The 288,358-nt window shown below is 39.3% G+C and overlaps 3 protein-coding genes across 4 annotated transcripts in view; 1 reads left to right on the forward strand and 2 right to left on the reverse strand.

Moving 5' to 3' along the window:
- Window positions 1-2,536: 2,536 nt before the first annotated feature.
- Window positions 2,537-10,272, forward strand: LOC124127051 (outer dense fiber protein 3-like). The gene is made up of 6 exons (XM_046490509.2): window positions 2,537-2,746; window positions 3,572-3,790; window positions 4,062-4,251; window positions 7,749-7,873; window positions 8,347-8,487; window positions 9,461-10,272. Exons 2-6 carry the CDS (start codon window positions 3,581-3,583, stop codon window positions 9,551-9,553), a joined length of 759 nt encoding a protein of 252 aa, XP_046346465.1. The 5' UTR covers window positions 2,537-2,746; window positions 3,572-3,580; the 3' UTR covers window positions 9,554-10,272.
- A 10,967-nt stretch (window positions 10,273-21,239) lies between these two features.
- On the reverse strand, window positions 21,240-138,064 carry LOC124127034 (protein kinase C-binding protein NELL2-like). The gene is made up of 9 exons (XM_046490506.2): window positions 137,690-138,064; window positions 66,243-66,368; window positions 49,964-50,059; window positions 34,839-34,979; window positions 29,107-29,223; window positions 28,681-28,763; window positions 26,735-26,905; window positions 25,064-25,300; window positions 21,240-23,646 (listed from the first exon to the last, which is right to left on the reverse strand). The coding sequence occupies exons 1-9, from the start codon at window positions 137,859-137,861 to the stop codon at window positions 23,554-23,556; spliced, it is 1,236 nt and encodes a 411-aa protein (XP_046346462.2). The 5' UTR covers window positions 137,862-138,064; the 3' UTR covers window positions 21,240-23,553.
- A 37,698-nt stretch (window positions 138,065-175,762) lies between these two features.
- The window catches only part of LOC124127008 (protein kinase C-binding protein NELL1-like), a 126,078-nt gene continuing 13,482 nt past the window's right edge, over window positions 175,763-288,358 (reverse strand). The window contains exons 1-12 of one of the 2 annotated variants that reach the window (XM_046490505.2): window positions 241,856-242,190; window positions 236,152-236,283; window positions 202,121-202,271; window positions 199,131-199,401; window positions 194,713-194,785; window positions 191,793-191,875; window positions 191,222-191,353; window positions 190,386-190,479; window positions 186,903-186,982; window positions 185,927-186,038; window positions 184,148-184,267; window positions 175,763-176,267 (exon numbers count right to left, since the gene is read on the reverse strand). In XM_046490505.2, coding sequence (XP_046346461.1) covers window positions 176,050-176,267; window positions 184,148-184,267; window positions 185,927-186,038; window positions 186,903-186,982; window positions 190,386-190,479; window positions 191,222-191,353; window positions 191,793-191,875; window positions 194,713-194,785; window positions 199,131-199,401; window positions 202,121-202,271; window positions 236,152-236,283; window positions 241,856-241,919 — 1,530 coding nt within the window. In that variant the 5' untranslated portion in view covers window positions 241,920-242,190 and the 3' untranslated portion in view covers window positions 175,763-176,049. Of the gene's footprint in view, window positions 176,268-184,147; window positions 184,268-185,926; window positions 186,039-186,902; window positions 186,983-190,385; window positions 190,480-191,221; window positions 191,354-191,792; window positions 191,876-194,712; window positions 194,786-199,130; window positions 199,402-202,120; window positions 202,272-236,151; window positions 236,284-241,855; window positions 242,191-288,358 lie in introns of those variants that run through there. The other variant, XM_046490504.2, reaches the window with a different exon arrangement.

Here is a 288,358-nt window from a genome sequence, read left to right on the forward strand (position 1 = left end):
AAAAATAGTCACTGATTACACGATGTTGCACTTATAATGACAACGAGCACATATCGTTTCTTACTTAAACGTCCACATCAAAATACACTTAAATAAATAAAAATGCATCCGCGTTGTTGACTTGTTCTCTTACCTGAAAAATCCATTGTGAAAAATCTATATGTATATTCAAGTTCTCCCAAATATCAACCCCGTCCAACCGCTGTCACCATTCCTCCACTGTTTTCCGTCCCATCACAAGCGTGCTCTGCCAGTGTTTTACCGTTGTCTACAAGCAAACCAGATTAGGCTCATTGGCCATAGTTTTAATCCAATATCTGTTCGTCAACCGACTCAGAGCAATAGACTGACAAATAATCACTATACTATGTGGATTATACCCGCTGGAACCACTGCCTCTTACGTTACCAAAATCCCGTCTTCTAATCGCCCGATCTCACGAATCTTTCCTATTGGGGGCAAAGGACGACCTGTGGCTTTGATGCAAGTTGATATTAATTACAAAGGGCTGAATGCACTGTTTGGGTTTAGGCACGATAAGCCTTTATGTCTCATGATAAATTGTAGTAAAAAATATATTTTGTTTCATGTATATGAAATGGTTACATGTTTCTATCGTGTCCATAGTTACAAGAATATCGATTCATATCATTGTAAATCCCCTTTCTCATATGTACAGCAAACAAGCCGTGTCCAATCGGGGGATAATCCCCTCACCGGGGTATGTGAAGCCAGCGTTCGGAGTAAATGCTTTAAGAAGTCTATTGTTATATCGTCACTGCTCTGATAGTGATCCCTTAAATCACGACAATAGACAGTCGTAGACACCTGCAACATTAATAATGGACTATCGGAATAAATAATGTCAATATACATTCACGACGATCATATATTCCACCAAATATATATATACAGCGTTTATAAGGAAATTTAAGGAATCTAAGGAATTTAATTTTGTCTATTAATCTTCTGAAGAAACGTAATGTTAATTGAAGTCGAGCGCATGTATATGAGCAACACACAGTTACCATAGCAACCAGAATGGTTGAATTAATTATTTTGATTGCTATAGAGTTTCATAGCACAACTGGTGCTGTTTCGCTGTGTGTAATGCATGCACTTCGAAAGTCAATTTGAGATGCGATATACACATGCCATAGCAATGTGCCCCGACAGGAAACAATCAATGTGCCCAAGGGTACAGTTCTATAACTGTGGACAGATGCTCCTCAGCTACTTACTACGACATCACCTACCGAGCAAAAGTATCCTCATTCCATATTTTTTTTAAAACCTTTTCAGTAAATTGTTTATTTGCAATTTTACTGCTTGTGATAAAATACGGAAAACTTTCTGTATAAAATATATATCATTCAATACCTGTGTATGGCTATGCCAAATTTTAAACGAAGATATAAGGTAATACAGTAATAACAAACGAACGATATCGCTCTTTAAAGACGCAATTGTATCGGGCGGTGATTAAACACTATACTTCGCACGTTATCTGGAAGCCTAAATGGAGTTTGAAATGGTGTCGGCGGGGGTCTGTAGCGAAGTCAATCAGCTATAGAAATATCGGTGTAGATCAATATCTAGTTCAATAGGTACATATTAATTACACACATGCTGTATTCAAAACCCAACCTATCATTTGTTTCAATTGTTCGCTGTGTTACTTCATATTTGAAAACATAAAGGCTGTGATTCGCTACAGTTGCCATTGGCAGGACATGTGCTTTGTTGCCCTGCAAACCCTGCTTCTATCTGATTGCACGTTACAAAAGAAACCCATCGATAAATGTTGTAATTTGATAACATTAGATGTCTTTAACCTTTCCGTGTCTTTATTTTGTGAATAGACATGTCACACGGGTTTCGAACGTACCGTTTGGCCAGGTCGGGTGTTCCTATAGCAATATCGGGTATATATGTGGGTAAATGTCCCGTAATGACATTCGATAATGAAATAAATTGCTTTAAATCATTCATAAATGTTACGTTACACCGTTGTCTGGGTTTAATTGGATCAAGGATAAAACTTTTATTTATTAATGTCATTGAACCCTATAGGGTTAATGCATTGGTATGCTTTTAGTTTGTTTTCCTTCACAATAAATAAGATAACGAATAGCAAACATTCTTTGCCTATGTGCGTTAAAATACGTCTTTAAAACAAACAAACAGAAAATGAAGTTCAGGAATGTACTTTTATTGCAAATTAAACAAAGCCAAAGAAGTTATAGATCTAGTTACAAATTATTATCCGAAATCCTATTTCATCATAATTAACATTTCACAAATTAGTACTTATCCCTAAAATATTACTTTACACGCTTCTATAATATTTAAAAAAAATTCAACTTCGTCAATATTTCAAATGAATCTGAATCCCGTGCGGTGTGTTAAACAGCAATCTAATAAGCTTCGTTACAGTATACGTGATATAAACTGCTACGTAATGACCTCATAGATGGGTTTAATTATTCGTTTCGACGTGTGCCTCGTTTCGGCTTATCGATGCGTTGATAAGGACACGGCATTACGTTGCTAGGGACGTCGGTGTAAGCTTCTGTCTGAGGACCGGTAGTTTTGAAGGCGATTTGAGAATAAGGGGGTGCCTTTATACGCCAGGGCCTTGCAGGTTGTTCAGAACAAGGAAAGTTCTCGGGCCTCATTTACTTCAAAAGTATAGCGACGACCATCAGTCAAACAACCTTAGCAACTGTGGAATACACCAAATTTGGTAAGTTCTCCATTTTACAACAGTAAACGTTTGAACTGATCAAAGCAGGGTTGGTTAGTAGTTAGTGATGAACTGTTCACCATTTATCATTGAACTGTCAACGTATTTCGGCTTCTGTTGGTATAACTAATATTAAGAAGTTTATTCTTGTTAGTGTGTGAGACAGTTTGCTTGAATGGAAATAATTCATTCTTAAAATTGAAGAGATTTAGGCCTAGGCTGGTGTCTAGCGTAGAAAATCGGACTCCAAATAGGTATGCCTCATTTTTTCAATGAATAACTCTAAATGTGCAGGGAAAACTATCACATTTCTTTGCTAGGATTTATAGTGTTTCTTACATAGGTCTCCTTGTACACGTATTGTATAAATCTATCTGTAGTAATGTGCTGGCTTGGCAGTTATGACCTTCGTTCTGAATGATTAGGTTCTAGCAACCCCTCTTATCCCCCCCACCCCACACTACCCCCCACCCACCCTTTTTTTAATATCTCATGACATTTTGTATGCAAATTTGTTGATTTGGTTGTAAAATTAAAATTAATAATGGTTTACATAGTGTGTTTGTGTTCTTTTTTTTGGTGAAACCCCAACTCTCACACACACTGAAGTGGCCCAAATTTAATACCCCCTTCTTTAAAAATTCTGGATCTGCTCCTGAAATAGGTCAAACCTATATGACTACTTCCAGCAAAACATATAACCTGTTTTTTGTTTTCTCAGAAATATTTTGTTTGTTTGTTATCTATAATTTAGACTTTCTATTTCTGTTCTTTAAAGTCTAATACATTTGTATTCCCTGTTCAATTCATCTGGTTCCTACTTAGGTATTCACAATGGTGTACAACTACACGAAACCACGTGGCCCGATTGCTGCCATGTACAGCAGTCCTGGCCCATGCTATGGTCTGCCAAATCTGATTGGCCAGTCGACCCATGATCCTCGCAGTTCTCACTCCAAGTACCCAGCATACTCTTTTGGCATCCGTCACGGCAAATACAGGGATGACTGCAGCCCAGGCCCATGCTACTACCCTGACACCAAGGTAAGGATCTCATCTCCACCACACCACCATCCCACCTCGTAAGTCCCCACAGATGAAATGTATATACATTCTAGTACCCTGACATGATTAACAGTAACTGCAAACACCTCCCCCCCCCCACCAAAAATAATAAAATACCCCAAAAAAAACCATTCACCGAATTATTAATGACATTTTAAAGACAACAAAGCAACGTATGAAAGCAGATGATTACAGGTCACTCAAAGGATGTCTTGAATAACATGTGTAACTTGAGACATCTCTCCTGCAGGTGTACCGAGATGGACAGGATGGTACCCCCCACTACTCCCTATATAGTCGCCAGAAGGATAGCACATCATTCAAGACCCCTGGGCCAGGTGCTTATAGTCCCGAGCACACTGGCCCCACCGCCAAGTTCCGTCATCCAGCCTACAGTTTTGGTATGAGACAGCGAAACAGGAGAACAGACAACACTCCAGGTGAGTGTCATTGATGATGCTGATGTTGATAATGATGATTGGGTCATAAAATTAAATTAGGATTAGGATTAAAGTGATGACAAATTATGAAGATGATTACCTATCTTATATATTTTTCATTTCATCATAATATAAAGATAATAATGATAAAGATGATAATCTGGGTTTTTAGAATGTAATGTGTAACAGCTGCTGCTGCTGTGACTAACTCATTACTTTAGGCAAGATTATATTGTATCAAAGTAATATACTTGTAATATCCTCCATACAAGCTCTATCTTGTGTAGTGTGAAATTTATTACTTAAATAATTATTGATATACCATGACTTTAAGAGTGAGTGAGTAAGGTTTTACACTGAGTTTAGCAATATTCCAGCAATATCACGGCGGGAACACCAGAAATGGGCTTCACACATAGTACACATGCGGGGGATGTTAAAGAGGCATTAAAGACATTCAATAGCCTATCAACTTCAACAACATATAATTTGTCAATAATTTCTGTCACATTGTCTCGTCCAGAAAGAAATATGATATCTTGACAGTCATAATAGCACACAGATCCTGACATAGCGACATATCCCCCTCTCAATGCCGTCTAGCATGACATCCTCAGTGGGAGACATGTTCAACGCTCCACTTGAAGTTAATAACGCCATGCTTGATTCTCCAAGCTACATGATACTTGCTACAAATTGATCTATCGTTATAATAAGCAGTTTCTTTCTTCATGTGTTTGACAACAAAATCCTCTGGATAATAAAATGTATGGACAGCGGTGATATTCTGTTTCCTATTCATTGATTTTTATATTTGTTGAACTAAAAAAACATGTGCAGGATTAGTTTAACTAAATTATAGTTAAGATACACATGATAAGGCACAAAGCCATCATGTCCACAATCATTCATTGATTTGATATCGGAACACTGCATCACCTGAAGGATTTCATGGTTCAATGTCTTTTTAAGGATTTCTGTCAAGGCATGTTCAATTGTTTTTCAACTTAAGTAAGTGTATTTGATACAGGATTTATTAAAGAATAAAAGAGAAATTATTTAAATGTTTAGTTTTTCCTTAAAATTATTCATTTATTTTAGAATATCAACTTTTACCATAGCCTTAGCTGATATTAATGATAAAAAAAAATATGTATTTAATACAGTCATGGAGGAAAATACTGTCTAATAGTAATAAAGCACATTATAATGTTAAAAGTGTTTTCAATTTCATATTTTGTCATGAAGTTGAGTTTCATAGAAATAATTAGAGACATTACTGCTGTATCATGATGGCCTGCAGTGTGTTCAGGCCTGGAGCAGGCAAACCTACAGGAATGCAAGGGATTCAGATAAAGCCAAAATAATTGTCTTTAGAAGAGAGGAACCTTTAACAAACTATGAGAAATGGACATATAAAGACATGCATTTAGAAGTTGTTAACTTCTACAGGTATTTAGATATTACAGAGATTGTTTTCACCTCCAAATTACCATGGAGTAAACGAAGGTAACTTTAAAATGTTTGACAGTATGATAGTTCCACTATTGTGTTATGGTGCTGAAACCTGGGGAACTTCATATAACAAGTTAACAGAAAGTAAAAAGACTTTATTCTGCAAAGATTTCACAGACTTTTAAGAAAACTTCCAACACTTGGAGAGAGTGTCAGATTCCCTCTGCAACATTTCTACATGAGAGGAGCCATAGAACACTGTACTTGTGTATTCACCTCAGCAATAACAGACTACCATATCAGGCTTACATCAGGCTTAAATCTCCTGATGATGCTGGAAGATACACATTGACTACTTCCATAAAGAATATATTATATCGCTTAGGATGTGGTACAGTCTGGATTCAGCAGAATATGGGAGATGCTGATTTTTTTAATATGAATTTAAACAAAGACCTCAGACAATTTATATCAAGATTGGCATTCATACTTGGAAAGTTGATCAAAATGAAACTACTATTAACAATATACATCACTGTTCAATACTGAATCATATCTAACAACAAACATATATCTAACAACAAACATACATCAATATATTAAGTGGCATTTATCAAAAGATGTAAAATTTTTAGATTATATGTTGAGGTAGAAAGACAATAATATTTCGTGATGAGAGATACTGTGAATTTTGTCTGAAGAAAAAAAGAAGAAAGTGGAAAGCAATAGATATACATCCATATTACACAGACTATCCAACAACTGAAGCAATTATCCACATCATGAAATCAACTGATAGACTTTCTATATATAACACTGAAGTATATTTAGCTAAAGCTTATGCAACAGAAAACTTTATTTAAGATAACTTCCTTTGCGTACAGGATATGACCTTATAATTTTTTAATCTGAAGTTTACACGATATACAGCTTTTCAAATGGATGAGAAGTCTGTCACCTGACCGCGAAATTGTCGTTCATACGTTTTTCATGAGACCATGTTCTTGAAATGACATAAAAACTGACGGACTACTTCCACAATCCTGGGGAAACCCCTTGGAAATACCTAGCATGAATACATACAGAAGCGTTCTTTCTGATCATTTAGACCCTTTAATCTTGAACTTAGCATTTTAGTATATACATTGAGAAACATCAGAGTTTGACTGCATGATCGTTCACGAATATCCTCACTACGACCCATCCTAGTGAAAAAAATGAAGAAATGCACATCCAAACTATGGTAGTATCGCCTCGATCCGTGTCTAGGCTGGCAGTGACTGTCTACAGCCATCTATGAATTTACCTTTGTTTCTATTTGATACATCTTTAATCACTATTCAATGATCGGCCAATTGACCAATGATGACTAAAACATGTAACCGCCATGGGTTCATTAGCAACCCCTGAAATTTCTCCCGTCACGTTTATCCTGTCGGCCATTCTGACGTCTTGTACTTGATGTAAATGTATTACCACGTGCTGTCACTGTGACTGACTTACTGAGGTAGTTCTTAACAGACCTTTCTCATCTAATGGTGATATTATTTGAATACATATGTTGCATAAGATGTTTCTGAAAAGCAAGTTGTGCATCCATACGCTCATGTCACCTCTCTTTTTGAGGAACTATTTTATTCCACCTCCGACGTTCATACAGTTTGGCCCTCACTCTATGAAGGTTTATACTCCAATGAACTCACATAAAGTGAAAGTCAATTCTTAATTAGATATCTTTGTATTGTGGGACGATGGCCTTTATTACTGATTTGTCCGTGTCTGTTAGAGACATTAGTGTGCTATCCTGTTGGACTGCAGTGTGTTCAGGCCTGGAGCAGGCAAACCAGTGGTTGAAAGTGTGAGCATTTATCAGTGCTGTACTACTTTATGATGCCTCACTGTACCAGCCTGATGTACTTAGTGTCAATACACCCTACACAACAAGGAATTGCCACTAGGTAACAATTCATCCCTGAAGCTTACAGTATTAATCACTGTGGAATTTGAAAAAAAACAGGCTTAAACTATTATTTATGTTCCAGCTGCAAACAGCTACACGTTGCCCAACATGATCGGCAAGACTGTTCAGAGTGGGAAGAGACAGGCAGCTTGTCACAGTCTCTCTGGTAGACAGATTACTGGAGGCTTTGCTGAGGATCTGGCCGGGGTAAGCACACACTTCATTGAAAAGTGCACATGTTGTCTTGGAAAACTGATTTTCTTGGGACAGTTAATTCAAACCCAGACATATTGACCTTCTTGTAGTTAGCCAAGGCACATAAATTGCTCAGACAGGGGGTTCATATAACTTTGTTTGTGAGCAAGCACATAAGGATGCTATTACATAGCAATATTATTAAAATATATCATTGTCAGCTATAGGAATGAATTTCACGAATAAATTCCGTACAGGCATTGAAATATTAGAATTAAGGGAGAACCCCTCACTATGCCATCCAACTCCCCTCCCTGACAAGTGATAGGCTTATACATTTAAGAAAACTGTAAAACAGTAGTCGGTTGTTGAGGTCTGGAAATGTATTTTACATGGGCTTCACTCAATTCAGCAGAACACTTGTTGATTCCTGATCATAGGAAATGTTTTGGTGATTAAATACTGATGGTGATGTCGTTATTCAGGCGCCCGGGCCAGGCACCTACAACACCACTGACCCCAGCATGTTCAAGATAAAGGCCCCTCTGTACAGCATGACCAGCAGAAACATCATGCCAGGCGACACCACCAAGAAGCCTGGCCCAGGAGCTCACTCACCGGAGAATGTAAGTCTGTAGCAGTGACTAAGTATCTAGCAGTGAAACATTGTTAGGAATATCAGATTTCTGGTCCTTGTATAGGAAACAATGATATCAGTGTCAGATCCAGGATTTTGATAAAAGCACTACCTGACAGAGTGTGTCTCAGGTTGACATGAACAAGGAGTAAAAGCAGGGAGTGTGCGTCCCCTGCACCCCTCTCTGGATCCATCAATGATATGTCAGGAAATACCAGGAATGGCTTTCATAAATGGGAATCAAACTCATGACTTGCATGACAAGCCAGCACACTAACAACTGACCCACTCGAACTTCCTTCTCAACTTGGATGAAGAATGGTAGGGCTGGGACGAATCCAAATTTACTTCCCAGATACACGACGCCCTATTACCTGACCCTACCCGGGCACCCACTATAGGTCTCAGAGAGTTCAGTACAAAATGTCTAAATGAGAATTGTTTTACCGCAGCCCAGGCAAAAACTTGATAGAAGCTTTATCCTTATTCGAACATATAAAAGTCAGAACGAATGCTTGCATAGTCAGAGAAAAATGTGAACATAAGCTATACTTGTAGTGTAACCGCAGAATTTTATTGTTAATGTCATCAAACAGTATATCACGTGACTAAGCCGGGTAGTAGTGTGGGTTACCTGTCCCAGCCCTAGAGAATGGATGTACTGTTGAATCTCATTGGTTTTTTTATATTTGCCTCTTCTATGAGGGGCGGTTGGGTAGCCTAGTGGTTAAAACGTCCGCTCATCACGCCAAAGACCCGGGTTCAATTCCCGACATGGGTACAGTGTGTGAAGCCAATTTCTGGTGTACCTCAACGTGAGATTGCTGGAATATTGCTAAAAGCGGCGTAAAACCATACTCACTGACTCTTCTATGAAGTCTTTCAATCAGCTGGAGATACGTCGTTCTGCTATTTGTCATGTGTATGTGGAGGGTGTATAACATGGAGTTTTATCTTCCCAGGTATGGATCAACAAGAAGAAGGAACCCGACTTCTCCTTTGGAATCCGACACAGCCAGTACCTTGCCCCACTCATTGTTGATGTTCAAGAATAGGTCTCCATGGCAGCAGAGACAAATCAAAACACATTGTTCAATGCACAGAACAAAAAACATTTCATGATCAATACCTTTCTCAATCACCTTGTGTATGTTGTACAGTGCAGCCTTTTACCATTGTTATGTATTATAGAATTTAATGTGTCACATTATGTACAGGTTTGTTGACTTTTTGCCAAAGATGAGAATATTGCTCAAATTTAAAGTCAGTTCCATGTGTCAGTATTAGCACTGATATTTATATACGTGAATTCATATAAGGACTAGTAGCTTCTACCCATTTGTTTCGAAATTTATTTCGCAGTAGGAGAAAAAACGTGGGAGAATTTTGTGTCATCTGGATTTCAGCCAACTATACATTAATCATATGGTTGTTTACAGTATTATTATTTGAATGTTTTATGGTTTTTTTTGTACATTTCTATATTTAATGCCCTCTAAGCATGTATATTTATATCTTTGAGTATCTTTGAATTATATATTTGTGAGACATCAATCATGTTTTTAATCTACTGACTGTTGAAAAGGTTTCATTTTCAATTCTTTAACATGCACAAGAATCAAAAATATTTCTGCTAATTTGTCAGATTTTGTCAGTATTATTGTATTGATACTTTTATACATATTTTTGAAGGGCTTGTTTTGTGCTAACATTTTGTAATAAACATGTATGTATATATAAACATTGTGAGGTTAATAAACCTGTGTGATGTGAATGATTATCTTCTCGTTATTCTCTTATGTTAGATAGCTACGCTATAAACCGCAAAGAACAACGAAGAATGAAGCCTGGTTTATTTCACGATAAAACATCGTTCTATCATGTCACTTCTGGAGATTCAAATATACCTTCACAACATGATGACGTCATATATTGGACAACGTTATTTTTGAGAGGGAAGTGTCTAGTAAGTTGTTCCCCATACGTGTACCTAAGCTACACAGATAAACGCAGTGACTGAACAATAGCATCCAAAAGTTGTAGAGATAGGACAATCAGTATTAGGAGAAAAGGTACAGATCATTCAACGTGAGGATTGTGAGAATATGCGAGAAATACCAAACTTAACCCACCTGTTCGTAAAATGGACATCTGACATTTCCCCATACTTTAACATAGACTTACGATGATCATAGACCTAAGATCGCTTTATGGAACGGGGCGCTGAGGTTGCTGAGCTGAAGATGAACATTGGCTTTCTGAGCAGTTTTAATTTTTTAAATTTCAAATTAAATTCTACCTGGCACTTTTTTAATTCTTTACACAAGTTCTGGTGAAAATCTGGTTGTCTTCATTCCTGAGACTTGACATATACAGCTGTTTGAAAGCAAAAGAAAAATGAAGGTGATTATCTTTCAGTCCTAATACACATTAGAATGACATAGCCACACTGGTCTGCCTTGAGTAGTTGTATGCCGTGTACCGGTACTCTCAAAATTAATTAATCTGTACACCCAGATAGTCCATGTTAGAATTTCCAGCCAGGGCATCTCATCAAGTCTACAAGATTGTTGGTAGTTTTAAGCCACAGTCAGCAACATTTTACATTTATCACAGTAGCCTGTGAATAATCAAGTCTGAGCCAGAGAAACTGGTGATTCTGGGTGAGAATTGGTCCCCAGGAACTTACGCTGGATGTAAGTGGGAACTAAGGACTCCGTAACTTGGTTGATGGTGGGTCATATCCTGATGGCTTGGATCAGTGTTGACAATATCAAACACTGGATTGTCCGTCCAGACTCAATTATTTACAGGCTTCCATTGTAAAGATGCAATATTGCTGAGTGTGGCATTAAACAACAAACACCATGTTGGTATGATGACCCAGTCAATCAAGTCACCTGGCCAGACCACCCAACACATGTTGGCGCCTCTCACAACAAGCTTAAAACAAGGGTTTGGTGTTGAAATGAAGATTATTTCAATCATATAGTGATGTACATGGAAATGTGGTGTGGCTGTACTTGTACTAGTTAGTATTTATGTCAGTTTAAAGCTCTGCCTGCTAACGTCGAACCCATTCGACAGAGGTGCTAGCCAACTGAGATATCATTGCTGCAGTTTAACATGGATACCCGACTCCAACACAGTATACAGACTCAGAGCCAACCAGTCCATGTTCTATCCCCCTAATGCAAAGAGCCAGGCAGGGTAACAACAAATACCACCCTTTAACATGTTTTGGCAGGATGCGGCCAGAGGATTGAACCACTGATATCTCACTGGGAAGGACAGATGCTCTACCCAATTGACCGAACGGAGAAATACTGTTAGGGACAGGAGACAAATTAACTCTTTTGAACCTCAACAACTCCAAGCAGTCCAGTCCTTTCATCCCTTATGCTGATTGCCAGGCAGGGTAACAACAAGTACCATTTTTTAACATGTTTTGGGATCAAACAACAGAGCTGGGGACCTTTTCTATCATGTGTTCTGGTCGTCTACAAGTGACACAATGAAAACAACAGACACAATAAAACACAACATAGTTTGCACAATAGTTTAATCATAGACATAAAATTATAACAAAATGATGAATAAATGCATTGGTAATATGCCATGATATGAACTAGCTGACACAACTGGCACAACACAACTGCTGTGGGCAAGGCTGTCTACACAACTCACTGGCTGAGCTTGGGGGTCCACATCCATTATAGAGTCTAAGGTCTGCCATTTTATGTCATCTAAATACACTTAACAGTAGTAGCTCAATTATTTGGTCAACTGATGTGTCTACAATTAATGGTTATGCAGTTAATCCTCAATCAAAATAATTCTGGAACGTACATGATGTCTCAAACATTTTTAAATAATTAACTGGTCATTGCTTTTTCTTTGAAAATATTTTGTTGGGACATAAATATTGTCTTTATATAATAGTATACGACCATATCACTTTATTACTCATATTGGATATAGGGCCGTTCAGTTTGGCGTTTTCCACTGAAACAGGTGATCTCAGGAGATAGCCTTGAGTTCATGCAAATGTTTACTGTAAATGTAATCAATATCATTTTGAATTTATAAGTAATTAATAATAATAATAATAATAATAATTATAATAATAATGGCAGCAACAGGACTGGCAATTGTACAATGAACACTGATTGTCCAGTACTTAACTTACATAAGTACTGGTTTATATTTATTCTCTGCCCGACTACACGGTAACTAAGCAATATCTGGCAGCCATTGAAAGGTCCAGTTGATTGGCAGGTTAAGCAAAGGCCCAAGCATGAAATCAACAATCGTCTGGCAGCTTACGTCGGTGATCACCTGCTGGGCAACTTACGTCGGTGATCACCTGCTGTGTACACACGATAACACTAGGTACCGACAAGGGCAATGGACATGCAATAATGGCTTATCATGAGGCCACAAGAACTTAATAACTTGTTGAATGATACACAAAGAATTTCCTATATAGATATGCAAATAAAGAAACAATAATGCCAAATTTTAAGATATGTTAAAACTTATGACGTCATTACACATGATCGTCAAAACTTCAATACATCAAAACGATAATCATATTTGGTCATTTTCTTGTCTGAAGAAGAACTGACTGAGTGAGGAAAGTCGGACCTGGACAATCTGAACTGGTTAGAAATATCTGTGAAATAAACATGTATGCAACTACTGAATTAGTTTTAATATGTTTTCGATCCAGTCAGACATATTCATTACACATGCAATAGGATTCAACAGTTTGCATCTGGAAAATGCCAACAGTTTGTTTTCAGTTAGAATACTTGCATAACCTTACTTTCTTACATTGTTTGTTTTTCAAGTACAAGAATATTCGCTTTTAAACCAAAATTTAAAACTTTACATTTTTAATGTCACAGAGGTAATTTTGAAGTATGAGAAGCAATTTATTGTGGCCTAATCTAACATGAGCATCTCTGGGCTAATGATGGTATAACATCCCTCTTTGTTCTGGGGAAGTCGTGCAGGAACCGTATGTGGCAATACCACCCGGGAACAAATCTGTGGCGGTACATTCCAGCTCATACAAATAGTGATTATTAATGACGTAAATAGTTGTTAGGTTAATATCATGTGATAACACACAGACACAGCATGGCACAGCTGATATATGTATAGAACAGTTGGTCAATTGCGTGTAGCACAGTTGATACGTACTGACGTACAACAACGTTTCACTACAGACCTCAAGCAGTATCAAAACAACATCATTCACCCATGTTATTCAATGTATACTACTCACAAGAAGTTAAACAACACCCAATTCTTTCATACTTGAATCTGTCACTGCAAGACATGAACTAGAGTAAAATGTAAGAGCGGTTGTTCTTTAACTTCTTTTGAGTAGTATATATAAAGTAGGGATGTCACGATTCACTTATGTATCAATGCATCCTGAATTTACATGATACACGATTCATGTCTTAATTCTGTATAGATTTTCAAAAGTATTGTATTTAAAGTTTGCAATACCCCGGCCATGTTTCTACTGAGGCTAGCATTACAAAACCCGCCCTCAAAACAAAATGCTAAATCCGATTGTATAATACCAGGTATAGTTTCTCTGATAATACAATCAGAATTAACCTAAATTCACCAGCCAAGCAGGTTAAACACAAATTAGCTAACAGCAACAACCTCTTGTTTGCCAAGGTACATGAACATGGAGATGTTCACACAAAACACTGCAATTTAACTATTATATGTGCATAAATATACAACTGAAAAGAATTTAAAGAACACCCAATTTTTTCGTATGACTATAGTTAAGCTGTCATGGCCATGACAGAATAATTATAGACATGAAAACAGTTAGGTGTTCTTTAACTTCTTTTGAGCAGTATATATCAGGACTCTAGTATCATGCTATGTATTGATACATGAGGTAGGCGTATCTTGACACCCCTGAAAGTAAGAACTAAACATTGATTGACACCTGTAACAGATATGAGTAATAAAAAACTGAAAACCTATTACAAAGTATGGCGGAGTTAACATACTGGTATAAGTCACTCGTTTATTGACACAGTTATTACGGTTTTAAAGAATCATAACTTTACATTTTTCAGTCAGTATCGGGGTAGCTGACGAATTACTTACATTCTAAATTGATTCATTCATGATCACATATTACTTTTCAGATATAAGTCCTTATGCATTTTTCTCTATTTTAATGACATGTTAACTGTTTCTGACAATACTTTACAAAAATATTTGAAAATAGGACCAATTGTAAAATGATATTAGTTGTGCCAATAAATTAAACACTCGTTAAAAAATAATTTGAAAATAATTAAGATGTCAGCAATAATTATTCATCACTTACTCCAGCTGCAGAGGTAGAAAAATGAGGTAATTTTGAATGTGTTTAATAAGTCAAAACGTCATTTATGTCTTGCTGATTTATTTTAATGAAGATGATTTTTCCCCAGAGCAATGAATACTGTATTCAATGTTTTAGCACAAATAAGCAACACTCCCATCCTTTGTATGTGCTCTAAGTGCTTAATACATTGCATACAGTACAATTAGTAAACCACACGAGAAACTCAAATCTCCAACAATTGTAAGATGAAACATACCAGAAAACCATACTAAATGATAATAAGCTTATTCCAAGATACTCCACGTATTTTCTGTGCATTCATTATGGGAGAAAATCAGTAGCTCCTCAGGTTGAAATGATTTTCCAACACTAATGAAAACAAATTTGATATACCGTAATCGACGTAATAAGCGCCCCGGGCGCTCTCAAAATTAGAAATAGGGGGCTCTTATTAGAATATTAATTTGGTGGAGTTTAAAGATAAATTTCATGGTTTATGATGACGGTCTGAACTGTTTATATACGACAGGTATATTTTTCCAGAATTTAATTGCCCATAATTAAGGGTGCATATAACACACGAGTGCGTATTATACACGAATCAATAAGTCTTGTGTACATTGATCAATCGGAAGGGATGCTAATTGGGATTGTTCACTTGAAAATATATTAGCAAATATCGCCGTGGGCGCTTATTAGAGCGGGGCGCTTATTACGTCGAATACGGTATCCTATTCTTGAAGTAATCTTGAAAACAAGCATGGCATGACGGCCACCATATACTGCTAATTGATTCCATATGTATAACATATTGTAACATACTGTAAAGATTGCTTGGACAAAGAGTGGCAGCATGATTAGGGAATAAGTAAAAATCTAGTAGATTGTTTGTATTAGATTTATTACACTCATGACAAAAAATGTATAGAAACACATGGGCGAGTGAAGAGGGTGTAACACATCTATTTGTACTGTTCCCAACATATTGCAGTAGGGGCAACACAAAAACTTTGCATGTACCCATACGGGAAAACAAACCATGGTCTTTCACCACAAGGCTACCCCAGTGCCTCTACAACTTCAAACAATAATGTGTAACCTGATAATAAAATAATTCCAACTACCCTTAAAGAAAGCAATGAGAGCCTGTAAAATAACATCCATCTCATCCTGTAAATGACAATTTAAGAAGGTTTTTGACATGACGGCAAGGGACTAGTTGATTGAAGCACTCTGAAAATAACAATGATTGTTAATCTCAAGCCAACAGTGCATCACCGCTCATGTTTGATTAAAAACCCCTGGACAACCCTGGTGAAGGCGCATTGACCAATCAACCGAGGTTATGTTATAACTGATTGACGTCATACTTATGTTGACCAGAATTGCCCATATCTTCTGAAGACCTGGGTAAATGACATCATTGTTGAAGCTATATATTTTTATTGATTGATTCAATCATGAAAAAAAGCACTTCAAGAACTATAATTAACTAGGCATTTATAGTACTTCTATAATGTGATATGAATCGGTGGAGAACAACTTTGTTGAGATAAATACTTTAGAATCAATAGTGAAACTTGTTGATTTTGCACCTCTGGTTGATGTTCTGTGCATTATTTTGAACTTGTTGTTTAAATACATTAAATTGAAAAATACAATGGCAGCTTTGTCAATAAAATACTTTTTAACCCATATCAGTTTTGTTTATCATCATATAAATTCATAATTCATAATTTATTCGCCTCCTGACAGCCATTTGACATTATGTCCTTGGTCGCATTTAAGTGTTCTATTTCAGGTTCTGTCCTGAGTTAACACAGTCAGATTGAATAAAATCATCCCTGATAGCCAGTATGTGCTAGCCTCATTTGACTCCGTTCACTCCAATCAAATGCCAATACTGCCATCCCAGGGCCCTAGGGGTGCATGTCCGTGCAAGGTTCTACAGCATGCAGGAGGTGCAACCACCAGGATAATCTGTATTCTCAATTAACAAGTGTGACGTGAACTTATAACACCGCCTTTAACCAACTACTACTTCAGATTTTGACTTATTTCCTCGTTCAAGGACAGCAGCCACCGTCCAGGGGAACCCCACTCTGATACGGTGAGTTCGCGCAGCACAGACTCGACACATACAGGCACAGTGCATGCACAAGTTACAAATAAATTAGAGCATACACAAATAAATTCACACCAATAATATATCAAAATAACAACTAAGTACATAGTCCTCATATACAGGATAGTCTAATGGCACTTCAGTATATATACTACCCAAAAGAAGTTAAAGACATGCCATGACAGATTAACTGTAGTAATATGAAAGAATCGATGTTGTTTAACTGCAAGACAGATTAACTGTATTAATATGAAAGAATCAGTGTTCTTTAACTGCATGACAGATTAACTGTAGTAATATGAAAGAATCGGTGTTCTTTAACTGCATGACAGATTAACTGTAGTAATATGAAAGAATCAGTGCTCTTTAACTGCATGACAGATTAACTGTAGTAATATGAAAGAATCAGTGTTCTTTAACTGCATGACAGATTAACTGTAGTAATATGAAAGAATCAGTGTTCTTTAACTGCATGACAGATTAACTGTAGTAATATGAAAGAATCAGTGTTCTTTAACTGCATGACAGATTAACTGTAGTAATATGAAAGAATCAGTGTTCTTTAACTGCATGACAGATTAACTGTAGTAATATGAAAGAATCGGTGTTCTTTAACTGCATGACAGATTAACTGTATTAATATGAAAGAATCAGGTGTTATTAACTTCTTTTGAGTAGTATATTCATCTGTATGAAATGTCTTTGGAAGGATATGGACATATCAGTGACCAATTTGTTTCCATGATATTAAACGGTTTCAACTGATTGGTGGTACCAGTAGCGCCTTCTATTTTTTTAATAAACCGATTTACAAAATCAGCCGACATAAGAAAACTTAATTTAGAAATCTTATGGCTCTAGAACTGCTTAAGAATCGGCAATTCAAAACCCAATCAACACAGACCTCTGACATGACACAAAAAATCTTGGAAATCAGATCTTAAATGCAGAAAGTGTAACCAACCCAGCTATACACGCACAAATAGTACTCTCTCTCTCATGGCATTGGCTGGTAAATTTAACAACTAGGACTAAAACAATATTTATCATATATATTCAAAAGAACAGTCTTAAATGTACATTGTGATTCATTACATGTAATAAGTAAAGAGTATATTTCTCGATAATGGACTTGTTTATGGCTTCGTTACAGGGTTATAAAACAACAAGGAGATGAGGTCAGATTTTGTTTTTTAGAAACAGTATTTTCTTCCAGTTGACGCGAAGTATGGCACCATGGGTCCCCCGGGTGTGCCCCCAGTGGCCAGACAACAGTAACACAAGCATTGGCTCACTATGGCAACGATGAGATCTTACAGTTAAGATATCAGAAATGTGCATTAACCAAGTTAAACAGGAATATTATTGCATAATATTCCTTTCACCACAATAACAGCTGTTGACAGCTTGATGGAAGTGAAACAGTCAGGCCAAACAGCATTGTCTCCACTTCTCATTTATCATGAAGCCAATTGAATCATGAATTCATGAACAGCATGTAAAACAGTGAATCAAAAACATTTCTGTGACAAATTAACATGCTTTAAAACAAAATGTTAAAGTTTTAAATTAAATTTGAATTTTTGAAATCATCCAAATATCTGCATAAAAAAGTAAGAAACACGTTCTAGTACATATCTAGTCTATAGAATTAAAGATATTCCACATTTCTGGTGTATTAACTAATGAGAGGTATTTTGTAGAAAAAAAACCTATGATACAAATCATACAACAACACATAACATACATGTTAAAAAAGCACCATTAAATTAGGGAATATAGATACTAAATATGCAACAAAATCAGATTCCCCATTTAACCAATAATTCACAATGAGTACACGATCCAACTTAAATGCAGTACATCATCAAGTTCACTTACTTACTTACTTACTTACTTACAGCGCCTATGGTTAAAAATAAAACTTAAAAAAAAATCTTTTAATTTTATATACAGGGCTCTAGATCAATGGAAAGCCTTAAATGTTTAACATAAATTTGGCAATTTGTTAAACGAATATGATCAACACTAAAGAAAATGAACACCAACATAGCCTTTATACAATGATAAGCAGGTAACAAAACATACTTAAAGAAGAGGGTTTGCATGCATGATAAAGATACAACTTCATGAAAAATTAATCCAACACACTGTAGAAAAACAAATATTAAAGACAAACTTTATCTGTTAAATGGCAATCACTTGACATCACTATCTGGTGCTTAAAGCTTAGTTACTCGTGCAAAAATAATTTGTCAAATCACAACACCAATTCTCAAGTTTCTTTAGAATTTCAGTCTTGGTTTGTGCACACATGAATTTCCTGAAATTGTTCACAACAATTAAACACAATTTTTAATAATTAAATCTGTTCATAAGACCAGAGGCTAGCACACTGACACAAACTTTGGAAGTAATTAGTCTTACACAGAAATGAAAACTGTTCCTTAAGCTGATATCATATGTCACAGGGAGAAAAAAAAAATACTTCTGGCTTAAAAAAATAAAAGAATTGGTTCTCCGGCAATGACTTTTGAAAATAAAGTGCGGAGGCAATTTTTTTTGTTTTTTTTACTTGTTCAAACTAGTATGTAAAATAAACAGTTGTGTACCATCAACCTGGGAAAGGGCGTCCCTATATAAATAAGCATACAAACTCTTATTGCCGCCATGACCATAACACAAGATGCGCAGCAAAGCAGTGTGCATGTAAAGGGAAGTAACTGATGGCTATATTGGATCACATTTTTTTTAAGTATTAGAATTATTTAATGTTTTTGCAAATGTAAATAAAAACAAAACGTGCGGCAGACTGTATGATGATGCGGGCGGTGCCTGAGAACCAAGATTATTTTTTTAGCCTTATTCGCATATAATTTTGAATTCACAAGGCTAAAATTAATCAGCTAAAACTAAGTGATCATATGAAAACATAATCTTGTTTATCCTATCCTTTCATCTAGACTAACGCTCAGTCTGAAAAATGATTTTGATTGAAACAAACTGTTTATAAATTGAAAAGGAGCCCCAGTGAACATGTGTAAAATCTAGACTTGCTTCATTTAGGACTCAAGCATGACAGTGAGAGCTGGGTGGAAGGGAAAGAAACATTGTTCAGAGACTGTGATGCAGACTAACCTTCATCAGGAATACCGTATTCGACGTATTAAGCGCCCCACTCAAATAAGCGGCGCTATTTGCTAATATATTGGCTAGTGAACAATCCCAATTAGCAACCCTTCTGATTGATCAATGTACACAGGACTTATTAATTCGTGTATAATACACACTCGGGTTGTTTTAATACGCACAGACTTTTCTTTTGTATCATTTCAGGCTGTCAGCATAAACCACAAAATTTACTATCTTTCAAAATTTTATTCTAATAAGAGCCCCCTTTTTCTAATTTTGAGAGCACCCTGGGCACTTATTACATCGAATACGGTCAGTAAAATCAAGTTTTGTGAAATGTTCTAACATTGATCTCTGTAAGAATCTCCCTGTTTCATCTACACTCATACAAAGGAAATAGTTGTAGTTACAAAAAATTCAAAAGAAATAATCCCAATCTTTTTGTGAACAAAATTGGATTGATTTCATTATGTTGGTATTCATAATGTGACATCTGTAACCAGAGAGACAATAACAAAACAAAACAAAACTATGGCCTTCAATACCATAAACAAATGCATTTCAAATTCTAAACATTTATAATACTTACACTTTTATTTTATTTGAACTAAAACAGTTAGTATAGGCATACTAAATGGATGACATACAGAAACAAGAAAACTGGGTTTTTCAAGTATGTCAGCATATATATCTACAACCTAAACCAACCATTCTCATCAAGCAGTAGAGTCTAGGGAAATATAAGCACACATTGTCCAGTTTAATATAAACTGCAGACTTAAGCTGTGATGATACACATCAGCTGATTTCTTTGGATTGAACTCTTCCAACCTGGTATGATACAGTGTATTCTGTCTGTATTCTATTAATACTACTGTATTCGACGTAATAAGCGCCCCGCTCAAATAAGTGCCCACGGCGATATTTGCTCATATATTGGCTAGTGAACAATCCCAATTAGCACCCCTTCCGATTTATCAATGTACACAAGACTTATTTATTCGCGTATAATACGCACTTGTGTGCTATATGAACCCTCAATTATGGGCAATTAAAATCTTGAAAAATATATCTGTCGTATATAAACATTTCAGGCTGTCAGCACAAACCACGAAATTTATCTTTCAACTCTGTTTTTTTCCACCAAAATAATATTCTAATAAGAGCCCCCTATTTCTAATTTTGAGAGCGCCCTGGGCGCTTATTACGTCGAATACGGTAATATTAATATACAACATTTTTTATCATTACCATTAGACAAAGCTAAATATTTTAACATCCAATTAACCATAAAAATCTAATCTCTTTCTACCACTTATAAGTAAACTTCATTTAAATAACTCAATTATCAACCTATCGGTAAACAACAACTGATAGACATTGTGAGAACAATTTGACAGTTATTATGTCACATACATTATATCTTTATTTCTATTTTAAAAATATATGTCATCACTTTTCATAACACCAACTATCCACATTCCATACGAAATAAGACTAAGTCAGTTCAGTTTAAAGCTATCCCTTGAACACTAGGAAGTAAAAGGTACTTTGAAATGAAATATATAACAGAAAGCTTGTTATTATACTTTTTGATGATAATTATGATTAATAGTAATCAATTAATGACAACCATACCATTGAAATTATGAACTACTAAATACAGTATCTGAGAATAATATGTAATTATGTAAATTATGCAATGACAATTCTATGATACATAATATCAAAATCAGAACAAAACTGATTCATAAATAATTCATATCAACACTATAAAAACATGAAATTCAAATATATTACAATAGAAAGCAAACAGCTAAACTGTAGGTATCTACCGTATACACCCAATGAGGTAAGGCTGATCATCATCACACACACTGTGACAAAAACAGTAATATCATACATGTGTCATAGCAAGACTACTTTCAGGATAATTACTAGCAACTCGTCTTCCTGGAGTCAGCAGGAAAATAGTACTTTTGTCATCATTTTTTCACTAAAATAGCTGTTCCAAGCCCAATTTTATAAATATTCTATATTTTGATAAAATAATTACTACAAATTTTGTATCAATAATTTATTTATCAATTTGGAACAACTACAGAAGCAGAGATCACGTAAACACATTTGCTTGGGTCAAGGTGTCAAAATGGTCTCTAAATCCATGCAGTGATACTTTTGTTAAATTCTCATGTACCAATATTTCATGCATAATGTGCTGTTTCACTGATGATCCCAAGAAACACATTTCCAAAACAAAATATCCTTTAAGAAGTTTGATGACAAAAAGTTATCTCTAACAAGAATAATCTGGATGTGTTTTTAAGAATCATCTGGATGTGTTTGAAGCACATCTTGTATCACATTATCACAAACATGGTAATAGCAACAAGCTGTCCCAGCTTCAGTACCAGCATCCAGTGTTCTCAGTATTAGCGCCATGTCCAATCTCACAACATATCAAGATGGCTAGGACAGTTGGAAACAACCCTGACTCCAATACCTCAAGAAGGATCTGAGATCATTTTGCTCAGGAACTGATGCATAAGTTGGATTTTGTATAGATTGCCCTCTGGTCTACGTCATTAAAACAATCTCCACAGAACTCTATTCAGGAGATGATGCATCAGGTTGGTTCCGTGGACTCTGTCCTCTGTTCTACATGAAAAGGACAATCTCAGCATTCTGAGCAGGAGATGTTGCATTAATTGAAATCAGGATGATATTCAATTTCCACAGTCATTGTTTTTTGTTCCATAGGAGCAGAGTGATCTCAACAGCCTTCTGAGAAGACATGCTACACCAGTTGGACATGAATATGTACAATTTCCACAGACTCTGTTTCCTGTTATAAAGGAAGTCCTGGAGGAGCAGGACTATACCAAGAGCATTCTGAGCAGAGATGACACAACTGCTAAATTCAAGAAAGACAACGATGTCCAAATTGTCCAATATCCTAACATAAAATCAAGAAAACCATTTCCATAATCATAAAGACTCCACCTCCGTAGCCCTTTGTTCCTGATGAAGCTCTATTGGCTGTCACATCTTGTGAGTTTTCCAAACCACTGACAGCCTGCTCCGTGACATGCATGAGCAGCTAAGTCTCCTGTATGCAATCCCTACAGTGAAGAGCAGATCGAGCCGATGCAGAGTCTGAGGTAATTTTTAAACAACATTACAGCCATCAAGAATTCAAAGTGCAAAACTTATTTCAGTCAGTCAACATGAAACAAAATAAAACAGAATCTATATTCATACCAGATATTTATCTGATCATAGCAATGTGATTATCTGGTCCAAGGTGGATCACTCCAGATTAATCAAGTTTTATCTGGTCATAGCACAGTTGACCAGTCTGATCTGGTCCAAATGGGATGATCTGGTTTGATCTGGTCCAGGTCAGCTTCAGCTGGATGATACTATCCCAGGGAGATCTGGTCTTGGGGAGCGGCAGTAGGTAGGCCAACCTCAGCATAGCAGGTTTGGTTGAAGGAACAACAGATGTGACCAGCCTGTAACAGAACAAAGGTGTGATCATCTTTTTACAGAATAGATGTAAGAATATGTGATAACAGACATGAGCTAACAGTCCAGCTACAGAACAGATGTGACCATCTTTCAACAAAACTGAGCTAACCACCCTGTGATAGATTGACAGCTGTGACGTCTTTTTCAGAACACAACTCAAAATTTCAGAAAAGAAAACAAGGTATTTGCAGTATGCGTTATGCAAAAAGAAAAGAATCCCCTTCCCCACCTTTTCCTGAATGCCACAAAACTTTACCACAAGAAGCATGTATCATGGATCATTTTTATTTCACCAAATCAGGTGACAGTTGACCTCACCAATAATTACACACATTCACCTTCGACCCCTGATGTTATCAACTGTCTCTAGCTCATAGTTTAGTTCTAGTTTAGTTGCATCACTTCTGATTAGGACAATACATTACAACCTCTAATAAACTAAAAAACAAAGTTATTAACAATTTTAGTGTTATCACATAACTTCTGGTTTGGGAAAACACACGTCTAATCTATGACAAGTCCTATGCCTCATGCTACCTTAATAAGAAAGTTATATGCACCTTAATTCCAGTTGACATAATGTCAAACTAACCAACTAGCACATGAGCAGAATTCTAAAAAAATAGTGAAATGCATAATTGCCTTTAGTTCTGCTGGAACAATTTTCAAACATAATTTGAAATAATTTTAGTAAGAGTACTCACATTTCAAGAATATAGAAGGGCTACCTGTTGCTTATGTTTCGGATTACTAACCAGCATGTTTTTGAGTTGATTAGATGCATTCATCCCAACACATAGCAGGGCAACAGATGTAACCATCAGAAGATATAGAGAATCTCACCTGAGTGTCTTTTGATATCAAATATATATCAACACGAGTTGATAAAAGTGGAAAAATTCCGAGGCTTGCCGAGGCCTTTTGCCACTTTTATCAACTCGTGTTGATACATTTGATATCAAAAGACACGAGGGTGAGATTTTATTTATCATCCAACATCATTCTTCCGACTTTTTCAGATTGTAGACAGTAATTAGCAGTGTCTTCAGTGTAAAAAGTACTGCTAACAGCATCTGTAGCAGAGCTATAAGTGATGTCATTTGATTGTGACGTCATGGTAACCAGTGACGTCACAATGGTCTGCAAAGCATTGTGATGCAATTTCATTGCAGCGACATCTACAGTGTAGATATCGCTTGATCTCATCCAAGTGATATCTCCTGTGGGAGCCAGTTTTGGATGATAAAATAATTACAACACTTTTGATGTAACAGAAACATTCAGTACGTACAAGATGTTTTCCGCTGCAGTCATCGATATACTAACTACATGACAGTGGCCTGTAATTTATCAGGACGACTGACTACTCTATTCTTATGTCAGCCCTTTTCACATGTCTACCTTGCATTCGCAGGATGTACACTTGTCACTCTCCAGCACCCAGGAATCACCGTGGCCGAACTGATGATTCAGATACATGCACTTGGTGGTAGAGTGGTCCTGACCCCCCAGCCCCAGGTTGGGGTTGATGCAGGGGTTGTCGTCAATGCAGCGTGGGCAGCAGTCTCCCTTCTCCTGCACCATGTTGTGACACTGATCGTCGGGGCACTCCAGGGGCCAGCAGTCTATCTCTCCTTGCTGAAACAGAGGACATGGTCACCATGTGTAACCACTACAGGATTGACACTGGACACAACTCACCAGACACTCGTAGGTCTGACACAACTCACCAGACACTCGCAGGTCTGATACTGGACACAACTCACCAGACACTCGCATGTCTGACACAACTCACCAGACACTCGCAGGTCTGACACAACTCACCAGACACTCGCAGGTCTGACACAACTCACCAGACACTCGCGGGTCTGACACTAGACACAACTCACCAGACACTCGCAGGTCTGACACAACTCACCAGACACTCGCAGGTCTGATACTGGACACAACTCACCAGACACTCGCAGGTCTGACACAACTCACCAGACACTCGCAGGTCTGACACAACTCACTAGACACTCACAGGTCTGACACAACTCACCAGACACTCGCAGGTCTGATACTGGACACAACTCACCAGACACTCGCAGGTCTGACACAACTCACCAGACACTCGCAGATCAGACACTGGACACAACTCACCAGACACTTGCAGGTCTGACTATGGACACAACTCACCAGACAATCGCAGGTCTGACACAACTCACAAGACACTCGCAGGTCTGACACAACTCACCAGACACTCGCAGGTCTGACACTAGACACAACTCACCAGACACTCGCAGGTCTGACACAACTCACCAGACACTCGCAGGTCTGATACTGGACACAACTCACCAGACACACGCAGGTCTGACACTGGACGCAACTCACCAGACACACGCAGGTCTGACACAACTCACCAGACACTCGCAGGTCTGACACAACTCACCAGACACTCCGGGTCTGATACTGGACACAACTCACCAGACACACGCAGGTCTGACACTGGACACAACTCACCAGACACTCGCAGGTCTGACACTGGACACAACTCACCAGACACTCGCGGGTCTGACACAACTCACCAGACACTCGCAGGTCTGACACAACTCACCAGACGCTCCGGGTCTGATACTGGACACAACTCACCAGGAACTCGCAGGTCTGACTATGGACACAACTCACCAGACACACGCAGGTCTGACACAACTCACCAGACACTCGCAGGTCTGACACAACTCACTAGACACTCGCAGGTCTGACACAACTCACCAGACACTCGCAGGTCTGATACTGGACACAACTCACCAGACACTCACAGGTCTGACACAACTCACCAGACAATCGCAGGTCTGACACAACTCACTAGACACTTGCAGGTCTGACACTGGACACAACTCACCAGACACTCGTAGGTCTGACACAACTCACCAGACACTCACAGGTCTGACACTGGACACAACTCACCAGACACTCACAGGTCTGACACAACTCACCAGACACTCACAGGTCTGACACTGGACACAACTCACCAGACACTCACAGGTCTGACACAACTCATCAGACACTCGCAGGTCTGACACAACTCACCAGACACTCGCAGGTCTGACACTGGAAGGTCCACCTCTCCCCGTTCTGCATGAAGAGGGAGAACTCCTGGTGGGGGCATTGGGCAGTCAGGTTGCAGTAGGGACAGCAGTCGTTGTCCACCTCGGTATCGCCGCAGTCACACTCCTTCTTGTGGCATGTGGTCACCCCAGACTGTAACATCCGTACGACAGTCATGTCAACATGTAAGCCTTTGGTAGAAATGACATTATATTCTAAGATCTTCAGTATCAGAAGTGTTCATACTTTAAGTCTTTGCTGTAGAAATGACAAGCTACTTATGAAAATATAATTTTAAAAAGTGCAAATAATGGCTTGTTATCACCTCATTACCCATGAATAGACACTATTGGTTTATAGCGTGTGACTTTTCTCCTAGCTTGGTATAGAATTTGCTTGCTCAGTGAGCCAATTCCACAGATAAATATGGTAATTAAATTGGGCCTTATCATAAAATCACCATCACCAAAAATTCATTGTTTCAGAAAAAAAGCTGTGATTCTGATGAGAAAAAATACCCCACTCACAACTGATCAAAGTCAGAAGCTGTTTGCAAAGCTAAAACAAAGGATCCAAACAACATACTGTACTGAAATGTGTATACTGTTCATGACCTTTGCAACAGCCGGAAGTTTGGTATCAATAGAACATTCTTCAGGCAACAATGATGAGAATATATCTATAGGAGCTTGCCTGGGCCAGAAATCAACAGCTTGGTGATTCTTGAAAGACTGAAAGAAGCCCCAGTAAAATCTGCTTCACATCTCCACACTCGACGAATGAAGTCTTTTTGGTTTCTCAGTTGCAACCAGGTTATAATGTACTTGAGAGAGTGGGTGAGTACCGTGGGGGACACCAGAAATGGGCTTCACACATTGTACCCATGTCAGGAATCGAACCCAAATCTTCGGCGTGACGAACGAATACTTTAACCACAAGGCTACCTGAACGCCTCCAATGTACTTGAAGTGATTCTGTGATACTGTCATCATGAACCACAAGATATACCCTGGTACTGACCCCAAAAAGTTTTGGATCATGAACATTTGGTAGGATATTTTTTTGTAGTGAACATATTTCCCAAAAACTATTGATGATCCCTAACGTTTTTGTTAAGTATATATATAATCCACTGGTATTAAAAAGAATGTGTACTATCTAACCCAGAATCCCCACAGGGTCGTATGATGTTTGATATCTGATATGCTTCAAGTACTGCATTAGAGTTTGGGTTTAAATGTAAGACTGCACATAAATAGTTCCACAAAGAAATATTGTACAGTTAATGATTTACACTATGAACCCTACCCTCATTTGAACCAAACTGTTTTCTTGCAAATACACACACACAAAGAAAATGTAAAATTTCCTCAGTAGCAAAAGGCACCAGTTCAGTGCAAGTCTATTGGGCATACAAGTTTCATGAAGAAATATGGAATGGTTTATGGGTGATGCTCTGACAACAGGACAGACTGATGGGCCTGTGTCTGCATCCCCTGCACACCTTGGTTTGGGCAGGGGTAACGAGAAACTGTAGCTCACCTGCTAGAAGTAATTGTAAATAATCTCACAACTTCCGATGACCACCCGATCCCGTTAGTTGCCTCTTACGACAAGCTTAGTCACCATTTATGGCAAGCATGGGTTGCTGAAAACCTATTCAAACCCAGGACTGCAAATTGTACACTCAAGACACTGTTTATTACTGTTTACAAACTGAAAGTTAAAAGAATGACTTTAATGATAAATAGAATCTCATACTTGTGTCTTTAGATATCAAATATATCAAAACGAATCAATAAAAGTTTAAAACTCTGAGGCTTGCTTGGGTGAAAGATTCTCTATATAAAATAGTTCAGGGTATATGATAAAGTGTTGATGTTCAAAATTTTCAGGTGTATATGAGAATGCACAAACGAGCAGATTACCTGACAGGTGCAAGCAAGACACTTGTCCACTGTGGAGAGCCATGTGTCACCGTTCTTGTGTTCCTGGCCTTCAAACAAGCAGTCTGAAACATCACACAGTCTACATCAAACAGTCAAAACACAAATGTATGTTTTTCAGTCAATTCATATTTTTACAACATGTGAAATATGGCCGTGTATCTGTCTCAAATTATCCAACTGACCAACAATTAGTGCTTCAGTAACAACTTTATTTGAATTTTTCCAATCCTTTGGATATGCCAGCAGAACACAGTAAAGTATTGATACAAAACTTTACTGAGTTAAGCCCATGAATGTTTGAACTTATGAGTCAAATGTTTGACTGAAGAAGAAATTTATGCGAAAACAGGTACTTTTGTTTCCATTCCTCTATTTCTGTATGATCCTCCTCCTCACACTACTTACTTTGCAGACATGTGCTGTTGTTTATGCATCCACACTGATATGATCCTTCCTCATTGATGCAATGCATTGTGGGATGACATGTGTGTCCGTTTCCTTCTCCAGCACATTCATTAATATCTGCAGCAAGATGACAAACTTACAATCACTACAATCACTCTGATCAACGCAGGCTGGAAATACTTATTTTCCCAAACATTATGTTTTAAGGTTATATAAAATAAGGTTTGTTTACTTAAAAAACATCAACTTTTTTGCAAACCATACATATTCATTGAGTGCATGAATGACTAATAAAAGTATACTTTTTATCATTTGACATTTGACCTTTAATCTGATAAACGTTAAAAAGGCAAACTGAGATGTTAACATGAAAGGAAATATCATTTCTGAAAGCATGTTTGCTTATTTCCTTCTTTTTATCTTTAGGAACTGATAAATGGTTAAAATTGAATTCTTGAGAGCCAAATATAAGAAACATCCATGACACATCTGGACAAAATCAAAACTTGAATAGCACATTCTTCATCGTTTTGAACAAAATATGATAAGCTTACACATAAAGATACTTTTTTAAAATATTTTTTTGAAGCCTTAAATATTTTTATCTGATACCACCTGTTTTATCAATAGCATTCCGGTACACAAAAACTGTTAGTAATCTGGAGTTACCTCCCTTTTTCCATGAACCACACATGTCTCACTGAACATTCAAGCCAGACCAATATATGTGTTGCAAGTCAAAACTTTGATAAGATTTATCAATCTTGTCTTTCTTCATACATCTGTTAATGTTGAATGTACTCTCAGGTGAAAGAATTTTGTATGTGAGATTCTGAGCTTCACATGATAGTAACTCAAAGAGAAAACAGAGAATGTCAATAATGATGCCTAAAAAATGAAACCCACAGACTGGGTGTATCCATAGAAACATGTTATTCTTGATTTATTTGATTTTATCATTAAGAAGCTGATTCAGCAAGATCAGATCATTCATTACATCACTGTCCAGACACTGGTCTAACAAAGTTTAGGGATCAGTTAGTTTTACCCAGACATATCCTTTCTAGGTAATAACATTATGGATGTTTCTTGTTGACAATAGCTTTCCCCGACAGTTTACCAAGAATGATCTATATCCATTGGCAAACTTCCATATGATAAACCATTTCTGAAGCTTTAAATATAGAAGTGTATTCATGATCAACAAAATGAAGTCGCCTCGCTGGCCAGCATTTACAGACAAAGCGCCATACCAATTCACTTGCTTTTTACACATGAGTTAATTACTAATCATGCAAAAGTAGAAATTCTTAAATGCTGTTTGATGAAAAAATGTTTTTTTTAAGATCTTTAAATCTGGCAACTTTTCTGGGGAATTAATCTCAAATCAAACTTGGAAAGATTTGTATCGTTTCTTTTGGCATATTGACAAAGTCTGCAAAAAACGAACATAATTTGGTTTGGTGCAATTAGAATAGAGTGTTAAAAGTTTACATTGCATGGGATATATCACATCAATAAAACAATGGGAACAAGTTTAATACAATTAAAAATAATGAGAAAGCAACAAGCATGACACATGGACACATGAGATGTTTCAGTCACAAGTGTGCTGGCAGAGATTGTGGGTTGAAAGGATCCTCTGAGGAGAACTTGGGTCAATGAACAATACAGATACAACAGGTGAACAAACTATTCAGTGAAACGAAGCATGAAGCCACTCGTATCAACACACACAGAGAACGGGAAAATAAAAGAAATACCACTGGATAACAACAAAAGCAACAGATGCCACACAAACAAACCCAATTGTATTACAACAACAGAACAATGAAAGATTGTACAATCTAATTTCTAGTTACATCACACTGCCGCAGCATGACAGACAGACATTAAACACTTCTACTCCCTATTTCACATCACACTAATGCAGAATGGTAGACAGACATTAAACACTTCTACTTCATATTTCACATCACACCAATGCAGGCAGAATGGTAGACAGACATTAAACACTTCTACTCCCTATTTCACATCACACCAATGCAGAATGGTAGACAGACATTAAACATGTCTACTTCATATTTCACATCACACCAATGCAGGCAGAATGGTAGACAGACATTAAACACTTCTACTCCCTATTTCACATCACACTAATGCAGAATGGTAGACAGACATTCAACACTTCTACTTCATATTTCACATCACACCAATGCAGGCAGAATGGTAGACAGACATTAAACACTTCTACTCCCTATTTCACATCACACCAATGCAGAATGGTAGACAGACATTAAACATGTCTACTTCATATTTCACATCACACCAATGCAGGCGGAATGGTCGACAGACATTAAACACTTCTACTTCCTATTTCACATCACACCAATGCAGGCAGAATGGTCGACAGACATTAAACACTTCTACTTCATATTTCACATCACACCAATGCAGAATGGTAGACAGACATTAAACACTTCTACTTCATATTTCACATCACACAAATGCAGAATGGTAGACAGACATTAAACACTTCTACTTCCTATTTCACATCACACCAATGCAGGCAGAATGGTAGACAGACATTAAACACATCTACTTCATATTTCACATCACACTGTCACAGCATGGTACATTTCAATACATTTGATGCAGGGCATGGAGTCATCCCACAGATGACATCCAAACGTTGTCAGCTTGCTTGGGTCATGTGGACAAGGCGTCCGGATCAGAAAGTGGTTCGAATCCCCTCACAGGACCACTACACATTATGGCCACTACACATTCATAAGATAACTCACACAAGCATCTACCAGGTCCTTGCATGCATGCACACAGGCATCGTTGATATTCACAGGTGTACCGGTACACACAGATTCACAGGTATGCATTTATCATACTCACACAATGACTGACATCTTACCACATACATGCACATGCATGCACCTGCAAATATACGTTTCACAAACCTCAGGTTACATACTTGCATGCACACAGGGATTAGTTCTTACAAATGCGTAGATTTGAATGCATACTTTTAGGCACACATGCATTCGTCTTCTTCGGATGACATGCACATGCATACATTGATTCTTATGTGCATCTTTATAATCACTGCATGCATTTACACACATTTCATTATCATGCACTGTATTCATGCAGATGTGCATTATCTTCACAGATGACTGATATGCTTTTGTTTGTTTGTTTGTTGTTTAACGCCGCACTCAGCAATATTATGACGGCGGTCTATAAATAATCGAACCTGAACCAGACAATCCAGTGATTGACACTATGAGCATCGATCCAGGCGATTGGGATCGATGACATGCATCAACCAAGTCAGTGAGCCTGACCACTTGATCCCATTAGTCGCCCCTTACAACAAGCAGAGTTGCCTTTTACAGCAAGCATGTGGCAATGATGTTAACTTTTGCATGCACTAATGTATACCTATTTCACTAGCATGCATTAACACAGTATTCACACATTCATCGTCATGCATGCTTACGCTCAGTTTTAATAGCAACAGCCTTAACCCTTGCATGAAGTCCCATTCAGACAATTCACGATTATGCATTAACACAGTAATCATGCATGCATTCACATGTACATTCACTTTTTCTCACAGTGGCAACACACATGTAGGCACACATATATTCTCTCACACAGACATATCACACATGCGTATGCATTCTCTCACACATATCGTTTGCATGGTTTACATAAATACACATACACATACTCTCATATCCACACATGCATAAATATACTCAAAGACATATCACACATGCTTTAGTTTACATGCATGCATAAACATGTACACTTTCACACGTATCACACATGCTTTAGTTTACATGCATGCATAAACATGTACACTTTCACACGTATCACACATGCTTTAGTTTATATGCATGCATAAACATGTACACTTTCACACGTATCACACATGCTTCAGTTTACATGCATGCATAAACATGTACACTTTCACACGTATCACACATGCTTTAGTTTACATGCATGCATAAACATGTACACTTTCACACGTATCACACATGCTTCAGTTTACATGCATGCATAAACATGTACACTTTCACACGTATCACACATGCTTTAGTTTACATGCATGCATAAACATGTACACTTTCACACGTATCACACATGCTTTAGTTTACATGCATGCATAAACATGTACACTTTCACACGTATCACACATGCTTCAGTTTACATGTATGCATAAACATGTACACTTTCACACGTATCACACATGCTTCAGTTTACATGCATGCATAAACATGTACACTTTCACACGTATCACACATGCTTTAGTTTACATGCATGCATAAACATGTACACTTTCACACGTATCACACATGCTTTAGTTTACATGCATGCATAAACATGTACACTTTCACACGTATCACACATGCTTTAGTTTACATGCATGCATAAACATGTACACTTTCACACGTATCACACATGCTTTAGTTTACATGCATGCATAAACATGTACACTTTCACACGTATCACACATGCTTTAGTTTACATGCATGCATAAACATGTACACTTTCACACGTATCACACATGCTTTAGTTTATATGCATGCATAAACATGTACACTTTCACACGTATCACACATGCTTCAGTTTACATGCATGCATAAACATGTACACTTTCACACGTATCACACATGCTTTAGTTTACATGCATGCATAAACATGTACACTTTCACACGTATCACACATGCTTCAGTTTACATGCATGCATAAACATGTACACTTTCACACGTATCACACATGCTTTAGTTTACATGCATGCATAAACATGTACACTTTCACACGTATCACACATGCTTTAGTTTACATGCATGCATAAACATGTACACTTTCACACGTATCACACATGCTTCAGTTTACATGTATGCATAAACATGTACACTTTCACACGTATCACACATGCTTTAGTTTATATGCATGCATAAACATGTACACTTTCACACATATCACACATGCTTTAGTTTACATGCATGCATAAACATGTACACTTTCACACGTATCACACATGCTTCAGTTTACATGCATGCATAAACATGTACACTTTCACACGTATCACACATGCTTTAGTTTACATGCATGCATAAACATGTACACTTTCACACGTATCACACATGCTTTAGTTTACATGCATGCATAAACATGTACACTTTCACACGTATCACACATGCTTTAGTTTACATGCATGCATAAACATGTACACTTTCACACGTATCACACATGCTTTAGTTTACATGCATGCATAAACATGTACACTTTCACACGTATCACACATGCTTTAGTTTACATGCATGCATAAACATGTACACTTTCACATGTATCACACATCCTTTAGTTTACATGCATGCATAAACATGTACACTTTCACACATATCACACATGCTTCAGTTTACATGCATGCATAAAAATTTACACTTTCACACGTATCACACATGTTTAAGTTTACATGCATAAACATGTACACTTTCACACGTATCACACATGCTTTAGTTTACATGCATGCATAAACATGAATACTCACACATATATACATCTGCACTTTCCTATCTCTTATAACTAAGACACTAAATTCTCACACAGGGACAATGATCTTCTTCTATGCAAGTATGCATTTAGAAACACATAATTAACACACACATGACTAATTACACTATGCATGCACACTCATTTGGTACCTAGACAGAGGCTGCCATAATGGTTGTCTGGCCAGTTGCTATGGAAACCTTCAAGACAGTCACACTGGTACCATCCAGGCTGGTTAATACAGACGGAGTGGCCACGACATGACGATATACCCAGTGCACACTCGTCTATGTCTGGGAGAGAAAACATTAAACTTGATTACATAGAATGCTTAACTGGACATGGTGGGAGAGAAATAAGATGGGCTTAAATATATTGGACGAAACAACAGTGTTATTCTGACAATAAACTGTTAACTCATCAAGGAGAAGCTACACATCATAATGATCTACATCAAAACAGATAACACCTGACATGATTGGTGTGATTGGGTTTCATCATGCAGAATAATCCCTGGTATATCACCTACAGTATACATGCATTACAACAATTGTCTGCACAATGTGCAGACAACCCATGGCTGAGAGTAATGATAAAATGATTAAATGAAAATGACTGGAGTGTGTCAGTGAATGCTGTTTAACGCTGCATTAATGCCATGATAGCCGGCTGATCATAAAATCTGGACCAGAAAAACCAATGATTGATAGTGAGGATGAAATGGTTATTTCAAAATGACTGGAGTGTCAGTGAATGCTGTTTAACACTGCATTAATGCCATGATAGCCGGCTGATCATAAAATCTGGACCAGAAAAACAAATGATTGATAGTGAGGATGAAATGGTTATTTCAAAATGACTGGAGTGTGTCAGTGAATGCTGTTTAACACTGCATTAATGCCATGATAGCCGGCTGATCATAAAATCTGGACCAGAAAAACCAATGATTGATAGTGAGGATGAAATGGTTATTTCAAAATGACTGGAGTGTCAGTGAATGCCGTTTAACGCTGCATTAATGCCATGAAAGCCGGCTGATCATAAAATCTTGACCAGAAAAACCAATGATTGATAGTGAGGATGAAATAGTTACTTCAAAATTACAGGTGTGTCAATGAATGCTGTTTAACATGATAGCTGGTTGATTATAAAACCTGGACCAGGCAAACTGATTGATGGTAATGATGTAGTGTCATTGAATGCTGTTTAACATTGCAGTACATAATGCCATGAAAGCCAATTGATTATAAAACCTGGACCAGAAAAACAAAAGCTTAACCGCGTTACTGCTCTTGTCATTACGGACTCACAAGTCACCTCTAAAAAGCCAAAACATTAGTAATAACATGAATTTGAAAATTTGGAATTCCAATTTGGGAATTTTTACTGAATATTGTTTAGGGATGAATATTGGCCTCGGAGCAGATCTAGATAAACCACCAATACACCTACCCTTGTATCAAGAATTTTATAATTATGTATTGATTTTCAAAGGTATTATTTACAAAGACTTGTTTCAATTGCCTGACCTATGTACTTGGGTTACCAAAGACTAACGTTTAGTCTCTGACACATATAATTTTGATAGAAGCAAATAACTCCATTTAAACTGAAAAAGGAGCCCAGTGAGTTGGGAGAACCTAAGTAAATCTAGACTTCCTTCATTTAGTGGTTTTGCATTACTGAAAGGGCTGGGTAGAAGGGAAAATAATATGGTTCAGGGTTTGTGAAACAAACTAGGTCTACCATGACCTTACCTCCCATTATGAAACCAAGGATGCACCTGATTGCATAATTGGTGAGGTGAAATGGGGTTTAACGTCGCGTCCAAGATTATTGCACTTATATAGCAACATGCATGCACATGTGTGTGTGGCTGCTTGTACTAGTCTGGACTGATGCCGATTTATAGTGCTAGCCCACTGAGATACCATGCTGCAGTTTAATATGAATACCCCACTCAGACACAGTATACTGACTCCGAGCCGACCAGTCCTTGTTTTAGCCCTTTAATGACGAGCGCCAGACAGGGTAACAACAAGTACCATCTTTTAACGTCTTTTGGTATGATGCGGCTGGGGATCGAACCCCGGACCTTCCGCTCTCCGGGTGGACGCTCTACCACCAGACCACGGAGGCGGTGATTGCATAATTGTATATGCTTATACGTTTATGCATATATGTTAACAACAATCTTTGTTGATTGCAAAAACTGTCTGCTAGCAAGGTAATACAAAATTAGCACAAATTGTAGTATTCAGTATTGGTATACATATCATATCATATCATGATATGTATCGATACAGTAGGCAGGTGTTACAGAAATCAGACAAGCTTGTCTGAATGCTTCACTCACTCACAACCAGAATTGAAAGCCTTGATGCTGATTGGCTGATTACAATGTGAACCTGACATGACCTCCAAAGAAAAAAACTCCGATCTTCATGCAGAGAGGGACCTAATTTTAATGAGACTGTAGTGGTAAAAAACACAAGCTTACATGTTTACAAACATTCAACACATGTCTTCAAAAGAATACTTTTTACAAATTTTATTATTTACTTGTTCTGAAGTAAATTTAAATGAGAACTTCCAATCTACTTCAAAAAAACATCTTCAAGATAACCTAGGTTTTTCTGCTCTTCATATTAAAACATGTCCTGCTTGACAAGAATCATGAAGGCAGTATCGTTCTGAATCATCAACACCTAGCACAGCATGGAAACATTTATTTCCTGAAGGTGGCAACTGCTGGAATGGGATATACCTAAACCGCACACAAAACGTCTAAAAGTCTCATAAAATTTCTCTACATCTTACAAAGATATGAAAAGCCTGTAAATCAACTGAGGTACATCCAAAAGACATTTATCCAAACTTCTTCGTTCAAAATTTAAAAAAATAAAAGTTTTCAAACACCAGGCATTTTTTAAAGGAAAGAGCATCAATTTCACCTCCACACAAAAACTACTATGTTGCAATCGATTGAATTTCAAATCTCAATCCAATGCACCCTGGACCCCCTGAAAGAAGACATGGTGGAAGCAATGCTCAGATTGCCACACACCACCATTCTCCAATACATCTGCCTACAAGTTTGCTTCGTTAAAAAGCGAATGATTTACTGGTAACACATACAGTTTAAACATTTTCTTTTGCTAAACTTCATACAGTTTCAGATCCATGGCTTATAGGAGATCAAGAAAACGTACACTACCCCGGTACTCAAAAGTAAAAGTATGCCAATGTCTTCATAAGACTAAAATTCATCTGTCATGGTTGATGGGTATTGTAACACACAGCCATCTAATTGGGAGTGTTCATTAAGATGTTTTGAGTAGTACATGTATTTTTCATGCATGCATTATAACAGGGTCTAAGCTCTGGTCTTGAGGTCAAAATGGAGGCATTTGAATTGCACTGGATCCATGTTTGGTCCAGGATGAAATCTGCACTTAGGACCCAAAGTTATCATTGTCAGACTGAAATTATGCATGACTGCCACAAGATTATATGCCAGGTCCAGTGTAGCAAGCAAACAAACTCTAATTAAGACCAACATCAATAAGGGGGATGGCTGAAACAAATGCAAGTTATTATCCATTAATAAAAACAATAAGTCAACTTCCAAACAAGGGATGCTAAGGGAGAGAATTCCCAAAGTTGTTACCAATAACAATATCTGCAATCAGTGAGTTCTATATGCATGGGTAACCCGGCACCAATTTATCTTGGTTTCAAAATCTAATCAAACTGTATCAATGAACTAACAATTTACATTTTCTTTTGATACTTCAAAATTACAAATTAAATCTTGGAATAACAATGTAAAAGCCAAAAAAGAAATTGTCCAAAATAAAAGTAACATCAGCAAAATGCTATTTCTTCATTTTTATACACTCTTTTAAATCTCGAAATCAAAACCACACAGAAGAGCAAACTCACTGTTTAAGAATGTGAAAAAGTTTAACATCAGCAGTCTTAACCTGTGCCAAAAAATGCATTCACCACCTAAGCGGCAAGTCTGAATTATGACAGAAGAAGATCGGCGGCACTTTTTATCTGTGATTCCACCGAGGAATCTACGTCTTCTTTCTTTCTTTTTGCGTAAGCTAATCAGTGAGCAAAGGTGTGGCGACTACAAACGCTGATATATTTTCACATCAAGACAAAAAATGACGGAAGTGCCTGCATGTTTATCTGAAGAGCTGTATTACTGCCTCCTACTGTAGTGAGATGCTCCCTCTGATTGCCACGGCAACAGGGCTCATCTCAATATCAATCACATCAAATATTTGTATTCAAATTTGAGATAAATGTACATAAATGTTGATTTGAATGTTTATCTTTCATCCTACAGGTGGTCTTTGACATACCCTTGAGTAATCTAAATGTTTTTATTTGTTTATTTTATTTTAATAAATAATGTAAATATTCAACTGGAAAAACTCAAACCAGTTACAATTCACTTATATGCAATGTACAGAATCCTATTTCACTGATTGTGGCTTGAATCATCATTTGTCCTATAAAAAGTTAGTTTCAAATTGAACCAGTTACTTGTCCATTCTTTCAAACAGTTAGTTGTCAACTCAATGAAATAATTTTAGTTGTCAGCTCTTTGAAATAGTCTTCAAATCTATGACCACATTAGTCATCAAATCTTTGAAACAGATAGTTGTCCACACTTTGCATCAGTTAGTTGTCCACTTTTTTAAACAATTACCTGTCAATTCTTTGAAACACTTACATGTCAACTCTTTGAAATATTTAGTTGTCAACTCTTTGAAATATTTAGTTGTCAACGCTTTGAAACAGTTAGTTGTCAACGCTTTGAAACAGTTAGTTGTCAACTCTTTGAAACAGTTAGTTGTCAACTCTTTGAAACAGTTAGTTGTCAACCCTTTGAAACAGTTAGTTGTCAACCCTTTGAAACAGTTAGTTGTCAACTCTTTAAAATAATTAGTTGTCACCACTATGAAATGGTTACTTGACAACTCTTTGAAATATATTAACTGTCAACGCTTTGAAACACTTACTTGTCAACTCTTTGAAATATTTAGTTGTCAATTCTTTGAAACACTTACTTGGCAACTCTTTGAAATATTTAGTTGTCAACGCTTTGAAACACTTAGTTGTCAACTCTTTGAAATATTTAGTTGTCAACTCTTTGAAATATATTAACTGTCAACGCTTTGAAACACTTACTTGTCAACTCTTTGAAATATTTAGTTGTCAATTCTTTGAAACACTTACATGTCAACTCTTTGAAACAGTTAGTTGTAAACTCTTTAAAATAATTAGTTGTCACCACTATTTGAAACAGTTAGTGCTCAAATTTATGAAACAGTTACTGTATATTGCTGTGTAGTCCTGCACCATGACCATGGAATATATTTATTTTATGAAAAAAAAATAATCTAGAAATGCATACAAAAGCAAGTCTAGCCAGCTCAAGCTAGCTCTATTCCACAGCATCAGTATAGGGAATTTCTTTTTTTTTTTAGAGTCAAGAAGGATATTGTGTAATACACATGTATAAGATTTCAGAGACTAAATGTTAGTCTAATCGCTGTGTATAAGGTGAGTTTGTCGTACCTAGAATTAGGGGGGTTTAAAGGGGGGGTCATCTTATACACAGGGTTGTCTTGATGGTATTTTTTACCCAACACAAAGACAGTACCGTGAACAATTAACACTGGAAATACCAAGTCTTCAAATCCATACTGAAGTACACAAATAAATCATGTAATTACACTGTCTTATCATAAAAAGGTGGACATTGTATAACTTATGTTTGTAACCTATTTTATTAATTTCATTAAAACATTCATTCACTGTTGCTTACATTAATTTTGGCGAAATCATGTGTGAAGTGATCAGTAGATGTCTTTTAATCTCAAATTTCAAATTTGTATTGAGTTTAATTGTTATCACCTGTTTGTTTACCTGAATTTGCTGGAGGGATACGATGTAATTATTTTCTGCAGAAGACACATATTTATTGCAAATGTAGGGACTGCGTATGTGCTTGTCATGTGCTTTATTTCGGATCGCTTTATAGACAGGGTAAGAAATTAGCATTGATTTTGAAGGCTTATACAGGGTGGGTTGCTCTATAAACGGTGATATACGGCACTTGTCAACTCTTTATAACTCTTTAAAGTATTTAGTTGTCAACTTTATGAAACGGTTACTTGTTAACTCTTGGAAACACTTACTTGTCAACTCATTAAAATGGTTACCGGTACTTGTCAACTCTTGGAAACACTTACTTGTCAACTCATTAAAATGGTTACTTGTCAACTCTTTGAAACAGTTACTTGACAACTCTTTGAAACAGTTACTTGACAACTCTTTAAAACGGTTATTTATCAACTCTTTATAACAGTTACTTGACAACTCTTTGAAACAGTCACTCGTCAACTCTTTGAAACAGTTACTCGACAACTCTTTGAAACAGTTACTTGACAACTCTTTGAAACAGTTACTTGACAACTCTTTGAAACAGTTACTGGACAACTCTTTGAAACAGTTACTTGACAACTCTTTGAAACCGTTAGTTGACAAATCTTTATAACAGTGACTTGACAACTCTTTGAAACAGTCACTTGTCAACTCTTTGAAACCATTACTTGTCAACTCTTGGAAACATTTAAATGTCAACTTATTAAAACAATTATTTATCAACTCTTTAAAACGGTTACTTGACAACTCTTTGAAACAATTACTCGTCAACTTTTTGAAACCATTACTTGTCAACTCTTGGAAACATTTAAATGTCAACTTATTAAAACAATTATTTATCAACTCTTTAAAACGGTTACTTGACACCTCTTTGAAACAATTACTCGTCAACTCTTTAAAACGGTTACTTTTGAACTCGTACTGACAGTAGGTCAGTACAAGTGCCCATTTCCAGTGGGGTGCCACCAGTGGGGTAGGATATGCTCAGCTTTTGGCAAGCACCTTGTACCATCACTTTTTGATAGTGATTCATAAACACATGCTCATGATACAGTCAAAATAGTACAATCGACTTTACTTTAAGGAGAGATTTATTATGAATATGGAAACGGCTTTGTTGCTTTTATTTTATAGATTGATATACAAATTTGGTTTTCAGTGACTTGCTTGAAACGTCCTCAGGACAGCCATTTGGCCTTGTCAAAACACCTACCAATGACCAGTGAGTACGCAATCTTATCCTGTGCATAAAGATGGCACAATAGAATAAAACAAAACCCTTTCTTTAATCATAGGAAATCTCTGCTAAAATGAGTGAGTTGAACAGAATATGCTGTTTAATAGTATCTCCTTGGGCTGGTCCTGGGTTTGGGAGGGTCCTTAGTAAGCCCCGGGTACCCACAGGACTACTGGACCCATGGTCAGTCATGTGCTATATTGTTTTCTGACAACAACTATAAAAATCCACGATTAAACTACAAGTCACTAATTTTTGCATTTTGTTCTGACAATGCACACATTCCTTCTGACTTGAGCAAAGATAAAGCTTCAGTCAACTTCAGTGTATTCAAGATCAAATTGTTCACATACAGCATGAGATAAAAAGTTATTACAATGCTACAAAGGTAATGTCATTCACAAATTGTAACTACCCAAACTTTTTTAGTTTTTGGTCTTCCTTCCACACTTTGTTAAAAGCTGAACAGTGATACACTGATACAGTACGTGGACTCTACAGGCAAGAATTTATTGTATGGAAAGATGTACATTTTTTTGAAAACCAAGATCAAATTGTTTCATACATGTATTGATAGTTTTTGCCAGGACTCCAGTACAACCCACTTTTGGGGGTATTTTATGATGTTGGAACAATAAGTTAATGAAGACTAGTGGTCTTTTGAAAGAAATCTGAAGTATCTTTGCTATACAAATGAACCCTCCACATCAAAAGAACTGTTAATCCTATAGACATGATGGGTTTTTTTCCAAAGAAATAGTGGTTCTGCTTTTGAGATGGTCCCTAGAATGCACCTGCTGTGAATCTGTTAAAACATGTTAAGGCAATTTGACACTCAGGTTGAATATGAGATCATCCTAAGACTAAGGTTGATTATAGTTAACACAAAACATCCTTTTTGTTTAGAGGCTGCCAGGTTACTGAGTGCAAGAAGTGAGAGTAACTCCGTCAGATATCTGAGCCTCCATCAGTTCCACCCTACTGCAGGACCACACTTGCCACTTTACTATACAATGAAAATTTCAACAAATCTATGAAAATGCCAAATAAAAAAGACTGAATAAAAAAGATTTTCACATAAAAAATGTATCTTATGAAAAACTTGGGTGAGTGAGTAAGTAGGGTTCAATGCCTCTTTGAATGGTATTTCAGCGGTATCACAGAATTGAAGTTGAATGTCAGAGCACCGCACCAAGTGATGCAGGTCATACAATAGCCATTTTGGTGAAACACATAAAGTGCTCGCACTGATCATAATCTGGGGCTTGAATCCATGACCATCAGATCCTGGTCACATAAGGGAAACAACTGTGAAAAGAGAACTGCAAAAAGCGTCAGGGTTGTACTACACCAAATCAGAATCAGTTGTTCAACCAGCAGTTTTAGGGGGAAAGAGGGTGTTTTTGCTTTTACTACTCCGAACTTATGTTGGTTCTATAGTCACGACTCAGCCTGGCTTTCCATATGTTCATGTCTGACAAAAGAAGCATTTGGATACCTGTATCCCATTTAAAGTAAAACAAATTAACATAACAGATTCAAAATGTTACATGCCTCCCAGTATTTTTCATAAATTCTTTTGTCAATAAATAAACTCATAAACTAAAAGTCAACAAAGAGATTTGCTCTCAACAGTTATCACATAAATGCATGTGTGTATGGCATGAAACACTCGTCAGTAAAAACTAAACCCACGCTTGTGTAGCTGACCTCAAGATTTATCACATAAAAGCATGTGTGGATGACATGAAACACTTGTCCTTCAAGACTAAACTCCTCTTCAGTAGTCGACCTCAGTGTCTTTACTTTTAAAACAGACATCCAATATACAGGTGAATAGAAAAGTAGGACTCCAACAACTTTGTTTAGTCTCAGGAAACTGCACAGTTCAGATTCTCTGCAAAGCACCCACCAACAAATACTGCTCCAAGGACCACAGAGCATGACTCTGTTTAAACCACCCTTTACTTCTGGCCAGGGATCAAACACAATTGTAGGACCTTGTGATTGTCTTCCCTGGAAACAGCAGCATTATCCAGACCTGGTTTATTCTTCCAGGCAACAGGCATCAGCCCCACCTTGTCTATATTCCTTAACCTGCCCTAAAGCATGCAGTTATAAACACAACATAGTTATAAACCCCACAATTAAGGGAAAGGTTACTGGTCTTACTGTTTGGAGATGTTTCAACTATTTGATTGAAGAGAGACACTGTTTCTTTTAAAGGATAGTGTATATCGTAGGTTGTAAATAGACATAATTAGTAGAAGAATACATTGTGTAATTATCTGAGATTAAGATACTATTAGATATGACTCATAACGATGGCTGTGCAGTTGTAAGAGTGAATATTATCCTACCCTTTTTTTATCCCGGGGATGAAATTCTCTAGTGTCAGGATGATTCTCCCAAGTGAATTTGAACCCCTACCAGTGTGTTCAATCCTATCCTATTCTATACTCTAGAGTAAAACTTCCCCCGGGATAATATTTAGGTAGGATATAATCCTTGCTTATACAGTCAGGAAACACAGTTATGAACTTCATAGTATGAGTGAGCGAATATTGATTTACTCCACTGGTCAACAATACTCCAGTCATATCAAAGCCATCTTCACGAGACAAGGGGGTTAACTGACTTTAAAAGTCCAGTTTCCACCCTTGCCGAACTAGGTTGGAATTCCTGGGCTGTATCGTAGCGCCACCAGTGGTTATTACGAGTAATGTCCCTTCTAAGCTTCTCATATGGACCAATCAGATTCCACCTCTCATATCACTTGCATTTGATTCCAAATGGCGGCGCCCAGTCAAAACGATCTGATCGATAATCAAGATCTATATTGTGATAAAACAGGTCTTACATAGCGAAGTGCATCAAATCACGTGAGCACCTTGATTAAAAACATGAAAAGACTTGGAAAATATCTGTTGACGACGAGTTGGCGGTGCACATGCTTTGCAAATCCTGCAATCGACCGAAATCTGCACGGCATTTTACGAACCGGATTTCGATTTCGATGCGCGATTTTGATTGGTCTATGCATAGACTCGTTAGTCCGGCCAAAATATAACTCCATAATACCAGCCAAGTTCGGCAAGGGTGGAAACTGGACTTTTATAGTCATTTAACTCCCTTGCCTCGGGAAGCTGCCTGTAAATAAGATGTTCTGGACCAGACAGACCAGTGGCTGATAGCATGAGCAAGTAGTCATGCCATTGGGATATGACATCACTGTAACCACCTGATCCTCATTGAGTAGATGGGCTTCAACTGATTATAGAAGTATAACATAATTTTTTTAGGACAAAAATATGCCCAAATAAAGGACTAATCGTATTTTACATCTTAGAAGATTAACAGATCGATAATCAACCACATCTGCATTACTTTAAGACAAACTAATTTTGAAAACTGGACGTGATGGTTGTTATCAGTTCAGTGCAGCCAACAGTATCACTGTACAACCCTTATATGGGCGGCATTGGGGTCACATGATCCTCATCTTAGCCGTTTCTTGTGAGTGAGTGAGTTGGGTTTAACGCCGGTTTTAACAGTATTACAGTTATATCACGGTTTTACTGTGGGAGGAAAGCCTCAAGTGATGCAGGTCTCGGACGTTTACCACTTCAGTGAAACCCATGAGCATGGGTATGATGCTGACAAACCTAGAAACATAATTTGGGCAAACCAGGATTTGAACCCACAATCATAGGCTTCTGGCGTGCCCAAGGCACGCAACTCTGCACAGCGAATCGCAGCACCTTAGACGACTGGGCCACCCGTGCCCCCGTTTCTTGTGAGAATATTGTGGTAGCCATTATGGCCATCGGATGTTTGCAAGTGACACTGTGGCAGTTGTTATGGCAACATGATCCTTATTTCAGTTGTTTCTTGCAAGAGACACTGGCAGCCATTTTGGCCATCTTGTCCTCAATTTTTGCTTTTTTGCAAGAGACACTGCAGCAGCCATTACGGCCACATAGTTCTGATTTTAGTTCTTTCTTTCAAGAGGCACTGTGGGCTACCATTTCATTTGTTCCCGACAAAACCGAAGTTTGCAGTCGGGAAAGTTAACCTGGACCAAGAGTGCAAGATAAAAAGACATAACTAGGAAGCCAGGTCAACCATCAGTACTATCTACACTCTGCCTGACACTCATCCATGTAGTGTCTATACTCAGTAGCAATCATGGCCATGGAAGCCCTCTTCAAGATGTCAATTGCATCAAATTCCTCAAAAATGTCCTTTATCCACATTGGAGTGGCCAACCCCAAAAAACTTACAAAGACCAACAGCTGTAACATAACAGACACCATTCAGCAGCATGTACCTTTCTCAGCATCATGTTTTACAAAGTGATCTAATAATAATTGGGGGAAATGGGGCAACCTAGTGGTTAAAGCATTCGCTCGACATGCCAAAGGGCAGGTTTATATTCCCCACATGGGTACAATGGTATGAAACCCATTTCTGGTGTCCCCTGCCTTGATATTGCTGTAAAATTACTTAAAACGGTGTAAAACCTCCCTCACTAATAATAATTGCTTTCCACAGGAGATATTTTCATCTTTGTACATTTTGAAAATGGAAAATGTATTTCTCAAACAATTTCAGTCTTTTTCTTTATGGTGTTGACACAATTTGTTGACAGGTGATAGATCTGTTGCCCATCCATGCAACATTCAACCTTTGTGCAATAACACATGAATCAAATAGCAACTCTCTCTGCACCTTGTCTTTAGATACAGTTCTTACCACAATTTTTAAATGTTCATTTACCTTCCTCAATCCATGAGTTTTTCATTTGCAGATTTTTCAGAAGTCATAATATAAGCTTTTGGCACCAAATCACAGAACAATTTTTCCTAAATTCCATTCAACATGATGAAAACTAATTTCATCCCAGAATGTTTTGGCAAGGTAGCAAGGGCACATCCAGGCTCTTCTGAATATATGTATTTTATTTATTTCATGCAGATACCATATGCCCACAGCACTGACTGTCAACAGGACAATTTAAAATGGCAGAAAGATAAAACATGCCTGATGTTATCAGGACAACATTGACATATCTTGCCAAATACATCTACTTCACTGTGTTAACTCTGATGGTTTTTGTACACATGAGTTAGGGCCAATATACCGGGTAATGTCACTGGAAATGTATCACTGGATGGTGGTACTGAGGATGCTTGATGTCTGATAATACTTTCACCATTACTTGAGGCATTACATGTAGGAGTTCGAGGCTGAGAAGGCCCCTACAGTTGTTGAAAACATGGTGTCTGAAAGGATGCTGAGTACTTGGGCGGGTGACCGCCTTTGTGTGTGTCCTGCATGGCTGGTCTAGTGTGTCAGCTAACCCTGATGGACTGGACTGACTCACTGATGTTTACTTGGGTGGATGACCACCTTCATGTGTGTCCAATCTCATTAAAATCAGATCTTAGTTCTGGCTACCGCTTAACAAAGATCTGAGGACATCCCTTTACGGGTCACGTCAGACAGACCTTGCGCAAACTTTGACCGACGAATGGAATGACCATTCAGAAGGCAGCTTTCTCGTGCTTTACGGCACTAATTTCAAATTCAAATAGACAAGAAAGAAATCCAGCTCCATCAGCAGTATAGAGAGTATAAAGGTCTCGACAACTTTCAGTTCCCTGATGGCGATCTTGAGCTCTGAGGTTTCTAGGTACCCATCTTGCAGATACCTTGGACATACCAAGATGCTCATGAATAATGGTTCGAACAATTCCAACTGATATTTGGAATTCCCTCAAAAGTTCAGATACTTTCACTCTTTGGTCAGACAAAATTCTTCTGTCTATAGCAGCAATGGTTTCCGGTTGGGTGGCATCTGAAGGCCTGCCTGACCTTGGGTCATCGTCTGTGGACTCCCTACCCCTTTCAAACTGTAGAGACCAACGGCAAACTGTGGAGTAGTCAGGAGCATCCATACTCATCACTTTACACATGCGATCATGGATTTCTTTTGCTTTGCATCCCTCCTTGGTAAGGAACTTTATTACAGCGCGTTGTTTGAGAGAATCCATGATTGTGACCACCCTTAGGTGAATGAAGCCATCACATGTAACTTATTGTTGTGTCTGGAACTTGTTATGACACGTGTCAACCTGATGTTATGACTAGTGTCACACCTGCCACAAGTTGACATTGTTTGTGTAAACACAAATGCCCAAGTTGTAAAATTTATTGAACGCCCCTCGTATCATATCCCAACATTTACATGATGCTCACACAGTCAAACAAGAATCTCATGGATCACAAAATATTTCTGTGACTTTGTTAAAAGCAATTGATTCACTTACATCAGAGTCTATTTTCAGATACAGATGTATGTGCCAGGTATATGGTCCCTGTACATGCATGAAACCATCTTGAAACCATCCTCCCTTGAACTCTCATCTGAAGTCACTGAAGGCAATAGTCTCTGATAGGTTGGTTCACTTCAAGGTGAAGGTAGCAGACTGCCACACACACAATCACTGGGGCACAAAATATTGTCTTGAGACTGTAGGCATTTGTCACTGTAGGCATTTGTCCCTGTTGGCATTTGTCACTGTAGGCATTTGACATTGAAGGCATTTGACACTGTAGGCATTTGACACTGTTGGCATTTGACAGTGTTGGCATTTGTCATTGTAGGTATTTGTCAGTGTAGGTATTTGTCACAGTAGGCATTTGTAACTGTACACATTTGTCACTATAGGCATTTGTCAGTGTAGGCATTTGTCACTACACATTTGTCACTATAGCCATTTGTAGGCATAGTCACCATAGACATTTGATAATGTGGGTATATTTGTCACTATAAGCATTTTGTTACTGTAGGTGTTTGTCACTGTAGATATTAGTGGACACCAATGGTCTTTCAACTTTTTAGAAAATCCCCTTTGAACATATAATTAATTTAATTTGTGATGATAAATAAACCTACAAACCTGATCAAAACTAGTCCAGTCAAGCCATTTTCTGCAGTAATTACATGGTACAATTGGTGCATGTTTATAACCCATGTGGAATCTCTGGACTCATCTATACATGCATAGCTATATCAAGTAATCACACGCTGTTCTCCAAGAACGAGATTCTGCCCAATATTGTAGGAGGAACATATCCAAATAACATACTTTATGTTTCTACTGCTTTCATGACAGCCATGATGCCATAATATCACTGATGAACTTCCACATGACTGAACACACTGATTAGCCCTTCCACAGCACTCAATTACAGGCCTACCACACACAGCTATCTGCTGGACCCATACAGCTGGTTGATACAGGTCATCCTATACATGCCAGCAGAACACACATCCATCTTGTAAAGGGTTGGGAATTTAGTGAGTGAGTGGATTTTACGCGTCTTTTAGCAATATTCAGTAATATCACTGCAGGGGACACCAGAAATGGGCTTCACACATTGTATCCAAGTGGAGAATCAAACCCAGGCATTTAGCAAGATGAGCAAATGCTTTAACCAGAAGGCTATCCCACTGGCCCTTGGGAGCAGGTCTTTCATATTCCAGCCATATCAAAGCTTCATGTCCATGATCTAGTCTGGGATAGGCAACCAATGGTCAATTGCATGATCAACAATCTACATTGTCGGGGCAATATACAAACAGCCAGGTCACACATTACAACCAAATACCTGATTAGTCGGCTCTTTTGACAATCATGGAGGGGTTTGGACCTATTCTGCCATGGATTCTCAAATACCTCCCCATGTATATTTCTAAGATTTTGTTTGTTGACTAACGCTGCATTCAGCAATATTAAAGTTAGATGATGACGGCCTGTAAATAATCAACTCTCGACCAGACAATCCAGTGATTGATATTGTGAGCAGTGATCCACATTTTCAGGGTACGATGATACACAATCAGCAAAATGACCAATTCTGAATTTGGTCACCTTTTACATACAGAAGAGGTTGCTGGGGACCATTTCTTACATGGAATCCCCACTAGGACACTACTAAGAGATAAGTAGTCCACATTCAAGCAGAACCATGAATCTATCAGAGAAGACAGAAATTTGAACTTACCAAGTTCACAGTTGGGGCCTATATATCCATGGCGACACTCACAGACATTTGGTGCCAAACACTTTCCTCCATTGAGACATCGGCCATGGCAAAATGCTGGAATACAGAAATTATATGATTCATCATTGCTAAACATGTTAAGAAAAGAAATATTCCCTATGAATTTTAAAACTCTGAATTTTTCAAGTCATGACATTATTGTCTGTTAAGACCATCACAAACTGTATGAAAGCTAATCTTGTAATGCACATTTATGTGTTATCAGTGAAAATAGTTTTCAGTACGTCAAGACCCTTTTAAATATTGGTAGCAAATTTAGTCACAGATAGCCAGACACTCCAAGCAACATGGCACCATTCTATATGATACACTAGCATCATATATACCTACAACCTATAGTCACAGATAGCCAGACACTCCAAGCAACATGGCACCATTCTATATGATACACTAGCATCATATATACCTACAACCTATAGTCACAGATAGCCAGACACTCCCAGCAACATGGCACCAGTCTATATGATACACCAGCATCATACATCCCTACAACCTATCGTCACAGATAGCCAGACACTCCCAGCAACATGGCACCAGTCTATGTGATATGACCCTGCACCTCATCCCATATAAACAGTTATGAAACCTTCTACTACACAAGACATTTCTGTTAAAAAAAATGATAAAATGAATGCTGATTTTAAATTTCATAGCTCGCTAGACTTGTAGACATTCCCCTTAATGGAACAGGACTAACCCCAACCTCTCACCACAATACGTCACGCCGAAGACCCGGGTTCGATTCCCGACATGGGTACAATGTGTGAAGCCCATTCTGGTGTCCCCCGCCGTGATATTGCTGGAATATTGCTAAAAGCGGCGTAAAACGATACACCAGGTCCCCCATAGACTCGGACAGGGCAGCATTCTGTATGATGTATTATACACCCAAGCATCAGGTCCCCATAGACTCGGACAGGGCAGCATTCTGTATGATATATTATACACCCAAGCATCAGGTCCCCATAGACTCGGACAGGGCAGCATTCTGTATGATATATTATACACCCAAGCATCAGGTCCCCATAGACTCGGACAGGGCAGCATTCTGTATGATATATTATACACCCAAGCATCAGGTCACCCATAGATTCGGACAGGGCAGCAGTCTGTATGATGTATTATACACCCAAGCATCAGGTCCCCATAGACTCGGACAGGGCAGCATTCTGTATGATATATTATACACCCAAGCATCAGGTCCCCATAGACTCGGACAGGGCAGCATTCTGTATGATGTATTACGCACACATAAACCTGTTACAATGAGCAAGCTAAGCTGAGTGTGTGGCAAGTGAGCTCTCAGCTGCTCTGATGGCTGATTCAGGTGAGGGGCTTCACATCAAAGGGAAGGGGGATCAGATCGCGACAGGTCGTCAGCGATAAGGAGGGGGGAATGAGGGGGAATGAGGCTGTCTAGACACAAGAGGGGGATCATACCTATTGGTCAACCCAGCCCAGTAAAGCAGACAAGAGTACAATCTAGTACCATCTAGTATTATCTAATCTAGTACAATCTAGTTCAATCTGTCCTAATCTAGTCCAGGCCTCAAAGACACCAGAGAAGAATGCTGTATCTTGTTAGTGGAAATATAACATATGTTCATCTCTGTAGACTGTCTGTCAGTCTGTCTGTGTGTGGTACCCAAAGGTAAGATAGTATAGAACACAATGTTTGATTGTATTTTTCTCTTGAAATAAGCTGTTAATAGGAGGAATAAATATCTGGAATGTTAATTAGCCACTTTCTGACATATGAAAATAATTTTCTGATGATAGGTCATTAAATAAATGAAAACAAAATGTGATGGAACATGTGCTGACTTGATGCTATGACTATACACATAAGCATTTGAAATAAATGGAGTTAGCTTGAGTAGTATTTGAATCTAGCAACCCACTAAATTGTTTACTTTTAACACAAGAGTTACGTCAAGGATCCCTTGAGTTTTTCATGCTTAATTTTGAATGCTGCGCATTGTAACTATCTCAGATCTTACAACAACTTTTGGGCACTCGGGATTGTTCAGCTCTGGAATCCAACCACGGCTCTTAGATGGAAATGGCTTTTGACTCATGTTCACAACTTTCAGGGCAGTGACTCCTTCTTTATTTGCTCATTGAAAGGCTGAGACTTACTCCAGAATTACTTCTTAATTAGTGAGTGAGTTTGGCCAAATGCCAGCTGAACAGCATTCAAGTTAGATTAAAGTGCATCTGTTTTTAAAGCTTGCAGGAGAGCACCCTTGTGCAGCAGATCCTGTGTACTAAGGGAAGCAACCCTGCACAGCAAGTTGCAGCCCCTTTGATTACAGGGTGGCTTTATGATAATCAACCTTAATGATATCAAGTACCTGCCATTATCCTTTAATTAAATCTCTGTAACAAGCAAATGTTCTCCAGTACTGTAGATGTCCACACCAGCATGACCCAGAGTCTTCACAACTGACCAGACAGACTAGACATCCTTCTGTGTTTGTATAACATCATGAGGAAACAGCATTACAGTGTAAATAAACCCTGGTTATAATCCAATATCCTCCAGTATACAGTGACCTGGTGTCATTTCCCTTGACCAGACAGTATGACCCTATGTCTGGGGGTCTCTCTGCACAGCAGACGAGTTGCTTATACTGCATAAACAATATTGACTCACTCACTCACTCACTCACCCTGCCACTGGTCCAGGACAGATGTGATTCAGACTTGGTCTTAGAGACATATACTCAACCAATTCATGAAGTTTCAATGTTATACCACACTAATAAGAGTATTGCCTTTTATATATTGAAATAATGACAGCTGTTTGCATTAATTCAATGAATTTACGTCACTTAAACAGAGTCTTTATTATCCACCAAAATAGATTCAATTGGGTGTGAAAGGCAAAATAGTGGTCAATATTATATGAATGGATCACTGAAAATTAATGACACCAGGGCCCACTTGCACAAAGCGATCTTAGCGCTACAACTATTGTAAGCCTATGTTAAAGCATGGGAGTTACGATCATCTTAGCGCTAAGGTCGCTTTGTGCAAGAGGGCCCAGGTGTTTGCAAAAAGGGTAAGCATGTCCTGCCCAACTGGTGGCAACATAACTAAACTGTTCACACAAAATACAACAACAACAAAAGTATTTGTGGATAATGACATAATTTTGGAGAGATGAATATAGATCAACTTAGCCTTCATCTAAAGACAAACTACTGGCCAAACAATGATCAAAAAGGTTTAGTCATGCCAGTATTATCACATCTTCCCGAGGAAAGTGAGTTAACAGACTATAAAAGTCCAGTTTTCACCCTTGCCGAACTAGGCTGGTATTATTGAGTTACATTTTGGCTGGATCAACGAGTCTATGCATAGTCCAATCAAAATCGCGCACCGAAATCGAAATCCGGTTCGTAAAGTGTCATGCAGATTTTGGTCGACTGCAGGATTTGCAAAGCATGTGCACCGCTAACTCATTGTCAACAGATATTTTCTAAATCTTTTCATGTTTTTATTCAAGGTGCTCCCGTGATTTGATGCACTTCGCGATGTAAGACTCGTTTTATCACAATATAGATCTTGATTATCGATCAGATCGTCTTGCCTGGACGCCACCGTTTTGATTGAAGCAAATGCAAGTGATACGAGAGGTGGAATCTGATTGGTCCATAGGAGAGGAATAGAAGGGACTTAACTGGTAATAGCCACTGGTGGCGCTACGATCCAGCCCAGGGATTCCAGCCTAGTTCGGCAAGGGTGGAAACTGGACTTTTAAAGTCAGTTAAGTCTCTTGCCTCGGGAAGATGGTATTATCATGGTATTATCACAGTATTGTCACAGTATTATCCACACTTGACAGACATTGTGTCCCCCTGATCCCATCGATTCAACTTCCATCACAACATTTGGAACATAGGGATTGTCCATCCTGACCTTAATATCAATGAGGATATTCATCTCAGAATCAAAAGTAGGTGTTACTAAAACATAGTTTTAAACCTGGTTTTGAACTAACAAAGACAAAACAACTGCATATATTATTAATTCCTAAACTAAATACTGTGTATCACTTATATTATAAAAAGATTAAGTAAGACAAGGTGGCATGATATCCATTGTTTGTTTGTTTGTTGTTCACTCATCCTCAGCAATATTCCAGCTATATGACAGTGGTTTGTAAATCCAGTGATTGATATCATGAGCATCGATCTACGTAATTGGGATATGATGACATGCATCCACCAAGTCAGCAAGCCTGACCAACCGATCCCGTTAGTTGCCTCTTTCAACAAGCATGGGTTGCTGAAGACCAATTCTAACCTGGATCCTTTTTGGGCAATAGGTACGTTCAAGAACTCCAGAAATCACTCAACAGAATATCGGCACCAAGAAACCATCATTTTTCTTGATAATTAATATGTTTGCAGATTTCTCTGGTTTGTTATACAGCAGGCATTAATACTAAACCCTATTGTGGATGAACCAAGTTGTTGTTTAATGATGCATTCAGCATTATTCCGACTATATTGAGTAAATGAATGTTGTTTAATGATGGATTCAGCAATATTCCTGCTGTATTGAGTAAATGAATGTTGTTTAATGGTGCATTCAGCATTACTCCGGCTATATTGAGTAGATGAATGTTGTTTAATGATGCACTCAGCATTATGCCTGCTGTATTAAGTAAATGAATGTTGTTTAATGATGCATTCAGCATTATTCCTGCTATATTGAGTAAATGAATGTTGTTAATGATGCACGCAGCATTATGCCTGGTGTATTAAGTAAATGAATGTTGTTTAATGATGCATTCAGCATTATTCCTGCTATATTGAGTAAATGAATGTGGTTTAATGGTGCATTCAGCATTATTCCTGCTATATTGAGTAAATGAATGTTGTTTAATGATGTATTCAGCGTTATTCCTGCTGTATTGAGTAAATGAATGTTGTTTAATGATGCATTCAGCGTTATTCCTGCTATATTGAGTAAATGAATGTTGTTTAATGATGCATTTAGCGTTATTCCTGCTATATTGAGTAAATGAATGTTGTTTAATGGTGCATTCAGCATTATTTCTGCTATATTGAGTAAATGAATGTTGTTTAATGGTGCATTCAGCAATATTCCTGCTGTATTGAGTAAATGAATGTTGTTTAATGATGCATTCAGCGTTATTCCTGCTATATTGAGTAAATGAATGTTGTTAATGATGCATTCAGCATTATTCCTGCTATATTGAGTAAATGAATGTTGTTTAATGATGCATTCAGCATTATTCCTGCTATATTGAGTAAATGAATGTTGTTAATGATGCATTCAGCATTATTCCTGCTATATTGAGTAAATGAATGTTGTTTAATGATGCATTCAGCGTTATTCCTGCTATATTGAGTAAATGAATGTTGTTGAATGATGCATTCAGCATTATTCCTGCTATATTGAGTAAATGAATGTTGTTTAATGGTGCATTCAGCGTTATTCCTGCTATATTGAGTAAATGAATGTTGTTTAATGGTGCACTCAGCATTATTCCTGCTATATTGAGTAAATGAATGTTGTTTAATGATGTATTCAGCGTTATTCCTGCTGTATTGAGTAAATGAATGTTGTTTTATGATGCATTCAGCGTTATTCCTGCTGTATTGAGTAAATGAATGTTGTTTAATGATGCATTCAGCATTATTCCTGCTATATTGAGTAAATGAATGTTGTTTAATGGTGCACTCAGCATTATTCCTGCTGTATTGAGTAAATGAATGTTGTTTAATGATGCATTCAGCATTATTCCTGCTATATTGAGTAAATGAATGTTGTTTAATGGTGCACTCAGCATTATTCCTGCTGTATTGAGTAAATGAATGTTGTTTAATGATGCATTCAGCGTTATTCCTGCTATATTGAGTAAATGAATGTTGTTTTATGATGCATTCAGCATTATTCCTGCTGTATTGAGTAAATGAATGTTGTTTAATGGTGCATTCAGCATTATTCCTGCTATATTGAGTAAATGAATGTTGTTTAATGATGCATTCAGCATTATTCCTGCTGTATTGAGTAAATGAATGTTGTTTTATGATGCATTCAGCAATATTCCTGCTCTATTGAGTAAATGAATGTTGTTTAATGGTGCACTCAGCATTATTCCTGCTATATTGAGTAAATGAATGTTGTTTTATGATGCATTCAGCATTATTCCTGCTGTATTGAGTAAATGAATGTTGTTTAATGATGCATTCAGCGTTATTCCTGCTATATTGAATAAATGAATGTTGTTTAATGGTGCACTCAGCATTATTCCTGCTATATTGAGTAAATGAATGTTGTTTTATGATGCATTCAGCATTATTCCTGCTGTATTGAGTAAATGAATGTTGTTTAATGATGCATTCAGCGTTATTCCTGCTATATTGAATAAATGAATGTTGTTTAATGGTGCATTCAGCATTATTCCTGCTATATTGAGTAAATGAATGTTGTTTAATGATGCATTCAGCATTATTCCTGCTGTATTGAGTAAATGAATGTTGTTTTATGATGCATTCAGCATTATTCCTGCTGTATTGAGTAAATGAATGTTGTTTAATGATGCATTCAGCGTTATTCCTGCTATATTGAATAAATGAATGTTGTTTAATGGTGCATTCAGCATTATTCCTGCTATATTGAGTAAATGAATGTTGTTTAATGATGCATTCAGCGTTATTCCTGCTGTATTGAGTAAATGAATGTTGTTTTATGATGCATTCAGCGTTATTCCTGCTATATTGAATAAATGAATGTTGTTTTATGGTGCATTCAGCGTTATTCCTGCTATATTGAGTAAATGAATGTTGTTTAATGATGCATTCAGCGTTATTCCTGCTATATTGAGTAAATGAATGTTGTTTTATGATGCATTCAGCATTATTCCTGCTATATTGAGTAAATGAATGTTGTTTTATGATGCATTCAGCATTATTCCTGCTGTATTGAGTAAATGAATGTTGTTTAATGGTGCACTCAGCATTATTCCTACTATATTGTATAAATGAATGTTGTTTTATGGTGCACTCAGCATTATTCCTACTATATTGTATAAATGAATGTTGTTTTATGTTGCACTCAGCATTATTCCTGCTGTATTGAGTAAATGAATGTTGTTTTATGATGCATTCAGCATTATTCCTGCGGTATTGAGTAAATGAATGTTGTTTAATGGTGCACTCAGCATTATTCCTACTATATTGTATAAATGAATGTTGTTTTATGGTGCACTCAGCATTATTCCTACTATATTGTATAAATGAATGTTGTTTTATGGTGCATTCAGCATTATTCCTGCTATATTGAGTAAATGAATGTTGTTTTATGGTGCACTCAGCATTATTCCTACTATATTGTATAAATGAATGTTGTTTTATGGTGCACTCAGCATTATTCCTACAATATTGTATAAATGAATGTTGTTTTATGGTGCACTCAGCATTATTCCTCCTGTATTGAGTAAATGAATGTTGTTTTATGGTGCACTCAGCATTATTCCTGCTGTATTGTATAAATGAATGTTGTCTAATGGTGCACTCAGCATTATTCCTACTATATTGTATAAATGAATGTTGTTTTATGGTGCACTCAGCATTATTCCTACTATATTGTATAAATGAATGTTGTTTTATGGTGCACTCAGCATTATTCCTACTATATTGTATAAATGAATGTTGTTTTATGGTGCACTCAGCGTTATTCCTGCTGTATTGAGTAAATGAATGTTGTTTTATGGTGCACTCAGCATTATTCCTACTATATTGTATAAATGAATGTTGTTTTATGGTGCACTCAGCATTATTCCTACAATATTGTATAAATGAATGTTGTTTTATGGTGCACTCAGCATTATTCCTCCTGTATTGAGTAAATGAATGTTGTTTTATGGTGCACTCAGCATTATTCCTGCTGTATTGTATAAATGAATGTTGTCTAATGGTGCACTCAGCATTATTCCTACTATATTGTATAAATGAATGTTGTTTTATGGTGCACTCAGCATTATTCCTACTATATTGTATAAATGAATGTTGTTTTATGGTGCACTCACTATTATTCCTACTATATTGTATAAATGAATGTTGTTTTATGGTGCACTCAGCATTATTCCTGCTGTATTGAGTAAATGAATGTTGTTTTATGGTGCACTCAGCATTATTCCTACTATATTGTATAAATGAATGTTGTTTTATGGTGCACTCAGCATTATTCCTACTATATTGTATAAATGAATGTTGTTTTATGGTGCACTCAGCATTATTCCTACTATATTGTATAAATGAATGTTGTTTTATGGTGCACTCAGCATTATTCCTACTATATTGTATAAATGAATGTTGTTTTATGGTGCATTCAGCATTATTCCTGCTATATTGAGTAAATGAATGTTGTTTAATGGTGCACTCAGCGTTATTCCTGCTGTATTGAGTAAATGAATGTTGTTTTATGGTGCACTCAGCATTATTCCTACTATATTGTATAAATGAATGTTGTTTTATGGTGCACTCAGCATTATTCCTACTATATTGTATAAATGAATGTTGTTTTATGGTGCACTCAGCATTATTCCTACTATATTGTATAAATGAATGTTGTTTTATGGTGCACTCAGCATTATTCCTGCTGTATTGAGTAAATGAATGTTGTTTTATGATGCATTCAGCATTATTCCTGCGGTATTGAGTAAATGAATGTTGTTTAATGGTGCACTCAGCATTATTCCTACTATATTGTATAAATGAATGTTGTTTTATGGTGCACTCAGCATTATTCCTACTATATTGTATAAATGAATGTTGTTTTATGGTGCATTCAGCATTATTCCTGCTATATTGAGTAAATGAATGTTGTTTTATGGTGCACTCAGCATTATTCCTACTATATTGTATAAATGAATGTTGTTTTATGGTGCACTCAGCATTATTCCTACAATATTGTATAAATGAATGTTGTTTTATGGTGCACTCAGCATTATTCCTCCTGTATTGAGTAAATGAATGTTGTTTTATGGTGCACTCAGCATTATTCCTGCTGTATTGTATAAATGAATGTTGTCTAATGGTGCACTCAGCATTATTCCTACTATATTGTATAAATGAATGTTGTTTTATGGTGCACTCACTATTATTCCTACTATATTGTATAAATGAATGTTGTTTTATGGTGCACTCAGCATTATTCCTGCTGTATTGAGTAAATGAATGTTGTTTTATGGTGCACTCAGCATTATTCCTACTATATTGTATAAATGAATGTTGTTTTATGGTGCACTCAGCATTATTCCTACTATATTGTATAAATGAATGTTGTTTTATGGTGCACTCAGCATTATTCCTACTATATTGTATAAATGAATGTTGTTTTATGGTGCACTCAGCATTATTCCTACTATATTGTATAAATGAATGTTGTTTTATGGTGCATTCAGCATTATTCCTGCTATATTGAGTAAATGAATGTTGTTTAATGGTGCACTCAGCGTTATTCCTGCTGTATTGAGTAAATGAATGTTGTTTTATGGTGCACTCAGCATTATTCCTACTATATTGTATAAATGAATGTTGTTTTATGGTGCACTCAGCATTATTCCTGCTATATTGTATAAATGAATGTTGTTTTATGGTGCACTCAGCATTATTCCTACTATATTGTATAAATGAATGTTGTTTTATGGTGCACTCAGCATTATTCCTACTATATTGTATAAATGAATGTTGTTTTATGGTGCATTCAGCATTATTCCTGCTATATTGAGTAAATGAATGTTGTTTAATGGTGCACTCAGCGTTATTCCTGCTGTATTGAGTAAATGAATGTTGTTTTATGGTGCACTCAGCATTATTCCTACTATATTGTATAAATGAATGTTGTTTTATGGTGCACTCAGCATTATTCCTGCTATATTGAGTAAATGAATGTTGTTTTATGGTGCATTCAGCATTATTCCTACTATATTGTATAAATGAATGTTGTTTTATGGTGCATTCAGCATTATTCCTGCTATATTGAGTAAATGAACGTTGTTTTATGGTGCACTCAGCATTATTCCTACTATATTGTATAAATGAATGTTGTTTTATGGTGCACTCAGCATTATTCCTACTATATTGTATAAATGAATGTTGTTTTATGGTGCATTCAGCATTATTCCTGCTATATTGAGTAAATGAATGTTGTTTAATGGTGCACTCAGCGTTATTCCTGCTGTATTGAGTAAATGAATGTTGTTTTATGGTGCACTCAGCATTATTCCTACTATATTGTATAAATGAATGTTGTTTTATGGTGCACTCAGCATTATTCCTACTATATTGTATAAATGAATGTTGTTTTATGGTGCACTCAGCATTATTCCTGCTATATTGTATAAATGAATGTTGTTTTATGGTGCACTCAGCATTATTCCTGCTATATTGTATAAATGAATGTTGTTTTATGGTGCATTCAGCATTATTCCTGCTATATTGAGTAAATGAATGTTGTTTAATGGTGCACTCAGCGTTATTCCTGCTGTATTGAGTAAATGAATGTTGTTTTATGGTGCACTCAGCATTATTCCTACTATATTGAGTAAATGAATGTTGTTTAATGGTGCACTCAGCGTTATTCCTGCTGTATTGAGTAAATGAATGTTGTTTTATGGTGCACTCAGCATTATTCCTACTATATTGTATAAATGAATGTTGTTTTATGGTGCACTCAGCATTATTCCTACTATATTGTATAAATGAATGTTGTTTAATGGTGCACTCAGCATTATTCCTGCTGTATTGAGTAAATGAATGTTGTTTTATGGTGCACTCAGCATTATTCCTACTATATTGAGTAAATGAATGTTGTTTAATGGTGCACTCAGCATTATTCCTGCTATATTGTATAAATGAATGTTGTTTAATGGTGCACTCAGCATTATTCCTGCTGTATTGAGTAAATGAATGTTGTTTTATGGTGCACTCAGCATTATTCCTACTATATTGAGTAAATGAATGTTGTTTTATGGTGCACTCAGCATTATTCCTGCTGTATATAGTAAATGAATGTTGTTTTATGGTGCACTCAGCATTATTCCTACTATATTGTATAAATGAATGTTGTTTTATGGTGCACTCAGCATTATTCCTACTATATTGTATAAATGAATGTTGTTTTATGGTGCACTCAGCATTATTCCTACTATATTGTATAAATGAATGTTGTTTTATGATGCATTCAGCGTTATTCCTGCTATATTGAATAAATGAATGTTGTTTTATGATGCATTCAGCGTTATTACTGCTATATTGAATAAATGAATGTTGTTTTATGGTGCACTCAGCATTATTCCTACTATATTGTATAAATGAATGTTGTTTAATGGTGCACTCAGCATTATTCCTGCTGTATTGAGTAAATGAATGTTGTTTTATGGTGCACTCAGCATTATTCCTACTATATTGAGTAAATGAATGTTGTTTAATGGTGCACTCAGCATTATTCCTGCTATATTGTATAAATGAATGTTGTTTAATGGTGCACTCAGCATTATTCCTGCTGTATTGAGTAAATGAATGTTGTTTTATGGTGCACTCAGCATTATTCCTACTATATTGAGTAAATGAATGTTGTTTTATGGTGCACTCAGCATTATTCCTGCTGTATATAGTAAATGAATGTTGTTTTATGGTGCACTCAGCATTATTCCTACTATATTGTATAAATGAATGTTGTTTTATGGTGCACTCAGCATTATTCCTACTATATTGTATAAATGAATGTTGTTTTATGGTGCACTCAGCATTATTCCTACTATATTGTATAAATGAATGTTGTTTTATGATGCATTCAGCGTTATTCCTGCTATATTGAATAAATGAATGTTGTTTTATGATGCATTCAGCGTTATTACTGCTATATTGAATAAATGAATGTTGTTTTATGATGCACTCAGCATTATTCCTGCTGTATTGTATAAATGAATGTTGTTTTATGGTGCACTCAGCATTATTCCTGCTATATTGTATAAATGAATGTTGTTTTATGGTGCACTCAGCATTATTCCTACTATATTGTATAAATGAATGTTGTTTTATGGTGCACTCAGCATTATTCCTGCTATATTGTATAAATGAATGTTGTTTTATGGTGCACTCAGCATTATTCCTACTATATTGTATAAATGAATGTTGTTTTATGGTGCACTCAGCATTATTCCTGCTATATTGTATAAATGAATGTTGTTTTATGGTGCACTCAGCATTATTCCTACTATATTGTATAAATGAATGTTGTTTTATGGTGCACTCAGCATTACTCCTGCTATGTTGAGTAAATGAATGTTGTTCATCAGTGCACTCAGCAATATTCCAGCTCTAAGTACCTGTTCATCATGATCCAGATCACACTCTTAAGCATCTGAATTCTTCCATACATGTCACACCATGCTAAATCAAGCCACTAATGGCTCTATTTCCTTAACTCATTAACCCCTTAAACTCTGTCATCTATGGCTAATTCTTGGATATTTCTCTATTGATTTTCCTGATAGAAATTAGCTGTTATCGTTTTGAAGGGCTCATGTCAAATTCCAATCTATGGAATCAATCAATATTAGATGGAAATTGCATGTTTGTAACTTAAAACAATATTTGCACAAACGCATGAAAATCCCACATTTGCCACAATGTGCACAATTTATTTTTAAGGCATGGCTTCGAAGCAGTACAAATATTTGCCTGCAGATGATGCTCATTTTCCCATAAAAATCAACATCGTATTTCCAGACCCTGAAAAGTCCCATGGGATATTCTAGCAATACAAACATGGATATGGAACTCTTTTCACTCTGGATATGAAAATAATAACACAGCAAGTACTTTATCCAATATCCCATATGAGATAACAAGTAATTCTTCATTACAACCAAACAGATATTAACTGTTAAACTAAAAAACCCACAAATATTAAACTAACAAGTACAGAAGTGAACTCAAATTTTTATCACTTACAAAAAAATGTCAAACACAGACCAGCCTTGTTCAGAAATAATATTGCATAATAAAAAGAAGTTGAGTTTTTTAATGATGGTTAAAAATAGATGTCAGAATGAAGGAGGCCTCTATAAACACAGAATCCTCTTTCAAAAATCTTTTCATCTTCAACAAGCAAAGAGTACTTATTAAGCTGGCAGCAATGGTGGATCTATTTGCAGCAAAGGTAAATATGACCAGTGTATTCCTACACCGCTCTGCCAGTAATCAGTCATAGAAATGTACTTATGATGTTGTATTATGAGGAATTCCAACAAAATGCAGGGGAGACATTATGTTTATTTAGACAAACGTAACACAATAAATCTTGAATGTAGTTGTGGATAGTTTTCTCTGGAATAAGTACAAGTGCTTATTTTGCAAAACATTCTTCAAGCTACCTACTCACAGATTTTAGTCAGGGGTGAAACAATATTTGTGTCTGTAGATAATTATGAGTTTGTGGAACAAGTTGTGTTTTTTTTTAATGTCAAATGAGTACAATATGCAGTTGTAGCATGAACCATCTTTGTTTTAATCAAATGATGCTTGTACAAATGTCAACATAATGTTGTCAAGTCAGATGCTAACCCACTGCAGCTAAGTCATATTAATACCAACACATGCTTTGTTTTCTTTTGTGTGTTTATTTGTTTGCTGTTTCACACTGCACTCAGCAATATTCCAGCTATATGACGGTCGTCTGTAAATAACCGAGTCTGGACCAGACAATCCAGTGATTGGCATCAAAAGCATCAATCCAAGCAACTGGGATAGATGACATGCATCAACCAAGTCAGCCAGTCTGACCACCTGATCCTGTTAGTCAGTCACCTCTTACGACAACCACTGTAGCCTTTTACGCCAAGCATGGGTTGCTGAAGACCTATTCTACCCTGGGTCTTCACAGGTTGCTTTGTTGTCAAGTCAGATGTCAACCCACTGCTATTAAGTCTTAATTATACCAACACATACTTTGTTGCCGAGTCAGATGTCAACCGACTGCTGTTAAGTCTTAATTATACCAACACATACTTTGTTGTCAAGTCAGATGTCAACCCACTGCTGTTAAGTCTTAATTATACCAACACATACTTTGTTGTCAAGTCAGATGTCAACCCACTGTCTGATTTCAACCTACTGATGCCAAGTACACTGTCAATCAGTAGTTGCTAAATCCTAAGAGAGAAAGTGATGTGAAATGGAGTTTAATTTTGTGTTCAACATTATTGCACTTCTGTAGGGACATACATGCATCTGTGTGTGTGGCTGATTGTACTAGTCCGGACTAATGCTGTCTGCTAGTCCACTGACTTTTAACTGCAAGGCAGTGTAACAACAAGCAAAATCTCTTGGTATAAGATTTTTTTGGGTATGACCAACATCCTTTCACTCTCAGGGCAAACAATCTATTCACAAGTCCATGGAGGCGGACAGCTAGATCCTAAAACTGTAAATTAAGTGATCAGAAATGCCTCCTATTAAATCAGGTGATGTGCTGACACTGGGGTACAGCAAGGAGGTGGACTACTGGCCTAATTGTCTGCATTAGTCACACTTTTTCACAGTCAAACAGTCAAAGATTTAACCAATTTTTGTTGTCTTATATTCAGACAAGTTGTCAAAGAGTATTTCAAACAAACACCTGTAAAAGCTGTCAAAATAATGAGCAGAACTGTTTCAGGAACACAAGTTATGGAATGAAGATTCTTCAGGACAAAAAACTCTCAGAGATTTCCTGAGTTTCAACCGGAATGGATCATTAATTTTTTTCTGAGTGTCTTAAGAAGTTGTGTATTGGCAGAGTTTGGTGTATTTACCTGACCTGCATTATAACATAATGTGTGCTGTGGGTCCATGGATCACCATGGTGTTCGTGAATGAACTGTGATGACATGCAACTGCATCACCTTACTGTCAACAGTCCATCTTGTTAATGGGTTTTCTGTTACTATGTCTAAAATTCAAAAATCCTTATAACAAAAAATTGTTTTTTCCCTGAGTACCCCCTTCAACTTCAGCTCATGATATGACCACTGTCTCTTCAGCAGGAGGCTTGGGAAGCTCAATAAGCATTAGTAAAATGATGTTCTACACTATCCCAGTTGACTTGCCAGTTTAGTAACTTATCACTAAGTTTCTTGTATTAATCAAGCAATTCACACATGGCAAGATCTCAAACCACATGCATACTGATGTATTTAAAAGACAAGGCTGATGCTCTTTAGTACCATGGGCTAGTAAACTATCCCAGGACTACTTGTGTTCAGAGTATGTGGTCACTAGTCCTGACGACTAGTACATAAATGCCCAGCTGGTGTACACTGTCCTCATACCACATGATTCCCTCCAACCCTGAAGAGCACTTCAAACACTTCCCTAGGTGAAGCTCTATTGTCATTGTCACTTCCCTTCACCCTAAAAAATACCCAAACACTTTGAATAGACAGTTTTCATAACACTGAGACAAGTGCTGTATAAGTATTAATGTACAACCCTGTTTGCAAGAGAATCCATTATCATTTCCTCAGTATAGGCACATTAGCTACGAGCAAGTTAATTTTTTTGTGTATACAGATCTGCCAACTACAGCAATACTGACTATTTTCATCACAGACTGCTCCATAAACTGATGGTTTGGTAAAACTAGAGAATAGGTGAAGGATCAATCATATATCTTAGTGGGGTTTTTTTTCACTCATAAATGAACTATTTGTTGTTAGTAAAAATAATGAGTAAAATAGGACTGTCCCATCCAACGTTTCCTTGAATTAAGGAATCACCATTAACTGCCTTTAAACAAAGTATGTCATTGTAATTACTTCAAAAGAATTAGGTATTTCTTTAACAGACAATATTAATAGATATTAACTGAGGCATTACAAGTTTTGAAGCACAGATATTTCGTTAGCGAGTGGACACCACTTTAATGAATATGAAGCAAAGAACCTTGCGAGGTTTCATTCTGAACCACACACATAGATATTTGGATGTCAAAATTAGCTAATGTTGCATTTTGAAGCATTGTGACACAATAAATATCACATCTCAGACAGAGAAGCACCAAATTCCCAACTCTTCAGTCCCTTAAATGTGAATTACACTATCAGCATGTCAATTTTCATGTTGTTTCCTGCTCCAAATACAGTGAACATATATTCTGTGATGATAAGATGGAAAGAAATCATGGTACTCACGTTCACATTTAGTGAATCCATCCCCAACATATCCGTCGAGGCAGTCACATCGGTAGGTACCCTTCATCTTCGTGCACCGAGCTTGTGGGTGACAGTGGTGGGTGCCCTCCAGACACTCATCAAACTCTGTAACATCAGAATGAGGCTCAGTTGGCAGCCATATTGGAAACAGAAGAGAAGATTGGAAACTAATGAGAATGATAAAGTGACATTCAAAGACATCCAAATGAGGCTAAGTTGGAAACATGATGCATCAGAGTGTGTGCACAAGGATGACGTGATCTGCAGAATCTGAAAATCAAAATAAATGGTGGCCATGATGGAATGTGATCATGACCATTATGATAGGAGTCAAACACCAGCATCAAAACAGGTCAAACATGTTAACAAAGCAGTGAGTGTGTTGGAGTGAGTGAGTGTGTTGGAGAGAGTGAGGTATGTATATGTGTGTGTTGGGGGAGAAGGGGTTGGAGGGTTGAATGAGGGGAATTTAATGCTGCTTTGAACATTATTTCAGTTATCACTGTTTAACATGTACCGCTCTGTGGAAACACATGATCATGGGTATGAGAACAAGAGTCATCAGGAGATGACATATACCCCTGTTCTTGTGCAACTCAGTAATGGAGTTTGGCTACTTATACCCCTCTACTGATTCATTGCCACTGAATACGTTCAGTTCAGTGAAGAAAACAATAATGCTGTTCACTATGTTTCAACATCCCAAAGGGGCAGTCGGGTAGCCTAGTGGTGAAAGTGTTCGCTCGTCACGCCAAAGACCCGGGTCCGCTTACCGACATAGGTACAATGTGTGAAGCCCATTTCTGGTGTCCCCCTCCGTGATATTGCTGGAATATTGCTAAAAGCGGCGTAAAACCATACTCACTCACTCACTCACTCAACATCCCAAATCATCAAAAGGCACCAGTTCACCACTAGACTAATCTGTATAGCTGGTGTCAACAAGAAATATTCAACAGTTTAGGAGTTCTGTTTCGGAAACAGAAAACAGATGACAGATGGCATGACCAAAAATATATAAAATAAATATCCAAAATCATCAGAAGGCACCAGTTTACCACTGGACAGATCTTTATCGCAAGTTTTAACAAGAAATATTCAATGGTTTAGGAGTTCTGCTCCGGAAACGGAAACGGACGGCGGACAGACGGACACACTGATCACTATGTCCCTCCCATTGTTCAAAACAGGTGGATAACAATAAAATCATAACTCTCCAAAACAAATATGGACAATGATCATGTAAGGAAGAGAATATATGGATGTCAACTTCGGAGAATATGCTTACTCCTTCATCAGGTGAATGATGTAGTTTCCAGAAAACGCTACAGAGAAATCATAAATGGTCCATTCATTTCAGATCATTCCCATGCAAAAGGGTGCATGTACAGCACAATACACAACAATGTAGTTCCACAAACATATGCATAGCAACCATACCTAACATTACCAGTATATTATCACACTGTTAACCCTACACTCCCTGAATCATTTGCTTGCTCAATATCAAGTTATTTTTTCTTCATAACCTTCTTGCAAAATATCATGCCTGTATGAACTTATTTCATTATGTAACATTCAAATGTCGTCGACATTGAGGTTGTTTCAATATTCACAAAGAAATTCTCTTCTAACTTGTGTCTGATCATTTCTTTAACAAAGCTAAAGGAAATTTTTGAACTGTTCCACCTGATTGTCATTGGAGGATACTAGAGGGTATATACACGCAATGATTAGTTTCTTAGACGATAAGGTTTGGGGGGCAGTGATCTACATCCTCAATCCCATCATGCATATAGTTCAAGCACCTCTAACCAAAAGCTAATTTAACACCTTTAATTTCATTTTGTTAAAGCTATGTACAACAGAAGATAAGGAAAAAAATAACAAAAAATAACAGCCTTTGTCCACAGGTGGTTTTTTTTCTATCGCTGCTTGAAAGTTTTGCAGTAGATTTCACACTCAATAAATAACTACCAACTGTTGATTTTTTTATCTCAAGGGAGCATTTTTTGCCAACAACTTGTTTCGATAGGCGTAACAGCAGCGCTCAGTCTAAGAGGTGAGACGAGCCTACTGGAGACAACGTGTACTTCATCATCCACGACATAGTTGGAAAAGCGCCACCTAGGCAACTAGAGGGAGAACACTCACAGAAGTCTGCAGGTCTACACAGAAATAACAAGGCATTCCAGCACTCTTTAAACACCATTGAGACTCCAGCGATAGCGCTGTTATCATTCACAGTGAGATGTTACCTGTGTGATAACACCAACTATCCCCTCTGTTATCTAATCACTCTCAATGTTGTTCACAAAAAAAGACTGTGCTTCAAAGAAAATACTTAGGAAAACATTTACTTATGAAAACAGATCTATGTATACCGATGTAACACATTTTTTCCTCATTCTGTGGGTGAATGCTTCTTTGATGTATATTCTGAGGGTAAGTAGGTGTACAAGTAAGGATAATTCTACTAATGATACAGGAATGAGAAGATAATTCATTAATCTTCATAATTACCAATAAGCTAAATACCTCCCACAACGCTAAGCCTCTTAATTAGGTATAAATCAATTACAAGGGGAGATAACTGACACACCGTAACAGCTACTAATAGAAAGGTTTTACAAGCTTAATGTAGCTTAATGACTGAGATAGAGGTTAATTGGTAGGGTGGTGTTTTTCACTCTGTTGATGTGGGGGACATTATATTATGTGATTTTCTTAGCACTATGGATTAAGTTTCTCCTGATATATTCATGGGTACCTGGTAAGATTAGATTTTATAATAATTATCATAATTATTATATAGATACAATATATTTTCTGTGTGATATTTTAAGTGGGCACAGCATCCTGACGAAAAGCCTAAGAGTATCCCAACATGTAATGTATTTACTTGTAAAACAAGGTTCAATTTGCAATTTTTTCACAAACTTTGAAACCATTTTGTTTGCCTTCCTTGATAAGATAAGGCTGCAAAAAAACCTTCTTCACTAATTCAAAAATATTTTGGAACTATTTGTAAAAAGAATTGTCCAAAATTATCTTTTGCATTTTTTTTCAATGAAGTAATAACTGCTGATTAAGATTATTAAGAAGGTTCACAAGGGTTAATAAATACCTGTTCCTTGCATTGTGTCAGTGTTATCAAATCTATGAACCATGAGTGTCTCTAACAATGCTCAGGACAAAAGGCAGATGCTGCTAATTGAATGACATCACTGCAGTGATGATATCTGCAACCGCCAGAGTCCTCCTGTCAGGGACCAGTTAAATGATGGTAACTACAGTAACCAGATCCTGTGACTGGACCAAATCATCAACCTGTCCATGGACCCAATCATCAACCTGTCACTGGACCAAATCATCATCCCCCTAGACCTGTTCACAGTCCACTGTTCTGGTCATTACAAAATGATATTTCACTGGCTGCATTGAAATCATGACCATTGTAAAATAAAATGACACTCTTCGGTGAATGGAGATATGAAAATCTCCAGTACTCATGTGTCATTAATGATGTCATGAAGTGCCCTGGCCCAGAGACCATGTAGTGGTATACTGCATGGCTCTCCCATGTCCAAGTTTTTTGTTTGGTTGGTTGTTGTTTAATGCCACACTCAGCAATACTCCAGCTATATGACGCCGGTCTGTAAATAATCGATTCTTGACCAGTCAATCCAGTGACTGACATCACGAGCATTGATCCATGCAACTGGTGTTTGTTGTATCAGTGGGGGAGGGAAAACTGTGTTAGAGGCTTGAGTTTGTTGAATCAATGGGATAGGGAAAACAATGATTGACATCATGAGCATCGATCCAAGCAATTGTGATACGATGACATGCATCAACCAAGTCAGCAAGCCTGACCATCGATCCCGTTAGTCGCCTCTTTCGACAAGCATGGGGTACGTTCAAGAACTCCAGAAATTACTCAACAGAATATAGGCACCAAGAAACCATCATTTTTCTTGACAATTAATATGTTTGCAGATTTCTCTGGTTTGTTATACAGCAGGCATTAATACTACACCCTGTTGTGGATGAACAGCATTATTTCAGCTATATTGAGTAATTGAATGTTGTTTTTTGGTGCATTCAGCATTATTTCAGCGATATTGAGTAAATGAATAAGCTTAATCGCCTTTTACTGCAAGAATGGGTTGCTGAAGACCTATTCCAAAAAATAAAAATTATTTCTCCCACTAGAAACATGACACATGAACAGTACTTTGGTCTTGTGATCAGGCACTAAGTAACTCAGAGCTCGTGAGGCTGGCATTCATCACACGACCACTTGGTTACGATTCATTCAGAAAATTGGATACTAAGTAACCTCTACTTGATAACTTGAGACCCATGAAGATCCACGTTATAATTGGTCTTCAGCAACCCAAGCTTGTCGTAAGACATAACTATGCTTGTCGTAAGAGGCGACTAACAGGCTCAGATAGTCAAGCTCGCTGACTAGGTTGATGCATGTCATCGTATCCCAATGGTGCAGACTGATGCTCATGATGTCAATCACTGGATTACCTGGTCCAGAAACGATTATTTTACAAACCATTGTCATGTAGCTGGAATATTGCTGACGGCAGCATTACACAAACATACCAAACCAAACCAACCTTTGAATTCCTGAAACAAAACAATTTTGAGAGTTTCCAAAATGAAATCAACTTGAAGAAATTTGCCCAAAATAACTGAATCAATGTTTAAAAGGATATTTGTTAAAGGTTAATTCAACATTCTCTAAGAGATGTATACAAGTACAGATGAAGGGTATGGCCTCCAGATTGAGTAATAGTTGGGGATAATAGTTCCACAGCACTTCTCAAAATCTGCACAATTTGGAGAGGCTGGTTCCTCGCACATGGCTACAAGATGTGCACCTCCCACAAACATCCCAAGTAAATGCTAAGAGATTAATACTTATGTCATGAATTCTATCTGTTTTATTATAAAACATTCTTTTTGAACACAGATGGTTTACTATCCCCTGTGTGAGGTATTGTTATGTCTACTGCAGTGCACGTACCCCCAAAACGCTGCTGATAAAAAGGGGGGTGATCCTCCCTAGCTTGAAAAAAATCTGATGTAAAAACGATGTGACACAATCAGTGCTGAAGTCGGATCCCTCCCCCGCGACTAGAAACAACACTTCCGGGCTGGTTCGAAATAGCTCTACCTTTCTTGCTTTAAACAAACACGTCTCTTCCTTTATCATTTGGCTTTGATTCTGGCGACTCCCTCCAATCTCATCCTTACCCCGCCCTCGTTGGATAAATACACGTTGCGATATCATCTAGCATTCTCATTCTACAAGACTAAGACTGAAATTTTCTATACATACATCAGCAAAGACTAAATAAAGAAACCATTCTTATCTGCATGGAAGCTAGATTGATAAGAATTCTAAAATTATTAGTTTTGTCTAATCTGGAAATCACTTTTCCTTATCTGAAAAAACACACAATACTAAATATGGCAAAAGATTCATATTATCCAAGTTATGATGTATACACAGTTTTAAATAATTACATAATTCATAATTGCAAAGGCTGATTAACATGCATGAATTTAAAACTGTAAGCAAGGCCAGAAATATTTATAAACTTGCTTTATATCTCTGCTTGTCACTTTTTAAGCATTTCCTAAATAATAAAAAATAGATTCCATAATCGGTAATAATCATGTCTAGTATTGGTAACCTTTTATAACAAAATTTACAGTAACATTGACAATTTGATGGTTTGTTCTCTACTGTTTGTTCCACAACAGACTTCAGCTGAAGCCAAAGGAAGGCATTTTCCACAACAATATAATACAATAATAAGCTCAATGCTGTTATTAATTTAATATTATCCCCTCCTTCCTTATTCAAAGAAAGCAGTACTGAATGCAATAAAGAATAATTAATTTCATACACGTACACATTCTCTCTAACTCAATCTTTCATGGCCATCTTTTTACCGTGTTTCCATGGTGATCTGACTGTCACAGTAAAATACCACACTGCAATAGAATCTGTTTAAAACCAGATCTTTTACTGATTTTATGATACCTGTCTGTGTCAAGATCTGTGGACACCATGACAGGTCGCTTCAGGTGCGCCCTTGTTTTGGAAATTTTGATCTCTGCCTAAGACACTCACCACAGAACACAAAGAATTATTTCTTCACATTCAGATGTCTTCCATTATGTTCATTTTCAAGATTCAAAAATAAGATATGCTTGTCTAAATGTTAATTTTGCTCATTTGTTCTAAAAAATGTAGAAGCCTTCAGATGCTGATTGACTGCATGATTTGAAACTTTCACTGATGCAACCAACCTTATGTCTTCACACAGCTAGGTATTTTATCTGAGTATAAGATCGGATTTGAACGAGATAGCAAAGCCACATATCAAGCACACAGTTAACCAAAGCCCCACCCATGATGTTTACACTCAAATGCTACCCACCACCATGACCTGGCACACTCCTGCCAGACACTTCTACATGCTGCCTGCTGTCCTGTCCACCTAGCTCTCAGCTGTGTAGCCAACCTCTCAGGTACATTATTCTCTGTCCTGTCCACCTAGCTCTCAGCTGTGTAGCCAACCACTCAGGTACATTATTCTCTGTCCTGTACACCTAGCTCTCAGCTGTGTAGCCAACCACTCAGATACATTATTCTCTGTCCTGTACACCTAGCTCTCAGCTGTGTAGCCAACCACTCAGGTACATTATTCTCTGTCCTGTACACCTAGCTCTCAGCTGTGTAGCCAACCCCAGGTACATTATTCTCTGTCCTGTACACCTAGCTCTCAGCTGTGTAGCCAACCACTCAGATACATTATTCTCTGTCCTGTACACCTAGCTCTCAGCTGTGTAGCCAACCACTCAGGTACATTATTCTCTGTCCTGTACACCTAGCTCTCAGCTGTGTAGCCAACCACTCAGGTACATTATTCTCTGTCCTGTACACCTAGCTCTCAGCTGTGTAGCCAACCACTCAGGTACATTATTCTCTGTCCTGTACACCTAGCTCTCAGCTGTGTAGCCAACCACTCAGGTACATTATTCTCTGTCCTGACCACCTAGCTCTCAGCTGTGTAGCCAACCACTCAGGTACATTATTCTCTGTCCTGTACACCTAGCTCTCAGCTGTGTAGCCAACCACTCAGATACATTATTCTCTGTCCTGTACACCTAGCTCTCAGCTGTGTAGCCAACCACTCAGATACATTATTCTCTGTCCTGTACACCTAGCTCTCAGCTGTGTAGCCAACCACTCAGATACATTATTCTCTGTCCTGTACACCTAGCTCTCAGCTGTGTAGCCAACCACTCAGGTACATTATTCTCTGTCCTGTACACCTAGCTCTCAGCTGTGTAGCCAACCACTCAGGTACATTATTCTCTGTCCTGTACACCTAGCTCTCAGCTGTGTAGCCAACCACTCAGGTACATTATTCTCTGTCCTGTACACCTAGCTCTCAGCTGTGTAGCCAACCACTCAGGTACATTATTCTCTGTCCTGACCACCTAGCTCTCAGCTGTGTAGCCAACCACTCAGGTACATTATTCTCTGTCCTGTACACCTAGCTCTCAGCTGTGTAGCCAACCACTCAGGTACATTATTCTCTGTCCTGTACACCTAGCTCTCAGCTGTGTAGCCAACCACTCAGATACATTATTCTCTGTCCTGTACACCTAGCTCTCAGCTGTGTAGCCAACCACTCAGATACATTATTCTCTGTCCTGTCCACCTAGCTCTCAGCTGTGTAGCCAACCACTCAGATACATTATTCTCTGTCCTGTACACCTAGCTCTCAGCTGTGTAGCCAACCACTCAGGTACATTATTCTCTGTCCTGTACACCTAGCTCTCAGCTGTGTAGCCAACCACTCAGGTACATTATTCTCTGTCCTGTACACCTAGCTCTCAGCTGTGTAGCCAACCACTCAGGTACATTATTCTCTGTCCTGTACACCTAGCTCTCAGCTGTGTAGCCAACCACTCAGGTACATTATTCTCTGTCCTGACCACCTAGCTCTCAGCTGTGTAGCCAACCACTCAGGTACATTATTCTCTGTCCTGACCACCTAGCTCTCAGCTGTGTAGCCAACCACTCAGATACATTATTCTCTGTCCTGTACACCTAGCTCTCAGCTGTGTAGCCAACCACTCAGATACATTATTCTCTGTCCTGTACACCTAGCTCTCAGCTGTGTAGCCAACCCCAGGTACATTATTCTCTGTCCTGTACACCTAGCTCTCAGCTGTGTAGCCCACCACTCAGGTACATTATTCCCTGTCCTGTACACCTAGCTCTCAGCTGTGTAGCCAACCACTCAAGTACATTATTCTCTGTCCTGTCACCTGATCATCAGTATATGTTTTCTGTTACTTTGAGAATAAACTTGAGTTGAGTTGCGTTGAGTTGATCGAGGCTGTCTGCTTGCATCTTGAACCCACATCTATTATTTCGGGGACACATCAACCTAATGTTGCAGTTACAATCCTGCACTGTTGCAGTTACAATCCTGCATTGTTGTAGTTACAACACTGGACATGTTCATTTCCAAGTTTATGGTTTCATGTAATTCCTGGCAGTCCAGTTTGTTTATAAGTGTCATGTATTAATTGTTAATAACTTCAGTCCCCAAATATTATATTAAATGAATAACCTATCACTTGAAATTGCAACCATATGTCACATTCCTGGTCCCACAGATGTATATAACCACTCACACAAACTAAATATAAAATATAAAATATAAAATATTTAAAATACACTCTCTGCGGTTACTTCCATTAATTTAAGCCTACTTTTGTTTTGTAACTTAAATAACGGATCAACATAATGGATTTTTCATAAATGAAATCATCTCTTTCTATTTCCAAACCATACCAAATTATCTGCGATATCAATTGTACAGTAAGGCTTTAACCCTTTACTATAATTCACAATGATGCTAAACCTTGTACAAAGACCTCCCAATGGAAGCGCGAAGTCCTGCTAGATTGGTCAAACATGTATCATGGCTCCACTATGTGGGTGTCTGTGGGCTGGGCCTGAGAACATGTGTACAGGAAAGTAACTTGTTGCTGTAAGTAGAAATACCTATGTAATGACCTCTCAATCCCAGCCATCTTCTCCTGTCTACAGGATATTGTCCAGAAACAGCTCTACTCTTTCCCACCTTAAACTGAGTTACTGTATCATGCTGCACTGTCTTTACAGAACATGGAATACACACTCAGAGGCATTAGTCACAGTGGCCAAGTTCTTGTTTATCCTACTGTGGTTGTTAGAAGCACTTAACAAAAAATTCTATTATTTTTCATTGAAGGTTAGAAGTGTTCTGGTGTTTAAATGGACCAAGATGTTAAATATGTTTCATAAGAGCTTGAACAAGTTTAAATTCTGCCTATCCATTTGTGTGTCCTTTACAAAAGTTAATCACAGTCAGAGATGTGAAGGAGCATTGAACAGAAATATAACTTGAGGTATGGCTTTGCTACCAAAGCATATCAAAATGGTCATATTCTTGATAAATGGTTTGTTGTGTACACTGCTCAAAGAATGAATCCAAGCTATCCTGGTCTGTCTTGACAAATGGTTTATTGCATACACTATCGAGGAACGATCAAACAGTAAAATGATATTTCTCAAGAGAAATTTTATCAATAAATTAATCTGATCACAGTACATAGTTTTTCCTTTGAGTATATAAGAGGTTAATTTTCGGACAAACAGTTTGAAGATAATTGATTATTGTTTTGACATGGATATTTTCTCTTCAGTTATAAATTCTTCCACATTAGCTACAACATGACTCCATCCATTCATCACTGTGTGACTAACAGTCTGGACATGCAAATACATTCAGTCTGACCCTACGTTCAGGACGATGGCACCAGGTGTACAGAAACAGCTAGGTCATTGTGGCTCATTACTAACCCCACCCCACCCACCCCTCCCTGGGAGTTACATGTCATAACACACTGCCCATCAGTCTCCAGGTAATGACCACACATATCACTACCAGACATAACATCCACGGATCTCTCCAAGACTTCCAGGAATTCATGGAGACTGTTGGTGATTCTGTATAGCAGAGTGATAGTGTTGGATTCAGTAATGAGATGAAGGTGGTATGTCAAATCAAATAATCACTATATACATGGTGCAAAAGTGTTTAATGAATTAATTACACTTCAATCATCTTATAAGCTAATGGAAGGCAGGATGGTCCACATGTCTCACAATTTGTTTACGGAGTTGCGTCCCTTGGGTATGCCATGACACTACAATTATTTTAGATCAACCAGATTTGCCATGATTTGTAACAATGGTTTGTCAGCACCATATCAATGCACATAGGTTTCACCAAAGTGGGTGTTATCAAAGACTAGCAGAAATCCATTTCTTGTTCTAGCTCCATTTCTTGGAATGAAAGTGTTTGCAAACTCGAAAGTGTTTCTGTATCAGTGACAGTGATTGGCTCATCAATTACCTGATTTCATGATACAGCCTACATGATTGGTTCATCTATCACCCACCTTAAAATATTCCTTTTTGTGATTGGTTCATTTGTCATTTAGCTGCACAGACATGATAAGCAGAGCTGCTGGTAATTGACTTCACTACTGCACCTTCAGTAATCTGTGTCTACACTGGGACAGAGGGGATAATAACATAGAGATTCTAAACACTGACGTAAACTTAAAACAAAAACACTTGCTAGTTAATACTCCTCAGTAACTGAATATCTGGAAAGGGTACCGTTAGATTCTGACTAGAATGGGTAGATTCTGACTAGAATGGGTAGATTCTGGTAAGGGTACCGTTAGATTCTGACAAGAATGGGTAGATTCTGGTAAGGGTACCGTTAGATTTTGACAAGAATGGGTAGATTCTGGTAAGGGTACCGTTAGATTCAGACTAGAATGGGTAGATTCTGACAAGAATGGGTAGATTCTGGTAAGGGTACCGTTAGATTCTGACAAGAATGGATAGATTCTGGTAAGGGTACCGTTAGATTCTGACTAGAATGGGTAGATTCTGGTAAGGGTACCGTTAGATTCTGACAAGAATGGGTAGATTCTGGTAAGGGTACCGTTAGATTCTGACAAGAATGGGTAGATTCTGGTAAGGGTACCATTAGATCTGATTAGAATGGGTAGATTCTGGTAAGGGTACCATTAGATTCTGACAAGAATGGGTAGATTCTGGTAAGGGTACCGTTAGATTCTGACTAGAATGGGTAGATTCTGGTAAGGGTACCGTTAGATTCTGACAAGAATGGGTAGATTCTGGTAAGGGTACTGTTAGATTCTGACTAGAATGGGTAGATTCTCGTAAGGCTACTGTTAGATTCTGACTAGAATGGGTTGATTCTGACTAGAATGGGTAGATTCTGGAAAAGGTACCATAAGATTCTGACTAGAATGGGTAGATGCCGACTAGAATGGATACTTGTTGTAAGGGTGGATAAATGGATAATTTTGGTAAGGTCAGAATCAATTCTGTGAACTTGGCAGCACCTACCAGGATATACTTTGAACATTTTGGCCATGGCTGGTAGATGCTGGCAGAATATACATCCCCTCCCCACTCCCCGGTGAGCCCCGGAAGGGGTTAGAAGCTGGGAGCTAGCTTACACTGGTCATCCTGTGCGGTCACATCAGTCAAGGACCAGATAGCCACTGGTCAGTGTGAACACGGAGTGCTAATTGGGAAAGTTGTTAAGATAGAGACATGTGTGATAAGGAAATACTCCATGTACATAAATCAGATATTGGAAAGACTCAACATGTGCCCCTCAAGATATAGTAATGAATCAACATGCTACTCCACCAATGTGATTATCTCAATGTGTTTCAGGGAGCTTTGTCATTTCTACTATTTTAACAAGGAAAATGCTTCATAAGTGACTGAGTATGGTTTTATACTATTTTTTAACAATATTCAACCTATATCACAGCAAGGGAACCAGACTTTTTGAGTGAATGTTGTTTCTTTTTGTTGTTGTAGTCAGTAATATTTCAGCTATATCAAAACCTGGAACAATATTTCAGCTATATCAAAACCTGGAACAATATTTCAGCTATATCACAACCTGGAACAATATTTCAGCTATATCAAAATCTGGAGCAATATTTCAGCTACATGTATATCAAAACCTGGAACAATATTTCAGCTATATCAAAATCTGGAACAATATTTCAGCTATATCAAAACCTGGAACAATATTTCAGCTATATCAAAATCTGGAGCAATATTTCAGCTACATGTATATCAAAACCTGGAACAATATTTCAGCTATATCAAAACTTGGAACAATATTTCAGCTATATCACAAATTCAAACAACACTTCAGCTATATCAATACATGAACAACATTCTAGCTGTATCACAACTTCGAACTATATTCCAACAATATCACAGCAGAGGACACCAGAAAACATGAGAGAATGTATTTTTTTATCATCAATATTCCGGCAATATAATTATTTTTAACAATTATTTTCCAGCTATATGACGGCGGTCTGTAAAAAATCGGGTCTTGACCAGACAATCCAGTGATTGACATCATGAGCATCGATCCACACAATTGGGATACGATGACATGCATCAACCAAGTCAGTGAGTCTGACCACCCGATCCCGTTAGTCGCCTCTTACAATTTAACAAGCATAGTCGCCTTTTACAGCAAGCACGGGTTGCTGAAGACCTATTCTACCCCGGATCTTCACAGGGGGAAAGCCCAAAGTGAAGCAGGTCTCAAACATTTCCACTTCGGTGAAACCCACAAGCACGGGTATGGTGCTGACAAATAATCCCCTCTAAAGACAATCATGAGGTTCAGGGGACCTATCATGACCCCAAACCATGGGCCATGGGGCAATGTGAATAAACCCAATCAACCCACCAAGGAATCTTCCCAAACCAAATTGACACCTTCAACAATATTCAAAACAAACTCCTAAATTCAATCAGGACTTGACATGGTGTCAGCGCTGAACTCTGTCAACTGCCAGGGTCACATGGTCAAAGGGAGATAAGCATGTAGACACTCAACACAGATGCATCTTAAACAAACACACCTAATGAACTGTGCCTTTGGTTGGTTTATCCTGACCAATGAAAACAAACAAATTACTGATATAAACACGCTGCACACTTGTCCAGCATGTGACCACCTCTAACCATTACTTTAACCCTTTCTCTGCAGCAATACAAGGAACATAATGCATGGATGAACACTAAATGTCTTAGTGTAACAATTTAAGGGACATATTAGTATATTATGAACGTTCAATTATTTTTTAAATCTTGAAATTCAATTTTCCAACATCATGTGCACATTCTCACTGGATAATTTGAAAAAGAAAAAGAAATGAATAGTTCTCATAAAATCTTTTTATGGCATGTTACCTTGGCACTTTCCCCAATTGTTGGATTTAAATGTCGTTAAAGCAGTTATTTAACTTAGGCAATACTACTAAACTAATTGGTTTACATGCCGCTGACCGTAAGAAAACAAAAAGTGGAACAAAATATCTTAAGAGGCTTTTTTGTTGTATTCTTTCAACTGCAAAACAATATGATAAACTATACAATCGGCACTGGATTTATAAACACTGCACCCATGGAAACATATTCTTGAAGAACAATAAATAAATCTGACATATTCATTTTATTGATTCATTTGTCATGATGGGTACCATCTTGGTCTGTGTTGCATTAAACCACTACTTATTATATATCATCTCTGGTAGGATTGTTGACTGGTCATATTTTTCATATGAAGCTGAGATATTTTTTGTTGTTGAACACTGCACTCAGCAATATTCCAGATATATGACGACAGCCTGTAAATAATTGTTTTGAAGAGACAATCCAGAGACTGATATTATGAGCAACAATCCACACTGTTGGCATACAATGACTCTCTACCAATCAAGTGATCTGCCCGATCTTTTAAGTCACCTCAAGCACACTTTGCTGGGGACATATTCTCCTGAACCAGAATCCCCACATAGGATCAGCTGAGGAAATCTCTGTGGGCTACCAACAATAACGGTTCTATTCTAATTATATAAAGCAACAAAACCCTTTCCATAACCAATAGAAATATCTGCATAAAGCAGAGACGATAGTACAATTCCAACTATACCATTAGCATGTGTTTATGAATCACTATCAAATAGTGATGATACCAGGTGTTTGCAAAAAGGTGAGTGTATACTGCCCCATCGGTGGCACCCATCACACACACATGCAAAGGCAAGTCAATTGTTCACCTGAAAAAACACAGGAATATATGGTACAAGTCAACATAAGGAATTGCACCAGACATCATTTTTGTCACTGGAAATGTCCTCCGCATGTCTACCATGACACTTTTTACTGAGGTCTTGAATGTTAACAAATTATAATTGATATAACTCAGATCAAATTAATATTCAATCAATGAGCCATATTGTAAACTGTCATACACTCATCAACAGAAACAAATTACAAATGATTTCACATCAAAACCTTTGCTGCATCACAAATTGTGACTCCAGCTTCCCTGTGACTTCAAAAGGGTTAATGCCCAGCTGACCATGGCCATGATGAGACCATTAGGTAGGTCCCAACTCTGCATGTAAAGGTCAGACTTTAACAAATGGTCAGCAAAACAAACAAATTACCAGTGACCCCAGGCAGGACCCGGCACATGAGTTACCTGGACAGGGGTCAGGTGAGGACAGAGGCAAACAGAACCTGACAGGACTGACCCCAGAACTGGACATGGACATAATTGATGGCCATTTAGCTGTCCCAATCAAGCAGGTAGAACCTGTACACCTCTTTAGTGGGGTTAAAAATGTGATTAGGGGAAAGAGGGATGGAGGGGGTCAAGAGAAAGGGTGAAATCTTTGCAGCTTTTATCAATATTTCAGCTATTGGCTTCTTTCACTGTGTCCATGCTGTGCATCACTCTGCTTTAACCACTTGGCTACCCTACCCTACCTTGAGAGATAGAGGCTGACAGATAGGAAGGATGAAGACCATGCCATGTCACCATCTGGAACATGTCTCTCAACATTGTAGTTCCTACAGTTTTGTCTTAACAATATTTCATTATTAGCTGAGCTTACAGCACCAAGGAATAGAAGAATTTGTCTGCACTTGGACAAGTGTATATATGGGTATTTAATGTTCTGATCTTTGTACATCATTCCAGGAGGTAAATTATACCTGTGAATATCAGATCGCAATTCAGGTATGCCCATGTTATTATAGATGACATCTGTCTAGGAACAGGGTCTTGTCCTTGTCCTGCACTTGAACAAGTATATTCATTGAATGTTCTGATCTTTGTACATCATTCCAGGAGGTAAATTATACCTGTGGATCTCAGATCCCAATTCAGGTATGCCCATGTTATTATAGTTGACATCTCTCTAGGAACAGGGTCTTGTCCTTTATATCCTGCTGTAACAGGATACATTTGACAGAGGGATGGGGAAGCTGCTTTGCCAGTATTTTCAGTTATATCCTGTCAGCCTGATGGGGAGGAAGGCCTGAAGAGAAGCAGGTCTTGGATGTGTACCACTTTGATGAGACACACGAACATGGGTATGGTGCTGTGACATGGAACATATGCAAAAACATACACTGTACCATGTCACAGAATACCATGAAGACTGACTATTTTCACTATAAATTTTCAAACAATAAACAAGTAGTTAACCAATAAGGTTTCATGTCTCCATAGTCTTTGAACTTCACCCTATCATCAAAAACTTAATAAAGTTTCAGTTAGCATTCGGAAAATATTGTTTAATTCTGTTTGAAATGTTTGCCACCTCTTGTACAGCTGTCTTGTGTACATGTGTATAAGAGGCATGAATGACCCACAGTTAAACCACCTGTTATATCACACAACTGAAGGGATTCCCCTAGAACTGCTCAGAAGCCAAAATTCGGCCCCAAAGTCTGCAGCAAATATCTGTAAAAATGCCTAAAGTTGAATGACACATTCCCCAATTCAAGTTAACATAGTTACAGTAAACTACGTTTATAACGGACACGCTCATAACGACCTGATACATATAAGAAACTTACTTTTTGATCCCTGACATTTGCTGTATATATGCTGTTTATAAGCTTATAAGGAACTAAAATTTGTGGTCCCTTTGAGTTCATAACAACTGTAGTCTACTGTATGGCTCTCTGGAGATGACTTGTATTTCACTGACAACAGGAATAATAACAGCAGGAGGCAATATTTATTTGTTAAAATACCCTTTATTTAAGAATATAACAAGCATGAAATACTCATATCCCCCACCATATATGACATGCCTGGTTGTGTGCAAGGCAAGAAATATTGTACGGTTTTCAAGATCTCGACGAGAAACAAGTTGTTGCTATGGAAACTCGAAAAATAATTTTTTTTAAATCCCAAAACTGTCAAAAGGCACCAGTTTGTCATGAGACCTATCTATATGCCAAGTTTGGTTATGATATCTCTCATGGTTTTTGAGTTCTGCTCCGAAAACTAAACATGACAGCCGGAAGGACAGATGGACAGCAGCCATTTCTGTATAATAACTATAAATACATGAAATATACCAATTTTCAGGAAAATTCTGATTTTCTCCCAAATTTGCCTGCCAAGGGCACTTAGTTTGGAATAACAGATAAACCCATGCACTACATCTTATTAATAAATATATATACCTATGTTTTAGTGGTTAGTGGGAATTATTAAATGGAATTTCAGTTATTTCACAGAGTGTTAGTTACATTTGGCATGAACGCTAACCAAAGACATTTGCTACTCATTGCTGTGAAAACAGGGAAGGTGCTGACAAACCAGAGATGATAATCAAGATGAATCTGGAATGTATACTGTATTCCCTTGCATCTACAGAAACAATTGGACTTGTGTAAGCAGCACATGTATTCTGTAACAGTCAATAAGATAAGGAACTAAGTCAAATTATGACACTCAAAACATACAGCCATGGATCCTCTTCAATCCTCCTTGCTTTGAAAGATGTCATGTCATTCACAAACCTGATTAAAACCCATCAAGATCAATCACTATCCCCTCGTCCTCCCTCATCACAAATATACCAGCAGATAAACTTTCAGCAACTTGCAACTCCGAGCACCTCCAATCCCGCGATCTCCTGATCTCATTACAACATCAAACGTCCATCACACATGGTATCTGTGCAAGCTATCGCTCACACACATGATACTACATCATTAAAGGTATCTTGTATATAGGAGGGTAAACAGTAAACTTGAACTGTGGCCACCTTTCAACTCACACCTTGCATAATGCTCTTTTTAAAGTCTCAGATGAATATCTGATTTTAAATAATCTAAAAATGTCCATAAAAGATCAGGAATGGATAGGCAGAAGCCCACTAGCTTTGGGTTCCCCATTTCACAAGTGATCTTAGCGCTATCGTAAGCCTGTGTTAAAGTTTGGGAGTTACGATCATCTTACCGCTAAGATCGCTTTGTGGAACAGGACCCTTGAGATAGTGTTAAAAGCATCTGGGGATAGAAGAGTTTCAAACTATATGGGATATTGTCTCTAGCTACTAGTTACTATTACTAGTTATGTCTGTTTGCTTGTTTATTTGTTTGTTTGTTTGTATGTTGTTTAATGCCACAGCAGTCTGTAAATAATCTAGTCTGGACCAGACAATCCAGTGATTGGCATCAAGAGCATTGATCTATGTAATTGGGATACAATGACATGCATCAACCAAGTCAGCGAGCCTGACCACCTGATGCCGTTAGTCGCTTCTTATGACAAGCATAGTCACCTCTTACAACAAGCATGACAAGCTGAAAGAATTACTAGTTACGACTAGTCCACCAATAACTTTCTATTACGGGGGATTATTACTATTATCTGTTTATCTCACGATTTTCGAATCCCAAAGAACAACATTTTTAAACTAAAAGTCTGACTAGGAACAAGTTGCATACCCTACTTATATTTAAGATATAAATAAAGTATCAGTCATGCTAAAATTGTCAAAACCATGCCAGCATAACACGCCTCTTCTATGTGTCCTCTAATCACTTACCGTATTCGACGTAATAATCGTCCCGCTCTAATAAGCGTCCACAGCGATATTTGCGAATGTATTGGCAAGTGAACAATCCCAATTAGCACCCCTTCCGATTTATCAATGTACACAAGACTTATTTATTCGCGTATAATACACACTCATGTGTTATATGCACCCTTAATTTTGGGCAATTACATTCTGGAAAAATATAACTGTCGTACATAAACACTTCAGGCTGTCAGCATAAACCACGAAATTTATCTTTCAACTCTTTTTTTTTCAACAAAATAATATTCTAATAAGAGCTCCCTATTTCTAAATTTGAGAGCGCCCTGGGCACTTATCATGTAGAATACGGTATGCTGCTGTTTGTGGCCTGAGCATAAAACAAGATATTTTTATTTGATGTTAAATGATGAATGTGTTCTGCATGGATACTCCCATGTCACTTCAAAGAATGTGTGCTTTGGATCTGAACACATGGTAAAGTAAATGATTATCTGTACTTTTTAATGTTCTTATTTTTAATGTCACTATGTTAACTAGCAACATTTATACTTGTGATCGATATCTTGTCATCGGTCCATGGCATATTGCTAATGATTGATAGATCGTTTGTTCTAAGCAATGTTCTAGCTACATTGTATATGATGGTGGTCTGTAAATAATCCAGTGTGGACCAGTCCATCCAGTGACTGACATTCGTAGCATCAATATGATGACATGCATCACTAAAGTAAGCAAGCCTGACCACCCATTCCAATTCAACTCTTACAAAAAGCATGGGTTGCTGAAGACCAATCCTAACCTGGATCTTCACAGGAGCAATATTGCAATGTATTGATAGCATAATGTCATACTTTCTATACTGAAGATATTTTTTTATTCTGCAAACTGAATCAATATAGGGTTAAATACAATGAATTACGAGTTCAAGCTAGTCTGTCTAACCATGAAGGATGCATCGTTTCAAATCTTATAGGGTATTATCACTAGCTAGTTCTGCAGCAGCTTTCTGTATTCCTGAAGATGACTTTCATTCTGTTTAATGTATTTTAGAGTTACACAATCAACTAAAAGCAGTTCTTACCATATGTCGCAAACATTTTTGCCTTACAACTTGAATGGTGTACCAGACCAGCTTGGAAAGAATCATCAAGAACAAAATATTCAAACTACAAAATATTCAATAATTCGCTCTGCAACCACGATATCAGGTGAAAAATACTCCAAAGGAAAAAATACATATCTGCTTCCCCCATCTATCCTCGAAAATAAAAACCATTCCTTAAAAAAAATCTGCAATTCACACAAGACATGATGTAGCAATTACAAACAGGAATGAAGGCCAACTCTTGTAGCCTAGTTTCACAGAGAGATAACTGTAAGTTGCACACACGGCATCAATGGCAGTCTTGACAGGATTTCAGACCCACCTTTGGTTCTTGTCCAACTCTCGGATTTCATGCTGACCTTGAGCCTTTCCACCAAACAAAGGTCAATGCTAGCTTCAGATCGAGTGCAATATGAACAATAAGTGTGAACTTGACATGTTTCATTCACTGAATGAGTGAGTGAAGGATTTATTATCACAATCTACATGTTGATATTTGTCCCCTTTCCTATCTGCAAGGTTCCATGATCCATGGAATATTGTAAAAAAAGGCTTAAAAGACCATAATCACTCAAGAAGTAAGAATTTGAAAGTTTATTTTTTTCACAATTTAATGACTAGTTGAGGCAATTCATTGATATTATTAAACAAATGTAGTTTTCAGTCCATTTCTCATTGACAATCTTTTTTGGGATTGATAATATTTACAATAACGTACACATTCTACCTGCTGAAACATTCAAGCTGTCTGTTCATTTACACAAATAAATGAAGAAATACCTGTGACATATTATCTCTGTAAGTCTGTTTAGGGAAACCAAGAAAAATAATTCTTACAGTGTTTGTCTTGCAAGCTTTCATGAACCTGTGACCCAGACATAACACTGCATCAGTTATTACAACAAAATAACTTCATCACCAACACTTCAGCTGATACACAAGAAATATGTTTATAACAAACAATTAGGTAATCGAGTAGTTACCGAGGAGACAACTTGTTTTCCATCGACAAATTGAATGACTGAGCCCCGAAGGCCGAGGGCCATGACCCACAACTCTGTGTCTGAAGTCACATCCAAGATCAACACCAACGCCATGGATGCTTTCTATCTATGCCTGCTGAAATCTTGGCCCTGTTTGTTTTGGAACCATTACACTTGAAAAGAATGGAGATTTGGACTTGTGCTGCCACCTGTTTTCAGACAATAGACCATTCTTGATATTCCTGTAATTCTGGAGGAAAAGTTACAAAGTAATACTATGCCGCTGTCTGCACCCTGGCAAGAATAAACGCCATGCTGTCAGCATATATCATACAGAGGTGTGTGCTCCACTGCCTGTTAGGTCCTGCTATGTGCAACACAATGCAATACAAGAATAATCACCTGCCAGACATATAATATACAAGCCCATAAACCCTGTGTGTTCTTCACACCCAGGCCGGTGTGCAGTGAAAGGCTGAAGTCTCCATGTACAGTAAGTGCTGGAGGCAGTACATGATGTGTGACGCTGCATGCATCTTAATAAATCCATAACACAACACTTACTTTATCCTTTATGGAAATGTATTACCATTGTGTGTCTGTGTAACTCACTTCAGAAAGTAGTATTACACAATATAGTGTATACACCAACTTCTAAAGGTATGGGTCATACTGATTACTGCAAAAATGAGTGAATGAGTGAGTGAGTTGGTTTTAATGTCGCTTTAAACAGTATTCCAGTTACATAACGGCGTGTCAACTTAATGTGGGAGGAAAGCCCGAGGTGATGCAGGTCTTAGACGTTTACCACTTCGGTGAAACCCACGAGCACGGGTATGGTGCTGATAAACCTAGAAACATAATCGGGGCGAACCGGGATTCCAACCCACAATCATAGGTTTCTGGCGTGCCCAAGGGATGCAACTCTGCACAGCGAATTGCGGCACCTTAGACGACTGGCCACCCGTGCCCCCTTAGTGAAAAATGAAATATGATGAGAACCGAATCTCAGCCACTGACATCGGTCATACATATGTATGTATGTATGTATGTATGTATGTATGTATGTATGTATGTATGTATGTATGTATGTATGTATGTATGTCTTATATTTGTGCTTCTTTCTTTTACTTCTGTAAATGTGCTCAAAGTGTCACATGTATGTTTATGTTAACTGATTGTATGCATGTCTACAAACTTGCCTCTGTTCTGTTATGGAATGTTTTTTGCAATACATACATCTTATCTTAATGATTGATTTCACGATTCAGTGAACAAATAAACCATACCTTCCTTCAAATGACCTCAAACCTCCCCTATAGTCCAGCCTAGGACTCTGATGGCCACCTATACTATGCCAGTACCTAACACCCATAAAATAAACCTACATAGGCACAAATAACCCGCACCTTCCTTCAAATGACCTCAAACCTTCCCTATAGTCGAGCCTTATAAGCTAGGACTCTGATGGCCACCTATACTATGCCAGTACCTAACACCCATAAACTAAACCCACATAGGCACATATAAACCACACCTTCCTTCAAATGACCTCAAACCTCCCCTCCAGTCCAACCTAGGACTCTGATGGCCACCTATACTATGCCAGTACCTAACACCCATAAACTAAACCCACATAGGCACATATAAACCACACCTTCCTTCAAATGACCTCAAACCTCTCCTCCAGTCCAACCTAGGACTCTGATGGCCACCTATACTATGCCAGTACCTAACACCAATAAACTAAACCCACACAGACACATATAAACTACACCTTCCTTTAAATGATCTCTCCCCTCCGATGCAACCAAGGACCCTGTAGCCATCCTACTAAGCCCCTGTGGTCCCCTGTTTTCTACCTGTAAATACTTGTTTATTTCTGCTACTATTTCCTGTTTAACTTACATGAACCCATTCTGCACACACCTGCAATGTGTCCCAGCAAATTGCATGTTCCACTTAGCATCTCTGACAGGCAAAGTCAAACAAATTGAGGTCATTAAAAGTCACGGTTCAAGTCGTGCGAGATAAGAACATGCATGAACAGAGGCATATGGACATAAAGGTCACTTCAAGGTCAACTTTCAACTTCCTCTCCTGATTGAGAAGAAGTAAACAGATCGTACCTACATGGATCAAAGTTCCAAAATAGATGTCTGATTAGAATTGTAAATAAACCATGCCATCTGACAAGGCACCTGCTTTGGAAAATAAACAATAAGGAATGCTTCACATTTCTGACAATTACACACTCCAAGTAAAACTTGCTGGCCATTTATGGGGTATAGGGATCCCAATGTTGGCTGTGTTACATCCAATGCACTGCCTGTGTTTTCATATATATATAGTGATGCTCATCACGTGTGGCAGGTCATTAAATGGCGGAATCACGGATGAGAATTGTCACTTATAACGTCACTTATTTGAGTAAACATGCCAAACTTTGATAACTGTTGTCAGAACTGACAATCTTTCCATATGCATTTTACTACTTAATGTGTCTGACTTGAAAACATATAATTGAATTTGAGACTAATTTTTCTTGTAATATTGATTTTTTTAGCAATGTGCCAATTCAAGATGCAGATGGCAAAACAAATCAAAATTATTTCAGGATTGATATGAAATTATTTCCTCAAAACGACAAAATTACAAACACAAAGATGTTTAAAATATATCAAAATCAAGTCTCAATCCAATGATTGGTATCATGTGCAAAGTTGCAATCACGTCAAAGCTAGACCATCCACTCCATTAAATTGCTTCTTGTGACACACATAGGTTTCTGGTGTCTTATTCTAACTTGGAATCTGCACAAGATCCTTATGTTAACACTGTAACTAAATTAATATCAGTCACAAGGAGAATTTCCACCTTTGACTTGTTTCAAATTTATTATTATACCATATTTTGGTTTGTCAAGTTAAAGGTCACATGAGGTCATAGGTCATATGTAACTCTCACAGAGGGAGGTAGAAAAGTTCTGAAGTAAGTTTCTAATTGAAAGATCTGTCAACAGCCGAGCATCCATCAGCAAGTCAATGGTGTTATCTCCAGTGAGTGATAACAGTTAACTTCTCCTCTGGTATCCCATACAGAACATGCAGCCTATTATCTCTTTACTCTGTCTGTGTGATAATACACACAGATAACACTAGCCTTGTTTGAAACCTGTGTCAAACACAAGTAATATCAGGTGTGGAGTTCAGGGAATGTATGGGCCACAGAGAGAAGTACATATTGAAGGGACCAACGGTTTGCCTGACCTGTGACCAGTATGACCACATGTCAAGTAGTAATCATTTGAGGTGAGGTGAGGTGAAATTGGGTTTAACGTCGCGTCCAAGATTATTGCACTTATATAGCGACGTGCATGTACGTGTATGTGTTTGTGTGGCTGCTTGTACTAGTCCGGACTGATGCCGATTTATAGTGCTAGCTCACTGAGATACCATGTCGCAGTTTAACATGAATACCCCACTCAGACACAGTATACTGACTCCGAGCCGACCAGTCCTTGTTTTGGCCCCTTAATGCCGAGCACCAGACAGGGTAAAGTAATCATTTGAAAAGAGAAAATGTTTAGGTCAATTTGCAGCCCAAGGAAGTTTAATTTAAGTCACTGAAAACAAATCTTGTTTATCTAGTTATTTGTAATGGTGCATATCAATCTAGCAATGACTACACAGAAACAATGTGTCAGTTTCAGAGTCTGACATTCATTAAAGACGCCTGTGGCATCGTCATCTTTAGGTGTTGTAGTCTGTTTGTCTTGTAATATAGGATTGTAAAATACATTTCCTTAACACATCCACACTGCCTTTAACTGATAAAGTTTCCTATGTACGAGAGTTGTCCATTGTTGGCTATATTGATCATTTCCGTGTACTAGTGTTGTTGGAAGGCTTCAGGTCTGTCTGACCACTTAGGCAATTGAGTTTATATAAAACAAAAACACAGTTTGCCTGTATTCCTAACAAAGCACACAAGCCACTAATAGTTTTCCCTTTGCCATTGACACAACAAACACAAGCCTCTATCACAGTTTTTCCTATTCCATTGACACAACAAACACAAGCCTCTAACACAGTTTTTCCTATTCCATTGACACAACAAACACAAGCCTCTAACACAGTTTTCCCTATCCCATTGTCACAACAAACACAAGCCTCTAACACAGTTTTCCCTATCCCATTGACACAACACGCCTCTAACACAGTTTTTCCTATTCCATTGACACAACAAACACAAGCCTCTAACACAGTTTTTCCTATTCCATTGACACAACAAACACAAGCCTCTGTCACAGTTTTCCCTATCCCATTGACACAAGACGTCTCTAACACAGTTTTCCCTATCCCATTGACACAAGACGTCTCTAACACAGTTTTCCCTATCCCATTGACACAAGACGTCTCTAACACAGTTTTCCCTATCCCATTGACACAACACGTCTCTAACACAGTTTTCCCTATCCCATTGACACAAGACGTCTCTAACACAGTTTTCCCTATCCCATTGACACAACACGTCTCTAACACAGTTTTTCCTATCCCATTGACACAACACAGCTCTAACACAGTTTTCCCTATCCCAATGAAGGAGCTTACATGCCTCCAACACAGTTTTCCCTCTATTCTTTTCAAACTCTCTGCTCCTGAGAATAATCTGCAGGTGCTTGCCATAGTGTAACAGCTTGCCAGAAATGACTGGGATGGGTCTACTTAAGGAAAAAGAAAACCTGATGTTTCAACAGAAAAACATTACAATTCTGACCAAAAAAGCCTGCCACACTCTCTGCATGGTTTCAATAATGTGGAGTGAATCCACAGTAACAAGGAGAGACATCGGCAAGGGAGGTCAGACACATTTCCCACCTTGCTTTCTTTTGAGTATTGACAACATGTTTGATTTTCTTGCAACCAAAACATTTGTGGAAGATAAGTCTTTGCGTTGGTGGTGAAAGATTAATGCTTTGGAGCACTGAAGAGCAACTTAACTGTTATTGTTGTGCGATATTATCTACGTAGACTTCTGACATTGTTGTATACATTTCACATTTCTCATACTTTCACATTTCTATCCTCGGGGGGGGGGACGTTACAAAAATTGGTTGACAGCTTCTAACAGATAAATATAATAGCTGAAAAGCACATTTTTTATATTGCCATATAACAACTGTGCATACAGTATTGGGATTTCATACCTCTGATTGACCAATCAGAATCAAGTAATTTACAAATTCATGTTAGAATGGGGATTTAGAGGCCAAAGTGGCTGTTTAAAACACAGACCTTGGCTTTGGTTACAACATCAGCAAACTTTACGCCACCCCCAGCTGATGTCTAGATATAGCAAGATGGTCGGGATTAATGCTCACTCTATCAGCCACTGGTTTGTCAACTCATCGTTTGTTTGTCACCTCTTCAGCGGCTGAAAACCACTGCACTGCCCTACAGAGGACTGCACCCATGACCAGGGCCGTTGTACATAATATCTATCACTGGTTTCTCTGGTCCAGACTCAATGAGTACCGGTAATAACGCTGACATCAAAAAGCTGGAATATTGCGGTTTGTTGGTTGGTTTGTCGCCACACTCAGCAATATTCCAGCTGTATGACGGCGGTCTGTAGATAATCGAGTCTGGACCAGACAATCCAGTTCTTGACATCATGAGCATCGATCCATGCAATCGGGTTCCATGACATGCATCAACCAAGTCAGCCAGCCTGACCACCCGATACCGTTAGTCGCCTCTTACGTCAAGCATAGTCGCCTTTTACGGCAAGTATGGGTTGCTGAAGACCTATTCTAACCCGGATCTTCACGGGTCTGGAATATTGCAGAGTGCAGCATCAAACAAAAAACAAACACAGATAATTTGTAGTTTCATTTAGCTCATTGCTTGTAAGTCTGCAACAGACCAAAACCCCCTTAAGCAATCACTGTGTCATTGATAGTTACTTGGCACCTGCCTCCCACGTATGCAGCTCCCTCCCTGAATCGTCCCCATCTTGCACCACCAGTGAGTGCACCCAAATGTGATACAGGAACGACCATAAGTTCCTACCAGACATAGGGTTAAAAGCATTAATGTTATTTCTGACTGTTTACAATTGCAAGACAGGGAGTAATCTGTCTGTGGGCCACGAAACTACCTGTTAGAGAACTCTCAGACAGCAGATGGGCAAGTTTTGTCTGCCAGTAAACAGATTCTCAGTCCTGTGAAGTCCCTGTGAAGCAGTGCAATCTCATTCATAGATAGTTCCGCAACCTCTTGTGAATACAATTTCGAAAGCAGATTTAAAATGGAAAAGAATAATATCTCCTTTCTAGGTTACAAATAATGGTGGTGATTTAGCGACATAGACACACAAGTTCTGTTGTCTGGATACCCGGGTGAGGTGATTCTTCTGCTAACTAATAAAAAGTGTGACGTCATTAACGGTTCAGTTTCTTGAACATTAACATGAGGAAACATAACATAAAACATTTGGTCAGATGGGTCGGTATACTGAATAAGCCGATGTTTCCTCCTAGGTATGCTTGTTGTAAAATGAGGGACTTAATGGATCTGGTGGTCAGGCCAGGTGACTTTGATGATTGCATAGCTTTGTACCCTATCGCATGGACTATTGCTCATGGTATCAATCACTGGTTTGTCTGGTCTAGACTCGACAATTTCTAGACCTTCATCATATAGGTGGAATATTGCAGAGTCTGGTAAGATCTACATAGATAAAGAGCAGTAACTTATCAACTCTGACCAATGACAGAACTGATTTCAGTTCGATCAGACCAACATCGGTGTTTCTTTGATACAACTGGATTTTGAATCGTCCATCACATGACAAATAATTCCTGATGATTGCTGACCTCTTTTTCAAATCAAAATAACCAGAAGACATTTTATCTAAGGAATAATGGTCCAAAATATTTTAAGCTCCAAAGGAGACACAATACATGACACCCATAGTCAATTTACAGAAATTATCTTTTGTCTTCATTTTTTAACATGCATCATGTTGAAAGACTTTTCTTCATACACAAATTTGGACAAGTCAGACATGGATGCAGCTCATTCTAATCCCATAAGAAGCAATTCAGGTTGAAATGAAATCATCAGAAATCCACTGATACAGTCAACTGTCAAAATCAATAAACGATCAAGAAATGTCCTTCTCATCCAGTTTGGAGGAATAGAATGAAGGCTGTTTTACAACACAATCTGTGATCTGATCTGATCCAGACAATACAGCTCAAACAACAATCCACAATGTCCGTGAAGTTGTAAGAGTGAATATTATCCTACCCTATTTTTTATCCCGGGGATGAAATTCTCTTGTGTCAGGATGATTCTCCCTAGTGAATTTGAACCCATACAAGTGTGGCACTAAGGTAGGATATTATACTCAAAAGTAAAACTTCCCCCGGGATAATATTAAGGTAGGATATAATCCTTGCTTACAAAGTCAGCTCTTACAACGAACATGGGGTAGGGGACCTATTTCAAAGAATACCGAAAGAATAAAATAATCAAAATGAAAGGAAATGTCAACACGTCCAGTGAACGGAAAATCCAGAAAAAGTGTATGTGTTGAATAGGTGAATATGCAGACCTCGCAGGTTAATGAAGCATTCTCCGCACCACGCATCCAGTCATCAGACCTGGCTCATGCACCAGAGACCTCGCCAATAAAATGGCGCTGTTCAGTGCATGGGGCAAGAATAAGTCAGCTTTATCTACAACTCCGAGTACAAAGAGCGTGTGTGGCTGCTTGTGTCTTCCCCACAAGCATCTGCAGAATCTATCATTGACAAAAGAGTACTTTATTACACCGTTTTTCACTCCCTATCTCCACGATCTATTTGATATCACAGCCATAGTTTGCTTATCAGTGTTTTGTTTTTTTATTTCTCACCTGTGAAGAGTGTGACTACCTGTACATTTGTACTTCTTCTAGACACAAGCTTATTCAGGGCTGGTGTTCTCCACAACCAGATTTTTCTCTAACCCTTCCTAAGTGGCCCACCCAGGAAAGATCAGCTTTTAAATGTGCATTATCTTTATTTCTGTTTTGCCTGCACCAATCTGAACTATCCCTACAGCATTGTCAGTAAACAAGAGTTTCTAAAATCAAATTAAATTCCTCCTTTTTCTAGACTTGCAAAAAAATGCCTACAATATAGCAGTGATGTGCCAATTTTCACAAAGTATGTTAGTGTTAGACTCTCAATTAACTATACTTGGAAACACAAAACACTTAAGTATTACCAGGTCTGTTGAGTGTGCTTTGCATCGTGAAATCAAGTATTTTATGTACAGTGTTAGTAAGGTAATACCACAGTCTGCTGTACTTGACTCATACAAGCACCTGTAGTTTGTACTCTGAAGTAAAACTGTGCTACAATGACACACTAAAAACATGAAACTATGGAGTCTGTAGTCTGTACTCTGAGGTAAAACTGTGCTAAAATGACACACTAAAAACATGAAACTATGGAGTCTGTAGTCTGTTCACTGAGGTAAAACTGTGCTACAATGACACACTAAAAACATGAAACTATGGAGTCTGTAGTCTGTACTCTGAGGTAAAACTGTGCTACAATGACACACTAAAAACATGAAACTATGGAGTCTGTAGTCTGTACTCTGAGGTAAAACTGTGCTACAATGACACACTAAAAACATGAAACTATGGAGTCTGTAGTCTGTACGCTGAGGTACACGATCATCTTAGTGCAACGATTGCTATGTGGAACGGGCCCCAGTACAGGTAAGCAAGAAGTAAGAATCATGAATAAGGGGTTTTCACACACAACATCTTTAAGAGTGAGTGAGTGAGTTGGGTTTAACGCCGCTTTTAACAATATTCCAGTTATATCGCGGCGTGTCAGCTTAATGTGGGAGGAAAGCCTGAAGTGATGCAGGTCTCAGACGTTTACCACTTCGATGAAACCCACGAGCACGGGTATGGTGCTGACAAACCTAGAAACATAATTGGAGCAAACTGGGATTCGAACCTACAATTAAAGGTTTCTGGTACCTTAGATGACTGGGCCACCCGTGCCCCCACATCTTCAAGAAGTTGCAATCCAAATGAAATGTTATAGATTTCCAAGCTCTCAACCTTTTTAAAGTTTGAGCTAGTGAAGCCGACCCTTTCGAAAATCCATGTTCAGGTTATCTCCCTGAAACCTATCTGTCTCTTATTGGAATTGGCTCCAGCTGAGAGACACATATTATCTTACACTCCAACACAATGTTTTATCAAGAACCTTTCCTGGAGTCATTTAGATGGTCCCCATTCTACAGAGCCCTTGGATCTATCTCTGTATTGCTTCAACCCTCTGTCACTGTCTAATGACAAATATGCTATTACTCTGCCAGTTCCAGACTGATGGAAACCATTGGCGCCATGACATATCTACTGTATTCTCAGATCTTTAAAAAATCCATTACATAATATCAATAGTTTTTCTCCATATTGCCTCCACTGCAATTTCTATTTGTTAGAATGGTTTTATGTGTAGTTGGAGACTAATTTGAAGGATGCTGGACAATGTTTTACAGAGAGGGATGGAATTCTACGCATTTGATTGATGACTCTGCTCCCAGTACAAGATTTTTGATGCAATATTGCCAGAATGACTCAGATTTATTTAAAGGTTTCAAAAAATCTTTCAAAAGGCTCCTTAAATTACCATAAAGTTTCTTTGATATTAAAACATTTTATTCAAGCTTATACTGATATACTGTCATTGCAAGATAGGTTGTGTGATCTGCAGATAAATTGTCTGATCGTGTGTGTGTCATACTGAGTTCATAAAACAATAGGTTTTTGTAGATACACAAAGTTGATTTAAATCAGTGTGATACACATATTACTGTAATATATTGTTTTGATCCATACTTAGTAAACAACTGCAGCGAAGAAGCAGTGTCTTCTATAGAGACTATCATGTGATGATTATAGTGTAACTATGACATCAACAATGACAGATTGTGACATCCTGTACCAGGTTATGTGACATCAGTAAGGCACCGACCATTTGATATTCTGGGAGGGGCTGGGGTTTTGTATCAAGATCTGTTGTTTTCAGCTACAGGTATTTTTGTATTTAAAATTATGAGCCTAATTTATTTTACAAAAAATACCTTTATAATTTTGTGGCAGTCGATTTCATTTTTTTCCAACAGTCATGCGTACAGGTGAGCTATGTAGGGGTTTTAGGAACTCATCTATCTTGAATCCCCGATGAATAACAAGCTGATATAGTTCATGATATGCTGATCTACTGTAGGATATACTGATCATGTGAAACGATAAACATCATCTTGGTAGTAATACTTTATCCTTTTTTGTTGTCCCAAATGAAATATTGACATGCATGTTTACCAGATGCAAAAACAAACATTTAAATAAGAAAAGCATTTGCATTGGAAGAAATAGTTATTTGTCTGCCAATATTCCCAAGATAATACTTTCTTGAAATGATTCTCTGGTTAATCTCTTATGTGCATGATTACAAGGATGACAAGAAAATGGTAAACGTTACGATATATAATAAAAAGGAATATTTCAAATTACAGTGATCCTAGGAAGAAAATAATTACATCATTAACAAAACATAACATCTACAAATGTAGCATAATTACAACTGGATAACTTTACATTAGCTAATGAAACTCAAGATTTTTTTATTATTTCCACTAATAACGCACCTGCCTGGAAATCAGGTTATTATTTTTGTGTCAAATTGTATCTATGTGTAAAAAATATCAATACTGACATCTCCAAGATAATTGGATCATAAAAATACTCCCTTATCCATTACCTATTTTTTGAAACATAGATATATCCATTAGGGTAAGCATGAATACTACAGCCATTAAAACCATCCTTCATTACGTTCCACTGATGGAGCGAGCTTTATTACTTCAGACAGGTAAGAAAATTGAAAACATGCCTTGAAACACATTAACATAACATTTTCTACTTTATTAGTTTTGATGTAAAAATTTAGTGAAAAACTGTTCTCAAATTTTAACCATATGGTAACATTTTACGGATTTAAGATTTGTTGGCAGGGTTGAGGGTTTTTCATTAGGACCAATCTGTGTGGTTTCAACACTCAGACGTGCTCTGTCTGAAAAAAAGTGGCAAATACACTCCATGTGTACAAACAGGTTCAAAGGGGGATGTAGAGATTAACCCTTCATAGTTTCAGCTAATTTTCAAACCAGAAAAACATTTTGAAATGTAAGAAAAATGTTTGGAAAACTCTTTCCAGAGCAAGCAAGCAAACCTTAAAAATGCTAACAATTTTTAACGGTTTAATAAAACATACTATTGTTTGTTGTCATTGCAAAAGTTTTCCCAGCAGCTTTTTTGAAAGCAAGAACAATATTGAGTCCTTTGCACAGCATCAGCCATTCTCAATGGGAGAACAACTTGAAGGCCATTACATCAGGATTGGGTGCCAAGTATTCCAGTACTTCAGTACTTTGGTACCACAATGACCCTAGCCTTGCTTCAAGGCTGTTCTGTATGATAAGTTCATGAGTGTATTAAGTATTTCTATCCTTATAATGGGCAAGTCTAGCTAAGTGGATCGAGAGGACAGTGTCTTGGGGAAATCAGGATTTAACAAGTCTCTAAGGACATGTTCTTGTTATTTATACAATCTAGAAATCATGATTTAAACTAATAATTTTTGCCTTAGAGACTTGTGCAAGTCTAGAGTGACCCCTGCAGATCAGAAAACTTGTGACTTGCTCTTCATAGTCACAGACCTGAAACTGGGCACTGAGATGTGTTTGAGATTTGTTTGGTTTCTTTTCACTACCCAAGTCAGCAATACCCCAGCTTTATCAAGCTGTAAATATGTTGCCAGTCTTGACAAAACAAATACTGCCAGAGTACGATGACATGCAATCAAGTCTGATGACCTGATCTTGTTAGTTGCTTCTTATGACAAGTATAGGTTAGATAACTCAGGACCTATTCTAACCTGGAATTCCACAATTACACTTGCACAAGTCTCTAAGGCAATACTTTCTAGATTATATAAAGAATAGGTACAAGTTGTCCCCACAAAAGACTGGCTTCCCTGTACTGTCCGCTCATCTAGACTTGCCTATCATGAGGATAGAACTACAACACATTCATGTACTTTCTGTAGAGCTTTATTCAGCAGAGCCTTGGAGCAAGGCTATCCCACAATGTGAAACCCATTCTGTGTGTGCTCCACCCAGAAAGGGCTTGAATGATGCAAAAAGTGACATAATACCCAACACTCTGTCAGAGTAGCCTGATTGCAGCTACTAGTTCACCTGCTCAAGGTGTGACTTATATAAGGGCAGGTAACAGTCAGTTGGTTTGTTTGTTTGTTGTTTAACGCCGCACTCAGCAATATTCCAGCTATATGATGGCGGTCTGTAAATAATCAAGTCTGGACCAGACAATCCAGTGATTGATATCATGAGGATCAATCCATTAGCAATTGGGATCGATGACATGCATCAACCAAGTCAGCGAGTCTGACCACCAGATCCTGTTAGTCGCCTCTTACGACAAGCATAGTCGCTTTTTACGGCAAGCATGGGATGCTGAAGACTTTTTCCACCATGAATTTGGAATTTACTCGATTCTGATTGGTCAATCAGAGGCTATTAAATCACAAAAAAAAACCTCTGATTGAAACAGCTGGTTTGACGGCCGCATCACCGCGGAAGCTAATATTCATAGAATAGTACTATTTTCAGTCAGTGTCGGTAGGCATATTTAAATAATTATATCTGCAATTACAGGTTACAAAATGCACAGACGCGGTTACTACAATATTCAAAGGATGTGTGGCAATACATTTCGTGCAGAAAACACGATAGAAATCTACACAGGGAATGTATTTACGTTTTGGAGACACAGAGAGCTTGGAATTTTGGCGCTTTTCTATATACGACTGTGACGTCATTTCTTTCGCGTCACAATGAGCGATGTGACGTCATAATGGTGACATGCGATGTAGAGCGAAAGCCTTGCAAAGCTTGCTTTGTTTTCTTTAGGGATGCCCACCTCATGTCAGCTTACCAAGCTGCCGTGCTTATATGCTTCCAATGCCTGTCATATGTTAGAGTGAAGTATTACGGTGTAAACAAACTGCTTGAGTATATACGGCACCATATTTTGTTCGGTGATTCCGTAATTCAGATCGATAACCCACTCAAAATACTGAACTCAACCCATGCCGCTTCACTCAGTATATTTGCTAACACCAAAGAGTTCGCATTTTATTTAGTCATGGTAGAATGGAGATAAACATACTGTGTTTTCATTGTAGAGCTAGGTTACCTGTAGATTTAACCGTGCTAAATTTAACATTTGAAACCTCACGCTGCGCGTTCGGTTCCAAATTCAATTTAGCGGGGTTAAATCTACAGGTAACCTAGCTCTACATTGAAAACTCAGTATGTTTATCTCCTAATTCTACCCCGAATCTTCATGGGTCGGCAACAGTTAGACATCTGAAACTGTGACTAGGATGTAGCATCTCTCTCCCTCACTGAACCCATTACCATGAATGTGTTATCTCCAGTTAATCTCAAATAAAATAATCTCCAGTTTATCTCAAATAAAATAATCTTGATAATCTCAAATAAAATAATCTCCAGTTAATTTCATATAAAAGGAAGCAAAAAGTAACTATCATTAGGCAATGTGCAAATCTTATGATTGATTAGTTTTTCTGATGTTGTTTTGCAATTTCACTTCAACCAAAATAAAAGCACCATTGGCTTAAAAACATATTAATAACAAATTTGAATTTTTACTTTATAAAGGCTTATAACCTCTTCCAATAATGGCAGCAATTATGATATAACTACAAATACACTTTATCCCAACCAACAACCAACCTACAGTACATCATTAGCTTAAATCTCTTCCAAACAGCTGTTTCCCTCCATGCTGAAGACTTTTTCCACCATGAATTTGGAATTTACTCGATTCTGATTGGTCAATCAGAGGCTATTAAATCACAAAAAAAAACCTCTGATTGAAACAGCTGGTTTGACGGCCGCATCACCGCGGAAGCTAATATTCATAGAATAGTACTATTTTCAGTCAGTGTCGGTAGGCATATTTAAATAATTATATCTGCAATTACAGGTTACAAAATGCACAGACGCGGTTACTACAATATTCAAAGGATGTGTGGCAATACATTTCGTGCAGAAAACACGATAGAAATCTACACAGGGAATGTATTTACGTTTTGGAGACACAGAGAGCTTGGAATTTTGGCGCTTTTCTATATACGACTGTGACGTCATTTCTTTCGCGTCACAATGAGCGATGTGACGTCATAATGGTGACATGCGATGTAGAGCGAAAGCCTTGCAAAGCTTGCTTTGTTTTCTTTAGGGATGCCCACCTCATGTCAGCTTACCAAGCTGCCGTGCTTATATGCTTCCAATGCCTGTCATATGTTAGAGTGAAGTATTACGGTGTAAACAAACTGCTTGAGTATATACGGCACCATATTTTGTTCGGTGATTCCGTAATTCAGATCGATAACCCACTCAAAATACTGAACTCAACCCATGCCGCTTCACTCAGTATATTTGCTAACACCAAAGAGTTCGCATTTTATTTAGTCATGGTAGAATGGAGATAAACATACTGTGTTTTCATTGTAGAGCTAGGTTACCTGTAGATTTAACCGTGCTAAATTTAACATTTGAAACCTCACGCTGCGCGTTCGGTTCCAAATTCAATTTAGCGGGGTTAAATCTACAGGTAACCTAGCTCTACATTGAAAACTCAGTATGTTTATCTCCTAATTCTACCCCGAATCTTCATGGGTCGGCAACAGTTAGACATCTGAAACTGTGACTAGGATGTAGCATCTCTCTCCCTCACTGAACCCATTACCATGAATGTGTTATCTCCAGTTAATCTCAAATAAAATAATCTCCAGTTTATCTCAAATAAAATAATCTTGATAATCTCAAATAAAATAATCTCCAGTTAATTTCATATAAAAGGAAGCAAAAAGTAACTATCATTAGGCAATGTGCAAATCTTATGATTGATTAGTTTTTCTGATGTTGTTTTGCAATTTCACTTCAACCAAAATAAAAGCACCATTGGCTTAAAAACATATTAATAACAAATTTGAATTTTTACTTTATAAAGGCTTATAACCTCTTCCAATAATGGCAGCAATTATGATATAACTACAAATACACTTTATCCCAACCAACAACCAACCTACAGTACATCATTAGCTTAAATCTCTTCCAAACAGCTGTTTCCCTCCATTTTTACGTGTGTGTCATATACTATTGCCCAGCCCGCTGTAGTGCTACTGAATTTCAAACCTGTCAACTTTTTTAGTCAACTTATAGATGAATCCTACTTCAAAATGTGAAAAACCAAAGAAAGTGGCTCTGATACCTGACAATACCTGCACAAGACTGACTGCATGGATCTGAAAATCTATAATATTCCATAAATGTTTTAATTGTACATTGCCTACAAAACTGTGCATGGTTCTCGTTGGTGTTTCTAGACCCTCCTTGTGTATCAGCTGAACCCACCCCATATCTCTAATCCCCATACCCTTTCTGCCAAGACAAACCTATGGCCTGTCTAGACCTTACTGTCAAACCATGCTCCTCCACCCACCTACAGGCCCGAACCAGTACTGTTCACAACCTGTATGGCACCTAAACCTTCTTTTCCCCATCCTATCCTCTTGACCTGATCACAGATCTCTACCCTACCTACCCACACTATCTCAGAAGTGTCTATGACTTCCACATCAAATTATTCCCCTCGACCTGATGGCAAACCTCTACCCTACCTACCACCACTATCTCACAACTGTCTGTGTCTTCCATGTCAAATTATCCCCTCTGCCCTACAGTCATACCAAGTCTCCCTATACCTGTTACTGGTGATGCCTGGAGACCTTCCTCGTCATATCATATCCATACAGGAAACCATCTCCCTCATTCCTGGTTTATCAGGAAGATATCTGCCATGTCGGCTGTCAGATTCCTTCCACCTTCCTCCACATACTGCTCCACCCTCTGTTCCTTCTCCACCCCCTCCATCTGCACACAGCGGCCAGGTATGTCACCACATGCTGGGCTTCCCTTCCCTGCAATCCCTTCTATTCCTCTACCCTCCTACCACCACCCCCAGAGTGTGTTCATCACACGGTTAGCACCGCCACACCCTCTCCAGTCTCTACACACAGGGCTTCTTAAGGGTTCTGTTCAAAACTCACTATCCCTAAAATTTTCCAAAGCTGAATGTTATTTTTTAGTGACAATAATAATAATGATAATTAACAGTGACCAAAAATATTTCCATAATCCAAAGGAATCTCTGCTAATACAGAGTTTATTGTAGGATTCTGACTGAATCTTTCCTTCTTTGACATCATCTTTTCTTTATAATTCTCTTATAAAACATGACCCTGAGTCTTCCTTCCAGTGCTCATCTCTCCCCATTCTTTCCCATGTCCAATCAACTGATGTCCCATTAACTGACCTGTCTACATTTTAAGTTGTCTTCTTCTGTCATCAGATAAGAATGTAAAAACTATCCTTGACCCGAAAATGACCTTCAGCTGTCCTCCCCTACCAACTGGTGTCAATGTGAAACTACCCTTGACCCGAAAATGACCTTCAGCTGTCCTCCCCTACCAATTGGTGTCAATGTGAAACTACCCTTGACCTTAACACGACCTTCAGCTGTCCGCCCCTACCAACTGGTGTCAATGTGAAACTACCCTTGACCTGAACACGACCTTCAGCTGTCCTCCCCTACCAACTGGTGTCAATGTGAAACTACCCTTGACCTGAACACGACCTTCAGCTGTCTTCCCCTACCAACTGGTGTTAATGTGAAAATACCCTTGACCTGAACACGACCTTCAGCTGTCCTCCCCTACCAACTGGTGTCAATGTGAAACTACCCTTGACCTGAACACGACCTTCAGCTGTCCGCCCCTACCAACTGGTGTTAATGTGAAACTACCCTTGACCTGAACACGACCTTCAGCTGTCTTCCCCTACCAACTGGTGTTAATGTGAAAATAACCTTGACCTGAACACGACCTTCAGCTGTCTTCCCCTACCAACTGGTGTCAATGTGAAACTACCCTTGACCTGAACACGACCTTCAGCTGTCCTCCTCTACCAACTGGTGTCAATGTGAAACTACCCTTGACCTTAACACGACCTTCAGCTGTCCTCCCTACCAACCGGAGTCAATGTGAAACTACCCTTGACCTGAACATGACCTTCAGCTGTCTTCCCCTAGCTACCAACTGGTGTTAATGTGAAACTACCCTTGACCTGAACACGACCTTCAGCTGTCCTCCCTACCAACTGGTGTGAATGGTGTGAAACCTCCCTTACCCCTCAGCCTCACCAAACCTCCCTTACCCCTAAGCCTCACCCAACCTTCCTTACCCCTAAGCCTCACCAAACCTCCCTTACCCCTCAACCTCGCCTAACCTCCCTTACCCCTCAGCCTCACCAAACCTCCCTTACGACTAAGCCTCACCCAACCTCCCTTACCCCTAAACCTCACCCAACCTCCCTCACCCCTCAACCTCGCCTAACCTCCCTTACCCCTCAGCCTCACAAAACCTCCCTTACGCCTAAGCCTCACCCAACCTCCCTTACCCCTCAGCCTCACCAAACCTCCCTTACGCCTAAGCCTCACCCAACCTCCCTTACCCCTAAACCTCACCCAACCTCCCTTATCCTCACCCTCAGCCAACCTTCCTTACGCCTAAACCTCACCCAACCTTCCTTACCCCTAAGCCTCACCCAACCTTCCTTACGCCTAAGCCTCACCCAACCTTCCTTACGCCTAAGCCTCACCCAACCTTCCTTACCCCTCAGCCTCAGCCAACCTTCCTTACGCCTAAGCCTCACCCAACCTTCCTTACCCCTAAGCCTCACCCAACCTTCCTTACCCCTCAGCCTCACCCAACCTTCCTTACCCCTCAGCCTCACCCAATCTCCCTTACCCCTCAGCCTCACCCAACCTCCCTTACCCCTAAACCTCACCCAACCTTCCTTACCCCTCAGCCTCACCTAACCTCCCTTACCCCTCAGCCTCACCTAACCTCCCTTACCCCTCAGCCTCACCCAACCTTCCTTACCCATCAGCCTCACCCAACCTCCCTTACCCCTAAGCCTCAACCAACCTCCCTTACCCCTCAGCCTCACCCAACCTGCCTCACCAAACCTCCCTTACCCCTAAGCCTTACCCATCTCCCTTACCCCTCAGCTTCCATCCAGCCTCCCTAACTCACGTCAGCCTAATTCACCACCCTTACCCCCACAGTTTTCATCCAACCTGCCCCTAGCAACATCCCCGATATCCAGTCCCTTGTCTGCCTCATCCACCCACCCGCACCTCTCCTTCTCTCCTCCCCCTAGCAACCTGTACCTGTCTGTGTTTGGGTCAGGAATGTCTCGTCTACAAGGTGTGATAGGGGGGAAGGAAATACCAGCCATAAACAAGGCTACAATCGTAGCACATCTTCCACTAACGGAAGTACAAGCAGATTAAACATGGTACATCAGATCAGAAGGCTAGAATGCAGTCATTTGCAAATAAAAACATTGTTGTCAAAGGAAAGTATGTTTGTTGTGTGTATGTTTATCAAAGCAACTGCACTAGGGATATATCATGTTAGATGGAATCTCAGCATAAAGGTTAGGGCTCGTATCAATAAACAGCCAACAGGTTGGTGGCCAGACAATGCATGGACTCTGCTTCATATAGAAGTGGGGCAACATATGACACCGCCAGTGTTAACTATCCACAAAGACAAATTGTTTCCATGGTCAAGAATCAATAAGATGCTTAGAAACACAACAAATGAGTTAGTCAATGAACAAAATATTCAATGCTCTGATGAGTATATGGAGTCCTTAGATGTCAGATAGTAACATCAAGTATAGCCTCCATATATCTTTCATCTATGCATGGATATGAACCCAGACTTAGGGACAGGCAAACCCACTGGTCTAAAATGTAAGAGAACCTACAGACTGATTATCTTACGCCTGAAAACTGTATATATACTGAAAGTGATATCGTCACATATGTGAGTGCATGTGCCATGGAGGTGTATGCCACTTAACTAAAGAACGTACTGTTATTGTTCAATATTGTATACTTGTATTGTAGCTGATGGCTTCAAATACGGTGAATTCCTGTAAATAAGGAAGGTACCGTTGTCAGTTTTGATTTACAAATAAAAACATAAATTATGTAAACAAACAAGCAATGTTAAATAAATCAGGGTGATGGTCACTTTAATTACACCACTCCAAAAAAATTAAAAGAACACCTGATTCTTTTATATCACTATAGTTAATGTGTCATGGCAAAATGTTTTCATATTACTATAGTTAATGTGTCATGGCAAAATGTTTCCATATCACTATAGTTAATGTGTCATGGCAAAATGTTTTCATATCATTATAGTTAATGTGTCATGGCAAAATGTTTTCATATCACTATAGTTAATGTGTCATGGCAAAATGTTTTCATATCACTATAGTTAATGTGTCATGGCAAAATGTTTTCATATCACTATAGTTAATGTGTCATGGCAAAATGTTTTCATGTTACTATAGTTAATGTGTCATGGCAAAATGTTTTCATATTACTATAGTTAATGTGTCATGGCAAAATGTTTTCATATTACTATAGGTAATCAGTCCTAGCAGGGCATAACATCAACTATTTTAATATGAAAGAACTGGGTGTTCTTTAAATTCTTTTGTGTAGAATATGTTTATGAACATTCCAGATGGAAACTGAATGGCAGGTTTCTGGATTAACAAGGTTTTACTGTATAACAAAAGGAACTGATCAAGGACCAAGATGGAATTTCAGCCATGTTGGTCTGTGAGGGTCGGTGTAGTGTGATAATGAAAGTAGTGCTTAGTGGAGACCACCTCACAGGAACTACATTACGGCTAACTCTTCAGCTTACAAGACATGCAGAGATAAAAATGTCAGCACTTTCAAGTTTTCAGACTCCTGCTAGGCTAAATTACTAGATAATGTTTGGCTCTATTGTTTATCATCAATTCACAGACATACCATGGCAAGCTGATATGAACAGGTTGCTGAACTCAGTGGTCAGATATTATAATGATAATAATCATAATCAAATGCCACTTATAACGCTTCCATTTCCACAATCATTTTTAAATCTCATGATCAAATTGCTGACACAGCATCTATTTCATCAATCACAGACAGGGAGCGAAAGTGTTACATGTCAATGAGATGGATGCATGAATACAGTGATTAGTCCAGAGTGAGCGAGTGATTGGTTTTAGACTACCGTTAGTAATATCACAGCAATAACAGGGTAGGGGATGCCTACAAAAGCTTCATACATTGTAGCCATGTGGGGAATTGAACATGGGTCTTCAGTGTGACAAGCGAATGCTGTAACAACTAGGATGTCCCACTCTCACTCCCACTCCCATACCCACTCCCACACCCACTCCCATTCCCCACCCACATCCAATCCCACACCCACTCTCACACCCACTCCCACACCCACACACTCCCATCCACTCCCACACCCTCTCCCACACACACTCCCACTCCCACACCCACTCCCACTACCACACCCACTCCCACTACCACACCCACTCCCACACACACTCCCACTACCACACCCACTCCCACACACACTCCCACTACCACACCCACTCCCACTCCCACACCCACACCCATTCCCACACCCACTCCCGCTCCCGCACCCACTCCCACTCCCGCTCCCACCACCACACCCACACCCACTCCTACACTCACTCCCACTCCCGCTCCCACCACCACACCCACACCCACTCCTACACTCACTCCCACTCCCGCTCTCACTCCCACACCCATCCACACCCACTCCCACACCCACTCCCACACCCATACCCACTCCCACACCCATACCCACTCCCACACCCACTCCCACACCCACACCCACTCCCACTCCCACACCCACCCACACCCACTCCCACACCCATACCCACTCCCGCTCTCACTCCCACACCCACCCACACCCGCTCCCACACCCACTCCCACACCCATACCCACTCCCGCTCTCACTCCCACACCCACCCACACACACTCCCACACCCACTACCACTCCCACACCCACACGCACTCCCACAACCACTCCCACACCCTCCCGTACCCACTCCCACACCCACACGCACTCCCACACCCACCCACACCCACTCCCACACCCACTACCACTCCCACACGCACTCCCACAACCACTCCCACACCCTCCCGTACCCACTCCCACACCCACACGCACTCCCACAACCACTCCCACACCCACTACCACACCAACCCACACCCACTCCCACACCCACTCCCACACCCATACCCTCTCCCGCTCCCACACACACTCCTACACACTCCCACACCCACTCCCACACCCACTCCCACACCCATACCCTCTCCCGCTCCCACTCCCACACACACTCCTACACACTCCCACACCCACTCCCACACCCACTCCCACACCCATACCCTCTCCCGCTCCCACTCCCACACACACTCCTACACACTCCCACACCCACTACCACTCCCACACCCACACGCACTCCCACACCCTAACCACCCCCTCCCGTACCCACTCCAACACCCACTCCCACTCCCACACCCACACCCACTCCCACTACCACACCCACACCCACTCCCACTCCCACACCCACACCCACTACCACTCCCACACCCACACGCACTCCCACACCCTAACCACCCCCTCCCGTACCCACTCCCACACCCACACCCACTCCCACTACCACACCCACACCCGCTCCCGTTCCCACACCCACACCCACACCCACACCCACACCCACACCCACACCCACTCTGATCTGTCACCCCTCCACATCTAGAAGTCAATATGTGGCCTTTCAGAAAAACATCCATTCATTGTTGGTCCTGGCAGTTGGTCAACTAAATCTTCACTTTTCCTCACATCTCCGGTATCTCAGACAATGTCATAATTTAATCCTTCATGCATCAGGGTCACAGCACACAGAGAAGATCAATCACTGTTTCAGCCACAAAGATATACAGTAGGTCATATATCACGTCTCTTGCAAGCTATTGTGATAATAAAACACTTCTCCCTTGCGTCACTAATTCTTTGATGGCCTGTCATATAACCTGCGTGATGGCAGTGTCAGCTATTTATGAGACCTTTAGAAACAGCTACGACATGAGAGGTCCTCTAGGCTACCTTCTGTTGTTGTATTTGTTTGTTTGTTGATTAACGCTGCACTCAGCAATATTCCAGCTATGCGAAGGTGGTCTGTAAACACTCAAGTCTGGACCAGACAGTCCAATGATTGACATCATGAGCATTGATCTACACAATTGGGCAGCGATGTAATGCGTCAACCAATTCAGCGAGCCTGACCACCAAATCCGTCTAGTCGCCTCTTATGACAAGCATGGGTTGTAGGTACAGTGAGGTCAATGTTGTTTTACGCCACAGTCAGCAATATTTCAGCAATATAACAGCAGTCTGTAAATCATTGATTCTGGACTCGACACATCAGTGGTTGACAACATGAGCAATGATCCAAATCGTCTGTGTATGATGACACAATATCAGTCGGGGCATTCCTGTAATCCCAGGATCTTCATTATTGCTGACAAACCAGGAAGACTGGAAACTGGTGTGTACTGTTGTGTGCGTAATGGCTGCTGGTGTAGCTAGTGTGTATGTTAAAATCTTAAATCCAACACACATCTCAGCATATTCAAGACAATGATTTGAAGATATGTTTATAGTGAGTGAGTGAGTGAGTGAGTGAGTGAGTGAGTGAGTGAGTGAGTGAGTGAGTGAGGTTTTACGCCGCTTTTAGCAATATTCCAGCAATATCACGGCGGGGGACACCAGAAAATGGGCTTCACACATTGTACCCATGTCGGGAATTGAACCCAGGTCTTCAGCGTGACGAGCCAACGCTTTAACCACAAGGCTACCCGACCGCCCCCAGATATGTTTATATATCTTGTTGGTAACGTATCACATATTTACACAACTCTGCATCATTGAATCATAGATCCGGAAAATTCATTAATGTAGATGATTGCCTTGGGAATACTGTCTGGATTAACAATGTTTCATTGAATATGTGAAAAACTAGTACCACTGCACTGTAGCTCACCTGTATATATATGCAGTTGAAATTCTAAGAAAGACAGGCATCTAACAGAAGTTGCTGTAAGCACTGACATTGAAATATATATCACGGCGGGGGACACCAGAAATGGACTTTACACATTGTACCCATGTCGGGATTCGAACCCGGGTCTTCGGCGTGACGAGCGAACACTTTAACCACTAGGCTACCCGACCACCCCGCATATATACTGAGGAAACAACAATACAAAAATCTTTTTTGAACAATATATTTCATACATGCCATAGTTCAGCTCCCTCAGTCTGGCAATTTCTGTGGAGAAGAAGTTTACAGAGCCAAAGATGCATTTTGTGAGAATTTAAGACCAATGTCAAAATATATGGCTAAAACTTAAATTATCACGAAAATGGAACATATATGTTGTGCTCCACTGCTAATTACTCACGTACAAAATTTCAAAAATGTCGTGGTAGTGATCATAAATAGTTTTTTCAATATGGCGAAAATCAAATTCAAACCTCTTGGACAAATTGGGGTGGTGGGAACAAGTTTGTGAAATGTCCGCTTCACTGGTCACGTTGTTTGTGTGGAGAAGATGTTTACGACACATGTAAACATACCAAACAGGCCGTGACATAAGTGCGTTTGACTTTTAGTCAGGTGAGCTAAAAATATGATCAATGAAAGCTTACAGATGCATACTAGTAAGTGTCAGGTTTGCTTAGAAACTGTATATCAAAAAGAGATTCATTTACAACACCATACGTTTTCACTTCTTACAAATATAAAAAACTGCTGCATGTAAATAGCTAGACTCCAGTTCTAGTTCAGATTGCTTGGCCAGATACTCCATATCGTACAGTAACATCATATGTAATAACAGAAGTTTTATGAAATATGTTACAGATATGAATGATCATTGAGAAAACTATATATACGAGTGGACAAAAGTCATAAGTGTACTTTTAATCATTTAATAAGTCTTATCAATTCTCTCAAATTGTTTTAATCTTAAACTTCAAATGATACAGCAAGCAATGTCTGTAAGCTCCCAAATTCACATTTCAGAATAGCACACTGTACAGTAGGTAGTTGCTTCAAAATCTCTGCCTTGTAACAGGTGGGGAGAAAGTTATTATCACACACTCGTAACATATCTCCAACTTTCCACGCTGTCGCGAACAGTACATGCAGAATCCCTGCAATTATCTACCGAAGTCTCAAGCAAGCTGACAATTTTATCATTACGACAAGTGTTTTCCACCATCAATTATGCCGCCATTTTGAATCTGTGCGTCTGCTCGCTGGTGGAGCTAAAGCCAGCGGTAAAACCTAATAGTGAGGTGAGTAATATGCTCTATCAGTGCAAAGTGTAGACAAATCAATCAAAACAAACATTCTTTTTGCAACCATGGTTTTGTGTGTCAAAAACCTAAGAGAAATGATACAAAGATCGTTATTCAACTCTGAAAGACCACCAACATTTCCCAACTGGGGTGAAAAGTGCTAATTTGATTTTATTTTATCATCTTTAGATATCACTCTAAGTCATATCCTAGATAGGTGAGTGTCTGTCCATGAAAACCTAGCTATGTTTTGTCTTAGGCTAACAGCCGTATCAGCAATGTTGAAACTGTTATATAAACAATAGGTGTGCAAAACTCTCTTAAGAATACCCTTGATGAAATACTTTTGATGATAAGGCAATAAATTAGGGGCTAGCTTGGAAGATGAACATCTGTCACTCAATAAAAAGACATCAGATTATTCAGAGAAATGTGTGCAATGTTATGCTGTGTGTTCATTCCACATAATTTGTTTTTACATCTTGTTTGTTTGATGACTCAGATCTTACTTCAAGCCTTCAAGATGACACTTAATCATTAATGTAATAAGTAATATCCAAGCCATAACAGATATAGTGTAGTTATATCAAAGCAATGTCGACCACCTCTGTGGTCTAGTGGATAGGCCAACTGCTTGGAGAGTGGAAGGTGATACCAAAAGACATTAAAAGATGGTACTTGTTGTTACCATGCCAGGCTGTCGGCATAAGGGGCGAAAACAAGGACTGGTGTTCTCGGGAGTCAGTACACTGTGTCTCAATTGGGTATGGGTTACTGTGGCATGGTATGTGAGAGTGAGTGAGTGAGTATGGTTTTACGCCGCTTTTAGCAATATCACGGCGGAGGACACCAGAAATGGCATCACACATTGTACCCATGTTGGGAATCGAATCCGTGTCTTCGGCATGAAGAGCGAACGCTTTAACCACTAGGCTACCACTAGGCTACCACTAGGCTACCCGACTGCCCCTGCATGGTATAGTAGGCTAGCATTACAAGACTGGCATAAGGACTGTCTGGGTTGGATGTCTGTCTAGACAAACCATGTCCCAATGTCTGTACACTGTCTGGGTTGGATGTCTGTCCAGACAACTCATGTCCCAATGTGTGTACACTGTCTGGGTTGGAGTGAGTGAGTGAGTGAGTTGGGTTTAACGCCGCTTTTAACAGTATTCCAGTTATATTGTGGCGTGTCAGCTTCATGTGGGAGGAAAGCCCGAAGTGATGCAGGTCTCAGACGTTTACCACTTCCGTGAAACCCACGAGCACAGGTATGGTGCTGACAAACCTAGAAACATAATCAGAGCGAACCGGGATTCGAACTCACAATCATAGGTTTCTGGCGTGCCCAAACCATGTCCCAGTGTCTGTACACTGTCTGGGTTGGATGTCTGTCTAGACAAACCATGTCCAAATGTTTGTACACTGTCTGAGTTTGATGCCATCTAATCCCATTTAACCTGCCTCTCAAGTATGGTATTTTTTGAGGATCTGTTCTGCCATGGAATGCCAATTTAGTTTATCAGAAACTCTACCCCTAGTAATTTTTTAATCTAACAAATTTAAGTTGAATCTGAACATTCACAAGATGGCTGCAACATGTCTACTCAAAGTAGTTCCTGAAGAAATATTGGTTCCATTCAAGACTGAAGTGGTTAAACTGATGATAAATAATCACCCTCAAATCATATCATGAAGAAGATACTTCCTCAAAAAAATGTCAGCCATTTCAAAATTATTTAGATTACGTTGACTGAATATCATTCCTGCCATACAAATCACACCCTGAAAAGTGAGCCTTCAAAAACCACCAGACAACCTTTCTAAACATCTAGACAGAAACTTTCAGGCTCTTCCAATATTTACAGCAAAATGCATACATTTATTTTCCTTGAAAATATGTCAACGCATTTTCAATTATAACTAATCAATGGACATTAAAGTGTCCGTGGGATGGCCTAGTGGACAGAGGATTAGGTCACCTCATCACAAAAAGACCTTGGTTTGAATCCCAATTCTATACTTCTGAGTCTAACAGAACTGACATACTTAAAATTGTAAATTTATTTAAAGGTTTCATAAGACCAATAGTCATACTTTTTTCCTCATGATATTGATTCATCCTTTTTCTTATATTTCATAACCATTAGTTTGTACATACTGTGTTGTCTAAAATGTACAAACAGAGTAAAAGAAAAATGGCTAGTTGTCAGTCCTGTGAATGATTTCATTAAATTAATACAATGTCATATAATATATGAATGTTTTCACCCACTTTAAAATATGTCAAGATCAGTGACACAACACTACACCTCATTTCACTTTACCTCAACTCACCCAATTTCAGTAAGCAAAAAAAGGCAAACATGCCTCTTAGTACATGTATATCTTAATTTTTATTCTGGAAGTCATTCAACTCAGATTCTATTAATGCTCCTCCACAGCGTTAAGTCAATCCTAATTATGATGCCTTGAACAGAGTTAGATCAATAAATACTGCCTTCTTTTGTGAAACTTTTCATAATCTTCTGCTAAAATTCTACAGATTCTGCTTAAATAATACATATATTTCCCAAATAATATTTCATTCTAATCTCTCTCAATATTCTCTCATTTCCGGATGATTCATGTATGAAAATTGACATCATGAACATGAAAGAGTATCATTTCCTTGAAACAAATACATCAACCAGTTCTAACTGTTTATCTGACAATTCTGGCGAGGACTAAATGTCCAAGTGTGGTCAAGCAAGTGCCTTAGTACAACAAAGAAATTGGCAGTTTAGGAGTCAGTCCTCCAAGTTTGCTTGTTAGCCACTGACCAAATGCTAATAATCCAAGAAAATAATCACCAAGGAGTTTAAATATTTCGGTTTCTAAGATAAACAAGCAATGGACATCAAAGACTGACCAGAATGGCCGTGTTAGCATTTCCTTCATGAGGTGAATGCTGGACCCACCTAGTGGAAGAAGTATAAACTAATTGAGCGAAAGCAGACGGCACAGAGCAGACGGCATTACTAACATTCTCTGGTCAGCAGATGGATCAACTGTCTTTGTACCTAACTGTTTATGTTTTAACATGAGATCAACAGCCATTTTTTATATGTTGAAACGCCTTCTTATTGTGTGATTAACTGAGGGCCCCAAGCGTAAATGCTTTAATTTAAAAGAAAGCAGTATTTATGAGGGGAAGCTTAAAATAACATGTATCAAATAAAATAATATTGAATGCAATAGTTTATAAGAAGTGACTAAAAAGGTAGATAATATCAGAACTTCTAAAATATGATGTTTTCCATGCATACAGATGCTGAAAACTGGATTTAAAGTTGACAAATAGATTCACCTAGTCATTTGCTATAGTAAAAATATATATGTCACATAAGTCATCTTGATCATATGTCTGAAGTCTTTTGATGGCACAGAAAATAGGTGTCCCCAGCCAGTTCTATGTTATCTGATGTCTTAAAGGGGCAGTACCTACTGTTGTTCAGGACTTAAAGCATATCTCCAATGCTCAAGGCATTGTTTTACAAGTCGATATGAGCAAGACAACCTCGCTTATGATCTGGACAACAGACAGACAGTCAAGAAATCTTGTGAATCAAGGTGACTGCAATTCATTTAGAACAGGCACATAAATATAATATGAATGATTTCTTCAAACTTAAAGATTTCTTCCCGGTGAAAAAATTCCTATAAACATTATATACAATGTACAATAAAAATACAAAAATGTAACTGAATAATTTAATCTATAATTGAGAATTATAAATTACATAATATTTTTAAAAATTAATAAATAAAATTACATCTCCCTCTTTCAATAAGCTCTTTTTAAGAAGCAACAAAATTATTCTTTTCTAATAACAAGTGCTTAAATTGGGTTGATATGGAAACCTTATTGCCTAATAATAAAGATAAGATATTTAGGTTTGGACTACAAGGAGCAGAGCTTAACTGATGGGGTTATCTAGATTGAATAATTGTCAGAACCCTCACACAAGATACAGCAATTATTGTGACCTTACAAGCAGCCTGGGGAAGTTGAGAACCTAATGGGACGTGGTCCATTAACAGAGTCTTTACAACATCCTACATGAGAGGATGTTACATGATCCTAATGCACTAAGCTTATGGCTGGGCTTTGATTAGACTGACAACTGTTTGCAATATACAATCAGGACTCGGGCTGAAGACACCGTTCTTGAAGGACGCTCTTCAATAGCGAACCAGACACCAATAGTCAAAGTTTACATTCAGATTCTTAATTGGCTAACAGATTTTTTCAGATTCTGCAAGTTAAGTAGACTGCATTTGGAATCTGATGAGATGTCTGATGAGCAAATAAAGGGAAATAACTGTTGTAATTACACCTGCAGCCATTTTGTATTTGCCAATGTTTGGCTGTGGGGTTGAAAACCTTCCAATGAATGCAGCGTCTTGATCCGTCCAGTAGGCAAACACAATTATCAGTCTCAGTGTCAACTATAAACAGAATCACAGTCCCCTGGAGGCATTGGTGCCTTTATTAATCTGACCAAAGCCATCAAGGGTCAAGATTTCTATTCATTTAGTTGCTATCTTTCATCAAAAGTAGTTGATTATCAGCTTTGCATTAATTCCCATTTGTCATACCCAAGTACTGAAATGTTCTTCCAAAGCATCCATGGTCGTTATCGAAGAACCTTGAAGAACGTCAAGTGATGAATATATATTGCACATTTATGAATGAGTCTGTTTCCAATCATGAATACAATCAGGTAAATGAACTAGCATAACCAGAACTTCCTATATTACATATTTGGGGACACTCACAGTCAACACGTGAACATGATCAGGTTTTGGACTTAAAACAACATCAATTTTGTGAGATGTGACTATTATGTGTGAGAAAGACACATTCTCAAGATTTTCAGTTTAATCTTTTCTACATGAGCATGCTTTTTTTGGTCTATAGTTTAATTCAAGCTTGAGCTTACAAGATCAAATTTGCCAGTTATGAAACATTAAAAGCTTAAATTTAGTAACATTTTCCATCAACCTCATAATTTGTCAGTTGCATTGGGTAAAAATGATCATGTCTTGTCTTTTGCATGAAAGGGGACTAGAGGCCCACAACTACTTTTACACTGATTAATCTGCTCCTGCAATGCTCTGTTTTTAGCAGAGATTCTTAAAAATATAGAAATGGTTTTTGATGCTATTAATTACAGGTCAAATAAAGTGCATGTTTACTAAAGCGTTTTGTTTTGTTGGTTGTTTAACAACGCACTCAGCAATATTCCAGCTATAAGGCAGTGGTCTGTAAATAATTGAGTCTTGACCAGGCAATCCAGTGATTGACATCATGAGCATCGATCCACACATTTGGGATACGATGACATGCATCAACCAAGTCAGCAAGCCTGACCACCCAATCCTGTTAGTCGCCTCTTCTGACAAGCACAGTCGCCTTTTGCGGCAAGCCTGGGTGGCTGAAGACCTATTCAATCTACACTAGTTTCACAACGTAGTTCCACAGATGGTGTAAAATGAAAGATGACAATTCTGTAAATAAAGGAAACAGAAAAGCATAAATAATCCTTGGTGGGTTGTTTACACAACTTTATAACAAGCCTTATACAAAGAACAAACACAGTGGAACATCACAGACGCTACCTATCACAATCACTGATTGTAAACTCTGTAAATAGCTGCAGAAAGTTTCTTTCATATGTGACTTTGATAGCCTGATAGTGTGCACCATGTGTACTGCTTCCATCATCTCTAATTATCTCCAGTCCAAACTTTATATAGCAACTGAAACTGGCCAATCAGGCAACACAATATTTACCAGGTGGCCAATGAATGGGTATGATATTTTCTTTCTTAAGAAATGGAATTTGTTTTAAGCTGAGATGGGAATGCCTGGAACACTAACTTTAAAGTCTATTTCACACAAAATTATGAAAACTAATTTTCTTCTTCTATAAATATAAAGGAAAAACGCATATTTACATCAGCAAGACCAATCATCCATCACTTGATAGACAAGAAGGTTAACAAGTTTGGCTAGACTAACATGTAGTCTCTGAAATAAAATTATGTACGAGGTTAAACAGAAACAAATCTACCCTTGAATATAAACGAACCTTTAAATGTTTTCCTGGATATGAAAATAGGATATGTATAGGCTGTTAGAGCAGAGAAGGGGATAAGTATAGGCTGTTAGAGCAGAGAAGGGGATAAGTATAGGTTGTTAGAGCAGAGAAGGGGAATAAGCATAGTTTGTTAGCGCTAAGGTGGGGATAAGTATAGGCTGTTAGAGCAGAGAAAGGGAAAAGCATAGTTTTTTAGAGCAGAGAATGGGATAAGTATAGGCTGTTAGAGCAGAGAAGGGGATACGTATAGGCTGTTAGAGCAGAGAAGGGGATAAGTATAGGCTGTTAGAGCAGAGAAGGGGATAAGTATAGGCTGTTAGAGCAGAGAATGGGATAAGTATAGGCTGTTAGAGCAGAGAAGGGGATACGTATAGGCTGTTAGAGCAGAGAAGGGGATAAGTATAGGCTGTTAGAGCAGAGAAGGGGATATGTATAGGCTGTTAGAGCAGAGAAGGGGATAAGTATAGGCTGTTAGAGCAGAGAAGGGGATAAGTATAGGCTGTTAGAGCAGAGAATGGGATAAGTATAGGTTGTTAGAGCTAAGAAGGGGATAAGTATAGGCTGTTAGAGCAGAGAAGGGGATACGTATAGGCTGTTAGAGCAGAGAAGGGGATAAGTATAGGCTGTTAGAGCAGAGAAGGGGATAAGCATAGTTTGAGAGAGCAGAGAAGGGGATAAGCATAGGTTGTTAGAGCTAAGAAGGGGATAAGTATAGGCTGTTAGAGCAGAGAATGGGATAAGCATAGTTTGAGAGAGCTAAGAAGGGGATAAGTATAGGCTGTTTGAGCAGAGAAGGGGATAAGTATAGGCTGTTAGAGCAGAGAAGGGGATAAGCATAGTTTGAGAGAACAGATAAGGGGATAAACATAGTTTGAGAGAGCAGAGAAGGGGATAAGCATAGGTTGTTAGAGCTAAGAAGGGGATAAGTATAGGCTGTTAGAGCAGAGAAGGGGATAGGCTGTTAGAGCAGAGAAGGGGATAAGCATAGTTTGAGAGAGCAGAGAAGGGGATAAGTATAGGCTGTTAGAGCAGAGAAGGGGATAAGTATAGGCTGTTAGAGCAGAGAAGGGGATAAGCATAGTTTGAGAGAGCAGAGAAGGGGATAAGTATAGGCTGTTAGAGCGGAAAGGGGGATAAGTATAGGCTGTTAGAGCAGAGAAGGGGATAAGTATAGGCTGTTAGAGCAGAGAAGGGGATAAGCATAGTTTGAGAGAGCAGAGAAGGGGATAAGCATAGGCTGTTAGTGCGGAAAGGGGGATAAGCATAGGTTGTTAGAGCTGAGAAGGGGATAAGTGTGGAAAAGGGGTGATTGGTTTATGGAATATGAGCTCTAGGGTGGGTAACAGATACATACATCATGTATAACATAAGGCAGAAGAATTGATGAATGTCTAGCTTTGTCAAAGAGCAATTTCTTCTGAAAAGAACTTCAGTGATTTTAATATAAGTATAATAAATTAGCAGAACAGTCCTAAGGTGATTACTATACCCCTCATACAAGAAGGTACACATGTTCTTGGCAAAATGATCCAGAAACAACGCTAATGTAATCATTGTTGTTAATAAAACTACCACAAATCCCTGGGGGAATTTTCAAATCACTATCACCATCTCACTAAGAGCAAGAGCAAAATGAAATTATGTTTTTGTATGACCTTGTACAATTCCAATGCACTGTGCCCAGGGGACAATGAATAATAGACATGACAGATCTATTTGATATTCCCTCAATAATTTGCTTTAAATGTCATGTCATGACACAGGTCGTGCTACATGGCATGGCTGCTGCTTCCTTCACAATCAATCAACAGGACAAGGGAACAAATCTACTGAAATGAATTCTCACAAAGCACTTTCTAAATTACTAAATGGACAGTATGGTTGCCTAGTGGTTCAAGTGTTGGATCGTCAAGCCCAAGCCCGGGTTTGATTTCCAACATGGGTACAATGTGTTAAACCATACGAACTCACTCACTCCAAATTACTAAATGCTAAATTTCTCAATGAAGCTGCAATATTGTTTTGCTTTGAGGGTGTATACTGACACAAAGTGAAATCGCATATTCAATCTTTTTAAATTATTTGGCCACAAAAGGACCACAAAAATCAATTATTAAAATTAAGTTGTTCAGCATATTTAGGCATGAGATAAACATCAAAATCAAATAATCGAAGCTCATTCAATATGTTTCGAGACAGACTTGAGCAGAAAAACAAATCTATCTTCTGATGATGATGATGATGATGATGATGATGATGGTGATGATGATGATGATGGTGCTGGTGGTGACGTTGATAATGTGTTTTCATTGATTCAAATGTTCATTTTTACCTATAGTTTCAAGAGATCAGAAAAAGTAAACAATTCCTGAATGAATCTTGTTTTTATTAATTGTAACACATCTCTATATAGTATTTAAGAAAGACTTTCGGTTTGCACTTACTTAGCAACTTACTCTAATGGAATTATTTATTCTTGTGCTTTTCCACCAAAGTTTGATAGTTTCAAGAATAAGGAGGCAATGTAAACCCCAGAAACTTAAAGATGCCACAAACTAAAAACGTGAAAATTGCAAAGAATTTTATGAAAACACTGACTGTATACAAATTAGCGATGTGGAGAAAAAAACTAATCATCCAAATATAATCAACCAATATAGACCCCCAAATAGTTCACCCATGATATCAAACAAACACACAATGGTGAAGACAAACAAAAGAATCAAATATAACATCCTGCTCCTTACAATATTGTAGATAGGGAATCTGCTCATGGACGTGAAAATGGGGGCAATTTGTTGCAAGTATTTCCAAAATACTCTCCTAGGGTCAACACGTGCATCCAACAATATTAACAACACTGTAGCAGACATCGACAGGATACACATCACATCAAGGACTAGACCAAAGGAGAAACTAATTCCAGTGACGATGTACCAATCAGACAAGAAATTCCCAAGTCACAAATAAAGTCATTATCTGAACACACTGCCATCAAGACAAAACATTATACAAGACAAGAAGGAGAAGAAGTCCCTATGTAGCTGACATCACAAGGAAGAACACCCCACCAAGGACTGGACTGAGGGGAAGAAGATGGCCGTCTGCTCCCTGCAGGTGCGGGATGTGCTACAAGATAGCAGTAATCACAGACCGATGGCCACTTGTGGACTGTAAGGATAGCTGGGGGAGTATCTACATTCATATCACACTATCACAGTGCCGGAGATAGGCAATCATAAAGCCATCTATTGCCTACAGTGGAGTCATAGACTATGTTACTGGCTGGATCAGCTCCAGGCAGATGGAAGGCTACAGTAGTGGAGAGTCTGTCAGTGGACTGTAGTCTTCGGGCATGGCCATATGTGATAATTAGTTTTATTTGCTGAATGGATCAGAAGAAGCATGCATAACAGGGCAACTCAACATCAAACACAATGTTACATATACATTTAAAAACATATGGTTGAATATGGAAAACATATACACTACTCAAAGGGAGTGTTTGATGATACTGTATGGAAACAAAAATCCGTTTCTTTGTTATGAATTTGTATGGAACTTTCATAAAAACTTTCTCAAACATTCCTTTCCAGAAAACAAAATAGTGTCTCAATTTAAATTTTTTAGCTGTCAGTAATACACAACTCTAATGTGTCTTACACTTCGTCTAATTACCTCCCAGACATTTTTAATACAATGCTCCCATGTGCACATGTACAGTCACATGATCCAAATATGTGTCTACTTCCTATTCATCGATATGATCCATACATGAATACAAAAACAAGGTTTTAAGAGGCTTCAGGTATACATCATTTTTTCTGGACAGTTATTTCTTTGAGAAGAAACAATCAAAACAGCTTAACGTACCAAGTGCAGATAAAGGTCCATTAAACCAGAAATAATTCAGAAGTTTGAAATGATTGTCTGGTTTGGTTTCACTCAGACTCTGACATTAAGTCAATCAATCACCTTATCAAAGCCAATATACCTACTCAAGTTATTTTCCTTTCATCTCACACAAACATTTGTTTAATTTAGCCTTCTTTCAGAAAAGTAACAACTGCATCCAAATCAAGTATCTCGCTGAAAGAGTCATGACATGCAAATCTGTGTAGCGGTCAGCATATATCGTCCAGTGGTCAAGATAAAGCATGGAAAACATTCACGTATCAAACGCTGCTGATAGCCCAGGGTGATTTACATGTAGATCAAAGATAGGTGGGATAAATCAGCTGACTATTGAGAGTGGAATCTTTGGCTGGGCCATCAACACACAAGCCAATTGACATGTGAGGTTATTGGTTGTGAGAAGACAGTTGGAGGTGAAACTGGCCCTGTGAGGACAGTGGTGAAAGATATTTGCTTCATGTCCATGCAAGGGAAGTATTTGCACAGATGTACTTGATGTTTTAAAGTTGAAGGAGTGCAAATACAGTGGTAAATATTCTTGTTCATGACAGGTGGAGATACTCCAATTATCTTAAAAGACACAAATAAACATTTTATCTCCTAACTTTGAGTTGACGCATATAATAATATTTATTATCATTTGCTCATTCCTAAAAAACAAGACCAACCCTGGTGTATGAGGACAATATATGAGTTCTGTTCCATGTGCTGGAAATGATACCATCTTGAAATTGCAATACGAGCAAAAAGTCATAACGCTCATCATAGATCTTACATATTAATGTGTTTGACTACAAACAGCATTTCATGGGGATTCTGGTGCAGATTAGTATTTCATTGTATGATATTCCAAAGATCTCTTAATCCATAATATCTATTTGCAACTTTAATAAATTGGAAAAAACCTTTATTAGTTAAACTATGAAGATTTCAACTGTCCTCAATACAGGTCTATGAGTGCATAAATCTTAATCCATATCCCACACCAACAGCGCCACAGGACATAATGAACACTTGAATCTCACCCTCACCCTGGTGGTCACTCCACTTGATGCAAGGCCCCTGACCACTAGCCACTGAGCGTGAAATAGACACTTGATAAGCCAGGTGGGAGTCTATGATTGACCAATAGCCCGCCACACTGATGACCAAAGGGAATACGAGGTGTTATCCACCACAGGTGCCCTGGTCAGAATCCCATTACAGGCAGTGATAGGTAATGAAACTAGTCTGGCAGGGTGTCAAGAGGTTTAGATAAAAGTAAAGTTTATTTGATCTCTGATATTGGTAAGCAAGCTGTCGGTGTGACCTGGGTCATGGTAACATTGGTCCTGATACCTATATACAGAGCCAGGGTCACGGAAGTAGCAGATAAATATACAGTCAGTGCTTGTCTGAGTGATGTGTAACTACTGTTACTGATGTAGTTTTGTGTGAGGATTTACTCTTGCCGTGGGGATTTCCCGGGAAGTATATAGGTCCCCACAGACTCCTGTTTGTCCCAATTGTGTGGATCGATGCTCATGATGTCAATCGTTGGATTGTCTATTATTTACAGCAGCCATCATATAGTTGTAATAGTGCTGAGTGTGGTGTTAAAAAACAAACAAACAAAAAAGCTACTGATCACACTCACTACAATCACATCTGTGTAATATTTTCCTCGTGTTCTGCAGAACCACATACATCAATAATCTGGATGGTACTGTTCCCAGTGAAATCAGGTGGAGTAACACTTCTCAGGATTGACGACTCATTGATCTGCAGCAATGTAGAATTCAATTTTAAGGTCATCTGGGTAGTTTGGTCTCTGGATGTCCTAACCATGTTTCACTGTTGTAAATATGGTCATGGAGATAAAAGGCAATTTATTTCTAAAGTGAACAGCTGACTTGATTTCAGTTTCCTGTCAATTCATTTCTTAACTGAACAGCTGACTTCGTATAAGTTTTCTGAGAACCAGTATACCTGTTAAATGTATTCAAATACACATAGTCTCTTTACAGGGGTCACTTCCCACACAATTAACGACTGGTTTGATATGTATTCTCTCTGCAAAACATGCTCCTATAAATGCTTCTGTGACACTTTCTCCATGCCCATTGATGCTTCTGTGACACTTGCTCCATGTCCATTGATACGTCTGTGACACTTGCTCAATGTCCATTGATGCTTCTGTGGTACTTGCTCCATGTCCATTGATGCTTCTGTGACACTTGTTCCATGTCCATTGATGCTTCCATGACACTTTCTCCATGTCCACTGATGCTTCTGTGGTACTTGTTCCAAGTCCATTGATACTTCTGTGACACTTGCTCCATGTCAGTTGATGCTTCTGTGGTACTTGCTCAAAGTCCATTTATGCTTCTGTGACACTTGCTCCATGCCCATTAATTCCTCTTTGGTACTTTCTCCATGTCCATTAATTCTTCTGTTGTACTTGTACCATGTCCATTAATTTTTCTGTGGTACTTGCTCCATGTCCATTGATGCTTGTGTGGTACTTTCTCCATGTCCATTGATGCTTCTGTGACACTGGCTCCATGTCCTTAGATGCTTCTGTGGTACTTGCTCCATGTCCATTGATGCTTGTGTGGTACTTTCTCCATGTCCATTGATGCTTCTGTGACACTGGCTCCATGTCCATTGATGCTTCTGTGGTACTTGCTCCATGTCCATTGATGCTTCTGTGACACTTGTTCCATGTCCATTGATGCTTCCATGACACTTTCTCCATGTCCACTGATGCTTCTGTGGTACTTGTTCCAAGTCCATTGATACTTCTGTGACACTTGCTCCATGTCAGTTGATGCTTCTGTGGTACTTGCTCAAAGTCCATTTATGCTTCTGTGACACTTGCTCCATGCCCATTAATTCCTCTTTGGTACTTTCTCCATGTCCATTAATTCTTCTGTTGTACTTGTACCATGTCCATTAATTTTTCTGTGGTACTTGCTCCATGTCCATTGATGCTTGTGTGGTACTTTCTCCATGTCCATTGATGCTTCTGTGACACTGGCTCCATGTCCTTAGATGCTTCTGTGGTACTTGCTCCATGTCCATTGATGCTTGTGTGGTACTTTCTCCATGTCCATTGATGCTTCTGTGACACTGGCTCCATGTCCATTGATGCTTCTGTGGTACTTGCTCCATGTCCATTGATGCTTCTGTGGTACTTGCTCCATGTCCATTGATGTTTCTGAGGTACATGCTCCATGTCCATTAATTCTTCTGTGGTACTTGCTCCATGTGGCACTTGCTCCATGCCCATAAATTATTCTTTGGCACTTGCTTCATTCCCATTAACTCTTCTGTGACACTTGCTCCATGCCTGTAATTATTCTGTTGCACTTCCTCCATGCCGAACAACTACCGTCCATCTCTCTCCTGCTGTGGCATTTGCTCCATGCCCACCAACAACGTTCTATCTCCCTCTGTAAGTGTCTAAGAAGATCAAAGCTTCAGGATAAAAATGAGGTGATACACTGCTGAGACGCTGGCAACATGGCAAAAAAACACACAACAAAATCACTCTTTTTCTTATTCTATGCCAGTATTTAACAAAGCCAGAAATAACTTAATTATCTAAAAATCTTCCCTGTTTTCTGCCTGGAAAGAAATATGCAGTTAAAAAAGTCAAAACACATCCTTACACAATTATTTCACGGGGATGGTGCTAGGTGCTTGTAAACAAAGTTTACGAGCGAAATGACAAGTTCTACATCATTTTGAAGGAGATCCAAAACAATAATTACACCCTTAATGTTCAAACAAAAATTTTGTAACATACACCCTGCAGTCATATAAAGCAATGGTTATGATCTGAGACATTCAGTGTACAAAACCAACAGTAAGTTGTTACCCTCAAAGATAATTGGACAGGTTGTTAAGATTGAAGCCTCACTCCTCTCAAGTAGGTATCTTATCATTGTTCCTATCAGAACATAGACTTGACTATTCTCAGTTTGGAGCTGACAAAAAACACATACCCTAAGTTGATTCTCAAACATGTTGCCAAGGGTAGCCATTTTGGAATTCTCTCTGTTGTCAGATGCTTGGGAGCAACTTCCTGGCATTTAGGGGTGCTTGAATGACGGCATCATTCTCAAATGCTCTGCTGCTTGGGGAAAGATATTCCTCTTGGACATTCCAACACATATTTGGGTGCAGAAAAAATCGCATGCTGTTTCACCCATGAATGTATGTTAAATAGTGTCGATCACTGTAAGCAGGTTTTTTTCAAAAATTAGTATATTTTATCAAACATTGATATTTTATATTTTTTAGGAAGACGACTAAGATTGAATGTTGTTCAAGTAAAACATTCATACTTTAAGGCATTGCATGAAACTTATAATAATATGTTTTGGTTTGGATTTATTTGTTTGAGAGTTCCAACATTTTGAAGTCAAGACAGTGTGTTCAGAATGTTCTGCACATTTATGGGAATCATATGTTAAAATTATTCAGAAAAATGACAAATGTTTGTCACAGTTAGTTGTATAAGCCATTCCAGATACTTGTGATACAAACTAAGAATACAAAAAAGTCAGAAAAAGACAGAAGAGGTTGGTAAATACTTGTACTTTATAAAAACTCCACATTCAGATAGATAGATATCACAAATATTTAGAGGACAATCCTTTTATAAAATGAGCCCTTAAAGAAATTCAGCTGTCTTCTGTGTGAGGGGCGATGGTGCAGAATCAATATATGTCTGATGGACTGTTAGTACAGTGTCATGTATGACTCTTGCTAAGAAATGTTTGATCAAAGTTACATTATTCAAGGCCTCAGTACAGCTTTAAAAATGTTTTGACATGTGGAGACATTCCCAAATTGGATGCATCAGTGACAAAAATTATGTCTGATGCAATTTCCTCTTTAGACTTGTACCATATGTTCCTGGGTTGTTTTTTTTGGTGAATAATTGACTTGCCCTTGCACGTATTTGTGATGGGTGCCACCGGTGGGGCAGGATACACTCGCCTTTTCGCGAACACCTGGTATCATTACTTTTTGATAGTGATTCATAAACACAAGCTCATGATATAGGCGGAATCGTACAATCAACTCTGCTTTATGAGATTTCTATTGGATATGGAAAGGGTTCTGTCACTTTATTTATTGAAGCACAACACATCAATTACTTGGTTTCACAAAACTACAGAAAAAACAGACAATTATTAACCGTGTCATACTCTCATGTTATCCCAAACATTTGGTATCAGCACTGTAGGACAGCGATTCATAAACACATGCTTTGAAATATGAGATACATATATGTAGTTGGAATGGACTCTGCTTTGAAAGAGACTTCTAATGATTATGGAAAGGCTTTTGTTTTTGTTTTTTTAAGTTAATCTGTAATAATCCGTTCATATGTGCCTGACAAAAGGTTTAGAAGCACTGTGGGTCACAAGAATCAGTTACTTTGTACCTCAAGGAAACGAGGCAAATAAATTCCCCTCACAGCTAGACACAAATGGTGATCAATTCGCCATCAGGTCTACTGGTAGATTGAATCCTCACCAATTACTGCAGTTATCGGAAATAAATAGTTATGAAATGAACCAAGTGAAGATGAGTTGTGAACAATATCACAAGAATGTATTCCTCACATGGCCATTCTCATCTGTAATGTGGCCTGATGATGACCAGTGGTCAGCTAGACTGATGATCGGCTTGTTGCCAGTCCAGTCCTAACTCGCTTACCTGTGCAAGACAAGGAAATCATGTTTATTCAATCTATGTTTATATGTTGTTTTAATGGCATAGTCATCAATATTCCAGCTATGTCATGATCACCAGTACATAAGGGAGTCTGGACCAGACAATCCAGTGATTATTGTTATGAGGTGAGGTGAGGTGAAATTGGGTTTAACATGGCATCCAAGATTATTGCACTTATATAGCGATGTGCATGCACGTGTGTGTGGCTGCTTGTACTAGTCTGGACTGATGCTGATTTATAGTGCAAGCTCACTGAGATACCATGCCGCAGTTTAACATGAATACCCCACTCAGACACAATATACTGACTTCGAGCCGACCAGTCCTTGTTTTAGCCCCTTAATGCTGAGCGCCAGACAGGGTAACAACAAGTACCATCTTTTAACATCTTTTGGTATGACACGGCCGTTGATCGAACTGCTCTTCGGGCGGACACTCTACCACTAGACAACGGAGGATTAGTATTATGAGCAACATCAGTGTCTGAAAAGACACAATCATCCACATCACCCGATATAAGTTACTGGTACCTATCTCTTCTAACCTGGATTTTGCCTAGGGGCTATACAACCTTAGAACTAAGGATAGTATGCTAGTTAGTGGCCCTCTTTATCCTGCTACTAATGTAAAAGTGTGAAGTCTCGGAAAACATTGAAACATTGTTACAAACACACACCAGTAGATTAAAGGAGCAAAAAGGGTACTTTTTTATAACTTAAAGAGAAAACTTAAACTTTCATTTAACAGAATAAGTCTGTTACCAAGATGAACTTTCAGCCACGTTTCTGCTGTTTCTTCATATATTTCAGCTTAAATCCAAGATAACTTATGTTCAAAAAGTTGTGTTCCTTTCTTAAAATATGCAGATCTAATGTCCAAACCAATCCTCATCATACCTCATCCCTCACAGCAACATCTACAAGTCTGAGAGTACGTTAAATCTTTCTTATGTCTGATAACTGATAAATACCATTTTTTATAGAAAACATGTCTCTTCCAATGTTCCAGTCCCTGCCTGACAAAAAGGAGCCCCCAAGACCTTGACAAATCATGGTCACTGCACAGCATTCACCAATCAGGATCCATCTTCTCATGCTATTGTATTTTTTGCACAACATCAGACTGAGTCACAAATCAACTAATGCAGACATTGCATGTGGCCGATTTGTTTTGGGCTTAAGAGTAGCATGTGAAAAGATAGTTTGAGGGAACAATTTTAAGCTGCCGATTATTTTCACCACAAAGAAGTTGTTTGTAACTCACATTATTCTAAGCTTCCTTAAGTACAGGTAACATGTCCAACTTCACTTCATTAATAGCTTTCTTGGCTCATGGATCTGAAAAACCAGGTTATCAAGCTGGAGCCTTAAAACATTGCAACTTGCATGTCAACAAAACTCCCATTTTACATTCATCTTGAAGGCTATGCCAGACATGGTGGCTAGTCCCTGTGGCCTGAAAACTCTGGATTTAAATTTCTCTAAATTATTGTTGACAATAGCTCAAAATATTACCTCTTACTCAAACTAAATTTAATCTGTTGACTTTAATACCTAACAAGGTTACATTGTAATTCTGAAATGTCCAGCAACTCAGAAAATCTGGTCATGTTTCTGTTCTTGAACTTTTACATTCCATTCACCAGTGTTGTGTCTGACCTTTATTTCAAATTTCCTGTCTTTGACCAATCACCAGAAGAATCTCTATACTCTTCCAAAATGTTATACTTTCATATGAAATTGCAGTCCTCTGTTTTCCAAGTGATAAGAATGACATGTTTAATTCCATCAAAGCTAATTCCAAAGCCAACAGTTATAATCTGATCCTTTGTTGCAGAAGAAACTCAATAGAGCCTATGGCCAGTCTACATCCTGTCCAGTACCAGCCCAGCCAATGACCCCCGATACCTTCTCAACCCAGCATCCAGTGACCAGACAACAGGCCAATCAATACCCACTCTATAGATCTTTCAGACAGCCAGTGTCAAAATGTGTCAGCTAACTGATTTATTGTTATTTGATGGGCATCATCACTGGACTTTACAAGCATGGAGTAAAACTAATATTTATATGATAATCATAAACCTTGTGGGTTTTCATACAGAAATGCCCATAGGTTTGACATCGCAGCAGGAGTTATACAAACTGACGTGTCTAAAGGTAGTGCTGAAAGATAGTTTCAAGGCATTTATTGACATGTGTTGATAATTAATATCTTCCCATCAACAAAAGTGGGAGAAGTGATAAATTAGCGCTAAAAGTACCTAGCAACTGAAGGGCTTTACTGGGGAGCTTATTGGTAGTATATATAGTAACTTACCACATTTTTTAAAAAATCAGAAATTTTGAACACTCTGTCTCCCTCCGAAAAAATTACTACCGAGGTAACTAAACATTAGAGGCAGTATTAGAATCCTGGTAAAATGAGTTTGGCCGTATCAACACTTCAGTAGGGTTTCCTATTCCAAGAATCTCCCTGTAACCAAATTAATGTCGGGTCCTTAGACCTATTCCTAGTTGAATCTGTGTCACAAGAGCAGGATCAAATTCCAAACAAGATGTAAGCAAATATGTCAAGAACCTATGCTCACACATAATAGAAAAATATAGTGATGATAGAGTACTGTCCAGTCTTACAAGTACAAAAGTGGGGATTGGACGGGCACAATGGTATTTAGTGAGTAGCATCTGGATGAGTGACAATCATTTAAGACAGGGAACATGTCTTTCTCATCACTCATCATATAGGAAAACATTTGAATGCAGGATTTTTTTCTTCATAAAGAATACATCTTTGACACTAGTTCGATTGCTTTAAGTGTCTTGTCGAGTGGCTCATTTGTTCAGTGACACCATTCAACTCTCAGCCTTGTGCTGCCTGATCAACGTGTACTGCAGGTTGATGCTGCAACTGTATTGTGTCGTCCAGAGTCCAGCAGATGCTGCAGCCCCTGTGACATGTATGAACACTGCTGACTATTGTCATAAGAGCTGATACTTATTTTCGGGGGCTCGGGTGTCTCAATGATCTACGCCACAATTCACATTAGAGTTTGGGCGATGAGGTGTAGCCTAGTGGTTAAAGCGTTAGCTCGTCACGCCGAAGACCCAGGTTCGATTCCCCACATGGGTACAATGTGTGAAGCCCATATATGGTGTCCCCCGCAATGATATTGCTGAAAGCGGAGTAAAACCATACTCACTCACTCACAGTAGAGTTGCTTCCCTTAATTGTGCCAGGATCAATAGGTCTTGATCTTGAATGCTAGATTCAACCTGATAATGATCCCTCATTTGTCAGCACCATAATCTCCTGGATTTCACCAAAGTGGTTTAAAATTTTAGATATTTTCTTCTTTTATCGGACATGAAGCTGACAAGCTCGGCCAGAACTGAAATACTATTCCAAGTGACATAAAACCCACCCCGCTTTCCACTATTCTAGTCAACAGGCTCTGGTACTCAGCCAACCAAGAATTTAAATGTGCTATTTCATCTCACATTATTTTCCAAAAAGAAATTCAAAACTTCCAAGATAAAAAATGATAATGAGTCTCTCAAACCATAATTACACATCTTCTAGAACACATGATAACACACACAAACTCAGACAACTGAAGGAGCTGACACCCTTTGTTCACTGGATGAGGTAATCCATGTCATAACCAACCCAACACTGTGAGGACTACTCAGATGCAGCGAGCATTACTTGGAATAGGGGAAAACGGAGGAAATATCTCCACTTATTGTCAAACAACTGCATCAATTTGTCTGTACATCAATATTCACCTTGCACCTCAGCCACTTGAATAAAAGACTCATTTGATACAAAGTTTCTGAACAGCTCACCGAAAATATACACATCACATCTTGCATGTCGTACAAAACCCAAACCATTATCAAAATGAAGTCCAAATTGTACACGCATGACCAAATCAACAACACAGCTACATTCAAGACAAATCAAATAAATGACATCAGAAATTGCAAAATATCCAAACAAGTATTTTCATCTTCATATGGTATATATATATATATATAACATGTCAACGTCAGAGAACAACCAGATTTGATTATCCAATGAAACAGATTCAATTGAGAGTAAAAGGAACAATAGCAGTGAAAATAATATGAATGGATCACTGAAAATCTGTGATGACGCCAGGTATTCACGGTAAGCATGTCCTGCCCTACCAGCAGCTAACAGACACAAACAAAATAAAACTGGAAATGATGAAGTAAAGAGTTAAATTCAACAATATCCTTCAGGACTTGTAATAATCTTTTTTTATTTTTTCACTTATATTGTTTAGCTTCACAATTATGAATAATTTTTACAAGAAAATACAGAAATTAACCCTGCATATTACTAAAGAAGCGAATATATGGATGTCAACTTCTTTATTATGAGGAACACAACGTTTCGGAGTATATGCTTACTCCTTCAACAGGGAGGCTAAGGAAGAGAATATATGAATGTCAACTTCTTTATTATGAGGAACACTACGTTTTGGAGTATATGCTTACTCCTTCATCAGGGAGGCTACCACCTGATGAAGGAGTAAGCATATACTCCGAAACGTTGTGTTCCTCATAATAAAAAAGTTGACCTCCATATGTTCTCTTCCTTATGTGTATCACTTCTAAATGCCTTTCAAAGACCTGCATATAACTGTTAGGACCACGTTACCAAAGTGAACTTGGTATGAAACAAGGGTAGCCTAAGTATGACGTGCATACTACACACCAATACTAGACACACACAATGAACCGAGGGACATAGAAAATATCACAAGAATATAGTCTACATCTTGAATCATATTCAACACCGGTAGATATGAATCATCATTTGATTGGCTGGATAAAGGTCAGAACTTGCTGACCCAGGGCAGACTTCTTGACCAGTGTGCTTACTAAGTGTTAATATTGGCAAAATTCCTGTAAATCAAAGTGATGAGTCACCTACTGGGATCGGTCACTCGAAGCATGAGGAACCGGCCAGAGGGGAAAGCAACCAAGTCATGTGTTTAACAGCACACCTAAAAACCAATAAGCAGTTCATGAAAATATCCCCATGGTTCCAGCGGGGTGTCTATACAAAGTAATCACAAACTGTGTTTTATGGAAGGTTTCTGGCGTGAGAAAAATGACAACAGTGCACTTGGTTGATTGTGTAATATAGAAAATAATATTGATATGTACTCGAAAATGTGGCATATTCGTTTGGGGAAAAGATTCTTGCCACAGTATCAGGATTTAATCAATATCAAATCTAGAGGGAAACATATGAAACATCTATGAAGGGTGCAATAAAACTGATAAATGTTAGGAACTGAATCAATTGCATGTCACAGCAACCACTGTTCAGCTGAGAAATGAAAAATATGCGTCTGTGGTAGAGTGTTTTGTTTGTTTGTTGTTTAATGCCACACTCAGCAATATTCCAGCTGTATGATGGCAGTCTGTAAATAATCCAGTCTGTAAATAATCCAGTCTGGACTAGCCAATCCAGTGATTGATATCATCAGCATCAATCTTCACAATTGGGATATGCATTAACCAAGTCAGCGAGCCTGACCACGCAATCTCGTTAGTAGCCTCTTACGACAGACATAGTTGCCTCTTAAGATGAGCATGGGTTGCTGAAGACCAATTCTAACCTGGATCTTCATGGATCGGTAGAGTGAGTGAGTTGGGAATAACGGCACTTTGGACACATATTTCATTTACAATATCACAGCATGTCACTTTCATTGACATCTAAGGTCAAGGTCAAATATGTTAACTTTGGCGAAACCCAGAGAACTCCTATGGCATAAAGTTGATTGGATATACATGTAGTCAGAAATACTACTGAGTGAATGTTTTGTAAGCTCCTGCTGACAAAAGCTGCCTTGATATAAGTTTAATATTGTTAAGAACATTCTTGACCCAACTAAGACACTATCCATCAAACATGATCATCCATATCTCCACTGAATCCCACAATAGCTACACTTCACAAGAATGTAGAACAAGGAACCATTCTACACTGACATCATATCATACCATTGGTGCCATGATGGCCTGCAAGAAGACTTTGGTAAACACACTGTATTTGATAGAAAGTGGCTAAGTGTTAGATAAAACATCTGGAGTTTATACATATAGTTTAAAAGTGTCATCTCACAGTACGCCATTAATGATGTCATGCTACAAGTACATAGCATTGTCAGTATTGACAAGAACTTCACAAAGAATTTTAAGAGTCGGAAGATATAGTTTCTTTGTGTTATCTGACCATACAACAAAGACACACCACAGCACAAGTTCGCTGACCATAACACACCATAGACACCATGGTGCTACAAGAGTGTAGATACTTCCTACATCCCTGATGACTCAGATGAAGGTCAGTCAAGTAACATGACCATAGGTTACTGGACATTGGCGCCATGTTGTGACTAACTCGGTAAACACCTCCTCCTAGTGTTTCCCAAGACTATGTTAGTGGCTGAAATTTCACCAAATATCCTCTCTGCCATTTGTTGAGGCTCTCAAGTCCCATCTATCAGACATATCTGTGTAATTGGTGGAATTGATTAAGTCTACTGTAAAGTGTACAGAGGGGAATATGTTGGATTACTATGTATGATGGTGTGTGTGGCTTATCACTAAAGTCACGGTACTAGGACTTGAGTTTGTTACAGCCACGTTTTGTGTATGTAGACTTTCATATGAGTCACAGGGATCAACTGGCTACATGAATTAAGAGGATACCAATCTCTTAGCGCTGAAATAATGGTCGGTAGATATTTGTACATAATCCTAGACCTATTGAATAACTGTTCATTTCTGTCAAATGAGTACCACTTCATGAATATGCATGAATATTAAACAGTAATTTGTGTAAATGCCACAGAATTATTCAATTTCATATAATGTTTGTTTTTAAAAAAAATATAGATATTTTTACAACTGGCATCTTAAGGTAATTCTGCTAAAGGTCATATACATACATGTTTTTATTATCTTTTGAAGGGAACAAATTGTTGATTTTCTTTTCCCTGAGGATTCCCGGGCAGCAAGGAAAGATCCCAGAAGAACAAATTACAAACACGGTATTCAGATGTGACGTGACGAAGAAAAGGAAAATGTATTGCAGCCATGGCTGAGAGCCATTCCTTAGTCTTTTTGCATGAATAATTTCAAGTTTGCATCCATCAATAAAGAAACTTTTAAAGAGCAACTAAACCCCAAGTTATCAGAAAAACAAAAAAACAGTGCACCTCACATATGTCTCAAAACAATCCACAAATTGCATTTGACTATGAACAGACAATCCTGGAAAGACCAACACAGCCTTGTACGCCACCTTCGACCACTAGCTACAGACAGTACTTTACACATTAACCAACACCAGTACATGGAGGTGAGTAACGGAGGCGAGTACTGGAGGCGTCGAGAGCCTGACCTAGTCCGCGTGTCCAGGACCAGATCCGGGATCAGATACAGCAGGCTACATTGTAATACTGTACAGGTCCAGCACTGTAATGGAGCTAATTACACTGCCCGCCACCTGGGACTGGGATTAGTGACCTAAGCCAGGGAAGTATTGTTTACCATGGACAAGCAATGTTATCACAAGTCTTATTTGATCTGAAAACATTTGAAAGATTAGTAGCTTACATCCATAGAAAACAGCAATTTGGTGAAGTAGATACTTACCTTTCATTTAGCAAGGCAAATCATGCTGAATAAGCAAAACTGAGCAATGGCAGAAGGAACGTTTGCTGATTTTACAAATTTTACGTATCCACTGATATAATTGCTGTGGAAGCTACAAGAGTGACATTTTTTTGACAATGACATTTCAACTGTGATACTAAATTCAGATTGACTGTGTTCACAAGAAGAGGTAAACTGTCACACACACACCTTGAATCAATAAATGAGCATAATTTGTTGTTCATGCCTGATAAATACAACAGAATAAAAAATGTGTTTTAAGTTCACCTGAAACACAATAATAATCAAAATCCAGTGATACATTTAAAAAATGATGTCATATGTTTGTCCTTGTCGATCATTTCCTTCACATTGAAAGAAACTGTATAAAATCACATACACAGAATAATTTCAAGCTCAAAGCAAATGCATGCAGCGCCCTTGGTAATGCATGCATGTGTAATCAGTTTAAGATTCAGGTGGAGAATGTGGGTTGATGTATATGTACATTAACATCAGTAGGAATTATCAAACAGTCTTAAAAAGAATGTCTTAAATGCAACACTGAAAACATTTGAAAATGGTATTAATGAAATTGATGACTCAATGTTATAGCAGTATCAGCCGCAGTATAGGACACTGCATCACATTTCATCCTTCATTGCATGTCAGGACTTGCTCAAAAGTGCAATGTAGATATATATTGTGACTTTGAATAAATAGGTTGTTTGTTTGTAAGTCGCTTAACTGCACTCAGCGATATTCCAGCTATACATAAGGTATCAAGTCAAGCCCAGACAAACCAGTGATTGATATTATGAGCAATGTCCAATGTTGATGAGGTATCATGACAAACAATCAACCAAGTCATTGACCTTGAACACCAGACTGATTTAGTCACCTTACACCATTCTAACCCACATGGCTGGCAAAAACATGATGGGATTGAGTTACTTTGAATGTATGGGTAAATATAATCAAATGCAAAAAAGGCAGTATGTTAGTACCCTTGAGACAAGACAGAGAGCATTGTTAATATATTAGGGCAGTGTGGAAGCACAAACAGTAGGATCAGAAACATTGATCTGCACATCAGGGTCAGAAACATTGTTTTGCACATCAGGATCAGAAACACTGATCTTCACAACAACATCAGAAACATTGATCTGCACATCAGCATCAGAAACACTGATCTTCACAACAGCATCAGAAGCATTGATCTGCACATCAGGGTCAGCCACATTGATCTGCACATCAGGATCAGAAACATTGATCTTCACAACAACATCAGAAGCATTGATCTGCATATCAGCATCAGAAACACTGATCTTCACAACAGCATCAGAAGCATTGATCTGCACATCAGGGTCAGACACATTGATCTGCACATCAGGGTCAAAAACAATTATCTTCACAACAGGATCAGAAACACTGATCTTCACAACAGGGTCAGAAACATTGATCTGCACATCTGGGTCAGAAACAATTATCTTCACAACAGGATCAGAAACACTGATCTTCACAACAGGATCAGAAACATTGATCTGCACATCTGGGTCAGAAACACTGATCTTTACATCAGGGTCAGACTCAGACATACTGGAGACATGGAACATTGGAGGTGTGTGTGTGTGTGGGGGGGGGGGGGGAGTGTTAAGCTGTAGCACACAGGAACATTATTAAACACTGTAGGTTAACACATGGTTAAATTACATTTGGTCAGATCATGGTCATATTCAACTCATGCATGCGGCTGTTGATAAAAATTATGTTAATTGACATATGTGCACTGTCTACGCAGACATATTGCAGATATATATTGAAGACATATGATGCATTCCAGACATCAAAATGGAGATAAGTGTTGTAGGAATAGATATGTGAGACACCATGAGCACATATGGGATACAAGCACAAGGTGGAAAGATGGTTGTGACACACTTCAGTGCAATGTCGCTAGATATGACAGGACAGTTTGGAAATACAGTGGATAGATCCGACAATAGTCATCTCCAGGAAACAGATGAGAAACACTGAAGATATGTGAATAGATGACACACACTTAAGTACAATGTAGCAATTTGATACAGAGTTAGGAGAATAGACAGACTTCAGTAGAATATGGATAGAGACTATTCTGTATTCAATATGGTTAGATACACGAAACACGTGGATAGATAAAGCAGACCTAAGTTAAGGAGGGACTAAGTGTAAATTGGACTGAGATAAGAGACTTCAGTGTGATGAGCATATAGATACTGACTTAAGTGCAACATGGACTGGATAAGAGACTTGAGTGTGATCAGGATAGATACACTGACTTAAGTGCAACATGGACTGGATAAGAGACTTGAGTGTGATCAGGATAGATACTGACTTAAGTGCAACATGGACTGGATAAGAGACTTGAGTGTGATCAGGATAGATACACTGACTTAAGTGCAACATGGACTGGATAAGAGACTTGAGTGTGATGAGGATATAGATACTGACTTATGTGCAACATGGACTTAGATTAGGGACTTGAGTGTGATCAGGATAGATACACTGACTTAAGTGCAACATGGACTGGATAAGAGACTTGAGTGTGATCAGGATAGATACACTGACTTAAGTGCAACATGGACTGGATAAGAGACTTGAGTGTGATGAGGATATAGATACTGACTTATGTGCAACATGGACTTAGATTAGGGACTTGAGTGTAAGGAGAATAGATGCACTGACTTAAGTGCAACATTGATATAGCCTTGAGTACAATGGGGAAAAATAAACTGACGTAAGCATAACATGGATAGAAATGAGAGACTTGAGTACAAAGTGGACAGATACACTGACTTAAGTGCAGCATGACTAGAGATGAGAGACTTGAGTATAATGTGGACAGATACACTGACTTAAGTGCAGCATGACTAGATATGAGAGACTTGAGTATAATGTGGACAGATACACTGACTTAAGTGCAGCATGACTAGAGACGAGAGACTTGAGTACAATATGGACAGATACACTGACTTAAGTGCAGCATGACTAGAGATGAGAGACTTGAGTATAATGTGGACAGATACACTGACTTAAGTATAACACGGATAGAAATGAGAGACTTGAGTACAATGTGACTAGACAGTCAATGTGTACAAAGTGTGAACTCACCACCTGTTGACGGGACTACTTCATCTGGGAAACAATGAGCAAGCAGGATTAGAAGGGTTAATAAGCATGTATTGGTACTTAATGGGTTAATCAGCGATTTGGCAGGGGTTTCCACAGTTATAGAACATTTACAATGAAACAAAAGCTTGGCTTCAACTGTTAGTAATGCCATGACAAGGAAACATCTACATTGCCATCGTATTCAAATGATCAAACTAGTCCAAAGTACATAAAAGGTCTTATATTTCTGAGTTGATAAAGAAAATTATGATTATTATTAATTATGTTAAAGTCGTACATATGTCAGTAGAAAATAAGTGCACACAGGAGAGAACATCACACAGAACATAAGTGAAGACATTAAATGTACACAGTGGTACTGGTTGTCCAAGACAGCAAAGGGGAATTAAGAAATATCATTTTTGTTTTTGACTTATTATATTATATAAAATGAATTGTTTCGGGTACTTATAGATAAGTTACATGAATTAATTTTCAGTAACATTTCTCACAAGGGAGGACAGGAGAAAGTTAAAATAGAACACATAAAAACTAAATATTTTTCATTAAAGCAATTTGAATTGGTAGGCTTTTATGGATGAATGTTTTAGATCGATTTCATTCTGCATTAATCTCTTTACTGTCACATACATTTCTTGTGTTTAATCATAATTGTGACCCATAAATAGTACAAACAATATGTAGTATTCACATCTACAAATATTCATTTTCTATTCTAATTATATTCAGCACTATTTCTCCCTTTTACACCTAATGGAATCTGTTTTTGCAGTTTCTTTGAGACAGATTATTCTCTGGCTTTGCCGTTTTGAATTCGCATACGTCTTAATGCCTAATCTGCCACATTAAAGCACTTAATTCAATTTATGACCAAGTTATTACACATATTTAGTTTAAACAAAATCAATATCAACTATTACTCACGCCAGTCTAGTTTAGGAGTTGTTACCATTCAAAGTTCTCAAGAATAAATAACCAATTCTAAGAGAGTGAGTCACAAATCTTATTCTCAGACGTCAATTCTCCAAGGCCACACAACAGCTCAAGTCTTTCATAAAAATATTCCCCAGCCAATAAATATTTTGATTGGCATACAAACATGGAATACAGGCTTTAATAACTACTTCCCTTTAAGATCCTAATCAAACCAGTGATTAAGACACACTTGGTGATAAGCTGACTACACTGACAATATCCGTGTGACATTAAGGAGGACGTGTGGAGAAAGATAACAAGGGTATTCCCTCCCCCTGCCAATGCATGTTTCCTTTCATCCCTACCCCTGACAATCAGCTTATTACCCCCCAGTTTGTTAATGACCCCTGGGTTACATGCATGAGCCAAGACTTCATTTATAACGTCTCTGATCATTAACTCTGTAAATGGTTTCCTAACTAGCATGCATATCCGTTAATCTGTCACCGGGATCCAGGCATGTGGCGAGCAAGGAGAAGAGCGGCTCCCACTACACACTGTCATGGAATTACTGGCCATTAGGCTAAACAGGAACAGCAAATCGGGTGTAACCAACACTTAACGTTAAATAGGAAAAAAACTCTGAACTTTCCTGTCAAACATGACAGTTCTCATGAAAAGCATATTTATGTTACTCATAAAAATAATAATCATTAATCTTCCACAAATGATACTAAAAAAATGACATATCTGAAGATGTACAAAGAGAACAGAAAAAAAAAAATATTTGAAAATTTGATTTTTTTCGGTGTAAGAGTGACATGAAGATGTAAATTAGCTTCAATTTAAAGCCATATGTATCTTTTTCAACACTGGCCTGTGATTAAATAAAAAATCTTAAATACAATCGAAGAAATTTTACATAATTTTCTCAGTTGATAAATTCTAGAATTCATTATTTCAGCATGGAACGGAGTTAGTATTCATTGTTCATTTAGTATTCATTGTTTCACAACAGCTCCATCAACAAGTTTGCAAAACTATTTCCTGAGCACAAGTTCTTGGAAAGTTGGAAACTAATGCCCACACTGCCAAAGCCATCTAATTCTTTCCAAGCCTCAGGGCTTTGACAAAATTCTAATGATCGTCCTTGCGGGTCTTCAAGAACGGAATAATAATTTACATATTCATGTTGTAAGAATTCTTGCAGACAAGAAGTAGCATTGTCCAAATTTTGTTAGCTTCAATAAAATGCTCAATCATAAAAACATGTTATAGAGCTGACTTACTTGACTCATTTGAAAGCTCATATGACATTCCGTGTAGGCTAATATGTACACACTAAGGAGGAATTAAGTACTTCTATGTACTTAAAGTATGGAGATTCTCATTTTCTTTGAAATGTCCTGAAAATGGTTAGCAGTGATAAGGAATTGATTTTCCCTGAGCAAGCAATCACAGATAAAAGATAAATTTCAGTTGTTCCTATATTATCCTTCTAAAGCTGAGAAAAAATTACCTATTCACAGAGTTAAAAATACAACTAAACCTCCTTTGTCATGTAAACCTTCAGTTTGAATGCAAACTGAAATAAAAAAAAGTATGTTATGGTCTCAGTATAAAAGGGGGGTGTAAATGTCCAAGAAATGACCAGGGTCAGGGGGTTCGACCCCTATTTCCAAAGACTGGTTATAACCATTAATCCTACGGAAACCATATCCATTGAAAACTTTGGGTTGGACTGAGTCCAGTTTCTACACTGTGCAGACAAGTTGCTCAACTGGTAGACTGCATGCATGACTGTCCCTAGCACTGTTCCAGGATGGTGAAAGAGTAGAATTGACAAAATGGATTCAATTCATTGAATTGTTGAATTTACTCCAAACACTACAAATTACCATAGTCAATGTTTATGGAAATGTTGACTCCAACCAAAGGTGGCAGCCAAGGACTAAACACACAGCCTGGGGGCCTGGGTACAGGATACACACATTCTATATCAGCAATGTACTGCACGTGTTCAGTTTTCAAAAGGTGTTGAAGTTTGGTTTGCAACAAGGGGCAGAATTTGGCCGATTCTGTGTGGATCTTTGTAATGATAGGAGGGTATCTCCGTCATAATGGACACCAGTTGGTGGGGGACCTGATGTGGAGGCAAACACCAGAGGGCATGACCTCAGTTGGTCACTATCCCCAGGACATCCCTGACCATCCCTATGCACTACTGACATTCAGGCCCCTTGTCCAGATGTGTGGTCAACGATTGATGTCATTGAGTGTGCATGAATAGATTGTCATTTCTTGATTTATGAAATTATATTAATTTTTCTAAATAAAAATTATGTTGTTTTCTCTGATTTTGACATAAGTTATGTAGTCATAATTATTATATTGAGTAATAGGAAGTGTAAATCTTCTGGGGTTTTTAAAATAAGTTACACTATGTCCTGGAGGCCAACAGAAACCACACTGGATATATTCATCAAAATAAAATTATTTATCATTACGAAAAAGGAATAGAAGATAAGAAAACTGTAAATCATTTCACAACAGAGCTCTAACACAAGATACAGTGAATCTGTTCCAGACTTCAATACAATCACTGCTAGACCTTGGCAATTACAGTTTTATATCCACTTAAAGGGGTGGTCAGCCTACTGTAGAGGTCATCCACTGCTGACCAAGCAGAGTAATTACTATCAAGACCACTCTCATCCCCTGTGGTTGTAGAGCACTAACAGGATTATACCCTGGTTGCTTCAGTAGTGGAACAGTTACTGAAGAGCTTGGTAATAGTCTCCTGAATTCCATCACACTGTTGTACTCATAGCACGTGCCTTGACAAGCTCTGCAGCCAGTGCTGGAGGCAGACATAATCACCCAGTTTAACAATTGGTTTAATCATGATATATCAGATCCTTAATATCAAATGCTCTGTAACATATAGTCTTGAGCAGGTATCTATGTAAGATACCATTTGCTGTTGTAATTTAACAATTATTTTAGCTCAGCTGTTTGTCACATTTAATGAAGTCTTCACATATATGTTGCCAGGACTGTATTTCTCCTGTTTTAGCTAAAACCAGCATAAGGGACCGAGTTGGAGAAGTCTGCATCTGCCATTATAATCTGTGCATAAAGCATGATCAGATACCGTTATCTCCTAAATATACTCTGATGAACGTTGCCAGTAACTTTAAAAACTTGTATAAATCATACATATGGATAGGGTTCCATAACCTGTATTTCCATTTCCACCATGTTTTCAGGCATTTATGTTGTGTATAACAGTCGTCTAAGGCACCGCGATTTGCTGTGCAGAGTTGCGTCTCTTGGGCACGCCAGAAACCTATGATTGTGGGTTCGAATCACGGTTCGCCCCGATTATGTTTCTAGGTTTGTCAGCACCATACCCGTGCTCTTGGGTTTCACCGAAGAGGTAAACATCTGAGACTTGCATCAGTTCGGGCTATCCTCCCACATTAAGCTGACACACCGTGATATAACTGGAATACTATGTTAAAACCGGCATTAAACCCAACACACACACACACACTCACTCACTCACTCACTCACTCACTCTTCACCACATATATATACTCTATTTTTGTACCAGGTCACAAGTGGTTGTTTTTTAACAATAAAATGCTTGTTTTTTTATTCACATATATTTGTTGGGAATGCCCTTTGTTGTCTGTACAACTTCAGAATTGAATCTGAGTGCTGAATCTCCATATCAGGATTCAATTTGACTGTTATAGCCTGTAAGGTGGTGGTGTAGAAGAACCATTACAAAATATGGTTTCTAATTACACTGGCAGTGGATCTAATATCATGAACAGCCATGAGCTATAGAACTTGTAAGGAGTTTAATCTCATAAGTAATAGAAATATTCAATTATCTCTATTTTCCTCCATATAACATAAACTTTGAAAAAAAGAAGCATAATATATAGGTAAGATTTCTGAATTATATAATCTGTAAAGGTCTAGTTTTTCACTTGTACTTTGAATGTTTTAGGATAGAACAGCCCATGAACAAGCTTGTGTGTTTTCATTAGAATTGTCGATAACTGGGATAATGTCAAAATCGAATTTTGGAACTAAAAGCAACTTGTGGATCAGTCTTCATCTTCAAATCATTACTGTTCTTGTAATTATAAATCTGAACAATTTAATTTCAAAGGACAATCATATATGAGATAACAAAAACTAAATCATCCGATGCAATCTCGTTAAATCTTTACTCAGTGTTCAAGTTCCTAACGAACCAGCAGATCTGGCGGCTTTCACAAGCTGCAATCTAACCAAGTGTCTGTCAGCGACCCCTCTCCTGTCTCCAATACAATAATCCTATAACCTCACAGTCGCCCCATCAACCAATGAAAGTTGATACCATTTATCTATCACGATTGGTCAAATTGACACAGTACAGGACCAAGATGACCTTGATGTGAGGTCATCTTGTGGCACCTCGCCAACAGACATCAGAATGACCTCATCCATTATGACTTACACATTATCACAGGTTTTGCTTTTCTCAAGAGGTAAGCCAGTGTCTGGTGTGTGTCACAGCAAACCTCAATGTATTGATTCCATGTAGTTGTTTGTTTGTTGTTTAACACCACGTTCAGGCTACATGACAGAGGCCTGTAAATTATTGAGTCTGGACCAGGTTATCCAGTGATTCATAATGAGATCCACGCCATCAAGGTACAATGACACGCTATCACTGAATCTGACCATCTGATTGATTTCATTGCCTCTATGACCAGCATAGGTTGCTGGGGACCTATTCTAACCCACGATCTCCACAGAGATGTTCCATGTAGAATTTGTCTGCTTTTAATGTATGTGATACACAAATGGGTTTTTACCATCTTGGTTACACTAATTCTCTCAGTGTGAACTCATCACAACTCAAGCAGTGACAAGATCAACTTAATCACGAGTTTGAATCACAGTAGTAACCACCATATCCATGCTTGTGGCTTTCACCAGAACTATAAATGCCTCAAACCTCAATAATCTTATTATTAGGGGGACAGGTGGCCCAGTCGTCTTAGGTGCTGCAATTTGCTGTACAGAGTTGCCTCCCTTGGTCATGCCAGAAACCTATGAATGTGGTTTTAAATCCCAGTTCAGCCCATATATGATTTCAGGCTTTCCTCCCACTCTAACCTGACACGCCACGATATCACTGGAATACTGCTAAAAGCGGTGTTAAACCCATCTCATACACTCACTCACACACCTTAGCAGTAAACCACATTAAGCGGACATGCCAAGATACATGAACTCAACATTAAATCCAACTCACTCACTCATCAATGTATGACATATATCAAATAGGTGAGTAAGTAAATATCGTTTTTTCACTTGGCAATATTCCAGCTATATCTGGACTGACTGTTAATAATCAAGTCTGGAACAGGGAAACCAGTGATTGGTATTATCGCAACATCTCATACTATCAATGAAAAAAACCACACAATCAACCATGTTTTGATTCTCACCACCTGGGCCTAGATTTTAGAAACGATCTTAGCTAAGAAAGAATAGTAAACCTGTCGCAGATCGCTCAGAGCTACGACACCTATCGTTAGCGGGAGAATAGCTCGAAGTCGTCAAGCGTATCGAGGTGACGAGTTCTGTCTTGGAATATCCTCAGTCTTGTCATCAAATCATTGTCATCTTCATCATGAAAAATGTCCAGAGCAAAGTATGCCGCCATCTTGGATGAAGATAAAATAAACTTACGACAGGTATGGGGCTATCTTAGATTTACGACAAACTTAAGATATCTTAGGGCTACGATAGTTTCGAAAATAGGCTACTATGGCCTACGATTTCCTTACGATAACTTTACGATAATTTTAGGGCTAAGATCGTTTCGAAAATCTAGGCCCTGATGAACCTCACCACCTGTAATTGCTTGACTGAAAGCTGAAGCAATGAGCCATACCGACTGGCTACCATGACACAGAATCAGCCCCACTGCAACCACCCAATCCTCATTTGAGACAGCTTTTATAATAAGTGGCCTATTCTTCCCTGACAAATATATATTCTATGTGTTGTATGTACTTTCATCACTCAAAGGACTGAAGCAAAAAAGAAGACGAGGCAAATGATGTCTTTGATCATAGTCTAAAAACAAACAGGTATATATATTTAAGGGGATGCTTCAACAAGAGGTATATGTCTCTATTACAGAGTTCATCAATTTGAATATATTTACATGAGGCTATGAATTTATGGTTATCAAATGTTTGGAAATTTGTTTTTCATTCATTTTTCATTCATTTTTCATCACATTATTTTTCAGACAATCTTTTCATCTGTAAGATAAGAAAAATATTTCGACTTTCCAATTTAAAAAAGAGGACATGATGATAGCACCGACGTACACGTACACTGGAGAGTATGCAGCAATTTACATACAATATACATGCAGAAACTTTACAGTATTAAAGGGGCACTGATCTAACGCAATTCTCCGGACTGGTTGTTGCCTTTGTTATTGTTTTTTTCCTCTTGAGTACCCCGATGATACGCAACGCAACTGAGCGTGACCAGAGACTGGGCTACCGTCTGCAAGGACAGCTAAATAAATTTGGAGGCTGGAGGCAATATTTGTTTTACGCATTTTTGAACACCGATTGGATAACTGTGATCTATTAAGATTTCGACAAAGGGCGCATGTTAATTAATTTCAAACAGACAAAGCAAACAAACAAACAAACAGACAAAAAGAAAGGCAGAGCTCATCGGATGTCATCATTTGGAAATACCCCAGATGGTTATAGTTTAATAAAAAAAAAAGTATCCATGCAGTGAAAGCATTTTATGATTTCGGATTGCGTCGATAATACGATTACAACTCCTTGTTGTCATCCACGTTTTCTGGTATGACACTACACTTGTGTATTTGTCGTCATTCACTTGATGCTCAGTTAATGAATTTATTACAGGTATAATTAGTGGTAGCACCACTCAGAAAACCTGACAAAGGTTCCCATTTGGCAATTATTGTGTCTGGGGTAATTATTCAATCTAAATCCAGGTTTAAAGTGAGGTGAAATGTGTGTTATGTAATATGCACGTGGCAGCCCAGCAAGAGGATAATGATCAGTTGATTTACTTTTTTTGTAAATCAACGGATCGTTCCTGGTCATCAAAGGATTAACAGAAAATACGTTGATTGATTAATCACTATTATCTTGCACAGTGGATATGTCAAAAGTGAGTGTTTACATGTCTAGGTTTACTAAAACAAAGGGAATACACTCATATCATGGCGTGAAGTGCCGATGTAAAAACAACATACTTTGTTCAAAGGGTTAACTGATAATACGTCGATTGATTGGTCATTGTTATCTATCACTAAATGGATTTTTTAGGAACCGTGGACGTTATGAAAATAGTTGTCACTTGGGCTTTCTCAGCCGACCCTTGAGACTTGACACCTATGTGAAACACCTGAAACAATCTAAGTGATCAGTTGAGAAACGAACACGGGTTATAATATCCCGAAACGATATATATCTTTTAAAATATTTGATTGTTACAGAGACACGTGACATCGAATAAGTTTTTTGTACAGCTGCAGACGAGTGGGATATTGTTCCTTTGTGTGGATATTCACGGATACATTCCTCGAACAAGGAAGCTGCCTAAAATTTATACACATAGATTATGGTATTTGCATTTTGTTTTCCTTCATTTGCTGTAGCATTGAACCGATTCGTTCTTGTTCCTTTACGTCTTGGTTGGGAAATTCTTCATGATCAATGCGCGATAGACATTGTTTTCACAAGTCTTTTCCTTTGTAAGCATGTATATGTTACCGTCAATTTGTAAAATGTGATTCTCTCAGGCAATTTATAAAATGTGTAAATATTTCAGTCATTTTGACAGAAAAATCTGCCCAGATTGACTAAAATTGATTAAGACGATCAAAAGGGCCTAAAAACAACACAACAGATTATTATGTAGGATTAGAAGCCAAACGACATAGAAATGTACTTTTCAACATAACATTTTCAATCTCTTGGTGATGACATTAAACATCAAAATGTTTGGAATTTGTTATCATGATAATACAGATGGAAATGTTTTTCAGTCACTTTGTAAAATAACTGAATATTTAGGCGTTTAATAAATTTGAAGATGTTGCACATTTTGACAGTAAAAAAATATACACACTATAAAAAAGCAATGCTCAGGTGAAATATTTACTTTGTGTTGCAAGTCAAAATATTGTTAACGAAAATCGCCAAATTACCAAGCAAGTGACTTACCAAAACTTCGTCACCATTACCGATGCTACCCACAAAGATACCTACTTTTTCTTATTATCTCGAAAAAAGCATTTCATTTTGTTGATCAATGTGACCATACGCCCTTATTACTACCCATAAAAGTGACTGATGCGCTTACGAATGGCGCAGCAGAGGTCGCGAACTAGTCTAGATTTCTGCTATACATCCGGGTACTCACTGGGAAAAAACAATAACAAAGGCAACAACCAGTCCCGGGGAATTGCATTAGATCAGTGCCCCTTTAAGATGTTTGATACTAGATGAGATTCTGCAGGGTGCAGAAAAAACATTTGTGTTTTATTTGTTTCTAGTTTAACAGAGCACTCAGCAGTAGTCCAGCTATATGACAGCGGCCTAATCACGCCTGATAGAAAAACCAGTGATTGACATTATGAACATCAAGCTGGGTACAATGACAAACAATCAACATTGTCGGTAAGCCTGGCCATCTGCATCAATTTGGTCACCTGGTGGGTAGGGGGAAGCCACTGACTCTAACCAAGAATCCACACAGAGTGGTCAGCAAGACAGCAGCTATATCAATGAAGCCTATTAATGCCATCATGGACTGATGAATAACCATCAACAACGCCACAGCTGAGAGTCTAAGTATTATATCATACCATATTCAATCTTGTTAAAAATCAGACCTTTTAAAACATTCAGACAGCTGTATCTCATTTTTCTGTATCTCAAAAATGAATGTCATCGAGAAAATCCAAAAAATAATGCCACACTCTTGTGAATATTTCAAACATCCTGTATATAGAGAGCACCCGGGCATCTACACATAGCAGGGTTCCTATGAAGGATGGAGGTCATGTTTGTGTTCTGGTGATGTCTTCCATGTCATGGATCGAAATTTCCTGATTGAGGCAGTAAAGAAGCCGAAATGTTTTAGAAAGCTGACATCTGATTTTCTTACGCAACCACACATCCTTCATTTTGATTGGGCGTCAAAGTTTACAAAGGGTTCACCTGAGGTCACTTTCTATGGAGGTGTCAGACATGTATCATATCTGAGTAGATGAGATGGATGCCGTGTCATAAGATTCAATCTGAATCCTCTGCCCTCAAGGTGGTGATGGAGAAGAAAGATTAAAACATTCTGGTTTCTAATGACACTGTTAATCTGGGGACCCTTCACCTGGAAGCCCTACAAGGTTGCCATGTATGGCTCCAGTTCATGTGGCCCTGTTCACAATGAACAACTTTCCTCAGCTGACATTGTGACCAAAGAATTCACATTTTAGTTGCCTATTCTTTACAAGAATCTCTATAATGTTTCCATGTATGGCAACAAGGAAATGAGGACATGGTCACAATGAACAACTTTACTCAACAGACATTGTGACCAAAGAATTCACATTTTAGTTGCCTATTCTTTACAAGAATCTCTATGATGTTTCCATGTATGGCGCCAGTACATGTGGCCCTGGTCACAATGAACAACTTTACTCAACAGACATTGTGACCAAAGAATTCTCATTTTAGTTGCCTATCCTTTACCAGAATCCCTATGATGTTTCCATGTATTGCACCAGCACATGTGTCGATAATGAACTTTACCTAAAAGACATTTTGAACAATTGAACCACATTTCAGTTGCCTCCGATGGTAAACCTGGGGACTTATCCTTTACCAGAATCCCAATGAGGTTTCCATTTATTGCACCAGCACATGTGTTGATCATGAACAACTCTCCCCCTTGTTATCCAGCCATAGGCCTGCAATCACCGATATTCATGCCTGTGTCACTCAGTATCTCTTGAAGCATGTGGGTCATCATCCAGCTCATAAATCATTGGTCAAGGAGCCCTCCAGGTGCTGGTCAAGTCTGGACACTTGGAAAAGGGCACCTGCTATTTCTGTTCAAGAGAGCATGTGATTGGCCACTTCACTGATGCCAGCTACTAATTCTCACCAAGGAATCTGGTCAGGAGAGACTTTAACACTCTAACCCAAAACAATGAGCACCATCCAGTCTAATACAGAGAACCCTGAAGCATGGTTGTGATTAGCTGGACAATATGTCACTCAGTCTGCAACATGCAATCAATGAAAGTGAAAACATTGATTCAAGCTTGTCTAGTTTAACTCGAACTTTGTCACATAAAAGGCACTGGCTTTGGATCCCAGACCATACTATTTCTCTATGCCAACAACTGTTTGACTTCTTAGGAAACACACCTAAGATAGAATGTTTACATTAAAATTAGCTTGATTTCATGAACATGAACAAAATCCTATATTTGCCCTAAAAGCAGAATGGGAATAAAATGGTCATAATGGCTAAACAGTCAGAATACTACTTTGATCAGCAACCACCTGGAAGAACCATGACCAATTACCATAGTTCTACTGAATATTCATGAAGTCTGTTCCAAAAGACAGACATCTCATTCAGTATTAAAGTCCAAATGGCCTACAGTACAATTGAAGTGAAAATATTTTGTTACATGAAAATAGTTGAAATATTTAAAAGAAAAAAGTTGAAAAAAAGAAATATTTAAACTAGATTTAGCAAAAAAGGGAACACGTTTTAGAAACAAAGCTAAAGAGTGTATATGGTCTACACTCTTCGAATATATTACATTGCAAATATTTTAATCGTAAATGTGAAAAATGACTACAAATAAACAACAGATCTGTTTTGACAACAATCAACTGCAATTCCTTCTTGTGTTCATGTTTCACTTTTATGCAATGAGGGGGGCACGGGTGGCCCAGTCGTCTAAGGCGCCGCGATTCACTGTGCAGAGTTGCGTCCCTTGGGCACGCCAGCAACCGATGATTATGGGTTTGAATCCCTGTTCACCCTGATTACTTTTCTGGGTTTGTCAGCACCATACCCATGCTCATGGGTTTCACCAAAGTGGTAAACGTCCGAGACCTGCACAACTTCGGGCTTTCCTCCCACATTAAGCTGACACGCCGTGATACTGTTAAATGCCGCGTTAAACCCAACTCACTCACTCACTTTATGCAATGAGGTCTGTTTCTATGAGGGTTTAATTAAATCACTTCAGTTATTTTGTTTTCTTATACTTCTAAATGTTGTAACCTGATTACAATCTCAACAAAGCAAGATGTAAAACAACTCAACAGAACTCTCGACACCATTTATGGAACTTACAAACTCCAGACAATTTGACACTGACAAACTAGCAGTAATCCCCGATCAGACCATGTGCCATGTTACTGCATAGCAAGTAGCCTCCTCCAGCAACAAAACAAGCATGTGAGCTACAAAGTGTCTGTCTCAAACACGGCCAAACATGTCACGGCAATATGCAGAATTCAAACAAGACCCTCAGGGCTAATACAGTCTGCATCACAGTAACAGGTTCCATGACAGGACATGATCATAATTGAGTTGCAGCCTTTTTAAATGTCACCGATGCAACCGCGGAGGACAGGTCCATTTAATCAAACGATTGGCGGTTGTGTAATCAGACGCACACTTCATGATAGGAATACTTGACAAAAACAGCTCATGTGGATGGTTCCTGGCCATATTGGCCGAGATGGGCTGTGCTATTAGCATACCCAGATCTGGTTCCTGGACATATTGGCTGGCATCTAGTGTGGCATTAGCATGCCTGGATCCCTTCTGTACATATACTTCCCAACTTCAAACTAAGTAACTGTCTTCTCCAAATTCGTTTCATCGCCGGACAAAGGTATCAGGGGGATGATGTAATTCAGTGATGGCGGCACTGTCGTTCAGTGCTTACACGCTTTATTGGTTGTATCAAAGGAAGAAAGTCTTGGCTCAGTGGATGAAAGTCCTCATTCCATGGCATCTTCCCTTAGGTTCTACATATCTATATGCAGGTTCCTGCATAACTTGAAAGCCTGCCTAAGGGTAACCACCACTTGTAGGATCTATCCAGTCTAACCATCTCGTCTGGAGAGAAGTGTTTGGCTTCCAGATATTATGACATATCTTTTCATGAACACCTTGTTTTATCACTGATTTTCAGAGGTCCATTCATATAATTTCCACAGCTATTGCCCTTTATACCAAGTGGAATTTGTTTCGGCAGAAAATCTAGGTTAGTTATTCTCTTGCATTGACAATTTATATTCCTATCACATGTTCTTGTCAAGTCATATTGATGTAGTCTTCATTATTAATGGGGTATTGATCTTGAGCAATTTACATATTGCTGTATGTCACCCACGCAAATGGTATTCATGCCCTGTACCCTTTGTGACCACCCAATCTCCATTTTACTTGCTCCTTGTGGACAGAACTCCCAACAACGAAGACTACATGGCTTTGTTCAATTTAGATCCATCAATTCCTATATTCTCTAGAACATTTTAAAAAAAGGAAGAAAAGAAATTTCTTAATAACTTTCTTAGGTTAAGCTATAAAACTGAACTATAAAAACTCTATGATTCATAATCATAAATGAAAAGTGGCAAATATGGTCATTTAACCTCTTTTCAGAAAACTCACATTCATTAATATAATTGGCTAACAATAACTTTTAATATGTTTATGAATTACTACTTCAGAATTAAAAACATAAAATAATTTCTACTTACAAACTTTCCTACTTAGCAGGCGTAATACCTTTCCCCTGACACAGTTAACAGAATACTTATATCTACATTTACATACATGTAGTATGCACTATCAGTATCCCTTTCAAAACATAATTACCCAATACACAAGAAAGTAAATAAGCACAAATAATTGACTACCACAATATTCCATATTTACAAAATGGTATTAGTATGATGTCTAAGTTGTCGGGACAAGAACAAACTCATTACAATGGAACATCTGCTTTCTATACACCTCAACATGGGAACTTGTCTTCAAAGAAAACACATGGTAATATGACTGTGAAATATGGACTTTGATTGACAAGGGCTTTTTCTAATAAACAGATACACAAACACTGAAATAAGATAGCTAAAGAGGAAATGAAGTTGTCCCTCCATCACACACTCTCCATAAACCAGCAGAGTGGGTCAGATAATATAGGTAGTCATTACCCTGTTCACCTGGGCTGACTCGCCTCGACAGGGGGCGCAATTACCATGTCCAGAGAGCTCTGCGTATCAGGTAGGGGACATTTACTGGGGGTATTTATAGGCGTGATGAAATGGAATAATTCCCCACCGGACACTGGGCAGGGACTTGTAATTTATTCCACTGCTCCCATGATTAAGTCTGTTAAGTACCATGGGACGCCATGAAACATTATACTTACATCTGACCGACAAACTTTGCAGACCCATATGTGAAAGAACATTGGATTTGGTTTATAAAAAGTTATTGAAGCTAAATCTTAAATGATAGACCATGACAGTGAAGCGTATCCCATCAGAACCCAGAACCACCCAAACCGATTACCCCCCACGACCAAACACACCCACTAACCCTTGTGGGTTATCATGTTGTTGTAAGTCTTTCAACACTTGGAGAGTGTTCTACACAATAACACTTAACACATTTCAACTGCATAGTCAGCTGACCTACATATGCGCTACCTGTTATTAGAATCAGAACAATACATCTAATAAATCAACTCACAGGAACTACACCTGAACCTCAGTGATGGTTACAGGCTGTCAGAGATCTATTTACTTGGTTCACCTATACATTTGGGTAAATGATATGGATGACCATCATGAAGAATATATGGTGAAAAATTAGAAAAAGATATAGTTAACAAGAGACAGTATTGATCAGCATAATTGTAAAATCGATAAACAGGTTTAGGTGAAGTACATCCCCATGTTGATCCAGAAAAAGGGGCATTGACAACAGATGTTAAGTGAAAATGCCAGTCTGATGTTGCCATTGACTGCATCATCATGATAGCATATTGTCATTATTCAAACTGATCTTACTCTGCTACATTTTCTGTGTTGTTAGTCATCATCATCATCATCATCATCATCATCACCTTCTTCTTCTTCTTCATCATCATCATCATCATCATCATCATCATCATCACCACTGTCATAACCATTGTCATCATCATCATCATCACCACTGTCATAACCATTGTCATCATCATCATCATCATCATCATCATCCAAGCCTCACCACCATCATCCAGGATTTACCCATGTCTATTTAATTTTTAGTTTTGTTGAACCACAGTAAGAATTTTCTGGAGTTCAAGGCATGAAAACTGGGGTGCCAGAGTTACCGAGGTTATAACAACAATTAAACTAAAAGGTATTTGTGAAGCATTACTCTAATAATAGTTGGAGATTTCAATGGTTTAAACTGTTTGAAATGAAACTCAGTGATGTAAAATCAGAAAATCAGACAGTCAGTGTGAAGTATGTCAGTGTTAGTGTTCTCTTATTAGAAAAGAAATGTCATTCAAATCTTAAGTGCATGCTACAAGTAAATATCTATTAATGATTCAAACAGCCATACCTTGTTTGCATCCATGGGACTTGCAATACAAATTATTGGTGTATATTCTCAATATGTATACATTAAATGCACCACAGTGAGCTGTTCCTGATTAAACACGATATGTATGTTTCAGACATAAATATTTCATTTTAAAGTGTATTATGTAAAATATTTTGGTATTTTGTACAATCCCAGTTACAAATGTACATTAATAGGATGTGAAGAGTTCCCAATGAAGGAACTTCAGGCCTCCTGTACAGAGGTCTTCCACACATGCTTGAGGTGCTTCTACACCCAAAAACATAACTATTAATTTAAGGTATTTAAGCAAAAACAACTTTTTAATAAGCTATTTTTTCAGACTACATGAACATGGCAGGTAGCCAACAATTCTACCATTAAATCTGCAGAGCTTTGATGTCCGATACGAACACTATGTCACATTTCATCATCTCAAAAAATACCTCTTCACCAATTTCCTGTTGTTAATGACTTGAAAGAGGGAAACTACTCGGGCAAATCCCACCAGAAATACCTGAAGAGCTCTTTATTGCCTTCCGATGTGTGGCCATTCATTAAGTGACACTGTATACTTTCCCCCCATCCACTGAATGGCTGCAGCCAATGGGACAGCACATAACACCATGCAAGGTGTTCACGCCTCAAATAACTACAATATTTCATGAATGGAATGGAGATTTACAACTCGTCAGGAATCTGGCCTTTGACTTTCAATGTGAAACTCTATGGGTCAATGAAAGGTATACGATGAGACCTATGGCTAAATATAACCATGATGAAAGGAGCTGCCTTGTAAAACACAGATCATCTACATGACTGGAGCAATTGGCTGACAAGAGGGGTGGGACGTTGTATAGGCTTGCAACCTTGGGACGTTGTGTAGGATTTCTCACCTCACATACTTCAGAGGAAATCAGGATTGAAATATTGCTGGCAATATGGAATTCAATTCATTCATATGGTCATAAAATCAGTCATCATTATTCAGGTTGGAATGGTATCTTGATAACATATATAAAGGTTGGAAATGGTATTGTGATAACATATATAAAGGTTGGAAATGGTATTTTGATAACATATTTAAAGGTTGGAAACGGTATTTTGATAACATATTTAAATGTTGGAAATGGTATTGTGATAATATATTTAAAGGTTGGAAATGGTATTTTGATAACATATTTAAAGGTTGGAAATGGTATTTTGATAACATATTTAAAGGTTGGAAATGGTATTGTGATAAAATATTTTAAGGTTGGAAATGTTTTTTTATAAAATGTTTTAAGGTAATAAATATGAACACATGACAACACATCTACTTATGAGGCTGCATCGACAGCTTTATCAGAGCACATCGCCATGAATGTATTACATGTTTGATTAATGAAATACAAATGATAGGATATTCTTGAATAGACAATGTCTTTCAGAAAGTGGTCCAATGTAACATGTTAGTGAATTCTTGAATACAGTTTAAAGCAATGTAATGGATTCAAATGACAGAGACCGCCTCCGTGGTCTTGTGGTAGAGCGTCCGCCCGGAGAGCGGAAGGTCTGGGGTTCGATCCCGGGCCGCGTCATACAAAAAGACGTTAAAAGAGTGTACTTGTTGTTACCCTGTCTGGCGCTCGGCATTAAGGGGCTAAAACAAGGACTGGTCGGCTCGGAGTCAGTATACTGTGTCTGAGTGGGGTATTCATGTTAAACTGCGGTATCTCAGTGAGCTAGCACTATAAATCGGCATCAGTCCGGACTAGTACAAGCAGCCACACACACACATACACGTGCATGCACGTCGCTATATAAGTGCAATAATCTTGGACGCGACGTTAAACCCAATTTCACCTCACCTCAAATGACAGAAGAAGAAACAGTTTTTCCACCTTGGTCGAGATCAAACATTCTATTTGACTTATTTGAGTTCAACAACCTTTGCATTCAGCCATACATGTTTACTGAGAAACATGGCTTCATGTGGAGTTCTTATCAAACAAGTGCTTCCTGTGGATCTGATTTCCCATCATACGTTTAGTGTTTCAAGATATATTGTATTCCAAATATATACTACTCAAAAGAAGTTAAAGAACAGCTGATTGTTTATATAACTATAGTTAATCTGTCATGACATGAAAGATTAATTATAGTCATATGTAAAAATAAGGTGTCCTTTACTTCTTTAGAGTAGTATATATTAAGGGAATGCAACCAGTATGTTTCATGTGTATTGACTAGTTCACCTGGAAGAGCAAGGAATGAAATAGAAGCTTTATTAGGCATCCATTATAATGAAAGGAATACTTTTTCAACATGGTGAGGGGCAGGGGTGAAACGATACAGCAAGGTCACGATACGATACATATAATGTCTCATAGGTCACGATACAATACATATAATGTCTCATAGGTCACGATACGATACATATAATGTCTCATAGGTCACGATACGATACATATAATGTCTCAAAGGTCACGATACGATATGCATCACAATACACAATCACGTCAAATCGCATGGAAACTTCTTGACAATAAATATTTCAGAGCAGGTTCAAAAGGAAAAGCCAGCTGTAGACACATATTCATAGCAGCTATTTTCAGCAATGAAACAAGGGGTCATTAAACGAGTAGTAAGTAGATTATTAAGCAAGTGTATCGTCTTGTATCGATACAGATAAAAACAAATATCTTGTATCGTATTGTCACTTGACAACATGTCCCATGATGCAACAGTGCACCGATGTATCGTTTCACCCCAAGTGAAAGGCAGTAAAATGATATGAATCCCCAACATAGAACTATAAAAAAGCTTACACCTGACGCTATTGTGATTATGAGATACTGAATGTGGATATGTTATTTCATTTCTGAAAAGGTCTTCAGCAACCCAGGTTTGCCGTAAAAGGTAACTATGCTTGTCGTAAAAGGCGACTAACGGGATTGGGTGGTCAGGCTCGCTGACTTGGTTGATGCATGTCATCGATCCCAATTGCGTGGATCGATGCTCATGATATTAATCACTGGATTGTCTGGTCCACTCGATTATTTACAGACTGCCATCATATAGCTTGAATATTGCTGAGTGCGGCGTAAAACAACAAACAAACCAACCAACCATCATTTTCTGTATGAACTTCCTGATAACTAATGAATGGTTTAATACTTCTATCATTATGTGAGTGAGTGAGTGACTGGTTAAACAGCACACTGAATAGTATTTCAGTAACATCATGGCATAATGCAGGTCCTAGAGGTTTTCCACTTTGGTGAAACCCACGAGTACGGGTATGGTGCTGACAAACCTAGAAACATACTCAGGCGAATTGGGATTCAAACTCATGATGATTTGATTCTGACATGCTAAAGTAAAGAAACTATGCACAATAAATTGCAGCTCAGTAGATAAATGGGCAACCTGTGCTCCTGAATCCATGTATGCTTCATTCTACCACTAAACACTGTAGGCAATATCAAATGCCAGGTAGTGTTTGGAATCTCTCTACCCAACAGCACTGTATGACAGAGCCTATCACACCCTACCATTACAAGCTGCAGGAAGATGGTTCAGTAGTAAGTGTGTCGGCCTGACCTGTCAAAGTTCTATGAAATCCATATCATCATACCAAATCTTATCGGTCGGGTAGCTTAGTGGTTAAAGCGTTTGCTCGTCACGCCGAAGACCCAGGTTCGATTCCCGACATGGGTACAATGTGTGAAGCCCATTTCTGGTGTCTCCCGCCGTGATATTGCTGGAATAATGCTAAAAGCGGCGTAAAACCACTCACTCACTCACTCCTAGTGTCCCTATCTCAGCCATCGAAACTCACGCTAGTCCACTAACCCAAGCCTACTAAACTGTGGTGAGGACAAACAAAAATCCAATAATGGTAGTCCTCAATGACTTGTAGCATTTGAGGGCTTTAGTGCTGAACCAGTTCTCAATTCTTCAGTTTTGCTGCAAATTGGAACTGAATAAAACTGACAAAAAGTGGAAACATAGTTTTTTTGTCTTGTTCAAGCAGGACTAGCAACAAACTCGGTGGACTCGTGGAATAAGGTTTACACTTGTCCTCTGGACTAGTCTTAAAAAAGATGAATGTCTAAGGCTGTATCTGTGTGGGATCTCCTTATTAGAGTGGATGTGAAACTCCTAATGAACAGAGAACTGTAGCATTAGAAATAAGGTTGCTGGTTGTCTTGGGACTGGCTCGTCTCTGACTTTCCTCTTGACTGGGCTTCCTGGTGGTCCGGCACCAACATGGCTCCAGAGGCAGGCTAATTTGACAGGCATGAATTGGCCATTTCCTTCAGAATCACTCACTGTCTCCATGAAGGTGATACAGGAACATTAACCTCACAGTCCCAGCCCTACACAGAAGCCTGAGCTGCTTGTATCACTATTAGTGCTGATGTGTCCATATTGCCATAGCTGTGGGACAGGTGTGTAACAGTGGATGGCCTTGTAGCTGAAGGCACAGTGGTATACACACGTAATCGTTACTACAATGTGTGTGAGATCTGGTAGCTACTATGATGAAAGGATGCATATTTTGCCAACGCTGTTTTGTTCCATCAGTCAGTACGATAATCTTTGAGTTCTGAGACTTCAGGATCCTCCACCTCATGAAGAAGAGACCATATTATCACAGAGTACTGAGATCTCACTGTCACAGAATACAGAGACCATATTCTTACAGAATACAGAGGTCTCACTCTCACAGAGTACTGAGATCTCACTGTCACAGAATACAGAGATCATACTCTTACAGAATACAGAGGTCTCACTCTCACAGAGTACTGAGATCTCTCTGTCACAGAATACAGAGACCATACTCTTACAGAATACAGAGGTATCACTCGCACAGAGTACTGAGATCTCACTGTCAAAGAATACAGAGATCATACTCTCACAGAATACAAAGGTTGGACTCTCACAGAGTGCTGAGATCTCACTGTCACAGAAAACAGTGACCATACTCTCACAGAATACATAGATCCAACTGTCACAGAATACAGAGACCATACCCTCATAGAATACATAGATCTCACTCTCACAGAATACATACATCTCACTCTCACAGATTACAGAGGTCTCACTCTTACAGAGTACATATCTTAAGCTCAGAGACCAAGGAGGTCTCACTCTCACAGGATACAGAGGGCTCACTCTCACAGATAACAGATCTGAATTTAGAGACGAAAGAGGTGTCACTCTCACAGATTACAGAGATCCTGAGATCACAGAATTCAGAGATCTTACAGATTTAAAAAATCTCACTTCACTGACCAAAGAGATCCCAGTTTCACAGAATAGAGAGATCTCAAGCTCACAGACTAAAGAGATCTCACTCTCACAGTCTAAAGAAGTATAACTCTTGCTGACAATCTATCACACACCAAACATACAAAACTAGTACAGAAATATGTTGGTAAATTCTTCTACAGAATCTTCAAACGTTTTGTTGAAGGAACAACTGTCTGATCAAACAAAATGACAGATGACATACATCTCCTGTCTGGTTTGGTGGAAATGTGTTTCAGAAGCTACTTCCAATCATTTCTTTGTCAAATTCTTGAAACCATACATGGATTTCTGCACTGAAAAACATCCTTCAAATATGACAGAACATGAACAGTATTACATTAAATCCTGCAAGCTACAAGATGCGCCAAATAGCAGGATCTCGCTATTGAGGTATCAAAACTGCCTCTGTGATAACGCAGTGACAATTTGACCTCAACACTTTCATCACAGAGCCTTCAAATATCATCTATCCCTAGTCAATGCATTTTCTGTTCTAAAAATGGCTCTTCCACAAAAAAATACAGCTCAAAGAAGTTCATCCTTGGTATCTTGAAACATATTTTTAGCACACAGTTGGCATTCTTTGCCACCAGTATCTTGCTTGCTAACTGTTGTAATTTCCTGGTATGAAAAGCCTGAATTTGTAACATGTCAGACTGTTATCACATTGTTGTATTACCACGCTTTTAAGGCGAGACCCTGTCCCAGAGAAAGTGATGTTTATACCACAGTTTACTTTACACTCACGCCTACTGTCTGAAGCACAAACACAGATAGTTCATCAAGTAAAAGTTTACATATTTTTAAGAAAGTGTTTCTCAATGAAACACTGATTACGCTGACTCATCTTATTTCAATGACATGATTATAATATGATTCAGACAAAGTTTTGAAGAGTAATCAGTTGTATTGGTTATCTTCTTTAAATCACTGACTCAGAAATATAAAGAATCTCAAAGAGATCCAGTGTTTTATCTCAGGGATTAGTCATTGAGGGGGGTATATGTACCAACAGTCACTAATGATGGAAAATACAAAATATATAAAACGTAAATCCCAAGAATAATTGTCTTGATTATCCGACAAAACATATTCCATAGGGCATAATAAGCAAACTGGCATGAAAATATCATGACTGGATCACAGAAAATCAGTGATGACACCAGGTGTTCGCAAAAAGGGTACGCATGTCCTGCCCTTCCAGTAGCACTCACACAATTTGCACTAAAACTAAGTGTTTCTTTTTAAGGAAAAGCATGAAGATTCCAAACCATGTCATCTGGAAGACAACTAACACATTATCACTTTAGCTACCCAATTTCCCTTAAAACAATGCAGTGACATTTACTGTTTGTTTCTTCCTTAAAGCCGCTCTCAGCAACATTTTTCTCTTTTTCGGCAGTCTGTATACTGATTTTTTATAAAAGAAAAATGTGACAAATAACAGTCTATATACAGATTGAAAGTCTTCATTAGGAATCAGGTTATCCACATGCGTAGACTTGTTTTTCCGAATGGTCAACTTGATTTAGCAGGATTAGTGCTAGCAAAGTTAACCTGCGTTCCAATCAGCCGTCCTGCATCAAACACCCTGCTGTGATTTCGTTCACAGTGAAAGGAGATAGATACAGGGCACATTGAAGCCTGCCAATATCCTGCCCTCTCCCACATTTACGTCTCACCCAGATCAGGAGAAACCATTAAACAAATCTGACGCTAAGAGTCCGCCACAAACATGGCTTAATTAGGTTTATCTATATTATCAGCAACTGACCATGCCACGCTGATGAGCACTGCTCCCTTACTTACTCTCAGACCAAAGTGTCACGCTGAAACCTAAAGGGATACTTTGTCACTTTATTGGATGCCTGGGATAGACAGATATTGGGTCGGAGCTATTGTTTACCACTTGATAAACAAGTTAATTTGATAGCACAAATACTTCCAGGACACATATTCAACAGGGAGGCCTGTTTGGAGATCTACTAATTAAAACTATCAAGGCCTTTGGGGTATTTACATCCATATCCTCGTCACAACAAAGCATCTAAATATAAGTGGACATGATAAGTAACAGTGATGATGTCCTACAGCACTCCGTCATCAAAGTGTTGGCCTTTGAAACTGTCTGTTACGACAAATAGGTAAAGTACAGTCAAAATGCTCCAGTTGCTAGTGTTATGACAAAGGGACACAGTAAAGTAGAGTCATAATGCTCTAGTTGCCAGTGTTATGACAATGGGACACAGTAAAGTACAGTCGTAATGCTCCAGTTGCCAGTGTTATGACAAAGGGACACAGTAAAGTCATAATGCTCTAGTTGCCAGTGTTATGACAAAGGGACACAGTAAAGTCGTAATGCTCTAGTTGCCAGTGTTATGACAAAGGGACACAGTAAAGTCGTAATGCTCTAGTTGCCAGTGTTATGACAATGGGACACAGTAAAGTACAGTCGTAATGCTCCAGTTGCCAGTGTTATGACAAAGGGACACAGTAAAGTACAGTCGTAATGCTCCAGTTGCCAGTGTTATGACAAAGGGACACAGTAAAGTCATAATGCTCTAGTTGCCAGTGTTATGACAAAGGGACACAGTAAAGTCGTAATGCTCTAGTTGCCAGTGTTATGACAAAGGGACACAGTAAAGTCATAATGCTCTAGTTGCCAGTGTTATGACAAAGGGACACAGTAAAGTCATAATGCTCTAGTTGCCAGTGTTATGACAAAGGGACACAGTAAAGTACAGTAGTAATGCTCCAGTTGCCAGTGTTATGACAAAGGGACACAGTAAAGTACAGTCGTAATGCTCTAGTTGCCAGTGTTATGACAAAGGGACCCAGTAAAGTCATAATGCTCTAGTTGCCAGTGTTATGACAAAGTGACACAGTAAAGTACAGTCAGAAAGCCCCATTGCTGGTGTTATGACAAAGGGACACAGTAAAGTCGTAATGCTCCAGTTGCCAGTGTTATGACAAAGGGACACAGTAAAGTTGTAATGCTCCAGTTGCCAGTGTTATGACATAGGGACACAGTAAAGTCATAATGCTCTAGTTGCCAGTGTTATGACAAAGGGACACAGTAAAGTACAGTCATAATGCCCGATTGCTTGTGTTATGACAAAGGGACACAGTAAAGTACAGTCATTATAATGCCCCAGTTGCCAGTTTTATGACAAAGGGACACAGTAAAGTAAAGTCATAATGCTCCAGCTGTTGGTGTTATGTCAAAAGGACACAGTAAAGTAAAGTCATAATGCTCCAGTTGCTGGTGTAATGACAAAGGGACACAGTAAAGTACAGTCATAATGTCCCAATTGCCAGTGTTATGACAAAGGGACACAGTAAAGTACAGTCATAATGCCCTAGTTGCCAGTGTTATGACAAAGGGACACAGTAAAGTAAAGTCATAATGCTCCAGCTGTTGGTGTTATGTCAAAAGGACACAGTAAAGTAAAGCCATAATACCCTAGTTGCTGGTGTTATGACAAAGTGACACAGTAAAGTACAGTCATAATGCCCTAGTTGCCAGTGTTATGACAAAGGGACACAGTAAAGTACAGTCATAATGCCCTAGTTGCCAGTGTTATGACAAAGGGACACAGTAAAGTAAAGTCATAATGCTCCAGCTGTTGGTGTTATGTCAAAAGGACACAGTAAAGTACAGTCATAATGTCCCAATTGCCAGTGTTATGACAATGGGACACAGTAAAGTACAGTCATAATGCCCTAGTTGCCAGTGTTATGACAAAGGGACACAGTAAAGTAAAGTCATAATGCTCCAGCTGTTGGTGTTATGTCAAAAGGACACAGTAAAGTACAGTCATAATGTCCCAATTGCCAGTGTTATGACAATGGGACACAGTAAAGCACAGTCATAATGCCCCAGTTGCTGGTGTTATGACAAAGGGACACAGTAAAGTACAGTCATAATGCTCGAGTTGCTGGTATTATGACAGTGTGTCAACAAACTCCCAGCCTACAAAACCCCTCACTATTGCTAAACAAATATTTACACAACCAGCAGCAGATGGCAGTGTCTTCTCAAATGCCTTGTGTTTTTCTATGAATACTTTACATTGATTTTATTGAAAGACTTTTTAATGTACACAATGAATGAATTGTATGGTGGAATCTTGCAACACTTTATGTGCAAATCATACTTGAATGAACTAAAAATAATAACATCTACACATTTTATTATGAGTAAGGAAGATACACATGTGAACAAAAGAAAGATGTTTCCATCACTTTTGTTGTTTTCATAACAGAAATACTCAGGAAAGCTTTTAAGAATAGTCGGTGAGGTGGGGAGACATGGGGTTCAACATTGTGTTCAAGATTATTTCACTTTCACAGTGATGTCCATGATGCATCTGACTGGTGGTACAAGTCCGGTTCTATAGTGCTAGCTAGCGCTCCGGTCCTTGTGAAATCACAAGATCCCACTTTCGACTGCTTAATGTTTTTGTTCCAAGACAGTGGGACTCCAACAGTGAGAAGAGAAAGCACTTTTGAGTGAAGTTCATGCATCTGTATATGACAGTGAATATCACCAATCCCTTCAGCTCAACAAGTCATGTTTGTGTCATTACACCCTTTGAAAGGCAAGCCTCCAACCAGTGTTACTGTCATTCATGTCTAGCATGGCCGATGCTCTCCATACCCAGCCATAATTACTGCCTCCTGACACAAGGTATTCGCCTTACAAGCCACATACCCCGTGTCCATGAAACAGTGTTACTCTGCCTTGTAACCATTCATCAAAGTAAGCAACTGATTACTGCCATCATCATGCCTCTCCACACTTCAGTACAGCTCATGAATAGCGGCTTCCATTGTTCCTACAACACAGTCTACATTCCAGACAATACCGACCATAGCTTGGAATAATTAGGAAATGCAAGGAACGAGTAGCCTTCGAGTGGGCACATACCCCTGCCCCATGCTCAGCCTTCCATCACTACAGCAAAATTACCACAGATAGTAAATGATGGACCAAAATATTCAGATATAAACTCCCAGTTTTCTTTTCTTGAGACCAGCTTGTCAGCTATGTACAGTAAACTACGGTTATAACGAACTCAAAGGGACCACTGATTTGAGTTTGATATAAACGTAGTTCATTATAAGCATATTGCATGTATTAACAGCATATGGTCAGGACCAAAAAATATGTTCATTATATCCATCAGTTCGTTATAAACGTCTTCATTATAAACATTGTTTACTGTATGAAAGAGTGAGTGGCATGCTGCTTTCAAGTCCAGCAGGGAACACCAAATTGTCCCTTTGGTGGAAATTAAACCTGATTGGCGAGGAAACACTTTAACAACTCTGTTGCCATGTTTCTGAAAGATTTAGAGCTGTGAAATCTGAATCTGAATGTGTGGCTGTTATCAATTCTTACAACAAGCATAGGTTGCTGGGGAACAATTCCACCCTGGAACATCCAAGGTAATTCCATATCAGTCTCAGCCAACTTAGGATATGCATATGCATCACACTGTATACCTGACCTAAGACTAAAAACACTCTTAAGAAAGAGATTGTACAGACTCCTTTGACTGAAAGTAGCTGTTTTGAGCAAGTGCAGACAAAATATAAAATGTCAATCAAGAGAGTAACCAGTCTTGACAGTGAGGACACCATGTTCCCCACAAGAAGGGTAAGCATGATCTTGCCCTAATGGTAGCACCCTCCATTCACACAATTTGAATTAAATAAAAGTGTTTGTTTGTTGCCTGATGCAGCACAGCATTCTGTGACAGCATACTTTTAATTCACACAATACTTGAACCTCCATCTACTCCTCTCATCCTCTCCATCATGGCCATCACATCCACCACCAACCATTGGCACCCTTTGATGAGGTGAGGTTGAAATGGGGCTTAACATTGTGTTCACAGCGATGTGGATGGATTAGTGTGTGGCAGATTGTACTTATACAAACTTTTATAGAGTTAACCGCTGAGACACTGTGCCACAGTTTAACATGGATACCCACGGAGACACATTATTACACTCCCAGCTGGTCAGTCCTTGTTTTATTGCCTTAAAGCCGAGTGCAGGCAGGGCAACAACAAGTACCATTTTTTAACACCTTTTAGTATGATTCAGCCAAGAGATTGAACCACCGACCTTCCAGTCCTCCAGGCAGATGCTCTATCAACTAAACCATGGAAGCAGTGGCACTCTTGGGCCAAGAAGGATTGGCCCAATCCTCAATACCAATGAGTCAAAGTGGCCATATCATGCTGTTGTTCTAGGAGTAGAAACTGACTGGGGTGCTAGTATCTCAGGAATCATCCTTCATACCAACCTGTCACTCAAAGCCTTTTTCCCCTGCAAGACAAACAGTCACATTCCAGGCCCTTCTGACCAGTGAGAGACTCATTGATACAGCAATGCTGACAGAAGGCCAACGCATCTGGAACATCTTCAGACCGAGGGTTCCTGTATGGGTCATGTGTCTGTGAGGGTAGCCTGGCCTGGTGATGGTGAGGAAGGAATCATCAGACGAGGAGAAACCCTGTACCGTTAACCAAAATTTGACTTGAACAGTTCTTTCAGTGTTTGGTTTGCCATCACTGTTTCTTTGGGAAGTTTCAGTTGGTGAGATGTATTGCTATTTTCTGCTAGTTATTTCTTTATCTAAGTTATTTCTCCATTTTTCTGATTTCCTTTAATTTTTTATATTTATATTTTAATGCTTTTGTTTTATTTAGTTGGGACTTTGGGGATATATATATATCTGGGTTTGTGTCTAATCATTTAGGATTAACAGGAAGTATCGAGCAGGAGAGACAATGAATACTCAAGTTTTTTATTGTTCTCTACATGGTGCTGTTTTTTCTGCACCAAGGCACCTAACCCATTGTTAGTTGTTTCAATGAGGTGAATCTGTTTAAACACCTTACTCATCTGCAATCAACATACCACACCAAAAAGTGAAAGCATTCATTTTAACCACTTAACTTCAGTTTTTCTATTTCCTGCAAATCAGTTTTGAAAGACTTCAGAACAGATGCGCCATCAAGGAAGATCAACTATTGTTGACAGTGGTCTTCATTCAGGCAACATTCAATCTGACACTTGTCTTTGTTTAGCACACTAACTGGTTCTGATGAAAGCACTTGTTTCTGGAGATCTCTGAAGGAGGCAATGTCTCAATGAATAAAACCTTGTTGAGTTACGTATCTAGGCAGGAAATATTTTGTCCGTGTGTAAATTAAAGTAGTTTTTCAGATGTTCCCCTACTACAAAAGCAGGAACTCATCAAGGGTTATAGCACTGCACAGGGTTATAGTTCTAGGACTAACGAGAGGTCAAGGTTTGGGATGGAATTTTTGGAAAAAATATGTACAATTAATAATGTTGAAGCAGTTTACAATAAGTTGCAAACATATCCAAATTTAAAGCAAACACTGATAATTTACTGTTCTTCTGTTGAAAATGATGATGTTTAAAACAAAAGTGATTCCAAACACATGCTGGTGTGGGACTCAATGTTTTTTGTTTGTTTGTTTGTTTTTAACCCTATCCAGTGATTGACATCATGAGCCTCGATCCACGCAATTGGGATACGATGCATCAATCAAGTCAGCGAGCCTGACCACCCAATCCCATTAGTCGCCTCTTACGACAAGCATAGTCGCCTATTACGGCAAGCATGAGTTGCTGAAGACCTATTCTACCCCAGATCTTCACAGGTGTGGATTCAATGAGTCAGTGTTGTCCTTGCATTCATATTAGAATATTGTTGTTCGACCCTCACTGATTGGGTTAGGTTTTACAACTTGTATTGCAAGCAATATTCCAGCAACAAAATGGCAGGCAATATAAAAATCAGGCGCCATATATTGTACCAATTTGGGGAATTGAACTTTGTAAAAAGAAGAGGACACTTCACTACCTCACTGGTCATTGAACCTGCCGAGTATGGATCATGAGACATAATACATGTCCACAATGCATGTACTGCACTGAACACTGTTTGTCCCATTACTATAAGTGGATGCAAGTTCTCAGGAAGGTCTGTATAGGTTAACATGTGAGGACCTGGTGTCTAATCGTTGAAATGGTTACAGTTCTTAGGGTAATACTGTAGATCCTACAAGAGCAGTTTTGTTCACCATGTTGTGTTGAAATGTTGCTGTTCTTAGGGTAATACTGACAGGTAGATCCTACAAGAGCAGTTTTGTTCACCATGTTGTGTTGAAATGTTGCTGTTCTTAGGGTAATACTGACAGGTACATTCTACAAGGGAGAAATCTGTTCATGTTGTGTTGAAATGGTTACAGTTGTAAGGGTAATACTGACATTTTCATTCTACAAGAACAGGTTTGTAAATCATTTTGTTTTGAAATGTTGCTGTTCTTAGGGTAATACTGACAGGTACTTTCTACAAGGGCAGGTTCGTAAATCATGTTGTGTTGAAATGTTGCTGTTCTTAGGGTAATACTGACATGTACATTCTACAAGGGCAGGTTTGTTCACCATGTTGTGTTTAAATGTTGCTGTTCTTAGGGTAATACTGACAGGTACATTCTACAAGAGCAGTTTTGTTCAACATGTTGTGTTGAAATGTTGCTGTTCTTAGGGAAATACTGACAGGTAGATCCTACAAGAGCAGTTTTGTTCACCATGTTGTGTTGAAATGTTGCTGTTCTTAGGGTAATACTGACAGGTACTTCTACAAGAGCAGTGTTGTTCACCATGTAGTGTTGAAATTTTGCTGTTCTTAGGGTAATACTGACAGGTACTTCTACAAGCGAGAATTCTGTTCATGTTGTGTTGAAATGTTGCTGTTCTTAGGGTAATACTGACAGGTACATTCTACAAGGGCAGTCTTGTTCACCATGTAGTGTTGAAATTTTGCTGTTCTTAGGGTAATACTGACAGGTACTTCTACAAGAGCAGTGTTGTTCACCATGTTGTGTTGAATTGTTGCTATTGCTCAGGACTAAGGAAGCATAACACTGTGTTACTGTCAATGTTGGAACTAACCATGCATTGGACCAGACTGTCTACATCCTGCCACACAGCAGGGCAGGACAATGGAATGAGGAAGAGAAACACTGGTGCAGGGTAGAAGGAAGTCTGTGAATTCCACCATCACCATGATGCGTCTGACCAGATTGTTTTTCTTCCCTTCTAGAAACTGTTTGGTGTGCCTCAGGTTAATGAGCCTTATAGAGTGTCTGCTATGGTGATAGACCATAGAGAGTTAATGGTGGATCTCAGACAGTGATGTGAGATGTACTATGTCTACTCTCTGATGATGATTGCAATAGCCCATAAAGAGTTAATGGTGGATCTCAGACAGTGATGTGAGATGTACTATGTCTACTCTCTGATGATGATTGCAATAGCCCATAGAGAGTTAATGATGGATCTCAGACAGTGATGTGAGATGTACTATGTCTACTCTCTGATGATGATTGCAATAGCCCATAGAGAGTTAATGGTGGATCTCACACAGTGATGTGAGATGTACTATGTCTACTCTCTGATGATGATTGCAATAGCCCATAGAGAGTTAATGGTGGATCTCAGACAGTGATGCGAGATATACTATGTCTACTCTCTGATGATGATTGCAATAGCCCATAAAGAGTTAATGGTGGATCTCAGAAAGTGATGCGAGATGTACGATGTCTACTCTCTGATGATGATTGCAATAGCCCATAGAGAGTTAATGGTGGATCTCAGACAGTGATGTGAGATGTACTATGTCTACTCTCTGATGATGATTGCAATAGCCCATATAGAGTTAATAGTGGATCTCAGACACTGCTGTAAGATGTTCTCTGATGATAATAATGTGACAAAGATATTTGGTTGGAATGATGTTACTAGAATGATGTTACTGGAATTATATTACTGGAATGATGTTACTGGAATGATGTTACTGGAATGATGTTGCTGGAATGATGTTACCAGAATGATGTTGCTAGAATGATGTTACTAGAATGATGTTGCTAGAATGATGTTACAAGATTGATGTTACTGGAAGGACGATTGAGTTTCATTTTCAACTGCTTTTACATCATTCCAGCCTGCTTAACATCAATAATGACCTTCACACGCTGTTCCATTTGTGGGCCACAGACCCTGAGTCAATGGTTTAACAATCAAGCTCGCTATCACTTGATATGAGTAAAACATATGACTAAAAACCAAGTTTGGATGAAAACTACAATCACAAAAAAAGAATCTGGTTCTGTACAGGTGGAACATTGGTTCCCTTTAGGTTCTACATTGATTTAGGCAAACTATGGTTCTGAAATATCAAATATCTTGTTTTGGCAAAATAATGGTAGTGTAGTGTGTGTCTGGGCTAAACAATGATTATGTATTAAAAAAATGGTCCTGTATTGACCAGACAATGGTTCTGTTCAGGGAAAAATTGGTTGTTTTTGGCCAAACCATTATTCTGTATAAACCAAGCAATGGTCTATAATCCGTAAAGGCCAAACATTGGTTATGTATACACCAAACAATGGTTCTGTATAAACCAAACAATGGTCCATAATACTCAGTAAAGACCAAACATTGGTCCTGAAAAGCCCAACATTGGTTATGTATAAACCAAACAATGGTTCTGTATAAACCAAACAATGGTCCATAATACTCAGTATAGACCAAACATTGATCCTGAAAAGCCCAACATTGGTTATGTATAAACCAAATAATGGTTCTGTATAAACCAAACAATGATCCATAATACTCTGTATAGACCAAACATTGGTCCTGAAAAGCCCAACATTGGTTATGTATAAACCAAACAATGGTTCTGTATAAACCAAACATTGGTCCATAATACTCAGTATAGACCAAACATTGATCCTGAAAAGCCCAACATTGGTTATGTATTAAGTTAACCAAACAATAGTCCTGTATAAACCAAACAATGGTTCTGTATAGACCAGACAAGGATCCATAATACACTGTATAGGCCAAACATTGGTCCGGTATACACCCAACAATGGTTGTTACAGGTTTATCAATGGTTCTGAAAAGCCCAACATTGGTTATGTATTCACCAAACAATGGTTCTGAAAAGCCAATTCTTGGTCCTCATAGGCAAAAGAACGGTTATGTATAGGCCAAAGAAATGGTTCTATATAGCTCAATGATAGTCCTGCAAACACTGTGCCAGTTTGTTGTGGTGAGCTACAGTGCGAGAGATGAGCTGCCACAAGACCAGGTAGAGATCAGCCAAGGTGGGAAAGGTCAGGAGAAGAAGAGAAGCAGACATGATATAGAATCCCTTTGTAGCAGCATCACCTCCAGCATATGTGAAGTGACCTGGCAGGTATCTTATCATTACCATGATACCTCCCTGCCTGCCTCCACCCCCTCCCTGCTTGCCCCTACCCCCTCCCTTCTCATCCCTACCCCCTCCCCCACAGCTCCAACATACGTCCGACATCAGGTTACTATCTACATAGAACCATAGCCCATATTCACACAGATTAGGTAAATATAATCAATGTTACCACTAAGTAACAACACTTGCCTCCATCCATTGCTGCTTGCTTCCTACACTCTTAATTCTTGCCATACACACCTCCGTCCTTGACATACACCTCTCTCCCTGCAAGACATCTGCCCCTTCTTGCCATACACCCCTTCCTCCTTGTCATATACACCTTCCTCCTTGCCACACACCCCTTCCTCCTTGCCATACACTCTCCCTCCTTGCCATACACCCCTTCCTCCTTGTCATACACACCTCCCTTCTTGCCAAACACCCCTTCCTCCTTGCCATAAACCCCTTCCTCCTTGTCATACACCCCTTCCTCCTTGCCATAAACCCCTTCCTCCTTGTCATACATCCCTTCCTCCTTGTCATACACCCCTTCCTCCTTGTCATACACCCCTTCCTCCTTGCCATAAACCCCTTCCTCCTTGTCATACACCCCTTCCTCCTTGCCATACACCCCTTCATCCTTGCCATACACCCCTTCCTCCTTGCCATACACCTCTTCCTCCTTGTCATACACACCTCCCTTCTTGCCAAACACCCCTTCCTCCTTGTCAAACACCCCTTCCTCCTTGCCATACACCCCTTCCTCCTTGCCACTTGCCATACACCCCTTCCCCCTTGCCATACACACCTCCCTTCTTGCCAAATACCCCTTCCTCCTTGTCAAACACCCCTTCCTCCTTGCCATACAGCCCTTCCTCCTTGCCATACACCCCTTCCTCCTTGTCATACACCCCTTCCTCCTTGCCATACACCCCTTCCTCCTTGCCATACACCTCTTCCTCCTTGTCATATACACCTCCCTTCTTGCCAAACACCCCTTCCTCCTTGTCAAACACCCCTTCCTCCTTGCCATACACCCCTTCCTCCTTGCCATACACCCCTTCCTCCTTGCCATAAACCTCTTCCTCCTTGCCATACACCCCTTCCTCCTTGTCATACGCACCTCCCTTCTTGCCAAACACCCCTTCCTCCTTGTCAAACACCCCTTCCTTCCTAATTGCCATACACCCCTTCCTCCTTGTCATACACACCTTCCTTCTTGCCATAAACCCCTTCCTCCTTGTCAAACACCCCTTCCTCCTTGCCATACACCCCTTCTTCCTTGCCATACACCCCTTCCTCCTTGCCATACACACCTCCCTTCTTGCCAAACACCCCTTCCTCCTTGTCAAACACCCCTTCCTCCTTGCCATACACCCCTTCCTCCTTGCAATACACCCCTTCCTCCTTGTCATACACCCCTCTCTCCTTGCCATAAACCCCTTCCTCCTTGCAATACACCCCTTCCTCCTTGCCATACACCCCTTCCTCCTCATCATACACCCCTTCCTCCTTGCCATACACCCCTTCCTCCTTGCAATACACCCCTTCCTCCTTGCCATACACCCCTTCCTCCTTGCCATACACCCCTTCCTCCTTGCCATACACCCCTTCCTCCTTGTCATACACCCCTCTCTCCTTGCCATAAACCCCTCCTTCCTTGCCATACACCCCTTCCTCCTTGTCATACACCCCTTCCTCCTTGCCATACACCCCTTCCTCCTTGTCATACACCCCTTCCTCCTTGCCATACACCCCTTTCTCCTTGTCATACATCCCTTCCTCCTTGTCATACACCCCTTCCTCCTTGCCATACACCCCTTCCTCCTTGCCATACACCCCTTCCTCCTCGTCATACACCCCTCTCTCCTTGCCATACACCCCTTCCTCCTTGCCATACACCCCTTCCTCCTCGTCATACACCCCTTCCTCCTTGTCATACATCCCTTCCTCCTTGCCATACACCCCTTCCTCCTTGCCATACACCCCTTCCTCCTTGCCATACACCCCTTCCTCCTCGTCATACACCCCTTCCTCCTTGCCATGCACCCCTTCCTTCGTGTCATGCACTTCTTGTCATAGACCCTTCATATGGAAGGACTGTCCATATTTTAGTAGTTTCCACATGTCCTATGGATACCTAACCCCTGTGAATGTTAGTGAGGTCCCAGCACGACTTCCCTCCACACTCCACACCCCATACCTATCCCAGCAGACCACCACTACACATGGCCAACATCAGACTACTCTCCACACAGAACTGTAGACCAACATTTACACTGATTAGGTAAATGTAATCACAATTGCCACCAGTAGTTACAGTCCCTGTCCATCACTGACGAGGCTGCACCCAACACAGTGCTCACGACCTCTGTGCTGATTATCAGAACCAACTGAGAATCTTAAGTCAGGCTGATTCAGAATTGCAGTGTTTTCAGGGTGATAATCACTTAGTCCCTCCATAACAAACACTGTAACAAACAGGTCCAATCATAATCTATGTGTATCTAAATATTCCCTATCTCCAAGTGTAGAAGCTTCACTGTTCCATTACTGTGCTCTGTATTAGTGAGAGAAAAAAAGTACGATAATCTATACTTTGCTAAGAAAGTGTTATCCCAAATATAACATTTGTTATATTTGACCACTTTCTAAATGGCATTGTGAATTCATGTATTAGTGAGGTCATAGAATAACATGTAGCCTTGCTTCATAGCTGTACTGAAAGAAAAGCCCATGGATGTGAAGTTAATATGTCTGTCCTCCTAACAGGCAAGTCTAGATATGTAGACAGTACCTAAAGACTTCAGTCTCTTTAGGCACAACTTGTTCTTATTATTTACATAATCTAGAACTTATGATTTAAACTAATAATTTTTGCCTTAGAGACTTATGCCAGTCTAGATAACATGCTGCATCAGAGTTGATGCTTCTCAGCACTCTAGGTCACCAAACCAAAACTAACAAAGTTACTTTAAACAGGCTACAAAAGAAACCTAGATTGAACATCACTAATCAGTGAAGAATAAGGCAAATACTACTAAATTAGTGCACCAGTGTTTACCTGTCATCTGTGGTCTTGTTCACTTCCCTCTTTTTAAATACTTTCTATCTCTAAAGTTTGTCTAAAACCCTCGACCTAAAATGTTGAAGCTACATCATCAAGGAGTGCTGTATTCCAGTTTTCAGTTGTTTTTTAATGTAGTGTAACACAATCACTACACATGTAGGCATACGCTTTGCATTTAATCAATTACCAGCATTCAAATTATCCCATTTTAAGCATATGTTGTTTGAAAACAGTTCATCCTCTAAAACAAAGACACGATGCCAAAATTACATATATATTATGCACTGAAAGCATTTCTAGCTTGTATGTTAATTTTCATAATGCCCCCCTAATATCATTCATTATTTCTTATAATGCCATCCTGTAGGTCACTCCTTATAATGCCATCCTGTAGGTCACTCCTTATAATGCCATCCTGTAGGTCACTCCTTATAATGCCATCCTGTAGGTCACTCCTTATAATGCCATCCTGTAAGTTACTCTTCATAATGCCTTCCTAATTGCCATCCTTTGTAATTTCTTCTATGTCACTCTTAATATCCACCTGTCAATGACTGTAAATAATGCCTCCTTGAAAGTTAATATGAATATTGCCATCCTTACAGTGACATTGTGCTATTTATGAATCCTTCACGTTAATGCAACAGGCATTTTTTTAAGGTATCATCAAAGGCTGGTTATTTTCTTAAAAATCTCATCAATTCAAGGAAAAACAACTTTGCATTATACCTGTCTTGGAGTAAATTGTTACATTATTTGTAAACAAATCTATATTTTAGTGTAATGTTTGCTTAAGGTAAACATGTGGACAAATCAAAATGGCATAAATTCATTTTGATTCAAGCAAACAAATTATATTGTGATACAAGTGTCACAATGTGCAAGTGAACTTAAATCAAACTGAACATTGAAAATGGTTTGAACTTTTGAAACATGGAGAACTGAACGCACAGGTGCAAATTGAAAGCATAAGCATTTGGAGAAACAAACCAATTTGCACGTTTTATACACAGGAGTTAAGCTTGGAGAAAACAGGGCCATGCAGATTAAACAAACAACTGGCTGAACAATAAAACCAATCATGTCATTTTATTCAACTTTTCAAGTAATTTCACATCTCTGGAATTTCAAGTGTGACATTACAGAGACAAATCCACATTTCCTTCCACAACTCTAGACCCCCTTGTCCAACTGAAGAGTGAAAAATAAATCATAACTTTTTACATGATTTAAAAAGAAAAAATATTTTCACCGAAAAAACAAAAGGATTCAATAGAATAAAAAAAATTCTGCCAAAATAATCACAATGACATATTAGCAAATTATAAATAGAGAAAAATATATAGAAAGGTAGATAAGAAAAGATATAATATTTTTAACCTCAAGGACAAGACAAGGTAAAAGGTAGAGGTTTATACACGGCAATGTTATTCTCCAAACTAACTCATGCAGGGAAATCCTAGATTTTGTTAGCCATAACCACTACATTTAACAAAAAATTAGACTGTTCTTCTTCCTAGCATCAAACTGGGTTGTACTGAGGATTGCAATTAGGAGCTGGGAAGCTGGGAAGACGAAACACTAGTGAGGTATTTTTATGGGATCGGCCAAACAGTATGGACTAGCCCCCATCTGGGGTTGTACAAGCAGGGTAATGAGGGGTGAGGCAGCCCAATCTTGGGGGGAGGGATGCAGACGTTGCCAACACAGGATCAGAGGTCTATCAAAGATGTCTGGCAATGGCAGCTCAGCATGCTGACCAAACGTTTGGCATAAGCAAGAATTACACCCTATCTCTTTCTTCTTGAAGTCGTCACTGCGCTATGTATGTTCCATGATGTGAGAAATTCTCAAAATGTTTGCAACACATTTGCTCAATTTACACCACCATAAATGTTTTCAGACGATCACCTAATGATTAAGACCCAGTATTTACAATCACTGTAATTGACCTTGGCTTAATTTATATCATCTAAGTACCAAGGTGTGTGAGGACTATTAAACATCGGCTACAATTTGTAAAGTGACCCTATGACAAAATATTAGCTCTTAGAAGTTGAACGAACCTTGCAATGTTTTTTTGAGTGCTTGCCATTCACATTTCAGTACAAGACGCTATGATCTGGTGCCAGCTCGCTTTATATTTCTGATTATCAGCCAATAATATATATTCTGTTGGAAGCAAATGATAAATGGGTTACTTATTTTTGTGTCGCTCATGTTTCAAGTTCAAAACAGTGTCTTGGCTAGGTCTCCTCAAAGTGAAATCATTAACTATGAAGGAGTGAGTGAGTGAATAAGGTTTTACGCCGTTTTTGGCAATATTCCAGCAACATCACGTTACTTTGAAGGAACCATGAACATCTCCAGCAGAATCTAGTTTTAAGCCTGTGTGATTGCAACAAATGCCCAACACCAAAAGCCCCTGGAGAAAGAGATCATCACCAATCACAAGGGAAACTTGTAGAGTGTTTGAGAGTTATGGTACACACATACATATTTAAGTAGAATCTTATCAAAGTTACCATTGTATCAATAGAGTATTCCAAGAATTCGTAAAAGTTTGTAAATCAGACTGTTCAAACCATGCTATATATCTGTCTGGAATTTATTTTGCAAACTGTAAAATGTTATTCAACACATGCATTGAGACTGACTTAGGTTTCACGTCTACTGGAAAGTGTTGAGAAACAAAAGAAGAATAAACTCTGTTGTGTAAACTGGAAATGGGATTTATTCTCTGTAAATCTACCCCCACCCCAGACAGAAGGGTAGACAACTCCTACAGTACATCCAGGGGGCGCCACCTTCCTGTCTGGGTGGGGCCATACAGCCAAGACTTCCAGAGGTAGAATAGTCACAATAACTTACCAAAAATGTCTGTACACCTTTTGAATATTTTGTATTCTCCTAGAAAATAGATGGCGGCCATTTCCTTCCAACAACAACTTTGTCTTTTATCAACAATTTTGACACAGTTGTCGACTGATGACATGACATTGGCTATATGTACAGCATGAGATACAGCGTAAGGCACAACAATATCAACTTCACACAAGTTCCCAGTGAAAAACACCTGCTACCTTCGCACGTATAATCGTCCAATCGGTTGTGACCAGCAGCACACTGACACGTGTACGAGCCAATCGTATTAACACACACTGTGTTGCTAGTGCAATGGTGGCCATTTTTCCCACCCTCAGTAGCACATTCATCGATGTCTGAAAGAGAAGAAAAAAGACTTTTTAAATCACATGAATACAAAGTTATTTTCGAAAGGTTCAATCATTTCATATTAACAAAACACACCCCTAGAAACTGATCACATCAAAAGGACACTGACGTGAGAGTCTGTTCTAATTACCATAGCTTGTCTTAATCAACATCCTTGTTGACAGAGTGTGGCTCACACAGACCAACACATATAATTGCTTTCCTTATAATTCAAAGCAAATATTTAATTCAATTCATGTAAATCATGTTCCTGGCAAAGAAATGCACACATTCACATTTGCACATTCAAACATATTGAACATCCAGTGAGCTGGGTTAAATGCTGATTTAAACCAAGCTCGCTCACCTGCCTCATACAATGACAATGAGGACAAATTGTAATGGGTACTGTCAGTCAATTATAAACAACATTGCATGTGTCTTTGATGATCTGTTACAATCCAATACTATTTTCCATGACGAACTACATAAACAAGGACAAAATATCTGAAAATGACATTTTGTTTGTTTGCTGTTGTTTAACATAGCACTCAGTATAATTCCAGCTATGAGGGCGGTCTGTCAATACTTGGGTCTGGTCTTGACAATCCAGTGATTGACATCATGAGCATTGATCTACGCAAGGGGGATACAATGACATGCATCAACCAAGTCAGTGAGTCTGACAACCCAATCCCGTAAGTCGCCTCTTACGACAAGTATAGTGGCCTCTTACAACAAGCATAGTCGCCTCTTACAACAAGCACAGTCGCCTTTTACACGTCCTAACACTTAGTACACCCTACATCCATAAACCATTTTTGTAAGGGTTTAATGCTTTCCTTTATAGCCCCCATGGAACAGCTACTCTCCAAATTTCTAACCTTGATCTTCAAGGGGAAGACAAGCATGGGTTGCCAAAGACCAATTCTAACCTGGATCTTCAAGGTGAAGACAAGCATGGGTTGCCAAAGACCAATTCTAACCTGGATTTTCAAGGGGAAGACAAGCATGGGTTGCCAAAGACCAATTCTAACCTGGATCTTCAAGGGGAAGACAAGCATGGGTTGCCAAAGACCAATTCTAACCTGGATTTTCAAGGGAGTGAAAGTAAACTATTTTTACCCTTAAGCATCAGGTACAAGTTTAAAATATTCAAAAACTTTCAACACTAACTGAATGTTAAACTTTGCATTAAAGGTCAATGCTAGAGCTCTAAAATCTTTTGAGAAGATGAGAATGCAGGAATTCTGTTGCCTTATATAGACATTCCTCCGACGACACCTATCTTGACAACTATAGCAACCAATTATAGCTGTTCATTACTCTGCAGCTACAACCATATTTTGTGAGCATTTTTTTTCCAACAGACAGTAACTCTACCTTTGGCTTGTCATAATCCATCACTTAGTTGTATTTGTATAAGACGGGCCAACCATCACAGCAACAACCACTTCTAGAGTTAACATCCCCCGATTAACCAGTCAAAAACAAGAAGTGCCAAAATCAACCAATCACAACACCCCATTCATGATAAGTCTCTTCTAAAGCATGGCTGGACAATGCGTTTAGAACCATTAAGGTAACAAACAAAGACAAGCGTTTTTCTTGCCTACAAAGATTAAGTATTCCATGTAGTACAATACCGATAAAGATAAGTTCTAAGAAAAGAAACCTCAATGTTGAAAAGAAAAACATGTAGTGAGGAAGGCAATGATACCTAGAACACGAGTTTCGTGTTGCCAAACTGATACTTTGTGGACAAGAACCCGACAGGTATCTCAGATCACCTGACCTCTTATGTTTAAGCTGATGAGTTAAACTGATGGTTTGTTTTCATCTTCACAAAGCAATGTTTTTCTCTGCTTCCATATACTAAGGCTGTCTCTATCATCAAGGTGTTGCATAACAAGGATTCCATGTTGCCTCCGACAACTCCTAGTTTTGTCTCTGATGAATATATCATGATGACATTGACTTACGGTGCCATTCACCTCTGTGCAGTACATCACCACATTGCTAACTATTTCACTCAGAACAACCAACAATGGCTCACAAGCATTCACAAATAACTCACATAGGACTTGCAAATGTTATTACCTGCTTTCTTTGCTCATAAGTAGCGGAGAGAGTTCAAGAATATCTTTTCCATACTTAGACAAACCAACATTCTGGATGCAGTAGGCTTAAAGGGGCTCGTTTCAGCTATTAGGCCAACTCACTATTGGCCTTGGTTATTCCTACAGAGCTACTCATCTGCCAACTTTTGTCCCATGAAAGAGTTGATAATACAGGGTTTTTATCACATGTGGCCGACAAGACTAAGCCTATTATTATATTCACACGTTCACACATCTGTTAACTTCAGTTTGATCAACGTGGTGTAACAAAAAACAAACTCAAAGTCAATGTCATGATTTTGTTCATCAGAGACAAAACTAGGAGTTGTCGGAGGCCACATGGAATCCTTGTTATGCAACACCTTGATGATAGAGACAGCCTTAGTATATGGAAGCAGAGAAAAACATTGCTTTGTGAAGATGAAAACAAACCATCGGTTTAACTCATCAGCTTAAACATAAGAGGTCAGGTGATCTGAGATACCTGTCGGGTTCGTGTCCACAAAGTATCAGTTTGGCAACACAAAACTCGTGTTCTAGGTATTGTTGCCTTCCTCACTCCATGTCCTTCTAAATGGCATTGTGTGTTCATGCTTGTTCTTCTTTCCACCACCGTGTCGGGTATTTTGGGGGATTGTGGTGGGGGGAGAGAGGTATCACTCAGACAGTTCAGTGGCATTGAAATACATACTTTTTTATAGACCCTACATGTTCTGTATGTACTACATTATATGAAATGCTTGCCTTGCTTCAAGTTTGCTAAATCAATGAGTGAGTGAGTTAAGAATAACGATGCTATGAACAGTATTTCAGTTAATGCATCACAGCCTATAAGACTGAAGTGAGAGTAAAAGCCAAAGTGACTAAGGTCATTAAAACATTTTAATCTGCTACAACCAAAGACTAACATCGGTCCTACACAGGGAGCTGTGGTCACTTAAACCCAAGGCTACCTTTGCCATCCCTAAATACAAGAAACAAAAGACATGTGTTGTTTTGGGGGCCCTGTAAAAATCAAATCGAGAAACTGTCCCTACACCAGAAAGGTTAGGCACTATTAAACAATTCAAATTCAAACTGGACATTGTCAGTATTGAGTGCAGCCTAACACGGAGATTTCCATTTCCTCATCAAATAGACAGAATAAATATCAATATCTTCTTGCCGAGATTTGACGACTCTTTACCATAGTGTAGGGAAATAAACTGTGATTAATGATTCAATAAGACATCTTGTTGAGGCAAATGATACCATTTTATGTATGTAATATCTGAGTACAGGGTACTGCTGAGAGCATGAGGTAACATTGGATGTCTGTGACAGCAGAGAAAATTATAACAGTCTATCCTCCCCATACTGCTTCCTATGGATGACAAACTCCACCAATCAAGCACAAATCACTGATCGCTGACTACAGATTGACAGAATGTGAGGGTCACAAAGGGTGGACAACAAGACACAATTCCTTATTTTAAGTCAATTTGTCAGAAATATTATGTCAACAGCTCTACACAAGGCAGATCAGAATAACATTAATCAATCAGATAATCTTAAGCCTGTGAAATGAGAATAAGGAGACAACGTAAGCATGATTTAATATTTCATATTCGCATTCTTTGCCCCTTCATCGTTAGCCTCATTGTAATTTACGGAATTTGTACAAGAGTAGAGCCAGTAAATCCATAGAGACCAATAACCCCCTGAACAAGGAAATAGCCTCCCTGCGATAGCGTTCTTCTAATAGCGCAATCTCTAGGGCGTGTTTGGATAGTGTGTTCAAAAGCTTTACCAATATCGTCTTCATCGACTATGAATCCTAAACAGACTGCATCATGGGAAATAATGCTGCTGTCCTTTAAACTCTGACTGATATGTATAAAAATAATTCAGGGAATTACAAATGATATGATCAAAGTCATTTTGTCCTCATTGAAATTAATAATTCATTTCTACACAACAACTTTTATTCATCAGCTGAGCTGATAATAAATAAAATTTAAAATATTACTTTCAACAAATAATATATATTAGGTAATATTTGCATTTGAATTCACAGAATAAATGTGCATAAAAGGATATTTTCTGAATTATGGATAAAAACCATATCATCCTTTTAATTTTAAATGAATAAAAACACTAGATTAAAATTATTTGATTATTAAACTTAAAACAGGAAATTCTTCCAGAAAATGATTTATGGCAATTGCTACATCTTTAACACCAGATTTATCATTACTTAGATTTTTTTCCTTTCGTCTTAATAATCAACATATGTTTTCTCCAGACTGTTGCCTACGGTTACTGCATCTCCCTACGATACAAATCTTTCCTAGATCAAAGGCGAAAGTATATCTTTCACACTAAATAATCTATATTTCCGCATTTTTTCCCCTATTTTCAATGATGAACATGTGTACCTTCCAGATCTTTGCTCGAGGTTGCTATCTCTGTGAACAGATACAAATCTCTTCCAAATCCAACCAACACCATAAAACTTTTGCTACTCATCCTCAAGCTAAATGGGACAAAGAAAATTAAGGCTGCACAGGAAGTGGGCATAAAGCTTACTCGACTCAAATCCTCTCTTATTTTTTGTCGAGACGAAGATAAAATGAACTTGTTCCCCCCTCCTTCAACCGAGCTAACAGGTGGTCCAACTGTAGAGCTACCGCTATTATCACATGGACTGCAAATGCCTTAGTTCCCCCTATCTTGTCTGAAACACTGCGAGGCAGGGGGACCTTGAGCCCCCTGGGCCCTTGTGAAAGATCACAACTATAAATATTGCGAACGCTGGTAGGTAGCAGACGTATTGCGTGATCAGAGGCCAAGCAGCTTCCTGGAATGAAACTTAGACACAAATACCATCGTATAATGTTAAGATAATTCCAAACTTCACCAGATCAGTCAATCTTCCTCACAGAAATATCACAACTTTTCCTGTTTACAGAGCAAATTTGTCATAATAAGCATATGGATGTTACTCGGTTTCGTTTATACATTCGGCAGACATTTCATTCCGTATCTAATTCACTGCAATTATAGCTTAACACCGATTCCACCCTCCGAGATGGACCGCTACCCTGATCAGTCAATGACCTTTGAAAGGTCTCTATCTAAGCAGTTCCAGACAGCATGGATCTTCTAGACAATGCCCTCAGTTAACCGCAATCCCAACCTATACAAACATGTCGGACACGATGCAGATACCTTCAGCTTGCAGAATGCCATCCACTCCCTGACCCCCCTCCTCCCCCATAAACTGCAGAAATCTCCAACACAAATATGCAGCAACCTTCCCAGGTATTCCTCCTCCATTGGAAGGAACTGACATAAGATTGGAGAAGTCTGTTGATTTGTGGTGCGAATTTCAATCTAAACAGGATTCTTAGGTCTGTTCTTAGTCAATTCAATACAATCTCACATTTGCAGTATCAGGTATCACAGTTGAAGCATGAAGGAGGTGCAGTGTCTTCATCTCCACACAAGCCAATAACCTCAAGGCCACTCAACTCACACTAATGTTTCTCATCAAGAATCAACTTCCTAAAGAAGAACTCTGCTTGACAGTCATTGTTGGTTTGTTGTTTTACGCCTCACTCAGCAAAATTCCAGCTATATGACGGCGGCCTGTAAATAATCAAGTCTGGACCAGACAATTCAGTGATTGATATCATGAGCATCGATCCACGCAATTGGGATCGATGACATGCAAGCCTGACAACCCGATCACGTTAGTTGCCTCTTACAACAAGCATAGTCGCCTTTTACGGCAAGCATGGGTTGCTGAAGGCCTGTTCTACCCCGGATCTTCAAGGGTCCTGCTTGACAGTCAGTTGTTCCAAGTCTGTGGAGAGTTGTACTTATGTCATGTATGAACATTGTTTCAGTGTAATTATGGTAATCAGTAAACACTAGATTATCATATACTGAATAACATATTCAAGTTTTTGCCATATTTGTCAAAAAGGCCACAAATATCCAAATAAATTGTTCAGTGTATTTAGGTATGAGGTAATCAAACACAACAATGTCATTAGTCGGGTTCGAATCTCATTCCATGCTTGGAAACATGACTATGTGTTTTCATTGTGTGTATGCATGATATTATCAGTATCAGCACACAAACAGTGGAATTTCTTCAAAGACTTGCTTGATCTTGCTAGCACAGCCAGTTGGCCAAAGCCAAGTTCCCCTTTAAGAGCTGCTACAGTGTGTTTGATGCATCATCTGCACAGCCTTTTCTGTTAACACATCTAAAAACTGACTTTCAACATAATTTACGACTATTAAAAAGCTATCAATAATAAATTTACCAAATAAGAAAGCCATGTTTTATTTAGAAATATTCACATTGAAGTTGCCTTTTAACCATTTTCAATTTGACAGAAAACTCATCTCTAGGAATGTAGGACATGCAGATGATAATGTCATCATCTCTGTTGCTGAGGCAACTTGTGCATAGTGACAAGATTCACCAACAATCTAGGTCAATTCCAGGTGAGCTGTGTCAGTATTGAGGGGGTGGGGGTGGGGATTTTTTTGGGGGGTGAGGGTGTGTTCCTTCTAAACCATACACAAGAGTACTTTGTAGAACCTATACACAGGAAAATATGGACAGTCATGTAAAGCTTTAGTCCTAGTTGTGGGTGCTTATAAAGATTACTTACAGTGTAGTCTTGAAGTTCATCAGGGGGCTCTTGCTTTTATTGGAACAGGGTGTTTAATTATGGCAAATACGGTATATTGTAGCCTCCTTTAGACAAGTCAGTGACTGACAGTTTAAAAGTGAGTGTATTGAACTGGCTTAGACAAGTTTCCACATGTCCACATGTGTGCCCTTCATATCACTCATGTGTACCCATGTAGAACATGTATGTCCATATCATCATTAGTGTACGCATATAAACACATTTGTGCCTGTTATACACATGCACATAAACACACCTACGTCCGTATACTGTATCTGCTCACACACATAAACACACCTACGTCCGTATACTGTATCTGCTCACACACATAAACACGTCTACCTCTGTATACCATATCTGCTCACACACATAAACACACCTACGTCCGTACACCATATCTGCTCACACACATAACCACACATACGTCCGTACACCATATCTGCTCACACACATAAACACACCTACGTCCGTATACCATATCTGCTCACACACATAAACACACCTACGTCTGTACACCATATCTGCTCACACACATAAACACATCTACTTCCGTATTCCGTATCTGCTCACACACATAAACACACCTACTTCCGTATTCCGTATCTGCTCACATACATAAACACACCTACGTCTGTATACCATATCTGCTCACACACATAAACACACCTATGTCCGTATACCGTATCTGCTCACTCACATAAACAGACCTACGTCCGTATACCATATCTGCTCACACACATAAACACACCTACGTCCGTATACGGTATCTGCTCACACAGATAAACCCACCTATGTCCGTAAACCGTATCTGGTCACTCACATAAACAGACCTACGTCCGTATACCATATCTGCTCACAAACATAAACACATCTACGTCCGTATACCATATCTGCTCACACAAATAAACACACCTACGTTTGTATAACGTATCTGCTCACACACATAAACACACATACGTCCGTATACCCATATCACACTCTATTTTCAGGCAGTCCAAAATCTACCATCACCATCTGTCACAAACCCACTGCAACATCATCAACATATGATGACGGCACCGCTGGTTGTACACCTACCCTGACAGTAATGTCCGTCGCCTTGGAAACCAGGTAAACACTGGCATGCATAGCGGGTGGCAAGGTTGATGCAGCTAGCATTCTTGTGGCAATCATGGCCAACAGCGCAAAAATCTGTCCCTGAAATAGAATTTCATTTTATTAACTATCTTTCACGTGAAGTATCTAAATGAGCTCATTGACTTATTTTTTCAGGAAAATAGAAAAAATATTAATACTCTTGGTTATATATGATAAACTATTGGTTTATGATCAGGATCTACCAAATATATCCCCAGCTGGGGAGATGGCAGTCATCCCATCCAGTGACTGTCTGGAACTGCTTCCGCCAAGTTTACAGGCACGACCCCTAGTGTAGGATATAGCAGAACCCATGTACCCAGTACCTGTCAAATGAGTGATTGATGAGGACCTGATGGTTATGTTTCAAGAGCCCGTTGTGTCTATATTGTTAAAAGAGCCATCCATGTCTTAAACCACCAAGCCATCAGTGTCCCAAAGACTTAGACAACCAGGCCATCAGTGTCCCAAAGACTTAGACCACCAGGCCATCAGTGTCCCAAAGACTTAGACCACCAGGCCATCAGTGTCCCAAAGATTTAGACCACCAGGCCATCAGTGTCCCAAAGATTTAGACCACCAGGCCATCAGTGTATCAAAGACTTAGACCACCAGGCCATCAGTGTCCCAAAGACTTAGACCACCAGGCCATCAGTGTCCCAAAGACTTAGACCACCAGGCCATCAGTGTATCAAAGACTTAGACAACCAGGCCATCAGTGTATCAAAGACTTAGACAACAAAACCATCAGTGTCCCAAAGTCTTAGACCACTATCCCACCCATGACGCTGTCCCAAAATCTAAGCCCACCCATCCATTCATGTCCCAAAGTCTTAGACCATCTTCTAATCCATGTCCAAAATCAAAGACCACCTACCCATCCACATCCAAAATGTTTAGACCACCAACCCATGAATGTCCCAAAGTCCTTGGCAACCAACACAACCATGTCCCCAAGTCATAGACCACCAACCCATCAAGACAGTCAGCAGAATGCCATACATCCTTATAGTATCAGGGTGAATGCAACTGGGTTAGTTTTTGTGGAACTGAACTAGGACTAAACCTGCATTTCCTGGATGTCAGCCACTGAATTCAGTTAACTATTCCAAACTGAAAACTTTCAACTGTTATGTTTGGAAACTTCAGGGTATTTCAAGTGTCATGTTATGGGGCGTGCCACGTTGCCTGTTTGCTCAAGCTAAGTAAAAGGTAAATAATATCTCTACAGTGGCAAATTGTTCAAAGATTAAAATTCCAGTGGTTATTTCCTTTCTATTTCCATTGAGCTCCCATCAAGGAAAACCGTATTGTTTGAACTATTAAACAGTGTTGGCTCATTTGTTTGGTAAGACTTCATCAAAAAGGTTGACAAACAGCTCCACAGCTTAACCTTTTACACTGTACAAACATGCTTACATACAGAGAGAATATACATGTATAACTCAGAAAATAACAATTATATCAGAGACGAGTAAACCAATTATCTTGTGATACTGGAAGTCTAGTATACTCGTACCAACTGAGACTAGCATACCACTCTTGCTTGACAATCTTGCTGATCTGCTGATCATAATGGAATAAAGAAGCTGTCATCCGCAAAACATCTTGTCTTTACTGTTACTAACTCCTAAAAATGCCAACCAAACACTGGATCCATGACTTGCCAAGTCATATCAAGGCCACAAAATACCTCAATACTTTTACCAGCATGCTTACCTTTACAGACCGGACAGCACTCGCCTGGTATCTGTAGATGCTCCGACTCCGGACAATTCAGCTGCGTACAGCTAATGGCTGGTTCTTTCCTCTCACACACCATTTTTCCTTTCTGGAAATACAAACACATCCTTTTTTAACATCCAAAACTGACTCCCACAGGAGATATCGCTTTTGTGAGATCAAGCAATATCTACATTGTAGATATCGCTGCAATGAAATTGCATCACAATGCATTGCAGACCATTGTGACATCATTGATTACCATGATGTCACAATCAAATGACATCCCTGAAGCTGTTATCACAGTAATGAGGCTAGCACACAAACAATGGTGTGACTGGTTTTGTCCTAGCTGCCTATTGGCCTAAGCAGAGATGCCAATCCTAAATTGAGGCAATTAGAAATATGTGGGATAATTATGGAAAAACGATAAAATTCAATCAACTTCAACATTGAAGTCTGTGAACTTTCCTACGACAAGCTAAAACAAGTGATTATTATTGGTTTTTCCAAGAAATTAATGCATGCAGAAAGGTCAATAATTGGTCAAACTTACTGACATATTTTACAAATAATGATAATATATGTATTTCATATTGACAGAATGTGTTTCAATATGTTATAATAATTTCACCCTAATGATTGTCATCTCTGCTGTAGCCTCCTGCCCCTTTAAGGCTAAAAACAATAATAGTCTTGGTTCTTGTTTTATTTCCATTTTAAAAAAAAACAATAAAAATCCATAAAAATTCCAAATCCAACGGTAGTCAAATGCTGTATTCCAGTATTTTACTCATCAAGGTATACATTTATGTAGGGTGGCCCTTTCCCAGGTTGATTGTACACAACTGTTTTTTGGGTTACACAACTGTTTATTTGGCTAAATACTAGTTTGAACAACACACCCGCCTGCCTGAGAACCAGTTATTTATTTTTTTAGCATAATACATGTATAGCCTTGTATTGTACTTACATCACAGGTACAAGTAACACACACTCTAGGACTGAACCCTTCACCATGGTCATAATACTTTCCACTGTAAAAACAGTTTGCTGAAAAATAAAAGTATTGGATTAGGGTAAGGCTATAACAATCAATTGGTAACTCACTGCCAGGGTTGCTTAATTCAAGTCAAGCAGCTGAGGAACCTGAATTCTCTGTGCAGACATAAAGGTGTGACAGAAAACAATGAGTGAGTGAGTGAGTGAGTGAGTGAGTTGGGTTAAATGCCACTTTTAACAGTATTCCAGTTATATCACCTGTAAATAATCTGAGTCTGGATAGACAATCCAGTGACTGACATCATGAGCTTTGATTTATGTAATCAGAATAGGATGATATGTATAAACCAAGTCAGCAAGCCTGACCACCCAATTCTGTTATTCTCTTCTTACAACAAGCATGGATTTCTGATAACCGATTCTAACAAGGATCTTCATGGGGGAGGGAGGGATGAGTGACCGTATGTGTTGTGCCCCTGTGAGTAGGAGGTTTCCCCCCCCTCCCCCAGCACTCATTATATCAATAAATGATTTGCTTGCCCTAGACTTGAATATTTACAGGTCGAATAAAAATTGCTGACAAAACTACGAACAAACAAAATTGAGCAAAAAAACAAAAATACATACTAATTCAGAGTAATAATGTTTTTAAAATGGACTTCCAGAGTTTTCGGTTTGCACAATGAATTATTTGATTGTGGAAGGTATTACATGATTACATAGTATGAACGTATTTAGACGTGTATCTTTACAAGTGATCAAGGGGCTCAGGCTAATCTCAAGTGACATCTAACACACCATAAATTTATCAGAAACACTTCAATGTTACATAGGAGTCCATTCAATTTCTATCAATGTGACAAGTTGGCGCACAAAAACATCAGCAGTTTGTCCTGTAACAACAGTTTAACTCAAAGGGGAGATTAAGACCCATCTATCTTAATTCTTGTACACAATATTCTTCCGGAACAATTTCATTAGTGGCTAGCAAGTCCATTTATCTGTGATCCCCTGGGTAATCTCCCTTGATAGCAGACATTTTGATATGTCACCAGAGACAAGGTGAGAGTTGGCGTGTCAGACTGATCTCGCGCTGATCAATCAGCTGGTCAACCGGACTGAAGTGTCTGGCCTAGTAACTTACTTAGCCAACCACTGATTTAGCCTGGTGTGAAACATTACACCATATAGAGCCCGGAGATTAAGCAGACAGTTAATTGGGCTGCTGCAATCTTGCGAACTATTCTATCATCTGGTTCTGTTAAGAATAATGTACATTTAGTTGGGATAATTTCCATTTCTGACGTGATTATATCTTGGGAAAATACACAACTGATGCAGACTTTAATGACATAATGCTACGAAAATAGACATGTTTCTCATTAGAAGCTTATACTCAATTTACAGGTCACTAAGCTTTCCATCTTTTCTCAGTAGGCAGTGGAACATAGAACAAATTTTAAGAAAAAGAGTACCACTTAGTGAGAGAGGTTGTAAAAATCTTCAATGGACACCATCATCTAATAAAGTAGACCTTATTTGAGTCTGTTCATTCATCCACTGTTTGTGAATGGTGAGCGGATGCTGTCTATGTATATTTTGTAAAAACAAATGTATCTTAATTTGAAGGTTTACATTGTTTGTGTTGTGTCTAACCCTGGCTGTAGTGACTTACATGTAACATGAATACAGGAATAAAAAATATCAATAACAAAAAATAGTTTTTTAAGAAAATGTACGTAGCAAACCAAACGTCATAGATGAAACTTGTTAATAAACAGCATAATTTAATTTGTTCATATGTAAGAAACATCAGTAGCTTGGAACTCAAGCAGAAGATGAATATCAAACTATGACTCACGTCTTTAAAAAGTAGACTTTTGCCAAACCAGCCCTTATTTCATGCCACATACATCAATGTCAAATGCCATTTAAGAGATGAGCTTTTACTAATATGTCTATGAAAGTCGATGAGGAATAAAGCTAGCCCCATCTCCCTAGGTGTAGAATGCTGCGCAATCAATGTCCCAAGCACAGGCACCAGACACAGGGAGTCTCATACACCCATCTGTCGATTGTAAAAGCAATTCCTACTTCCGTGATTCATGTATGTATCTGTCTGTGTTTATTCTAGATATATTGCCTGTTTTCTTGAGGGTTGTCTCTTCGTTAGACAAACCCTATCGCAATGGTAGACTTTTCGATCATGCTTGGCCAGCCAGCCTGCTTTTTCAGAAACGCTACAAAACCTCAAAAGGAACAGTTTTGTGTCATTTCTTTACACACTTCAGAGGCATTTTGACGGTGAGTCTCTATTGATAAGACTTTTTCAACATCTGTCCACAAAAAAATCAGTTTTGGTATCAGGTACTTTCTTTGATGTTTTTATGAGACGTCATGTGTTTTTTTTTGTATGACATGCCTATCATTTTAAGTGGTTTCAATCATACAGTCTAACCTCTATGATATATTTTTAAAAAAAGGTGCAGTGAAGATAATTTTAAATAGCAAACAAGAGGACGAGTGACAGTATTTTATTGGGATATAGAGGTACAATTGCAAAAGTAAAGGTTGTGGCGAACACAAGCCCTATTGTTCTCAAAATTGTTCCTTTTTTAATCCTAATAAAGTACTGTCACGAGTCCTCTGTCTGTCTTAGAGCACAGCCAAATACTTAAGAGCTAGGGATTTGACTCAAGACCCAGGTGTCTGTGTGCACCTCCATGTACAGGCAACTAAAGCAGCATTGGCGCGTAACGCTGAAGTACATCTTCAGGATATGATTGTACCACCAGTGACCCAAACAACGAACACTCATTGGATCAGAACCTTAACTGTGCTCTACTTCAAGTATATATCCTCATGAAGTGTTGAAGTATTTTTGAAAGGCATATAAAAGGTATGGCCATAAACATTTATTGTGAGCGGGGTCAGCGGTGTTCCAGCTCTACCGTGAAGGCCTAGCAATGGAAGAGCGGATCAGGTACACCAATGACAGTAAAAGCAACAATCCACTCTGTCTGATTGTTTGTTGTTTAACGCCACACTCAGCAATATTCCAGCTATATGACAGTGGTCAGTAAATAATCGAGTCTGGCCAAGACAATCCAGTGATTGATATCATGAGCATCGATCCAAGCATTTTGGACATGATGACGTGCATCAACCTGTAACTCAGCAATATTCCAGCTATATGACAGACAATCCAGTGATTGATATCATGAGCATCGATCCTTGCAATTGGGATCGATGACGTGCATCACCCAAGTTAGCGAGCCTGACCACCCAATCCCGTTAGTCGCTTCTTACGACAAGCATAGTCACCTGTTACGGCAAGCATGGGTTGCTGAAGACCTATTCTACCCCGGATCTTCACGGGTCACAATCCACTGTCTGAGACCCAGGTCACACTTTGTAACCAGCCGATACCCATGTTAAGCAAACTCATACTCACTTAAACATACTGGACAGCATTTCTCTTCTCTATAGACAGGGTTCTTGCACTCCAATTGAGGGCATTGTAATTTTGTACACGTAATACTTCCATTCTGAAAAATTAAAGATAAAACAACTTTTATCATCAGATGCAATGTAAATTCTGATCACACACAACTAAATTACTAGCATCTCTCCATGAGTAATGTCTCTTACAGTAAGCTTCACCTCTGATATGTTCTCTATGTAGTAGATATACTAGTGGCAATAAATAAGGGAACAGATTGCAGAATAGCAAGGAACTGTAGGGGGGGCAATGATATCAGGGTATCATTGCTCTAGTGTTAAGAAGGACTCATCTGCGCATACACATGGCACAGGGATTGGGGTGGGTGGTTTGGTAGAGGAGAAGAAAGGACACTAACATCATGTATACCCACAGTACACATACACGCAGCACTGGGGCTTGGGGTGAGGTTGTTGTGTACAAGGAGATTTGTTTGTTTGTTTGTTGTTTAACGCCGCACTCAGCAATATTTCAGCTTTATGATGGCGGTCTGTAAATAATCGAGTCTGGACAAGACAATCCAGTGATCGATAGCATGAGCATCAATCCATGCAATTGGGATAGGATGACATGTATCAACCAAGTCAGCAAGCATGACCACCTGTTAATCGCCTCTGACGACAAGCATTGCCGCCTTTTACTGCAAGCATGGGTTGCTGAAGACCTATTCTACCCATGATCTTCACGGGTCAGAGGGACACCTGGTGGGTACTCACTCATCCTACATATACAGATGTCACTGGGGTTTGGGTGTGGTTGTGAACAAGGAGAACCTGGTGTGTACTCACCCTGCACATACACGCGGCACACTTATCTCGCTCCCACTGCTCCCCCTCTTTCCGAATCGTTCCATTGTCGGAACAGCTCCGGGCACATTCACACTGCTCCAACCCAGTTAATCTCTCTTCTGCCTGCAGAAGCTGCAAGAAGACATCAACACCATCAGGAATTCATGCAAGGCTTCAGATTTCTACACCTGTTAAATATCTAAATTCAAAATCTTACTCAAGGAAAGCATTTATATCCCTAAAGAAAAATCTTCTCCATTCTATAACAAGTAAATGAGATTTTTCTTTTTTTCGAAAATGCTACACAAACACTATTTTCTTCATCAATGCGGATAAAGTGAAGTCTCATTACATTAATCGAGCCACTGTGAGTACTTTGGCAAATCTTGTCTCATGAATAAATCAACACCTGATCACCTTTTGGCTTTAGTTAAATCATATACTGTTATCTGAAGCAAAACCTGGAGACGCTTGTTAATCCAATTCTTTCTTTCAACACTCACATAAACATTGTTTACAGTCCATCATCACTATGAACACCCTTATTACTATTATTATCTTCTAGACTTACCTTCATTGATATATTTTCATATAAATTATACATTTCTTTAACTTTTTGTTCCAAAGCTTGATACTGAGCACAAGTTGGACAATCTGCAAAGTAAACGAGAATATTATCAGAATGTTGTCAAATAAACAGAGTTGCTGGTCTACAGGAAGTCTACTGAACTTCCTCAGTGATGCTACCGTGATGAAATATATTTCTTACTTATCAGGTTATCCTTGGCCCAAATTTGCCATTTAATTCTACTTCCTCAACAAACACACAGGGATTCAAGTACCCATGCTTGTAGAAGGAACCAATCAATGATGACGTTACAATGCATGACATGGCTGATTGCGTGTAGCCTTGTCCACATATGGACTGTTATCGGAATGTGAATACGACATGACACATGTGTCACTTAGACATGATCCTATGTTCTTTGAGTCCCACATTCGCCCTGATTATGAACGTCAGTGTGTCAGCACCCTACCCGTGCTTGTGGGTTTCACAAAGAGGTAAAGGTCTAAGGCCTGGATGATTTTAGGCTTCCCTTCAACGTAACCCTGACACGTAGGGCCGAGATATAACTGTTCGACGCAGCGCAAAATACATCTCACTCACTTCATTCAGCTCAGGGGTGCACTTTCAGCTATGAGTTATTTCACATAGCAAGATATAAGTCAATCACTTGCCCTCAACACAAAATGAACATATCTAAGAATTACAGTAGAATTTCTGCAACTTCTGTTAACCTAGCAAATGCATAAGTATACAAGACAGAGAAATAGTGCGTGATTGGGGTTTCATGCCGTAACGAACATTGGTATGTCTTCAGGAGCCTTTAAATTGCGAGTGCTACCATGTTGTCAGCAATATTCCTGCAATATAATGGCAGTCAGTAGATAACTGAGCCTGGACCATGTAAAGTGGTTAGTGACTGCTTGAGCAACCATCAGGGTGCACTGACACAACCATCAAGGGGCACTGACACAACCATCAAGGTGCACTGACACAACCATCAAGGTGCACTGACACAACCATAAGTGCGCACTGACACAACCATCAGGGTGCACTGACACAACCATCGGGGTGCACTGACACAACCATCAAGGTGCACTGACACAACCATCAGGGTGCACTGACACAACCATCAGGGTCACTGACACAACCTTCGGGGTGCACTGACACAACCATCAGGGTGCACTGACACAACCATCGGGGTGCACTGACACAACCATCAAGGTGCACTGACACAACCATCAGGGTGCACTGACACAACCATCGGGGTGCACTGACACAACCATCAGGGTGCACTGACACAACCATCAAGGGGCACTGACACAACCATCAAGGTGCACTGACACAACCATCAGGGTGCACTGACACAACCATCGGGGTGCACTGACACAACCATCAAGGTGCACTGACACAACCATAAGTGTGCACTGACACAACCATCAGGGTGCACTGACACAACCATCAGGGTGCACTGACACAACCATCAAGGTGCACTGACACAACCATCGGGGTGCACTGACACAACCATCAGGGTGCACTGACACAACCATCAAGGGGCACTGACACAACCATCAAGGTGCACTGACACAACCATAAGTGCGCACTGACACAACCATCGGGGTGCACTGACACAACCATCAGGGTGCACTGACACAACCATCAAGGTGCACTGACACAACCATCAGGGTGCACTGACACAACCATCAGGGTGCACTGACACAACCATCGGGGTGCACTGACACAACCATCAAGGTGCACTGACACAACCAACAAGGTCAATGACACAACCATCAGGGTGCACTGACACAACCATCGGGGTGCACTGACACAACCATCAGGGTGCACTGACACAACCATCGGGGTGCACTGACACAACCATCAGGGTGCACTGACACAACCAACAAGGTCAATGACACAACCATCAGGGTGCACTGACACAACCATCAAGGTGCACTGACACAAACATCAGGGTGCACTGACACAACCATCAGGGTGCACTGACACAACCAACAAGGTCAATGACACAACCATCAGGGTGCACTGACACAACCATCAGGGTGCACTGACACAACCATTGGGGTGCATTGACACAACCATCGAGGTGCACTGACACAACCATCAGGGTGCACTGACACAACCATCGAGGTGCACTGACACAACCATCAGGGTCACTGACACAACCATCAGGGTGCACTGACACAACCATCGGGGTGCACTGACACAACCATCAGGGTGCACTGACACAACCATCGGAGTGCACTGACACAACCAACAAGGTCAATGACACAACCAACAAGGTCACCAATTCAACCATCAAGGTCACCAATTCAACCATCAAGGTCACACACACACCTGGGGATCCTCATTAGTTGATTTCTATGTACAAACTAGCTTCCTAGGGGCCTATTACGACCCTGAATCCCCACCAGATTCACACCAGGCAATAATGTCATGAATTATGCAATAAATATGGAAATAAGCTTCAAGAAGAATATCGGATGAGTGAGTGAATGTTGTTTATCTTAGCAGTTAGCTATATTCCAGCTATACCACAGCTTTACCACAGCCATATCACAGCTGCCTTTTAATAACCATGTCTGAGCAAGGCAAACTGGTGATTGATAGCATGAACAATAATTTGGTTCTTTTTTGTTTAACACCACACTCAGCAATACTCAAGCTACGGTAGTCTTTAAGTAATCAAGCCTGAACCAGACAATCAAATGGTTGATATCATAAGCATCAATCTACACAACTGAGATACAATGAAATTGAGAGTCTGAACACCTGATCCTGTTAGTCGCCTCTTAGAACAAGCATGGGTTGCTGAAGTCTGATTCTAGCCCGGACTTACACAGGCATGGATTAACAGTGTATAAAATGTATGCCATCTAACCCAATAAGCTTGTGACTAGAGCTTCCTCACCTGTATTTTGATCCGGACATTGTAATAAATACCCATGCGATTGAGTAACTATTTTTACATCTTGTAAAGCCCCCTGAAACAGACAAGAATAGACACAATACTAGGGGTGAAATGACACGATACATAAAGGATATTTAATGTGTTTTCTCAAATACCACTTTTATCTCATCGAGTGAAGTGGGGAGAGTCTAATATTTTCACGAGTGACGCAGTCACAATTGAAAATATTAGACTCTCCCCAATTCATTTGTCATAATTAAACATTCCAGTTTAAAATGGATAACTCTTTAATGTTTTTCACTAGTGACTGATATAACTTTTTTATATCAGTCACTAGTGACTGATAAATTGATCTATCGTCACTGATAAATTCCAGTATTTCATTCATATGCATATAATAAAATACATTTCACATTTCATAGGTCACAATACAATACATATCAAGATACATAGGTCACGGTACAATACGTATCACGATACAAAGGTCATGATATGATACATATGGCGATAAATATATTTTACGTCAAATCGCATGGAAAGTTCTTAACATCGATTCACCTCAACACAATAGTATATACACAGCAGGGTGTAGAAACTTTCATTACTTAACCATCTTTTTCCACCAACTTCAAAGAAAACAGAAAACAAAAAATCTTTTGATTAAGGAACAATTACATACATATACTTCACTTCTGAACTTAATCATTACTACTTTATATCAAATCAAAAAAACATCTCTTAGTGCAAGCCAGAGGAGGTGTTGACAACACAGCTGTTGTTTCCTGTCTCTGGACTTCAGCCACGGGAATATTACTGGATATAAACACACCTCATTTGACACAAAAACATTAATCAGAATTATTTCAACAAAATACATGCATAAACATCTCAAAGATAACATTTTGTTCAAATTCCTCGTTTAAATTGATATCAATTTGATTAAAAAATAAATATATTTCCTGCAATTTCAACATCAAACCCAATTTACTTCCTTTCACTTACTAACCCACTGCAATACACACTTTCCGATATAAACACACCTCCCCGAATTCTCCTCTCATTCCAGCTGAAAGCTATTACGAGTTATAAACAGACCACTTGGTTGGGAAATCTTCTGCTAAATTAGTCATTAAATCCTCAAATAGATCCCCACATCAAATTTCACAAAAATGCTTGAATTCAGCAAATACCTCAGGTGCATATACTATTTTCAATCCCCAGTCTCATATTACTTAATTTGAATCTGCATCCCTTTTTCTTCACTTTTCCAACATTTCGGACAAAAAATAGAAATGATATAAACAATGAAGACTCTATTAAATAAGAAGTAGTAATCGCCCAGACTGGTGCCAACCATCTTGAAGCGTTTCCTGCGATTCCTACAATAGTTAATTAACCTATTCCTCGCAATATCACCACCGCACACATGACATTGTTTGGCTGCACGTATTAATATGTCTGCAATCCCAAGAATAACCAACCAGCAGTCTCTTCTTAGCCTATCAGCTTCCGCTTGCATGGGCGGAGCGCTTCTAACTCACTATTTACCAAAAATAAAAACATGTTGGCACCGTAAATGTGATTTCAAACTTTAAAAGACTTTAAAATTCTTGGCAAAAGAATGGACAAAAAGAGCTTTTAAAAAAGAACACTTTGCAGAGAAGATACTGTTCCATTAACCCATTCAAGAATAACTGTATGAATGAGTAGCCTCTCATTCCCCCATTTTCATCAGCGTCACCAAAGAAGCAGGGTCTCCTGTACCCTCATAAAGAGGACACAGTGCCATGGTTATTCCACAAGTTAGTATCACTAAGGAAGGACCATCTACAAATGTCTCTTACTTGGTTAAACATACGGTATAGCTTCTCTTGTAGGCTCAAAGTGTTTTTCATTGTATGATAAAATGTGCTTGGGCCACTGCCAAACAGGGCATTATTTGATTTCACGCACTGCAGCGTATGAAATCTGCTTGATATGATTCAGTGCACGAAAGTTGTGGTTGTGTCTCGGTAATGTATCAGTAATGAAAAGGTAACATCCATACCTCCGACAGTTCACGCTACAGGTCATGTGATGTGCAGAGTCCTACATCCACTCTCTAATCGGAAGAGACATTAATCTGCATCAACTTACAACACATCCCTTTCAATAAGTACATCCCATCAGTTACCAAGTTGCTTCACAACCGCCAGGGATGCTATGATGCTGGGAAAGAAAAGCGCAGAATACGCAGTTATATATGCTAAAATAGCCTGTGGCAAGTAAATACTGTGATTTACAAACACTGGGAATAAACCTACAGGGGTATAACACCGCACTCAACATTATTCCAACTCTATAACGGCGGATTTTAAATAAATTAAGCCTGGACCAGATAATCCAGTGATTGACATCATGAGCATTGATCTGCACATGTGGGATACAATGACATGCATTAACCAAGTCAGTGAGCCTGACCCCTGGATCCTGTTAGTCACCTTTTATAGCAAGCATGGGTTGCTGAAGCCTAATTGTTCAGGATCCCCAGATCTTCACAGGTAAGATGTGGTAGTCAATCAAAATATTACTCTGTTTATTTTAATGTGGGCGTACTACTACTGTAAAATTTACCATCTTCATCTACTTTGATCATTACACATTTTTACTTCCCATGACAACTTCGGCACAGCTGGACCAAAACTATTCATGCAAATACAAGCCCAATATCTGGTGATATTACATGTCGTGCCAAATATTTGCTGAACAAACAAAATTTATATAACAGATTCTGCAAGCAATAAATATAATGAAAACTTAAAACTCAAAGACTTGAATGAAAATCCAAATGTCAGGATGTGCATTTTGTGGGCAATCAAAGCCAAACAATACTTTCCGTAATGTTTCATACATCACAACCATGACATGGCAAATATAAAATTTCATACATTGTTCCGACAAATACCACGTAGCCCTGACCTTTAGGAAAAAACTAATTAAAGTGTAATGAAATATAAAATCAATTTTCATTCAATATCTTTGCTTTAAGCAGAAAACAGTTTGACATTTAGAAACATGATAAACTAAGGTATTAGGTATTAAAATGGGTGTGTTCATATCCAGTTTATGAAATAGCTTTAACATAAATCTAAAATATTCTGAAAAGAAGAGATCTGATTTCATTCATGTCCTGTTATTTTTTTCAAAAGTTTATCACCAATGTTAAAAGGATTCTATATTGATCGTTTCTGAGCTTGTGGCGAAATATATGCCAATTCATTCTTTTCTCCAATCAACAAAATGTACAATGTACTTTACACACAAACACTCACAGATAGAAGATCTTATTCCATAAATGTTTTTCTTATTTTTTTTCTTGGAATATTATCATGTCAAAGCATGTTGTTGTTTTTTTTATGGTGCATTATTATCAATTTTCTTCCTACATGTACAACAGCATACAACACATTTTAGTCAAAACAAGACATCAATGAATAAATAAAATATTATCCATATTCTCTCAATAAAATCTTATTTCAATATCATGTGCAGTAGAGTGACAAATACATGATAATATTCTGTTTCATTCCCTCTTAAAAGGCCAAGACTGTTTCCACTTGAACTCCTGTGAGGAGGAAGACACACTTGGGAGACATAAAACACATCTTGCCTTGACGCAAAATCATAATCTTTTCATGCCCTTTTCACAAGACACTCAGTGCAAAACACTAAACCATGCATGCCATCTGGTCTGGAATTCAATGTGCACATAAATTTTCACGGAGTGCATCGTAATTGTCTCAAATATGATGTCAAGCCTTTGAAAGTTTCAACAAAATCCAATAAAATAATCCATATGGAGCATGAGTGGCATCCATTTTGTATTAATGATGATGGTAGTTTTTGTCCGGATTGATTTGCGTTAATTTCTTGAATTAACGAGACCAGTTATCCTTGAGTGGTTTCCTGTGGGTCGTTGTTGTGGGACAGGGGTTGGTGTCGTTGCCATGGCTCTCTCTTCACAGTGTTTTCAAATACACATTCAATAACCTTCTCAAGGTTCAGACTGGATGACATCCAATGACTATATTAAACTGACAGTTTCCTCTTCATCTACACCTCAGAGTTAAGACAACCATCTTCTAAAACTTAACCCATTACAGTCATACTAATGGATCTGCTGTCCTTCACTGTTCGTCTTCTTCTGCACCATCAAATCAGAATCACATAATTCTGTTCTCCTCGCCATCAAGGATTCAAAACACAAGTACACAACACCACCTTCATCAAAAGTCAAATTTCTTCCACGATCATCAGTATTGAATTTCCTTTCCTGAATCAGCACTGATAACCACCACTTAACCCAAACTTCCATGAATATAACTTCCTTGAAATGACAAACACAGCACAAATCTGAAATACAAATCACCAATACTTACCCTAAAAAGTGCATGTTGGCCATTTCTTTGACCAATAAAAAGAGCTAGTTTCCCTGCCGTGAACTCCCGATCCACTGTGTGAATCACTCGCTCATATATTTTGCTACAGTTCACCAGGAGCGTCACATGGGCTCCGCTAATGGATAGGGCTAAGTGATGCCACTGGTTGTCTGCAAGTCTGTATGGGAATGTTTCGACATGTATTTGTTGGTCATGTGTATAGTGGAAACGTATTTCATCTCGTCGTCCACTACTTTCCACTTCTAAAAATCTGAAATATGAAGAGCAGGACAAATTAACATCAAGTTCGTGTGATAATGTCTGCACGATCAGGACACATGGAAGAGAGGGTTCCTTCGAGTGAGAGTGGAACAAGTGCTGACAGACAAGAGGTCAAAACTGAGTTGATGTTGCAATTCTGACATTGATCAGAGGAACCTGGCCCAGCTAAGGGACACAACCCTCCACAGTGACTAGCCGTGTCTCAGACCACATGGCGACTGTGCCGCCAACCTTCCATGCCTCTCCAAGAATGAGCCCAACACATCAGAAATGCCATGCATCTGCAGTGTGCCGTCAAACCAGATCTGACTAACATAACATCATGCCTTTGATTTGATTCATGCCTTTGATTCTACCAATAACTACCACTGGTTCACCTGCTCCACGAAACAATCTGCACTGTAGTATTATTTATTCTTCCAAGGCTTAAGGGGGCGGTCGGGTAGCCTAGTGGTTAAAGCGTTCGCTCGTCACGCCGAAGACCCTGGTTCGATTCCCGACATGGGTACAATGTGTGAAGCCCATTTCTGGTGTCCCCCGCCGTGATATTGCTGGAATATTGCTAAAAGCGGCGTAAAACCATACACACTCACTCCAAGGCTTAAGACAGTTTTTAAGTTCCCTTTGCGTAACTAGACCCTGATTTCAATATTTACAGGCTGCCATTATCCCTGAAGTATTGCCGGGGCAGAAGTCCCAGGTTTGATTCCCCTTACCGGTACAATGTGGGAAGAACATTTCTAGTCTCACATGCACTATTCCTAAAATAAATTTGTTAAGTTAAACCAAATGATACTGGATGAATTCAAATCTTGCAGGGCTAACACTGCAAAGCCACTTGTTCAGGTACCGGTATACAAAATCCAATGTACAGTAATTGGAGGAATGACTTTGTCTCAGTGACCTTCATTACCAAGGACACAGGTGCAACAATGTCCGCACACTTTACCAACACTTTGCACACACTTTACCAACGCACACATGTTGTAAGATGAAGTCGCTTCCTACATCAAAGACAAATCCTTCAGATGAACACAACTCCTTGAGAATAATGGCTGAAATTCTAGTAGATATGTCAGCTTGTACAATTTAACATTTCCTTCATGCTGTTTTGTATATTGACGTCCTACGTCACAGTCGTGGCAACCACTTTCAAAACTTTCTGCTTCAGTAATTACTAATTAGATTTACCTTGAGAAATCACTTTTATTTTGACGTCAGGAAAAAGCATCATTACCTACATCCTGTTACCATTTTTTATTCCTAAAGAAAAAAATATCAGCGGAGACTCAGGACTGAATAGCAGGCAATACAGTTGAGATTTCTCCTTCACAGACTTCTGATATTTACCTTGAGGAATCACTGACATATTTACTCCATTAAGAAATAATACATCCGATGACAATTTCTAGAATTAGATACATCAAAAGAAAACTCAAACAGTATACTGGTACACTAGAATCTAAAAGTTTACTAAATGTTTTAAATTTAAAGTATTTCTAGGGTTGGTGGTAAACCATTTGGTTTTTTTAAAATATTCACCTAATAACAGATGGTCAGGATTAAAATATGTTTAAAAAAACCAACATTATCAATATTTGATTTTCAATAGCACAGGAAGTTTGACATTTCAAAGAAATTTCAGATGGTTGACATATTAAAATGTGTGACTTTTTTCAATTTTGGAATGTGAAAAAAAATGATAAGACAAAAGTTTAAGATTTGGTAATAGTAAGTAGCCAGGAAAATAGTTTCAAGTCAACAACTGACAAATCAAAACAAGCAAATCAATGGTCCTATTAGGTAAAATTCTTTTCAAGGTACTTATCAGTATTCACAAGGCAACAATTTATTGCCATGACCTAAGGTAAGAACTTAAACCCAATGTTTTGTCTCGACATTCAAATTACCTAGCAGATATAGCACGTAACAGCTGGTAGGCGGTTCTTAATTGAGACAGGAGTCTTAAACTGATGGCTAATTAATTTCAGCACGGCACCATTCAGAATCTAACAATTACATGTCTTCTCTTTCACGAGTGCTAATGAAGAAATGGGTTAATTGCCAGCCAACAGGTAGACCAGATAGTCAGCTCTCTTGCTTCATAGGGGGCGCTGGTGTAGATGTGATAGCACCCCCTAGCAGGTAATCATGGTGCACTGTGGGAGATAGCTATCGATGACGGTGATAGATGTGTGACTACCACGATGGTGAGAGTATGGTGTGGCTGTTATCATAGCGGTGTTTGTAAACTTTGTATTTGTTTTCGGAAATATTTTTTAAGTATTGGTGATTTATGGGAGTAGCTTTAAAGATCTTAAGGAAGTAAAAACACAGAATATCAAAGAAGTCCCACTTAGATCAGATCTCAGTGAGTAATGTGAGTAAGGTCTTTCACAATAGTGTTTGTTTGTTGGTTTGTTGTTTAATGCTGCACTCAGCAATATTCCAGCTAAATGACAATGGTCTGTAAAAACGGTCTGGACAAGACAATCCAGTGATTGATATTATGAGCATCTATCTACGCATCAGGGAGTCCTGGTTTCATTCCACCAAGCACCAACGATCATAAGCCAATGTATGGGAGTTACAATCACCTTAGCGCTAAGATCGCTTTGGAAAACGGGACCCTGAGATTTGGCTGTTAGACAATACACTGCTGAATATTTAAACCATAATATGATCAAATTGAATAAATGCTTACTCACCTGTATATTTCTGAGGAAAATGAAAAAATGCTACCAGAATCTCCTAATTCTTGTCTTACATTGGCTAAAAATGTGATTTCATCATGAGTTTTCAATAAATGAAGTGCTTGTTGTAAAACTGGTTCTGGTACCGCTATGTGGCGAGTGGCATCTGAAACAGAACAGATTCAACATGAGGAGCAGGTCATCAATGACAATAGGGAAAACCACACATTTATGTCATGCAATGTTTATGGAACATGTTACTGTATCAACAAGTGGCCAGTAGTGGTTTGCACAAGGTTTTCAAATTCACACTAGACAGGATTATGCCTGATTTTCAAAAATATTCTCATGGCTGTAAAACAATGTGCAGTTAAGCATGATGACGCCCAGTTTCTATTGGCTAGAGAGTGTTGCTACACCACAGCTTATATCACATCTGGTACACACAACTCAGCAAAGGAAAGTATCAGCAACAATTCATATTTGCCAGAACCACATTCTGATACATCAGTAAATCTGTGAACTATGTCAAACAAATCATTTTCTCAAAATTGCATCCCTTTGTTTCTAATCTGTAAATACTCATTTCAAATAGATTTACCCTGCAAAAACATGTTCCATATTGTTTTATCCCATTCTGCAACTAAGCCTTAAATCTAAAGCCCCTATGCAATAAGCAATTATTCAGTCTACTGGTAAGCCAGGATAATTTGAGTTGTGGCCTGACAATTAACTCTGTATGATGATTATGAGGTCCTCCCACTGGAGCGTACCATTATGAAGAAAGGGGTAGCGAGAGGTCAGGGACAAGTACTACGATGGACATGTGCATGTCCTGTCTGGGCAAAATAGCACATAATAGTACATGCTGATGTGAGTTACCCGATGACTGAAAACGGTGACAGCAAATTCGTATAGATAACAAATCTGAGAAGTACAGTGACAATGATGGGAATTCTTTCTCCGTGTAATGTATGACATTATATAGGCCAATTCTCGAGGCTGAGAATGTATGATTTGGCCATGCTTACATAGCTTTGACGTGCGTATTTGTTTGTAATTAACTTCTACCAAACAACTTTTAGAGAATTCTGGTATAGACTTGTCACACCGACCTGTTAATAGTCTTATGAGCAACACATATGTCCACGGGCGCGTAGTCCATTACATCGCCATGACCTGCATGTGCACAACATGTGTACACCCTCTCTACCTGGACCACATAACAAACCAAATGTTGGCCCAAAATCCGTGCACCGCCTTCATGTCTCCAACACATTTTTGAGTTGGTAAAGTTGTCCTGGATTACCAGTCGTAAGTTAACCTCACCCAACAACAGTCCATATATCAGTTTATCAACACTAAACATACTGAACATGATGCTAAGAGCCAAGTTTCCGCAAGTAGATTCAAAAGTGTTTGCGACAGACGGTTTTCCATGACAATACTGTGATAGTTATGTCAGTAATCAAAATGGAAATAAACGCAAATGCAAATAAAAATCATAAGCCCAGTGGTTAAATTACATAAAATAACCATTTACAAGTCCATGATTGCCAATCACCTTGTTCACTTAGTAACTTTACACTCCATGTCCTTGTAATCAATCACTCTAAGCCTACAAAGAAAGCCTGCAAGCCTTAGAAGTGCAGATAAGCAAGTCATTGCCCCAAGAAACAAAATGGCAGGTTTTTGAATGAATGTAGTACTACTATCCAGACCACTACATTTAACAGGTAAGTGATAGGTCCATACTCTGGTTGGTGTTATCTGTTCTAACAGTTTCAGCTTTAATCAGAACATGAAGGGAAACTTGTCTTTCTTCTGTCATTCTTCTGTCACTCATCTGCCCAGTGTTATACTGCCACAACTTATTTCGGACCTGCGTATGGCTCAGCCATCAAAGAGTAGTTGTGAAAACAACAGTGTGATCAAATTTGCTTCTGGCACTTAGCTCACATGTCTACAGCTATTAGTACTCATGTTTCTGTAAGGTTGAAACACCAAATTTTATTGTTATTGAAATAATCTCAAAAACAGAACCTTTAACATTAACCCTTACAGTTCGCTGTTTGTAACAGATGTTAAAATGTTGAGATGAGTCACAAAAATTCAAGCATAATCCCTTTTTTTAAGGTCATGATAACAACACAAATGAAATACCTTATCGGACATTTTTAGCATGAAGAGCCATGTGTCACAACTTACAGAGGTAACCAGTTTCAATAGTCAGAGGGTTACAACTACACAGTTTCTTTGTCAAAGCATAGACCCTGTGTTACATTTAGGACTGGCTGAAAGGATCGCTAATTGTGATATTGTGATGAAGTAAAGGTTATATTTCCGACACAGACTTGTGAATAATGACAATTGTTGAAGATGGAAAGCAAGCGTCTTTGTGGCATCTCGAATGTCCACAAAGTAATCTGTGCATAAATGTGTCACTGGTCACCATTGCATTGAAATTTGTTGACTTCCTTCAAGACATACTTCTTGCATAGTTGCGTAAAGTTCCTTCTCCGATATTTATTGATAATTGATTGATATTTGATTAGCGATTATTAATCTCTATTATCTATATCGATAGCCAGGCCTAGTTACAATAGTAGTCACTGTCATACACTTGCTCTGACAAGGCCCAAAGCAGTACAGATCTAACCACATGGGAGAAGTCATTTTGACAAGACCTGTATCATATCCTATGCTTTTACCTATGATGAGGTTACTGTCAGATTAATATGCATACTCTTGCATCAACAAGGCCAAAAGTAGAACCAAAGCAGTTCCAAAACTGCCTGCAGGACCTATGTGATCAGTGTTTGCATTGAACTGTCAGTGATTGAAATAAAATGAATAAACACGAACTGAATAAATATCCAAATAGAATTCAACAATAGCCAATATACACACTGTCTGTTCAACAATACAAAAATCAATACCATCCAATGATAAAATTGTACCATGATGTATAAATAAATATCCCGCTAACCATCCCATGGCTGTTATTCCTGTTTTGTACACTGCAACAACTATATAACATTGTCCTATCAGATGGTCTATTATATAATGATGATTGCTTCTCTTTAATTTCTTCCCTACATGATTAACAGACAGTTTTAATTTGTTCCTCTACATAAATATTGCTAATAGTCTGTAATTAGTGCTGGCGGAAGTACCTACACACTCACATTGCGTGCAGTTGAAGCCGCAAGGATTCATTTATCTGCTAGCTTGCACCGGAGGGATTTGCCATATTACAGCTAACACCCCTAAAGCTGTGACCTGTTTTCATAATACACATTCGATGCGTTTTGAATAAAAATAATTTCTTGCTATAGACAAAGTTCTTAACCTCCATGGCTATATCTAACCAAAGTATAGTTGAAAACTTAGAGAAATGAACCTCATTTTTGTACCTAAAACAAAAGATTTGTCACAGCTTTGAAAGTTGTGGTACTAATCACAAAAAAAGTTTTTTTCTACCTCAAAAGAGCATTTAAACAACCTCTTTGAGCATATGTTGCATGAAACCTGAAATACAAGATGAAACCAGTGCTATTGCAGAAGTCTTCTTCAGACATTTACACCACATGACCTTGTTTAGATCAGGGAATACTTCTTGCTGGCATACAAATAACGGAAGAGACAGTGCACAAGTTGGTGTCAGCTGTACCGGTGTCTGGTTAGCTCTATATCCAGGGTGTCTTGTCAGCTAATATATCCCTTAATCAATACCTGGGAAGAGTGAGTGAGTGAGTGAGTGAGTGAGTGGGTGGGTGGGTGGGTGGGTGGGTGGGTGGGTCGGTTGGTTTTGGTGTTTGGGTGAGTGAGTGAGTGAGTGAGTGAGTGAGTGAGTGAGTGAGTGAGTGAGGCAAAACTGTTTTTGTAGGCATGACACTGTATGTAGGCAGAACAGTTCATGAAGGCAGAACAGTACTTGTATGTGGTGGGTACAATAGTTTGTGCGAATAGAACATTTTATGTAGGTAGAACAGATTATGAGGGTAAAATAGTTTATGTGGGTGGAACTGATTATAAATACAGGACAGTTTATGTGGTTAGGACAGTGTATGTGGGTAGAACATTTATGTGGGTAGAACAGTTTATGTGGGTAGAACAGCTTATGTGGGTAGAACAGCTCATGTGGGGAGAAAAGCTTACATGGGTAGAACAGTAGAACAGTTTATGTGGGTAGAACAGCTTATGAGGGTAGAACAGTTTATATGGGTAGAACAGTTTATGTGGGTAGAACATTTATGTGGGCAGAACAGTTTATGTGGCTAGAGCAGTTTATGTGGGTAGAACAGCTTATGAGGGTAGAACAGCTTATGAGGGTAGAACAGTTTATGTGGGTAGAACAGCTTATGTGGGTAGAACATTTATGAGGGTAGAACAGTTTATGTGGGTAGAACAGCTTATGAGGGTAGAACAGCTTATGAGGGTAGAACAGTTTATGTGGGTAGACCAGCTTATGTTGGTAGAACGTTTATGTGGGTAGAACAGTTTATGTTGGCAGAACAGTTTATGAGGGTAGAACAGTTTGTGTGGGTAGAACGTTTATGTGGCTAGAGCAGTTTATGAAGAGAGGGCAGTGTATGCAGGCATGACATGTATATAGGCAGGACGTATGCAGGCAGACAGGTTCTGTATATACAGGCTATGTAATCACTGCATGTAGTACGGACACTAAGTGTAAGCAGAAGATGTTCCACTGAGCTGGTTCACCAGCTGGTCGGCCAAGACTGGAGACTAATGGCAGGCTGTTATCATGTAAGGTGCTCTATGAGACTCCTACATCTGTAGGCCTTGGATTACTTGTTTATCACAGGATAAGCTTGCTAAGTGTGACAAATAAATTACACTGTGAATGTTCTCCTAGATTATACACGGTTGTCCATCTTTCCACAAGTCTTTGAACATTGACTTCTAAACTGTGCAGTGTCAAACTCTACGATGATCCCTATCAGATTTGTGTAAAATGGGAAAATTTAAAGCAGCATTTGTAAAGAATACCTTATATTCAAGACCAATGCATCATATCAAGAAATTCCTAGAAAACTGTGAATACTAAAAACATGTTAACACTCACCATGCAGGAATATACATGTTAAAATCACTGGTAGAAATTATGGACCATCCCAACGATCATGCAGGTAAATTGTCTAAAGTATTTACCAGTATATTTGTAATCTTAAACAAAACGCTACTGCCACCCGAGACCCCTTGACTTTCACTCACTACAACTCATATCATTGTCATGCCACAGTAAAGGTGAAAATAGGTACCATATTCGACGTAATAAGCGCCCAGGGCACTCTCAAAATTAGAAATAGGGGTTTCTTATTAGAATATTATTTGGTGAAAAATACAAAGTTGAAAGATACATTTCGTGCTTTATGCTGACAGCCTGAATATTCGACAGATATATTGTTCCAGAATTTAATTCCCCATAATTAAGGGTGCATATAACACACGAGTGTGTATTATACGCGAATAAATAAGTCTTGTGTACATTGATCAATCGGAAGGGGTGCTAATTGGGATTGTTCACAAGCCAATATACAATGTATTAGCAAATATCATCGTGGGCTCTTATTAAAGCGGGGCGCTTATTATGTCTGATACGGTATTTCTGTTGCAGAGCATTTATATAGCTCACATGTCTATTTCAGTCTTATAGGCTGAGCCTATTCTCAATTTTTTACACAAAAAATAAACTTAAAGATGCATTTGAAACTATACTTATTTCAAGCCTTTGTAATTGTACACCAATCTTTCCAATTCTCCTAATAAATCCTGAGCATCAGATTTCCCTCCAGCATCTTACATACTGTAAATGAAAATCTGATCTGAAAATTGATTTGGCCATGCCTAACACTAAATAACATCAAAATGATTGATGCCCATAACGGGATTCCTAACAAATCCCTCATGTCAACGAGATCTGTCATTCCTATGACCAACACCAAATCCTGAAACAAGCCTAATTCAGTTGAAAGTTAGTGTGAGGACTCAATCCATATACAACACCTTGCATTAAAATCATTTCCAAACTACACGACATCAACAGTATCAGCTCTACATTTCAATTCATTTCAGTAACTGTCACCATCTGAACCTCAAAGCAGCCAGAGAGCTCTTCCCTCTTCTAGCACCTGATAAAGTTTCTCCGTGTCCCCAGCTGAGATGAAGGTCAAAGGTGAGATGTATAAGGAGCGAGTTACAGTAATTAACACTAAATTAATGAGCTGCATCAGCTGATGGGACAGAGCATGCTGTAGACGCATCACAGATGGCTGCCGACTCCTCTCAGTCAATGGATCAAGTGTTCCTTTTCGGTGTGCACTTAGAAATCAAGCTACCAACTGTTTGTGAGAATTTGCTAATTTTAAAAGTTATTTCAGTGTCTCTGAAATCTGGTTAATTGAAAAGAAAGGTACAGTGATTTTTCAAAACCTCATTTCAAACCCCAATGCCAGTTGCTGTCTTGCCTGTCCTGCTGTTGACTGCAAATGCTAATTACTTAGTGACTGGCATTGTTTTGATTTTCGTATTGCAAGTTATTGCAATAATGATTCATGTATTGCCATAGGTATAATATAGTGCATGCCTGATTGTATCTGTAATTATGGAGAAAAACACAATACCATAGGGCCTTAGCCCTTTGATGATAACAACATGATCTCTTGGTGATTTCCATTGCTTTTGGGTGATGTGTCCTTTATTTCTTTGATGAAGAATATAAAGACAAACCTTCGATCGGTTTTAGGCTCATTTCTCGTGTGTTTCTGTCGGTTGTACAACTTTGTGGAAGCTTGCACCAGTTTGCATTTGCAGTAAATGACATCATATGCACCATTAAATTTGTATGTTTGCACACTGTGATGATTTTGAAAAATGCAATGTGCCAGGATTTTCCAAACAAATGTCAAATGTATTCATTAGTATTGCAAATCATGGTAAACCGGTATCCAAGTAATATGCCTCTATAATTAATTATTAACCAGGTAAATAAAAAATTATTTTGAAATGTCTCATTATTACTTATTTATGATACATTTCGGAATTATAAGAATGTGCATATACATTGTATCACATCCACACAAGAGACATGTTTATCCTGCTACATTATTACTTGTCTCCCTGGAGAGTGTACAACCTAAGCTGCAAGCTAGGTATGAGACTGTTGGCATTCACATAAATAATTCAATCTACCAGATACCCATCTCAGCTGGATGGACAAAAGTAATTCATGACAAGGACTATTAAAGATACAACTTTATAATACATACCCAATGTTTCAGGGCTACTTGACCCTTTGTCAGGTAAATGGTCAAGAGTGAGTGAGTTAAAATTTAAAGTCTCATCAGCATTATTTCAGGCATACAGCGACAAAATGGTCAAAAAGTGGCCCTGAAAGGTTGTGTATGTACTAAAGAAGTTGTTATCCAAAGTAGTCCTTGTCATGGTTTCATCCAACTTCTCAGTGCCTGTAAAGACTCTCAAAGGTAATTCAATTGGAAAACATCCACATTTAGTAAGACAAGCAGTGCATTAAAAAAGGGGGACTATTTCAGCAACTCAACTGTACAAACAAACACATTCCCGCCACTCTCTCCATATGAAAATAACTTTCATCCAGCCATGTTTTTATATACTTCTGCACTGGTGAACTTCCAGGTCTGAAATAACCCATCATTAAGACAAATCACACCTTTTTCCAATGAACATCTTGAAAATGTTTTCCATACAACTAACGATAGACTGATTATCCAATGCTAGGATGCAAGCAAAGACTCTGCAGTGATTTGATGCAATACAGCATCTTGCACTTAGTATGATAATGTTAGGGCAATGATGGCTTCTTTGAGCCCAAACAACATCACTTCAAAGGCCCCAAATGGAAGACAGCAATTTTAGTATCAAGGGCAGATAACTAATGGCCACTTCCTGTGATATAATGGTATGAGGTATTCTGAAAATACCCACCATGATTTGTATTATGTCAGTGATTGCAACAGTTTCTACAACTATCCACTGATAAAAGATAAAGCATTCACACCATGGTCTGCATGGCCATTTCAACACCTTTCTGAATAATTTACAAGGGGACTCCATGCTGATAGCTGTGGGCAAGATTGCTGTGTTGCCAAATGTCAGCAGAATGGAACAGGTCACTGACCAGGAAATAGATCTCATAGGTTAATACAAATACAGTATGAGATCTCATTGGTAACTAAAATAGGATGAGCTCTCATTGGTTAATACAAAACATCATGATATCTCATTGGTTAATACCAACATAGGATTAGAGCTCATAGGTTAACATGATTATAGTATGAAAACTCATTGGTTAATACCAATATAGGATGAGGTCTCATTGGTTAATACCAACATAGGATTAGAGCTCATAGGTTAACATGATTATAGTATTAAAACTCATTGGTTAATACCAATATAGGATGAGGTCTCATTGGTTAATACCAACATAGGATTAGAGCTCATAGGTTAACTTGATTATAGTATGAAAACTCATTGGTTAATACCAATATAGGATGAGGTCTCATTGGTTAATACCAACATAGGATTAGAGCTCATAGGTTAACTTGATTATAGTATGAAAACTCATTGGTTAATACCAATATAGGATGAGGTATCATTGGTTAAAATAAATATAGAATGAGTTCTCATTGGTTAATACCAGTATAGGATTCTATATCATCGGTTAATACCAAGATAGGATGAACACCAATAACGTATCAGAACCATACAAGAATACCAGTAATGTCTGGTCCATTCATGCTGGACGGAAGTGAATGGAGTCTGATGCCATAGTCAGCATTACTACAGCTAAATAAAGGCAGTCTGTATAGCGAGAGTGAGTTGGACAGAACACCACTTTTAATAGTAAAACAGTTATATCATGGTATGTCAGCTTAATGTGAGAGCCGAGCCTGAAGTAATGCAAGTCATAGATGTATACTATGGTGAAACCCACAAGCAGGTCTATGGTGCCTTAGACGACAGGGCCACCATCCCATTGCCCCAAACCCCCTCTGTCTCACCCAGCAAAGGCTAGGAGACAGAGCCTTGACCAGACAAACCAATGGTCGACGGAGTGAGCAACAATACATGCTAGTCCAATGACAACTGATCTGGTGGCCATGCATCTGAACATCATCGTTACAAAGTAGAATCAAGCCAAGCAGTTTGGAAATCTTGAAATATCTACAGACAAGTAATGATGTTCTAAACATTTGAGCCTATCATTGTTATAACTCCACTGTGAGTCTTGTCCTTGTTTTGGCATGGTAGCTCTGGATGTCTTGATGAACAGTTGACAAGGATCAGTTGTAAATATCTAACCTTTCATTCAAATGAGCTTGACATTCTTATAGATGACTGCAATGAGAATTTAATGAGGAGAAAGACCACCACCAGTCTGCACATCTGCATTCATTATCTGAGACAATGTCAGTGAAAATACAGAAGCGATGTAATTATACACATAATGAGAGTAATCTGTGAGGAACACAGCACTGCTGTGACAATGGCATAGTGAGAGAGTCAAACCGACATACATGTAGTACTACCAAGTGTATACACGAGTTTCACGAGGCTCAAGGAATGATGCTCTTACACACCAGTACAAATCCATGGTATTTATCATATATCATTAATATTAATTACCGGTATCATTAATGAAACTTAAAATATTCATTCCATAATATGGCTATAATGAGGTAATTTCAACTACTTATAGGTTTAAGAGTATCTACTATCTGTAGTCATCTGTTAGATGGAGTGTTTACTTTTGTAAACATAAAACTGTTTATCTGTACTAGAGTGAGTGGAGGTTTTTTTATGCTGCAAATTTTATGCATAGCAAAGGGTGTTACATACTCATCTGGAGCTGTTCAGTCCTGGAGCATGAGCATGCAAACTGCTTGGGCTACAAACAGTGTTAGAAGTTGGGATGTTCTTGAGATCACTGACCAGTTTTTGTTCAGATTTGTGAGGACCCCGAAATCATTTCATCCTCAAGGGTTGCTGCTCAAAGGAATCTCCTAGACTAAATTATAAAAATGTCATAATTTAAGCAGGATTAAACAAAAATTCTGCCTGGGCACCTCAACTGGAAAACAAAGATGGTGGCCACGGTGGACAGGGGCAGACATGGGCGCCATCTTTGTTTTCAAGTTGAGAAAACATAGTCAGAAGTCCTGCTTAAACTATGACATAGGAGGACATGGATTGCCTTGTTGATTAAGGTGCCATGATCCACTAGTTCAAACCTGACTAGGCAGGGTACACACTAGAGGTAAGAAGGACACACACTACAGGTAGGAAGGGCACACACTACTGGTAGGCAGGGCACACACTAGAGGTAGGAAGGGCACACACTACAGGTAGGAAGGGCACACACTACTGGTAGGCAGGGCACACACTACAGGTAGGCAGGGCACACACTACAGGCAGGCAGGGCACACACTACAGGCAGGCAGGGCACACACTACTGGTAGGCAGAGCACACACTACTGGTAGGCAGGGCACACACTACTGGTAGGCAGGGCACACACTACAGGTAGGCAGGGCACACACTACAGGTAGGCAGGGCACACACTACAGGTAGGCAGGGCACACACTACAGATAGGCAGGGCACACACTACAGGTAGGCAGGGCACACACTACAGGTAGGCAGGGCACACACTACAGGTAGGCAGGGCACACACTACTGGTAGGCAGGGCACAAACTACAGGTAGGCAGGGCACACACTACAGGTAGGCAGGGCACACACTACAGGTAGGCAGGGCACACACTACAGGTAGGCAGGGCACACACTACAGGTAGGCAGGGCACAAACTAGAGGTAGGCAGGGCACACACTACAGGTAGGCAGGGCACACACTACTGGTAGGCAGGGCACACACTACTGGTAGGCAGGGCACACACTACAGGTAGGCAGGGCACACACACAGGTAGGCAGGGCACACACTAAAGGTAGGCAGGGCAACCTTTTCTGACCTTCCTGATGGCTCAGACAAACGAGATGGAAGTGTCTGGCTCAGACAAACGAGATGGTGTGTCTGGCACTTGGTGAGAGAAGCCAGACAAAGGACGAGGTCTCCATTGTGATAACACACTTTGTAGCATCAATTATTGTATCACCGAGAACCCTTGAGGAACGCCACGGATCTGATTGATGTTAGCAACTTGCCCTTACCTAGCTCTTGTATGGTAACATGTGGATCAACTATTAGTCATGCTGGATAAAAATATATTTCAATGGGAAATGGGACAAAAACAGAGCTTAGTGAATGGATTTTTTTTTGCTATAGTCAGCAATATTTCAGTTTATGCACTGGCCTGTAAATAAAAAATCTTGGTCAAGCCAACCAGTCATTTTAGTTTGCTCTTTCTTCAAGTATGTGGTATTGCGGTATTTGTGGTATCTTCCATATATAAATCTAAGTCAACATCTCACAGTTGAAGGAAAATAATAAGGTTTTTTATTAGAAAACAAGTACTCCTTTAAGATTGTCACCAGCCTCAAGACAGTAACCTAGAGGTTGAGTCAAACCCTGAATACTTTTGATAATTTGTAAAACCCATTCACTCTAGAAGTTCTTGGGCAGTGCTGACTGAAGATCAAAGCATTGTCTAATCATTCAAAATACCCAGGTTCATTCCCTGGTTTGCTGCCCATGTGTGACTGGGATATTGCTTAAAAAGAACAAAACCCAACTGACACAATCACATCACATTTGGATGCTGAGCCAAATTCCCCCTTCTGCATGCAAACAAAAAGATGAAATATCTGCCTCGGACATTTGAGCAAGAGAGATTGTCCCCCTTGCCTCAACATGAAGGATCTTGAAGAACTCAGAAGGCACTTAGCACTTAGAGACAGCTTTTACAAAACGCTCAAATGACTCAAGGTGGAACTATCAAGTTGGCTGATAACTGCGCTGTGGAATTTCATTCATAAACTACAGACATTGCACTTGTAACCACAGTTTGACAAGGGCCCCGATAACACTAGTGTTCCTTGCTGCTCACACATTCTGCTCCACACAAAAAAAACTCAACATGGCAAGGGGGAGAGCTATTGGCTGCCATTTATTAGAGACTTATAACACTGGTTATACCTCAGACACACATGACCCGTGGAGCCATCGGAAGCTCTGTAGGATGGTAGCTAGGGATCATAAGAACAATCTATCATTCAGCACACATGCTGTTAAGATTTTGAAGAAACTTTAAAAAGATAATTTTACTGCTAATCTCTGGATGTGTTGAAAATATTTCAGCGCTGAGAGCAATAAAGTTGGAATAGTATCTGGTATCATGGCGTCTTAAATTTGGGAGCTTTCTGTATTAGCAAGATTGTTCACACATATGGCATGTATAGCAATGAACGTGAGCAGTTTCACTTGCATGAATTTACAGACATATATATTAGCTGACAAAATGGTCTACTTCAAACTGACATATGTTTGTTCAAAAAGGTTTTCTGTGAAGTTCATTCTCAGCTTCTTTCACAACAATGAATAAACACATCTGATGAGTATTTTGTGCATGTCTTTCAAAGCTCTTCATTATCACATTTCATGTACTGTATTTGCCATAATAAGCAACCTGGGCACTTACAAAATTGACAAAGGGGAATACAAAACCATATACAAGTTAAATTTGTTGTTAAAGATCAAGCTGTATAGAACACACTTAGTTCAAACGTCCATGAAACTCGAACATTTTTTATAATAATTACTTAGCAATTATATACCCAGTCTACTCTTCTGTGCCTTCTGTTAAATACATCTGTAACATACACAAGACAGTTCTGACCGATGGGCGCTTATAGGGATTACCTACAGACTGGTCCAGAAGATGGTCAGCCGACACTTTTTGAGGGGCGAATACAGTATATTTTCTCTCAAACATTTGTTTACCTCCTGTATATTTTATCTTGACAAAAACAACTATAAAACATTTATTCTCTTTTCACTAAAACCTCATCTTTAAAAGTGATTTTTCATTTTCATTCAAAATTCAGAATCCAATTGATAAATCTTTTTTTAAAATATGAATCATAAATAACTCCTATTCTAATCTTTTTTGAAACTCTGAAACGTGCAACGTAGATCGTGTTAGGTAGGCGGAGCATGTACTGTTTTGTTGGTAATCTAGCACCTACGACTCGACCTCCGTTAAACCACTGATCATCTATAACGCTCATAAATTATTTGGACCCCGAAGGTAGCATTGTAGCGAGGGGTCACTGTATCAAAGACTGATATTAGAACAGAAAAAACACACATTAGTTCTAGAAAGCTACCACTGCACAGTGACATCCTATTTGTGAGCAAGCAGATTTGTGTTCAAGACGTTTATAGTTAATAATATGTGATGTGCATTCAGGGTTCGAAACTAAGAGAAGTCCTTGAGGTTAGCTCCTATAGTATTTTGAATCTGGTGACCCCATCAATCTGTTATACTCAACAGCAGTGTTATGACAAGGTCTCCTTAACTTCCATGCTTAATCAAACATTGACATCGTCATATTTTACAGGTGTACTTATACAAAAGTTTAGGGTAGTCACGTATATAAACCAAAAAAACTATGAATTGATTATGGCTACCCTTATGGTCATAGGGGCGGTCGGGTAGCCTAGTGGTTTAAGCGTTCGCTCGTCACGCCGAAGACCCGGGTTCGATTCCCGACATGGGTACAATGTTTGAAGCCCATTTCTGGTGTCCCCCGCCGTGATATTGCTGGAATATTGCTAAAAGCGGCGTAAAACCATACTCACTCACTCACTCACTTATGGTCATAAATGTGACAACGGAATTTCAATCCACAATCCATCACACCTACAAGACTGGGTGAAACAAGAGCTACCATACACCCAGACATTTCCTGCTCCGTTGACCTTCACCTTGGTCAAGCCGTCTGCTACGGTAATCAATACATGAAGACCCAACTCTAACACCAATCATCAAAATTGATTTGCTATCACGCAATAAACATATTGCGGTATTCTTCCTCAGATCTGTGAACCAGCATTAATCGTCATTTCAAAGCTGTGAAAAAGTGCAGAAATTGATTCGAAAGGCCATATTGAAGTCGGCTTGTCGGTATGTCAGTAGAACTATACCTGCTGCGACCGCGATGCAATCAGGTGAACGCGTGTATTCACTCAGAGTCGATTGATCCATCATCAAAGTTGCATGGGTGTGTGGTGTGCTGCATCAGCGTTCCTGTGGAGGATGACTGCAAACACCCACCGATGCACACAAACTGTAAACATTGTGCTGAGATAAAGAAATTAAATTCTGCATCAAAGGCAACGTTTATATACTTTCACATTTTCAGTATTATTTTGCACTTTCTTGCTGTGTTGGGTAAAGACAATGAACCCAACTCTGTAATCTATCAATCAAAGCCACAGTGCTCTCAACATAGAATATAACACATTGGGATAATTCTTTCACATTCAGGAATTGGATAGTGGTTCTGGGTCATGTCTGCAATAGTCACATATACATAGAATAGTCACAAAATGATATATTAACCAGTGGTATTTTTAAACATCAATAACATGCTTTGTTCTTAATCCTTTCTCGTCACTGAATATACAGCTCTAAATACCACGTATCCTACTTATTACTTCCTGGTGTCAGGATGGTGTATATAAGTCATTACATTATGTCAACGTGTATCAACACACTGACTTACTTCCTGGTGTCTGGATGGTGTATATAAGACATTACATTATGTCAACGTGTATCAACACACTGACTTACTTCCTGGTGTCTGGATGGTGTATATAAGTCATTACATTATGTCCACGTGTATCATCACACTGACTTACTTCCTGGTGTCTGGATGGTGTATTTAAGTCATTACATTATGTCCACGTGTGTCAACACACTGACTTACTTCCTGGTGTCTGGATGGTGTATATAAGTCATTACATTATGTCCACGTGTATCATCACACTGACTTACTTCCTGGTGTCTGGATGGTGTATATAAGTCATTACTCCATGTACATGTGTATCAACACACTGACTTACTTCCTGGTGTCTGGATGGTGTATATAAGTCATTACATTATGTCCACGTGTGTCAACACACTGACTTACTTCCTGGTGTCTGGATGGTGTATATAAGTCATTACATTATGTCCACGTGTATCAACACACTGACTTACTTCCTGGTGTCTGGATGGTGTATATAAGTCATTACTCCATGTACATGTGTATCAACACACTGACTTACTTCCTGGTGTCTGGATGGTGTATATAAGTCATTACATTATGTCCACGTGTATCATCACACTGAATTACTTCCTGGTGTCTGGATGGTGTATATAAGTCATTACATTATGTCCACGTGTGTCAACACACTGAATTACTTCCTGGTGTCTGGATGGTGTATATAAGTCATTACATTATGTCCACGTGTGTCAACACACTGACTTACTTCCTGGTGTCTGGATGGTGTATATAAGTCATTACATTATGTCCACGTGTATCAACACACTGACTTACTTCCTGGTGTCTGGATGGTGTATATAAGTCATTACTCCATGTACATGTGTATCAACACACTGACTTACTTCCTGGTGTCTGGATGGTGTATATAAGTCATTACATTATGTCCACGTGTGTCAACACACTGACTTACTTCCTGGTGTCTGGATGGTGTATATAAGTCATTACTCCATGTACATGTGTATCAACACACTGACTTACTTCCTGGTGTCTGGATGGTGTATATAAGTCATTACATTATGTCCACGTGTGTCAACACACTGACTTACTTCCTGGTGTCTGGATGGTGTATATAAGTCATTACATTATGTCCACGTGTATCAACACACTGACTTACTTCCTGGTGTCTGGATGGTGTATATAAGTCATTACATTATGTCCACGTGTATCAACACACTGACTTACTTCCTGGTGTCTGGATGGTGTATATAAGTCATTACATTATGTCCACGTGTATCAACACACTGACTTACTTCCTGGTGTCTGGATGGTGTATATAAGTCATTACTCCATGTACATGTGTATCAACACACTGACTTACTTCCTGGTGTCTGGATGGTGTATATAAGTCATTACATTATGTCCACGTGTGTCAACACACTGACTTACTTCCTGGTGTCTGGATGGTGTATATAAGTCATTACTCCATGTACATGTGTATCAACACACTGACTTACTTCCTGGTGTCTGGATGGTGTATATAAGTCATTACATTATGTCCACGTGTGTCAACACACTGACTTACTTCCTGGTGTCTGGATGGTGTATATAAGTCATTACATTATGTCCACGTGTATCATCACACTGAATTACTTCCTGGTGTCTGGATGGTGTATATAAGTCATTACATTATGTCCACGTGTGTCAACACACTGAATTACTTCCTGGTGTCTGGATGGTGTATATAAGTCATTACATTATGTCCACGTGTGTCAACACACTGACTTACTTCCTGGTGTCTGGATGGTGTATATAAGTCATTACATTATGTCCACGTGTATCAACACAATGACTTACTTCCTGGTGTCTGGATGGTGTATATAAGTCATTACTCCATGTACATGTGTATCAACACACTGACTTACTTCCTGGTGTCTGGATGGTGTATATAAGTCATTACATTATGTCCACGTGTGTCAACACACTGACTTACTTCCTGGTGTCTGGATGGTGTATATAAGTCATTACTCCATGTACATGTGTATCAACACACTGACTTACTTCCTGGTGTCTGGATGGTGTATATAAGTCATTACATTATGTCCACGTGTATAAACACACTGACTTACTTCCTGGTGTCTGGATGGTGTATATAAGTCATTACATTATGTCCACGTGTATCAACACACTGACTTACTTCTTGGTGTCTGGATGGTGTATATAAGTCATTACTCCATGTACATGTGTATCAATCAACACACTGACTTACTTCCTGGTGTCTGGATGGTGTATATAAGTCATTACATTATGTCAACGTGTATCAACACACTGACTTTCTTCCTGGTGTCTGGATGGTGTATATAAGTCATTACTCCATATACATGTGTATCAATCAACACACGGACTTACTTCCTGGTGTCTGGATGGTGTATATAAGTCATTACATTATGTCCTCGTGTATCAACACACTGACTTACTTCCTGGTGTCTGGATGGTGTATATAAGTCATTACATTATGTCCACGTGTATCAACGCACTGACTTACTTCCTGGTGTCTGGATGGTGTATATAAGTCATTACTCAATGTGCCCTACTGACATTGACAAACTATAACACCCAATACTAAAATGTGTCGTGACATCAACACACTCAAACACCCAATACCAACAGGTGCCCTGACATCAACAGACTGAAACACCCAATACCAACAGGTGCCCTGACATCAACACACTGAAACACCCAATACCAACAGGTGCCCTGACATCAACACACTGAAACACCCAATACCAACATGTGCCCTAACATCAGCCCACTGAAACACCCAATACCAACAAGTACCCGACTGACATCAACACACCGAAACACCCAATACCAACAAGTACCCGACTGACATCAACACACCGAAACACCCAATACCAAGGGTGCCCTGACATCAGCCCATTGAAACACCCAATACCAACAAGTACCCGACTGACATCAACACACTGAAACACCCAATACCCAGGGTGCCCTGACATCAGCCCACTGAAACACCCAATACCAACAAGTACCCGACTGACATCAACACACTGAAACACCCAATACCAACAAGTACCCGACTGACATCAACACACCCTAAAACCCAAGTAAAGTCCTCCTTCCCAAGCCATACATGCTCCATGTCTTGGCTAGAACACAGAATGAGGCTAGAAGGGCAGTCAGTCAGTCAGTAAGTTCTACCTGTACTGGTGTCGGTATATAAATACATCTGTATCCAGACAGGCTGGCTGTACTAGAGAGGGAGCTACCTGTAGGACTCGGCACCAGTCTGTTTCCCTGATCACACTCTCACTGCCTACAGTTTAGCCATTACGAGAAACAAACTGGCCACTCACAATCTAGGAATTGCAATGAGCATTTGTCAACGATGATCAGTTCCACAAGGAATTAGCTTCATCCGGAACAAATTTGCCAGCATAAATGTATTGTGGACACATTTTCCAAGTAAAAACTGTTCCAAGGGAATAATTCCCCAAGAGAAAATGAGTACAAGAGCAAAATTAGAATTTCACTACCGGAACAGACCCTCTTTGACACAGTCACTTTCCGTATCGCTTTCAAATAGGTGTAAGTATAACATGTATTTCAAAATTTGCACGTGACCAAAATAAACACATGATCCAGTTTATTCATCCTCACAGACCCCTAAGATTAGTATCTGTACCCATCTTCAGTCCATGCTGAGCATATAGATTACAACCCTTCCAGCACACCAATTCACAGGACCCTGAAACTTAATGGTTGATAATTTTTGGGCCATTTCAGTTCAAATTTTTATCAATAAGAAGCAAAAGGCCACAGTTATAAAACAATTGTCCTTTCAATATTTGCACGACTAAGAACGTTCTAACATAATATATTTTCTAACATGTGTTAGATTGCTTGAGATATCAAAATATTACCATATTTGCAGTTGGGAGTGGTAACTAAGGTGTTCTTTCTTATTACATCAAATACAGTATTTCCTCTTCCATGGTCCATATAACATTTTCTATCATGTGTTAGATTGCTTGAGATATCAAAATATCACCATATTTGCAGTTGGGAGTGGTAACTAAGGTGTGTTTTCTTTTTTACTGTATTTGACGTAATATTTAGAAATAGGGGGCTCTTATTAGAATGTTATTTTGGTGAAAAAAAACAGTTGAAAGATGAATTTCGTGGTTTATGCTGACAGCCTGAAGTGTTTATGTACAACAGGTATATTTTTCCAAAATGTAATTGCTCATAATTAAGGGTGCATATAACACACGAGTGCGTATTATATGCGAATAAATAAGTCTTGTGTACATTGATCAATCGGAAGGGGTGCTAATTGGGATTGTTCACTAAGCACTATATTACCAAATGTCGCCGTGGGTGCTTATTAGAGCGGGGCGCTTATTACGTCAAATACGGTACATCAAATACAGTTTTTCCTCTTTCATGGTCGGTTTTCTAAAACTTATGACTATTATGTGCCTAATTAAAAGCTGTAACAACATCATCTCCTCCACAAATCTTATATTTCAGAAGACTGCTTATCCCCCCTTGTGTCAGCCATACCAAGAAGTCAGAGATTCCATGCCTAACTTGCACTGTGCTTGTAGACAAGTTTATGACATTGACTATGTCACATATCAGGATTATGATCCAGCAAAGCCAGACCACACCGTTCCAGGTTTCCGCAGATAAGGTTAGAGGAAGACATATCATTACCGTGTGTACATCTTTCTGTACATGCACTTGTATGCCAGTGAGACGATAAATCGCTGCACATCTACTGAGCGTGCTCCACGGCGCTGTTATCTACCATCCAATCACAGTCACACCTACAGGCTAAACAAGTGATATACTCTTGTAATGGAGGTAACTAATTAACTATATGTTGCTGCCGTTGAAAAACGGTGTGCACTTGAGCGGTCGAGTTCATATCATTTGGCATATATATTCTCAAACACACAAGAAATAATTGAGAATTCTTAGAATTCGGGTAAAAAATGGTTTCTGCATCTGTAACATTTTTGGCGGCGAGCTTTCTGGCACAAGTCTACCAACAAGCTGCAACAACCTGTTGCTGCTCCACTGTGTTGCTGCTCTCCGACTACAGAGTGGCAGACGGCATAAAAACTTTGCCTTTTCCCCTGTATAAATATATTCCTGTTATCAGCATTCCATGTCTGCAGTCACAATGCACACCCCAACTGAAGCTGCTCACTGCTCACGAGTCGCAGACAACAAAATGCCAAGAGGAACCTTAGCTGTGCATTTCCTGAAATTCTTGCCCTATATAATCCACATCTGCCCCCTGGTTGCAGGTATACAATGGGATGATAGGCTTTGTACTGCGGGCCTATTGTGGATTGAGTGGTACCGTTATGCCATCATTAGGACATTGACCTCCTGGTTCAGCAAGTATGGCATTATTCAAGGATATCTATACCTTCTTGCATAGGCGTGTATCAGTGACACTTATTTTATCGCTTTCATCGCTGTTTCACCTTGTGAATACTGCTACACCTTAGATAACATTAGCAGTGTTTTTGCAGGGTGGCGAATGGTTTGGAACATTCTTTCCCTTCATGCTTTCACTGAGGCATCCTATTTGCCTGCTGACGTATCTCAGTATAATCAATGGCAGCATGTCCGCTTTCTGTGTTGTTGTTGGCCACAAGTCTGCAGCATTTTAATGTTCAAAAATCTTATCAAAATACAAAACTCCTAACAACACAGTATGGCAGAAGACATTTTTGCAGGGAATGAATAGTTTTCCAACATCATGGAAGTCTTTTCAATCCATTCACTGGTATCATCTGCACTAAAACTTCTCTCAAAAACTTAGAACTCTATAATAAACAATGTAGACTGACTGAAAAGTGCTATAAACACAGAAGCCTATGAATTATGGAAATATGAAAAGAAAGACATCTAACTGATTATTTAAGCACAAATTAAATACCTTCTGAATAGTAAAACATTCCATGAAACCCCTTGAAAATAGTAAAACATTCCATGAAATATCTTGTGAAAAGTAAAATATTCCATGAAAGACATGCAAAGTAAAATAAATTGCATGAAACACCTAAATAGTAAAACATTCCATGAAACACCTAAATAGTAAAACCTTCCATGAACCTCCATGATAGTAAAACCTTCCATGAAACACTTAAATAGTAAAATCTTCCATGAAACACATAATGAATAGTAGAACATTCAATGAAACATCTTGTGAATAGTAAAACATTCAATGAAACATCTTGGGAATAGTGAAACATTCCATGAAACATCTTGTAAATGGAAAAACATTCCATGAAACACCTTCTGAATATTACAACATTTCATGGAAAGACCACCTGAACAGAATAGCATGCCATGAAACACCTTACCGGTACTTACCGGTATAAGTAAAACATTCTACTTCATCTCATATTACTCGTCAAATTACAAATGAATTGCAATACAAATTCTGTGAATCTCTCCAGCAATACAATTCAGACATTCACATTAACAAAACCCTGTCAACGTGAGTACTCTATCCTCCAGGGGGCACCCTACATCCAGCATTACAGCTATGTGTGAACTGTTGATGCAAGTGTAACAGAGGTCTGTGGCCTCGAGGTCCAGACATAAAGACAACACAAATACCTCTCAAAGATATGTTGGTCCCCATAAAGTATATAAGCTAAATGTTCGACCATAGTCATGATAGTGGGGCGGCCTTGCTGGGTCGCTGTTCCTCTTTAATGTCTTAGGCATTGCAGAACATATTCCTTCCTTTACAATATAAATACTCTGAAACCCTCATTTGAATATATATTACAGAATACTTTCCTGTGGACTTTTGTAAACTGAATTAATCAAACACATTAAAATCAAATGTTCTTTTTCATCAGACAAACCAGTGATTTATATATCATTTGCAACATCCCATGTTGTCTTGGTACGACAAAGACTGTTGTTCCACACTACACGTTTTGTTTGTTTTATTGTTGTCACACACAGCAATATTCCAGCAAAATAAGAGGAGCCAGTAAACAATCCGGTATGGACCAGACAAGCCAACAATTAATTTCCACTCCTCAACATGGCTGAGGACAACAACAGTCATCTAGTCAAACATGGGGTCCGCCCATGAAGATCCAGGCTAGAATCGGTCTTCAGCAACCCATGCTTGTCATATGAGGCAACTATGCTTGCCATGAGAGGCGACTTACATGATCGAGTGATCACACTTGCTCACTTGGTTGATGCATGTCATCAAAACCCAATTGCATAGATCGATGCTCATGATGTCAATCACTGGATTGATTATTTATTGTGAAAAATGCAGGATTCTCCTGCTACGACAACTTCAACATCATCAAATGTTACATCCACTGCTACATCAACCCCTACATCAACCTCTACATCCACCGCTACATCAACCCCTACATCTACGGCTACCATACATCAATCACTGCTACATCAACCGCTACATCAACCCCTACATCAACCACTACATCCACCGATACATCAGCCGCTCAATCTTCGGCTACCGTACATCAATCACCGCTACATCAACCGCTACATCAACCCCTACATCTACGGCTACCATACATCAATCACTGCTACATCAACCGCTACATCAACCCCTACATCAACCACTACATCCACCGATACATCAGCCGCTCAATCTTCGGCTACCGTACATCAATCACCGCTACATCAACCGCTACATCAACCCCTACATCTACGGCTACCATACATCAATCACTGCTACATCAACCGCTACATCAACCCCTACATCAACCACTACATCCACCGATACATCAGCCGCTCAATCTTCGGCTACCGTACATCAATCACCGCTACATCAACCGCTACATCAACCCCTACATCTACGGCTACCATACATCAATCACTGCTACATCAACCGCTACATCAACCCCTACATCAACCACTACATCCACCGATACATCAGCCGCTCAATCTTCGGCTACCGTACATCAATCACCGCTACATCAACCGCTACATCAACCCCTACATCTACGGCTACCATACATCAATCACTGCTACATCAACCGCTACATCAACCCCTACATCAACCACTACATCCACCGATACATCAGCCGCTCAATCTTCGGCTACCGTACATCAATCACCGCTACATCAACCGCTACATCAACCCCTACATCTACGGCTACCATACATCAATCACTGCTACATCAACCGCTACATCAACCCCTACATCTACGGCTACCATACATCAATCACTGCTACATCAACCGCTACATCAACCCCTACATCAACCACTACATCCACCGCTACATCCACCGCTACATCAACTGCTCCATCAACTGCTCCATCAACTGCTACATCCACCACTACATCAACCGCTCCATCAACTGTTACATCCACCACTACATCAACCGCTACATCAACCGCTCCATCCTGACTGATGGGGATAGTGGCATTACTCCCCTACTCCATGTACACATGGTTTGCTGGCCACACCCTATGTCTCTGGCAGAGCCTATGGTCAGCACATCTGTCCACAGACAAAGACCTTACAAAATAGTTCTGGACATTTTATTAGGAGGCTGGGCACATTAAAGGTAAACATAGGTACACCATATGTTTTAGGATAAACATGGCAAAAGTTGAGGAATTCTTGTCTTGACATAAGTGTCTGGTCCAGCAAGAATGGACCTCACATCGGCGTCTATATACGCCTCCACCGTCTTGTCCTTCAGTCTGGTCAAGCAACAATGTACCTTATGTTTTTATCATTCAATATCAAAGAATAAAATTCATGAGACGACCAATGAAAATATAGAACAAAAGACCAAGCAATGTCTCATAAAATTGTGACTTTGTGAATCCAAATCCATAAAAGAAATTTGTAGAAAACTTGTGTCTGTTCGTTTTTCACTTTGTAAATCGCATTCATAAATTTAAACAATTGTCTTCAGGAGATGACATATTCGCCTTGTCTGGTGCAATTAGGAAATGGAGATTGGCTACTTATGCTCCACTTTTGTTTCTTTGCCATTGGATACCTTCAGTGCAGTGAAGAAAAAAATAATGATGCTCCGTATTTTTCAAAATCCCAAATCATCAAAAGGCACCACTTCACCACAAGTCTGATCTGTATGGCAAGTTTCATCCATAAATATTCAACATTTTTTTAGTTCTGCTCCGGAAACAAGCACTACCCAAATTTTTAGCAAGTCCAACTTGTCGTCATGAAAACCACCAAAGGAACAAAAGGCACCAGTTCCTACTAGACTGATCTATATAGAAAGTTCCACCAACAAGAAATATTCAACGGTTTTGACGGTCTGCTCCGGAAAATGGACCGGAAACGGAAAATGGATGGCTGGCGGACATTGTGATCGCTATAAAAATGAAACCAGTAAATCTTAAATCACAAAAAGAAAAAACAACAAATCGAGTACAACAGCTCCTTATATACTTAATCAGTTAAAATAACTTCTGCAAGTATTCACACTAAATAACTTTAAAAAATGAAAGGGAGATTACTGCAAGACATTTTGGCAAAACATCCTGACTTGCATTTACGGAAGCTCTCAGACAGGTTCATAACTTTATGAAACGTAGTGCAGCATCTAATTATATATCAGAGTACATTTCCTGCTTCCAGTAAAGCGCTATGTTCTTCTCAGTTTGCATTCAGAAATAGATCCCGCTGACGACCTTGCGCATCAAGGGAAATCAGTAAGCAGGAGGAGAAGTGGCTGAATTAGAGCAAGGATTCACTAAATATCTATTTATAGAATGTACCATTCAAACGAGCGCCCATCTGTCGAGACGCTCTACACCTGGAGGAGGAAGTGAAGATAGATCGGCTGATTCAGCACTTTTTAAATTCCCATTTAATTAATAAAATCCAATATAAATAAGCTTTCACAATCTGTGAGACATACTCTGGTTAAATTATATATCTGGCGCCGTCACAAACAGTTCCTGTGTTATTTCGTCTTGCACCCTAGATTCACATGAATATACTGCATAAAATCATAGCAAAACTCATTTTAGTTTTATCATATGCAACACCAAATTTCACCATAACAAAAGTGCTGTATACATCATACTTGATCTAGTTTCTGACAGTAAGAACAAATTGGCATAAACAAAAAATGACTCATGGTTAAATATATACATCTAATTTGAAGTCCTATTTGGAACACAATACTGCTCATAACCAGAGCAGTACCAGAGCTCGTACCCTAGTTAAATACTGAGCTTGTCAGTTTGAGACTAATTTTTAGCAGAAAGGTACCTTTTTTCATTTTTTTCATTTATTTTTTGGTATTGTAACGCTACACTGAGCAATATTGCTGCTTGATGGCAGCCCCTAAATACTCAAGTCTGGACGAGACAAACCAGTGATTGACATTATGACAATCTACTCAATTGGGATGACATGCATCAACCAAGTCAGAGAGCCTGACCACCAGATCCAATTAGTCGCCTCTTACAAGAAGCATGGGTTAATGAAGATCAATTCTAGCCGGGATTTTATTAATAACCTGAAGAAGTTGACTACTGACTTGCTACATTTTCAGATTTCTGTCACTAATGTGTTCTGAATAGTTGATGAGAAGTGAGCAGTGCTTCAGAATGCTTGGTGTCCAGGGTTAATGACCCGTAAATAAATACATGGTCATTAATTTGTCAGTGAAAGGAACCCCAGGCTCTGTTTCCAAAACAAGGGTCATCATTGTAGCCTGTTTTACCTGATCCACAGATAATCAAATCACTACTTCTCCATCACAGATGGGAACTCTGGTATGTACAGGATTCAAACCCAAGTCTTCAGTGTGACAAGTGAACACCTCAATCACTAGGCTACCCAACCATTTGGCTGAATTTGCTCACATTTGCCAGCATTAGAAATTGGCACTAGTCCTATAGTCCTTGCCAAACTGCCCAATAGTTAAGGTATCATAAGGACTAGTAGAAATTTGCCATTTTTAAGGGTTTTGTTATATGCTATCATTATAAGGACTAGTGGACTAAAACAGTTAGTTTCTATCCCTGTTTGTGAGTGAGTGAGTGCATGAGTGAGTGAGTGAGTGAGTGAGTGAGTGAGTGAGTGAGTGAGTGAGTGAGTGAGTGAGTGAGTGAGTGAGTGAGTGAGTGAGGTTTAATGACATAGTCAACAATACTCCAGCCTGGTTCTGTTTAAAAATAAGTGTCTGAAAACATGAGCAACGATCAGTTTCAATAAGGTAATCAATCTATTGGACTGTCATTCAGGCGATGTTTCTGACAGATAACGATCTGAAAAATACTATCATGAAAGTGTATCCCGTGGATAAGCCAACCCCTTTCTACAGAATCTTTTTTCTGGTCCTCAAAATTTGGCTTATCTGCGGACATATAAGGTAATGATCATGACACACAATCAGTAAAGTCAAAGTCGGATCACCCAATTAAATCATGTTGCCTCTTACAACCAGAATGGAGTGCTGGGCGCCATGTCTAGTCTTGAGGTCCCGACCTCGATGCCATACATGCTGAGACTTCAACACTGCTCATCACCACATTGGTTTTGTTGGCTTGTAGTTTAACACCACACTCAGCCACATTCCAGATATATGATGGTGGTCTGTATATAATCAAGTCTGGACCAGACAAACCAGTGCAACATCCTATGCCACCCAATGGTCCAAGGCTTCTCAAAGCAGCATTGAACTCAATTCACTCACCAACTAATGAGGAAAAGGATTAGGATAGTCTTTCACTCCACAAACCATAAGATCTTTTAATATTGTGACATACCACTTATTTGTCACTCAAGGCGGCATGAAGTACAGATCAAAGCAAATACTTGATTCTTTGAATAAATACAAAAATCTTCCAATCAATACTTTTATTCTTACACTGAAAGCAATTAGTATAATCAGCTCAAAAACTAACTGACAGCATATTGATTTGCTGAGTTTGTTTGTTTGTTTGTTGTTTAACACTGCACTCAGCAACATTCAGGCTATATAACGACGGTCTGTAAATAATCGAGTCTGGACCAGACAATCAAGTGATTGATATCTTGAGCATCGATCTATGCAGCTGGGATATGATGACATGCATGAACCAAATCAGCAAGCCTGACCACCCGATCACATTAGTCCCCTCTTACGACAAGCATCATCGCCTCTTATTTCAAGTATGGGTTGCTGAAAACCTATTATTTGCCGAGAGACAAAATACTTGTTTAGTGTTTACATATCCTCCGCTCAGCAATTTTGAAAATAACTGGATATTAGCAGGTGACTGTGAAATACAGTTTCACTGTGCATGAATGTCAAGTTTGTGAAGAGATACCCTGATCTCTTCTTGACCTGGCCGCCTGTAATACCCAGAATCCTCAAGTTCACTCCATTCTTCAGGTGAATCAAAGCAATCTGAACTTTTTAAAATAGAAGTAACACTTATCTCCTGATCCAAAATATCAAAATAGAATCCCTAAACATTTTACACATGAATTCTTAATGGACCCAAATTGAATTAACCACTGAATTTAAATTCAATGAATCCTCCTTACAGCCTGAAATATCTCATAATTAGGCTAATTAATGATGATAACGAGGTAGGATTCCCAATTAAAACCTAACCTTGACTCTCAGCACACCACCCATCACGCAATACAGCGACTACGGCGGCCGACGGGGCGAGCAAGCCTGCATGGAGCAAGGTGGCCACCTGTAGCGCAGGGCTCTGCCAGACAGTGCGATGTAGGAGTATTTTAGGCTCTGTCTGCTTACATGACTCATGGGTAACACGGCTGCCGTAACATACGCCATATCATAATTCCAGAAAATATGAACGGAGACTTGTTACACTGTGGAATATGTTTCTCAACTGAATTCCTGCACTGCTGGTTAATGGGGTTTTGTAATATGCTATTACTATAACGAATTACAGAGTTACCTCAGGAAATGTTTTAATTTTTGTAAAGGGGTTATCAAAATTTGAATTAACGTTTTACATTCAGGAGAACTTTATCTGTCATAGGTTTCAGTGTTACACTCAATTCATCAAATGTATCCATTTAAAAGTTTAATTGCACAATCTTCTCAAGAAATGATACTGATGTGTGCTGTAGGCTTTCCATCAGCGTGACAGAGGAACACACTTCACAAGATGGCACACAGTTAACATCTATAAATGAATACATCAAGGCTGAGATATCCATAATTTAAGATTTATATTTTACATACTCTTTATCTGTTAACATCAGGGTCATCCCATATTTTTACAGAAAATTATGTTCTTGTTTCTAAAACATGTGAAGGAGTTTTTTTGTAGTTTTTGTTAACTGTAGGATTCAGACAAATATTAAATTCAATCAATCACCTTATCAGTAAATTAAAAAATGCAGCCTATCTTTTAAAGGAACTCAGCGGTTCACTTATTATTCTCTCCAAATGATGTATTTATTCTCCATAGGATATACGAACAGCCTCTTTCCGAGCTGATACTATCGGCCAGTCTACTTTCCATGGTGCAAACAAGCCCCAGACATGCCCAAGGGCAGTGTAGGAATTACATGAACCAGTGTACCAGGAATCTTCAAGTTGTACTGGGTAGCCAGAAATACTGCTTTCTTTGGACAGGCATCAGAGAAGAACTTGAATTCCACCTGCCTGGGCTATGTCAAAGCTACATTGCCCTGCCAAATGGGTCCTCTTACTCTACAACTACCAAACCATTCACATAGACTCAGGGCAAGTTTAACACTGAATCTCCTGTACAAAAAGTTTATGATGTACCAATAAAGGCTTGAAATACTGAACACCACCTCTGTTGCAGACATCTTCCAAGGGCTTCTTGTGGTTACTGAATACCTCCGTTACAGACATCTCACAAGAGCTCCTTGTATTACTGAACACCTCCTCTGTTACAGACATCTCACAAGAGATCCTTGTATTACTGAACACCTCCGTTACAGACATCTCACAAGAGATCCTTGTATTACTGTACACCACCTCTGTAACAGACATCTCACAAGAGCTCCTTGTATTACTGAACACCTCCTCCGTTACAGACATCTCACAAGAGCTCCTTGTATTACTGTACACCACCTCTGTAACAGACATCTCTGTTACAGATATCTCACAAGAGCTCCTTGTGCTCCTGAACACCTCTGTAACAGACACCTCACAAGGGCTCCTTGTATTACTGAACACCACCTCTGTTACAGACATCTCACAAGAGCTCCTTGTGCTCCTGAACACCTCTGTAACAGACACCTCACAAGGGCTCCTTGTATTACTGAACACCACCTCTGTTACAGACATCTCACAAGAGCTCCTTGTGCTCCTGAACACCTCTGTAACAGACACCTCACAAGGGCTCCTTGTGCTACTGAACACCTCAGTTACAGACATCTCACAAGGGCTCCTTGTCCTACTGAACACCTCTGTTACAGACATCTCACAAGAGATCCTTGTATTACTGTACACCACCTCTGTAACAGACATCTCTGTTACAGATATCTCACAAGAGCTCCTTGTGCTCCTGAACACCTCTGTAACAGACACCTCACAAGGGCTCCTTGTATTACTGAACACCACCTCTGTTACAGACATCTCACAAGAGCTCCTTGTGCTCCTGAACACCTCTGTAACAGACACCTCACAAGGGCTCCTTGTATTACTGAACACCACCTCTGTTACAGACATCTCACAAGAGCTCCTTGTGCTCCTGAACACCTCTGTAACAGACACCTCACAAGGGCTCCTTGTCCTACTGAACACCTCAGTTACAGACACCTCAAGAGCTCCTTGTCCTACTGAAAACCTTGGTTACAGACATCTCACAAGGGCTCCTTGTATTACTGAACACCTCAGTTACAGACGCCTCACAAGAGCTCTTTGTCCAACTGAACACTGCGGTTACAGACATCTCACAAGAGCTCCTTGTCCTACTAAACACCTGTGTTACAGACATCCCACAAGACCTCATTCTGCTACTGAACACCTCTGCTACAGACATCTCACAAGGTTTCCTTGTCCTACTGAACACCTCGGTTACAGACATCTCACAAGGGCTCCTTGTCCTACTGAACACCTCAGTTACAGACATCTCACAAGGGCTCCTTGTCCTACTGAACACCTCTGTTACAGACATCTCACAAGGGCTCCTTGTGCTACTGAACACCTCAGTTACAGACATCTCACAAGGGCTCCTTGTCCTACTGAACACCTCGGTTACAGACATCTCACAAGGGCTCCTTGTGCTACTGAACTCCTCTGTTACAGACATCTCACAAGAGTCTCACAAAGCATATAATTAATGTTTTACAATCTTTAAACAATTCAAAATGAAAAATCAAAATTGTCCAAGTACTTAAATCTTAAAGAAACAGTTTATCTTATGTAGCTTTCAAGAAATCATCTGTAACAGAGTTTTCATCTCTTACAAACTATGTTTAAACTGAATTAATCACTGATGATAAAGTCAACCACAAGAATGAATCAGATTAAAGATTAGCAAATTCAAAAATAAACTCCTACCATAAGACTAGATAGCCATGGAAGTTGTTTGAGCTGCAGGCCAAATGTTAAATCTTTATTTCATAAGAAGATTCCAACATAGAGCCCCAAGGCATGATGGGTAGTTTCATGTCCAATGTTCAAAGACCACTAATTACCTGGCTTGGGGCGCTCACAACATGCTGTTCCAGCAAATCTCCTTGTCTCGCCTAAACCAATCCTTCAAAAACATTTCTAATTCTAAACCTCAGTTTAAATCCAAAAAGATCCAGGTATTTATTTTAAAGATCATTCAGAACATTTTGATAACATATGTCGAGCATTTTATCTCTTTGAATGCAAAGTGATGTTGACTGATTTCCCCCAACTTTATGACCAGAACTGATAAGGACATTATTTATCAAATCCAAATATACTTCAACACTAACAATGTTAGGGGAAGGTGGGGGCTTCATTTAACTTCAATGTGCAGCTAGTATAAAGATTTAATAATAATAATAATAATAATAATAATAATAATAATAAGCAACTCACCGCATGTAAGGTGAGGTGAAATGGTGTTTAACATCCAACCATGATTATTGCACTTATAAAGCGATGTGTATGCACGTGTGTGTGTGTGTGTGTGTGTGTGTGGCTGCTTGTACTTGTTTGGACTGATGCCTGTTTATAGTGCCGAGCCTCAGACAGGGTAACAACAAGTACCATCTTTTAACGTCTTTCGGTATGAAACGGCCGGGGATCAAACCCCGGACCTTCCACTCTCCGGGCGGACGCTCTACTTCTAGACCACGGAGGCGGTAATAATAATAATAATTATGTATATTGATAGCTGCATAGAATGCAGGATCAAAGGACACAACATTATTGCAGATACAACAGATTTCAACTCCCTTGCAAGTTTACACCCCAAGCTGCCTATCTGGCATAGTTCTGCATCCACATTTCCATACCTTTCTACTCATTTACTGCTGGCTGGACAGAGGGACAGGCTTCTGTGTCATAATATATTCCCTTGGATGGGTTTGAAAACATGGGATCGACTACAAAAACTAACGCATTTAGTCCACGAGTTCTTCTGACGATAACATAGAGTAAAACCCTTAGTAATGGCAAATTTCTTCAAGTCCTTGATACCTTTACTATTGGTCAGTTTGCCAAGGACTATAGGACTAGTGTCAATTTCTGTCGCTGGACATAATTAAACTACTGTCAAATCAGTGTTAAACCTTTCCCTGTCATGGGGGCTTTAGGTTTTCTACTGGGATACAGCGCTTCACATGATGCAGAAGCTTCTCATTATACTAACTGGAACCCTCTAAACATCCTTACAGAACAAGGAGGCTCAGGAATAACTGATCCTTGATTAACACTGCACTCTGCAATACTCTAGCTATATGAACGCAGCATCTATATAATATAGTCGGACAATCTAGTGATTGATATAATGAGCACTGTCCCACACAGGGTACAATGACACTCAATCAACCAAGTCACTGAGCCTGACCACCAGGTCCATTAAGTCACCTCTTAAGATAAGCATAGGTTATGGGGGACAAATTGTAACCTGGAATCTCCACGGTGTCAATCTGGGTACAAAAGCACACAATCAGTTACTGGGCACCTTTTCTGCCCCTGAATTACCATGGGGACATAATATAGGTTACAGGGAATTTTCTCTGCCCCGGAATACCAAGAACGCTGCACAGCACAGGTTCTGCTTAACATTGTAAGGGTTTAAGCTGGTACCATAGCAGTCACTAAGTTTCAAATAAGCATATTTCTATGTGACATGGTGTAAATAATACATATATTTGATATATCTTATTGCTATCTTTAGTTTAGTCAACTCAATGATCAATGAAACATCAGTATCAATCCTTGACAGAAACATGCCTCAAAAATGTGTAACAGTGTATTTCATTTGTCATTCACAAACATATAAACATGTGATAATACACAAACAATGACAGAAGCATGTTTGAGTTGATTGTCTTCCAGAACAACCTTCCCTGGTTGAAAGTTGGGGGGTTCTGGGTTAAAGCCAATTCATAACATGGACCTTGTCGACTGGTGTGTGGAAACCTGCCATCATTCTGAGAAGTAGAACTGAGCCAGTGTTCAACCTTGAGGGAAAGCTAGGCACAATTCCAGAAGAGGTACAAGTCCAGGCCCTGTCGTCATTACACTTAATAGCACAACACTGGATTAGAAGGGCTTGGTAGTCCAGACATTTCTGGTTACATTTTTTTCAGATTCTGGGCCACTGCATATATACACTTATCATATAATAAATCTACTTTATAGGTATGTGTTTGTTGCTTAATGATGTACTCAGCAATATATATTCAAGCTATGTAATGGTGGCATGTAAATAGTTTGTTTGTTTGTTGTTTAACGCTGCACTCAGCAATATTCCAGGTGTATGACAGCGATCTGTAAATAATCGATTCTTGACCAGAATCCAGCGAATCCAATGATTGATATTATGAGCATCAATCCACGCAAATGGGATACAATGACATGCATCAATCAAGTCAGGAAGCCTTACCACCCAATCCCGTTAGTTGCCTCTTCCGACAAGCATAGTCGCCTATTACTGCAAGCATGAGTTGCTGAAGACCTATTCTACCCTGGACCTGGTATAATCAAGTCTGAACCAGACAACCTAGTGATTGATATCATGAGCAACAAGCCACATCATCGAGGTACGCTGATGACATGAAATCCACAAAGTCACCAAGCCTGACCACCTGATCCATTAAGTTGTCCCTTACGATCAGCATAGTTTACTGGGGACCAATTCTAACCCAGAATCCCCATGGGGTACTTTGTAGGTCAACACTGTTATGGGTCACCAGGTGAGTGGGTGATATGTGTCTGTTTAATGCCACTTTGAATAGTATTTCAGTATGTCAGGTTACCGTAGGGAGAAAGGTCTTAGACGTAACCTGTGTGAAATACCCAAGCAAAGATATGGTACTGTCAGAACAGGGTGAATTTGGGATTCAAACCCACAATCATAGGATTGTGGCACCCTTGTGGTGCCTTGGAAAACTAGGACACATGTTCTTTCAAAGGCAAAATATATAATTAGGCAGAGTTGTGAAAACATAGAAATATATTTCATGGACAGGATCTTCAAAAGTGAGTATTTCAAGATCTTGCTCAGTTGGCCAAAACCAAAAAACATGAATTCCTGTTTCATACCAACCACACATCTTCCCGTGGCAAGAGTGTCCACTTGCCATTTTCATCAAAGTCATCAAAGTCTTGTTTCCACCCTTGCCACATCAAGCCCACTTTCCTGTGCTCAATATGATTGGACTATCGCACATACTGATAGTCCAATCAGAGAACGCTACACAAAATCAACATCCATAACTGGAACACCTTCGTATGAAAGTGATTTACCGCTGCCTGTCTTTGTTGACATGAATATGTCTTTTTCATCTTTTAAACCCCCCAACGATTGCCTGTTTTTGTGTCAGGGATAAAATGGCGAAAATGTTTTTATCTGATCAACTGCGACATCGCTTATAGTAGTCGCCATCTTTGTGAAGCTATACAAGATAAGAACAGCGATCTTATTGGATATCGCATTTTCATTACAAGGGGCACAACTCGTGATCTACACAAGGTTTGCCAGGGTCAAGCCAAGAAAAGTGGCCTTGGTGTGGCAAGGGTAGAAACTAGGCTTTGATATAGGCTAGTGGACACACTTGCCTCAGGAAGATGACCAACCACTATAGCCATCCCATATTACAGACAAATGTACACTACACAATGTAAGAATGTGTCTCACCTTCCAATAGAAGTGTTGGTGTGTGATTGGTAAATCCTGAGATGTATTGCAGCCCCGTGATTTCCGTCGCCGTTTCATTGAGAGACTGAATAAGATCAAGCACTTCACGGGGCTCAATCTCTATGCTAAATCCTGCAACAAAATAAAATAAGTTAGAATATGACATGACAATAACATTCACTGACAGGTCAAAGTATAGGCTCTCAATCACAACAGATTAACACAATGGGGAGGATTTTTCATATCCGTGACTTAAGCCTTGTTACATGAATCATGTGATTCTGGTCTTGCGATTGTGAATTTGAACCCATACCAGTGTGTTTAATCCTATCCTATACTATACTCTGGAGTAAAACATCCCCTGGGATAATACTTAGGTAGGATATAATCCTTGTTTACACATGCATGTTGCTATGTAAATGCAATAATCTTGAAAGTGACGATGAACCCCATTTCACCTCACCTAAACTCTACACTTCTAATTCATCTGCTGTGTAGCTGTTGTGTCTCCAAAACAGACCCTTGCAACCTTCTATCAATGTATCGCAGTACTGATAGCGTACATAACAAGTCCAGTGATGTTCTAATATTAATATCTCGGAGCACATCAAGGATGAGCAATGTGGGTCATAAAACAGTATCATCTGGCAGAGAGACAAAACCTCAAAACCAGTGCATCTGAGTCTGTACACAATTAAGGCAGGTGTAACGCCTACAGTAGTCAGAACATCGCCTGGATCTACTGCTTCATCAGGAACAAGAACACAGAAGAAGCAGTAGTGATTTGAATGAAGTTGCATAAAAGGTAAGCAGTATGATCCACACAATGCTGCTTGAGAATACAACAGCATGCTCACAATGCAATATCAAAACATGGAAAATAGTGTCCAATGTTAGAGTATAAAATATTTCACTATTGTACAACAGAAGAAAATACTTCACCAGTGTACAAAAGTGTAAAATACTTCAACATTGTACAACAGTGTCAAATACGTCACCAGTGTACAACAATGTAAAATACTTCACCACTGTACAACAATGTAAAATACTTCACCAGTGTACAACAATGTAAAATACTTCACCAGTGTACAACAATGTAAAATACTTCACCAGTGTACAACAATGTACATTACTTCACCACTGTACAACAATGTAAAATACTACACCATTGTACAACAATGTAAAATACTACACCATTGTACAACAGTGTAAAATATTTCACCATTGTACAACAATGTAAAATACTTCACCAATACTTCACCACTGTACAACAATGTAAAATACTTCACCACTGTACAACAATGCAAAATACTTCACTATTGTACAACAATGTAAAATACTTTACCATTGTTACCAGTGTACAACAATGTAAAATACTTCAACATTGTACAACAATGTAAAATACTACACCATTGTACAACAGTGTAAAATATTTCACCATTGTACAACAATGCAAAATACTTCACTATTGTACAACAATGTAAAATACTTTACCATTGTTCAACAGTGTAAAATACTACACCATTGTACAACAATGTAAAATACTTCACCACTGTACAACAATGCAAAATACTTCACTATTGTACAACAATGTAAAATACTTTACCATTGTTCAACAGTGTAAAATACTACACCAGTGACAACAGTGTAAAATACTTCACCATTGTACAACAATGTATAATACTTCAACAGTTTACAACTATGCACAGTGATACATCCGAGAACAACATAGTTTCATCCTCTTTAAACTGAATACCACAAATGTTTTCTACAGGACACAGGTAAGCAGATAAACTGCAAACCCACCATGAAGATATGCCCTCCGGGACATCCCTGACAATGACTACCATAAATACCCCCCTTTATCATAACTGTCAAAACTGCATTACTTCCTAAACATGTCAACTCTGAAGTATTGTTAAAAAAATTAAAAATCCTAAGATCCTTGACTAATGGCATACTCTCAGGGAAGAGAACCCAGGTAGCCATTCACAGATGGTTGCATCAAGAGGAAATAATGACATAATTAATAAATCAGTTTACATCATCAATCACATGTATACGAAACTACATATTTCCCACAATTTGTCAGGACATTTATTACAAAGTATGTGGAGAATGCGAGTGGAAACTGTCACGGCGTGCTAGTAGTCGGTAATGGATCACAGCAAATACAGGAACAATGCCTAATGTGCAAAGGTGCGTTAACAACAACACGCCTACACCTGTCATTCCTGAAGGTAAAGGCGGAGAATGTCATTAAAATACTTATGTATATCTACCTTGGCATTACCACTAAGCCCTTGATGAAAGAACGGCGGCTAGTCGTGATCTAATGCATCATTGTTTTTGGCATGCTTCCACGCATGTTGCATACGAAGTACACTTTAATGGCATGTCACCCATTGATTGCACACCAAGCAGCAATATAAATGACGCATGATTTGACAAATTTGTCAACATAGATGAAGTTGAGTGTCAGATTTCTCACTAAACACCTTACAGCTAGGAGACACATGTTGTACATTAAGTTTAAATATAGCCCTGATGTAATATCGTGTTGCAAGGAGAACACCCAGCGGTTTATTTCATTCCCACTTGAGATCACTCTTAAACACATTTAACAAAAAGGAGCTGAACTAAACTGATAAATAATCCATTACAATTGAGGATTTGGAACAATCATAGCCAAATGTCATTCAAACACTTGTCGTTAATGGGGAACAATTGAAGATACATGGTAATAATCATCAAATTGTATAATGAGGTGCACTTGTACCAACTTGTCCCAAGTAAACTAATCCTTGTCACAACCAAAACGAGAACTTGGTGGTATAAATGTAGGACCAAGAATTGATAGAGATTCTTCATTACCAGACAGTGTGAATATACTCAAGCTATCAACCATCTTCCCGAGGCAAGGGAGTTAACTGACTCTAAAAATCCAGTTTCCAACCTTGCCGAACTATGCTGGAATTTCTAGGCCCAATCATAGCGCGACCAGTGGCTATTATGAGTTACGTCCCTTCTATGTCCCTCCTATTGACCAATCAGATTCCACCTCTCATATCACTCAAACAAAATGGTGGCACCCAGTCAAGACGATCTGATCGATAATCAAAATCTATATTGTCATAAAACGGTTCCTCGCAAAGTGCATCAAATCACTTAAGCCCACCTTGATTAAAAACATGAAAAGATTTGGAACATATCTGTTGACGTCCAATTGGTGGTACATATGCTTTGCAAATCCTGCAATCGAACGAAATATGCACAGCAGTTTACGTACCGGATGTTGATTTCATTGCACGATTTTGATTGGACTATGCATAGATTGTCAGTCCAGCCAAAATATATCTCCATAATCCAAGCCTAGTTCGGCAAGGGTGGAAACTGCACTTTTATAGTCAGTTAACTTCCTTGCCTCAGGAGGATGGCCATCAACCAGTGGTGTATCTGATCCTGAGTTTATCATTCACAGACTACAATGATGTAGCTCTAAACCATTGTGATGATGTCACGCTATTGTTCCAAACAAGATATTGATAGTCAGACACATCCGAAACTACAAAAACAACCCTGAACTAACTGTATAGCATTAACATATGTGATCGTTGTCACAAGATGAATCAACAACAAGAATGACTAGACTCAAGGAAACCCTTCAGTCACTATTGGCAGATGTTCACAAAATACAGAGTCCATTATACACAGGGTCCATAATATAGAGAATTCAATGAAAGACTGTCTGTTTGCAATGAAAGATCTGTCATGTGTTATAATATGCCAAATTGGTAAACTTAGAAAGCACATTTCACTCTTTTGCACGAAATTATTTAACACCTGAAAAAAATTGTTAAAAGAAATAGATTTGATCAAGTCTTGTAAAAATATCAGATAAAATCTCATCCCCAAGAATATTCCATCTTTTTGGATGGATGAACTGACTTAAACCAACAACAGTGAACCCCTGTTAATCTGCAACCAAAGTTCCTGGACACTTGGAACATCTAAATGTTATACAGGGATTAAGATCCATGATATGGCAATTTCACTAAGACTGGCACTGTTCAGATTAACAAGGTTGCACTATGTTTGTAACTGAAGAGTACCTACAGAATTGTAAACCTGGACAGCATCAAACTTATTAAACTCTCTGAGAATAACTGTCAATGTGTTGATAAATATTGGGCATAACCAGTTTGTCTGAACCAATCACTCAATCAATTAGTGATGATTGATCATAGCTGGTAACTAAATATTTTTTCTCTTTCCCTGAAATGTCAAAGTAATCAATTTATCATTATTTAAACTCAAAAACATGCAAAGATGCAGGAGGCAAGCATGAATAGAAAACTTGTAATGGTTGATTTGAGATTATTTCCTAAAAAATGGTAAAAAACAAAATGGCTAAAATAAGCCTATTTTCAATTAACCATTGCAATATTATTTTTCAAAACTCTAGGCAGGCTAAACTTGAAATGAAAATTATTTTTTTTAAATTTGTCATTAATAACATGTCAATCACTATTTGTTACTATTGTGAGGATCTTGCAAATTATATTCAGAATGGGTGATTTAAAGACTAACAAAGTTCTTGGTTGAAGGTTTGGATTGTCAAAGTTCTGGAATAACAAGGTTTTGTTTTACAAGGGTTCAGAATAATAAGGTCCAAGAGAAAAAAGTGTATTCCATACCTGAGGTAAAATCTTACTCATTCTCCACTAATTAGTTCCAAATGCAGGACATGGATAACTTGTAGAATGTCATTAACAAACTGTCTATAAATGATAGGAAAGTCTATTAACACAACAACTTGAGTAGCTGCAGAGAACACGAATAAACCTGACTGACTTCTCTGTCAAGGCTGTCTCATCATCGTATCTCATACATAATTCCCTTGGTATTGTTGTGAACCATGTGAAATCATCAATTTAGTTCAAAGAAAAGATCAATATTTTCAAGAAATGAAAATCAAAACAATTAACTCTCAAGGTTACTATTCATATAACTTAATCTAATAATAAATCACTGTGAACTAAGAGGGTTAATAAGGAAATCAATTCATGCTGCATTAAACTTAATCAGGACTTGAAAGAGCTAAAGAAATCAATGCTGGTGATATTTCTGAAATTTGAACCTTGGTGAACAAATCTGCTTGTTTTGTGACAAAATTTGTATTTCTTGAATGTCAAATGCACCATTCAATGTTCCTATTGATGAAAAATAAATTAGTTAAAATCTCCAGCAGAATGCTGACCAGCTTTTTTAATCAACATAAACAACAAATCTTAAAAAAAACCAGAAAACAGAAACTTACTGTTCTGATGAAGGCAAAGAAAGAAATAAGTAAAATAACACAATGTATAAATACATAAACTAGAAAAATAGACTCATGACTTAAAGAAAATAATGTACCTTAACACAGACCTAAAGATAATAAACTAAACATAAAAAAATTAAATAAAATATTAATTTTCAGAGACAGCTAAAAACATGAATCAACTTATTCAGAAAACATCCTATAGATTCAAACACATTTGCTAAGACACCTTCATATTTCCCATACTTGAATTACAACAGCTCCAGATCAACTGCAAGCTGCCATAATCAATGATATCAATAGAGAAAACATGGGAAACTTATTTCATCAAATATCGCAAATGAATAATTTAATCAAGTAAAATGTCAAAATATTCCTAACCTATACAAAGTGCTGTGATACAAAACAACAGTGTCCGTAGGAGTTCAATCAGCTGTTTCCTCATCAGTCAACTGTGAGCACGAACGTTGCCGGTACACTCCAAATACACGTTAACTTCCTTCACACGTCCATAATCCTTGTACGTAGTCAGTAGTGCTCCTCCGTCCATGCTCCTCGGCGGTCCCGATCAGTCTGTCGTATGATTCACTCTACAACCTAAGGCTTTCTCTCAGCTGGCTGTGGTCGCTTGCTCTCTGCTGCAAGCTTCGTTGATGAGACACTCTCAATATAGCTCCCTACACTGTCTAGCGAAGCTCCATGCACTGTCTAGCAGAGGATGAACCTTGGCATAATGTAAACGATGCCTCTCGGATGGGAATTCCCCTCCACCTCCAGCCTCTCTCTCATCATTCTCTCCCAAAATAGATGTGATGCAAGTTATCGCAACATGAGGATTTGTCACTTCGGAGACTGTCATTTGTTAAGACAAGACAAGGGGGTAGGAATGGGGTTAGCGAACGCTGTCAACCTTCATATGATGAATAGCAGCCCAAGAAATCTTAAACTTCCTGGGTTACCCCAAGTTATTTTTACACCTTACGTAAATTGCGTACCAGATTTGTAAGTTCCCATATGAGGCCGTCATTTGTTTTTTCTTGGCTGTTTATTTTACAATATCAATCGGTCAAGGCTGGTGTGGATTACTGGAAACATTCCCCATACAGCTACTTAATATAACCCTGACGAAACATCAAGTTCTACAAATTCCGGTGGGAAATACATCACTGGGACGACACTAGCACTGTACTTGAGTTGGGCTGGATTCAGATGCTTAGACCATAGTGAAGGCAGGGCGGGAACTCATATTCCGTGAATGAGCAGCATTGACTGTGTTTCCTCATTCCTCTGTCCATGTGTCGAGATGTGAATGAGCCTCAGCGAGCCCCCACGCCATTGCTAACATCCTAATAAGAAACATATGTCCATCTAGAGATGCAGTTTATTTGTTTGCTTCCTTCCAAAAAACATAATATGCCTTTGAATTCTTCTAATTTATCAATAATGGAAATGATCAACTTGAAAAGAGATATTTGATATTACATATCCTCAAAAGAATAGAAAGAAAACCTGTAAAAATATAAATGTAATCCTCAGAGGATATTTATCCTCATGTACAATTCTTAACAAAATAAGCAATTAAATATATTTCAACAAAAAAGCTTTCATTTATGTACATTTGATCTTGGTATGTCAAGATATTCCAAAAACTCTCACAAGCATTTTTTTATTAACAGATATAGGTACAAAGGATATATTTGTGACAAAAAAATTCATTGTTATTTGTCACATCAAAAATGACCTATCACAATTTGAACAAAACATATTATTAAACGTGAAAAACTTGTGTTCAACACTTTAACAAAGTTTTTGCTTGAAACTGCTACTTGCAGCAAACAATTAATCAAACCATCCCCAGGGGCACAATCTGGCACACATCCTGTCAACATAAAGACTGCTAAATGAATAATAATTTGAAGCCTGATTTTTCTCCATCCATGTTAGTTGAACAGGGATACAAGGGACACGAGTGTACATATTACAATGCAGCATCAGTACCGAGCAATTCATGAAGAGGCTCTCATGAGAAATGTTCTCTTTAGAATATTAGTCCTGGGAAAACTAGCCACTGAAAGAGGATCTCAGGGGGCAGGGAATTCTTGAAAACATATTAAATTCCTTACTTGTTCTAAAAAGTGCCAAAGACAAGACATTATCAGATTTGAATACAAAAGTCCCATTCAAATACCAAATCATAGTGCTATTTATATATACATGTCATGTATTTTTTAAACCTTCAAAGAAGAAACATGTACCGGTAAGTCAAAAGCTGAAATGTCAAATATGTCCCTTGACTGAAAACAAATGAATTCTTGACATAAGTAAAAAAACACAAGAATGTGTTTTCATTATTTATAAACACACCTAGAGGTAAGTCCTGGTACTTGTCAATGACCAAGAACAAAAACAACAAAGTGACTGGCTAAATCACGCCCCAGTCACCAGAGCATGACATTCATTCAGCAGATGAATATGAATGAACTCCACGAGGGTAGACACACCTTGACATTGACTGATTGACAAAAGTTATCACCAGGGGGCAGTGTTCTGGTCATGTGACAGGGGGAGAACCTCCCACGCAGGTTGTTTCCAACCAAGACAAGATTCCAAGGCATTCTGATCAAACAAAGGACAACATGTTAGTTGGGAATATCAGGTTCTAAGGTGCCACCTCAATGGACACAGTAATGACTGATAAAGGTGGGCCTCGGCATTATGGGAAACACGTTGATACTGATCAAGAAACACAAGTGATTATCTTTATATCTCCTTGTCAAAAGTCAGGGCCATCTGGCTGCTGGTCCTATTGTGCACAGTATGGCTCTTTATTATAACATAGTTGTAAAAAAATATGGAAGCCTACAATGGTTTCTGTTTATTTATAATTAAATGTCAACATGATGACCTAAGTGCCATCCATGGCTTAACTCTAAGACAGACAGCATCAATGGCCTTCAATACACATGAACAACACCATCAATGGCCTTCACTATAAACAACAACATCAATGGCCTTTACTACAAACAATACCATCAATGGCCTTCACTACAGATCAAAATCATCAATGGCCTTCACTACAAACACCATCATCAATGGCCTTCACTACAGATAAACACCGTCAATGGCCTTCACTACAGATGAACACTATCAATGGCCTTCACTACAGATAAACAACACCATCAATGGCCTTCACTACAGAAAAACACCATCAATGGCCTTAACTACAGATGAACACCACCATCAATGGCCTTCAATACAGACAAACAAACCATCGATGACCTTCCTACATACAGAAACAACCGTATATGATAAAACAAGTTACAAAATTGCCAGATAGATGAAAATCATTAAATACTGTATGATTAAAAACTTAAACACTTTAAGCAAATCTTACACAAGCTTTAAAATACTATGAAAAATCCACATATAAAAACTTCAAGATATCCCTTAAAATAATTAAACAATATAACACTATTGTATCAATTCCAGGAATATTTCCATCATAGCCAAGAAATACCTGCATTTATTAAGACCTGAAGGCCTCCCTCCACATCTAGAGCAGAACACTGGTGAGTGTCCTCACCTTGTGGAGGTACCCTGTTTAACCAACAGACGATGAATAAACATGAGGAAGTAAGCAACACATAATGACCAACTCAAAAACAAATTCACCACATTCCAACGGGGATTAAAAACCACAGGTTGTCTTCTACAGACACAACATCCAACAGTTTAAAAACCATGAAAACCTTCAGCTTTGTGCGTCCACACCATAACCTGCCATACAACGACTGTGAAACCAACAAGCATGGGTATAGAGCTGAGAGCCCAAGGATCATAATAAGGGCTAATCTGGGATTCAAACCAATGAATAGGGGATACTTGCATGTTTAAGGGATGTAACTCTGCATAACACATTGTGGCGCCTAAGCTCACTCAGCCAATCGTGCCCTTGTAAAATACTTGTGTATGGCAAAATGTTTTCCATATTAGGTCGTAATAAATTAACCTGCCAACCTCACTATCAGACACCGACCTCATACCATTTTATTGCCCCAAAGTACCTACAAATGAAGCAATTTGCTGTATACATTCCCTTGTTTCTTTACTTGGTGAAATACACCAAATCTGTAGTCCTATCAAACATTCATACCTCATGAAAATCACATCCAGCATCAGTTAACACTGATGCCTTAAAATGTTTGTTAAAAAACATTGCATAAAACTAAAGTGCATCCCACCTCACCTTTAATAATGATAATAATAATCATCATCATCATCATCAATTTATTGTGTATAGTAATGCAACTTATACTGTTATGCTCATTATCATTCTCCTCCTTATTATTTTCTCCAACATTCAAAAAGATTCCTGTCCAATCAGCTCCCAATCCTGATGGTTAGCCAGGTGTGGTAATGGCCACCTCACAAGCATCTAGCTCGTTAACAAGGTGTGGCTAATAACACATGCGTTAATTAAGCTTCATTAGGCACTGTGCCAATGTGCTAATTACTGTCATATACAGTTGATTATTACCAAGGTGCTTTATGGGAAAACATGGGTGGCTCCAAATACATGCTAGTTTTTATGCATGGTTTTATATTGAAACAAACGATGGAAGGTTGAAAATGTTTAGTCATGGTGATTCAAGAAGGAAATTAATGTAAAGGGTTAAAAATTATGTACAGGGTTAAAAATGTGACGAGGCAATGCATATCACATGTCTAAATAAACACAATAATTATTTTGTTCATTAGCAATTGTGAAAGCTATGTCCTCTACCCACAGTCGGTGGTCCCAATGTTAAACTTAATGGAGTAAGCCATTAAGATTTTTAACAATATGCCAGCCATATCATGGCAGTGAAAGAAAGAAATGGGCTCCACACATATGAGTGTTTGATGATGACTAATGCTTATATATAATTTTGATAAAAACAAATAACTCCCTTTAAATGGAGCCCTGAACTTGAGGAAAATCTAGACTTGCTTCATTTCGGGCATTTGCGTTACAGAAAATAATATGGTTCAAGGACTGTGAGGCAGACTATCTACTTCCTTATAAGGCTGGGAGGAGTCCAAATTTACCACCCAGATAACCCACCCCAGTCCTACCAAGGTACCCGCCGTAGGGCTCATGAGTTGGGTACACTGTTTAAAATATACAAATATTATGTCCAAGCTGCCCTCACGACCCACATACTTTAGAAGCTGCAGGCCCTGACTAAATTCTTCAGCCCCACATTTGACAAAAAACGCAGGTCATTCTGACAAATAAATCGACACATAAATTTACTGCAGGTCAAATTGACCCATACAAATTAGAAATTACAGGTATAACATGAGATCTACCTGCCACGGGCCTACAGCAGGCGCCTACTTCAAACACTGGTAAGGTACAAAATATCCGACTGGGAATTGTGTTACTGGAGCCCTGGTTATAACATGATGTGATCACACACTGAAGTTGACTAAGTTTTGTCTTTATTCAAACATACTAATGTCAGAAGGAATGTGTGCATTAGTCAGAAAGAAATGAGAACATTAGTGACTTGTAGTGTAACACTAATGGAGTTAATACAGTATATCATGTGACAAAACCCGAGGTCTGGGTAGTCCTTAAGGTACTAGGGTCCTACTCACCCGACCGGAGTACCCGGGTTATCCCTCCCAGCACTACTACCCAACAGCCCTTCAATAGTAAGACCTGTGTGATTTGTGGGTGAGAACATAGGTTCCAGCATCTTATGAGTGAGTAAGAGAGTTGGGTTTTACGCCGCTTTTAGCAATATTCCAGCAATATCACTGCGGGGGACACCAGAAATGGGCTCCACACATTGTACCCATGTCAGGATTCGAACCCGGGTCTTCGGCGTGACGAGCGAACGCTTTAACCACTAGGCTACCCGACCGCCGCTCCCAGCATCTTATGATTATAGTAAGAGGGGACAGAATGGATTCAGTGGTTAGTAAGGAACTTGGTTCATGTCATCGTGTCTCAGTTGTAAGGATCGATGTTCGTGATGTCAATTAGTTGTTTGTCTGGTCCTGACTTGATTATTTACAGACCACCATTATGTCGCTGATATTGTTGTGTGCAGAGTTAAACAACAAACAACTAATCCAATGTGAAGGAGCTAATCAAATCAATATCAAGATGGCACTCAGTATAAAAAAATATAATGTAATTGAGTCAGATCAGTTTTATTTTATGTGTAACAAGTTTTACCTGAAGAGAAATGATTAATGGAGAAAATATCTTGGTTTATTGGTTGTAAATGTTAATTTTAGCTCAATATGTAAATTATTAATCTTAATATTGACTTGCCATCTGTGACATGCTTAAGGTAGAGTGTGCAGTGTTGAATGTTGAAGAAAATACAGCACCAAAGTACCTTAGAGCAAGAAAACAGCATTATCACTATCCCCCACCATGAGTGAGTGAGTGAGAGAGTTAAGTTTAACATCACTTTGAACAATATTCCAGTTAAAAGTTGAAAAACATGGAGCAAGGGCCTGTAAAAAATAATTTACCAATTTTCAAACTCATTTGAGTACCATGACCAGTAACATTCATGTGTTAAATTTCATTTCTCAATTTAAATTGTTTTTGAGAAATTTGTCTCCAGTGAGAAGCAGGAAGCAGACAGATGGACAGACGAACGTACAAACTCCATTCCTATATTCCCAACCCCACTTCATGGCTGGGGACAATAAAATGCACTGAACAAAAACATGCACCATAATACCCGACAGCGTGAATTGGTGCTCATGCTATCACCCACTAGTATGGGGTCGGCACTATTTACAGGCGCCTTTGACATAGCGGCATAATGTCAGACAGTGGCATAAAACAACATTCAAGCTATCTTTTGAGTTTAAATATATATGTTTTGCATTAAAGTGATCAAAATCAGATAGAAATTTCAAACTAAAGGTGCTAAATAACTCCAAAAATAATTGTGAACAGCATGATAAATGATAGATTCTTTTGTTTTTTAACATTCCAGACCCAGCACATAAACATTAAACCCAATCACAGCAGGAAAAACTATCTACAGATGTCCCAGCCACTGACTCGTCGACGCTGTTGCGCAGTGGTGATGAGGAAGACGCAATAGATGTGCAAGTTTGGGACAGCGCTGTGAAGAGTAGCCAGGAACACAGCAAGATAATGGCCACATAATTGTAAGGAAATGTCTGCTGCAGTGCAGTGTGTTGCATCACCACTGCTGAGTCAACAGACAAACACAGGACCACGCTGGCGAGGATGTACGCACACAGACACGAGATGACTACTGGCTTAATATAAAACAACAGCTCAGCCTATTACGAAATGTGAAAATATTTCTGGACATTTGCTAAGCTCTTGCCCTGATTGAACTACGACTGGGATTACAGAGATACACTGTCGAGGTTAACACATCCGGTTCATGTCTGGACGTGTTCCAATGGCATCATGGAACAGTTTGAATTTTTTCAGATTTGACTCACTTAGACAAATTTGTTTTGAAAGTTAAATTCAAGGTAAATGGATTTAATGTGCCATTTGCCCTTGATGACCTGATCCTAGTCTCTGTCTGAAATCCTTCACTGTTAATCCCTGCTCATAACCTCTCCCTCAATACATCTTTACTGGCTGTTGGTTGCCAGTTACAGCAGCCGAACCACAGCCTTTACCCTTAACCTCAGCTAACAAACTTGGGATACCCGCAGCCTTTACCCTTAACCTCAGTTAACAAACTTGGGATACCCACAGCCTTCACCCTTAACCTCAGTTAACAAACTTGGGATACCCACAGCCTTCACCCTTAACTCAGTTAACAAACTTGGGATACCCACAGCCTTCACCCTTAACCTCAGCTAACAAACTTGGGATACCCACAGCCTTCACCCTTAACCTCAGCTAACAAACTTGGGATACCCACAGCCTTCACCCTTAACCTCAGCTAACAAACTTGGGACACCCGCAGCCTTCACCCTTAACCTCAGCTAACAAACTTGGGATACCTGCAGCCTTCACCCTTAACCTCAGCTAACAAACTTGGGATACCCGCAGCCTTCACCCTTAACCTCAGCTAACAAACTTGGGATACCCGCAGCCTTCACCCTTAACCTCAGCTAACAAATTTGGGATACCCACAGTCTTTACCCTTAACCTCAGCTAATATCCTCAGCATAACCACAGCCCTAACCCTTAACCTCAGCCCACAACCTCAGCATAACCACAGCCCCAACCCTTAATCACAGCCAACAATCACAGCCCTAACCCTTAACCTCAGCCAACAAACTTGGCACAACCACAGCCTTAATCTTTAATCTCAGCCAACAAACTTGCGATAACCACAGCCTTAATCTTCAATCTCAGCCAACAAACTTGCGATAACAACAGCCTTAACGCAAGGAGATCTATTGAAAAAAGAGTTTTTAAAATATGTCAAATAGGCATGTGGTGCCATGCCACTTTCTTCATAATTTCAGAATAAAATACTACTCAAGAATATTATTCCTACAAAATAGATAAAATATTTTCATGCTTCGAATTCTGTCCTTCCCCTGTAACAACATACGTCATCCAATCAGAGTGCTGCATACATACTTTTCATTTTACAAATGTTGTGTGCACACAGAATTCCCCAAACTCCACACAGTGCCATCTTGTATTTTGTTTCTTACCAACATCCCAAGTATCAGATGCAACCAGTCCCAGGTTCATCACATGTAGACAAGGAATCTAATGTCATTATTTAAATGAATTTGTTTTACTCATGCTGGGAGTGGCATTTTGTTTAACTCTTGGTATCTTGTACACAGCAAGATAATTAATGTCCTGCATTTCAACATAAAACTGAAGACAGAAATAAAGTACAACTTTCATCTTGCACCATTAATATCAACCCACAAATCCAGATGATCCAATTCCTTAACCCCTAATCTCTGTAGCTACAACACAAACCTCAACCTCAACATTAACCCTTTACCTTTACATACATCTTATCCCAAGCCCAATCAAAAACATCTACCTTATCCCATTTCTTTCTTCAACCTCTACCACAACTATACCCTAAACCAGAAGTCTACTCATATCCAATCCCTTATCCAACTTTCAATCCTTTGCCTTAAACCTTATTCTGAACAATAAGTGTATGTTCTAGGCTACAGATATGTTCTCAAAAACAATTTACTCTGTGTCTATTAAGAATCACGTCAAAGTGTTTTTTTTACATATCCCTGCAACCCAGTTTTTAAAAAACAACACATGTATCATAAAACATGCAAAAAATAAGCATTTTTCACTAATAAAAGGAATCTTGTTGATGGGAAGGAAACTATTTTTTATCTCCCGCTGCTGCTCTCCAATAACAGCCCCACAAAACATAAGATAAACATTAGGCCTGGCTTATTTTTTCACTTAACAAACATGATCCCATTTGGCTTAATGATACACCTCTCAAAACAGTCACTTCTCATTCCTCTCAATACATGAAATAAATGCTGACAAAACATTAAAAAACCAACAAATGTACCTTTTAATTGTCTTTCATCTTTTTCAATATTTTGAAATCCAATACATATAAAAACATTTATCAAGCCGAGCCAATCAGAATCTTTGAGAAACCTGAAACTTCGTATCTATTCAACTGCGATAAATTCAACATGGAACTATATAGTGCAGAGCAAGAAATATGTCTTCAAAAGATACATCACGTGCCAAAAATACTGTTCCAAATTTGCTTTGGGCTGCTCCCAAGTCATTTGTATCTTTTTCCCCCCCAAGTCATGTAGTGGGAAGATAGCTTTCCAATGTCCCATATAACAAATATACATGCAAGTTATCACTGATTACAGCAATTATACCCTGGGTCTCATGTGGCTTATATATACACGGCTGTTACCAGGAGAAACTTTACACAAACTGTAATAGAGTCGACAATCGTATCGGAAAATCTGCATTGAGCTGATTTTGTTGATGAATAACAATTTGTGTATTATGTCTGAATTTTACTTCCGAACACGCACAATATATCGTTACTTCAATAGATCTGTGAGTAGTCCAATGGTAGAGGTGCTTGCTGGTCACACCTACAGTCTGATTTCTGTTCCCTTTTATGGGTACACAATCATTATTTTCAGTGTTACCACCGTATTTCTGGTAACATGCACTGAGGGGACTTGGCTTGGGTCGATATGCTGTTCTAACAAGTGTGAAGGAATTATGTCAATAAAAGTAGTGGGACGATGCATCGTGAATTGCAATTTTTACTTCTCAATACAAGTGTCCTTATTGCACACAAAGTAAAAAATATTTATTCTGACCTTAAATGTTTCCTTTAATAACTGTCACACCAAACACTTATTCATAGTCCCAGTCCTAGGACTCAATAACTGCACTGTTTGGGAACCTCAACCTCAATGTATATCTCTGTACCAGTTAATGATAATTATTATTTCACAAAAACAATCTCTCACTAATTACAACGTCTAGATCTTGTTGGCTCCAAGACATGGAAAAAGCTCCCAACAGAGTCCCAAGGTCCCTAAGGACTCCCCTGGTCCCAACTGAGTCCCAAGGTCCCCTGGTCCCAACAGAGTCCCAAGGTCCCCAACGAGTCCCCTGGTCCCAACTGAGTCCCAAGGTCCCCTGGTCCCAACAGAGTCCCAAGGTCCCCAAGGAGTACCGTGGTCCAAACAGAGTGCCAAGGTCCCCAAGGACTCCCCTGGTCCCAACAGAGTCCCAAGGTCCCCTGGTCCCAACAGAGTCCCAAGGTCCCCTGGTCCCAACAGAGTCCCAAGGTCCCCAAGGACTCCCCTGGTCCCAACAGAGTCCCAAGGTCCCCAAGGACTCCCCTGGTCCCAACAGAGTCCCAAAGAGTCATGTGGACCAAACAGAGTCCCAAGGTCCCCAAGGAGTACCCTGGTCCAACAGAGTCCCAAGGTCCCCAAGGAGTCCCCTGGTCCCAACAGAGTCCCAAGGTCCCCAAGGAGTCCCCTGGTCCCAACAGAGTCCCAAGGTCCCCAAGGAGTCCCATGGTCCCAACAGAGTCCCAAGGTCCCCTGGTCCCAACAGAGTCCCAAGGTCCCCAAGGAGTCCCCTGGTCCCAACAAAGTCCCAAGGTCCCCAAGGAGTCATGTGGTCCCAACAGAGTCCCAAGGTCCCCAAGGAGTCCCCTGGTCCCAACAGAGTCCCAAGGTCCCCAAGGAGTCATGTGGTCCCAACAGTCTCAAGGTCCCTAAGGAGTCCCCTGGTCCCAACAGAGTCCCAAGGTCCCCAAGGAGTCCCATGGTCCCAACAGTCTCAAGGTCCCTAAGGAGTCCCCTGGTCCAAACAGAGTCCCAAGGTCCCCAAGGAGTCCCATGGTCCCAAGGTCCCCAAGGACTCCCCTGGTCCCAACAGAGTCCCAAGGTCCCCAAAGAGTCCTTTGGTCCCAACAGAGTCCTAAGGTCCCTAAGGAGTCCCCTGGTCCCAACAGTCTCTAGGTCCCCAAGGAGTCCCGTGGTCCCAACAGAGTCCCAAGGTCCCCAAGGAGTCCCGTGGTCCCAACAGAGTCCTAAGGTCCCCACAGAACAATAAACTGTTTGTGTCCTCTGAATTAACTCTGCATAAAGAACCAATCCATTAGTGAAATCATCTTGAACATGAGATTCCACTGAGAACAGTACCATTAGTATAAGAAGGGTTCAACTGCATATTACCGAATGGGTAATACCAACAAAGCATGGGAAAGCCACATGGTGTCTGCCTAAACTCTCATTTCATTGAATAAAAACTGGTGCTGCTTGTTTATTTGTGGAGCATATATCATTACATATCATTGTATCTATCTACCACCAGGTAGGTCTGTTTACTTCAGGAGAGACAATCTTGATTTATGATGTGAACAGAACACATGTATCAGTACAGCAACCCTATCATAAAAGTCCACTAAAACTGGGGGAGCATTATTTGATGACCTCTGGTCATGTTTGATTGATGACCATTTGCCAAGTGCCATGCAGGAACAAGAACAAGGTCAACCTTTTTTTCTGTGTTTGTTATTTACCGGTAATGCCACAGTCAGCATTATTCCAGCTATATTCTGGGTAGCCTGTAAACATACAATCTGGACCAGAAAACCAATTGATATTATGAGCAATGTCCTATGCTGTCGGGGTACAATGATTACGCAATCAACCAAGTCACGGGCCTGACCACTCGATCTATTCAGCCGCCAAAATGATGATGATGATGATGATGATGATGATGATGATGATGATAATAACAACAGGCCATTTATATTGGATATTTCTTTCTGACTTATATATGTTTGAACAAAGCTAAAACTATACTATTATATAGTGGATATTTCCACACCACTCAGGGGCATGCTCAAAGCACTATTTTTACCCCGGTCACTGGATCAGTATGCATTCAAGAATTATTCTCAGCTCCCTGGAGAGTATACAACCCAAGCTACCTGTTAGGCGCTAGAAGGATAACAACCACATTGCCATCTCATCCTACCGGGTACCCAGTCCATAACCGCTGGGTGAACAGAGGCACATTTCAAACCATGCCGGACCGAAGCCCTAGAAACTCTCAGTCAGTGAGTGAGTGAGTATGGTTTTACGCCGCTTTTAGCAATATTCCAGCAATATCACGGCGGGGGACACCTGAAATGGGCTTCACACATTGTACCCATGTCGGGAATCTCACCCGGGTCTTTGGCGTGACGAGCGAACGCTTTAACCACTGGGCTACCCTGCCGCCCCTAGAAACTCTCAGAAATGCGGTCACTCATCCAAGGTTCAAACAGACTCTGTTCACTATCCTGCTTTACAAACATGACTGTACTAGACCTCTTATTTCATTAATTGCACTGTAGCACAAGTTGGAAACTGGCAAACAAGGGGGTAAAGACCGGGCACAAAAGTACACCGGGCAATGTTGTTTAGTGCTGCAATCAGACAACTCAGCTTCACCCTCCTTGTTTGTTTGTTTAGCACTCAGCAATATTTCACCAATATAATGGCGGTCTGTAAATAATCGAGTCAGGACCAGACAAACCAGTGATTGACACCATGAGCATTGATCCAGGCAATTGGGATATGATGACATGCATCAACCCAGTCAGCGAGCCTGACCAACCAATCCCATTAGTTGCCTTCACCCTCCTATCCAATACAGTTGCCTTGCTAGCTCTCATGACCTATTCTAACCTCTGGTCCCCTTGGTATATCTGAAGGAATAATATCTGTGTATACTTGCATTAAAAAATATTGTCCAGGAATTACAAAAGACAACTATTCACTGCTGCTTTAAGGCCTAACTACATGGTCCCTACACATGTCTGATCCTGCAATAAAAAAGATGGCTAATAAATTATAGGTGGAGGCATCCTTAAGTTGTACTCTTCATCAAAGGATGTGACACTGTGATCGCCTCCCATCCCCTGGGCACTCAACACACTTTCACCTCACCTTCTTCCATTTCTTAGATTTCATCATGTGTAACACAATCCCGTACAGCTTAAGTTTAAGTAGGAAAATCAAATATTCATATTCGTCTACATTCCAAGACTTTTAAATCTATACAAGCAATGAGATTGTCCAAGTGATGAGGAGACTGGATGTCTGGAAACTCTGTTGGTTCATAAATGTTTAATTCTTCTGGTCTGTATATACAGGACAAAAACATTCAACTCTGGCTATTTCAAAAATATTCCCAAAGGAGTCAAATAATTGGTCAAATAAGGTTAGACCATTACTTTGCTTGATCCCCCATGAAGAGCCGTGTTCGACTTGCTCTCAGCGACCCATGCTTGTCGTAAGAGGTAACTCACCGAGGCCCAAGGTCAGTCTCGCGGACTTTGTTGACTCATGTCATTTTCCTCCCAATTGCATCGATCAATGCTCATGATGTCAATCACTGCATTATTTGGTCCAAACACAATTATTTACACACACCCATCATATCGCTAGAATACTGCCGAGCGCTATTGCAAGGTTGATTTGAGGGTATTTACAAACAACTTTTGAAATAAATGTTTGACCAAAAGTACAAACACATAGATGTTCATAATAAGAATATTTTAAATCAGAATCAGCACCTTTTAATAATTGAAGTCAGATTCATTTTAGTAAGCAGGTCAATATACGTGGCAGCTGGATACTCCATACAAAGAGGAACTGCTCTGCCAACTTCCCATTTGAACTATTCCATTTACTGAGAAACATTATATCAATACTATCATACTGGACAAATGTGTTGGTGGGATTCCACTTATATGTTTCTTTGTTTGTTGGTTTGTTGTTTAATACCATTCAGCAATATTCTAGTCACTAGACAGCGTCCTGTCAAAAGTTTAGTTTGAACCTGACAAAGCAGTGTTTGGTTGTTTGTCGTTTAACTCCACACTACAATATTCCAGCTACATCACACGGTCCAATAATTGACGTCATGAGCATCGATCCGCGCAATTGGGATACGATGACATGCATCAACCAAGTCAATGAATCTGACCACCTTGTTAGTCCCCTCTTGCGACAGAAAAACCAGTGATTGACATCATGAGTAACACTGCATGTTAGGTGAGGTGAGGTGAAATGGTGTTTAACATCACGTCCACGATTATTGCACTTCTATAGGATTGTGTATGCACGTGTGTTTGTGTGTTTGTGTGGCTGTTTGTACTAGTCGGGACTGATTTATTATAAGTGCTAGCACACTGAGATACAATGCCACAGTTTAATATGAATACCCCACTCAGACACAGTATACTGACTCCGAGCTGGCCAGTCCTTGTTTTAGCCCCTTAATGCCAAGTGCCAGGCAGGGTAACAACAAGTACCATCTTTTAACGTCTTTTGATACAAAGCGGCCCCACATGTTCGGGATATGATGACATGGATGATGGTTTGCCAACTCCAGACAATAGGATTATGCACAGGTCAGTGATCCCGCTGGCTTTTGAAACTGCCAGTCCTTGTGGACTGGCAACTCTAAGAATTACCAGTCCCCCCTAATTTTTGCCACTCCCAACTTTCAACAAATGAAAAAACATATGAAACTTATTTGGTTTTAATTCTTCATGTCAGTGAAGATGTCATCTCTGAAGTAACATAGTTAGATCTATACGTCATTCACGTCAACTTCAGTCACAATTTTCTCTATTTCTTAATATTTCAAGACTAGGTTGCTACAAATGGATATTTAACCTAGAAATAGACAAGATGGTAACAGACAAGCTGACTTTGTTCGAAAATTGTACTCATATGAATATTACCGATGTTTTGTTCAACAACAAAAATTTATAAGGTACTTTATTTGATTTATTTCCACAGGGACTGGCAGACACATGAATTACCGGTCCAAGCCTAATTTTACAGGTATAAACTGGTAACTACTGGTTAACAGGAACACTGCAGGTACCCAAGGCATAGCCATTCTAGCGGAAAACAAAAAATAAAGATATCACCTGGAACATCAACAATATGTTAAATTTCAAAACTCAATAATTTCAACTCTAGGAATATGTGCTGTGAACCGAGCCATATTTGCCACATACTGAATGCTTCAATTCTTCAACAGTATGGCAGTGGTAATCCACATCTTGAAGTATCAGGTGTACACCACTTGCACCTTCCACCATTCTTTCACCATTCAGAATGCCTGCCGATAAGGCCTAAAAATGTCATTACAGCCACATTCAACATAACTCCTTCCTCCCTTTCACGAACAGGAAACAGAGGTATTTCCTCCTTACCAACATCTTATTAAATTAGATGTATATATGAATGCATTTAGACTTGGATATCTACCAAGTCGATCAACACACACTTCCTGTTATCCGCAGGGCAGGAACAAAGTGATTGCCATATATTCTACTGTTAATCCTTTGCATGCATTCTGCAGGTGCTCTGAACATGGTGCTGTATTTAATAGAATCTGCACATGTAGATATGTGCATCTGCGCCAGAGGTTCTTAGGTTCTTATTAAAAGGGTGTGAATACTCATCTATCATTTCTAATAAGTCTTAATGGGCTGAAATGCAGAGAATCATTGGTTTCCTTGGTAACCTGCCAGTTGTAATTCTTTGTCATTTTTAAGACCAGGTTAAGTGGGTTGGGTGCCTGTTTTCAACCACTACTGTTCTTCATATTATGTGTACTTTCTCGGCAATACATATTTTTATTGATATTCAGATTCAGTTACTCTCTGTAATCTGACGTTCCTGACTGAAAGCATGTTGTGAATCTATTAAAGTGGGAATTACCACTTTCGCTCAAATCTAATAGGGAAATTACACCTGATTTGTTTCATAAACCATTAATGGGTGATCTTAATGTTTCTGCTAATTGGCAGTTTTGTCAAAGAGTCTGTCTTCATTTGAACACAACCATCCAAGCCATCAATCATAAAATACTGTAATCAATATGAAAAGAAAATATAAAAAGGTCTAGAGATGAATTGTCAAGTAAGACTTCAAAACCAAAATTCCATATATCGCTGTCTTTTGGGCGAGTTTGGGTACCTAGAATGATGGGGGTATTAAAGGTGGTTGTACCATGCACAACAATGTAGAAGGTCTCACATTTTTCACTGGCTGTTTCAGGTTCCACTAGATCCTTGTGGGTTTCACCGATGTGGTAAATATCTGAGACCTGCATCACTTCGGGCTTTCCTCCAACATTTAGTTGACATTAAAGCGATGTAAAAACCCGACTCACTCACTCACTCAACTAAGAAATATGCTGCCTGGTTGTGTATTTGGTTCTGAATCTCCCTTCTCACTGGGGCTCCTTTTCAATTTCAGTGTTGTTATTTCTATCCAAATATATATTTTCAGAGACTAAGCGTTACTCTACCCCAGCAGTAGGAAGCCAGAAATAAGGGTAGGAGGATCATCTCAAATGAGCAAAGTAGACAAAAACATAACCAATAACGATATTTAATTTTCTTAACGTGAGATGTCCCCTGTCTCAAGAACATCTGATCTAACATGTGATACCTTACCATGGAACATGACATCGGTTCCTACTGTTTTTACAGCTATTGGCAAGTGTTGTAGAAATTATGTATTGGACATTTGAATAAAAATGCTAATTGTTAAACAAAGCTTAGTTAGTAAACATTTCACAAATAAACAAGATAAATTAAGTCAAACATCATATTATTATAAGATAACTACAAAATATTGAAAATTTGCATATCCATAACTTCTTAACCTCATATTTCATAGTAAAATAGTCATTATTTAACAAGAGTGACCCGAGCAGGTAATATTCTTATCATTGAACAAAAAACTGTAGGCCATTAATCTGAAATTAGAACAATCAAACCAATAAAAAAACTCTTTTAAATCAATAAATTCCATGAGCCCTCAGAATAACTTTAACAATGTCAAACTGACTCAGGCTATCAGGCAAGCTGTGTACTGTGAATGTTTATCCCTGCATCAGCAACTACACTATATCTGCAGTCCACCACAGTATGGCATTTTACTGTTTCAGTATATGCAAGGTATGTGATAACACTATCTCTCCACTAGATCCATCGACATCTTACACATCATAATCACTAATCAGACAACCCGTGAAGATCCACAGTAGAATAGGTCTTCAACAACCCTTGAGTGCCATAAAAGGCGACCATGCTCATCATAAAAGGCGACTAACGGGCTCGGGTGGTCAGGCTCGCTGACTTGGTTGATGCATGTCATCGGTATCCAAATTGCGTGGATCAATGTTCGTGATGTCAATCACTGGATTTACGGGTCCAGACTCAATTATTTACAGACCGCCATTATAAAGCTGGAAAATTGCTGAGTGTGGCATTAAACAACAAACAAACAAACATTAATCAGACTGAAATTGTCAAAGTATTTCTTTAAATATTTCCAAGAAATACTTACAATCAGTTTTTAAGCTTCATCATAATAGTTACATGAGAATTCTTATCACACAAGTAGGTCCATTCTTCATGGCAGCTTATAATTGTCAATTATTCACAGAAAATAGACTTTCAATAGTAGATAGGAGTAACATAAAACATTATGTATTTTTTATGACTCCTTGACAGATCTCTTCATTCAAAGTTGTTGCACTGCACATGGGAGATCATCTCCCAGTCTGTTTCGTATATAACATGTTGTCATTGCCGCTTCTGCACTTACGAGACTTCCCGCTAGGCAGAGCGCAGATGGGCTTTTTTTGTAACAGCGTTATTAATCAGCATGGAATGCTGGGTAATGAACAGCAGAAGGCGGAAGAACGTGAAGGTAGGTTTCCTTGTTGCAGTTAATGACAGCTTCACTGTGATAACCGTGCTACCTACACCAGCCCTACAGTCCCAGGCCTCACTGTGATAACCGTGCTGCCTACACCAGCCCTACAGTCCCAGGCCTCACTGTGATAACCATGCTACCTACACCAGCCCTACAGTCCCAGGCCTCACTGTGATAACCATGCTACCTACACCAGCCCTACAGTCCCAGGCCTCACTGTGATAACCATGCTACCTACACCAGCCCTACAGTCCCAGGCCTCACTGTGATAACCATGCTACCTACACCAGCCCTACAGTCCCAGGCCTCACTGTGATAACCGTGCTACCTACACCAGCCATATAGTCCCAGGCCTCACTGTGATAACCGTGCTACCTACACCAGCCATATAGTCCCAGGCCTCACTGTGATAACCATGCTACCTACACCAGCCCTACAGTCCCAGGCCTCACTGTGATAATGTGCTACCTACACAAGCCCTACAGTCCCAGGCCTCACTGTGATAACCATGCTACCTACACCAGCCATATAGTCCCAGGCCTCACTGTGATAACCATGCTACCTACACCAGCCCTACAGTCCCAGGCCTCACTGTGATAACCGTGCTGCCTACACCAGCCATATAGTCCCAGGCCTCACTGTGATAACCATGTTACCTACACCAGCCATATAGTCCCAGGCCTCACTGTGATAACCATGCTACCTACACCAGCCATATAGTCCCAGGCCTCACTGTGATAACCATGCTACCTACACCAGCCATATAGTCCCAGGCCTCACTGTGATAACCATGTTACCTACACCAGCCATATAGTCCCAGGCCTCACTGTGATAACCATGCTACCTACACCAGCCATATAGTCCCAGGCCTCACTGTGATAACCATGCTACCTACACCAGCCATATAGTCCCAGGCCTCACTGTGATAACCATGCTACCTACACCAGCCCTACAGTCCCAGGCCTCACTGTGATAACCATGTTACCTACACCAGCCATATAGTCCCAGGCCTCACTGTGATAACCATGTTACCTACACCAGCCATATAGTCCCAGGCCTCACTGTGATAACCATGTTACCTACACCAGCTCTATAGTCCCGGGCCTCAATAAACTATAGGCCACATACCTCCTTGCTATGTCTTCACTCAATGAGAACATATAGTTGTGATCCGCCAGTATTGATGAAAGTATCACAGTGGATTAGGAAATTAGTGGATTAGGAACCTATATGTTTGAAATGCTTGCTCACAATATGTCAAATCAGGTCTTATTTGTAAGAAGTGCTTGTGTAAGCAAGGATTATATCCTACCTAAGTATTATCCCGGGGGAAGCTTTACTCTAGAATATAGTATAGGATAGGATTAAACACACTGGTATGGGTTCAAATTCACTAGGAAGAATCATCCTGACACGAGAGAATTTCATCCCCGGGATAAAAAATAGGGTAGGATAATAATCACTCTTACACTTGCTCATGATATACATGTGTTTTAATGTGTTGATAACAATCTAGGCCCTCATGATATGATGACAGCGAACCAGCTCACACATAATGACCTAATAATCATCCTTTTAGTCCACTGCCTCCTTGGTACAGTGTCTGCCTCCGGAAGGTCCAGGGTACGATCCCCGGCCACGTCCTACCAAAAGACGGTAAGAAATGGTATTTGTTGTTTCCCTGTCTGGCGCTCGGCATTAAGGGGCTGAAACGAGTGGTCGGCTCAGAGTCAGTATACTGTGACCTAGGTATTATGACACACATATTGTGACTATGGTATTATGACACACATATTGTTACCTAGGTATTACACATCATATTGTGACCTAGTTATTATAACACACATCATATTGTGACCAAGGTATTATGACACACATATTGTGACTATGGTATTATGACACACATATTGTGAACTAGGTATTATGACACATATCATATTGTGACCTAGGTATTATAACACACATCATATTGTGACCAAGGTATTATGACACACATCATACTGTGACCTAGTTATTATAACACACAATTGTACGTGATGACTTATCAAGATACAGATATCATGACTCATATACACATGTATCATGGATGCTTAATTGCTTATACTACATACATATAGGATATAAGGTGGGGTAGTCTAGTGGTTAAAGTGTTGGCTCGTCACATCGAATTCCCAATTTTGATTTCCAACATTGGTACAATGTGCAAAGCACATTTCTGTTGTACAAAGTATCAAACCATACTCACTACAGAACACGAGATGCCATCATGAGGCCCATCTATTTTCATTTCAAATCCATCAATGCCATGCTGAAATCTATTCCACAGTTAAACCCATCGAGACGCTGTCATTATTTCTTTGGAATCCATAATAAATACCATTTCATATCCTTGATTATTCTTGAAGTTTAGTGGTAAATGTCTACTTGTTGGAAGTCCAAATACTACTTCTACAAATTATTGGCCTCATTTAGCATAGTTTCCCTCGACAATCTGCATACTATTTCCCAACAACTACTATTGATACAAGATGAAATGCTATTGTCCTGACAACACCTCTCAATGAACATCTGTGGAAGCAGACATCTGGTGTCTGGCTACAGCATCATCTGTCTCAGGTAAAGCTCCAACTGACCAATCACTGACCTATAACTGTCCACTTGTCAGCAGCCTGTCCAGCTCTCTACACAATGCATTAATATTAGCTTCAGACACATGTTAAAGGCATATGCTGCCACCAGTTGGTTGAAGAGAACTAAACAAACAAGTTGTTTGCATGGATACACATCATCATGAAACACTACATACCGACAGTAAAGCCTGTTATTTGTTGTTTAACGCTGCACTCAGCGATATTCCCGCTATATGACAGAGGTCTGCAAATATTAGGGTCAGGACCAGACAAACCAGTGATTAACATCATGAGCATTGGTCTATGCAATTGGGATAAAATGACATGTATCAACCAAGTGACCTATATCCTTTATACATTATTATTTTGTGATGTTATACCTCGAGATCTATTAAGAATCTTGCAATTCCATTGGTTAACCGTACCACGCAATGGAACAAAACATTTCCATGTAGACCCATGGCGTCTTGTATTCTAACAGTATACGGTTCACAGCTAAGTTACTGTAATGAAACAGAGGAGTGAGTGAGTGAGTGAGTATGGTTTTACGCCGCTTTTAGCAATATTCCAGCAATATCATGGTGGGGAACACCAGAAATGGGCTTCACACATTGTACCCATGTCGGGAATCGAACCCGGGTCTTCGGCGTGATGAGCGAACGCTTTAACCACTAGGCTACCCGACCGCCCCTGAAACAGAGGATGGTTAAAAGACTTCATAAACTTTAAAGTGTAATTCGGTACAACAAAACAAATTCTTACTCTTGACGAGGTCAATATGCGAAATCAAGGACCTGAGGACCTGACCCCTTCAGCAGTCTGCCAGGACAGGTCAGACCACCTTAGGGGTCGCGTCCTCAGGTCCTTGTTTGAGCATATTGACCTCGTCAAGAGTAAGAATTTGTATAATATTGTACCTTTTGCCGAAGCTGTCAACCACTGGTTTGTCAGGCCCAGAATTGAGGTGAGGTGAAATGGGGTTTAACGTCGCGTCCAAGACTTTTTGCACTTATATCGTGACGTTCATGCGTGTGTGTGTGTGTGTGTGTGTGTGTGTGTGTGTGTGTGTGTGTGTGTGTGTGTGTGTGTGTGTGTGTGTGTGTGTGTGTGTGTGTGTGTGTGTGGCTGCTTGTACTAGTCCGATTTATAGTGCTAGCCCACACAGATACCATGCCCCAGTTTAACATGAATACCCCACTCAGACACGCAGTATACTGACTCCGAGCCGACCAGTCCATGTTTTAGCCCCTTAATGCCGAGCGTAGGGTAACAACAAGTGCCATCTTTTAACGTCTTTTGGTATGACGCAGTTGGGGATCGAACCCCGGACTTTTCGCTCTCCGGACGAACGCTGTACCACTAGACCACGGAGGCGGTCAACCCAGCCTTGATTATTAAAATGCTTTCAGGTTATAGCTGGAACATTGCTGACTGCTTTATGCTGCATAAGTCTCCATCCAAAGCAAAGATGCAATGATGAAGTACAGCATCATGTTAGAACCTTGCGTAATCCTCTGTTAGTGAAGAAAAAAACATGTAGGGATGCATTAACACAGGGTATTAGCATTTCATCTTTTACCACATGCATCCTAGACTTTGCACCTTTAAATCCCTACACATTCCTGACAAATGTCATTGCATGTAATACAAGCCCTCTCCCAGTCTGACTAATTCCCTCCAAATAGTTTAACCCTCCCCGCAATTCTTCCTTCCCTCAAGACCTCATCTTGGAGGTCATCAAGTGCATCGAGAGGCACATCCCGGCTCCTATCAGAGGCAGATTTTAGGTGTATAATTCTGAAGCGTATCATTTGCTTGCCACTAATATTTTCACAGGTAATAGAGCCTCTGGTTGGGGTTTAGCTGATGTAAGGCCTTTTTTGCCACTAGTTACAAGTTGGAGATGGAGCTGGTGGGCTACCCTGGTCATGACTCACGCCTCTCAACATGCACGTAATTGCCGTCGGAATACCTTGCAAAAATCGGCACCGACGTGCTCTAGATGAGCAGCTTGAGAGAGCAGATCTGTCATAAGTATTTTTATGTTCTTACCAATTTGGTATAAATCACAAACGACCCAAAACAGTCCTTGACATCAGTGACATAGCCTAATATCGTTGTTTACCTAGCTACTCTTATCGTCTTGTTTAAAGAACAGGTGGCCCCATGATACACCAAGTTCAATGACACCATTATATACAACCTACAGGGAATTTTTGTGTCTGTATTTTGTACTCAGCTTTTTCAATGAAGCAATTACTGAACTGTTTTGTACAGAATTTATTACCTTGCTGCACATTCCTTACGATTGCACACTCAGTTCTTTACCGGAATACAGACCTTAGGAACTGTAGCACAAAACTACTAGCCAGTGATTATTTCTTTGCTGGAATCAAATCTACTTTGTAATATATACAATGTGACAATTTAGCATAAAACATATACATTATAAAACATACAATCATTCATTTGTTTGTTTATTTGTTTATTTGTTGTTTAACGCCGCACTCAGCAATATTCCAGCTATATGACGGCGGTCTGTAAATAATCAAGTCTGGACCAGACAATCCAGTGACTGACATAATCAGCATCAATCTACGCAATTGGGATACGATGACATGCATCAACCAAGTCAGCGAGCCTGACCACCCAATCCCGTTAGTCGCCTTTTACGACAAGCATAGTCGCCTTTTACGGCAAGTATGCATTGCTGAAGACCTATTCTACCCCGGATCTTAACGGGTCTACAATGTTTCAAATTTAGCAGTAAAACATACTTCATAACATATACAATGTTACAACTGAACAGTAAAACATGCTTTATAACATATACAATGTTACAATTTAGCAAGTAAAACATACTTTGTAACATATGCAATGTTACAATTTAGCAGGTAAAACATACTTTATAACATGTACAATGTTACACAATTTAGCAGTTGAATATACCATGAATATGCCTTTATATTTTTCATGGACATTTTGGAAGACAGTAAATCCCACAGCTTCAGATTTGTGCACAAGTCTTTGAGATGAACAATTGAGCATTTATACCATCACATGGTGAGACTTTCTTAACACCTCTGGGGTATTTGTTATTTTGAAAATTTCCATTACTGAGAAAGCTTTCAACTGAAACAGAAAAAGTCAGCCGAAAACAGATCAGTAAAAGCTTACCAGGCAATATTGCCACCTTAATCGAAAACATATAAACACATCCTCTCTTCGTGCTAAACAACAGATACAGAAAGCAAACAGCCTGGCAATTCTCTTAACCGTTTCTAAACATAAGTTAAATCACCAAAGCAAAAAACATGGAACTGGTTCAGTCTTAGTCTTGACATCATGCTCCCAATGACTTAACTGCTTCCACCAGACTTCTTCAAATGAACATATTTTGAGACCGGTGTAAAGTCTGAAAATATACCCCCCCTTCAAAGTATACCCGGGTAGATTCTGGGGCCTTCCAGAATCTAACCCCCTTTCCCAGAATCAACCCCTAGGGGTATACTCTGGGATTTCCCAGAATCTACCCCGGGGTATAATCTGGGAGTTCCCAGAATCTACCCGGGTATACTCTGAAGGGGGGTAGATTTGGCACCTTACACCGGGCATTAAATGTATATGAATCAGATAATCAGCCAAAGCCACCGTCACCATGTACAATTTAAAAGCCATTTAATCATAATATGAAGGTGTTAACTGTTTGTAGTGTGTTAATGTGTTAAAGCTCGAGGTTCTGCTTCAGGAATTAAATCAATAAAATAAAATCACAACTCAGCATGTGGATACATTTGAGTTTTCAATAGAGGCAGTAGGGCTGGGACGATACACCAACTGCGCGATCCGATACGTATCCCAATACCTGGATCATGACCCGATACGTTTCATGATACTTGGATGTGCTCTTATCTGTGGTCCGTAAGCCATCTTTTTCATAGATAGGATGACCAAATGCCTGACACACTGATGATTTAGAATTGGCAGTGTCAATTATGGCACAATGGATGGAAATATTTACATTTTCACTGCTAATAAGTGTTTGTGTAAGATTGACATTTTTTACTTAGTGTGCAACTGTGATCAATACTTGTATCGAGAAGTAAAACTGCAATCCGAAGATGCATCGGTGTATTGTCCTACTACTAGGAGGCGGACATTTCTTAAGATCCATAATTTCAAATAAATATAGTATTCATGTCAAACAAATTTAATATGTGGAGATCCAAAATAGGGAACGAACCCTTCATGGAAGTTCTTCCTTATCGTCGTGATGACATTTTTTTGTTGCCAATGACCCCACAGCTTCCAGCAAACATGTACAAGCATTTCGATATGGCATTCCACGTGAAAACAAAGGAGGCTCGCTGATACCATCAAACAAACATAACACATTCAAACGCATCTAGCCGGGACAGGTTAAGTCGTCTATTTTGCCAGAATCTTCTGCAGGTACAATTCATTCCTGTGCATCTAATCCACAGTTGGTATGCTAATAAAGACTTTACAAGCTTATGACATGACTAATGGCATGACAAACACGATAGATGCACAGTGCCGTCTTGTGTTCACAACAAGAAAATACAAATGTACAAGTATTTCATAATCACGAGTGAGCAGACACGGTTCTGGTATTCTGCGTCTGCTGTAAATGCAAGTTGACGTCTGCTGCAGTAGAACATGCAAGCATTACGTGTGTCTGCACTCTTGAACCACAGCAAGCATGTGCATTTTGCTTTTTATCATGTTCCAGGAAGAGCTTAAATGTTCATTTTTATAGCTTCTCTGTGGTTAGTGGGACAAAAAGTTTGACTGATGCGTCATTTATGGGTTTGACGTGTCAGGAAAGCCATACAGCCAGCTTAAAATAGCACTTAACATGTTTCCATTACAGTGAAAACCTGCAGAAGATTGGAGGAAACTGTGTCTATTCAGACTGCCGGATCATCATTATAGCTGCATTCTTCTCATAATGTAGTAAACTGCTACAACTGCAGGATTATAGTGTTATTGTGCTGTTTCATCCGGTGTTGAAAGGAGGCTTTCAGCAAACCTCCTGCAGCTATGTTTCAGCAGTACAAGTAGTTGTGTTGTTGCTTTCCTCCTGGTATACGAGGCAGGTTTAGATGCAACTGTGGAGGAGCCGAAGCCATTCATGGCTGAAGAATTCTCAAAATGTCTGACAAAATAACGCAATTGCAAAGTCAGCAGAAACCACTAGCTAACTATATTCTATTTTTGCCGGACAAAATTCTACGTTCTTGACTTAATACTGGTGATATAACTTCAGACAGTACTATTATTTTGTACTATTCTTTGTCTCAGGAAACATGTGATATGCTGCGCGTACAGCACCACTATCCCTGTGCCTATTACAACGCTATCCTTGTGCCTACAACAACACTATCCATGTGCCTACAACACTATCCCTGCACCTACAACACTATCCCTGCACCTACAATGCTATCCCTGTGCCTACTACAACATTATCCCTGTACCTATAACACTATCCCTGCACCTACAACGCTATCACTGTGCCAACTACAACACTATCCCTATGCTTACTGCAACAGTATCCCTGTGCCTACAACACTATCCCTGCACCTACAACACTATCCCTGTGCCTACTACAACATTATCCCTGCACCTATAACACTATCCCTGCAACTACAACACTATCCCTGTGCCTACTACAACACTATCCCTGTGCCTATAACAACACAATCCGTGCCTACTACAACACTATCCCTGTGCCTACTCCAACACTATTCCTGTGCCTACTACAACACTGTCCCTGTGCCTACAACAACACTATACCTGTGCCTACTACAACACTATACCTGTGCCTACTACAACACTATACCTGTGCCTACAACAACACTACACCTGTGCCTACTACAACACTGTACCTGTGCCTACTACAACACTATCCCTGTGCCTACTACAACACTATCCCTGCACCTACAACACTATACCTGTGCCTACTACAACACTAACCCTGTGCCTCCAACACTATACCTGTGCCTCCAACACTTTACCTGTGCCTACTACAACACTATCCCTGTGCCTACTACAACACTATCCCTGCACCTACAACACTATACCTGTGCCTACTACAACACTATCTTTGTGCCTACAACAACACTATACCTGTGCCTCTAACACTTTACCTGTGCCTACAACAACACTACCCCTGTGCCTACAACACTATACCTGTGCCTTGAACACTTTACCTGTGCCTACTACAACACTATCCCTACACCTACAACACCATACCTGTGCCTCCAACACTTTACCTGTGCCTACTACAACACTATCCCAGTGCCTACTACAATACTATCCCTGTGCCTACTACAACACCTAACCTGTGCCTCCTACAACACTGCCCCTGTGCCTACTACAACACTATCCCCGTGCCTACTACAACACTATCCCTGTGCCTACAACAACACTACACCTGTGCCTACTACAACACTATACCTGTGCCTACTACAACACTATCCCTGTGCCTACAACACTTTACCTGTGCCTACTACAACACTATCCCTGTGCCTACTACAACACTATCCCTGCACCTACAACACTATACCTGTGCCTACTACAACACTATCTTTGTGCCTACAACAACACTATACCTGTGCCTCTAACACTTTACCTGTGCCTACAACAACACTATCCCTGTGCCTACTACAACACTATACCTGTGCCTACTACAACACTACCCCTGTGCCTAAAACACTATACCTGTGCCTTGAACACTTTACCTGTGCCTACTACAACACTATCCCTACACCTACCATACCATACCTGTGCCTCCAACACTATACCTGTGCCTACTACAACACTACCCCTGTGCCTACAACACTATACCTGTGCCTTGAACACTTTACCTGTGCCTACTACAACACTATCCCTGTGCCTACTACAACACTATCCCTGCACCTACAACACTATACCTGTGCCTACTACAACACTATCTTTGTGCCTACAACAACACTATACCTGTGCCTCTAACACTTTACCTGTGCCTACAACAACACTATCCCTGTGCCTACTACAACACTATACCTGTGCCTACTACAACACTATCCCTGTGCCTACAACACTATACCTGTGCCTCCAACACTTTACCTGTGCCTACTACAACACTATCCCTACACCTACAACACCATACCTGTGCCTCCAACACTTTACCTGTGCCTACTACAACACTATCCCAGTGCCTACTACAATACTACCCCTGTGCCTACAACAACACCTAACCTGTGCCTCCTACAACACTGCCCCTGTGCCTACTACAACACTATCCCCGTGCCTACTACAACACTATCCCTGTGCCTACTACAACACTATCCCTACAACAACACTATCACTACTACAACACTATCCCTGTGCCTACTACAACACTATCCCTGTGCCTACTACAACACTATCCCTACTACAACACTATCCCTACTATAACACTTTACCTGTGCCTACTACAACACTATCCCTGTGCCTACTACAACACTATCCCTACTACAACACTATCCCTGCGCCTACTACAACACTATTCCCACTACAACACTATCCCTACAACACTATCCCTGTGCCTACTACAACACTATCCCTACTACAACAATATCCCTGTGCCTACTACAACACTATTCCAGTGCCTACTACAACACTATCCCTACCACAACACTATCCCTACAACACTATCCCAGTGCCTACTACAACACTATCCCAGTGCCTACTACAACACTATCCCAGTCTCTACTACAACACTATCCCTGTGCCATCACAACACCATATTTCACAGATCACAGTTTATGCTTACAGATGTGTACTGTTAAAGAGGTTGCCAATTTCAATATAATATATTAACTGTACATATACTTCCTTCAATACATAAGATCTAATGTCATGTCATGTTAACTTCAAGTACTGTTGACTTGTAACAAGGTCTACTTCGCAGCCGAGAAACTGACATCATCGGTTTGCGTCAAGACGAGTCCCTTGTCCCCATCAGATCAGCACCTGTCACGACACAGTACAGGACCACCCTACCATTACACCACAAGTAATTGCTGACGATGCATTACTTCTGTCTAACCAGCATCATAAAGCCATACTCCAGGCGAAGCATAATGTCCCTTGCCATCACGACCACACCAACCTCTCATTATGCCCAACTCCCTAGCTCCGCTCACGTTGAGCAACACGGCCACTGATCCATAACAAAAGCATATGTGTTACCATAAAGATCTTATAATGTTTCCCAATACACAAGTCTTTCACACGCCAGGACCAAAATAGTTCAATCAATTACTCCAGGCTGCTGCCGATATTGGACAGGAAGACTGTTAGTTAATTCTATTACAATCAACAACAAACAGGCTGCTCCAGCAAAAGCTGTCCAAACCTGATGCTGGCATCGGAATGACCAACCTGGGTCTGGATGAAAGGAAGCAAGTTTAGGCATTCAGTCTTAATACATATAACAACTGAAATACCAAGTCAGTCGATAAATACATATACAGTCCTACACTGAGTCTCCAACACGAGATACAAGGTCTTACATTGAATAACATGTGTAACATCTATGTACAAACTACAATAGCACGTCATCAGATTTCAGGAATATTATAAAGATGCACCTGCCTACTATACCACTCTAAAAGATACACCCAATAATTCTTCCTATTAAGTTTTGGAATAAATTATCATTAAGGTATTGCTTTTCAGAGAAATATGACATTTTATTTTGCCATTGTAGAAAATATATAAAAGTCTTGCTTAACAAACCCATATATTCTTAGAATGCTTACACTATTTGTCATGAAACAATGTTGTCTTTGGGATCTGTAGTTATCGGGCTTTCAGAAAGGTAGTAAATATATTAAATAGGTAATATTGATATTTTCCCGTCCTTCTAGATTTTTTTCTTATAGATTGTATACTTAAAGATAAGCAATAAGTAGGTGTATATTCTGGTATCAAATGACTAAAGTATCATGTAGATATCATGGGCATTAAATATGAACATGAGTGTTGTAATAATGCTAAATGTTTAAAACTAAAATAACTATTAAACACTGGTAGTTATTCACTAAATATACATTAATACATAAACATAACATGGGCATTAAATATAAACATAAGTTTGGTAATAATGCTAAATGTTTAAAACTAAAATAACTGTTAGAAACTGGTAGTTATTCATCGACTTATCAATAAAACTCATGTTCATATTTAATGCCTACAATATATATAACTGTCATCAAAACTTTCTCTCCTGCCACAAGCCTCGGTTTGTTCAGGCCATCAAGAACGATGGATTACTATTATTACAACGGTAGACCAAGACTTCTTATAAGTACCGGTACTACTGTATAACAACTTAACATTGATTCACTGTAGTTCAGAAATCACTGTGAATATGAGTCGCAGATGTAGATCCATTCTTAATCAAACTGGGAACCTATTCTCAGCAAAGCACAGGGCACTGGGGACCTACTCCACCAAGGAATCCATCCATGGGGCACTGGGGACCTACTCCAACCAGGAATCCATCCATGGGGCACTGGGGACCTACTCCACCCAGGAATCCATGCATGGGGCACTGGGGACCTACTCTACCCAGGAATCCATGCATAGGGCACTGGGGACCTACTCCACCCAGGAATCCATGCATAGGGCACTGGGGACCTACTCCACCCAGGAATCCATGCATAGGGCACTGGGGACCTACTCCACCCAGGAATCCATGCATAGGGCACTGGGGACCTACTCCACCCAGGAATCCATGCTTAGGGCACTGGGTACCTACTCCAACCAGGAATCCATCCATGGGGCACTGGGGACCTACTCCATCCAGGGGGCACTGGGGACCTACTCCACCCAGGAATCCATTCACAGGGCACTGGGGACCTACTCCACCCAGGAATCCATCCATGGGGCACTGGGGACCTACTCCATCCAGGAATCCATTCACAGGGCACTGGGGACCTACTCCACCCAGGAATCCATTCACAGGGCACTGGGGACCTACTCCAACCAGGAATCCATCCATGGGGCACTGGGGACCTACTCCACCCAGGAATCCATCCATGGGGCACTGGGGACCTACTCCACCCAGGAATCCATTCACAGGGCACTGGGGACCTACTCCACCCAGGAATCCATGCATAGGGCACTAGGGACCTACTCCACCCAGGAATCCATGCATGGGGTACTGGGTACCTACTCCAACCAGAAATCCATGCTTAGGGCACTGGGGACCTACTCCACCCAGGAATCCATGCTTAGGGCACTGGGGACCTACCCCAACCAGGAATCCATGCTTAGGGCACTGGGGACCTACCCCAACCAGGAATCCATGCATAGGGTACTGGATACATCTTCTACAGCAGAATCCCACAGGAAGAGACATACTGGTATAGGGTACACGGGAAAACGTTTCTTTTCTGGAATCCAACACGCAGACAGTCTGTCCAAAGGTGAGGACTAGACAATATTCTACATTTATTGCCAGATATGAACAGTACGATATTTATATTTGCGTTGGCTGAAGTTCCCCAGTCCCAGGGGATAATTGTTCTTCTCCCCTTCATCATCAAGATAAATGATTGACACATACAGACATTACAGAAAATCCTCATGGCATTTCACCGTATTACAGATCAAATGTAACAACCATCCAAATGAAACATGCTCATTCTCCATGTTCTCACATGCTTGTTACAGCATTTACAATGAAATCTATTAGATGCAATCAAGTTACTCGTCTTTGATCACTGATGTCTGGACAAATGCAGACTGCGGGTTTAATCAATCACTCTGTCATTACCATGTGATATGTCATGTGATATGAGAGCGAAAAGCGTAAAGTCAATAGCGATCAGTCTCCGGAGACAGTGGACAGGAAAAGATAGATGTTGTCGTGCGAGGCTATGTAATATTTACGATGAAAATATCGAAGCAGGATCGCAAGTCAATGAATAAGTCATGATTAACCGATAGCCGGATACCCATGATGCCACAGCAGTGTTCGTACTTCATTATCCACCTTTAAAGTAGAGATTGTCTTTCTGGTGGAGAGCCCTGAAGAACATAAATCACCAGAGATTGGCTGTTTTATCACATAGGTCTTTCCCTTGTTAAAGTTGTAAGTTGGCTCTGGAACAGCATGTTGCTCAGTGAGCTAACAGTAAATGAATACTGTATTGAAGGGAGATCAGGCATGGACAACTGACAGATGTTAATTCAGTTCTGTCTGATTCACATTATTTTACCTCCAAGTAAATGATTCATATAACTCAAAAGGAGTCAAAGCACAACCAATTTTCCATATGACTGTAGTTAATCTGTCTTCGTCTAATCTGTAGTCAAACTACACACAACTAGCTAAACCTCATATAACTAGCCAACCACATACTCCTGAAACTACATCCGACAACTAGACAATCTCACCCATATGACTGTGGTTAATCTGTCTTGACAGCTAGTCAAACTACACACAGCTAACTAAACCTCACATAAATAGTCAACCACATACTCGTGACAGTACATCCCACAACTAGACAATCTCACCCATATGACTGTGGTTAATCTGTCTTGACAGCTAGTCAAACTACACACAACTAGCTAAACCTCACATAACAAGTCAACCACACACTCGTAAAACCACATCCGACAACTAGACAATCTCACCCATATGACTGTGGTTAATCTGTCTTGACAGCTAGTCAAACTACACACAGCTAACTAAACCTCACATAAATAGTCAACCACATACTCGTGACAGTACATCCCACAACTAGACAATCTCACCCATATGACTGTGGTTAATCTGTCTTGACAGCTAGTCAAACTACACACAACTAGCTAAACCTCACATAACAAGTCAACCACACACTCGTGAAACCACATCGGACAACTAGCCAATCACACACTCGTGAAACCACATCGGACAACTAGACAATCTCACCCATATGACTGTGGTTAATCTGTCTTGACAGCTAGTCAAACTACACACAACTAGCTAAACTTCACATAACTAGTCAACCACACACTCGTGAAACCACATCTGACAACTAGCCAATCACACACTCGTGAAACCACATCTGACAACTAGCCAATCACACACTCGTGAAACCACATCTGACAACTAGTCAACCACATACTCGTGAAAACACATCTGACAACTAGCCAATCACACCCAACAACCAGCACAACCTCAAGGCCATGGAACTCCCCAATTCATTCACAATTAGGTTCCTGTGTAATGTACAACGTGGCCTGTTCCTTATTATCTGCCACAGCTATTTCTGAGATAATAACACCATCCTGAACTCAGTCATTCATGAAAAGATCCAAAATTAATTCAAGCGCCACGATACAAGCACTCCAATCTTGATTGATAAGAAGCAAGCAATGCATGATGCCGTTCTAACCCATTCATAAGGAGGAGATGGATAACATGTCGGCAGTCTTTATCATCGAGACGTTTTTATGCCCGCTGCATGTTGCCTGGATTATAGGTGGCGTGTGCCTCCTCACTTCTTCCATGCTTTGCAAAAAAAGGGGTCTGATTCAGTTCTGCCCAATTCCATTCTGCAACAAAGAGATAATGGGTTTTTTTCTACCCTTGGTTCCTGAGGTGTAATAGGATCAAAAAGACCTTAAAAAACATTGCTGTTGGATGCTCGGGGTATTACAGAAGAAGCATGGGGGTTTTATTTTACGAAAACAGAATGAACCTTGCATATCTTCTTTCACGGCAAGGATAACGTCAGGGGAAAAAAAGGCTTTGGTTTATTTTTTCTGTACGTTCTGAGAAGTGACTTGTTAGTGTGATCAGTGCAGGCATCACCGGGGTTAAATGCAGTCATTATATCAATTTGTGAACAGAGGGTCAGGATTTCTTTCTTACCTGTCTAAAAAAATCCACCACCCCTAGACCCACAACCCTACATCAAGACCCATAACTTCCATCTATACTCACAACACCACCTCTAGATCCACAACTTCCATCTATACTCACAACCCCGCCTCTAGATCCATAACTTCCATCTTTACTCACAACCCCACCTCTAGATCCACAACTTCCATCTATACTCACAACCCCACCTCTAGACCCACAACCCCCATCTTACTCACAACCTCACCTCTAGACCCACAACCCCCATCTTACTCACAACCCCACTCTAGACCCACAACCCCCATCTTACTCACAACCTCACCTCTAGACCCACAACCCCCATCTATACTCACCTCACCTCTAGACCCACAACCCCCATCTTACTCACAACACCACCTCTAGACCCACAACCCCCATCTTACTCACAACCCCACCTCTAGACCCACAACCCCCATCTTACTCACAACCTCACCTCTAGACCCACAACCCCCATCTATACTCACCTCACCTCTAGACCCACAACCCCCATCTTACTCACAACCTCACCTCAAGATCCACAACCCCCATCTTACTCACAACCTCACCTCAAGATCCACAACCCCCATCTATACTCACAACCTCACCTCTAGATGCACAAACTCTCCTACTCAACGACCCCCTGCGACTCAGCAACCCACCTCTAGACCCACAACTCCATTCTGTAGAGCCACAACCCCCAGCTAGTCAACATTATTTACAACCCAAATCTACCCTTAAAACAACACCAAATGACCCTCACACAACTCCCACCTCCACAACAAAAACCCTACTAACTGACCCTCACACACCCACATCTGCCCTTCAAAAACACCAATAGGCCCTCACACAACTCCCACTTCCACTCCAAAGACCCCACTTCTAGACCCTCACATAACCCCCAACTACGCTCCAAGACCCCACTTCTAGACCCTCACATTACCCCCATCTACACTCCAAGACCCCACATCTAGACCCTCAAACAACTCCCACCTACACTCCAAGACCCCACATCTAGACCTTCACATTACCCCCAACTACACTCCAAGACCCCACATCTAGACCCTCACACAACTCCCACCTACACTCCAAGACCCCACATCTAGACCCTCACACAACTCCCACCTACACTCCAAGACCCCACTTCTAGACCTTCACATTACCCCCATCTACACGCCAAGACCCCACATCTAGACCCTCACACAACTCCCACCTACACTCCAAGACCCCACTTCACAACTCCCACCTACACTCCAAGACCCCACTTCTAGACCCTCACAGAACCCCCACCTCCACTCCAAGACCCCACATCTAGACCCTCACATAACCCCAACCTATCACAACCTCATGGTTTTCTCATTCCAGTAAAAAAAAAACAAGATGAAAGACAAAATGAACTCATTATCCTTGAGCAGCATTTCTTCACTAGCTTTTTTTGTTTTTTGAAATTGGTGCCTTGGTGTAGAAGAAATAAAATGTGAGGTTAACCAGGCAATCACATGGATAAAGCCATCGTAACTCCTGCTGATCAGCTGTTGCATCCAGTCACCAGCCCCAGAAGAGAGCCATGGGAGTATATGATACAAGTAATTTGACATGATAATCACCACCACAAATAAGAGTCTATTTCCCATTGTCTACATCCAACAGCAGAGGTCTTCATCAAATCAAACACAGGAGCCTTTCACCATCTGACCTTTCACCATCAATAAATGGATTTCACCACAAATAAATACCTTGCAGGACATCTCCATAAATACAAAGAAAAGAAGACATTAAAGGACCCCATCAACTGAACAAAGAAAACCTTTCCTGGGAGAAGTTTCTTAAAGCAACACAACACACATTAACTGAAAGGAATGGACGGTACTTTACTGGCAATCTGAAAAATAAGGCAATTATATCGTTACAAGATGTTTTCAAATACAATCATGAATTTCATATACAAGCAGTCTGGCAGTTTTTTCTCTTTCGACCAGTTGACCTTTAACAGCAACATGTCTTTTTATTGTATGTTTTCAGTTGCTGTTAGCCCTATAAAGCAGGATGAGTTCAATATCTTTCAACTGTAATTCAATGATCTCCTTATATGGATGCATTGTGCTGGCTACAGATGGGATAGGTCATATTAAACATGCATGAGTTTATCAATTTCGGATAGGACCTACTTTCACCATTACCTCTTAAGAAAATAATTGTTTGGATAACAAAGTCTTAGAATATGAAGCCATCTAAAATCCTGGGTTGTCATTGAATATTCAAACAAACTTCATACAAGTAATTTTAGCCAAAAAAATGTCAAAAGGTACTCCAGAACATTTTTGTCAGTTTACTCCATACTTCATCTCCCCAACCCGTGAAGATCCTGGGTAGAATAGGTCTTCAGCAACCCTTGCTAGCCATAAAATTACACTTGTAATAGGCGACTAACAGGATCGGTTGGTCAGGCTGGCTGACTTGGTTGATGCATGTCATCATATCCCAATTGCATGGATGGATGCTCATTATTTACAGCCCCCCGTAATATAGCTGGAATAATGCTGAGTGCAGCGTTAAACAACAAACAAACAAACAAACAAAATCCTCTCCCCCAATTAATCTTAGTTCCCTGAGTGTCAAGAGTCTATGATATAGTGGTTCAATTACATGTAAATCAGTTTAACAGAAGCTTGATCCGTGTTTCATGTCAGAGACTTTCCTTTCCTGCAGTCAGTTTCTACTGGACACTTATCACCAAGTGCCCCACCTGGCCCCACTTTGTCAGAAATCCCACACCTGCGGAACAATCGGCGCAACACTTGCCGCTTCCTTCAGTCCTCCATACATCCCTGGTCAGCTGCCCTCTCGAGCCAAAATGTTACAACTCGGACGATGGATTCCCTAGCTCAAATACACATGTACGCAGGAGAAAACATTGCTTTTGAGTCAAGCCTGTTTTCTTTTCCCATGATGGCTGTAGAGAGCGGCCATCCATCCTCTGTTACGACTTAACCTGGTCTCGAGGGCAAGGTGCTTTGTTAACACTTGCAATAACATTTGTTTGTAGGCCGAGGTTGCGTTATGCATAAATATATCTTGCTGTATGGTTGGCCAATCAGTGGTACAAGTGTGTGCACATGAAGACACTGTTGTTGGAGAAAGGTTATATGTTTCTCAGACTCTCTGGTAACGTTACATCAAGTTCTTCCATGTCCATCTGGCCTCAAGAACATAGCGCTGTTTCCACTTTATTACAGTCCTTGGAGACCAAGATGGTCGGAACTTTCAACACTTGTAGGAAAGCATCACCAGAATAAACACACTCTTTTGTCCAATGAGAGGTTGCCATTTAATCATATGTAGTATATTAATTTCCTAATTAAGGACGTCACAGTTAGAAATATTATGAACTGGTTACTCATCTACTGAAACTGTTTTGTAACCGATCATCAGACCTGTGAAGATCTTGGTTAGAATATGTCTTCAGCAACCCATGCTTGTCGTAAAAAGCGACTATGCTTGTCATATGAAGCGACTAACAGGATTTGGTGGTCAGGCTCGCAGACTTGGTTGATGCATGTCATTGTATCCCAACTGCGAAGATTGATGCTCATTATGTCAATCATTGGATTGTCTGGTCCAGAAATCGTATCTGATTAACCATTTTCATATCAAACTATATATCTTCAGCAGAAACTTAAACTTTCCAAACAACAGCTTGTCCACAATAATTCTTCACTGACATTCACTGCATTATTTCCTATTTTGCTTCAACTTAATGCAAGTGTTACTCTATTTGAAATTGGTATTAATATTTATTGTTTCATAAATTAACAAATATTTATAACATTAAATAATTAATACTGGATTGCATTTTTTTAACCACTTAGCTATTCTCATCACACCATTATAGGGTATCGGAGTAATCAGGACAGATCCAGACCTAATCACAGTACTGCAGACTGTACTCCTCGTGGGAATGCATGGAAATGCCTTTGATTGTTTGATAAGTACAACTTTCAAACATTTAAGGGATCCACTCACTCCTTTTCATACCTTATCAACATAAGATTGTCATCAATTGAATTCGAATGAATATTTAAATATCTCATCATCAAATTATATTAACAATCGACTGAAAAAACATCAAAGGCAAAATGAAAAAATCCAATAACACCCATTGTAGGGAACGTATTGATCAACTGGCTCTGCACAGTCATGGTGTTTAATGGCAAGGTCATGTGACCGTATCTGTAACAAATAATATCAGGAGATGCATCTCCAACAATTCTTTTCTTTTTACTTTCCACATGAGTTAAAAACTGTTTAATGGACAGCAGAACAATAACCTCAGTATGATTTGCACTCCTTGTCCCACACCGTTGAGCATTCACATTGATTAATCAAAAACATCATTGTGACATCATTAAGTATATCAAGGCAGTATTGATTTGGATTCTCCTTCCTCTTTGATTAATAGTCTCAGTCCTGCCAGATCCTGAATAATTACTGACAGTGCAACAATTCATTCACATGTATGTAGAGATTACTAGGTCACAGTGTTACAAAGGCTACCCTGTACTGATAGTGGTCACCGTGGCTCTCCTGTACTGATGGTGGTCACTGTGGCTCTCCTGTAATGATGGTGGTCACTGTGGCTCTCCTGTACTAATAGTGGTCACTGTGGCTCTCCTGTACTGATGGTGGTCACTGTGGCTCTCCTGTACTAATAGTGGTCACCGTGGCTATCCTGTACTGATAGGGGTCACTGTGGCTCTCCTGTACTGATGGTGGTCACCGTGGCTCTCCTGTACTATCGTGGTCACCGTGGCTCTCCTGTACTAATAGTGGTCACCGTGGCTCTCCTGTACTATCGTGGTCACTGTGTCTCTCCTGTACTAATAGTGGTCACCGTGGCTCTCCTGTACTGATGGTGGTCACCGTGGCTCTCCTGTACTAATAGTGGTCACTGTGTCTCTCCTGTACTAATAGTGGTCACCGTGGCTCTCCTGTACTAATAGTGGTCACTGTGTCTCTCCTGTACTAATAGTGGTCACCGTGGCTCTCCTGTACTGATGGTGGTCACCGTGGCTCTCCTGTACTGATGGTGGTCACTGTGTCTCTCCTGTACTAATAGTGGTCACCGTGGCTCTCCTGTACTGATGGTGGTCACTGTGGCTCTCCTGTACTGATGGTTGTCACCGTGGCTCTCCTGTACTGATGGAGGTCACTGTTGCTCTCCTGTACTGATGGAGGTCACTGTGGCTCTCCTGTACTGATGGTGGTCACTGTGGCTCTCCTGTACTGATGGTGGTCACCGTGGCTTTCCTGTACTATCGTGGTCACCGTGGCTCTCCTGTACTGATGGTGGTCATTGTGGCTCTCCTGTACTGATGGTGGTCACTGTGGCTCTCCTGTACTGATGGTTGTCACCGTGGCCCTCCTGTACTGATGGAGGTCACTGTGGCTCTCCTGTACTGATGGTGGTCACTGTAGCTCTCCTGTACTGATGGTGGTCACTGTGGCTTTCCTATACTGATGGTGGTCACCATGGCTCTCCTGTACTGATGGAGGTCACTGTAGCTCTCCTGTACTGATGGTGGTCACTGTGGCTCTCCTGTACTGATGGTGGTCACTGTGGCTTTCCTGTACTGATGGTGGTCACTGTGTCTCTCCTGTACTGATGGAGGTCACTGTGTCTCTCCTGTACTGATGATGGTCACTGTTGCTCTCCTGTACTGATGGAGGTCACTGTGGCTCTCCTGTACTGATGATGGTCACCGTGGCCCTCCTGTACTGATGGAGGTCACTGTGGCTCTCCTGTACTGATGGTGGTCACTGTGGCTCTCCTGTACTGATGATGGTCACTGTTGCTCTCCTGTACTGATGGTGGTCAATGTGACTCTCCTGTACTGATAGTGGTCACCGTGGCTCTCCTGTACTGATGGTGGTCACCGTGGCTCTCCTGTACTGATGGTGGTCACTGTCGCTCTCCTGTACTGATGGTGGTCACTGTGGCTCTCCTGTACTGATGGAGGTCACTGTGGCTCTCCTGTACTGATGGAGGTCACTGTGGCTCTCCTGTACTGATGTAGGTCTCCGTGGCACCGTACTATGGGAATCTCACTGTCGCTGGATCTTCTATCTTTGTAACCTGATTCAGTGACACCATATGTTTTACCTGCTTCTGACTTACTGTACCACTTACTGATTCCATCCCACTATCAGCCACAACTTCATCAGTGTTAACAGAGCTACAGCTCCCCACTCTGTACAACAATAGAAACATGTTGATGGAACTCACGACAATTAGCTGTTTGTGTCTCTATTTTGTTTTCATCACCTGCACCATAATCCTCGGACATTTATGGAACATAAACATATTCGCAGGCAGCCTAAAGCAGTGTTCCTTGTTACCTTTGGCAAGGATTGTCTGAATGACCTGGCTGGAAGGCAAGCATCCCAAACTACTGCCACAGTGCCCTGTGATATCGTAAATGGGATGAAGCATTGGAGGAACATTTTCTCCCCTCCACTGCCCCTACAAACTTCAATGCTAACCACTGGCCCCTCCACAACCTAGCCATCTCCAACCCCAGTACTGTCCCTACCCTCTCCACCTCAGTACTGTTCCCTACCCTCTCCAACCCCCGTACTGTCCCCTACCCTCTCCACCTCAGTACTGTCCCTACCCTCTCCAACCCCCGTACTGTCCCCTACCCTCTCCACCTCAGTACTGTTCCCTACCCTCTCCAACCCCAGTACTGTCCTCTACCCTCTCCACCCCAGTACTGTCCCTACCCTCTCCAGCTCAGTACTGTCCCCTACCCTCTCCACCCCAGTACTGTCCACTACCCTCTCCACCCCAGTACTGTCCTCTACCCTCTCCACCCCAGTACTGTCCCCTACCCTCTCCACCTCAGTACTGTCCCTACCCTCTCCACCTCAGTACTGTCCCCTACCCTCTCCACCCCAGTACTGTCCACTACCCTCTCCATTCCAGTACTGTTCCTACCCTTTCCATCTTAGTACTGTTCCTACCCTCTCCATCTTAGTACTGTTCCTACCCTCTCCATCTTAGTACTGTCCCTACCCTCTCCATCTTAGTACTGTCCCTACCCTCTCCATCTTAGTACTGTCCCTACCCTCTCCATCTTAGTACTGTTCCTACCCTCTCCATCTTAGTACTGTTCCTACCCTCTCCATCTTAGTACTGTCCCTACCCTCTCCATCTTAGTACTGTTCCTACCCTCTCCATCTTAGTACTGTTCCTACCCTCTCCACCCTCAGTACTGTCCCTACCCTCTCCAACCCCAGTACTGTTCCTACCCTCTCCACCCTCAGTACTGTCCCCTACCCTCTCCATCTAAGTACTGTTCCTACCCACTCCAACCTCAGTACTGTTCCTACCCACTCCAACCTCAGTACTGTCCCCTACCCTCTCCAACCCCTGTACTGTCCCCTACCCCCTCCACCCTCAGTACTAGCTTCTACTCCCTCACCCTTCCCCAGCCCTATACTACGACCTAGCCATCTCTAACCTCAGTACTGTCCCTAACCTCTTCACCCTCAGTACTAGTCTCTACCCCCACCCCTCCCTATACTATACTCAAGCCTTCTCCACCCTCAGTACTGCCCCCTACAACCCTTTACTTGCCCATCCCCATCCCCATCCCATCCTTAACACTGCCCCCTCTCCCCACGACAACCCCCACTCAATATTAGCCCCTAGCACCGTACCTGCTCTCCTCTACACAAATTCTGTATACCCTACCTCTTCCACCCTAAATATCACACCCATTTGTCACCTGTGCTACCACCTCCCTGTCTACCAAATATCCCCTCCATCTTCCCGCCCCATCTCTGGCTGTGCTGCCACAATATCACCTCTGTTCCCACACCTCTCCAATACCTACATCACAAGGACCCAAGATGAACCAGCAAGATAAACACAGAAACGTATGGATGGGAAAGCCATCTGACTGATCACCCCCAACAACTGGTCTCCCTTCCTTTCAGGCTCATCACTTGTCTGATGGTCATTTAAGTATCGGCTCACCAAATCTTTTATCTGTCAGTTCTTGTTGGAGCTCAAGGTGTGGCCTCGTTCAACATCGAATTTGCAGGTAGTAAAGACAAATGAGTCGTCTTCCCTTGACTCATATCCTGCACAGAATGCCCACACAAACAGTCCGCAAGAGCCATGCCAAATAAATTACACATCATAGAAAGGGAGTACCTGAACGGATGACTAAGTATCTCAAGGGCTCACTCAGCGTGATTGTCTTAACCAATATCAAAAACATGTGTCTACAGAATTTAATCTTTATGTATCACAAATGTGATCCTAAAGTGGTGAGCCAGCAAGGAAGTGAGTGAGTTTTACACCACAGTAGCATGACTCCAGATATGTCAAGGTTTCCTTCATTTTAACATGAGTCAGTACAGCTATTTTGACTTAGAATCCACACGAGGGCCTTACATGGAGAAACAAAAACCTGTTCCAAAAGTTGTAAAAATCCAATATGAAGTTAAAAGAGTCAGTTGTTAATCTCTTACACATACCCTGAGCCACCACTGACCCTCAATCACCTCGGACCCAAAACAATGACACACCAAAACCAACCTTACACCAAAACAAACCTTTCAGACCAACCAACATTGCACCAAAATCGAAAAAAATAACCTCGCACACAATACCCACAAACTCAACCACAGTGACCACCATTTAACTCAAACATGCCACAACAAAGCCAACCTTTCAGCCAAACCAAACTCTATCCACAAATCCACTCTGCTCCCAAACCAACCTAACCTTGCACTTGAAACCAAATTGAACCCCTAACTCGCACCTGAACCCACCCTGCACCCAAAACCAACCTCACCTTGCCCCTAAAACCACATTGAACCACTTACCTCACACACGAATCCACCTTGCACCCCAAACTCACCTCACCTTGCCCCTAAAACCACATTGAACCCCTTACCTCACACACGAACCCACCCTGCACCCCAAACTCACCTCACCAAAAACTACCCCACAACAAAACCAATCTCACTTGCAACGGAACCCACCCGTTACCCAAACCAACCTTGCACCTGAAGTACCTTACACCTGACCTCACACTCCTATTACAACCAATCCCTTACATCAGAGTCCTGTAGTAACACCCCTTATGCTGGAGGACAATAAATTCACAGCAGTTTTTGTTGCTGGTGATCTAGTGCTGGGAATGACTGTTGGCAAGTAAACAAATTAGTTCATTCAGTTCACAGATAAATTGTTTCCTTTGTTTGAATCTTTTGGAATGTGATATTTTGGACTTTGCTTTAATATACATTCGTCATCAATCATGTAGTTGCCCGATTTTCGATCACGAATGTTGATTACTTAATTTCGTTTATCATACTCGTTAATCCAATTTAATCATATGCAACCAACCATGTCGGATTAATGAGATGTGGCTGTATTTTACTAAATTCCTAAACACATCTGTACAAATGACACATTCCACTGACCTACTCCCATTGTGGAAAAAGTTCACATTCTTGATATCAGCTTATGACAATTTCATGGCAATACTCCCCAGTTTTGAGTAGCAGAAAATCCAATTGTTTACCTTGCTCATTAGTTTGTGTCTCAAGTTCAAACAATTCTAGGTCAGTACAAGTCATTTTCATTACAAATATTGATTTCCTCATAAATCACCTGTTACATGTCACCTTGCAAAGAAGGTAATTACTTCATCATGTTGTTCATCAATTCTGCCTGACAGAGGTGCCACACCAAGCAAACTCGCCACATCACAGGCAACCATGGATATAAAAAAAAGGACATTTTCATTTTGGTAGCCATGACGAATTTTTTTTTTTTTTTTTTAAATCGTGTCACGACATCTTTGCAATCAAGCAAACCATTTGGTCTTCCATGCTGATCACGAAGTTGCAACATGTATAGCATGCACACTTTATTAGCAGCAATAATGGCAAATCCATTACAACAGAAGGTGGTCCGGTGCCTCTGACTCCATGATCATGAAAATAACTTAAGTCCACATTTTGTCTTAACTCTTATGATTTATAACCAAATTTTGTCTTAAACCAGTGATCACATAGATCAATATATAAGATTATCTAAAGTCAAAGACAAAATTTGTACTTGGCAAAATTTGAGCAGAGATCACTTTCATGATCCTAGAACCTGGTTCCTGTGTTATTTATCTTCCGCAGCCATTAAGACCACCTAATAAAACTCATTTTGCATCAGTAATCGGGACATGGGTTATGAAGAATTTTAAAATGAAGCCATTTGTGGAACCCTGCTCCAGGTCAGTCCACTCCTATTGGAGCACTGAATCTGGTCGTCACAAATATTCCATCAACAAAACTGTGATGTCATCCTAGGCCCGAGGCACTGAGTGACCATCTCCCAGCTCTCCTAGTCCATCATTGCTGTCCTAAGGCAGTGAGTGACCAGTGGTCAAGATAACCTGTTTCACTGACGGACCATCCCACCTTCCCTGCAGCCTCCTACTCATTCTCTTGTTGTTTTATCCCGGAATCCATGTCAGTCAAGTAGACCTTCCCACTTCCGACACACCCCACCCACGTCCACTCTCTACAGCTGACCTTTGCTACCTGCTGCCCAGGTGTCGAAGGGATTCCTACATCACAGCCCAAGAATAACTGCCACACCATGCAGTTGGGCTATATACTACTTTTTCTCACGTCTTAAAAAAACATTTTCATTTTTTATACACATAAATTATATAAATGTTACACCTTGTAACAACTCTTCCGAACAGATCTCCCTTAAAAGTCCAACTTTCAAAAATTGGTTGTCAAGATTTACTTGTCAATAAAAATAATAATAATATAATAATAAATTTCTGGCCCCAATTCTCCACACTCCACCATAACCTCAACCAACATCAGCATCTTGTACAGCGCCCCAAATCAAGGGGATCCCTGACGTCTACTCTCATAGTATTTGAATCTAGGGACCACTTATAATTTTAATTTTCATCATTTGGGTATCAAGGTTCTTGACTTTCATGATTAATTTCAAACTCTAATCTCTACAATATTTATTTATAACATAACCCTGGTTCTTCCTTCAAGTATATTTAAACATCATATCGACACATCAACACAGCATTATTTGATGAAGAACAGAACCCAGTGATTCACATGTAGTTTTAATAAAACCACCCTGTCATTTTATTTATCGCTTTTGTTAAATATTTGATAACCCTGTTTCTGCAGCAATGGTAATCGTGTGGAACACCCATCCAACAACTTGACTGCCAGCTGGGCCAGAAGTATGCTTCAGTTATCAACTGTGACAAAACTTCAAACTTCATTAAAATTACAAAACAGATACCATCACGTAAGATGCTTGAGACCTCGTTTACCACATCCCAATGTTGGAGTGGCCGTTGCTGCCGGTGCTGCTGCTGCTGCTGCTGAACAGAGCACAATAACCTGCTGACTTACTGGCAGCATTACAAGAATGTAAAAACAATCTGAAAAACCAAATTAGAATTATGTTAATATTGGACCAACTGCAAACAAACTGAAGATTGTGTTTTTCACATGTCAAGAGGTTATGTAATCTGTGCATCACAGTCTTGTAGAGTTGTTTGATGCTTAAAGTACACACACTGACAGCCACAGCAAGTCTGGCTCATAGTCCAACCTTTCTCACCAAAATCCTTCCACTGCCAAAAGATTTCTTGAATCCCCTACGTTCTTTTTTTTGTTTTTTTTTTTGTTAAACGCCACACTCAGCAATATTCCACCTCTATGACGGCAGTCTGTAAATAATCGAGTCTGGACCAGACAATCCAGTGATTGATATGAGCATCGATCCACACAATTGGGATACGATGACATGCATCAATCAAGTCAGTGAGCCTGACTACCCGATCCCATTCGTTGCCTTACAACAAGCACAATCACCTTTAAAAGCAAGCATGGGTTGCTGAAGACCTTTCTACCCCGGATCTTCACAGGCCCCTTACATTGTACCACTGATTACCTGAGAGTCCATCCTTATTTAGTCACATCACAGCCTGTCGGCTTAACGTATGAGGAAAGCCTGAAATGATATAGGCTTGATAATGCCATATTGGTGAAACCCTTTTGTTTACCAAACCTTGCAATTTCCAATCACTTCTTAATATAATGCAAAATTCAAATAAGAGAAAAAAGATCACATACCATTTATGTTGATTGAAAAAGAAACTTCCCACGAACTTGAACTATATATTTTTTCTAAGCAAAATATGTAATGACATTTATTAGTGTTGTATCTTGATGTAACATTTGACTCTTGAGAATAAAATGGAATTATTATTCAAATTACATGCATTTGATATAATCAAGCTACACTTCTAAACTCCTTTGCTTTAAATAAACGTTTTTATTGTGTTGAAGACCCAACATAAGAATTGAATTACCACAAACAGATGATCGAATCAATCTAAAATATTCAAAATCAGAACCAGTCAGTTTAAAATCAGCCATAACGATCCAATACTACAGGAACACAAATTTAAAATCAAATTCGACCTCAATATATGTGTATATCAAATGGCCAAATCAGAAAGGCATGATTAGTGTTTACTGGCATCTTAATTACAATAATCACTGATGGAGCAAGAATCAATGCTCCAACTTGAAACAAGAATAGGGCAAACTGTCCCTCCCTCTGCGCTCTTCAAACAGGGAGGCTGATTAGTGGCAAGAGATGCGCAAGTCAAAACACAATACACCAGCCACTAGACACAGTGCATCTGCATAGCAGCGCCCACACATGTTTTTTAGCTCGGAACAGAACTATGTAGATACAATCCATGACCACTGGTTGATCTACCCCCACGCCTGTTTGTCTGCGAATCTGCACCTCTGTTATGTCTGCCTCGCAAGGACATGTTGAATAACACAAGCTGGGCGGTGCAGCGCTGTAAACATTGTCTGCTGCACATGCATGCGCATACATGCACATACAGACAGCAGCAGATGCAGTAAGTGGTTCAACTGACACTGGAGATCATGCATGCAAGGACACCCTTGCAGAAGACACATAGG

The sequence above is a fragment of the Haliotis rufescens genome, unplaced genomic scaffold (assembly GCF_023055435.1).
Source record: "Haliotis rufescens isolate VD_foot unplaced genomic scaffold, xgHalRufe1.0.p SCAF_5, whole genome shotgun sequence".
NCBI classification, from domain to species: domain Eukaryota; kingdom Metazoa; phylum Mollusca; class Gastropoda; order Lepetellida; family Haliotidae; genus Haliotis; species Haliotis rufescens.

Coding starts and splice junctions, on each gene's coding strand:
- LOC124127051 (XM_046490509.2), top strand. CDS start 3,581: ATGGTGTACAACTACACGAAACCACGTGGCCCGATTGCTGCCATGTAC. Junction 7,874..8,346: donor TTGCTGAGGATCTGGCCGGG/GTAAGCACACAC, acceptor GTCGTTATTCAG/GCGCCCGGGCCAGGCACCTA. Junction 8,488..9,460: donor GAGCTCACTCACCGGAGAAT/GTAAGTCTGTAG, acceptor TTATCTTCCCAG/GTATGGATCAACAAGAAGAA.
- LOC124127034 (XM_046490506.2), bottom strand. CDS start 137,861: ATGGCATTACTAACAGTTGAAGCCAAGCTTTTGTTTCATTGTAAATGT. Junction 34,980..49,963: donor AGGCCCCAACTGTGAACTTG/GTAAGTTCAAAT, acceptor TTTCTCTCCCAG/ACATAGACGAGTGTGCACTG. Junction 26,906..28,680: donor GTCTTGCTTGCACCTGTCAG/GTAATCTGCTCG, acceptor CGGATGTTACAG/TCTGGGGTGACCACATGCCA.